Source organism: Mchenga conophoros, linkage group LG23 (genome assembly GCF_057382185.1).
Source record: "Mchenga conophoros isolate Kocher_MC1m ecotype Shallow Benthic linkage group LG23, M_conophoros_male_GT1.1, whole genome shotgun sequence".
Classification (NCBI taxonomy): Eukaryota; Metazoa; Chordata; class Actinopteri; order Cichliformes; family Cichlidae; genus Mchenga; species Mchenga conophoros.
In genome coordinates this window covers 12,647,156-12,876,799 of record NC_140547.1, presented here as the reverse complement: position 1 = coordinate 12,876,799, position 229,644 = coordinate 12,647,156, and the positions used below count along the sequence as shown (strand labels likewise).

Genomic DNA, 229,644 nt, shown 5'->3' with positions numbered 1-229,644 from the left:
TAACTAATGCCTAGGTTCAATATAATGGGTGTCACTGGTACATAATTGTAGGCACAAATACAATAATCCTGCTTATTACAATCACCAATCTCTGTTTGCATGCAATAAACAGTTACAATTACGCTGAAGAGGCTATGTTAGAAATAGAGTTATAGTTTTAATATGGACTGTTTGTATCATAATTTGATTTCCGTGTTTCCACCTGGCATTAGCGACCGTTGAATTGCCTTAGTGTAGCCCACCCTGAGCTGAGACGAACACCAGAAAGACGTATTTACCTCTGATAAATAACCTCAGCGTGGTGAAGACCTCACTTCAGCAACGGTTACTCCTTTGCTTTTGGCAGTAAACCAAGTCGGAACTTTTTATATCCCTTTTTCAGCTTTTTTCTTTTAATTATATTTGCTATGTTTGTGCCAAATATTTCACACAGGTGCCCTCTCATTTGTTTATTCAGACACGCCTGAGCAACCCTAAAATGGTTATTTTAATGTTTTAATACTGAGGAAACAGCACGGTGTGGTATGCTGGAAAAACACTCTACCGGGGTTGACACTGAGTTATGGTACAGGAACGCATACGTGAATAATGAATTCAGAGCTTTTCTTATTTCTTTATTTGCATCAGTTTAATTAAATGACATCTTAAATGGGAAATGTCAACTTGCAAAAGAATATTGAAAGAACATTTTCAGGATTTCCACACAGAAAAAGGGTAAACTATGTCAAGAATGGTGTAAAGTGCCGCCCACTATGCCAGCAGCTAAAATGAATGAAAATGAAAATGTTGGTTTGCGTGCTCAATGTGTTTCTTCAACAAACACAAAATGCTGAAAGCAGTTCTTTTGATCTCTTTATTTCTCAACTTGAACAGCCACGTATCATTTTCTCTGTCCTAATTTGGGGGCAAAAATGTACTTTTATGATCCATGTTTGTGTTAGCGGAGCTGCCCAGATGTGACAGTGCCCCGACTCCCTTCTGCTGACACATGAAGGGCGATGCAATAAGATTTTCTGAGTGGTGCTCTACCTTACACTCTTACACTACATTATCATGTAAAGATGAAAAACAAACAAACACATGCTTCAGTTCTTGCTTCTTGGAGGCCTCGCTTTGCTTTTGTCAAACAGGTGATTGAAAAAAAGGCGGACATGTAAAGGGGATCTCACGCTAGTTTTGTTTCACCGGCAGAATCACCAGGATTCACCAGTCGGTCAGTTTAACCTGCCAGATGAGATCTGCCTGTTCATGGACTCTCCACGCTTTGTATTATCAGGCAACAGAAACTAAAACAACAGAAACAGACATGGAAGTGGTATCATTTAACTCACTAACAGGTCAAACGTTACTGTGAGCTTGGCTCTGTATGATGTTCGGACGTTTCTGTAGGGGTTGTGTATTGCTACTTATGTCAGAGCTCATCTCTGGACTTTACATAAAAATGGAAGATGTTCTTTAAACTGTAAATGTGAAGCCAAAATACTGGCAGAGCCATCTTGTACTGATCATTTGTAACTGTGCAGTAATGACCTGGGTCTGGAAAACATGACAGTTTGCAATTAACACAGAATATTTCATATTTTTATCATTTCTAGTGAAAAATATTTTTAGGACGTAAGTAAGTTTCTGGCTGCATTGAGTCACTGAGCTCTTAGGTCACTAGGTATAATATTAACAGTAACTTAGTTAACCTTCAATGTATGAACGTATGAGCTCGTATGTCTGCCATCACCCATTGGATAGTGAAGCCTCGATCGAAGCTTCTTCTTTTTTTTAAATAGCAGATGTCAAAAGTCAGACATTTACAGTTACAGGCAAATGATAAATTGTCACATTAAAATATAAATAGTTTTTTGGCCCTTTTGACTCTAATGTGTACCTTAATTTACAAAATTTTTGTTGTATTTGTGAAAATGTTAAACTTGCAGAGTTATCAGTTAACACTATAAAATACTACAATTTTACTTACCAAATCGGGAGCGCAGACATTTTGGGCAATCTCTTTGATATTTGCCTTAAAAACGCACAAACATGCTATAGAGGTCTAACTCAGTGGCCAAAATTGGCTGAGGTGAAATCTAGCAGATATCTAGTGGCAAAATCAGCAATCACCAGCCACTCAAAGCAGCCACACACCTAATAATGTACAACTTCAAGCCTTAATTAAAAAAACAAGAACAACTCCACTGCAATTATTATGGAACAATAGCAGCTGCTTAAGCCAGGCTGGCTGTAAACACGTTTATTTCTGCAGCAAAGCTGCCCAAAACAAACCTCATGTAAAAAAATGGAGAATATGACAGAAAACATGTTGTTTGGCTCATGTATGAATTAAACTCCAGCTGGCCGTGTCACCACTAAGATAATTGAGATATTTTGGCTTCACTTCTGAAGAATTGTCTACCATCAAGAAATTCTTTTTTTTTTTCATGATATACATGATAAAACACTTATGAGTCTCCATGAGGCACAAAGCTATGATTTTATTGAGCATAATGAAAACTAATATCCGGTCGTTAAGTCTGACGTCACTAGCCGTGTCTGGGCCTAAACTCCGCTGCAGGTCCATATATCAAACGATCACTATGGCATTACTGAGAGTTGAAAAACTGTCTAAAGTCTTTCATCTTTAATAAAATGATCAGCGTTCTGCTCTACCAGGTGTAACAATTGAGTTTAACATCCAGGCATCCATGAAAACGGAATTTATGACATTTAACGGAGTTAGAAGTTAGCAGGAAGTTAGCTCGCTAGCTTCTATCTAAATACAATATAGCATGTCCTGACTGCGGGGTTTTGGAAACAAATTAAAACATACAGCTCTGTTATCACTTCCAACATAAATGAAGACAGAAAACTAAGCAGTGACGTTTGTAGGGTTACTGAAGTTTGGCTAGCTGGTATATAATGATGTGCTACGTGACCGCTAGCGACACAGCTATGTTAGCATAATATAAACACGCTAACTTTTTTTCCACTCGATAAAAGTTAACGTGAGTGTTCTCGGGGGTCAGGAACAAATGTAATCGCATGGCAGGATGCTGTAAAAGGACCAAACGTCAGCCAGGAGAACAACTGAGATAATCCATCCACAATACGAAGTTAGTCATTCATATACTACTGCATGGGCTGGGCTGTAGCTACATCCTAAGGTTTTAAAAACTGAGCTTAAATAAATGATTAGCGGTAATAAAAACATTAAACATGTTAACAACACAAAAGCCATATTAAACGCAGACTACTTTAGGCCCGGAAGTAGGATTCGTCACGTCATCACTTAACGACCGGATAGTGTGCCCTTTTAAATTGAGACGTCATTTTCCACTGACTCTACCGTGTGCTCTCTCCAGTGGCATTTGAAAAATTCTAATTTCTACCATCAATGTCATATTTTCTAGTTTTCCATGGACAGCCCAAATTATTTGGTATTAACTTTTGAGCCTGCTGGAAAGGAAAGGGGTAAACACAGGGAGAGCTACAGGCTGTGATTTGATGCTGGGCCAGTACTGGCATGTGTGTGACTCCACACTGAACCGGTGAACCAGCTCTGGGCTCTGTGTCATCTGAGGATGAGCAGGTCTCAGGCAGATGGGGAGGCTGAGCTGGTGACAGACAGGAAACGTATCCGTCACCAATGTGCTGGGAAAGCTCTTGCAAAGAAAGCTGTGTCAAAATCTTTGCAGTATCGGCGCAGCTTTGATGAGCTGAAGTATATCAAACCACCGAACTTACTCAAAGCCACATTCGGAGTATTGTTGCGACAAACAAGCCAAAGACATTTCTGTTTCATATTCTTCTCCGACGGCTGAAATAATGCTCAAGGAAGCTGGACTTTTTTTTTTTCTTTTTTGATAAATGCTTTCCATGTGCTCAGTGCAGTACAGTGAAGTGTCATTGGAATGAAATCTATGAGTGTAACAGTAATAATTAGCCTATAAATGCTCTGAGGTGGTCTGTGTCTTTTTTCCAGTTTGTCCACAGCTGTATGATTTGCAGCAGAAACCCCACTAACAGCTTCTGTAATTGCTGAAGAGGCTTCAGTCTCTGCTGATGTACACAGTGTTTTTTCTACCACAAGCTTTCATTTACAGCCACGTTTTTGCTCTCGCCAGTGATTTTTTTTCAGCAGTGGTTTCATATTTTGGTCGTCTCTCCTATTTAACACAAATTGAACTGTACACTTTTCTCCTGCTTTAGGTTTTCAGATTTGTGGCTCAAGTGTGACATACAATAGATGTTTCATTACTCAGTGGTATAGTCAAGTGCAAGTGTTGAGACTGTACTCCTCTGCAGCGTGGTGTCCTGTGAGTTGGGTTCTTTTGTTGGGTTGTTGTTTTTGCTCCTTTGGCTCCACTGCATCTACAGTCCATTTCCGATGCTCATGCTATTTTCATACCCACGGTTCTTTTTATATCTAAAATGTGCATTACTACTGAGGACCACAAAATATGGAATAAAGTTTCTTTTTCATAAATGAACATCATTGTGCTTGATTCTGATGTTTTAATGTTAACGTTTTAAGGCGTTTACAACCTGGAACAGAGGAATAGAGCGGAGGGCATTTGCTCAAACTGGAACAGACATTTTTTTTAACTGAAATTCAAATATAATCATTGGATTAATTTACATCTTAAATATATTACACTGAACAAAAATATAAACGCAACACTTTTGTTTTTGCTCCCATTCCCCATGGGATGGACGTAGAGACCTAAAATTCATTCCAGATACACAATATAACCATCCCTCCCAAACAGTGGTCACAAATCAGTCCAAATGTGTGGTAGTGGGCACATCTGCCATATTGAGATAATCCATCCCACCTCACAGGTGTGCCACATCAGGATGCTGATCTGACATCATGAGTAGTGCACAGGTGTACCTCAGACTGCCCACAACAAAAGGCCACCCTGGAATGTGCAGTTTTGTCTCACAGCAAAATGCCACAGATGCCACAAGCAATGAGGGAGCGTGCAATTGGCATGCTGACAGCAGGAATGTCAACCAGATCTGTCGCCCGTGCATTGAATGTTCATTTCTCAACCATAAGCCGTCTCCACAGGCGTTTCAGAGAATATGGCAGCACATCCAACCGGCCTCACAACCGCAGACCTCGTGTAACCACACCAGCCCAGGACCTCCACATCCAGCAGGTTCACCTCCAAGATCGTCTGAGACCAGCCACCCAGACAGCTGCTGGAACAATTGGTTTGCACAACCAAACAATTTCTGCACAAACTGTCAGAAACCGTCTCAGGGACGCTCAACTGCATGCCCGTCGTCCTCATCGGGGTCTTTACCTGACTCCAGCTCGTCGCCGTAACAGACTTGTGTGGGCAAATGCTCACATTCGATGGCGTCTGGCACGTTGGAGAGGTGTGCGCTTTACGGATGAATCATGGTTCACATTGTTCAGGGCAGATGGCAGCTGAGAATGTCCCAGTTCTTGCATGGCCAGCATACTCACTGGACATGTCACCCATTGAGCATGTTCGGGATGTGCTTGACCGGCGTATACGACAGCGTGTACCAGTTCCCACGAATATCCAACAACCTCGCACAGCCATTGAAGTGGAGTGGACCAACATTCCACAGGCCACAATTAACAATCTGATAGACTTCATGCGACGATGTGTTGCACTGCATGAGGCAAATGGTGGTCACACCAGATACTGACCGGTTCTGGGTCCCCAGACCCCCAATAGCGCAAAAAACTGCACATTCCAGGGTGGCCTTTTGTTGTGGGCAGTCTGAGGTACACCTGTGCACTACTCATGATGTCAGATCAGCATCCTGATGTGGCACACCTGTGAGGTGGGATGGATTATCTCAATATGGCAGATGTGCCCACTACCACACATTTGGACTGATTTGTGACCACTGTTTGGGAGGGATGGTTATATTGTGTATCTGGAATGAATTTTAGGTCTCTACGTCCATCCCATGGGGAATGGGAGCAGTAACAAAGGTGTTGCGTTTATATTTTTGTTCAGTGTAAGATAATTTCCAGAAAAAAAGAAAATTTCAAAGTTATAAAGTCAAAGTTTTGAGATGGCTCTGCCAATCAGGAAGCTTTGTCATGGTATGTCTTTTCCTTGTTACACAGGAGCAGAAGGTGCAAGTCATCAGCTATCAGTGCTACAGCTGCTGGTCATGAATGAGCAAACTGGTTTTAAAAAATAATGTAATCCTTGTGTTACTAGCTAAATCGCATGGCGTTATTAGCACAACAGCAACTTCTTCATGTTTATATTGCTAGTTTACTGATGCCATCACTATTTGATTTTGAGCGCCTGTATCTGAACCATCTGTTTCCAGGTACTAAAGAAATGATGTTATTCACAGAGCTTCCTGATTAGTACACCTAACTGCAACTTAGTAACTCCAAATTTGAAGAAAACAACAAAGATAATTTTGATTTATTCATTTGAGTTCTTCCTTTCAGTGGTGGAAACAAGCTTCCACGTTAAAGCGAGCTAAAAGAGTAAAATAAATTTGAAAAGTTAAAAAGATATTTGTCAGTGAATGACGTCACTCATGATGTCTCTCAAGGCTCATTGTTGTAATCCCAGAAATTATCTGAAAATCCATAAATGAAAAGAAATGTAATAAAGTATAAAACTTACAAAAAAGAAAAGTAATAGCACAAAAATGCAGAACATTTAGATACTGCAAAGTATGTGCAAGTAGTAAAGTGCCAAAAAAATGAAGGGCACCAATAATCTTAAACACCATTTACAATGACAAGGGTTTGGAGTAAGTGTACAATGATCTGCCACACCACACAATAAACATAGCAGAACTGACAGTGTCTATGAATTTGTAGAGCTGGGAGAAATTATTTGTAATAAAATGTAAACATTTTAGGTGCAAACGCTGAAAATGAGCAAATCAGCCAAGAGAGTCTGAGAAAATATGGAAACACAAGATCATTCAACAATGTCTTGCTGCATGGTTTTAAATCTTTTCTATTTAAGTCTTAATCTGCAACAGAAATCTGAGTTTTTGTCTAGATTTGGCCTCCAGGAGCTGCATGAACTCAGCTTAGAGGTTTCCTGCACATGAACAATGATGAAAAAAGCTGTACAGGACTGAATGACAGGTGAATAGGTTTAAAACACTCAAACAATAAACACTGGACTGTAATGAGCATGATGACTAGATCCACTTTCATGCAAACACACCCACATCTAAAAACCGCTCTTGGGGAGCTCAGTGACGTCTGTGATTTTTTTTTATTTTGTGGATTAATTGGAGACCTATTTTTTTGGCAGTGACACAGTGTTCTCGACATGCTTTATGGGTTGTGTTTTTGTTTTGTTTTTTTAACAGTTTTCACAAAATCAGCTGCTGTTTAGGATGTGATGGATTTCATCATTCACTTCCATTAGCGATTACGCTACATGTGTAGCATGCCCAGATCCAACTGAACCCTGCACACACTCTTAATGCAGGCCAGCACATAGCCAAACAAACTTCAACCTTTAGTCTTCAGGCTTCTAGATGAGAACAAAAAGCTTCAGGGATTCCAAGTTAAAATAATTAAGGAATCCTTAAAAAATAAATTCAAAATGCAAAAGAGGATGAAACCAAATGGGGAAAAAAAAGTCACACAAGCCAGGGAGCATAAGCAGCAGCTGTGTGAAAAAGTGTTTGCCCCCTACCTGGTTTCCTAGTGTGTTGCATATTTGTCACACATGTCTCAGATGAACAAACAAATTTTAATATTAGAAAAAGATAACAAAATGCAGTTTTAAATGATGATTTCATTGATTTATCCAAACCTACCCTGTGTGTGTCCCTGTGTGAAAAAGTTATTCTTGTCAAATCATGAATTGTTAACACTTTTAGAAAGCTGAGTTCAGTTTTACTAAACACACTCAGGCCTGATTACTGGAAGAACTGTTCAATCCAGAAGCCACTTAAATAGAACCTGTCGGTTTCTCGGGTGTTTCTTTTGATCGTGGCATGATGTGTTGCTTTTTGCGATCTTTTAGCTTGCTTCACTTTGTCAAAGTCACTGATGGAAAGAATTACAAAGCCATTTCTAAGGTTTTGGGACTCCAGTGAACCACAGTGAGAGCCATTATACAGACATGGAAAGAATACTATGTGGACTGATGAGACAAATAAACTTTTTAGGTTTGAATCCTGTTACATTTGGCATAAAACTAACACAGCATTTCCGAAAAGGAACATCATTTCAACATTAAATTATGGTAGTGTTAGTGTGATGGTCTGGGGCTGTTTTGCTTCAGGACCTGAAAGACTTGTAAATGGAACCATCAATTCTGCCGTCTACCAAAAAGTCCTGAAGGAGAATGTCCGGCCATCTGTTTGTGTCCTCAAACTGAAGCACACTTGGGTTAACCAGCAGGACAATGATCCAAAACACACCAGCAAGTCCACCTCTGAGTGGCTTACGAGAAAACAAATGAAGACTTTGGAGTAGCCTGGTCAAAGTCCTGACCTGAATCCGATTGAGATGCTGTGGCATGATCTTAAAAAGGCAGTTCATGCTCAAAAACCCTCCAATGTGGCTGACTTACAACAATTCTGCAAAAATGAGTGGGCCAAATTTCCTCCACAGAGCTGTGAAAGGCTTCTTGCAAATGCTTCATTGAAGTTGTTGCTGCTAGGGGTGGCTCAACCACTTATTAGGTTTAGGGGGCAATCCCTTTTTCACACAGGGCCATGAAGGTTTGGATTTATTCCCCCTTTAATAATAAACACCTTCATTTAGAAACTGCATTTTGTGTTTACTTGTGTAAATCTTTGTCTAATATTTAAAATGTTTGATGATCTGAAACATTTAAGTGTGACAAACAAAATAATAGGAAATCATGACAGGGCAAACACTTTTTCACACCACAGTGTCTCTTTGATTCCTTTCCTTGCTTCCTTTACTTGCTTCTCTTAGCTTTGTTCCTCCACTGCATTTATCAGCAGAGGAGGTTATGAGCAGAGGAGGTGAGGAAGGAATATAATGAGAGAAGAGTCCAAGCAGCAGGCAAAATGAGCAAAATGAGGTGGTGATACTGTAATATTTATCTGACCTTTGCATTGCCTTTAGTGGTCATTATGAGTGTGTTAACAAGTCGTTAACTCAACTGAGCTGGTTTATAACCAAGCCACAGAGGAGGAGCAGTGCGTCACCCAACATTTGATTTGGAAAATAAACTTCTACAGCTCCTAAATCAGATCCTTCCACTCACTAACTCTAGTCCATGAGCCAAAAAGGGTAAATTTGCTGCTGTTCCTGACAAAACAAATGACAGAGCCATTGATTAATTGCCTTAATGCTGAAAATTAAGCACCACACAGGGAACAAAACAGAAAAAGCTATTATATTTTACCCTAAATATCATAACAGATAATAGTCTTTATTCTTAATGTGCAATTAAAATTAAACTATAGCAGTGCTGATGTAGGTTTACAACAGCAAACAGGGCAAAAAAAGGAGCAGAGTTGCTAGGTCAAGACTATCCCCTCTAAGGCATAATCATAATTTTCATATCTAAATTAATGACGGAGTAAAAGCAAAGGTCTTGGAAAATCTCAGAAATGGTCCAGTAGGTATTAGCAAAGCGGAAGACATCAATCAGAGTAACAGTAGTGCAGCACTGATGTGCAGTAACGTCTGCTGTGAATTGTCTGTTGGGCTCCTGGTGCACACGTTGATTCATTCAGGAAACAGCGTGGCTGCACACTCATTAACGGTCTCCCTCTCTCTTTGTGACAGTGGTGGAGTGCTCCAGCTGTAGCTGTGTTTTGCTGCTACAGGATAAAGAAAAACAAGAGTAGTCCATTTCATTCACAGATCAGCACTGTGGCTCCGTTCCCCTTTAACTGCCAACAAATTGCAGGTTGCTATGGTAACAGAGATCTCGCAGACAGAGGTGGACAAAGAATAAGTCCAGGATGGGAATTTGACTCTATCCCATGCCAGCTTGCTCACACAGACAACACAAGCACTCCTTTTTCTTTCTTTCTTTTTTAGGCAAACAGTGTGTGTTGAAGTATTGGGTATCAGAGCAGATAGAAACAAAAACTAATTAGGAATACATCATCCACAGAACATTAATCTACAAGATATAGCTGATCAGGTCAGACAGCATGTTGGGAGTACTGGGATATTCCCAGTTGGTTAAAAAAAAGAACATCACCATGCATCAGAAGTAACTCTCACCTATAGACATGTACACACTGCAATTTTAGCAATCTCCTAAATTAATTGCAAGCCACCTTGTGCAGCATGTATCCAGTAAACTCAAGTAAAACTAAATACATTATTCTCAACTCTCTCATATCTTCCCAAACTGCAGTCTCTGTATTAGTTGTTTAAGTTTAGCGAGCATTCTAGCAATGATTAAATTTTATATTGGATTCTGATGACTTCTCGTCATCCTCCTTTGGGGAGGTTTTATCAGAGTCTGAAGCTTCCTCAGTCCTCTTAAGGTAACTTATCGATAGGTCTTCTTGTGTCTTGGGTGGTTGTAGCTCTGTATGCTGTATGAAGAGCTTTAATTGCTTGAGTAGAAAAGTGTTATATAAGAGCCAGTTCATTTATCATTCACCAAGGCTGAACAGGTGCACATGTCCAACTGTTAGATGTGTGATGTGTGTGTAAACCAATGCAGATAGCTTTCAGTCTCACTGGCTGCCATATTCATAAAGCTGGTTAGTTAGCTTGGTGATTAGGTACATGACCAATTGTGACTGTGACATAATGGGTGGATAAAACTGCTTTTCACTGGTAAATGTTAAGAAAAAAAATGTACCCACATGAAAAACACACTTTACTCATCCCAGTATTTTTATATACTACTGTTACGTTCCCCTAAAAAGGTCCAGGTGATGAAAGAAGGTAACAAAAAGTGTCCAGGTTGAAAAAAGGAGACAGGTAGGCAAATGGTTAAATTAAAGGGTTTTATTAATGTTTCTATTAATAAATAAACTAAAAAAGACAAACAAGCCTCTGTCACCTTTTAAAGAAATAGAACAACAAAACTCAGGTGTTGGTCAAGGAACTGAAAAGTAAGTCTCTCCACTGGTGCAACACACCAAGACTCTCTCGCACTAGGGCTACGTCCACACGTACATGGATATTTTTGAAAACGGAGATTTTCAGTTTTCGTTTTAAAAAATTATACCGTCCACACGTAAACGCAAAAATGAAGGAAAACGCTGCTAGGAACATCCCAAAGCAACAGGTGGCGATATATTCCTAACCGTGTAGAAATGTTGGCCAATCAGAAGTCTAGAAGCCTCGGTGGGAAATAGTAAACAAAGATGGCGCGTAGAAGCAAAACAGAGTCCTATGTGTGGAGGGACAGTAACTGTGTGTGTATATGTAAGCATTTAAACACTGCAGAGAGTACAATTAACAGTATTTTGTCTAAGTCGCCCATTGTAGAAATTCATTTCACCGAAACAATAATGTGGCGCACAGTGTGACGTCAAAAAAGGCGCACACCTTTGACGCTGTGTTTAATGCAAAAATGGAGTTTTCGAAAATATCCACCCTGGCAGACGTTTTTGAAAATCTCCGAAAACGCCGTTTACGTGCGGACAAAGGTGCAAACGCATAGAAAAATCTCAGTTTTCAAAAATACCCGGGTACGTGTGGACGTAGCCTAGAGCTCACCTTTCTCTGGCTCTAAGTCAGACCTTCCCAAAGTGTGGGGCCCGCCCCCTAGGGGGGGCGCAGAGCCATTGCAGGAGGGGGGCGCGGCATGAAAAGGGAAAAAAAAAAAAACAATGCTTGGACACTGCTAGTAAGGGCGCCCACACAAATGCAAAGCAGGAGATGAAGCATCGCTGAATATGTTTCCAAACCAACTTCATTCTAAGCCAAAGACTAGAAAATATGGTGAAGCATATCTTCCCTTTGGTTTCACCTGCACAAGTGCCGAGGTAGGTCTCCCCTGCAGAATTGGTCTTTCCTTTGTCGGGAGCAGCGCTGGGCTGTTTAAATCACAGACAAACAGTATCCCACATTCTTGATTTTTAGTTCACAAACACTTCTTGTAATGACTAACTACTCCTGACATTTTGGAGATGTTAGCTCTTTATACAGTAAAGTTACAGCGGGATACAAATAACATCAGGCTGATCCTGCCACGATTTGTTCCCCCTGTCTAAATCACGGACAAACAGTATCCCACAGTTTTTTATGTTTTTAAACCCATTTTGCACAGAGAGGCATTTTTTTTGAAAAATTTATTGATAACAATGTTGAATATTATTACACAGGAAAAAAACCAACTACATGTAAAATAATTAAACCCTGACGCCTCGGCCTTTCTAAATAGAGGGACAGTAACTGCATGTTTATATGTAAGAGTGTAAAACCTGAAGATAGAGACAAAATACTGTTTATTTGCCATTCTGCAATTCCTCTCATGTAACCAATAACGTGGCGCACAGCTGATGTGAAAAAAGGCACATTCCTTTGACATTGCATGACGAACTCTGTATTCCTCGTCCACACGTAAACGCAAAAAATGAGTTTTAAAAAATCTCAGTTTTTGGTGATTCGAAACGCCGTTTACTTGGACGAAACAGCTGCGTTTTCAAAAATACCCGTGTATTTTTGAAAACGCAGCGTAAAAGAGTTAGTAGTTTATTTTCTTACTACCTGCAGATTACTTGTATTTGCTTAATTGTTTACTAAATGTTTGAGGTGTGAAATAAACCGCAATTGAGCAAAATATGTGTGTGTGTGGTTGTAGGATGTTGTAGGATGTTCGTGTGTGCGCACACACACGAACATTTTTCTGTAAAACATTTTTCTGTAAAACAAAGGGGGGCCCAGCGAAAAAAGTTTGGGAACCACTGCTATAAGTATTCCTAATTGCTGATGGAGGTCAGCTATACAAAAAAAGATGGCACCTAAGGCAGGAGAGATGTCAGGACACACCCACACAAGGTCAGTTTCAAAGGAGGCCCTGCTAGGGCCACTGAATGCTGAACAAGTTGAAATGGCCTCCAGTGGTCACAAAAAGCATCTCCATCTTTAATTAATCCAGATTAATCATTAATTAGTGAAATCAGAGTCTGTTTTTTTAACTTAAATGAATGGACATTGTATCCGGGTGCAGCCGACTAGGAGCAGATGTAGCAGAGAAGGAAAAACCTGGAGCATGTAGATAGTTAGCTGCTGGAATAACTTCTTTCTCGCCTTGCTCTGTTTCTCACAGGAAGTTCACAGCTGAACTCTGACAAATTCCCAGGCAACATTTTCAGAACTACGTCTACAAAATCACATGATTTCATGTATCAAACCATTTAAATTTTACCTTTTTCATGTCATGTATGCATAAAGGGAACTCTGCAACAAAGTACTGAGCTCAGATCAATGTGAAGATGTTAGCTCAGAATACCCAGACTTCATCAGGAAACATATCTGCCTGCTCATCTCTGTTTTTTCATGCTTCGAGAGTCAACTGAAGACACGAGTTTCACCGGCTGGTGTTTCTGGGAGATATCTGCTGTGTCTTTTTTGTTTTTCTTTTTAATAAATTCTAGCAGACAATTATTCTGTAGAAAACAGACTGACTTCATTAATACAAAAACACAGAGTGTTACAACATGAAGAGCTACATAATGTAAAATCAAGACTGACACAAGTGTTAAAAAGGAGCTTTATCTCAATTATTAGCAGAGCTTCTGTATTTCCATTTTCACGGCACATGAGCATTCTTGATTTTCTCTTGTTGCATCAAACTTATTTTTCACAATAACAGCTTTAAAACCTTTTGAATAAAGAAGGCAAAGATATAATTATGGCCATACAAGAAATTCAGGAGGGGCTTTTTTAAAATATTTCCCTCCTGCACTGCTACAACATACCTTAGAGTTCCTCCACTTCACAAATCTTCTTTTCAGTCCTGGGTAGATCTGCAAATGCCACTGAATTTTGAAAAACAAACAAACAAAAAGTAGCCAAAAGAGTTTCTGAAAGTTGAACCTTGCATAGCGCGTGACTTTGACACCCACACAACTCAGCTTTTTCATCATGCACACAATGCCTAGATAAGAAATCCAATTAAGTCGATGCTGCTCAGTCTTTTTTCCCCCATTTCTGCAATTATCTCATACATGTCTATAAACAATAAGCCATTGAGAGAGTAATACATTTTTGTCATAGATATGCAAATGCGCTGTTATTAGGGAATGGAACAGTAACAAGGCGCGTGAGTTTTGATCAGCATCGATCACAGTTCAAGTTCAAGCAGGAAGAAACCCTAGTCATGCAAACGTCTCGTCTTGCTGGTTTGGTGGGGAAACAAAAGGCCTGTGCTGACTCCTGCTTGAACGTCGCGTGCTGTGGCAGATAATTATCAGAAGTATCTTCCGCACACTGGAGAGGGGATCCAAACTGTTTAGCTTGAATGGTGTCTGTTGTGAGGCCTCCTGAGTGAAAGTGTGTAGGTTTGGGCTCCGACCGAGCGATTCACCAGGTGAATGTGTCTGATTATTTCTTCCTGTGTGGGTAAATGTGCAAATCAGTGAAAGCGGCTGCTTTAACATTCAATGGAAAGAATGCACACAGTGTCTTGACCCTCTGTGGCAGTTGACTGCAAGCCGTGTTCAATCACTGCACGTAGCGGTCGCCTAAGAATCCTTAACATGCAATGGCTTCTGCAAGCAAAGATTTGACATTTTTTGTCTAACCTTATCAAATATACAGTGTGTATACAGTGTGACACACTTTAAAGGCCATGGCGGTGGTTTTATTAAGTGCTGCTACTGTCAGCTGTTCCTGTGTGACAAACCACATGGGTCACCATATTCCACATTTTGATGGGGATTTCTGTGGTTCCAGCTGGAAACTACTAGTCAAATGTGTAAACCACTAAGTTATGAGGCCACCAAATTACCAATCCTATATATATGTACATTATTCCTCACCATTCCTCATTCAGATCAACATCCATCGCCGTGTTGCGGGGGGAGCAGCCTGAATAGGGGAGTCCAGACCTCCTTCTCCCTAGCCTACTCCTTCAGCTTATCCGAGTGAACACATAGATGTTCTCTCCAGTGTGTCCTCTTGAGCCTCCTCCCAGAAGGACATCCCCAGAAAACCTAACCAGGAAGGAATCCAGGAAGCATCCTAGTCAGATGCCCAAGCCACCTCAACTGCCTCCTTTCAAATTCGACAGGTAATGGCTGAACTCATCACGCTATCTCTAACTGAGATCCCAGCCAACCTTTGAAGGAAGGTCACTTCCGCTGCTAGTATTCGCAGTCTCTTTCTCTTAGTCTCTAGCCAGAGCTCATCAATATAGGAGAAGATAGGGAAGTAGGTTGATTGTTGAATTGTTGTAATGTTGCATGTTAGATCTAGTTTTTCTCCAAAGGGAATTTGTGCCTTCCGCTAGAATTTTTCCACAACCTCTGATTTGTCAAACAAATGTGTCATATCAAAATGTCATCCTACTTCTCTGCTAATGTTTTTGGTTTACTGGGATCTGGTCATCCTACAGCAGGAGGCTCCATACGTCCTTCATACCCGGTCTCTGGTGTTATTCAGTAGTCTTTCATTGTTAAAAATGAGGATGAATGGCAGTCACAAGCAGCCAAACAAAGCTGCACTGTTTTCCGTCATTTCACTAATTAGCTAATTATTTTAGCAAACAGTGAGGTGCGGACGACTTTTCATGGAAATAATCAATAACACTAAAAGTGTTATTCAGCCTCATTAAAACATGCTTTGTAATGAGCCTCCTGTACAACAGCAATTTGCTGTTTTCAGACCATTTCAGAATGAAATTCACAAACTGCATCTGCTTTGTCAATAATATTGAAAGCCTTTTTCACAGCAAAACTGCAAGATGTTACCCACCCACCACAACACAAAGCTGCACACAGCATGGGATTATTGTCATAGTAATCAACTTGTTTACTTGTAAAAAAAAAAAAAAGAAGAAGAAACAAGTAAAAAAGAAAAAAAACCACCCATAGCTATAAAACATAAATGGATAAATGTTCTGGATGAGAACTAAAAACAGAGCTCAAATACCAGTTAATGCACACTTTAAACCATTCTGTTTTGTTTCCTCCAGCAGTTTCTCTTGCCATTGAAAATCATACTAAGGTTTAAGCAGCATGTTTCACTTTCTACAGAAATAACAGTTTGAATAGTTACTTAAATATTACTTAACTGTATAGTTTCACCAAGTTTTCATGTCAGCTTTAATGTCCACAGTTGTCATGCTGCTCCAGTCTGCCTTGCTAAATGTTGGTCCCAGGCAAAGCAGGTTTATGATGTAACTCACACCTGTGACGATCAATGAACCTAGATCCCTACTGCTGTCTCTGAAAGATGACTTATAATCTGATTTAGCACCATGTTGTTTGGTTAGTCACCCTTGACCAGACTGAACAACACCAGTAAAGCTGAAGTTAATTTACAAATACATCAGACATTCATGAAGCACAGCTGACAACAGGTCATTTTTGAAACTGTTGTTCACCCATGAAGCAAAGTACTGAATAGATGTTAAAAAATGTAAATGTTGTGTATCAGTTACTAACGATACAACCAAATCGAATGCCAAAAGTATGAAATCAGTTTCATACTTCATACTTTCATAATAAAATAAATGCATCTTTTTAACTCATATATTTTAGCCAACACATTTACTGAGTTTTCATAGTAAAGAAATATTACTTTAGGTATTGTGTGGCTTTCAGTGGCTAACTTAAATATAGACAGCAGCAGAATAAAAGTCATACAATAGCTGTGTCCAAATTCAGAGGCCGCATCCTCCTGAGGCTGCATTTGTAGGCAGATTATGTCACAGCGATGCGACAAAGGCTGTCCAAATTCGTAGACTCCGACAAATGCAGCCGACAAATGCGCCCTCCTTCTCCCCAGATTTCAACGATGGGCCGGGTGTATCTTTTGTGGCCCCACCTATCCCAGAATTCATAGCACGGACAAGCTAAGTTTTAATAGTTTTAATATTACTCTTTCTGGGTCACAAAAGAAACTTTTAAGATATTTTCAGGCGAGGATGTAGCCGTGTAAACTTCAAATATCTGCTCGATTTATCAAGATATCACATATTTGCAAAAGTGCTCCGACGTTTTCGGAGACGTCTGTTACCCACCAGCTTCATAGGTGACCGGGAGGTCGAGGCTCACTAGAGGCGGCGAGAACAGTGAACTCGTCATTTTCAAACCCCCCGCGGTCTTTCGCTACTCAGGTTAAACGTGACATATAAGTCACTTAGATAACTTAAAAATGTTATTGGTTGGCTTTTTTCAGTGTTTTATTTTGAGTAAATCAGTTTGGGTGAGATTACAGCTGAATAAACGTCAAACAGAAAACTGGTTAAACAGAAGTGTGAGATGGTCGAGAATTTACGCCATTGTCCTGTTATATTTTAGTTAGCAAGGAGCAGACAGCTGAGCTTATTAAACTCCACCGAGACAGCTGGTGATGCAAATCTGAAGACTAGACTGTCCAGTTTCACAGCAGATCACTTCCGGTTTTCTCAGTCTTTCTCAGCCCACGTAGACCACGAAGGCCGGGTTCTCCGAAGGATGCGGCCTCTGAATTTGGACACAGCTAATATGCTGACACAATAGCAAAAGCTAGCTTTCACAGCAACGGCGTTTGACTGAAAAAAAAAAAAAAGATGAGTAAGAGTCACACGTGTCACTAAATTTGTAGACTTTTGTCGATTGTGATTACCAAACAAAAATTAAAGCCGAAATAAAGTTATGTTATGAGATATAAGAAAAAGAAGTGCACAACTCATAAAGGAATCAATTTCTCATCCACCACATGTGAAGGGAGCCATAAAGATCCATATGTGCACGCTGAAAAACATTCTGCACATAGAATGAACTGAAGCGCTACAAAGAGTATTGAAAGCACATGCTAGAGCCCTTACAGCAGCATCATGAATCATTGTGCAGCTTGTTCATAACACAATGCATTATTGAAAGCTAATAATAGCTTAAAGTACACCTTTATCCACGCACTGCATTTATTATTTGTCATTCTTTCAAATGGGACAGGTTTTTCACACAAATGACAGCTAAAAACTCCTCATCGTCAGTAAATGTTAATCTAACAAAATCACACATGAAAGTACATACATAGCACACCGTGCAGGTTTACTACCCATATTAATTAAAAGGAAAGCCCTTCTATGAGGTCAGTCATGGGCGATCAAAGAGGGAAGTGTTTAATTTGGTCTATATCGTATTACTTTGTCTTGTAAGAGGGGATCAGGGTTTTTTAAAATAGCCTTTAACGTGAATCCTCTTAAGCTCCCTCACTCCACTCTTAATTACAGAGGGCAGAGCATGTTTAATCCCTTCTTGATGAGGAGGAGCATTAGCTGTGGATAGAGGAGACTTTTTTAGAAATCAAATGAATTTCCCCATTGAATCCGTTTAATTAATTAGTTCATACCGGCAGAGAAACGATAGTATCACAAGTAACCCAAATACAGCAAGATCAGCAAACAGGCAGCAAACAAGATATGAGCAAATGTTATATTCATAAATAGAGATCTTCCCACCAAAATAATAAAATAAAAGTAAACTTGTGTGTTTATTGTGCATTTTTCTTATGAAACATTTGTGAATATCTTTGTCACAAAGTAGTACATTTAAACTTAAACTGATGAGCATAGTCATTTCAAGAATGCAGTCTGGTGATGAGAAGTTACAGTAGTCCAACTGTGAATGAGAAATAATTTTGTAGTGGTTTTGAGTATTTTAAAATGGCTGTGATTAGGTTGGGTTAACTGAAGGCAGCTGTATAATCACACTCATTACTTCTGTGCAGATATGTTATATACCCCAGACTCGAGATGATTAGGAATAAAAATGTTCAGTGAACAGTTTGCTTCTATTGTGTGATCGTATTTATAAGATGCAGAATATCTGTTTCTCTATTTTCTGTCTCTCTGGGCAAGCTAGGGTCTACATGTACCATATGCTACAGCCTAAGGGCAGAGTTGTAGTTCAGGGCATTGGGTTTGAGAGGACAACTGCTGTTGCCTGCTAAAGTTGTCAGCATGTGGAGTGTAGCTCATTTGTGGCATAGCTGCCATTTCCCTTGGACTGTATGTGTTTTTATCCCTTTTATGTGATGAATATTGTAGCTGGACTTGTTTCCCATTTCTCTCCATGATTTGATTCATTATAATTTAGCATTTTTACTGGTTGTCATCTTTTGCCCATGCCTGAGAGAGTTGGTCAGACCTAGATCTGTGTGGGAGATGAAGACTCCTCGTTGTTTACGTGAACACACTGGAATTAATCAGATAACTACACGCATATTTCCTTTAATAATGGTGTTCTGGCATCATGAGTGGAGTGCTCATTATGCTCACAATAATGAGCATAATGAGCACTGAGTTCTAGCAGGACAAGAACAGAGATGAATTCACAAGATACTTTGTAACCTTCACTGGTGCTTGTTTCTCTAGTATGATGAGCTCTAACTCCTGACTGAAACTCTTCAAATAAACAAAAGAAAGGTATTCAGAGGAATCATTCACCCTGGACTGGGGATGAACTAATAAGACACTAGTTTAGAGTACAGAAAAAAAGATATGGAAATTCAGCTTGGAAAATTGTGGTGAAATAACTCAAAAAGAAAAACGTATCCTGTGTTAAGGAAAGATTTTTTATTTATTTATTTTTAAACATGTTTACGAGCTTAATTGGAGTGACAAATTGTTTTGTGTATTAGTTGAAGTTCTGATAAAACTGGTATGACACTCAGGCTTGAGACACAAATGATCTGATAGACGACCAAATAAAGAATATAATTATATACACACAGGATGGGCAACAACAGACAGCTAAATCAAATCTCTTAAGAGGACATGGGAAGTAAAACTAAAAGTAAGACACAAATGACTATCAAAACACGTCAGAGAGTAAAACAAAAAATGCATAATGGAGAGTAAGACTTGCCAACAAGATACAAGATGATAATTAAGAACTTTGAAGACAAGAGAAACAAAGACTAACCAGACGCTACTATTAAAAATAAATAGTGCTGTCAGCATTAATCTCGTTAAAATGACATTAAGGCCATAACCGCATTAACGCGGCAAAACTCTGTTAGCGAGTTAACGCGGATCGCCCCGTGCAATGGGCTGCACGATGCTAACGCTTTAAAGAGCTAACCACGCTAACACGTTGACACTGTGCACGGGGCAATCTGCATTAACTCGCTAACAGAGATTTGCCGCGTTAATGCGATTATGGTGTTAACGTCATTCTGACAGCACTAAAATACATAATTTTTTTTTAAAAACTACAAAATAATAAGTTCAACATCAACACTCAGATTGTAATTGTAACTGAAAATGCTAAATACTAAAGAATTTAAAGTTCACGAAACGCAAAACTTTGAGTTTCAAAACCAGGGCCATTGCATGCTGGTACCCTTTGGTACGCTGGTGCCTAAATAACTACATTTCTGTTAGATGACAGCAAAGCTAGCTAATATTAGCTTTCCAATATTTAGGCTGTAATGACTTCTTTTATCATTTTGCTGCATCCTGCTGTGTGAGCAAACATTACTGATGTGAAAACTAATAGAATTAGTTGTTATCTAATCCCATCATTTCTAGATCCACGAATTGAAAATGTCACGCTTGGTTAATGTGAATCCTTTCATTTTTATAACATAAGCTGTATTTGACTTTAACAGCCTACTTCTCTTTTTGTATGCGTGCGTTTTCTTTTTGTTTTTTACATTTACAAATCTCACTTGTACATAATCAAATAAGTGTGTGATTTCTACATTTAATATCTGGTGCGGTAATTGTGCTTTTAAATTGTTTTTGTTGTTGTTGTTGGGGTTTTTTCCACAGTGGAAAAATTGATTTGTCATAAAAAGAAAAATCCTTTCCGCAGAGACTGGGAAAACTGTTCCACCAGGGCTCCACTCATAATATTCATATTACTGTACTGCAGTGGGTGGAAAAAAATGAATTTATTTGCATTTCTTTTTGCCAGCTACATGAAAACATGTCTAAAATCTGTGCTATACTTGACTGGTCTCCCAGCGAGACATCCCAGTGAGCGCAGTGAGACTGTGGAAGTGACAAATCAACTGTGCACACAATGCAGCAATTTTGATTCTATGCCTGTGCTTCAAGAGTTAAAATGTCGAGTGCAAAAAATATTGTCGGGGCTTCAGTGAGCCTCTCTCTTTGGTCTTTAGACTTTGAGTAAAGTGTGACAGGAAGTAAATCCATCTCTGCTTGTGATGTGATCAACAGTAAATAATGTGCAGGAAGCCGAGGGAGACGCACAAAGTATATTTAACATGCTGATCACTGGGATCCATCAATCATCCAGCACAAAAACGAGAATAATCTCTGGATGGCTGGAAATGTTTGCAGAGTCAGGCCAGTATAGCGTGTGCACTAGTATCCATTGTTTACTGCAGCTGGTACAACCTGCTTTGTCGTCTCCATGAGCAAACTGTGTATTCTACCAGTGTGGCACAAGCAGCACACGTCATAGTGAAGAACCTGTCCAACCAGCGAGCTGGCACTGTTGTGCTGTAGATCTCTGGTGCATCTATTAATATATATTGCTTGCTTGATTGAAATTCAAGTCCCCGCTCACCCACATAGGGCTTTTGAGATACTCGGCTTATCTGTCTTCTCCTCAGGTTGATGTTGGGTGGAGCAATTACGGGGATTAAGCAAGGTCATAAAGTTTGTGCAAGACTGATAAAGGCTTAATAAGTGCATCAAAACTGAGAGTATTGAAAGAAATGTGAACAGACACACCCTCCAGTCAGAAAGGCAAAAGAAATGGGGCAAAATAAGTGAAAACACCTGTTTGGGTGGAGTTTGGAGCAACATGAGTAAAGAATCACCTGTGTGACATTAAGGGAATTAAAAATAGGTTTGTACTGCAAGTCAGTACAAAGCACATTAGGACCACTTTAGCTAAAAAACAAAACAAAAACAACAAAATTGTTATCCTCTCTGCAAGGACAGTAGGAGGATCTGAAGTTTGAGTCAGCGTTAGAAGACTCATTTTATTGTTCTATAAGCATTAATATGTAATCATAATAGAGCATCTACTTTAGACATTAAATATTTAAACATTTTAAACATAATTTAATGAATTACTGGAATTAAAAAGAGTGAATGTTGTCTCCAGGAAGTTTAACTGGTTTAGAGTGGCAAGGTAGAGTGGGTTGTGTTCAAGTTAAAGAACACGGGTGCAGATTTCCAGTTAAGGTTGATTTATTCAGCTGTGGTTATCAGCAGCTTTATCACAGCCACACATGGTATATGGGTGGCACGTTTAAGGAGTGTCAGTGTTGACATGGTGATTTCAAAAATGTAGGACATATCAAACTTCTACAAAGAAAAGTCTATAAATGGATGAAACATACCACTATACACAAGTGATTGTGTGTTTTAATGATAGAGTTGTACCATTGATAAGACTGTTAACCCACACAGTTTACCTTTCAGGCAGCTTTTTTCCCACCTTCAGATATGTCAGACTTTTTTCATGTACCAGCTCTTTTCCAGTTTTATTGGCCAAAATATTTAAAGTGCACACTTTTAAAACCGCTGCTCTTTTTACTGTACTACTTTGCTTCTTTGTCTGCAGCTGCTGCACTGCTCTCAGTGTGTATTAATGTATAATCTGTTTAGATTGGTTCCCCCATGGTAGCTGTAGTTTATAGCTGTGTCCCAAAACGTAGGCTGCATCCTTCGGAGGCCGCATTTGAAGGCAATCACAGCCAGGCCACGAAGGCTGTCCCAATTCGTCGACTCTTTCAAATGTGGCCGACAAATGCGTCCTTCATTTCCCCGAATTTGAAGGATGGGTCGGGTGTGTCCTTCATGGCCCACCATATCCCAGAATTCATAGCATGGCCCAGCCAATTCCAGTTTCCAACAATGGTGGCCGCTACTAAGTTTTAATATTACTCTTATTAATCTTTCTGGGTCACAAAATAAACTTTTAACATATATTTTAACGTAAAAATGTAATTGTTTGGCTTTTTTCAGTGTTTTATTTACTCCGGAGTAAATTGGTTTGGCTGAGATCAAAGTTATTAGATTATTAGATTAGATTAAATAAAACTTCATTAATCCATCGGGTGGGTTCCTCCGGGATTTTCACACAGCTGAATAAACGTCAAACAGAAAACTGATTAAACAGAAGTGTGAGACAGTCGAGTATTTACGCCAGTGTCCTGTTATATTTTAGATAACAAGGAGCAGACGGCCGAGTTTATTTAACTCCACCGAGACAGCAGTGACGCAAATCTGAAAGCTAGATTGTCACATTTCACAGTCTCGCACTTCCAGTTTTCTTGGTCTTCGAAGGACCCGGGCCACGTAGACCGTGAAGGCCGGGTCCTCCGAAGGATGCGGACTACGTCCTTTTCTTGCATTCATCAATGCTGGGTTAGTGAAAGATGGCAGCAGCTTCCACTCTTCTCTTAACTCCTCCATTAGCTTGTTAGCTTAGCATAGTTCATCTCATGTTTCGCATTTGTCAGCAAAGCATTTCTCAGTGTCACTCTGACAGAGTATGTCTGCTTTAAACCTGAGTAATGCATAGCTAAAAAAAAAAAAAAAGTATTTCACAATGGGTTGGAAAGACACAGACAATCCCAAGAAAAAGAAGGTATGAAAAGGTGAACAGGGCTGATATTTTCATGAGCATCACAAACTGCTACAGTTTTGTTATCAGAATGTTATCTGTTCAGTCCATTAACATATGGGAAGCCCAGGAGAACCAGATGAATATTTTATTTTATCTGGTACACGCAGGCAGGCTGCCTGACTCAGCCTGCTCAGCTGGAGAAAGGCCCAAAAGTGCAGAACTCTGTGGAAACCTCCTGAAACATGGCAGACATTTCTCAGCGTATGCATCAGTGAGCAGCTCTGATAGGAAGTCATCCTGATCTTTGAATGTCATCTCCAGGTCTCCTTAACGCAGCCATGCTCTGTCTAATCAAAGGAGCTTTTACATCTGAATGTTGTTCAGGCAAAACAGGAAGGATCATGGTTGTGCGTCACTTCTGAGCGTTTAAAGGTGAGCACATCACATCCAGGGAGGAAAACTAAGAGAGCAAAGGCCATGAATTCTCACAGTAGTTGTCTGATAACAATAGTTTAAAAATTGTCCGTTTATTGTAATACTCTCTTTGGATTTCTGGAAAATATTATTGGGGTCAGTGACCACAATAAATATGCTTCAACTGTCATTGAGAATGACCAAACTGAACACCAGATAAGTGGCTCACAGAAGAGCTGGATTAGCTCCAGCTCTAACAAAATGTCAGCAGTTATGCAAAACAGCAAAGCAAACAACAGAAAAAGTGTCTCCGTGTCAGCCAGGATGCAAGCCTCTGCAGCTGTGTCAGCCTAATTGGACAAATGTTGTCAGAGACCTCAGTCATTAAAAGAAAAATTAAATGTTTGTCGGTGCTGAAGAAAAATCTTTGTTTTGTGTATGACCTATGAAGCTTAATTCTGTAATAAAACAGTCAAAAAGTCCAAACTGGACTAAGAAACAGAGATTATAAACACCCAGAGGGCTTATTGCAAAATGAGAAATGGATAAGTAAAAAGCACATGTGAAATTAAACTAGTAACACTGATGAGATCAGAAGGGAAAAAAGCAGGAAGTAAAACAAAAACAAGATGCGTGAGGAAACTAACTTTCAGAGTAAAACAGGACGTAACCTTGTAACAGCGTTTGCCAGAAGTGTGAGATGAAGACCTAATGCCAACATGAAGACAGAGATGGGGGAACACAGAAGACGTGAGAGGAAAGCACTAAAAACTCAGTAGACATGACAGGGTGCAAAATTCAACCAAAAACAAGAGCTTGCTGGCTCAGAGATCCCCCTTTGGGATTTTGGATGTTTTGCAGTATCGATCACCTGAGGGAAGGTGTGAGTGCAGGTTGAAGCGCCTGGGAAGGGATACCAAGAGTCACCTCCACAAGGGACAAATTAGATGAATGAGGGATCACTTTTACAAATTTTTTTTCATCATCTGGCAACCACAACTCTCTGTTTAAAGGAAAAAAATCAGGGTGATCCACTGAGTAAATAGAGAAGTATTTCAGATCCTGGTAGATCTGCTGGCAGACGGGCTGTCATTGTCATCCCATGCTAAAAACACTCTTGACAGCGTGTGACTGTGTGTGTCAGAGAAAGAGAGGTTTTAAAGTTTAGTGGAGATGAAAAAAGCAGGTTGAGCCTCCAGCTATAGATGACTCTAAATCCTGAAACACATTAAATACATTAATGTATAATGATAGAGCTCTCTGAGGTCTTTAATTAACTACCCGTGATCCTGAGCACAGTTCGACAGGGGCAACAAAGTGGATGCTACATATTTCCAGTGACTCTAACCAGCTGAGGTGTCCCCCACTTCACGTTCCCCTGGGAGTAAAAAGTGTTAATATGGAACAGCAGTCCTACAGGAACTGCATGCTGTACATCGATCTGTGCTGCTGGAGTTTTGCTGGCCTGGAGCCTGACTCATTAAAGGAAAAACAAGAGTCAGTTTTACTCTCTCACTGCTGGTAAACGGTGAAAGTAGAGCTGTGAATGTAGCTCGAGAGAGTCAGTCTAACTGAAGAGCCAGAAAGCATTTCCCACACAGAAACAAGAAACGCAGTTTGTTTTCTACTGTACCAAAACCCTTCCTCTTCTTCATTCAGCTGCTTCTTTTCAGGTGTCGCCACATCTGCACATCTGAGCATCTGCTTCTATCTCACCCTATCCCTAGCATCCTCCTCTGTCACACCAATCATCTGCATGTTCTCTTAACTACATCCACGAATCTTCACCCTCTCCTCTTTGTGTTCAGCAAACAGTAGCAGTTTGCGGTGGCACCCTGATCAACTAACGATTGATTAGGGAATCACATTCTTCATGAGCTGCACGTTTGACTTGGCAAAGATTCTGTCCCGGATCCCATTTATCTGGGCTTGGGACCGACACTAGGAGTACACTGGCTTGTGCAGGTTTTGGGCTTATCCAAGGAACTTCAGGGTTTACTCTGCTAAGTAGGTGGTTCACTTACCAGACTATATCGCCATAGTACCTTTTGGAGCTGGTTAGGTTCCAGATTAGGGATCAACAGTCAATCCTCTGGAAAATAGCATCACCATTCCTGGAAGGTCTTTTGACCTCTGGCTGCAGAATAGACGAGTCTAAAGTTTTTCAATAGTGTCTAAAGTCTGTGTTTCCCTGATGAGCATCTGTAATAAATATAAATTCTTACACGCAAATTTATTCCTCGATTTATTTTTTCGTTCTCCTTTTGGCTGTTCAGGATGTTGGGCTGTACAACGCATACAGAAAAACAGATAAAGTAAGAAGATGCTGTTCAGTGCATTGAGAGCATTTACATGATGAATATGATTGCTGAAATAAATCAGTGAGTTTACATGTACACAATCCACTAGGTGGTATACAATGCTTCGACCACAGTCTACAACTGCTTTCTTGTCTCATCGGTTCTTTGCAGTTAAATTGATGCTGCCTTTGACACAAACCATTAGAAAATCCCTTTCACTGGATCTTGTTGTAAATATAAACAGAAGTTTGGTAAACCACTGGTGTAATGTTCGTGATTGGTTTTCTAAACAGGCCACTTTTTTCTTTTTTTGTTTCTTTTTTGTCTGTTTCCAAAAGAACGGACAGTCTGACATCAGCGAGCACACCTTCAAATGCTTACACTAGTTATTTTACCCTGTGAAGCCATAGCACCATGTACACCATAATGGACTGGTGACATTTTTGTTTCAGAAATTTCTTGCATTTTGGTCAAAGCTCAGATAAATCTGGTCCCTGATGGTCTACACTTTACTCAAAGACACCACTTTTCCGTGCTTTGAAAAATATGGCTGCAATGCTTCATATAATGCCGGTAAACTGAGCAGTCAGGTTACACATCACGTTACAGTGAACTCAGACTCTTGGAGGAGTGGTCACACAGTTTCTTTGGATTTCTGTGCAGCAGGTACAGTTCACATGTTCCATCCCAGTCCGATGTGCGTGGCCAGCAGGTAGCACATGCCGATCATGCATGTCATTATCATCATGGGGAATCCCAGCCTGTACAAAACAAGAGAAGAGCAAGTTAGTTGCAATGATCAGCACTTCAGTCAGGATTATTGGAATAAAAAGATTTACGGGCTGCAGTAACCTGCATGTGGGGGCCTGTCTCTGATCAGGGCATATACAGAAAGTCAGAAACAGCAATAAAGGAGGAGCAGGGGGACAGGTGGGTTGTCAAGTGGCTTGCAGATGTGCCCTAGATTAGCCATTTGAATTAACAGGATAGTATGAATTGTCCTGGACTAGATCTATGCTTCACTTGTTTTCTTTTGTTGAGATAAATATAGTTAGCCACTCAGAAAAGTCACAGAGCTCAACCTCCACCAATATGACCATTTTAAGGAAAATTATTTGGAGTCTCACCAAATGCTCCCTCTGTCCACCAACTCTTGTGTAATTTGTCTCTTGCCTTGGAGAAGGAGCTGGTTGGCAGTGTTTTTGTAGTTGTTGTCATCATCTTAAAATGTATTCATTGTTCCCATCAGTGTGTGTCTTCTATTATTTTGCTATTGTTGCATGATTCAATGGAAGCTGTTAGTTTAGCAGGAACGTAAGCTCCAGTACACACAGAAAAAGAAGTCAAGAAATGTTGTTTACTACTTTTATTATTTTCTACTATATACCTTTCACTCTTACTGAAGCAAACAGCAATTTGCTTCAATAAGTGTAAAGCATCGTGTAATGTCACATGAAGTCATAGCTTCCATTTATATTTATCCTGGTTTATTCTCTCAAATTTCTCCTTTAAAAAAATATATTACCAAAAATGGCATTAAAAAAATCCTGGCACTAAAGCTAGGTTTGAAAAAGTAATAAAAGACCTTTATCTTACAGGGATTTTTCTTCTCTTTATTATCACCTCTCTTTGTGAGAGACATATTTTGACCTTTGGCAGCCAGACAGTCCAACTCCTCATATAAAGAAAACCAAATTATTGCAAAATCCAGTCTTATTGATGTGTGACACTTTGCTGAGCTCCACAACTTACTCTGTCTTCACTCAGCCTGCAGCACAGGGAGGTCAGAGCTGCACAGCCGCTCAGAGCCGTTAAAAATTCAGCGTCTTGATCAAGGACACATCAGCCTGCAGGTGAAGGCTTGTCTTCCTGCACGCTAAAGCTAGCAGATGCTCCGAGACATGCACATTGCGTACAACGGAACAATCTAAAAAGTCCTCGGCTGCATGCACACATCTAATTAGTCCAAAGTTGTTTATTGAAACAGAAATGGCTTCACATGGTGACATTTTTAAAGGCCAGCTTTCTTCTGAATGTAATGACTGAAATGTAGTCCCCTGGATGAAGCATTGGTGGTGACTGCTGCCATGTATGTTTCTGCTTCTCACCCCTGAATTAGTCTCCTTAATTAAAATGTGTCCTTAGATGACTCCTGAACTGCAGATGGCTCGTGTTTGGATGTCTACCATGTCCTATATGGACACATGGCAGCTCCGAGGGCCAGAGATCTGTTCATCCTCACTCTGTGCCACGGATCACTTTGGAGGACAAAAACTGCATGTATATTCAGCGTGCCAGCCATCAGTCTTCATCAAAGCAGAAAAGGACTAATTAAGACTAAAAAATAAGAGAACATATCATTAAAATATCATTGAGAGCAGATGTTGCTCTCACTCTGACAGCCTGAAGAGAAAAAGTTTGGGCCAAATCAGCCTGGAAAAAAAACATAAACATACAGCTGCTATATTATCTGTGTTAATCTTTATATTAGGATTAAAGACAAAATGATGACAGTTCATTCAAATGCAATTATTATGACGATAAACATTATATTTGGCTTACGTGTGGTTTTATGTGTATAAAGCACACAGATGCTTATATGAAATGGCAAGGTTAACCGTGCAAGTCTGATTGTCAGTGAGACAAAAGGTTACCTGTCTCTTTGCTGTGTGTATTTTCAGTTAACCTGGACATGACCTCTTCTTAGAGGATCTCAAGGAACTGAGATGACCATTTGGGTTCAGAATGAGTATCTGATGATCACTGCAGCTGCCCACAACTTTGTTTTCTTTTTCATTTTCTTATGTTTAGCTGCCTTTACGGGTCACTACGGTAGTCATATATGGTTGTCTGCTGAAGGCCAAGGCTTTTAAAGTTCTCATCAGAGAATTATCTTCCTCTGATGATGCAACTCAGAGAGGTGACACTGACCTTCAGCAGCTCATCAACCAGTTTGCCCATGCCTGCAGTGAGTCTGGGCTGGCTATCAGCATCAAGAAAACCAACAAAATGACTGATTATTTTAGCTGTTTGGGTTCTGTCGTCGCCAGCAGCAGCCTATAGTATCATTTACTAGGCAAAAAGACAAACAAGAGAGTGTGGGAGATCAAAAGAATCACCTAGAACCATTTCACCTTCACTGCCTACAGCAAATAGTCGCTAACATAACTGTGCTTAAACAAGCCAGCTCTCAGAGCATGCTTCTCCACCTCCTGTCAGTGTCGATCGGAGCCTATCTCGATCGACACGAACATCAGGTGTGTGTGCGCGTGTGCGCGTGTGAGTCAATGCAATATAAATATTTGCCAGTTCATCTACTGATTGAAATGAGACAGCTACCATCTATTTCCTGTTCTGTTCAAAAGCGTCTGGATGCATTTCTCTCTACCGAGATGGGTTTTGTTTTTATCCTAAAAGGGTACATTTTGTCAATTTAAGCTTTTTTTTTTGTTTCTTTGTTTTATATGTCCTCTTATAAATACAATATGGGGTTATGAGATTTGTAAATCATTGTGTTCTGTTTTTACCTGTTTTATACAGTGTCTCTACTTCGTAGGATCTGGGTTTATATGTGTAAGTGCCTGTGTGAAAACTGCAGTCAGTGTACCATGTCTGCTGCTCAAACTAAATTATGAGGTTTCCAGTGAATATGCTTGCAGAAATGGCAAATAAGTACTTGGACTGAAGAATATTAAGACTTTATAGGCACTTCAGCACTTTCATGATTTTAAGACATTCTGCATTTTAAGTGTAACAAAAAAACAGTTTCAAAGTTTCTCAACTGAGTCATAATGGTCATTGTCATTTTTGAGTGATTATCATTATTTACGCATCAGTAGCAAAAGTGGGGGAACTGTGAAGAAAAGATGAAAATAATATAAGATTTACTAAAAAGATTTTAGATAATATATATTAAGTTTAGAATTTATAATTTTCTTTTTTCTGATAATAAGTAAATAAGTAAAAGATCTACAGAAGAAAGCATCTTCTGTAGTACTGGTATCACATCTCTAAACTTTCAGTATGGTGAATATCTTTTCTCTAGAAGGTGTAAGCATTTTGCAGTAGTAACATTCTTAGTTTTCTTACCAAACGTTCTTCATTTTCATGCACCTGAAAGGAACTGTCTTTTTCTTTTCTTGTCTACCATCGCCAGACACTGCTAGTTACTGTGGTGACCTAATCAGATGAAAAGCACCACCTTCAAGACACTGAAAACTCTGACTTCAGGCTCAACATATTTCAATAACCTATTAGTCTGTTTTCCTGTTGGCTCCCCAGCTCACCAGTGGTCCCTTCCAAGATTTAGATCACCATGTGGCGCTCTCAATCTTGGGGTTGAACTGCAGCTGCAGCTGCCAGAGTAGAGCCAGAGCCAAAGAAAATAGTTCCTTTTCAGTGCTCCATAGAATGCCTTTCACCTTATTTTCCATATATTAATAAAGAGTTTCCTAAGTCCAGTCCTTTCTCATCAATTTAGGTTTTTGCACATGACAGTTTGCAATCAAGCCGTGGTAGATCTGCTGCATGAAATTCTGTCCTGATTAAACAAAGACAAAAGCAGCCGATGATCTGTGTTGAATTTGTTGATTAAAATGGAAGCTCTCACAGGTTTTATTAGCAAGCCAAACACACAAAACGTTTAGTGTAGCTGTCAATATGCACCCCGACAGCTACTGGAAATAATATTGTGCAAAAAGATGCAAAGTGGTTAATGCTACCTATTTTGTGCAGAGGTCAGCATCCTCATATGTTGATGAACCACAGAGAAGGCATGGAATAGAACAGGTCTGTCAGTGCTCTGAAGCACCTCCAGACTGGACAGTAACGCAGCATTCAGCTGCACAGATGTAGGGCCATTTCAGATTTGGTGTTTATATTGATTTGTAATGTGAGAATTCAGTTCTTTGACTACACTGCTCGGTTTCTGTTAATACCACATGCTTTTCATTTAAACTACACTATAATCACATATTGCTTGTGGGAAAAATGAGCCTGTCTGGCTGTTATCGCTGTCAGACAGCCTGAGGTCACCTCTGCATGAGTGAATCCCTTTCTACGGAGCAATACCTATTTCCCGATCACAGGCACATCATGAGGGGACACGGGGCAAGTCCTGATGCAATCTCAAAGACTCTTTAGATAAACCAATGGGCCGCGCTTCTCTGACTGTGGAGGCTGTAGGACAGAGAGAGCAGCGCTGCTCCCCTGTGATAATGGTTGACCTGTTCTATTCAATGAGCACAAAAAGCACACTGGTGCAGTGTTTAAGCTGTGAAGCAGTACACAAAAAAACCTCCAAAAATATGTATGAGCGTGATTGCAGTGTTTATTAGAAATAAAGCTAAAACACCTGCCTCTGTAGTGCAGAGGCAGCTTTTCTGTATAGATTTCCTGCAGGTGACTGTACATGAGCAACATGTGGTCCAAAAGAACAAGACACTCTGAAGCACCTTACATTGTCTAATGTCATTTGTTTTTGTGTCTCAAAACTGTAGCAATTTGCTACATTGATAGGCATTTACAAGTACATTTTGCAGTGGGTCTATTCTAGAGTGCTTGTAATGCCACGGGTGCATTACAAGCACCCGTGGCAGTTTCTATTCAACCGACCAACATACAGAGCTGTTACTTTAGTGATGCACTTTAGGTTAATGGTTTGTGGCGAGGTGGATGATAAGGGCCTTGAGGCACGAAGGAAGCAACAGGGACCATGCTAACTGCTGAGCTATTCGAGGCTACTCATTTTCCTTTGTGATGGCTTATCAAAAAGGCATTTGTGCCCCCGTGGGCTCATCTGGCCCCTGAATTCATCCTCCTGATACAGCACTAGTCAATCCCAGCTGCCCAGACTTCGCTCCCCCTTGCCTGTCTCTCTGAACAGCAGTGACCCTTGCCACAGACATCCAATTACAGACAGTGCTTCAGCCAAGAGCAATGCTCCTGTCCAATAACTGTAAACACAGCTAGAGCGGGAGAGAAGTAGAGCTGACAGGTTGCAACTGTTCCCCTCCATTTCAATGAAATCCTTTGCAGACAGACGTCCCAGAGTCTTTTTAGTGCACTAAGAAATTTGTCAACGAGCTTTAACCAACTCTGACACATTTTCCACCAATTACTTCACTGGCTTTAGCGGCGTGTCAGAGCCAACTGAGCAGGTAACGAAGGCTGAAAAAGTAATGGTGGAATTTTCTTAATGCCAAAGGTCACCTGAAGTTGTTCTTTTTCTTCTCAGCCACAGTCTCATTAGCTGTAAATAGGAATATCAATGAAGCAACCTGCTACAGATCAGATTACAATATTAAAACGTAGTAGTAACATAGTAACATATCCTGTAGCTTAGGTATGTGGGAAGTACAATACTTCTGCAAGTCTTTAGAATAAATTACAACTCACTGAAAACAACAAATTGAGCATAGCGTTAGTTGAGTTAGGCCACAAAGTCACAATCCTGGCTGATCAGCTGAGCTGATTAGGGTGTGCCTTTCAGAGTGATGCTGTGCACAGTGTAGACTTAAGGACCCAAAATGCTGAACGCAGGAGGATTCCAACAGAAAGCTGATAGTAAAATCCACAAGGTAACAAAAAGTCCAAATACAAGAGAAAATAGACAGTGTAGACAGCAAGGCAAATACGAGGAGCCAGAGAATTTAAACAAAAGGTGAACAGGACAGCACAGAAGAAAACACACACACACACACACACACACACACACACAGGAACATAACAGTACAAAGAGGAAGTCTATTTATGGCCCTTGGTCTATTGATTGGAATGAGGGAAAATGGGCGAAGAATTACAACGAGGTGAAGACACACAGGATAATCACTCAAGGGGAAGCAAAACCACACAGGGAATTGAAGAAAACTTTCACAGTAAAACAAGAGACCGGTACATGGAAACTAACTTCTAACAAAATATCAGACCAGGGAACACACTAAAACAGAGGAAGACAATGGGAAATGTAGGAGCCATTCTTGGGTTAATACCTTATGTGGTCACTAGAGGTCACCTTTTTCTGTTTTGATTATGTAATGTAAAGGTATTTAAGGTAGACGCACGTAATCGGCGTCAGGTGTGTCATTGAGAAGGCAAACAGTTTGTGACGTTGCGCTGTTATGCTAAGTCGATACAGAATAAAGACCAAAAAGGACAAGATACATACTGCTGGAGTTATTGGACTGTGAACTTAATTCATGCATACCAGTGACATCACGTCACCCCCGTTAACGACCACCTCAGTGGCTTCAAGCGTAGGCTTAGCCTCTACAGGAAACATCTGAGAACTAAAAGCTAGAACATTTGGTTGGTCCCTGTGGACCTATCCCTGACTCCTCCGGTCCACATCCTTTGGGCATTTAATGGTGTGAGAATGTGTGTGTGTGAATACTAGAAAGTACTGAGTAGAAGGCATTAATAAGTTCCAATCAATTTAGCATTTTCCTTAAAATCAAGCCAGGATTACACAACTTAAACAACTGCAGCATCTGCAAACCTCTTAGCAACCCATCTCTTCCTCAGCTCCTCCTTTTTATATCACAGAATTTTATCGCTGTTATATGATGAAGCCCAGTCTGTTCTGTCTGGGGGTGCTCGGTCCTGCTCTCCTCGTCTCCAGATTTTCACATGGAAGGACTGGGAATGGGAACATCAATGTTCTTTAGACTACAAACTGAAATGTCACCTTCACGGCGGCGCTTCAGAAAATGTTAGGTGGTAAGTATAGATAGAATATCAGTATAAATGTTGTCTGTGATTGATATGATGAAAGCACTGTCACTCCATCCAGTGAAAACACTTTCAGATCTTTGATGACAATAATCTACAGTAAGCCACAGACACCGCGTTCAGTCATAAGTGTCACAAGTTTAATGTTAAATCAAGTCTCTGTTCAAATCTGTTACACAAATCCCAAAAGAAATCCTCTGACTTTGTCTCTTTTCAACCCTCACGGGCATTACATTTCCACTGTTCCTAAATAAAATAGCGATGCAGTTCCAACCCAATGGCATATCAAGTCTAATCAGACTCATATTCATGCTTTTTTTCAACATAACTGACCCCTTCAGCTTCTCCAACATGCAAACCATAAAGCGTGTCTGACTGCTGTGTCGCCAGGGTGCAAATTATCAGTGAGCAGGTGGCAACCTGATAGGAAGCCTGCTGACCATCCAGCCTGCGATATAACCACATTTTCTGCCATTCATTCGACTTTTTTTCTTGTAACCACCCTAGAGTTCTGAAATCAGGCTCCACGGTTGGACGGTTTCACTCAGTATCAGTTCAATCAGTCACACATATGTTACACTGTTTATGCCTCTTTCATGGTTCAGCGTGACTGGGGGACTTCTATTTCTGTCGACATGAGAGAATATTGCTGCAGGTTGACTTCCTCCACACTCACTGTAGTAAACATTTCTCTACAGGGTCACTGAAGAGGACACAGACTCAAATCACTGCTTGCACTACATAACAAACCCGTGCGTGTCGTGTTGTTTCCTGGAGTCTGCTCACAGAACGCTGCACCTGCTGCACAAAGACAAACTAAACGTGTTCTGTCACATGATACTCAGTGCGACACGTTTTCTCTAAATGTTCTCAGGCTATTCATACACACTGTTGGCAATTTCTAATGAAACATATGATGGACATAAATGTGTAAGTAGCCCCTCAGGCTGAATAGCCTATCGTATTTCAGCACCACAAACCAAGAACAGAGGAACTTTTCAAACTTGCTGTTTATGACCTCTTTGTGCATGGGACTGCTTCGTGCTGTTAATGGCGCCTTTGCTTACTTGAAGAACTCCATGAAGGAAAAGCCATATCCATGTTGCTCAGCGATGCCTGCACACACAACGTTGGCTGATGCTCCTATCAATGTGCCATTTCCTAAACAGAAAAGAGAAAAAAGTCAGAGAAAACTTTTCTTTAATGTCAGGTGTGTTTCCAGAACCACTAAAAACTGTAATTAAACCTATACTGAAAAAGGACAATCTTGACAAGACACAAATGAGCAACTACAGGCCGATCTCCCATTTTTAAGTAAGATCATTGAAAAAGCAGTTTCTCAACAGCTCAATTACTTCTTAAAACAGAATAACTGCTATGATGCCTTCCAGTCAGGTTTTAGACAGAACCACAGCACTGAAACCGCTCTGACCAAAGTGTTTAATGACATATGTCTGAATACAGACAGTGGAAAAATGTCAGTCTTAGTTTTGCTGGATCTCAGTGCAGCATTTGATACAGTTGACCACAACATATTACTCAAACGACTGGAGAACTGGCCAGGTCTTTCAGGAACTGTACTAAACTGGTTCAAAACATACGTAGAAAACAGGAAATACTTTGTATCAATAGGTAACTTCACATCTGAGCAGACAAGTATCACATGTGGAGTCCCCCAAGGTTCCATCTTGGGACCCCATCTGTTTAACATTTACATGTCCCCACTGGCACAGATTATAAAGAACAACAAAATAAACTATCATAGCTATGCAGATGACACACAAATATATATCAGGCCCTGTACAGGCTCTTGGTAAATGCACTGAGGAAATTAATGACTGGTTGTGCCACAATTTTCTCCAGCTAAACAAAACTGAAGTAATAGTCTTTGGAGCCAAAGAAAAACGATTACAGGTCACCTTCAATCTATACACCTAAAAACCACAAACCAGGCGAGAAATTTGGGTGTAGTGATGGATGCAGACCTAAACTTAGAAAAACACATTAAGACAATAACAAAGTCAGCTTACTATCACCTCAAGAATATATCAAGGATAAAAGATCTGATGTCTCAACAGGACCTGGAAAAACTAGTCCATGCATTCATCTTTAGTAGGCTTGATTACTGTAACAGCATCTTTACAGGTCTACCTAAAAAATCAGTCAGACATCTACAGCTCATTGAGAACTCTGCTGCTCGAGTCCTCACTAAGACCAAAAAAGTGGACCACATCAGTCCAGCTCTGAGGTCCTTACACTGGCTGCCTGTCCGTCAGAGGATAGACTTTAAAGTTCTGATGCTGGTCTATAAAGCTCTGAATGGTTTAGGACCAAAATACATCAGTGACCTCCTGACCCAGTATGAACCTTCCAGATCCCTCAGGTCATCTGGATCCGTTTTTTTATCAGTTCCCAGAGTCAGAACCAGACACAGAGAAGCTGCATTCAGCTTTTATGCTCCATATATCTGGAACAAACTCCCAGAAAGCCTCAGATCAGCTGAAACACTCAGTTTATTTAATTCTCAGCTGCATTTGAATAAAACACCAAATCCACACTTTTAAGCTTAAAATTCAAAACTTATATTTTAACTACTGATTTTATCTACTGTTTTTTTGTTTTGTGTTTTTTCTCTGTAATCAATTTTAAATCGTGCTTTTTATTGTTTTTGTTTTTTAATGTCTCTGTAAAGCACTTTGAATCACCTTGTTGTTGAATTGTGCTATATAAATAAACTTGCCTTGCCTTGCCTAAACTGCTTTTTATTACTTCCCAGCAAACAGATAATGCTACAAAGCTGGACGCTCATATTAAACATGGCTAAAGTTGCAAATAAACAGGTCAGTGTCTCTGAAACGCTGCACTGTTTCACATCCTGTTTCAAAAACATTTTGTTTTCTATTCTTGGATCTGATTGGCATTAAATGGAGGGTCTCTCTTTGTACGGTTACAGAAGAAGCTCTGCTCTGATCACAGCACGCCCACCCACCTGCTCAGTCTGACTCAGAAATACTTCCATCAGTTTGCTTAAAAACATTTTTGGAGGTTGACCAGAAAAGAAAACTTGAAATACTATGCATTTCCTGAAGAAGTAGAGCCGTGGGTATTAGTTTTCTTTTTCTCAGAAAAAAAACAAAACAGCTAAAGACCAGAAAGTCAGCTTCTGCAATCAGAGCCCACTATGAAGGTGGATCTTTAGCTGATTAATGTTAGAAGATGATGATTTTTTTTTATCTGTAAAGGGAAATGAAGACGAGTTAGAAAAGCACATTTCAGTGATGTGTAAATAACCAATCTCTGAAATGTTTGTCTTGTATTGACACTTGAAACAAATCTCTACTGTAACTACTGTTTCAGAATGGGAAATTATGTTTCTCAGTTGGTTTCCTCTACTGCTGCAAGAGGAAGACACACTGCACAGAACCATCACAGCCTGTTTGCAGAAGCTCAATAGAAGTAACAGGAACGTGTGCTTTTAAGGAAGAGAGACCATAAAGAGACAGGATGCTTGTTTTAGGAAGAGAGTGGAGCGAGTGGCTGCATCAGCGTTTAGTAGAAGATGAGTAAGGACTCGTGTTCAACTCGTGCAATGCTGCTCTAGAAGAACCCAATAATAAAAATATAGAGCTGAGCAAAACACAAGTTAACGTAAAGTATTTCATCATTATGAGCATGAGTACTTTACAGTCTTATAATACTGTTGATCACTTTTCTGACTTAATCTCATAAAGCATTGCTTTAACAGTCAGCACGCGTACCCATCCTGCAGTTCAATACTGCCCACATCTCAAAAGGTGTCAGTGTGAGGATGGAGCTTGGCAGGGGCAACATCACACTGCCAGTCGATAAAGACCTGTCACAGTGCAGTTGATTAAACTGAAACACTATGACAGCTCTCTCTCTCCATTTGTGTCCTTCCCATCGGAGCAGAGTCACAGTCGGATGAAGGGCTGGCCACTGGGGCGCAGAATGAGCCTGACTGAGGCGATCTCTGAGAGCCCTGAGGCTGCTCCCACAAAGAGCGCAGCCTGACCTCCCCGGGGAGCGACACAGCTGTACAAAGTGTGGCTGTCACCTGGAGCATATGTTGTCTTCTTCTGGCAGCCGTCATCAATAAAGATCCACACCTTTCAAACAGGGATAAACTATAAAGTCCCTGATGTCTGTGAGGGAGTCTGGAAGGCTGTTGTGTATTTTTCCCAAAACTGACATGCAATGCACTATTTTTATAATACAGCATATGAGGCCCAAGAAGCAATACTTACCACCCAGACAGGCTCCCATAGCCAAAGCAAAGATGAGCGGTTTAACTGGCAGGTTCACATCTGCATCCTGACTCAGGTTGATGAGAACAGGAATCTGCAGAGACAGATTTAAAATCATGAAAACAGCTCTTTCTTGAAATTTTACATACTCTGTTTTTAATATGGCGAAATGTTTTTTTTGCTTTTTTTAACTACAAGAAGGATGTGTGTGTGTGTGTGTGTGTGTGTGTGTGTGTGTGTGTGTGTGTGTGTGTACATGTTTAGACACCTTTGTGAGGACAGAAAATTGGGATGTCACTATACTTGTGGGGACCAAGAGTCACCACGAGGCATTTTTGAGGTTCAAAATGTGGTTTTAGTGTCAGGGTTACAATTAGGTTATGTTTAGGCTAAAGGTTAGGCATTCATTTTTGATGTTTAGGGTAAGCGGCTAGGGAAAGCATTATGTCAATTAGATGTCCTCACTAAGATATGAAAGTGTGTGTGTGTGTGTGTGTGTGTGTGTGTGTGTGTGTGTGTGTGTGGTTATGACGCAAGTGCTATACAATAACATGTTTATGGACTCCATGATGAATAAAGCCTGACTGTTCTCCTTTTGGAAAAGTATTATTATTTCTCTGAATTCTTTCTAATACCCAGCAGGGGGCGACTTCTCCAATGTGAAAGTACATGTATATGAGAGTGTACAAAAGTATGAGAAAACAAACCTACGCCTGAGTTGAGTTAAGGCCTCCATATACCTCTAGTATTTCCTGATAGGATCTTATTTGCTGGTCTTATTCATTATTGTTCATATTTTGAAATATGTACCAGTTTTGACAGCTGCTTTATATCAATCTACATGTCTGCCCCTTGTTAGGGAAGCAAACTTTAAATGTATTTTTGCAGGAATGGGTAAAATAGTTTAAAAAAATGCATTTGAAATGATTATGAACAAACAGTTGGATGTTTTTAAGGAGAATATTTGTTTGTCCTCTTCCGATGTACCTCTTGTTTCGATGCTCTCACTGCAAGATCGGTAATTTTTTTATATACAGACATGAGTGAAGTATCAATAGTTTCCTGTAACTCTGGCACAGAAAGCAAATAAGTGTAAATGCAGAACTGTTGCTTTGAAAATGCTTCTAAATTGATTCATTCATACATAAATTTCCTAATCTCAATCACTGCGGACTGAAGGGGGAAAACAAATCTTTCCTCAGCCTCACTCTATTGTGCCAATCAGGACATCTTTCTTCTTATCAGCGGTGCACTGAATTGAAAAGTGACGCGCTTTGAAGTGCTCTTCTTTTCAGGTAGAGCAATTCTTGCATGGACCTGAAACTATGGGCGAAAAAAAAAAACAATCAGAGAAAAGGACATTTTCAAAAAACCCCATGGACACACTGACTAGTCAAAAAATGTGATGGTTTAATTCTCACAGGCAGCATCTCATTCTGTCAGTGGGATAACGTCTTTCTCCTTTCTCAGTGTCATTTTAATTGAGCACAGAGGCACTCCTCTGAAACATTGATCTCTGCTGAATCTATTAATTTGGGGGGAAAAGACAGCTGACAATAGACGTGGTGAGGCAGTAGCTGTTCAGACAGTTTTTACAGAAATAAACCTCCAATTATGAAATGATTAACACATGTTGAGCCTGTTTTTTTCCTCCCACATCTGATTAATACATAATACAGCCCTAATCCCTGGTTGCATCTCTGCCTGTTATGTATTTTTTAATAAGAACCCCCCTCCCCGAATGATACACACCTTTTAACTTCTGTATCAGCATTTAATTGCTGTAGCTACACATTATAAATCGTCTCTCTTCCATGTCACAGAATCTGCATGTGACTTGTTTGTGTAAGAGTGTGATATGCTGCAGCTGTGATATCAGGCTCAGGGCTCTTACCATGGTGGCAGTGAAGGGAATGTTGTCAATGAGAGAAGAAGCCAGAGCCGAGACCCACATCACCAAGATAATGGCTATAGCCAAGCGCTGGTCTTCTGGCACCGCCTGACAGGGGAGATAAGAGTGACAGATAACTGCTACTTTTATTGCCGCTCACACGCACACACCCTCTCTCCGCCTTCGCTGATTTAAATCAAACACAACAATTATGTTCAATCTCTGACACCGAACCCCTCCTCGGGGAGCAGAAGCTGAGAGGATGAAGCTGTTTGAATGTGTGACACAACCACAGGTGGTGGCTTTGAGTGTTATCTGTGCTGTAGGCGCACAGCGAGGCTGGTTCACCGCATGCGGTGTGATTTGAACCCTCTTCATGGCGACAGTAAGGAAAACAGAGTCTCCTCCTTTATTTCAGCTGTCCTGCAGCCCTACGAAGAGAGAAAGGCCATGCAGCTCTCACAGCATGTTGTCCATGGTTCTGGGACACCGAGTGGGTCACAAACCACAAATAGCACACTACCTGTCATGTGTCATTATTAGGCTCGCAGGGGCCCGCAGTCTAAACACAAGCTGACGTAGCTATTACTGGTGCAATTCTCTGCTAAGAGACACCTCGCTTGCATGACGCACAGAGGCAAGAATATGGGTGAAAATTACTTCAGACCCCTTCAGCTGCCTGCAGGAGTCAGATGCAAAGAAAATAATTGAATTCCGAGCCAGGCAGAACAAAAGGATCGATATGCATGGAATGCAATATCGCATCACCTGTGCCCAATTATCAGCGATGCCAGTCGCACAGAGACCTGAGAGATGACTGTAAAGGTTCAGAATCAAAGGGGAAACTTACTTTTATAAGCAGTGCTGTCTGTTCTCCGATATAGTCAATAAGCTGCAGCTGGGCTAAAGCCTGAAAAGGGAAGAGGAGAAGATTAATAAGGGAAAAAAAAATCAGAAGAGAATCACTTAAAGGTGAGATTAAACCGAAAGAAGAAAAGCAATTTGGTTTCAATTTAGTGGCTATTAAATAGACAGAGACAGATGTATCCTTGTTATCATTCCTGAGATTGAATATTATTCATGTGCTGGTGAGCACTGCTTCACTGACTCTACACTGTGTTGTAGTTTTGCCCACAAAGAGAGAAACAACAAAGCCCTCACTGTGCTGACAGGACACTTTTCTTTGCATCCTTTCATTGAAGCTCATGGGTGAAAATACAGATAATTACTTTGCACATTGCGAGCTGACTGCCAGCTGCACTGTCAAGTGAATCTATGCATTGATTCTGTTTTTCCTTAGTGTCCTGTGAAGCTGCTCGTCAGAGCAGACCCCAGCTAAACCTACATTTATCTTTGATCTGGATGCTTCAAGTGGCTCTAATTAAAAGTTGTTGTTTGGCATCAGTTCTTAGTTTTCAATGTTCAATTTGTGGTCCAAAATTTCCTTGGAAAAAAATAGAAACAAGCTTTCCGTTAAATGCCAGAAGCTTGGCCTGTATGTTAAATACCTCCATCAAAACGAAGAGGCCGGCAAAAAACAGCAGCGTGGCCCACTCCACTCGGTGCAAGATGATCTCAAAATCCTGAATGTCTGCCAGAACCAAAAGCCAGAGCGCACCCAAGATAGCGATCCAACCTGAGAGAGAACAAGAAACACCATCTGACATCTCCCTTTACAGCAGGAAAACATGTTCATATACATAAAAACTCTGAGCACTGACTAGCAGATTTTCACAGATTTATATTAGCAGATTGCTCACACAGTAAAAAACAAAACCTTTATCACATGTTACACATGCAACCACTGTTTTTAAATATCTATCCATCTATCCATCTAGATAGATAGATAGATAGATAGATAGATAGATAGATAGATAGATAGATAGATAGATAGATGCCATTAATGATTAAAAAAAAGAAACTAGCTGGTCTTCGACTTTCTCTCAAATGGATGAATTTTTATGAAGTTTGATGGATTTGTTTTTAAGGTCCCACCACAGGATTTCAGTCAGGCTGAGGTCTGGACTTTAACTAGACCAGCACCTTGATTCGTTTCTTTTTCAGTCATTCTGTAGAATTTTTGCTGCAGTGCTTGGGATCATTTTCCTGTTTCATGAATCGGTTTAGGCAAGTTTTAGCTGTCAGAAAAATGGCCTCATATTTGATATGAGTTTAGTACACTTTGGTATACAGAGTACTTCTTGGTCAGCGTTTGTAGTGTTTGTGTTTGTCCTGATATCATGTGTTTGGTTTACTTCAAACATGTTGCTGTGCACTATGGACAAAGATCTACACTTGGGCTTCATCTGAAATTGTTCCAGAAGTCGTGTTGTTTGTTTAGATGTAGCTTTGAGAGCCTAAGCCTTGCTGCCATGTTTGTCTTAGAGAGAAGAGGCCTTCTCCTGTCAACTCTTCCAACCAAGCCATACGTGTTCAGTCTTCTTCTAATTGCTCTGTCGTGGACTTTACCATTTTAAATGGCAACCAGGGCCTGTAGACTCTGGAATTAAACTCTTGGGTTTTTTCCAGTTACTCTGAGCACTGGACAATCTGAGCTTTTTGGTGAATTTATTGGGATGTCCAATTTTTTGGAAAACTGGCAGCTGTCCTGGATAGAATGAGCCTTATAACTGTTCACTGATTGGTGGACAGCAACAGTTGCTTGGCATGGTGTTAACACACACCTGAATGACCCAGACCAGCAAACCACCACAACGTCTGCTTTTATGGAGGTGCTCACGCTTACTGATGATCAATCAGCTGCATTTGATTAACAGCACAAGGCTGCTACTTGCCCTCTTAATTCCTATGGAAAAAGTAAGGATGCACTTGGTTTTTCAGCACGTTGCAGAGTCCTGTGAAAACTACATCCACAGTAAGGAGACACTAGATCAGGGGTCCTCAATCCCAGTCCACGAGGGCCGGTGTCCCTGCAGGTTTTAGATCACACCTAAATCACATGATTAGTTCATTACCAGGCCTCTGGAGAACTTCAAGACATGTTGAGAAGTTAATTTATCCATTTAAATCAGCTGTGATGGATCAAGGACACATCTAAAACCTGCTGGGACACCGGCCCTCGTGGACTGGGATTGGGGACCCCTGCACTAGATGAACAAAACTGCCTGAGAATATTGAGAATATTTGGGTTTTGGCACATGTACTCAGTAGGATCTAATAAACAGATCATCGCAATGAAGTGCTACCCGCTGGAAACAAAGACCAAAGTATTTGGTTCGTCTGTGTGGGACTGATGAAGTGTTCATTATCACAAAAATGTCATTTCATCACATTGCATTCAGGTGGATGGGAGTTGGCACCAGCCTGCTGATATTTACAATCAGTGTTTCTGAATGAGGGAAGGGGGTGCATACACTTGGAGAAAATTTGATTAAACAGGTGAGCACCAGTAATTGCCTTGGGTGAGGCCTTAGGGGAAATAATTTCACAACTAAAGGGAATTAGTGAAGAAGGAAGTGCCATGGAAGGACACAAAAGAGAAAGCAACAGAGGGTGGTTTATGTTCAGAGAGGCTGATAAGAAGATGGAAAAACAAACAATATTGCAGTTTAACAGCATGTTTACATGTTAACAACCTGCTAAATTTCTGTTTTTATCACCAATTTTAGTTCTCCAAAATGCCTTTACTCTGAAGGCAATAATAAAAATGAAAAAATCATCATAAAGTTAAAAATAGAAAGTGATTCTGAACAGCTGGGCAATGCGAAATGAGGTGCAGAGAGAAACATAAAAAGTTACATATCAATATTCAGTTTTGGGATTCGTAGCTTCTGTTTTGCTCAGACTGCACCCACCTTACATGTATAATCCATACACTGCCTAATTTATTTATTACATTCATATAGCCTTAACCAGAGCCTTTAATTCATACTTCAGTGGGGAAACAAAGAGACCCTGCAGAGGCAGGATGACCAAAGTTCATTAGGCAAATAGCATGAGTCCAAACGGGGTAAACACAACAGGAGGAACAATGAGTAAAGTGTACACAGGGCACTTTGGGAGATAACGATTTAACAGACTGAAAAAACACTAAGGAGAGGAGCATAACAACACACAGGAGACACTAATGAGAGCAGGAAAATGAACACAGGAGGGAAGTACAAACACAGTGAGAAAGACTGAAGGAACAAAGACAAAAAATAGGAATTTAAAATTAGCCAGAAGGGCAGAAAAACAAGTCCCGTATGTGAGTGACTGCTGTCTGGGGTTGTTTTACGCTACGCCTTTAAGCACTTCTTTTACCAAAATACTCAGGTACTGATGAATGCATTGGGGGGGCTATTTGGGGTTCAATATTTTGCCCAAGGCCTTTTTGTCATGCAAACTGGAAATCAAAGCACTGATGATTGAATTGGTAGATAACCTGCTCTATGTCCCAGGCCACAGGCTCCCCCTGAGGTTCTGGCCTCTTCAGGAGTATCCTGAACTACCATCAGGCAGAGTTATGCGAGTCTGTAACAACATTACCCTGGCCGTGCATGTCAAAATCACATGAATGCCACGATCCACAGGGATGCTGGGCACTCATCAAGTGTTTCAGTGTTGCAGCTCATCAGTGTAGTTTCATTTGACACATTTTAACGCTCAGTTAATGAAAGTCAACTTCCGCCATAAACTTTAAACTAGCTCTGGTTCAGCTAACGGAAAATAATTACAACTCCACTTCATGAATTTCTATTTCTCATCACTGTAAAGACACCTTTGATTTCCTCTGTGCTGATTTTTACCTGATCTGTCTTCTGTACGGGAATAAGCCGCAGACACGCCTAAAGAGCTCTCCAATTAAGAAGAGCTTTAAGGTGAGTCTGAGCAGCTGACAGCTGCTGGGAGCACAGCGTCTGAGACAAGAAATATGCTGTAAAAACGTTTCATCACTGCTGTCTTTAAGGCATAGACCAAAGAAAGTGAACACAAGGCATCCTTTAAATGTTAGAATTTAACCAACATAAACAGTTTCAGTCAAATAAAAAAAACTAGAAATTCTCATGAAATTATTCACAAATTACAGATGTAACCCACAACACTGCAGACACATTAGAGGGATCAAACGAGCAGCCAATAATCAGACTGAAATGAAATCTTAGCGTGTAAAGTTAATGAAGCTTTAGTGAGGCTCAATTTTTAAAAGCCATGTAAATGAACAGCCTGGGACTGCTGCAGTAGTCGAATCTGACTCTCACCTGCGTGTAATGAGAGCTGTGTTTGGACCTGCTCCTGTCCCTCCACGGGGACAGAGAACATGCAGCTGTGGGGTCATTCCCATTTAACAAATGTCGCGGCGCAGCGACCTGAGCAGCACCTGTAATTAACCGAGCGTGTTTGGTGGCTGAGTGGCCTCAGCGGCGAGGCGGGGGGATGACAGCAAGTGTATGATGACGGCCATCTTCATTTAGGGACAGTGTTAGCATTATTAAGATGCTGTTAAGATCAAGGAAGTGGGACAGAGGATGAGGGAACGTGGTGGGAAAATAGAAGAGAGAAAGAGAGGATGGGGACAAAACACATAACAGCAGTTAAAAATAAAAAGATACACACAGATATACAAAACACTGGGAGTAAAAAGATGTGATGGCAGATGATATGCTCAGTGCATCATGGGAAGCGCTCCAGCATGGGAAGCGCTCCAGCAGCCTAAGCCTATAGCAGCATGAGTAAAAGATGGCGCCGGTGAGGTCGGCTGCCGTCACGACTGCTCCGACCACTTTTTCTTTGTCTTAAGTTAGTTTTCAGCGTTTCTAAATCGGCAAAATCATCACCATTGGGTACATTAGGTATGACAGTGACACTCTTGTTTCTATTGGTATACAATGTACTCACAATTCGAAGTTTTTAACTCCGGATCCGAGCTGGCCGAGTGAGCTCTCGAGGGAGAACAAAGGGAAGCCGCGGCGGCCTAGAGGGAAGCAAGCCGGCGTCAGGAACAGGCTGAGAGCTCGTGCACACCGCACACCTCTGCCTAGCATCCTGCTCGCCAACGTCCAGTCACTGGAGAACAAGCTTGACGACCTCAGGGCCAGGATAAAGTTCCAGAGAGACATTCGGGACTGCAATCTCCTCTGCTTCACCGAGACATGGCTGAACCCAGCGGTGCCGGACCACGCCATCCAGCCGGCCGAGTTCTTCTCGGTTCACCGCATGGACAGGACACGGGACTCGGGGAAGTCAAGGGGAGGCGGCGTGTGTTTAATGGTGAACAACAACTGGTGCAACAGTGCGAACGTTGTTCCTCTCACACGCTCCTGCACACCAAATCTGGAACTACTGTCCATCATGTGTCGTCCTTTTTATCTACCTCGGGAATTTACATCGGCCATTGTAAGTGCCGTTTATATTCCACCACAAGCGGACACGGTCACCGCCTTATGCGAGCTGCATGAGGCACTCACACAGCACCAGACACAACACCGGGACGCTGCGCTTATTGTGACGGGGGACTTTAATAGCGCCAACCTCAAACGCGCAGCGCCGAACTTTTATCAACACATCACCTGCCCCACCAGGGGTGAAAGGACACTGGACCACTGCTACACTACGGTCAAGGACGGCTACAAGGCACAATCTCGCCCTCCTTTTGGCAAATCTGATCACGCCGCCATCTTCCTCATGCCAAAATACAAACAAAGGCTGAAACAGGAAGTTCCGGTTCAGAGGAAGGTCGCGCGCTGGACGGATCAATCGGTGGCCGCGTTACAGGACGCACTCGATGACGCAGACTGGGGCATGTTCAGAAACAGCTCCGACGATGACGTCAACGTGTTTACGGAAGCGGTTGTGGGATTCATCGGGAAACTAGCGGATGATACCGTGGAGACAAAGACTATCACAACGTTTCCCAACCAGAAGCCGTGGGTGGATAAAACCATCCGCAACGCTCTGAGATCCCGCACCGCTGCCTACAACACGGGACTCACAACGGGGGACATGGACCCGTACAAAGCCGCGTCATATAACGTGCGGAGGGCGGTAAAAGAGGCGAAGCAGCGCTACGGGAGGAAACTAGAGTCACAACTCCAACAGAGTGACTCTAGGAGCCTGTGGCGGGGACTAAGGACAATAACGGACTATAAAGCACCAACAACCGGTATGACGAACGCGGCCGTGACTCTGGCAGACGAGCTGAACACTTTCTATGCTCGCTTCGAGGCTGCAGCTAAGGTCTCCAACAATGCTAGTGTTAGCGGCGGTAGCGGCTGCAGACAGGAAGATACTGCCAGCACCGGAAACGTGCTCGTCATCTCCGAGCATGAAGTAAGGAGAGCCTTCAAAAGAGTGAACACCAGGAAAGCAGCAGGACCAGACGGCATCCCAGGTCGTATCCTAAGAGACTGCGCATACCAGCTAGCTCCTGTGTTCACTGAGATATTCAACATCTCTTTATCTCAGTCGGTGATCCCCACATGCTTCAAAGAGTCCATCATTGTTCCTGTCCCGAAGAAACCCCACCCTGCTTCTCTCAATGACTATCGCCCTGTAGCCCTCACCTCAGTAGTGATGAAGTGCTTTGAACGCCTGGTCAGAGACTTCATCATTTCTTCACTACCAGACACACTGGACCCACTACAGTTCGCTCTCTCATCTCCTCCACACATCACTCACTCACTTGGACACTAGAAGGGGGAATTATGTTAAAATGCTCTTCATAGACTACAGCTCTGCATTTAACACCATAATTCCCTCCACACTCACCACCAAGCTGGAGCATCTGTCATGGTCGGACGGTCCTTCCCGGAGCGACCTGTCTGTGTGTGTATGTGTGTGCTTCTCTCTCTCTCCTCCTCCACCCAGTGGCTGACACACCTGCACCTAATTTGCCGTCCAGCTGTCACTGATCATCCTCGTTGTGGACTGAGGTACTTAACTATGTGTCCGGATGGCAGTCGACGCTGGATTGTACTGGAGGCTCGGTAGTAAAGAGTGTTTTCTTACTTTTAACATAGCCTTAGCCGGCTACCCTTCTCACCTGTAGCTGTCGTCACTTGTTTATAGGAGGAAGTGATACGGAGCAGAAGGTTGGAGAGAAGGAGTCCGCTGGATTAAGCCCTCGGAGGAGAAACACACTCAGATAATCACTTGGGAGACTCACCTGCACACCACTGGGAATTTGGAGATGATCACCGTTGGATTTTTGTACTTCGCTTTGTGACTGTTTTTGAGCACTGTAAATAAACGCACTGTTTGCTTCGCATCCAGAGCTCCGCGACTGAGTCTGTATTTCCCCCATTACCCGTGACAGAACAATCCAGCCAGCTATGGACTCAGCGGACTCAACCCCCGTCCAGCGCGAGCTCGCGCTTCAAGCTGAACGGTTGGAGCGGCATGAAGAGATGCTGCAGCATGTGGCCAGGGAGCAGTCCGCGCTACTACAGGTGGTATCTGAACTGAAAGGTATGTTGCTTGCTACACCTAGGGCACCCATTCAACCACCAGAGCCCAGTACACCACCACAACCACCAGTGGAGCTTCTAAATATAGCGGCGGCCTGTCCCCTTCCCCCATCTCCGCCTCCGCCTCAGCGAGAACACACGTTCCCTATACCTGAAAAATTCAGTGGAGAGTTGGACAAGAGCCGGGGGTTTTTGGCTCAATGCTCTCTGATTTTTAGGCAGCAGACTCGAGCTTATGCCTCTGATATCGCCAAGATCACCCTCATGGTGGAGCTCATGACCGGACGAGCGCTACTCTGGGCTCAAGCAGTCCTGAGCGCCCAATCCTCCATCTCATATAGTGATTTTTTTGAGCAAATTTCGGTGTGTGTTTGACAAAGGCTCTAACCCTGACAGTGCTGCTCATCGCATGTTTACTTTAAAGCAGGGCCGGCGAAGCGTGGCAGACTTCTCCGTGGACTTTTGGATCCTGGCCGAGGAGACGGGTTGGGAGGAAAAGGCGCTCCGAGGAGCATTCCTAAACAGCTTAAACGAGAATGTCAAACGTGAGTTGGCCACTAAAGAGCTTCCTAAATCGTTAAGTGCCCTGGTTAACATGTGTATCAGTCTAGACGACCATATGCGGGAGTTTGGCAGGCGGACTGGAGATGGGCGACGGTCAGTAGGGGTCGTAGGAGTTTCGACTGGACTCCCCTCTCTCAAGTGGAGAGAGGAGGGAACGGACTCACCTGCTGACGAGGAGCAACCCATGCAGCTCGGACGGACTAAATTCACCCGGAGCAGAAGACAACTGGTGGGTGAGTGTTTTGTGTGCGGGAAGAAGGGGCATTTCGCGGACTCCTGTCCCTCACGGCTAAAAGACTCAGCCCGTCAGTAAAGGTGGGGATACTGACGGGTGCGCCGGTGAATACATTCCTCCACCTCAGCTGCCCTGCTAAATTATGGTTTCTTTCCCGCACCCATTCTTGTGATGCACTAATAGACTCAGGAGCTGAACAAAGTTTTTTGGATGAGGCTTTGGCCCACAAGATGGGTTTGCCTGTTGTTCCTCTCCCGGAAACACTCCAGGTGTCAGCGCTTAATGGCAGGCCTTTAGCCGCTGTCACTCACCGCACTCAAGAAATCACACTCACTCTCTCCGGCAACCACACTGAACAGATGTTCCTGTTTCTCTTCAAGGCACCTGACACACCCTTAGTTTTGGGATTCCCCTGGCTCCAGCGACACAATCCACAGATTGATTGGGCCAAGGGATGTATCGTAGGGTGGAGCACCCGTTGCCATGAGCAGTGTTTACGCTCTGCTGTGCCGGGTTGCATGTCAGACGATCTTGCGGGGCCGCCCTCTCGCCTCGACTTGTCAACCGTGCCAGCCGAATATCATGATCTAGGTCGAGTCTTTAGCAAAGACGGGGCCCAATCGCTGCCCCCCCATCGTCCGTACGACTGCGGGATTGATTTGCTCTCAGGCGCCCCCTTGCCCACTAGCCGACTCTACAGTATCTCGAAACCTGAGCGCGAGTCTATGGAGCGCTACATCACAGACTCCCTGGCAGCAGGCATCATCCGTCCCTCCACCTCTCCCTTGGGTGCAGGCTTCTTTTTTGTTAAAAAGAAAGATGCGTCCCTACGCCCCTGCATTGACTATCGGGGACTGAACAAGATCACTATCAAAAACAAATATCCTCTACTTCTGCTCACCTCAGCTTTTGAACTCCTTCAAGGAGCCACCCATTTCACCAAACTTGATCTCCGCAATGCTTATCACCTGGTCCGCATCCGCGAGGGGGACGAGTGGAAGACGGCCTTCAACACCCATCTGGGCCACTTCGAGTACCTGGTAATGCCGTTCGGACTCACTAACGCCCCAGCCATTTTCCAAGCCCTGGTAAATGACGTCCTACGAGATTTTTTAAACCACTTCGTGTTCGTTTACCTTGATGACATTCTGATTTTCTCCAGGTCCAGAGCTGAGCATGTTAAGCATGTGAGACTGGTGTTGCACCGCCTGCTGGAGAATCGGCTGTTTTGTAAAGCGGAGAAATGTGAGTTTCATGCCTCAACTGTCTCTTTTCTGGGTTTCATCATTGAACAGGGCCGGTTGCGAGCAGACCCGGCTAAGGTCAAAGCTGTGTTGGAGTGGCCTGTGCCCGGCACTCGGAAGAAGTTGCAAAGTTTTCTGGGATTCAGCAACTTCTACAGACGCTTCATCCGGGACTTCGGTAAGGTGGCATTGCCTCTTACCCAACTCACGTCGCCCAAACAGCCGTACCAGTGGTCTCCAGCGGCTCAGCAAGCATTCGACCGTCTCAAGAGCTTGTTTGCCTCGGCCCCCATCCTGGCCCAGGCTGACCTCGCCCTGCCGTTCGTGGTGGAGGTGGACGCTTCTGATTCTGGAGTTGGGGCGGTTCTCTCTCAGCGCAAGGCAGGTAAATTACACCCCTGTGCCTTTTTCTCCCGTCGGCTCACTCAGGCTGAAAGGAATTATGACGTGGGCGACCGGGAGCTTCTTGCCATCAAGTTGGCGCTGGAGGAGTGGCGGCACTGGTTGGAGGGGAGCGAACATCCTGTTATCGTGTGGACGGACCACAAGAACCTCGCCTACCTCCAAGCGGCTAAGCGCCTGAATGCCCGACAGGCCAGGTGGGCACTGTTTTTTGCACGGTTTAACCTAACCATCACCTACAGGCCCGGGTCCCGGAATACGAAGCCAGACGCCTTGTCGCGCCAGTTCGCGCCAGACACGGACCCTGAGGAGAAGGAGAAACCCATTCTGCCAGCCTCATGCATCGTGGGAACCCTCACCTGGGAGATAGAAAGGGTGGTCCAAGATGCTCAGCGACAAGAACCCGACCCCGGCACCGGTCCAGCAGGTAGATTGTACGTTCCCTCAGCGGTCAGGGGTAAGGTCATCCACTGGGCACACACCGCACGGTTTACCTGCCATCCGGGCAGGAACCGAACTGTCACCTTCTTACAAAGGCTGTTTTGGTGGCCCTCTCTCTCTCAGGACGTCCGGGAGTATGTGGCCGCATGTCCTGTGTGCGCCCGAAATAAGACGTCCAACTCCCTTCCACCGGGACTCCTCAGACCACTGCCTGTCCCCAGCCGGCCGTGGTCGCACGTCGCTCTGGACTTCATCACTGGCCTCCCTCCGTCCTCTGGTAAAACTGTTATACTCACCATCGTTGACCGTTTTTCTAAGGCTGCCCATTTTGTTGCCCTTACCAAACTTCCCACCGCTCTAGAGACTGCCCAGCTCTTGACCCAACATGTTTTCCGCCTTCACGGCATTCCTCTGGACATTGTTTCTGACCGTGGGCCCCAGTTCACCTCGCGGGTATGGAAGATGTTTTGTACCGAGCTGGGGGTCCAGGTCAGCCTGTCCTCTGGGTTCCACCCGCAGACTAATGGGCAGACTGAGCGAGCGAACCAGGAGCTGGAGGCCATGCTGCGCTGCGTCGTTTCCTCCAACCAGTCGTCATGGAGTGAGCAGTTGGCGTGGGCCGAATACGCCCATAACTCTAGCACGTCGGCCGCTACGGGTGTCTCTCCCTTCGAGGCGTCCCTGGGGTATCAACCCCCGCTCCTCTGCATCACGGAGGGAGAGGTGGCCGTGCCTTCCGTGCAACATCACATGAGGCGCTGTCGACGGATCTGGCGGGCAACTCGAGCGGCACTGCTGCGTACGAGCACTCAAAACAAGAGACTGGCTGACCACCGCCGCGTCCCTACACCGGCCTATCGGGTGGGCCAGCAGGTGTGGCTTTCCTCTAAGAACATCACTCTGCGGACTGAGTCCAAGAAGCTGGCTCCCCGGTTCCTTGGACCCTTTTCTGTGCAAGCCATCCTGAATCCAGTGACTGTCTGACTGGCCCTCCCGCGCAACATGAAGGTACACGACGTGTTTCATGTTTCTCAAATTAGGCCGGTCCGGACCAGCCCGTTGTGCCCGCCTCCCGGGCCCCCGCCACCCGCCCTGGATATCGCTGGCGCTCCGGCGTATTCCATTACTCGCATAATGGATGCCAGGCGCCGTGGTAGGGGCTTCCAGTTTTTGGTGGATTGGGCGGGGTACGGTCCGGAAGAGCATTCCTGGGTGCCGCGGTCTGCGGTTCTCGACCACGCTATGGTGAGAGAGTTCCGCCGTCGGCACCCTGACAAGTTTCGTGGGTCGCCCGGGGGCTCCCGTTAGAGGGGGGGTACTGTCATGGTCGGACGGTCCTTCCCGGAGCGACCTGTCTGTGTGTGTATGTGTGTGCTTCTCTCTCTCTCCTCCTCCACCCAGTGGCTGACACACCTGCACCTAATTTGCCATCCAGCTGTCACTGATCATCCTCGTTGTGGACTGAGGTACTTAACTATGTGTCCGGATGGCAGTCGACGCTGGATTGTACTGGAGGCTCGGTAGTAAAGAGTGTTTTCTTACTTTTAACATAGCCTTAGCCGGCTACCCTTCTCACCTGTAGCTGTCGTCACTTGTTTATAGGAGGAAGTGATACGGAGCAGAAGGTTGGAGAGAAGGAGTCCGCTGGATTAAGCCCTCGGAGGAGAAACACACTCAGATAATCACTTGGGAGACTCACCTGCACACCACTGGGAATTTGGAGATGATCACCGTTGGATTTTTGTACTTCGCTTTGTGACTGTTTTTGAGCACTGTAAATAAACGCACTGTTTGCTTCGCATCCAGAGCTCCGCGACTGAGTCTGTATTTCCCCCATTACCCGTGACAGCATCTGGGACTCAGCTCATCTATGTGTCAGTGGATCTCCAACTTCCTAACTGGCAGACCACAGGCAGTAAGGATGGGCGGACATGTCTCAGCCTCCACCACTCTCAGCACTGGAGCCCCCCAGGGGTGTGTTCTGAGCCCCCTGCTGTACTCTTTGTACACATATGACTGTGTGGCCACTACCAGCTCCACCACCATCATCAAGTTTGCTGACGACACCGTCGTGGTGGGCCTGATCTCTGATAACAACGAGACGGCCTACCTGAAGGAGATTAGGAATCTGGAGAACTGGTGCCAGAGGAACAACCTCCTTCTAAACGTCAGTAAGACAAAGGAGCTGATAGTGGACTTCAGCACTAAGCAGGAGAGGAACTACCAGACCCCCGTCATCAACGAGTGCCCAGTGGAGAGAGTGGACAGCTTCAAATACCTCGGAGTTCACATCACGCAGGACCTGTCATGGTCCTGTCACATCAACACGGTGGTGAAAAAGGCCCGTCAGCGTCTCTACCACCTCAGACGCTTGAGAGATTTCCAACTGCCCTCCAAGGTGCTCAGGAACTTTTACTCGTGCACCATAGAGAGCATCCTGGCGGGAAACATCTTAACCTGGTTCGGGAACAGCACCATGCAGGCCAGACGAGCTCTACAGAGGGTTGTGCGGTCAGCTGAGCGCACCATCCGCTCCGAGCTCCCTGACCTGCACTCAATCTACAGCAGGCGGTGCTGGACCAAGGCCAGGAAGATCGTGAAGGACCTCAGCCATCCCAACAACAGACTGTTCTCTCTGCTGAGGTCAGGAAAGCGATTCCGCTCCCTGAAGACCAACACAGAGAGACTGAGGAGGAGCTTCTTCCCGCAGGCGATACGGTCTCTCAATCACACCACCACACAGTACTGACCCACACATATGGTTCTTACACACACACTGGACTTTCTGGACATTGTTTTTGCACAACACTGGTCACTATATTCTTCATTTCCGGTTAATACTTGTACAGCTGCTGTTATTGTGTATATATTTATTTATATTTAGATTTCTTCATACATTCTTATATAGTTCTATATTGTGTATTGTGTATTTTGTTGTACAGTTATTTTATTTTCAACTTTAATTTATATATTTTATCTTATTCTTTCCCAGTTAAATTTACCCTTCATTCTAATTTGTGTTGTACAGTTATTTCATTTTTAACCTTAATTTATATTTTATTCCTTCCTAGTTAAATTGACCCTTTTTAATTTTTCATATTTATTTCCTATCTTATTCATAGCCTTTTCCTTTTTTGTTTTCTTTAGGTCACGAGCAGTTGTCCAAGCATTTCACTACATATCGTACTGTGTATGACTGTGTACGTGACAAATAAAATTTGAATTTGATTTGATTTGATTTGAGTAAGGGATGTTTCCACAGCAGTGGTACCTGATAGCTGAAGGCTCTGCCTCCCATTCGCAAACTCTAGAAGCACAAATAAACCTGCAGTCTAAGAGAAATGCTCTGTTAGGATAATATGGGATCTTTAAAATATGACAGAAACTGATTATCCAGGAGAAAGGTTTTAAATTCAATTCTGGACTTAACAGGATGCCAGTGAAGAGAAGCCAGTATGGGGGAAATGCGGTCGCTCTTTCTACTCTCTGTTCAGGAGCTTTTAGTTACTCTGAGATGGGGTGTTTCTGATTTTGGCAATATTGCACGATTTTAAATGTATTTTTGATAGGAAGCATTTTTCATGTCTGTGGCTCTTCGGGGAGAACCCGGACATCCAAGTAAATTGGATCTTTCAAAGAAGTGGTAGTAAAGGTGGTAATCCATGCCAAGCAGCACGAATCAGAATATTAGAGATGACTATTTCGCAAACTGCTGTGAGATTGTGTTGAACTTGATAACCTGTTGGTGATAATCTCATGTTAACTCTACATGCTGCAGCAGATATTGGATACTGAGGAGCAAAGTCATGGTGTGCTGTACTCTCCTCTTTCTGTCTTTATCTGTCTTTGGGTTACTTTATGTTTTACGTCATCGGTTTGTTTTCTCGTGTGACTTCAAAATCAATGCCCAGCTCACATTAACTTTAATCTGTGATTGTATGCTTTCAGATTTGCATCACTGAAGTGTGGTTTTAAGCTATATTTTACACAGCATCCTAACTTTTTATTATTTTGTCTTTTCCTTTGATCTCGTCGGATTATTTGCTTGCCTTTCATGTGCTTTCTTTACTTGTTTCCTGGTTTCTGTTTTTACCTTTTGTAGCTGTTTTCTTGGACTTTGGTTCATCATTTTATTTTATTCTAAATTCTGGACCACGTCTGTACCTTTGTGCAATCTCCTAACACAAACAGCTGTAAGTGGTTAAAATTTCTTCTGGAAACCTAAAATAATAATACTTAATTTTTAAAGCAGCTTTTTATGTTTTTGGCTTTAAGGAAAAAACATGCAAAGCTGTCTCTATTAAGAGAAGCAGAGACATATGTGCAATTATGCATCTATGGAACAGCAGAGACAATCTTTCCAGCACTCGCTGTTGTTTAATCAACATTTTATAATATACTGAAACAGAATGGAATAGATGCAAGTCGTAGTTACTGCTTAACCCTGATCCAAATATATAACAGGCGCATTGGTTAGTCAAGCACAAACCCTGACCTGCAGACCTATTATCAGCATTGAAGGAAATGATCTTTGGAGAAGCTTTGGAAAAGTGAAAAATCCCACCGGGCAACAGAACCTTTCTCTTGTGACTGTGATTACACACCTGAGAGAGTTTTTAAAAAACAGAGAATTCAAAGGGATCGAGAAAGCCCGAAAAGAAAAAGGGATTTGATTTCCAGCAGTATGCCTGAACATGTGGATCCACTGGGACCCCGGGTTATCCGGCACTGCTCAAGAGGTGCAGTGAGAGCTACAGAGACAGAGATTTCCACTTGAATGAGGGAGAGAGCACCTCATCTAGCTGTAGGGGAGGCAGTGGGTAGCAGCTCACTGTGAGAGCAGGGATAAAAGTCCAAGCCAGAGGGGGGGGTGCTGGGGGTGGAGTGAGACCGCACCGCAACAAATCAGGATTCAGATTTGGGGGGAAAAAACTGAGGATTGTAGTGGGTTAAGGTCGTAAACTAGGCTTCATGACTTAATTAGATAGAATAGCAAAATAATAATGTAATAGTAATATAATGGTTCGCTATCACACACACACTCCAAAGGATGTATGAGCAATTACAGGGTTCAGTTTCTTGCGCCAGACTGTGAGGAGCCAGGAATCAAACCACCAACCTTTGGATTAATAGGTAATCTGCTCTCCCCTGTGGCTCAGCAGCCATTGACTCATGAGTCATCTGAAACAGTGGAGGGGAGTTTCCACAGCAAGCTCCTCCTGTGTGTGTCTGGGTTTTGAATGCTAGTTACTCAGAATCTGATGGATTCATAAAACTTAAAGTTTAAAGCCCAGATTCAGGGTTCCTGCGTGGTCTGCAGGTTCTGCCCAGACTATTAAAAAAAAAGGTGCTGCTGTTGGTTCCTTCAGCTTCTCCTCTGCTGCAGAGTCCATGAGAGTCATATATCTGCTTAAAAAGGCAATATTTGCTAAGCAGATGATGAATTGCTTTTGAACGAAATGCCACAGGGAGTTTGCCACACTGAGGAGCCAGTGTGACCAGCTAACTTACTTCCACCTATAAACACTTCTGCAGTAGACCCTCAAGAATAAAGTGCACAGTAAAAGTTTTACAGGTGGCATAGCTCCAGAATGCAAAATGTAACACAACAGCAGCAATTAGACTTTCAAAGCGATAAGTATTTTACTCTTTAGTAAATATGTATATGAGGATGAATCAGTCAGGGGTGAACGGTTCTGAATGTAAGCAAAGAGTGTTTCGAAATCGTATGATGCTTTACAAAATGTATCAGAAGAGAGAGATTTTCTGTAAAAATGACATGGGAGCTTGAACAAAATAGAGATTCTGACATATCTTTTTCAATATGTTACATCTAGTGGAGGTTTGTCAAACTTTGCACTGCCTATTTTTGCCCCAAATTTTGGTTGAGTGTCTTAAGACAGCCTTTTGCAGCTTTACTGAAATTTTGTTCATCAGTACAGGCTTAGAAGCTCGTGGAGGGATGGAACACGGTGGCCTTAATTGCAGCTTTGTAGCCATGTAATTTGTTGGTTTCATTTGCTAGTCAACCCATTATTTACTCTCTTTTAAATTGCAAGGGCAGAGGAAGCTGTGTTTCATAATTACATGACGGAACCCATAACCACCCAGTGATGCCCGTAACAACAGTGCAATAATGAGAGAGTGCGGGGCTTACCAAGATCGAGATGAATGCTGGGAACGAAGGAGTTGAGAAAGAACATGAAGATCACAACGCCAAGGACGGACACACACTTCACCAGCAGAACTTTGTCAGTAATTCTGTGCTGCGTAGGAGGAAAATGTATTTTTTGTGAATGGTGGAAAAGCTGATGTTATCAGAAGAATGACAGGATTTGTCTTAAGCGAACTTTCAAAGACTAGACCTACTTCATTACTGAGATTACATCAATGCACCAGTCACAGTGATTGAGGAAAATGTGTGAGGTGAAGAATCAAAGCCTACCTTCTTCTGCAGTTCTTGGATGTTTTGCTCCCAGTTCTTATCCTCCTGAGAAATTTGTCTGTCAGACACAACAACATTTAAATCTCACATTAGGCGAATGCACAGTGTCAAAAAACAAACAAACAAAAAATGGAAAAAGTATCATCTCATAGAAACAGGGTGCTTATTTTTAGCAGTTTATAACCGTATGCTGAGCGTTGTGTAGTGTGAAGGATTTATTTCTGCATTTCCTGCCCTTCAAAATTTGTATTTATTTTCTGTAATTGCTATGATGGTCCGGAAAGCAGGCACAGAAAAATAGGAACAGGAAAAAAAAAAAAAACTATTTCTGGACTGAATTGAACATGTCATGCTTGGTGCCATGCTTGTGTTTTAAATAATTAGAGGGGACCTATTATGCTCTTCTCCAGCTCCATATTTCTAATGTTGGGCTGCTAGAGTTTACAGCTTTGTGTGATTCAGAATTAGGAATAATCCTCATTTGTTTGAGCTTGGATTTGGAGCAGCACCTAGTTCATCCAGTGTCTGAAAAAGATATTTAAGCTCCTCCTTCCTTTAGCTAACTTTCTTCCGATATATTGATATTGCACAGATCCAGGAGCAGTCTGAAGTCTGAGCTTCAGGGTCATGGGTCTAACATACATGCACTGACGTTAGGGAGACACACTTCTAGATTTATACTTAATTTCAGAAGTAAAAACAAATGCCGTATTTTTCGGACCATAAGATGCACCGGATTATAAGGCACATTAAGCGAAACAAAACAGTCAGATAAGTCAAACTTTACTCAATTCATTATACTAATATAGCTGTGTTGCTAGCGATCACGTAGCACATCATTATATACCAGCTAGCCCAGCTTCAGTAACGCTACAAACGTCACTGCTGTTTAGTTTTCTATCTTCATTCATGTTGGAAGTGATAGCAGAGCTGTACGTTTTAATTTTTTCAGGAATCTCTCAGTCAGAACATGCAATATCATGTTTAGGTGGAAACTAGCGTGCTAACTTCCTGCTAACTTCTAACTCAGTTAAATTTAATAAATTCTGTTTTCATGGATGCCTGGATGTTAAACTTAATTGTTACACCTGGCAAAGTAGCAACGCTGATTAAAGATGAAAGAATTTAGACAGTTTTTAACTCTCAGTGATGCCGTAGTGTTCGTTTGACTTGGGGCCTGAAGCGGATGGAGTTTGGACTCAGATTACTCCACGAGGCTCCTGAGTACAGTAGCCATAACGCTCCGACAATCCATCAAGCGGTGTGGCTTCGTAGCTTACCAAAGTCAGACTAAAACATTTTTGACAGATTTCTGAGCGGCGTGTACTACATAAAATCCATTCGAGGTCTGTAAGCACAACCAGAATTCATACATAAGGTGCACCGGAATATAAGGCCCATTGTCAATTTTTGAGAAAATTTAAGGATTTTAAGTGCGCCTTATAGTGCAGAAAATACTGTAACAGTGGAAGTGGAACGTGCAGTTACAGTGTTACTATTGCATGCAAGAGTTTTATATGATTGCTACTTTGTAACCGACCACACATCGCGGTGCTATCGTGGCTATGTCACATTTCTAGGCTTTAATGAGCCTTTTCCTTTTTCCTTTGTTACTACAGCGGCCCCTTGTGGTCAAAGTCAGTCTTATTCATCTGTTTTCTTGGTGGTCTCGATGTGTACACCAGCCAGGTTGCGTCAGTGACGTGTGTCATCATCCCAGGTCTTTTGTTTAGTTTTTATTGAGTTCTATCGAGTTCTTCTTGTGTTCTGTCACCTGTTATTATACAGTGGAACCCCGACTTACGAAATTAATTTGTTCACAAAGTATTTGCAGTGTGTGCTTTCAGTAATCACACCAGCCATGAATTCTCTTGTTAAATCATGTATTATTGATTAGTACTGATAACTGCATCTAGTGAAAAGATCTGTACGAAGCAATATACAGCAGGTTGGCTTTTGAAAAACGACATTAACAGTACAGACAATGTGATTCTTAATGTTCTGTGTTCTTGTGCTTTCTTTAACCTTTGGAAGGTCTTCATCATGTTTCGCAGCAGACTCTCCAGGTTGAGGACTTTTTGCATTAAAAGACATTTCACAGCTGTCTCCTCTCGGCTGGCGGGGTTTATGCGCTGAGCCGTTTGCCTCCAAACCAGGATCTCATGCTTGAGTTCTGCAGGGCAAAGAGAGAACGGCACCTGTTCAGTGCATGTACGACACACAGACTTCAAAGTTACAGTGATGAAGCTCAGCAGCAGAATGCAGTACGCTTATAACGGATATTTGTCTGGTAATATCTTCTACAGCTGAGAGAACATGGTGATGTTTTCAGTCAATATGCCCAATATGTGAGCCCCCACAGAGGGCCTAATGCAGCCTGGCGATGGGTGCATTGACCAACCCAGGAACCGCCAGTGCTCAAACACAGATACAGCCTGAGGATATGGGACCCTTATGTAGATATCAGTAGGTGCCATCCTTTTTCAGGAAGGTTGCTAGGTGACCATAATAGGATCTAAGCAGTGCAGGGGGAAAGAGGAAATAAAAACATTTCCTGTTAGCAAATCTGCACAATTACCAGCCGTGGCGGGGGGTTTGAGCTGATCCAGCCACATGCACTCTTAGCAAGACCAGGCTGGCAGGAGAAGAAGAAGAAACTCCACGGGGTCAGATTTAGGCCAGCATCGAACGGTCACCGTGGTGATGGGTAAAAGCTTGCTTTAGTTTGCCCGCTGCTCAGTGTGACAGAACAGCTCCGAACAGTCGGTGTTGCTCACAGCTTAAATGTGAGGATTGTGGTGACCACTGAGCAGCCTCATGGTCTCTGCTTCAATCATCCCATGCTGGGGTCATCTCAGAGGGGGGAAGTCTGATAGTGTGGGTAAACAATGATAGGAGGTGACTGTGTTTCCGGAAGAATTCTTAACAGTTTCAAACAAATATCTTTTTTCTTTTATTGTTGTTGTTGTGTTTTGTTTTGTATGCTTATTATCTATCTCCCCAGAGTCTTACAAGCCAGATCTACAGTAAGACAGAATGATGGCGGACAGTCATGCTCCAAACCACCACAGTCTGTCATCCTTTCTCTCTCTCTGAACATTGTTCCAAGTCTTCAGGGATGGCCAAATCATTTTCTTTCCTGTTGCTGGATAATTAAGAAGATACATAAAAGGGCTGTGGTACACCAGATTAGATGAATAGTTTTTTAATAGAAAAGAAAGGAGTCCCGTGTCGCTATCAGGCTGCTCTCTGGATGAGTGAGTCTGTTCACTGCCAACTAGTCAGAGCAACTAAACATCAGAGTAAAGGGGTTTTCTCACATGAGCCATGTGGTGTCGGACACACTGTGAGTCACCAGACCCTCGAGGGATGTTAGCTGGTGAAAAAGGAGATAAAGGCATTCTACCCCAGTAAATGATGTCTGAGTTAGGTTTTCATCACAAATACTTTTGAATTTTAAAGGTCAAAAAGTTCGTTTTATCAAATTGATTGTAAACTTTGTTCACCAAGAGGCCCAAACTTTGGCATCGAGGCTCTGAGCTCATGTTTCCACCGCTGAATCCCGTGCAGGTGTGTTTTCAGAGTTTCTTTAACCTGCCTACATTTGAAGAGCATCTGCAAGCCACTTTGCAACGCATCTTCACCCCACTTCATGTCAAACCTTTATACTGCTGCACTCCCCACTTTCATGCTCACGCGTACACATGGAAGGGTCCCACAGCCCTATCACCAAATATACCGTTATGTGAAAAGGTTTTTCACAGGTTTCACAGTAGCTTGTAGATTCAGCTTTAGTTTTCTTTTTGTTAACTTTAATACTTAGCATGCTAACGCTTGGGGTTTTTCCAGTTTCTCTGAGCATTGCACGGTCTGATCTTGGGACCGTCCACTCCTCGGAAGATTTTGGGTTCAACAATCCTGAATACTCAAGAGCAAAAAACTGCACAATTTTTGTTTTTACAGAGGTGTTCACATTGTTGATGATCAGTGCACCTGACTTACCCTCTTATTCCCTATTCAAAGAGTAAGGCTTTACCTGCAGAGAGTCGGGAAAACTTTCTTTTTCACATATAAATGACTGCAGAGGGAAATGAGCATCTTTCAACTGTAGTGGTCCCGACTGAGGTAAAAACGTTGAAGACAGAGGTGGTGGATGGATCGAAGCAGCAGGCAGAGATGGAGGGCAGCAGCACTGCCACTGAGGCTTTTATATATGATGTGAAGAGATTGAAGAATGTTACACGTGCATGATGGGCAGCTTGGTTTGACTGTCGAACTGGATCACAGGCTTTGTTCCAATTATAAATTTTTTTTTTTTTAAACCTTGACTGATGTGGAAATCTGTATCACCCGGCTCTGAAGACTACTCTTCAGCAAAAAGTATGAATATTTTACAATTCCACTCCCTTCTCAATAAGGCGAACACAGTACTTTTTTTGGTTATTTTGTATGTTTTTGTTTTTTGTTTTTAGTATAAAAAGGAACAGGGAGTTCTGTCCTGTGTTCCTAAATAACAAACCTCCAGGAGAGGCTCCATTGAGCATGACCTTTTCAGACCTCTCCAAATTAAGTAACCTACTTTAAATAATAAAATTTAAAAAAATCACGCACACACACAACCATGAACTATTACATCACACACACAGAATCTTTTTGCAGCAATATATGATCCAGAAATGTAATATCGGAGATGGCAGAGATATCTAACAGTGTGAGTGGAACAGTGTGGAAATTGAAAAAGTGAAAACTGAAGGCAGCACGCATCTCAAGTGGAAATTAGAGGGATGAGGCTGTAATGCCGAGTTAATTATGTTTGTGTGAGGCCAGTGCCTGAGAAGGTTTATTGGGAAGCTATTATGTGCAAAGATGTTATTGGGAGTTAATACTCTTCTTAATAATACTCAAAAACCATCACAAATGATTTCAGGTTGTGCTGTATCCAGCAGGTAACTATATTTTTTATAACTCGAGTCCACTCAGCTTAATAACCATCTAAAAAAATATTTTTCATGTAGAAAAACATAAATTAACCCAAAAAACTACTTTTTAAACTGAAAAAATGTTAAACTAGGACATGTGACATCACCATTTTGATTGTTTGAAACCATGTTTGACCATAATCAGTGGATCTGACTGAGAAACAGAGGGATGCTGGTAGAGTAGCATCTTGTCAGTCAAAGCTCCGCCCTAAGACACCACAAGTATTATCATCTTTTTTTACTCTACTGCAAACATTAGAACATTAGAGCCAGAATTCATGAAAGTTAACTTTCTTACAGTGTTTAAAAAATTACAAAATTACATGTAATTACATGTAATTATATTACTTAGAATTTTTTGAGTATAGGTGTCACCCTCAGCAGTCTACAGGATTAGAGTATCAGTCTATGAAAAAAGCAGTGCTACTTACCAACTATTTCAATGGACTCTTTGTTGTAAAGTTTTTTGTTCCAGTAGAGCATCCGCAGGAAAGGAAATGAGGTAAAAAGGACGAGGCATATTCCGAGGAACATGTAGCCTGTGAAACTGGCAAAATCAATCCCCTGTAGGAAACATAATGAAAATGTGTTAGACATTTGCCGTCTGGTCGAATTTCACCCAAACGTGACAAACTGAGCCTGGGCTTAGGCAAAAAATGTGTGCATGCAGCGATGGACTTTTATGGAGAGACACAGTGTGAAAAAAGTCGTGTGGTGTTCTGAGGAAAGAAAACTCAGAGTTCAGGAAAGCAGCTACCTAAAGTGTCCTCCCACACAAGTGCATTATAATGATGTCAGACTATGTTCCTTACTATATAAAGGGCCTTGAGAGCACTGAACTCTTGAGGATAGCAGGAGGTGCATTCACACTCCAAACTGTAAGTATGAGCCGCACAGCGTACCTGGAATTTTTGATTTAAGAGCGAAATGACACAGAATTTGATTATTGCACACAAATCGGTGGGATCTTTCATGTTCTGTCTACACTCTCCTTTGTAATTCCTGCTGCTCTATTTTCCTCGTCGCTTCAGTTTCCCACGCTGTCAGATTCACTTCACTCATCAGCCTCTGTTCCCCGATCAACCCTCCTCCTTCCCGTCTCCACCTCACTCACTGCATTTCACTCTTTATCTCCATCAGCCATCTGCTCCACCACCTCTAGCCACTATCTCCTGCCTTCATTTGGGATTCTGCTCACTGATGGTCCTCTCATGTGACTCCCAAAAAATACATTTTTGGGATAAAATTTTCCTCTTTTTTTCCAAATGGTCTCTCCCTGTTGTAAGGAAACTTAAAGTGACAGAAAAACAACAAAATATAAATAAACACTTGGGTGTTTCTCATTGAGCAACATTTAAAGACACTGCAAGTAGCTCACGCTGCCTTTATTTCACATGCTTTCACAGTATAAAGAACACGTTTCTGATATTCAGTGATAAAACTGGTTAATAGTAAAAGGGTGATGCAACTAAACATGAGTGGAAGTGTCTGAATTATTAAACAGCAGATTTATTCCACATATTCCCTTTGGATCACAGAGTTAATTTTGTCACTTGTAGCACATCCCGGCTACATCCTGGTTTATGCGCACCCCCATGGAGACCTGCTCTCCATCTGCAGTGACCTGCAGGGCAGCCTGGTGGACTGAGAACAGCTGCTTGCATGAACCTGCTGTTTATGAAAAAAATTCACAATTCCTGTTAAAATCTCGGTTTCAGCGATGAAACTAAAAGCTGAAGAATAATAAAATGTTGTGTGCCCGCAGCCTAATGAATACAATATGTGCTTGCGACGGTCACAAGACCAAAAAGAGAGAAACTTAAACTTGTTGATGTGATTGTATTTCTGTTTGCAGCCATAAACTGCGACCCCGGTATGTCCATATTTCAGAGCCAATGTCAACGATTCTGGTTGGAGGGGATCCAATTGGCAAGGAAAGTCCCTCTGTGAAATGATACCAGAGTTTTCATATGCACAATGGTACCTTGGATTGCAACAAGCTAAAGAGACGGACACTGTGATGAGGAGCAGAACCTAAACGCATACACACTTTACGGATGTGCCTTTCTTTCCATCTCCAGATCCCTAAAATCCCCTCGCCACATACAAGCCAACAGGCAAACTAACTAACGGGTAAGCAGACCGCGCACGCACAAACAAGCTGTGCTTATCGCGGGCCAGACATGACTGAACGAGTGTGCCGTGGCTGTAACCCTGCAGTTCTGTCACCTGGGAAATGGAGCCAAGACAAACTGGACAGTGGGCTGTGGAAACCTGGCGCTACAGGAGCTACAGTAACCCGGAGACCACATATTGCTCGCGTCGGCAAAGGCCAAAATGTCACATGCACTGAACAGATGTCACATCAAGCAGTTGTGAAAATGTCATGTCTTGTAGAGATTTAGCATCATGCTCCTCTGAGTATACAAAGAGTGAAGGTTATGAGAGGAACATGCAAGTCAATGCCCTTTTCAGACAGCGACACTCTGCTCTGATTAGCTTAGTAAAATGTTGTCACTGCTGTTTCAGCTTTGTCCAAACTTGTGCAACAGATGACAACTTGTGTCTAAGTGGGTTTCCAAAAGGCTCAGGTAATGAATAATGGCTGGATTTTAGTTAAGCCAGAACATGGATCATCATAGAATACAGATCAACTTGACAAGGCAGTACTGGTGTAGTACTGGGACTGCAGACTGTGGCAGCTTTTCACTGGGAGTGACCAGGATGGAAAAGATCATACATCAGAGGGACAGCTGAACCTGAAAGTTATTGGATGTTTCTAAAAGTTAGAGGCAAGGATGAGATAGTGTAACATGTGCAAAGGAGGGACACGGTAAAAGGAAGACTACAGAGAAGATTTATGAATGAAGGCTAGGATGAGATGGAGGCTAATGATCCTAAAGGGAGCATCCAGAGGAAGCAGAAGGAGAAAGTAGTTATAATGTGCTGTAGTAGAGAACTCCCAATTTCTAAAAATGGGAAAAGTTCCACTTTCTGACTTCTTGGGCTTTCCAGAATAAATGGAGCCCACAAAAGTAAAAACAAGGGTTAAGACAATTAACTTTGGATTTTGTACCTGGTTTTGATTGCAGGAAATACTGTTTCTGTAAGTATGAGGGACATAATCCAACCACAAGCCACGTTACAACATTCACAAAACAGGAAGGAGCAGAGAGTTTTCTATCAACAGCTACATGGCGCAGGTGTCCATCACTACAGGCTGCTACTTCCACACACGTGGAGGTTTCTGCTTTGCTTTAACCACACTCCTAACATCCTGTCATAAAACCTCACTACACCGATCAGGATACGTAAGCAGGATGCTGGCATTTCATTAGCAAAATCAGCTTCATTGTAACAGCAATCATCAATACCGATTCAATATGCTATATTCCTGAAAACTAAAATAAAATGTGGGCTACTTAATAGAAGCACTCTGATTCATTGAGGCCTGACTCATTGCAAATACTGCTGGTTCATTTTGATTAACAGGAAGGGAGCCGGCTCTCCGTGGATCTCTCAGAGGCTAAGCAGAGTGTAACAGCCACTTTTGAGGGGTTTCTGGTGCAGCCAGCAGATATCCTGCTGTTCATTCTGAACTTTATCCACTAAAATGATTTAGTTGAACTCAAACTGAAAGAGGGCTGCAAACCAGAAAGCTTCCGATACTAAAAATGTTTTCCGTTGACTGCAGATCCTGCATATCCTGACACATTAGCAGAGATGGGATGATTGAAAACACTTTTATAACACATCATCCACCACTGGAAAAAAACCTGGGTGTTACATGGTTTCACACATTATTGCATCAGGAGTGGCAGTCTTCCTCACAGGTTTAATCAGAGACTAACCCCAAAGCTGGGGTCACATCACATGTAGATGGCTTTACCAACACACTGTAAGCTTATACTGCTACAAACGTCACAGGAAGGTGAACGAATAGAAGGTGTTATGCTACACAGCTGTCACAGCTGCTGCAAATGATTACATGTAAGAAAATAAGGGAAAATGGCTGTATGGATTTTCACACAAACACTGTACATGTGTAAATGCAAACCTTTGACCAGGAACAGAAATAAAATCAACCTGTAACGCTGGTCAGCTGCACTGAAATAAGAGGAGGTAGCAGCTTCTTTTCCCACCGACATCTTGACATCTTTAATTCTTGTGATTTATGATAGCTGCTGCAAAAATATAAATTGGATTCATTGCCACCACATCTCCATTCATCACCTAAACATCAACGTAAACAAGGGTCACCACTCACGACTGTATAAATACATGGACAGATTGTGCTAAACAAAGATTGCAGATGTACAACCCTGCAAACACAGATGATTACATTTGCTCACAGGACAAGAAAAAGTCTATATGTACAGTGTACATGCGTGTGCGTGCTGGAAATGCAGCATCAGGCTGTTAATTCCTCAGTTTGTATGAGAAAATATGAAGGCTTAAAAAACATGCAACCTTTAAGGAAACACTAACTGTACACAACTGAAAAATATTATTTTCATTATCATCTCCTGTAGATCGAAGTTACATTCAATTAAAAAAAATAATTCTGTCCCTTCAGACTGAATTATTGTACAGTCTAATACCAAGTTAAATATCATGACTGACTTTAGCAAACATTCTCAAAGCCTGTTTATAAAACCTCAGTATTCAGTCTGTTCATGCTGTAACACAGACGCTTTTCCTCCTCCGTGCAGAGATTTTACCTGCTGACTGAAATCCTCACAAGGTCCGGTTTGAAAAACAGATTTAAATAAAGGAAAAAGAACAGCTGTTCAATAAAATTTTAAAAAACTGATAATGATAAAAGAAAAGGTTTGTCATTATTTTTTAACCATTATTAATCATCATTTTTAATCATGAGCTTATAACTTAACTTTCTACCCCATAGCCCTCCAGTTGTGGTCCCCCCCAAATTCAGTTCAGTGGGTCATTCAGTAGGTCATTCAATGGGTCTTTCATTTGGTCACTGAGTGGGCCATTCACGGGGTCGTTAAGTTTATGGAGGAGGTTGAGTAGACATTTCCTGTGGTGATCATCAATGTTCAAGTGCATAGTGTGGAGGATGTCATGATGCCTTGAGGCAATCAGATGTAAAACACAATATTTCTGAGTGTTTTAAGTCAGATTTGACCCGAACACGACAGGGAGGCTAAGCTAAGTATGGTTACTTCAGGCTCTAAGAAGCCAAAAACGCAAAATGTGAGATTTGAAATTAGGAGTTCACAAGCCAGTGTGATATGCATCGTGTAAACTTTTACCAAACACCTGCAAGATGTTTAGCCTCAATCCTTTTTTCAGCCAGTACTAACAAGTAAATCTACCTGTCAGTGTTGTACACATCAGTAATGTCTTTGCTTTGCTAGATGATTACTGTATATTCGAGCTGTGAAGGTGCCTACTTCTCTGCGCAGGTCCTGATTTGATACTATAATCACATTGGGCGGATCTCCGACAGCTGTGGCGGCCCCTCCAATGTTGGTGAAGATTACTTCTGCAATCAGGACATGTCTGGGGTCTAGATTAAGCACCTCACACAACCTACAAAATCAGACAGACAGAAAAGCCCTTTAGTCATGATTAGATTACAAAGGGTGGGGTAAATAGAGAAATATGAAAAGGATGTTGGTATTGATCCTTTAACCTTTTGTGCAGGACAGCCACACACAAACCAAGTAGACAGCAGTATGTGTGTGTGTGTGTGTGTGTGTGTGTGTGTGTGTGTGTGTGTGTGTGTGTGTGTGTGTGTGTGTGTGTGTGTGTGTGTGTGGAATGTATTAAAAAAAAGGCACCTTATAGTGACGGGAGTAAAAAGCATCATAGTGGTCACGTTGTCCAGAAAAGCAGATAAAATGGCAGCAATGAGACAGAGGATGATGATCATGGGCCACACTCTTCCTCTGGCTAACTGGTAAGCCTGCCGAGTGGAGACAGATAATGGAGAGATGAGGTTAGGTTGTTTATTATCGGCACCGCCAAAACAGCTGACTCAGAAAACACATCCGGCACAGCTTCGGACCAGTTCTGACTGTTCTTTGGTGTGTTTAAAAAAATCTAAAAATATGTAAATCTTTCCATAGTAGCACAAGATATAATATCATTAAGATTCATAAAGAACTGCACATGGATTCCCACTTTAAAACAGCACTCTTACATCACCAGGTCAGGATGGCCACCTTTCAAAGGTAACGGTGTGATGTGTGAGAGCTGCTGAGCTCTTCTCTGAGAATACATTTTAATTTGGCGTGGCTGCTTCTTCTCCAGGTCGCACTTAAAATTTACATGCTTGCATGATCTCACTGTTTTCCAGGACTCGCTGTACCTGACGCACAAAAGTGCGTCAGGCACAAAAGTGCTCGTCCTCGTTCACCATGTACAGCGCACATTCGGTATAAAAGATTGCTGTTTTTCTTTGAAAAGAGAAGACGGATGTGTTATCTTCAATAGTAGAGCAAGAGAATAATTTGAGAATGTGTATTCCTCTGTCATATGGAGGACAGATAGGACTGTGAAACTGTAGCGCTTTTTTTTTTACAGTTGCAGTTAAAGAGCACTTCTTCCCGGAAAAAAACCCATAAAATCTGATTATTTTGAAGATTTTGTTTTCTGAACTTCACCTCGAAACACAACGAATGTCATCCTTGTCAGCCTTTACTGCTGTTACTGTATTTTTAGGTCAGGATGTAAAGATAGATTTGCAAACTTGATAGGTTGTCTGACGTTGGAAAGGTCCTCCTTTGTGAACCTTTGTGACATTGGATAAGTCAAAATCAAAACTACAGTCGTGTCGTGTGTTGCTGCTAATTTCAGAAATAGCTCAAAGCCTGTCGAGACATCTCACAAGCGGGCAGCTTATTTCATACACTTCCGCTCAGCATCCTACAGCCCCTTAAATATCTTGAGGTTATTTTTTTAATCTAGCGAGCGCACACAAGACATTCATCAGAAGTGATCATCTTGTGCTAAAATTATCTTGTGCAAAAAAAACAAGAAATATTTTGTATCGACAAAAACTTGTCACCTTCCAAATTTAAGTAGGTTGAACAGGATCCCACGTGATTGAAAGTAAACAGAAATTTAAAATCGATTCGATGCTGTATGTGGGCCTTTGTGTTCTTACTTACAGTCATGTGACAAAGAGAGTTGTCATCAGCTTGTGGAACCAGCAGCAATAACCTGAGGTAAATGTGACTTCATCAATCTCTTTTGGCCCGTTTTTCTTTGCAGCATCGCTTCAGATCATTGAGGATTGTGGATATTCATGCAAAGCTCATTTCTTTCAGATCGGGGTCCATTCTGTTGTACGTTTGCTCCTGTGCTTGAGATCAATGTCCTGTTTCATGACTTGGTTTGGGCCAAGCTTTAGCTGTAGTACAGAGATGGCCTCTTATTTGACTTTAGAATACTTTGGTTTACAAAGAAGTCCACGATTAATTCAATGACTGCAGGGTGCCCAAATCATTACCCCTCCACCACCGTGCTGACAGTTGGTATGCGCTGTTTGGTTTTCTCCAAACATGCTGCTGCACATTGTGGACAAACTTCTCCACTTTGGTCTCCTCTGTTCAAAGAACATTGTTCCAGAAGTCGTGAGGTTTGTTCAGATTCAGCTTTGCAAACCTTAACCCTGCTGCCATCTTCTCTTTTAGAGAGAAGCTTTCTCATTCAGACTTTTTCTAATTTTCTCATCAACATCAATTATTAATATTATCATTATTATTATCATAAATCAACTTACCTTCACTGCACAGTAATCGAAGAAGCCAGTCTCTGAGAAAATGGCCACCAGCACCATCTGTGTTGTTGAAAAGAAGAATTTTCCTTTAAGTAAGATTATATCTCCCTGTGAGATTTCAGAAACGGCCCCCTAAGATAATAAGATGCTGTTTATCTTGGATGAGATGGTCAGAATGAAATATGTGCCTGAGTTCCAGGGTTCATTAATACTCGTGTCTCTTTATTACCTTCCTTATTATCATCGCGATGAGTTCAAAAATGTTTTTACAGGTAAGTTCGAGGATTTGAAACTGCTTTTAAATGGATTCCAGAAATGTCTCAAACTCCCTCTTCATAATTTTATACCATAACTGACATATTTAGGACATGTTTGTTTCCATGGAGACTGGATTTTTTTTGTTGTTCGTTTCACTCGCCTCCATAGAAATGTATTTCGCTGTCAGACATTCAGAAGACTGATATAAGGGCGCAGAGTGCAGTTGAGAGAGTCAGAGAGCTCTTTTTTTAATGCTCTGAGATTTGTTGAGTCAGTGAACATGTGAGGAGTTAATCACCATGCCAAACAGAAGAGCCAGCGTCTCATAGTCGATCCACTCCACCACTGTAACAAGGCTGGGTCTCTGTGGGAGAGACAAAGAATGTAATTACACAGATTTATCAAGAATTTCTGGATCTGAAGGGGAAAAAACAAAAGGACAAGCTTAATAAATGATGATCAGACTCGTTAACAGCGTTAAACTTTTGGGTACGGCTGTGTCTGGATGCTGCTATAACTCCTCGCTGGCCCAGTTCCTGCTTCATTTGCCGAAGCAGACAAAAGCACAGGTGGAACTAGGACCACGAATGACTGCTCTGTTCCCAAAGCGTCCCGCTGAGGTGAAAATGTCCACTACTCTCAAACTTGGGCCAGTGACTAAATTTGGAAACACATAGATGTTAATGAATGACAAACTTTGAAATTAATCATGACATTTCAGAAATTAATCCTGCAGTTTCCACTGGTTTTGTCTGTATTGTGTGGCACAAAACGTACTTACGCCTGAATAACTGTTCAACCATAACTCAAATACATGAATCATATGTTAAAGCGTTCATAATATGTTCTGAATGTACCACTGCATCCCTAAAAAATCAGTAAAATCAAATAACGAGAGAGACTTACATTCCCGATGATAGACAGAGCAGCTAAGGCTGCCAAAGATCCCAGCATGGCAGCCAGGGTGCGGTGCACAATCTGAAAGGACAAAACATTTACCACACTCACTTCTAAACAAACGAGCACTCACCTTCACATTAACTCTGTAAATATTTTTAAGCAGTGTAACATTCCTGTTCGTTCTGATGCCGTCTCAGTCATCTCTCGACTGATCTGTGAGGCATCTCTGGAGGAAGGAATGGTTTGAAAAAAAAATTCTGCAGCCATTTCTTGAAAACGTTTATTGTTATACAGTAGGAGTCACATGCCTGGCTCTTTTGTCCATCTGCATCACCATCCTCCTGTGGCTTTGACTAATGAAAATAATAATCCTAATGTGAAAAAAAACACTGTTTTTTAGGACATTTTAAATACAAATTAGTCTGTTTTGTTGGTAAATAAAATACTTCTTCATTTTAATTGTTTAATTTGAGGGGAAAGGGCAGAAAACAGTATTAGCGCTCCAAACAATCACAAATAGGCAGGCAAACACTGATAATTATTTACATCTGTTATTCTTGTGTGTTCTGTTTGATTTATTGTTACAGAGGAGGTCTTCTGTGAGGTTTTCTGCTGCTAGCATTACTGATATTATTCTGAGGACTATTATATATAAGAGAAAGCACCTGCGTGAATGACAGCTGCAGCGACTGGGACGAGGAGTCAAGAAAGTCTCGTGATCCATAAGATCTATGATGTTCTGTCATTTTCATCTATCAAAGTCCACAGTGCTATTCAGAGGCGCTCATTACCACACATGCAAAAATATAATGCATCTTAAAATGAGTGCGTGATGAGCACAGATGATCCTTTAACATTTCATGTTGTGTTCAAAGGAGAGACGCTTGTTATTTTGGGATTTAACAGTAACATTTGTGTGAATTATTTATTATGTAGAACAACTACTGTGTATATAATGAATATAGAAAGCAAACTGTTTAACGATGAAAACGCTGCTTTTTTTTAGAGTAAATCAGAAATATTTTACTGACACAGTAAAAGTGCATTCGTGTTGCAAAACCATCAACATTTGACTCTAGGCACAAAAAGAAATGAATGAATGTTTTTAAAAGTCAAAAAAGACATTTTGACATCTGAATTACTCTTGATTTTTAAGCTTTAATTGCATAAATTAATGTGAATTTAAATGTGCTTAACATTTTTACAACATTTTATGCCACTCTGTGTGTTTCTTGCACAGCGTAAGAGGCTTTCTTTAGTCTATTTTATTTCCTTTAGTTACCATGTTTTTATTGACAGATCTGAATCTAATTTTATTGGTAAAAATAAGATTCTGCTGTCAGTTAAAAACAACAGCATCACAGTCGCAGTGTCTTTAATGCATTACCGACCTTTGTGAACTGCTCAGCACTAAACTGGGTCTTTTCACTCACAATGAATAATAGCTCAGACGCTCTGTAGACATTTATAATCTATTTGTCTTAATACTTCTGCTTAAATAATGAGTAAAGTGGAACAAAAGCAGCGAAACTTTCTTCAGCCTCAGCCTGTCTCAAAACTGACAAAATAAAAATTACATCACAGTTCTTTACTTCAGATCTTTTGGAACATTTCACTGAAATGCCCATTAAAAAAAAAAATCACAAACTGGTGCCCAATTACCAACACTGACAAATCCCTTTGTTTGAGCTCAGCATTCAGAATACCCTAAATGTGAGAGACTGCATATGCACTCACTCATTAGGAGGCTGCGTCAAGTTATCAGACTAGAGACTAAAAGCATAATTCTGTGGAGGAGTGAGACATTAGCAAATGGAGACCTGACAGCGCCGAAGTCAGACAGCATCCTGATGTCTGAGCGCTCGTGCACTGCATGCTCATCTCTTTCTGAGACGATCCCTCTGTCTTTGAATTACAGCTTCTGTGAGAGGATCTGTCAGTTACACAAGCGACGCATGAGCGAGCGTGCAGAGTAAAACTGCGCTGTCATCTCTCAAGGCCTGCGCTTGACTTTCATGTCCCAGCGACCCCGTCGGTACAGTTTAGTGAGTTCACATGCACTCAGACAGAGGAGTCTGTCTGATTTAAACAAGCAAACGCTGAGTGGAAGTAAAACTCATATCTAAAGCCACAAACCAAGAACCTCCTCAAAGTGATAGCGGTTTCAGAGATTGATACTCATCTGATTATATAAGTCATATATTAATCATCCATTAATGATGCAGATCAGAAAAGTATCTGACTGCTGCCTGAAACATGCATTCTTCTTAGTGTCCAGCAGGGGGCAAGTGCTCTGGTTGCAAAAAGACTTGGTTGCGTGGATGTTAAAAAGCTCAACCAAAACAAGACATGATGCACTGCTGGTCATATCATATCAAGGTCTTGAGTCAATTTACAGTGTTTTGGGAGTTTTGTTTATCTAAATACTCTTGGTTTTCTAAGTGTTTGTATTGTTTTATGTATTTTTCCACTTAGTGCATTTAATCCGCTCTTGTTTTAGAGTTTAATGCATCTGTGTCAAGTCTAATGTTCACTCTCCCGCTGAAGGAGGGAAGCATGCAATCTGTTCTGTTTGTTTGTTTGTTAGCAGTCTATGGTCTACAGTTTCCAAGATATCCTGCTCAAATTTTGTGTGATGGTAGATATCAATAACAGCTTGAGCTGATTTAATTTTGGCAAAAATCAGGTCAAGGTCACACCAAATTTGAAATTCAGTCCGAGCATTTGACCTTCATTATTAGCACCCAAGGTCAAAGTTATCCTTGGAAAAAAATTCAAGAAACCACCACTTAGTTTTTTCAATCCAATGCCCTTTGATGTCACAATGACTACAAAATATTGCAAAATCACACACTGGATATCTGAAAATGTCACGTTTTAACAGCTGAAGATTTCAGCCAATTCTGTTCCAATCATATGGGTAAAGATAATAAAATATATATGACTTTATTATGTAATGCTTAAAGCTCATAGGTCAAAGGTTGCATGTTAGCATGCTGCGATATAAACATTGTAAAACATCGAAGTTTTAGTATAGCCCTTGACCTTTAGGGGGAGCTCTATGAGCTTATTTCACTTCCTGCTTTATTTTGAGCTTCAGCGTTCCTTGTGCTTTGCTTTTGTCTCCTCTTCTGTGATTTAGTTCAGCTGTCTCTCATTCTCCCCACCTGTTTCCACTTCCTCTACTGCCATACTGTGTGTAAATTTACAGTTGCTGCCTCCCCCTTTGTCAGAGCATCTGTTCTCCTTGGTCTAGTGATTCTCCTCAGTATGTTATCAGGTTTTCCTCATTGGGCTCTGTTTTGCAATCAATCAATAAATGACTTTCTTTAAGTTCAGCACAGTCTGTAGTGTCCACAGACCCATGTCAACAGAGCTCATCTTTTAGTTAAGTGAATTCTTATTGGAAAATACAACATATAATATGAGGAACACAGTCATTTTATAGTAATTTCCATTTTAATCAGGGTTTAACGGACACAGAAGTAGCTTTTTTTAAACTAATAACATAGCTCCCCATTTCTGTTTGGCTGCTGTCATCTGTCTGATTTAATTGTGTTGGGAGCGGTCATCATTCAGTGTTGCCAAATCCCAGTCCAGTACTATGTGCAACCTAAGACAAATTTCAGCACCATCAACTGAGGAGGGCAAAGTTTAGTCAATTGTCCCGCTCTGACAGGTGCATCGAATCTAATAAAGTTAACACAAGTGGGGCGGCGCTGCCACTGAGGCACAGACTGCACATGCTCACTGGCAGAAGAAGTCTAATCAGGCGAAATAAAAACACCTGTGTGGCAATGAGATACCGGTGAGGCTCTTTTTTTTTCCATGACTTGGCAGAGTAGGAAAAGCACAGGTGCTGCTTATACCGTTAACGATTGCTCTGCTCTATTTCAAGTGTCCCTGCAGGCCATAGGAGTGTGACAGTGAGCCAGCATGAACAATACCAGGAGCCTGAAAGTGGAGCTGAATGGAATTCAGCCATAATCAATTTTATAAATCCCACCTGTTTTCTTTTTCTCTGACAGTGAAATGTTTTTAATTCTCGGATTAAAAAATGATGTCTGAACTAAACGCAGCTCTGGAGATTCAGTTTCCCGGTCCTCATTCTGACTCAATGAGCATACTTCTGTTTACTTTGTGCTCGTAGCATAATATCACACATGCGGTCCAGTGTTCTTGTGTGAGTGTGTCGTTGTTGTTCGCGGGCCGCGCTGAACTGTGCGTTTCACATTTCAAACTCTTCCACAGACACCGAAAACAAGCTCGTTCATCATCCGTAGAAGAGCGTGAGCACCACAGGCTATTTACCTCAAAGATGATGAGAACATAGACCCCAGCTAGGATGATTCCAGCGATGGCCACCTGTGTCTCCACGCTGACGTAAAGCGGCTGGTGGGTCATGGATAGCGGCACCACCTCGTTATCCTGCAGGAACGCCTGAATTGTGATGGCGATGGGATCACTGTGCAAGAAATGAAATGGCAACAAGAATGGTGGGAATGATCATCTTTCATTGCTTTTGCTGGAATTACGACCGTCTGTCAGAAATCTATCAGCAAAGACAAAACACCAGAAACACCTTAAGTCAAGTTATATTGTTTAATTTGCTCCTTTTCGGTGGGTATCATAGCGCTTTCAAAATCAATGCCACCTATCAAACACATTTTATTCAATTAATTGTTTTTCATTTACATTTATTTCTGTGGGACTAATTCACAACACCAATCATTATAGTACATCACATTCAGTAAAGTCTTTATAAAGAGACAAAAGGACAACACGCTATGCAGAATTCCCTTTCAACAGGAAGAGACCTCCAGCAGAACCAGGCCCAGAGAGGTGCAGCCATCTGCCATAACTGGGGGGAGTGAGGGGGAATAGAAGAGGAAAAGAGGGACCACAAACAGCACAAAACTCGAGCTGCAGAAGAGAGAAGTTAATGACAACAAGGCGCAGCAGTGAAAAAGGTCTCAGTGCATCATGGGAAGTCTCCCACCAGCCTGAGCCTATTGCAGCAAAACTAAGGGATGGTTCAGCCATAAATATATGACCTTTATCAAAAAGGAAAGTTTTAAGCCTAATCTTAAAGAAGAGAGGATGTCTGTCTCCTGAATCCAAGCTGGGTTCCAAAGAAGGGCCTGAAACCTCTAGGCTCTGCCTCCATTTCTATTTTTAGAAACTGTAGGAACCACAAGGAGCTTCTTAAAGCTGATAATAAAGAATTACATCAGTCCAGCATAGAGATAACAAATGCGCGAAATACTTTTTCAGCATCCCTCTGAGACAGGATGTTTGTAATTTCAGTGATATTGATAAGATGAAAGAAGGCCATCCTACAGAGATTTGTTCAGTGTTTGAGCCCCAGAAGCCTCAGAGCTCAGACACCCAGGAGGGATCTAATCAGATGCTCAAGCTGGCTCCTTTTAAAGTGAAGGAGCAGCAGTTCTACTTCAAACTCTCCCAGAAACTCATCTCAGCCATTTGTATCTGCAGAGCTCCTGACCAAAGGAACGTAGATCAAGTCGAAAACATGTCCAGGCTTATCAAGCAAAAAAAAAAGTCAAAGAAAGTGACTTTAAAAAAAACCAGAACAGAGAGTAAAGAGTTGCTCTCTTGAACCAGCAGACTTGCTCGCTGGATATATTGTGCATGTCTCTGACACCAGTGGCTTCTAACTGGGATAAATGTTACACACTCTAAATGATAAATGCACACACAAAGAGTCAGAAATATGACAGTAAAGGTGGTAGAAAGCGTGCAAACTACACTGCTTTGAAAGTCAGAAAGGTTAGCTTTAAAATTATTATTGGTTTTGTTGTTTTTGTATATCACATAAACAACCCCAGTGATAACCAGAACTACTTTTAGGCCCATGTGACCATTAAAACCGAGGCGGTCATATCAATACACTGTCACAGTATTCTGAGTACCTGTTGAGCATCTCAAAGGTTTTTGTTTCCACTATCTGGTCGCTTCTTTCTGCATGTAGAGGGATGGTCCAATTATGAGTCACCTGTTTACAAACAGCACAATATAAACGAGGCAGAATCTCATTAGTGTAATAATACTGCGAGGAAGTTGGAGCTCGAGGCTGCTCTCACCTGCTGAGTCCTCCTCCGCCGCTGTCCTGGCTGCTCGGTCTGCTCTACCTGAATGAGGATGTACTCCTGAGTGGTCAAATCTATCATCCCCCCTGCAAAAGGCCCGGCCACCTGTAGCTTCAGTAAAGCATTGTCCCGAAAATCAGTCACATTCATTGCTGTGAGACGTGGGCGGTCAAGAGAAAAATCCAGACACATTGAATGTTTTGTGCATTTGAAATGAACGGGGGCATTAAATCCACACCTAGAGTGTGTTAGCATGGCTCATACTCGATGTAAAACAACCCTGCTTCATTTTCCAGCCCTCTCCTCTTTGCTGTGATCTCAGAACTAGTAGGGCATGTCTACGGTAAGTCACTGGAAAGGATACAGAAACTCTCTGTGGGAGAGACTGCCAGCATCCTCCAGGGGTTGTCTCGATCAGGATACATGCTGAAGAACAGCTGGAACCAGAATAAAGTCATCGATATATTTTATAAAGAACATATTTTAAACAGGATCATAGCAGGTAATTTTAGTGACGACACACTGTGCTTTATTTACAGTGTTTACAACTGAAAACCGCTCTGATGCTCTGCATGGCTGGAGCTGCACTGTCTCTGCAGACAGCTCCGCTTCCCCCCTGCATCCACTACCAGCCAGTCATCCTGCCACACCTCTCCCTCCTATAGCTGAGCCACAAACCACACCCTACCACCACAAAGATGCACTACACAGATTCAGTGAATGCAGTTTTTATGAAAATGGTCTAAAATGTGGTGTTTTATTTGATTTAATCCAGTGAAGAGTAAACAGACCAAGAGGTGATTAGCTAAGGTTAGTATTAAAAAACAGAGGAAAGCAGCTGACCTAGCTATCATTAACTTTCAGTGATTTCAGTAATACCAGCTTTTTTTGTAGTAATTAGGTTTTTACCATGTTATACTTTCCATTTTATTATGCGGTGGTGTCTGTTCTACGGGGACATATATACTTACACTGCAGAGAACAACAAATGCAAAGATGGTGGCAGTTTTGGAGACTTTGAAGCAGCATCTGGAAAGACCAAAAAGTGGATAGTGAGTTAAATTGAATGAGCTTGGTGTGATACTATTGGTTTTAAACCAAGAGGCTCAGGCCCCATAAAACGGTTTCAAGATTAATCTGTAACATGATAATAATTATCTTTTTCCACTGGCCCTACTTTTCCTTAAGCACTTTTATCTGTTTCTCTGAGGAATAATGGCATCACACTGAGGGATCAAATGGAGAAAAGAAGTTGGGACTCACTTCACATTGCTTGTGAACCTGAAGCTGAGGTTGAGGTTGTCCAGAGGGTCGTACTTCTCCGAGGAGCTGGAGTGCGATAGCGACAGGCTGGTGACCTCGCTGCCCAGCCGGTACCGCCTCTCCACGTCCAGGGAGCCGTTGTTCCAGGGCTCCTCCCCTCCAACAAAGCTGGGGTCATGTAGGGTCATGTAGGTTATGCTGGAAAATGAATAATCACAGTCTCAGCCCCTCATCAATCACTACACCTCAATATAAAAAAATAAACACAACACTCAGCAGCTGCAGATCGCAGAGGTCTAAAATTAAAAAATGTTTCTCCCATCATCCCATAAGTCTGTTGTACAACCCTGTAAGAAGGGCAGTACAACACACTTGTTGTCACGGTCCTGGGTCTCCTGACCCAGCGTTTTTAGTTCTTTGTGATTTTTGTATTATTGTACTTGTGTGTGATTTATTCTATGGCTTCTAGTTTTGATCCCTTGCCCTTCATGTCTCTCTGTGTCCCCTCTGTTCTGTGTAATTGTGTGTCTTTGCATGTTTGAGTTTCTTGTTTTCTGTCACTCTGCATTGTGCATTATGTTCTCATGGTTGGTTTTTTGTTAATCTCTCTAGTCTAGTCTCTTGTGTTCCCAGCTGAGTATTTCCCTGTGTATTTTGGTTCTTAGACCTCTGCCTTATGGTTTATGTCTCTGTATTTCTTAGTTGCTGTCTCCACTGTGTCAAGTTCGCGTCTCTGTGTGATACTTCCTGTTTTACTTTGATGGTCCGTGTCTCATGTGAATGCGTCCTGCTTTGCTTGTCTCGTCAGTCCTGATTTCTCCCAGCTGTGCCCTCCTTCTGTGTCTCATTCCCCTCGTTACTTCCCAGTGTATTTAAACCCTGTGTTTCTCTGAGTCAGTGTCGTCCCTCATGCTGTGTGTGGATCTCCCTGTGTGTTCTTAGTTTATGGTTTCCCAGTTTAGTCTAGTTTTGTATGTTTCTTCTACCAGCAAATAAAGCTGTGTTTTGAGTTCACCTCCCCGAGTCTGTGAGTCCTGCATTTTGGGTCCAACTCCTGCCTGCCGCACAGCGATTCATGACAGTACGACGCGACCAGACATGGACCCAGCAGGCTCCTCCCGGGAAAGCGATTTGGCCCGCATCTTCAGCCTGTGGGAGCGAGTTTCCCATGCCTCGGACATTAAAGCAATGTCCATTGGGATAAACGCCATCGAGGCAATTCTCAAGGGGAATCCCCATCTTCGCGAGCTCTCAGGATTTTCGGGCCTACTGTCCAATCTGCAGAAAGCCAAGGAGACAGTACAAGCTCGCGAGCTCGTCATACCGCAACAGCGACCGCCACAATCGGGAAACGTTTCCACGCCGCTGCCACTGGACTCCTCTCCATCCACTCTCCACTCTGACTGTCACTCACCCGCTGCTTTTCTCGCAGCAATGTGGTCGGAGGATGAGGAGCCGGCCGTGATCTCTCCGTCGTTGCCAGTTTCCTCCATCACCGCACCTCCGGCTTCCCGAAGAAAACGGCATTCACGCCGCCGACACCCACCGCCACAGCCAGACCCCGAGACGTCTGAGTTGCCAGCTGTGGTGAGTGGAAGGGACAATCAAGAGTTTCCTGACTTTGGGACTGTTTATTCCGGGGCTGTGTTTTTTCACTTAGCTGCCCAGCCAGAAGCGCTAGCTCCATCTCCTGTGTCCCCGCTAGCACAGCCATTAACTCCACCACACGCTCCATTTTCACCTCTACCATCGCTTCAGTCATCAGTTCGGTCTGCCACTCAGTCGCCCTTAGTTCCGTCATCCACACTACCACCTGTTTCCCTTCCACCACCACCATCACTACACCCAGCCATTCAGGCTGCTACTCAGTCAGACATTCAACCCATAGCCCTGCCGTTAATATGCTCTATAGCTGAGCCACTAGCCGCCCGACCCGCAGCCACTTCAGCCACTCCTCCACCCGTCACACCTCCACTACAACCATCACTGCAATCCCCAGTGCAGTCTCCAGTGTCCCCAGTGCAGCCTCCTGCAGCCCTGCTTTCCCCAGTGCAGTCTCCAGTGTCCCCAGTGCAGTCTCCAGTGTCCCCAGTGCAGTCTCCAGTGTCCCCAGTGCAGCATCCCTTAGCACAGTCATCCACTCAATCACCAGCTCCACTTTCCCCTCAACTATCACTACCACCTCTAGCTCAGTCTCCTGTGCACTCACCTCTGGTTCATTCTCCTGTGAAGTCATCAACTCCCCTGCCTACTCCGCTCTCACCACCTCCGTTACAACAGACATCAGTTCAGTCCCCTGTGCCAGTGCAGACGCCCTCAGTTCAGTCTCCCGTGCAGTTATCTACTTCACCACCATCAGTAGCTCAGCTCCCACTCTCACCCGTGTCGCCAGTAGCTCAGCTCCCACTCTCACCCGTGTCTCCAGTAGCTCAGTTAGCTGCCCAGCAGCCTCTCTCTGCTCAGTCTCCTGTGTCGCCAGTTTTGCTCATTCACTCCATGCAGAGAGGTAACTTGATTTCTACTCAGGGTACTTTTCATGGTTTAGCCGCCGTTGGCACAGTTGGCCACTCCAGGGCTTCCCCAGAGGCTAGGTCTCAGTCCCCAGCTGATTCTGGACCCCTGAAGTTTAAGCAGCCCCCTAAGAACTGCACCATGTTCGCATTGCCTGGGCAGAGTCAGTGCTCAGTGCAGCGCCAGTTGTCCTCATGTCCGCCAGAGGACTTCATGCCTGTTGGCTTTGTTTTAGCCTCCGCTGGAGGGTCCGAGGGGCCCGTTCAGCCTCCCGTCTCCGCTGGAGGGTCCGAGGGGCCCGTTCAGCCTCCCGTCTCGTCAGCTGGAGGGTCCGAGGGGCCCGTTCAGCCTCCCGTCTCGTCAGCTGGAGGGTCCGAGGGGCCCGTTCAGCCTCCTGTCTCCGCTGGAGGGTCCGAGGGGCCCGTCCAGCCTCACGCCTCGTCAGCTGGAGGGTCCGAGGGGCCCGTCCAGCCTCCTGTCTCCGCTGGAGGGTCCGAGGGGCCCGTTCAGCCTCCTGTCTCCGCTGGAGGGTCCGAGGGGCCCGTCCAGCCTCACGCCTCGTCAGCTGGAGGGTCCGAGGGGCCCGTCCAGCCTCCTGTCTCCGCTGGAGGGTCCGAGGGGCCCGTCCAGCCTCCTGTCTCCGCTGGAGGGTCCGAGGGGCCCGTTCAGCCTCCTGTCTCCGCTGGAGGGTCCGAGGGGCCCGTTCAGCCTCACGCCGCATCAGCTGGAGGGCCCGAGGAGCCTGTCCAGCCGCCACCTGCGACCGCCTCGTCGTCGCCTGGTCCGGCTGAATCTGCCTGTGCTTCTGCTACGCCTGGGCCAGCCTCTGCCTGTGCTTCTGCTACGCCTGGTCCGGTCTCAGCCTCTGCAGCTCCGCCTGGTCCAGCCTCAGCCTCTTCGTCCTCGTCTGGCCCGGCCTCAGCCTCTTCGTCCTCGTCTGGCCCGGCCTCAGCCTCTTCGTCCTCGTCTGGCCCGGCCTCAGCCTCTTCGTCCTCGTCTGGCCCGGCCTCAGTCTTTGGCTTCTGTTTCGCTTGCTGCAGCCCCGTCGTCGCCTGGTCCGGCCCCGTCGTCGCCTGGTCCTGTGCCCACCGGGCCATGGCCAGCACGCCTAACACTGGAGAGCCGCCGCTGCCTTGCGCACGGCCGGCCTCCTGAACTGTTTCCACGTCGCCGCCGTTGCCTTGCGCACGGCCGGCCTCCTGAACTGTTTCCACGTCGCCGCCGTTGCCTTGCGCACGGCCGGCCCCCTGAACTGCTCTGTGTTTGGGTTGTTTTCTTGGGCTCCGGTGTTTGCTGTGCTCTTCTTTTGTTTTCTGTTCCGTACCACACCGTGATGTTATTACACAGGATGCTCTCAATGACCCCGGTGTAGAATCTCCTCTGGATGTTCTTGGAGATCTTAAACCTCTTTAAACGCCTCAGATGATAGAGGCGCTGTCTGCCTTTGTTGATGAGGAAGTCCGTATGTGTGTTCCAATTAAGGTCCTCGTTGACATAAACACCGGGGAATTTAAAATTAGAGACTTTCTCCACAGGGTTTCCATTGATCTGAATTGGGGTGTGAGTTTTCTCGCCTCTGTCTCCTAAAATCAATCACCATCTCCTTTGTTTTGCTGATATTCATGGAGAGGTGGTTTGCCACACACCACTTTGCTAATCCGTCCACCTCGCTTCGATAGGCCCTCTCGTCATTCCCGGAGATGAGTCCTACCACCACAAGTATAGTAAACTTCCAATTTTTGGTCCCCACAATGATATGAATACACACACACACACACACACACACACACACACACACACACACACACACACAGAGTCCCCTTTTAAGGAAAAATATTCCCGATTATAAAACTGCTTCTGTAAAAACCTTGGAGTTTAACAATGACAATTTCCAGATAACATATAAGACATTACAAAAAACATGTTTATAATTTTTTTTTTAACTTATTAGTCATTTAAGTGTGTTTTTTTGATTACTAAAGCTTATTTTTCTTGAAGCTACAGCAGATCATCTGCCTCCACCTCACCGTATTCCAGCATCCTCCACTGCATGTCCTCCATCACTACATCCATTAATCTTCCCTGTGGTCTTCCTCTCTTCCTCCCTCCTGTTACACCTGTCTCCCTCGCATTCACACACATATATTCTGTCTTGCTTCTACTGACTTTAATCCTCTTCTCACCAAAGTATCCACCTCTCTTCCAGCTGCTTCCTTTTCTCACAACAGATCACAATATCATCTGCAAAAGTTAATCGTGACTCCTGGCTGACATCATCTGTCACAAAATGGGCTGCATGTCCACATCTGTGTAACTGTTTGTAGAAAGCAGTGTCACAAATGATAGATTCTGATATGACCGTTGTACAGGTCAGTAGTAGATGGAACAAAATTATTATAAGTGAGGTTCTAATATCTCAATTAGCTGCTCAGTATTAAAAATATATATTAACTTTTGCAGTATTAAAAATACTGAGCATGTCAATGTAGCATAAAACTTGAAATTTCTAATACATTAAGTTGCTGGCTGGTTGTATGTTGTCTGAGAAGCCTCCTTAGAAATACTGCATAAGTAACTCTGATCATATTGTCTTCACTCTGATGCTGACTGATAACCCAAGCTCAAAACTAGCAGAGTAAATTTGCACTTTTGTTAAGCTCAAATGAAAATGCTGGCTTCACACTGCATGTTTGTATGCGTCTGCGTGTGTGTGTGTGTGTGTGTGTACATAAACTATGAAGCATCAACCTAAAAAGTCAATGAAGCCCAACAACCTGCAGTTCCAGTTCTGTCCACTAGAGGCTGGCTCCAAAGCTGAGCCAGTGCCCGCACACTCCCATCTTAAAATTCCTTTAAAAATAGTTTCATTCTACATGACAGCTGAACTGAACTGTGCCTGTTTGTCCAAATATCATCACTTCTGGCTTAAAATAAAAGCCTGACAGCAGCTAAGACTCACACAGCGAGACTCCACAATCAGGATGACCTTGTTTTGTTATAAACTTATATCCAGTTTATGACTCATGCACTGTAACAGCTAAGAACTGCTTGCTAACAATTGCTAAGTAGCTAAATACGGTGGAGGTTTTATAAGAATCAACTAAATAAACTGATTATTTATCTTTTTTACCTAATCCCACGTGTAATTATTATTTTTGTTTCATTTTGAGCATCTTAGGGTTTAGAGCAATATGCCCATGAAAAGCCTGAGGAAAGACTCACCTGTCATCTTGAGAGAATCGCAGCAGAGGCGACCTCTCTGTGAGGTTGGCTGAGTTAGTTTTTCCTCTGAGGATGTTGACAGCACTGAAATTTTTCCTGAAACTACAAATGCAACAGAATACAATTAGTTTTTAAAAAAGGGGTTAGAAAGTAACCAAACAAAGCGTTTCTGAAATATGATCCATTGAAAGGCTTTATCACCCTGCTGCTGCATCCAGTAACCTCTTATAATCAACAGCCACGCATACACACTATATTTGTTTTCATCTATCATATTATCACATGCTGAAAGTGCAGCATCAGTGGTCAAGTTTAAAAAAAAAAACCTGTAATCCACTGTTTCAGGGAACCTATGAGGTGACGGCTGTTATAATGTGTCCAAACTGACGTAAACCTTTGAAAATGTAAAGTCCCCCACAGCTAATCCTATAATCTTCAGGTATTTTAACCTTTGCTTGCCAAAAGTTTTAGGTGATTAAACCAGTCTGTGACAGAATCAAGTTCTTTTCTTTTATATAACAATATTTTTTTACAATGTAATGGGCATTGATTACTGTATTATTATAAGGCTCAAGAAGTCGGGCGTCTTTTTTGTGACATTTCTATTAAATTTCTATTGTACTGAGAGAGAATTCTCCAGTTATAAAATATACCTCCTGTATTTGTTGTTATTGAGTTAGTGGGCATCATTGAACTCCTCACAGACAGTTTTGTGAAGGTGTTTTGAAGTAATGAATGTGGCAAGTTTAGTGGATAAAGGACAAGATTACATCTGGCAAGTCCGCCCCATTAATCCCTCTGATACTTTTATACACCCATAAAGAGATTTACTGCATGTCTACAAATGTTTTCACCTCCCTTTTTTCCATATTTCCACTCTGATCCTGTCTAGTAGATGTGACTTAGCAGAAACATTTCCCTTCACTGCGGAGTATTTAAAGGATATTAAGCAAAAAATAGTTGGTCTGTTTGGAACACCTACAACCAACAGCCATCGTGACCAACTCACTGATGATACTAGACTTAATTTTCACTTGAGAAACTTCTACCATTTGAATTTCCTGCAAAAACAGTGTCTGTTTTTTCAACTTTGTCTAAACTATTGTTTTACCTTCTCTTTGGAAGTGGCTTAAACCTGTATTCTATCAGAAGGTCACTAGGGGGTGAGAGCAGATTTTGATCCTGTAGAAGTTTATGGGAAAATAAATTTTTGACCTCTGACCTCTGTAAACACTTTCCTCTTGAGTTAAATATTTTCTGTAAATTTTGGTCATACGATGTTTCAAAATAGGGGATTATCTATGATGTGAAACATCAGTAAGCTTGCAGGTTAACAGTTCCTCTTCACATTTTCTTTTTTTTCACTGCGCACATTTTTCAGGTCAAGAATTCAGAACACTTGTCCTCTAAATGAGCATCCCTTTATGTTCCCACGGTCTGTCATATTTCCTTGTTTTAGTCTCCCTTTTGTTTTTTCCTGTTTTATTTTGTCAGTTGATTTTCCTGCCTCCAGGAAATCTTTGTATTTCCTCTAATTCCTTCATTGTTTCTACTTGGGTGTTGTCCTACAACCTTGTGTATGTGTAGTGGGAAAAAAAGTCTGTCTAGTTTTTTTTTATTATTAGTCCTTTATGTCTGTATAACTGTTAATACTAAAACTATAGCTAACTATAGTTAGCTTCGTAACCATTAAGTCATGTGGCCCGATCTGTCACATGACAGATGTTCAAACCTCAAAAAGCTCAGAGAGAAAGCTGCCCTCTGCTGGAGAGCACCACTTATTTTATTGAGCACCTACTGTCATGGTCCTGAGTCTTTGACCCATTGTTGTTGTGGTTTTGGACTTTTTGACTCTTTGGATTCTGGTTTATTTAATATTCTAAAGTGTAGTTTATATTTCTGGCTTTGGTTCTTTTGCTTTGTGTAGTATTTGTATGTTCTGGTCTTTAGGTTTCTGTTACCATGCCTGCCCCGTGTTCCACTTTTTATCATTTACAACTTTAATTTGGTTAATGAAGCAGAAAAATACCTCACTTTAATCCCAATACCACCACAGCCACAGGTTTGAGATTAACCCCACCCCACCCCGGCTATTTTAGCTACCCACCGACACACACACGAAAATCAGGCCTTATACATGTATATTCATGCATCCATGAGAGGATTTGGCCAGCAGAGCATGTGTAATATGTTTCTGCATGTGTGGTTTAAATTCTTGTTATGTTTTTATTTCAGATAATCCAGTAAGAGAGAATGAGGGCTTCTGCTTAAAAACACAACAAACAGTCTTAACCTGAGAAACAGCTGATGAAAGTAATGAGAATGAACCAAAGTTAAAGTAAAGATGTGTCACAACCAAAACTGAAAGCTGAAAGATGCCAAAACACTCACTTGAGCTGAGGGAGAAAGCAGGGTCATATCTCACTGGTTTCAAAAGCTTCCTGTCTCATGTACAGGCTTTCCTTTTGGCCTTGTCACCTTCTGTTTGTGCTCAGTGTGTTCAATGTTCCCTGGCTTTGGATTCTTGGTTTGTTTCCTTCGCCTGGTCTTTTTCTTGTTTTTTGTTCTAAAATATCTTTTTGGTTTTTCTAACTGAAAACCTGTTTCAGCTTTTCAAGGTTCAAGGTTCAAGGTTCTTTATTTGTCACATGCATAGTTATACAAGTATAACACACAGTGAAATGTAGCCTGACACGCTCCTCGACATGTGCAAAAAAATTGGGGGGGGGTGTAGAGGAAGAACATTATATATATATATATATATATATATATATATATACATACATATATATATATATATATATATGTAGTTTGATTTGATTGTTTGCTTGTTGTAAACAGAAGACTATTGGAGAGAACACAAATTTAAATGGATTAAATTCATTCTGCAAAGAACCGTAACTGCGGCCAAGTAGAATTATACCTTATTATTCTGTGCTGTAAAGCTCCATGTTACAAAACTTATCTTAACCTTTAATCAAAAAGCCTTGAGCAGCTTTCTTTCACTCCCTCTTTCTCACCTAGAACTTCAGTCTAGGGAAGGACCCCCAGCTAGACCCCCTACAGCAGAGGTAGGGAACTCCAGGTCACAAGAGCCAGTGTCCTGCAGGTTTTAGATGTGTCCCTGATCCAACACAGCTGATTTAAATGGCTAAATTACCTCCTCAACATGTCTTGAAGTTCTCCAGCTGCCTGATAATGAACTGATCATTTGATTCAGGTGTGTTGACCCAGGGTGAGCTCTAAAAACCTGCAAGACACCGGCCCTTGATGCCTGGGGTTGCCCATCCCTGCCCTACAGTATCTTTCCCCTCCAATGGTGGATGTAATTCATGAATGATCATGAGAACACAGTAGTTACCCGTCCTCTTGTCGAATGGGGACGAAGCCCTCAGTGTGGATGACGCATTGTCCTGCAGACTGCTGCAGCTTCTGGGTGTCTAGCCTCTCCGAGATGCCCTCCAGCAGACATAGTTCCCCGAAGTTCCCTGCCACCGCCTTCGGTGACCTGAGGCTGCTCCTGCCCTGGTGGCCTTGGGATGCCGTCTGAGACATTTCAATCTCCAGGCTGGTTTTGTTCTCCAGATACATGGTGAGACTGCTGCAGGGGGAAAACAGTGGCTTTATCCTTCTTTAAGATGCTGTGACTTACACAAAAAAGTCACCGATTGCTGTTCACTCACAGACTGTGTATATAAAAGAGCAACTCCTCATGGTGTCTCACAGCACTTCTTTTTTTTATTGACATATAATGATACAGCATTGATGTTTTTGGAGCAGAGAGTTTTCACTGTTGCCTTCTTAGCTTTTTAAAACCAGGTGTCAAAACCATGGAGTCTGTCCAACAGTGAAACTGTAAAAAATGCAGTGTCAGTCTTAAGTTAGGCCAATCCTAAGGTATCCCCTGCTTTATGTGCATTTTTAGCTCTAATGGGGCCATAATTTCACAAAATCAACACCATGTTTTATTCAGTAAGGTTTGGAACCGGTGACTGAGACCATAAACGCAGCAAGAAGGAGTTTACTGTGCTCTGGGGATATGAGGGGTGCATACTGACGACAAATTCTTCTTGCAACCAGAGGAGTCGCCCCCTCCTGGACATTAGAAATAGTGCAGTGAAACAATAAGTGGTGATCCAGGCCCTTCAAGGACTTTGACAAATGTTTTTAGGGCCTAAAATTGGGATGTGTCCAAACATAATGAAGGCCATGAACACCAACATTGCTCCTCAATTTTAAAGCAATATTAAAGCAGCACAATAACTCGTGCTGAGCAGCCACCGATCCCACGTGTTGATATGCTCCTTTGAATTTTTACCCAGAATGCACTTTCTGAAGGAAACGATGAGCTAAAAGTGCTTAAAGGTTTTAAAGAGTGAAGAGAGAATACACTGGTGTCATCACTGATTTAATGAAGAAGTGGTGATGTGATCCATGCTTTTGTTGTTGAACAGCAGCTATAAGATCCCAGCAGTGATTGTGGTTAAATCTCTAAATTATACTTTGCATTCATGTGACGAAGTATTACATCGCAGCTTTGCATACCCAGACGGTTACATTTCCATTGCTGAGTTTCCTCTGTGAGTGAAAGGGACCAGCAGAGATCCTCAGAACTGCTTCATGCCAGAGTCTGATATTCTCTATGATGGACATTCAGTGGTTTTCATGATAGAACAACACAGCAGACACGGTCTTCATCCGTACAAAGGCTTCATGAGTTTAAGGAGATTATTTCTCACATCAAAGTCTACAGGAAGTCACATGTGACTTTTCCTGCTATAACACCACTTTCAAGGAAAGACTACACCACAGTCCTGCCACCCAAACACTATTTCATACTGATCTGCATTGACCAGTTGCATCATAGAATCAACAAATATTTCTATAACAGAACTAAATATTCATTTAAGTTGTTTGTTTGTTTTTTAGGGGGAAAAGCCAAAGGAGTCTGTGCATCTCTGCGACATTTTTATTATTTTTGATTGTGATCATTCCTGTAACAATTTTCCTCATTCTAAATTTGGACTAGAGAAGTATAGTCGGACGGTAACAAAGAGAGGGAAGGTAGTCAGAACAGAGGGGATTGGACTACCAGAAGGCAAAAGTTGAGGACAGGTACAAGTACCTAGGAACCCCACAGGCAAACGGGAGCCATGAAGAGGCCATTAGGAAAGCCACAACCACTAAATACAGTGGGGCAAAAAAGTATTTAGTCAGCCACCGATTGTGCAAGTTCTCCCACTTAAAATGATGACAGAGGTCAGTAATTTGCACCAGAGGTACACTTCAACTGTGAGAGACAGAATGTGAAAAAAAAATCCATGAATCCACATGGTAGGATTTGTAAAGAATTTATTCGTAAATCAGGGTGGAAAATAAGTATTTGGTCAATAACAAAAATACAACTCAATACTTTGTAACATAACCTTTGTTGGCAATAACAGAGGTCAAACGTTTACTATAGGTCTTTACCAGGTTTGCACACACAGTAGCTGGTATTTTGGCCCATTCCTCCATGCAGATCTTCTGGAGAGCAGTGATGTTTTGGGGCTGTCGCCGAGCAACACGGACTTTCAACTCCCGCCACAGATTTTCTATGGGGTTGAGGTCTGGAGACTGGCTAGGCCACTCCAGGACTTTCAAATGCTTCTTACGGAGCCACTCCTTTGTTGCCCGGGCGGTGTGTTTTGGATCATTGTCATGTTGGAAGACCCAGCCTCGTTTCATCTTCAAAGTTCTCACTGATGGAAGGAGGTTTTGGCTCAAAATCTCACGATACATGGCCCCATTCATTCTGTCCTTAACACGGATCAGTCGTCCTGTCCCCTTGGCAGAAAAACAGCCCCATAGCATGATGTTTCCACCCCCATGCTTCACAGTAGGTATGGTGTTCTTGGGATGCAACTCAGTATTCTTCTTCCTCCAAACACGACGAGTTGAGTTTATACCAAAAAGTTCTACTTTGGTTTCATCTGACCACATGACATTCTCCCAATCCTCTGCTGTATCATCCATGTGCTCTCTGGCAAACTTCAGACGGGCCTGGACATGCACTGGCTTCAGCAGCGGAACACGTCTGGCACTGCGGGATTTGATTCCCTGCCGTTGTAGTGTGTTACTGATGGTGACCTTTGTTACTTTGGTCCCAGCTCTCTGCAGGTCATTCACCAGGTCCCCCCGTGTGGTTCTGGGATCTTTGCTCACCGTTCTCATGATCATTTTGACCCCACGGGATGAGATCTTGCGTGGAGCCCCAGATCGAGGGAGATTATCAGTGGGCTTGTATGTCTTCCATTTTCTGATGATTGCTCCCACAGTTGATTTGTTCACACCAAGCTGCTTGCCTATTGTAGATTCACTCTTCCCAGTCTGGTGCAGGTCTACAATACTTTTCCTGGTGTCCTTCGAAAGCTCTTTGGTCTTGGCCATGGCGGAGTTTGGAGTCTGACTGTTTGAGGCTGTGGACAGGTGTCTTTTATACAGATGATGAGTTCAAACAGGTGCCATTCATACAGGTAACGAGTGGGGGACAGAAAAGCTTCTTACAGAAGACGTTACAGGTCTGTGAGAGCCAGAGATTTTCCTTGTTTGAGGTGACCAAATACTTATTTTCCACCCTGATTTACGAATAAATTCTTTACAAATCCTACCATGTGGATTCATGGATTTTTTTTTCACATTCTGTCTCTCACAGTTGAAGTGTACCTCTGGTGCAAATTACTGACCTCTGTCATCATTTTAAGTGGGGGAACTTGCACAATCGGTGGCTGACTAAATACTTTTTTGCCCCACTGTACCTACAGAGGGTCAGGCAAGACCTGAAGTGAATGGGAAAGATACAGACAATTGGCACCTATGCCCTGGCAGTGACCAGGTACACTGCTGGGATAATAAGCTGGCCAAAGGAGAAGACAGAAGCCACTGATATCAAGACGAGGAAGCTCCTGACCATGCATGGTCAGGTCCAGCACCCTGAGACTGTATGCTAAGCCAAATAAAGGAGACCAAGGACTGGTGAGTGTCAGAACCATGGTCCAGGTTGAGAAAACAAACATTCACAAATACATTAGGAAGATGGCCCCAACCGACCGCCTGCTCAGTGAATACCTCAGGCAGCAGAAACCCAAGAAAGAGGAGGAAGAGGAAAGACAGGCCCTTGCATGTTATGTACCACCAGCAGATAAGGGAAGTGGCTGACATCCAGAAATCCTACCAGTGGCTGGACAAAGCTGGACTGAAAGAAAGCAGAGAGGCACTAATCATGGCAGCACAGGAACAAGCTCTGAGCGCAAGATCCATAGAGAGTGGGGTCTGCCACAACAGGCAGGACCCCAAGTGCAAGGCTGTGTAAAGATGCCCCTGAGACAATCCAGCATATAACAGTAGGGTGCAAGATGCTAGCAGGCAGGGCATACATGAAACGCCATAACCAAGTGGCCGATATAGTATACAGATACATTTGTGCTGAAAATGGCCTGGAAATCCTGAGGTCAAATGGGAGACACCCCCTATGGTGGTCGAGAATGACGGAGCTAAGATCCTGTGGACAAGCAGAGGAAGATGGCCGTAGCGATAGTGAATAACAGCAACATCATGAAGAAGGAACACAAGAAACTTGAGATGTACCAAGGGCTCAGAGAAGAGCTCGAGAAGAAGTGGAGGGTGAAGGTAACAGTGGTCCCAGTGTTAATCGGAGCAGTTGGTACAGTGACTCCCAAGCTAGCAGAGTGGCTCCAGCAGATCCCGGGACTGCACTCCTGTTCCTAGGAGTGCAGTCCTAGGAACAGCTAAGATACTGTGCAGGACCCTCATGGCCTCTGGTAGAGGACCCGAGCTTGAAGGGTAATGACTGCCCACAGGGGCGAGAGTGGAATTTTTAATCAGTCATTTGGCCATTCAAGATATTTGGGTTGACTGTTTAAATCAGTTGATAGATTACTAAAATATGAATCAAAACTACAGTGAGTATCAAACCCTGGTATGACTTGAAACTATGTTACCAGCTCTAACCAATAAGATTGCTGGAAAATTCCAAAACATGTGATGGTGGTCAGCTGACCTCCATCACATGTTTACATTGTCTCCAGCAGTGTCCGGATTCAGACCTAACATTTATAGGAATTTTCTTTGTGGAATAATAATGTTTTGTTTTGTTTTTTAAAAAGAAGAAAGAAATCCAGCCAGGAAAATTCTTTCTTCCGGGTAGAACCAGAATTACTGCCATTTATTGTACATTTCTTTAACCCGTCTTCATCTGTCGCTGTTATATATACTTCCCTCACCCACTTAATACAGACATAAAAGGGAAAAGCTGTCAATGAACACGTTCTAGATGCCAGTTTCTCATGGATGCTCCCATCTACACATGAATAAATAATATTCATGATGCTCACATCAGATTTCCTCTTAGTTTTAATGTTTCCATCAAAGAGGTGGCTCAGCCTTTTCGTGTTCAGTCATTTGTTTCAGCGTTAAAGTTCAAACTTGGACCACTTATTGTTCGCATGCATTTCCTATGCCTCATATTACATTTGTTCTGCTTGTCCCATGCTTGTGATGTGCCTCAGAGAGGAGAAAGAGACTTCTGTGTGACATCTTGCCTGCAGGCTGCATGTAAAAGCAAACACAAACTGCTTTCTTAAATTCTCCACCCTCGTTCACAGCAATTAGAAATTCAGCAGGACAGGAAGCCGTAACGGCACGGTTCTCTGACTCGGATGTTTGTTACTAGTGGTTTCTTTCAGTTGTAGTATTAGGTAATGTCTAAGCTGTGAAATATAAAAGAGCACGTTTCATCCATTGAGCAGACATCATTTAGAAATCAGTGGAATGACTGAGGGGATTTTTACAAAGCTACAGCACTACTTATAGAGCAGGATTAGGGCATGAGGCTTAAAGCCCTGAAACAAAGGCCAACACTGTAGTGTAACAGAGGCACATCCAGGCTTTAAATTCAAGCTTTTATTTTGTCAGGAAACAGGTGAAAAATGTCAACCTCACCTTGATGAATGAAGACAGAGAACGAGGACGAGGACTAAGACAAACAGGATGATGATGAGGAGGAGGATGGCAGTGCTCAGTTGATGCTGATGTTGAGCCAAAGAAAGCGGAACTCATTCAAACTGATAATCCGACAAAAGGTAAAGAGTGATGGTCTCACATCTGCTGGGGCTCGTTCTTTTCGATGTTATTTGAGCACAAAGACGTGATGGAAGGCTAGAGAGGCTGAGGTGTTTCGTGTCCTCTCGGGTGCTCTCCCAGAAAGGAGGGAGATGTTCCTGAGGCGCAGGCTCTAGAGGCGCTGAGGAGGGTGGAGGTTCTTAACAGAAAGCTTTCCCATTCAGTCGCTCTTACTCCAGTTTTTTTTTTTCTTTTTTTCTTACGACCAAACCGCTCCCACCCCCCTGCTTCACATCCGCCCCGAAAGCACATCCGCCCCTGCTCTAAACAGAACTTGAAATGTGCATATAGATGTTTTAATGTTAATGCTGTTTTTGTGTGATAAATTATCAGAATATTTGCAGTTTTTCTTTTTTCTTCTGGGATGGGGGGGGCTGTCATGTGGAAAGCACTGGGTCTAACTCATCACAGCAGGGAGCCTCAAAGCCATAGATTTAAGGTGAGGAGGGGTCAGCGAGGTCAGAGACGGACAGGATTCGGACAAACCCAAAATTCTAGTTTCAAAAACGTCATGTTCTTTGTTAACGTCATTTACATCTCATCACCCAAGAGAAAAAAAAATCTCAAAAATTGTGGTGCTGCGGCTTCTATGGTGGATGTTTATGACTAAAAAATGAGAGAAAATGGCTTTTTTTAAATTATTCTTTTAACAAAAGAGAGAAAATGATTTGAACTGTTTGTGAAAGTGGAGAAAGAAAAACTGATTAATTAAATATCATTGAAAATGGTTGCTGACGCGAAAGGTTACTAACATTCCTTTTGTTAGAAGTCAGGGGTTTTTATATTTTAAAAATGGGAACTTTAATCAATTTAAATGAAAACGCAGAATTTAAAAAGACAAAAGAGAGAAAAAAGATTCACAATAAAACTTGATGCATCTGAAGCTTTTTTTTTTCTTTTTCATTGTGCTAAACAGCATCTAAGGTCAGGACTGGGCAGAAGGATCTGATTTAAAAACTATTTTTTTTAAATTTCATCTCTTTGTTTTGTGACCTTGTTTTTCTACATTTTTTCTCTTTATTTAAATAAAGAAAATTGAATTTTAAAAACAACTGAGGCTTTTTAAAATTCAAGGATTTGCAGAACGCTTCAACAAAACCAGGGACTGTATCTTTAATTTAATCTCTTAATATATTTGCATTTGACCCAACACAGCTGAGCAGATTAGGATTTTAACATCCTGCCATCCATGAGTAAAAGCTAGTGAACCAGACTAACAGGACGTAAGTAATTAGAAACTCCCACCACTAAAACCTCCAGCCTATAAAAATGATCTGTTCAGTGAACTGAACACAAACAGCGATACAAATATATTTCTCATAAGTCCCCAAAAATGACCTTAAAGAGTTAATTCTCAGAAGTCTGAAGACAGCGTCTCCCATTGAGCGGTCTGAGTCACCTGGTCTGGACTCGGGGCTGCCTGTGAGGATAAAGCTTGACAAAGAAGATGTCCCGGGGGGGGGGTGAGGGCGGCTACGCTCTGGTCTTGTGGGCTGATGTGAGATGTCGTAGTGAGAACAGAGAAATCACATGAACGACAGAGAGGAGAGTAAACTGGGAGTCTGACGGAGGTTTAACCGGCGTCACCGCGGCGTCAGAGTGAAGGAGCTTTTCGCTGCTTTGTGTTCATCTCATCAGGACTGAGTGCTGGATGCTGACTGGTCATGACAACGGAGTCATGTGATGCAGGCTCACACAAAGCAGAAGTTAATGTGAACTCGCTTTAGTTACACACTCATGTCCATGAGCCCGGCTGAGCAGCAGGCGTTCAGAGATGTTCAGCTGGGATAAATCTGCCTGTTCACTCAGTGCCTTGATCTGAATGCTTGTTAGCTGTCTGCTGAGCCAGAGAAGGTTTCTGAGTTGGTGGCACATGATCCTCTTGATCTACAGAATACAAGAAGAGTAAAAACAGTGCAGGCCTCTGAACCGAATGTGAAGACACTATCTGATTGTCAGCACTCTGCTGAGGAGCCTGATGATGTTCAAGTGAAATATCTAAGGGTCAAAGTTCACTTGTACACTGTTGAGGCCATTTAGACGTTGCTCTAATCTGCAGCAGTTTGAATGTATTCTTCTCCTCACTTCCTGTCACGTATCTCCTGTTTCACCGGTGGAGCTTCATATTAGACAAAGTTTCTCATGATGAGGTCAGTGTGTGCACAATATTCCCTGTGAGCTGCAGACTGCTCGAAACACTCAGTTTATCCCAGTTTTTTTTTTTTTACTCTTTGCCGTGCATGAATTCAATCTCAGAAACCTCTAAAAGGGTGACCAGCCTCATAATCAGAAGACAGTTTCTCAAAGAGAAGCAGAGAAGTCAGAACAGCTTATTTAAATTTCTGGGTGAACTAAGGGGCTGCAACGAGGCCCAGACAAACACCCGAGGATCCAAACATTACTCTTGTATAAATGTTTTAAGATTTAAAATTTTAGTTTGTCTTTTTGGGATGAGGTGTAAAGTTTGGACTGTAATGAGAGAATCAGAAACATTTAAAGCTTTCTGAAACCAAGGAATGAAAGGAAGATATTTGGGAACTGAGGAAACCAGGTAGTCTCTTTAACAGTCAAACCTTGTTAAAAGAATGCAGCACGGCATCCAATTCAAAATGAGCTTTTCTTCTTCGAAAACCAGCCTCATTTCTCAGTTTAACATTTGGTACTTTGTCTTTGGCAATAAATTTTTTGCAGATCATTTCATTCTGTTCTTTCATGTGACACAAAAACGTAGTTGTATGACCAGTATGGAGTTTTTAATGTCACTCCCCACCCCAACACTCTTTCATGTGTTGCCTTTCCAGGAATTTTTTCTGGTTCACTGATCCACATGACTTCAGCCACTTTGAACACGTACGTTAGACTGCACCGATCCGCTCCGTTCAGCTGAAGAGACTAATTCACGTGTTTGTATTCGGCATGTCTGACTGCTTTGATGTTTTTTCACCAGCTTGTCATGTGTCATTCACACACAAAGCATTTCAAACTGCTCCACCCTGTATGAAAAGTGACATGCCAGGAGTACAATTTGGCGGTTTTGTGGGTTGAAAAACAGGAAAGTGCTCCTGACAGGAAGACTACGGCACAGAAACGGCCCTCTTATTTTACAATGCTTATTTACAGTGATGAGTAAAAAAAAAGAGGGTTGGAGATGATAAAAACCTTTGCCACCCACATGCAGTCACATGGGCTGCCTGCTCACCCCGAGCAGCATCCCTCAGTCCACATGATCTAAATACAGCAGCCAAAACCTTCAGCCCTCTCCTGAGGAACCTGCTCCCAGTTCAGGAGACAGACATCCTCTTCACTCTTAAGATCAGGCTTCAAACTTTCCTTTTTGATGAATTTTGTAGTTCCTTTGCTTCCATCTTTTCACTCCCTGTGCATTTATATGACACCACTGCATTCAATGATTGTTTCATCTCGGTGCAGGTACCTGGGGCTTCTTCTTCACTACAGTGTTGCCTCTACACACGACTCGCTAGGTTTCCCATATTATGTCTTGACCTTACTGTGTAAAGTCCTGTGACATAACTTGCGTTATGTTTTGGTATTATAGAATTAACATTAAACTGCTTAGCATGATGATTTGCGGAACGCAGCGCACGCTCTCACATGACCACGGGAACCTTTTTTCTTCTTGCTGAAACCTAAATGGCTATACTTAGCTGTAATTCCCCAGTAACAGGTTAAAGACTGTATCCAAAGATGGACATAAACATTACCTTTTTGCAGCCTTGAGTGTTTCGGTTGAAACAGTGCATCAGAAGTGATGTCATTCACAGGCCACACCCTAAACAATCATTGGTTCATCTTGTCTTTTACACTGCATGTTCTGGAATTTACGGACCATTCTAACCAGTTAGTGAGTTGAAGTCCCACTAACTCATCTTGTATTACCTTCCTGTGGATACGATTTTATCGTGCATCATCACAATGGACGGGTACTTATGCGTTTCTGCTAGAAGCCTCATTCACAGAGTCATACAAGCAGTACTTTCAGTACCGAAGCACTTTATCCAACATCCACTCGTACTCCGACAGATGCACTTTCAGTTCAGTACTTTGCCCAATTCAGCTGTGGATCGAACCACCAACCTTCCAACTGGTAGGCGACAAACTTTCTCCTGAGCCGCAGGGTGCAACACTGCAGCCTTGAATGAGGCGCAGTAGTTTTTTTTTTTTTTGTTCCGTGTTTTTTTTTTTTTTTAAATACTTCATCCCATTATTTTGACATCGTTGCACTGAAATGATAACAGAGGGCTGGTGTCACCCCAGGTCACCCTTCTGCTACTCCCCTAGATCACACTTCTAATTCCAGTCCTAATAATCCCTTGCAAAGATTTGAAATTGCATTTATTCTTATATAATATTAAACAAGTTTGCCACTTTTGCCTGACAGGACACTTTTTCCACAATTGAGGCAGGAATCTAATCTGAAATAACCAAAACTAAAAAACAAAAACACATTATGACTAAAGTGCTTTAGTAGAAATATGGCGTTTCCAGAAAGTAATCCGCTTGAATAAAGGTCATTTAGGGGGAAATATTAACCTCCACTTATGTTACAGACTATATAGGAAACAGCTGGAGATGAAGGGCTCAGCCATCCTCCCTCTCTGCCTGAAGCCTGGACTGTAGTGAAAAGCACCTGACTCCCAGCAGAGTACTGTACGTGGTGAAAAAAAGGACTAAGTCCACAAAGAATGCTAATGCCTTCAAGGCTTCATAAAACAGAGGCCTTTTTTATTATTTTTTTTACCTCTCGTGACTCCACTTAACTGTGCATGATTATGCAAGGTGGAAGTCAAAGCCGAAGACATTTCAGAGCGGTTACTGGAGCTAAAGACACCATAAGGAGTCTGTACGATCGTGTCTGATTGCCTTTTTCCCAGGACATGAGAGAGAGGCGCTGCTCTCCCGGTGCTCAAGCAACAATCCCCCACAAGTAATCACGGGAGACTTCTTTAACACTCCGCCGCCATCAAGCTGGGATGTTTGTGCCGCATATGAAAACGGATTCTTCCAGAAATCAAAGAGAAAATCTGATCGGCTTCTAGCTAGAGCACCTCCTCTTGTAAGACGAGGACAACAGAAAACAAAAGGATAGAGCGGTTTCATTAGGGCGGCCTTCAACTCTTTCCAAACATGACATTTATGCAATAACCTTAATCTGCAAAACGATGTCTGACAGGAATAAAACTGAGAACTGAATGTCATTTTGATGTGAGCTTGTAGTGATTTGTGTTTCACACAGAAAACATGGGATTAATCAGATTACATTTAATAAGCAGGAATGAGACCTGTGAATACATGGCACAGTCGCATTATGTACATTTGTTAAGGAGATGGTGCACAGATATGGTTGTGGGGAGGGGCGGGGTATAGGAATCTTAAAATGACCCTTCAGTGGGCTCGGACTGAGCCTGGTGAGAAACACTGACTTTAAGTTAAAAACTTTTTTTAAATTTATTATAAAGAAACACCAAGAAACAAAAACACTACTGTTTTTCGCACATGAACTTCTATATACACCCTACGGAGAGGAAACTCACACAAACCAGATGGGATCTACCACAGTGCTAGGCTAGAGCCTGTTTTTTTTTAGTTCAGCTGGAATAATACACAATTCTGTAACACAACAATCAGAAACTAACCCAGAGTGAGGCCGTGTTCGTTCCTCTCTTTAGCTTATAACGCTTTTAAAGCTCATTGCACACCCCCGCCACCCCCACACACAGACATTTGTGTCTTTGCAGTGTTTCTATGTATGTGTGCATCGACACACGAGACCAGCAGTCTCTCTGCGGCCCTTCAGTGTCCCGTTAAGTAATCCTGGGTGGAGTCGGACGCAAACGAGTCTGCGTCCTCGTTGTCGGAGTCCTCGCTGCTGTCGTCGGCTGCGGGCTCGCCGGACAGGGCGATGCGGGCGTAATCGTCTGTGTCAATGGACTTGCAGAAGTGAATGGCGTACTTCAGCTTCTCTTCCAGGACCTGTTTACACGAGTACCTGGGCAGCTTGAGGAGGAAGAAACACGTGTAGGACTCTGGCAGGAAGTGGTCGGGGGGGTTGTACTTATCCAGCACCTGAAGACAAACGCGGAACATTAGTTTTATATTTAGAGCTTTATTTTATGTATTTGAATCAGGGCGAGAGATGTTTCTGCTGATTCTTTAGTCGAGAAAAAGTAGTAGTAGAAAAAAAAAGAAAGTGAAACAATTTCAAGAACAACGTTAAACATAAATGTTCATCTTTGCATGTGCACATGCGTCAGATTAGTTGCAGCCTGGCTACATGTCACGGTTACACGTCAGTTTACTATGACAGTATACAGTACGACATTTATGCAGGTAGTTGGTGACGCAGAGTCAATCATTTCACTCACGAAAAGCGTGAAAAAGAATCAGGGGACAGCTTTTAGGTTTCTCACCTGGACCACAAAGTCTCTTCCTCGGAAATCAGCGATGGTGCGCGGCAGACGTGTGCGGCCCCAGACGAACCTCAGGAATAGAGACCTCTCTGTGTTTGAGAAGGACTCCATCACGTCCCAGAACCACTGAATGAGAGGTGCTGTCGGCTCCACCCCTTTATAAGTGGCCACTGACTTCAGCAGGTGCAGCGGGATGTCCGGGCTTCCGCACACCTGCGAAGAAACAAACGCACTATAAAATCTGCACACAACCTGGGGACAGATGTGGCTTCACAGCCTAGAGCTGCTCTCCCTCACCATTGTTTCCAGCTCGTAGCCAGTGAAAAGTGACAGCAGGGGGACGGGGACCACTCGAGCCATTCCCTCACGCACTGCAGACACTTGCTCATCGAACTCGTGGAGTCTGCAGGAAGACAGAGGGAAACTCAAACAAATGCACAGCTGTTTTCACACATGCACTGCAGACCTCAACGTTTATAGGCCTTAGAATGATGAGACATCAAGCGACCTTTAACCTGCCAGCTACCCAGGGCATCAGTTCAGATTTTGGTGCATTAAAACTCAGTGAGTGGGCGTCATGATTCACTTTATCCAGAAACCTCCATCACCTAAACCACACAGAGTATTTCCTGCAGTATGAACAAGTCTGAAGCAGACTACTTCCTGCTGTGGACTTAATGTGAGAGAGGAGAGCTGTGGGAGATTTGTTAACCTGATGCTCTAGAAACTGTCCAGAGCTTATTTGTGAAAGTAGATTATTTGTATGCAGTGAGCATGTTCTCTTACCTGTAGTTGATGGCCAGGCGGACGTATTCTGCGCGGTTCTCCAGGGTGATGTGGGAGTACTTGGAGCTGAGCTGGATGTCTTGGCCGCTAGCATTGGGCACGGTAAAGGGCAGGGTCAAGGCCTCGAACTCCTCAGGTGTGGCCTCGTTGTCCCGAATGTACATCAAGCCAGGAATAAAATCCTTATCAACCTGGGGGAAAAAAACAGAGCAAATCACTGCTGGGAATTTGAACTAAACTGAGTAATAAACGTACAATTTAGCTGAACTTTACGCAACATCTATCCGTGTGTGTGTGTGTGTGTGTGTGTGTGTGTGTGTGTGTGTGTGTGTGTGTGTGTGTGTGTGTGTGTGTGTGTCCACATCTCATTAACACAACACAGTTCCCGTGAGCGCTGGAGTGATCCATTTTTTGGAGTCTTGTGCTAAATTCATTTCCCAGCTAACCTTTCCAATATCTCAGGGGCAAAACCACAAAACAAGGGCAGCTTTGTGAGGTAGAAGCCCTTTTTTCCACTCCACTGTTCCCCCAAAGACGGCTCAGGAGCTCATGATCAGAGTTTAAGGGCAGGAGTCGACTCACACCATCTCTGAGACAAAAGCTGAGGTTATGCCTCGCGACATTCTTCACTTCAGCAAGTATAGATTCTAACCTTTCTGAGGAGCAGCACAGTGTGAGTTTCGAGAAACATCTAGAGAGGTCCGTACCACTGCAGAACAGCGGAGGGGCTTAGGTTTTAATCTCAGGAGGAATATATACGAGTGGGTTTCTCCTCCATGTTATAATGCACGTCATGTGGTTTGTTATGTCAGATATTATACAACATTTTCAGTCTTTCACCTTTCCAGCTGCAGGGAGGAGGAAAAGCTGAATTCTGAGCTTCTGTCTGAGTGTTTTGTGGGTACCGGCCCCAAGAAAGAATGGACAATATGAAGCTATAATACGCTTTAAATGGCCCTTGTGTGAGAACAGATGTGGCTTTGACTCAGCAATGATTTTGCTGCCTCGTGTCAGAGTTTAAGAGTCGTTTATTCCTTTTACAATCATTTGTAAATCAGGAACAAAGACACAAAAGCAAAGAGATGCCTGTAGCACGCAGCTGATGCTTAAGTGCATCGGAGCTGGCATGCTGCAACTACAGAAAACCTGACTGCTTTCCATTTTGAGCATTCACCAACATTAAAAAAACAAAAACGGAAACGTATCATTTTAAATGCTCCTGAGTGTCCACGCTCTCTGCTCTGAGTGCATGATCACTTCAAATTCACTGTGGTTTTGCTTTTGATCTCTTTACTTTCTCCTTTTCCCCTTTGTCGCTTCCTTCGATGCAGACTCTTTCCACTTCTTGCTCTAATGCTGGGTCAAATTTACTTGCTCTATTGATAATTACATCTGGAAAAGAATTAGTAACTACAACACCGTCATCATTTTAAGCCTTTTTGTTGAGAAGCATTACATTTTATAGCCTGCATGAGTGAAATGGTTATTGTCCATGTCTGCACTTCCTTTACTTCACTAACCTTTACTTCACGAAACTATGTTTTTTTGTTTGGTTTTTTTGGGTTTTTTTGTGTCCCGTTTGGATCTTTAGCCTTCAGAATTGTTGTCTTAAGGCCAAGAAAGAAGCCAAGCGGATTTATTTTACCAAGTGGATCATCATGGCCTTGCCATATTGGTCCATTTGATTGACCTTTATTATAATTATGAATTTATTTTATTTTCAGTTGCTACAAACGGGACAGACATGACTGGGGGATAGGACAGGGAGAAAGAATGAAAGAAAGAGGGAGAGAAAGAAAACCAAAGGGGAGAAACTATGTTTGTTAAGGGAGGGCAGCCAGTTTGCTTCACAGGTGAAGTCAGAACTAAAAACGGCCAATGAGCTTCTCCTGCATTTTTGTTATTTTTAAACTAACCACTGGTTATGTGGAAACCTGCTACATCCCCTTTGCCTTTTTTGCCTCCTCAGACAGCAAAACTCTTTGCCCAGCTGTTCTACTTATTGCAGCATCCATCCTTCCAGCTTCAGACAGATAAAGAGCAAAACAGAAGCACGGTCCTCTTTTGGTTGTGGTCCATGTAAAAGGAAAGACAGTGACAGCAGAGGGAATCAATCCAACTCTTAACCTCTTAGGACCTGGCGTCCACATATGCGGACATCACATTTTGGGTTGTCTAGACCAAAATACTAATGGAATAGTTCGGGTCTTAGGAGGTTAATAGTGTCTTTAAAAAAAAAAAAACAAAACCCAAAAAAACTACAAAGTGTACTTGTTTATTTTATAATAAGTTAAAGCAAAAATGAAAACAAACACGCCTGTGAGGGGGCTGTGCACGTACCTCACTGAGGTCAGCGATGGTCAGATTCATGCCTGCCAGCTGTTTCCAAACAGGCTCTGCCAAATTCAGGCTAAGAGGGCTTCCAGTCCGGATTGCAATCCCTAGGAGCACTCCTGCAGACGCAGCAAGGCAGAGGACATTACCCACAGATCAAACATGAACACTGAGCTGTGCGAGGACGCGTGAACCAATAATAAAAATTATGTGTACTAAATAAAACAAGCCAGGTGCTTTATCAGTGAAAATGCAGATGAAATATTTACACTTTTTATACTAAAAGCATATTTTCAGAGTTGGTTTATCTGGGATTAACACCCCAGTCCTGACTGGGAGATTAACTGGATTATACCTAGGAAGCGGAACATGCTCATGTGAAGAGCGGACTTGGCTGCGGGGTTTAGCAGGAAGCAGTCCCTGTTGGCGCCCGACTCGTCGCGGCCATTTGGGGTGACAATGAGCAGAGGAGTCAGTGCGTTCTGCAGCTCCTCGCACATTTCAGCGATGGACTCGCTGTAGCCTCCACCGCAGTCATCCACAGACTCCCCTGAGAAAATAGGTGCAGCGTATTTAAAACAAGGGTAAGAAAAAGTTTCTGACAGTTCGGAGTTTAAAGGGAGGCGTGGGCATCACAGCGTGGACACGTACCTACAAATTTGACCTTCCACACGCGATGAGGAAGCAGCAGGCTGTCGGGGCTAAAAGAGCTCATTTTGGCACACATCTGACCAAACACAGACTTTGTTCCATCAGGACCTGCCAGACCTCCTTTGCTACGGGAACGCTTCACCTGTGGGGTGAAGAAGAAGGGGAGGAAAGAAAAAAAATAGAGATTAGTTTGATCTGGTTCTGTTGTGGGCTTAACAACTTCCTGCTAGATAGAGAGGAAGTCCTGATGTGCATGACCAGCTCGTTATGACAGCTCCCACTACAGATACAACTCAAGTTAGATGAAGGGGAAAGGGGTGGAGGAGGAGGAAAGACTCCCTACAGACAAGCTGGAGAGCAGATCACACACCATGAAACAATCCCCTTATGAAAGACATCACATGTAACAGTCAGGAGCCAGTCTGGAACGCAGCCTCACAGGGAGAGGGAACTACAGTAAGGGGGGCCGGAGACTTGAAAGTAGACCAAAGTGAGTGATTATGTGAGCTATATGCATGTGTTTCTAAAAGTACCTGTATCCTGTTCAGCTCCACCACAGGTCCGTGCTGTCTGTCCCTCACCATCGTGGCTTGAACTACCTTCCTGAAAGCCGCTTCCTGTTCAAATAATTTAAAGAAATGTTTTAGTGCCTGTCACATCATGGAATTGGTTTCTCAGTACCGTGCTGTCCCACCTTGCCCTGGGAGATGAGAATGCCCCTGAGTGTGTCGAATCCCACCGAGGGGCCATGGCCCGTCTGACCGAGCCGGCCCTCCAGGTCAAACATCGGTATGCACGGGCAGAAAAGCTCTGAGATGTGATGCAGCAGCACCAGCCTGTTCCTCAGGGCCATGATCGGGATCTCCTGCAGGTGGTTGTACTCCATGGGAACCTGAAACACAGCACACGCTCATCTGGTTGGATCTGGCTTTCTTTTCTTTTTTTTAAATATATTTTTATCTGCACAACTTTAATGCCATCTACTGGAAGCTGAAACCTAATTTTTTTACCTCAGTTTCTACCTTAAGTGAGTGTAGTACCTGGGCAGGCAGCTTTCCTGCATTAGTGGGCTTGCTTGTGGACCAGGCCAGAGTGTGAGCAGATCCACAGGCCACCCTGTTGATTTTCTTGCCCTGCAGTGCAGCCACCAGCCGCGGCCTCTGGATGGCGTTCGTAGTCCCATCTCCAAGTTGGCCTTCATCGTTGTCACCCCATGTGTACACTTCTCCTGAGCCAAACAAGCAACAAAACCTTTTGTGAAGCTAAATCTAACTCAACATAACCGATCTGCTAGGTTTAATGATAAAGAGAATTTGTACCAAAAAAAGCACGATCGCACAGAAAACATTCTTCCTACCATCCTCTGTGCAGCACACACAGTGAAGGGACCCCGTAGCGATGGCGATGACTTTCTTCCCTTGTAGCCCTTGGACCTGCCTGGGCCTTCGAACGTGGTCATCAGAGCCATGGCCCAGCCGATGGTAGTCACCTTTTCCCCTTTAAAAGGACACATTAACACACCACAATGAGCCACCTCATCACAACCAAATACAACACCTGAACTTGACAGCTCGTCTCTGTACTTACCACGTATACACAGCTCCAGACTTCGTGAGAGCCACAGAAAACTGCGAACCACACTCGACTTTGACCACTCCAAGGCCGGTGAGAGAGTCAATCTGAAAAGCAGAGGGACAGGTTAACTTTCAATTTTTCAGCATTGAAACGTAACTCACGTTTGTGGCTTTTAAAACACCTTGATAAGGTCTTCCTCTGTAGAGCCGACATTACAGGAATAAAACGCAGAACTACGTCATCATTTCATTTGCACTCTGCCACAGTTTCTATCCTGTTCTGTCATTATGAGTGAAACAGTGAAGCTGATCATGTTAGGGTGAGGAGCCGAGAAATCCTGTTACATTTACTGAAAAACAAAAAGGCGACAAGGCCTCAGAACCAACCTGTGTCTGTACACACAGAGCTTTAAAAATAAGAACAACGCTACATATGTCTAAACAAGCAAAATACTCATTATACATTAATATAACGCAGCACATTACACTTTGGTTCCCTGTCCTTTTGTGTTTACAGTGTACAAATATTACCAAACAGAACAACAAACCCTTCCGTAAATTCAAAACAATTTCGGTAATGAAAAACTGCAAAGCTAATTCTGGATTCAAAAATTTTTTGTGTACCAATTTTCTCATGATAAGTATGGTCAAAGGTTTTGGGGTTTTTATTATTTGAAATTAATCCATCCATCCATTCGCTTCCGCTTATCCTTTTCAGGGTCGCGGGGGGCGCTGGAGCCTATCCCAGCTGTCATAGGGCGAGAGGCAGGGTACACCCTGGACAGGTCGCCAGTCTGTCGCAGGGCCAACACACAGGGACAGACAACCATTCGCACTCACATTCATTCGCACATTCACACCTAGTGACAATTTGGATTTTCCAATTAACCTATCCCCACAAGCTGCATGTCTTTGGACGGTGGGAGGAAGCCGGAGTACCCGGAGGGAACCCACGCAAACACGGGGAGAACATGCAAACTCCATACAGAAAAGACCCCGGCCTGGTGTTGGAATTGAACTCAGGACCTTCTTGCTGTGCGGCAACAGTGCTATCCACCGTGCCACCGTGCTGCCCATTTTGAAATTAATATTATTTGAAATTTAAATTATTTTTATTGAAATTCACAATCTTTAAACTGTCACGTTCAGCAATTTAATAATTATGTGGAAAAACAAAAATAAAGATTATTAAAGCAAGTTCATATCTCTGACCCTTTGATATGATCTCAACTTTCCAGGGTGGAGAGTCAGAAACAGAAAGTTGTGCTTCCATTACAGCCTTTTCATGGTCTTCACCCTCAGGACCTTTTCTAACAGTCTTCATCTTTGCATATCCAGGTGGTGCCAGCATAACTGTTGTACACCATGACAGGTGACACCATTCTCTTGCCGTGGCCTTTAAGTCATCTTCAAAAGCCAATCTTACCACACCAAAGAGAAGATATTTGGCAGCATGACACACCCTTCTATGTATTTAGCAAAGCTGCTACTTAACAAAATTGGTAGTACCTAAAAAAGTGCAGTCTGGCCCCATTTTACATGAACCTATTTATCTATTTTTTGGGGGCACAAGAATTTACAATAAATACCTTTAACTAAAAGTTGTGTATACTGACTTTACAAAGAACAGAAAACTGATTAGGTGATTCAGACTCTGGTCTCCCACATGAAATAACTAGAAAACTGAGGTATAACTGATGCCTCTGTTCACCTCCAGTACACACTGCTCTGTAATCCTTCTTACCTTCATGGGGATTTTGCAGCCATCACTGCCTCCCCGGCCCAGTTTGCCATAGTCCCCATCTCCCCAGGACCAGACCATGTCATCATCAGTTAGACATAGTGTCTGGGCATCCCCGCTGCCGCAGGCGACATCAATGACTCTGTGACCCTGCAGTGCATCCACCTGGATAAAGCACACACAGTTACTCTTTACAAGTTAAGCACATTTTATTTTTATTTTTTTTTTGAGTCTTGTGAGAAACTGAGTCGAGTGACCACAGACCAGCTTGGGTTTAAGCTGGTCCTCGCTGTCTCCGTGTCCCAGGCGTCCATAGCGACCCTTGCCCCACGTGAAGAGCTCTCCGCTGGCAGTGATGCAGGCACTGTGAGCTCCTCCGGCTGCAATATCCACCACTTCCACTCCCCTCAGAGACTCGATCACACGGGGACGGTCACAGGGGCTAAAGACAAAAGGACGCACAGTTAGCACATAAATTTCCTTTACTGTCCAAATTTTTGAGTGAGGTTTAGTTTTATATATATGTATGAACTATAAACTTAATATGAAAGAGGTTTTCTTATTTTTAGTGCATGTAGTCTTAACCTTCTGTTCCCATGGCCGAGTTTCCCGTCCTCAGCTTCACCCCATGAGTAGACTTCTCCCTCAGAGGACAGTGCCAAGCAGTGCTTTCCTCCAGAGTTCACAGCCACCTTTCTGATGAACACGTGCTGAATCGACTCCAGCAAGGTTGGGGTCGACACAGACTCAGTGCCACCGATACCCAGCCTGCCCCCTGCACCATATCCTGTGGCATAGAGCTGAGCATCGACAGAAAATAAACTGGTGTTAGAACCCAAAGCAAAAATAAAGGTTGAGCTGACTTTACGTACACAGTCTGTCGTATATTTAATCAAGCCATGCATTTTTACATGACAAGTACATGACTTTAAATTGCGATACTTGGAGTATGAAATATCACACGATTAAAAAGGCTGGTTCTGTCCTGGGTGTCAGACTGGAGAACCTGGAGGTGGTGTCTGAGAAGAGAATGCTAAAAAAAGCTTCTTTGTATCATGGACAACCCCTCCCACCCCATGCACGCCTCCATGATGGACCATCGGAGCATATGCAGCAAAAGACTAATCGCCCCGAAATGCAGAACTGACCGCCACAGGAAATCCTTTGTGCCGGTGGCAATAGGACTGTACAACTCATCCTCGCTAACAAAGTTATTCTGTTTCCATTCAGACCGTGCAATATCACCCAACAGTTTTTCATCGAACATTTGTTTCATCTCCCCATCATAATGCTACTCTCTTTTATTCATTTGCACAATACTATGCCACTTTTAGAATCACCTTCACTGATAGCTGAGATATTTTTCAGGATATCATTATATTGTTACTTGTTAGAGTTATTTGATATTATATTTTGCACTATCCTACTGTATATTACTGTATACTAGTATTTTATTGTATATCCTATTCCTCTGTCCCTCTTGCTGCATTGAGCATGTGTATGACAAAAGAATTTCCCTCGGGATAAATAAAGTTCTTCTTATCTTAAAATTTTCTGCACAGATTAAGTTATGAGAGCTCAGAAATGCTGGGGGAAAAAAAAAATATTTTTGTACTCTGAGGAAAATATTCATAGTATTAATTTACTTCCTTGAACGGCTTCATTGAATATACTAAAGCTGGGGGAAAAAATGTGCTAAAGTGGGAGGTAGTGATGCATTTTTATGAATGACCCTACAGTAGTCGTGCAGCAATGGTTCAGCTGATATTGTCGATGTATGCTCTGTGAAGGGTTACTGGCACAGAGGTTTTCATGACAGGTAAAAGCAAACACACCTTTCCATCAGCAGTGACAGCAAACAGAGTCTGCTCCCCACCAATAAGCTGGATTGGCCGCAATGTGGCGAGGGCTTCTGTAGATGTAGGTACTTTGACTTTTGCCCCCTCAATGCCCCCTAGCTGCCCTCTGTGGTTGTGCCCCCAGCCGTAAATGGTGCCACTCCCCCCGGCAGAAAGCGTCCAGTCATCTGGGCGCCGGTTCATCCACTGCACAAGCTGCTCGTCGTGCTCGCGCTTGAATAAGTCGTGACTCTCATGCAGGGTGTTCATGCTCTCGTGATCTGCCATGAGCTCGCGAATTTTCTTTGTAACCTTTAAAAGGTGAAGGAAAATGGATTAGAGAGATTTTCAGGGCAAAATGAAAGCTTGCACAGACAACACAGCTGTGCAGACGTACCTCATCCAGGAAAGGTCTGGGTAAAGATGTTCTCTTATCTAGAGCCACAGCCACTCTGGAGGCAGTGCAATATCGGCGGAACCAGGCCCACTTATGTGTCTCCGCACAGCAAGGTAAGGTATCGAGCTCGAGGTCACAGGCAAGAGCAACCAGTACCTGGGCAAAGTGTTAAAGTTATGCTCTGCAAAGGAAAACTATGGTGTTACCGTGTATTTAAGAGAACAACTGCGTGTATACCTTGAAAAATGGACTGTGAAGCAGCTGTTTCCCTCCGCGGACAATCGGGTCTTCGTACTCATACTGCCTCTGCAGAGCCTCAGGCAGCCCCTTGACCAAAGCAGCCAGAGCACTACCTGTGAAGCTCTGAAAAAAGAAAGGCCATCGGTCAGTCGCATGTGCTGAGCAACCACATGTATAACTAACACTCGTCTTTTCTTCAGGAAGAAATGTTTTTTCTGGACTTTTTCTTTTCTTTTTTTTTTTTAGCTACAACATCTTCACGAGAGTCAAATATTTTTTAGCTCTCTTTTACAGGCCAATAATTTACCATAATAAATGGATAACAAATATTCCAATTAAGCCATCGGGCAGATATCTTAATTATGACAGTGTACTCACCATAGAGCGAGCCTCTCCTTCACTGTCGCCCAGCAGCCTGTTTATGTTGATTGACTGACCGAACTCTGTGGTCAGAAGCTTCCGTAGCCTCTGCAGAGCCCACATCCTGTGACCAGCAGCTACACAAAACAAATTTAGTTCTGTGAAAATTTATTTCGTACTTTATTAAGAAATAACCTGGTGAAGCAAGAGCACAATTCTGTACCTAGAGCACTGAGCTGAGCACAAGCAGCAAGAGAAGCGGCTAGACGGGGCACGATGCTCCTATTGGATGCAAAGTTGAGCCTAAAGTCCAGGAGACATATGACCAGATCCATGGATGGGCAGGACAAGATACAGCGATCAGACAGCAAGTCTTTGGGACCTGAAGAAGAAGAATGAAGTCTGACTGTCACAGACATACACTTTAAAAAATACCATCATATTATCACCAACTGGTTTCTGGACTCTACATTTTAAAGTCTCAACATTAGCTTTTGGGTACCACAGTGCTGTTGTTTTTGGGCCATATTTGGATGAGGATGGAGGTCCACATCAGCTGACACCAGAAAGCCTGGTTAACAGACTGCGTTCAGATCAGAGACTCTGATTGGCAGAGCTGAGGCCTGACTAGAGCTGGGCGATAGAACGATAACGATATGTATCGCGATATAACTTTTACTCGAAAGAGAAATTAAGCTATCGCGATAGACCTCGTCGCTCTTGTCCTCTTTAAAAAAAAAAAAAAAAAAAAGATCAGCCAATCCAAATTAAGTAGCGCAGAGCCGAACCAATCACAGCCGCAGCGTCACGTCGCGTGACTTGTTACGTACAGCACAAGTGCCAAGCCGCACGTGTGTTTGTTTGGGAAGCAGCCAGCGGGTAATGGAGGAAATGAGTGTGCCGACTAGAAAAATCAACCGAGCGTGACCGAAGAGAAAACAGATAATGGTTCCAACGCCGGAGAGATTGTCGAACGGAAGAGCCATAGAAGTTCCGTAGTGTGAAGGTATTTCGGCTATTTCAAGTCTGACAAAAAACAGAGTAGCGTGCACTGTAAATTGTGCCGAAAGCAAGTCTGGAAATACAATGAACTGGTGCATGCGTCACACTGTGCGCCACGTTATTGTTTCGGTGAAATGAATTTCTACAATACTGTTAATTCTACTCTCTGCAGTGTTTAAATGCTTACATATACACACAGTTACTGTCCCTCCACACATACGACTCGGTTCTGCTTCTATGCCCCAGCTTTGTTTACTTTTTCCCGGTTAGGAATCTAGCGCCACCTGCTGCTTTGGCATGTTCATAGCAGCGTTTTCCTTCATTTCTGCCTTTATGTGTGGACGGGATTATTTTTTAAAACGAAAACGGAAAATCTCCGTTTTCAAAAATACCCGTGTACGTGTGGACGTAGCCTCAGTCTCTGACTGGAAGCGCTAATTCGTCATTCGGCTTTTGTCAGACTAAAGTAACTGTTAAAACTGTTTGAAAAGCTCAGCTATACAACAAGGAGAGATTGAGAATTTCCTTTTAGTTCTCAGTTTATTTGATATTGACAAAAGTTAGTCAGTTTTGTCTGTTCTTCTGTAACACAAACTAAGATTTATTTTTAGAATTAATATTTTGTTTCTAAGTGGAATTGACAATTTAGTCTGTTTCGTTTGTTCTATTTTGAAACTTAAACGCTTTAGCGGCTGCCTTTTGTGTAGTTTGCAATATTTGCCTTTATTTATCTGAAAAAGTCTCATGTTCCTTAAGTACATCTACCCTGTTGAACTTATTATGGGAAATAAATATTTAAATAAAAACAAGCTGCTGATTATTTCACATTTTACTTGTGAGCAACGGCACATTTAAATCTTACAAATATAGTTATTTGGCTTATATCGTGATAGATATCGTTATCGCCTGAAATGAAAAAAACATATCGTGATATGAAAAAATCTCATATCGCCCAGCTCTAGGCCTGACACACAATTAGTAGCTACCATCCACTTGTTGCTGAAAAATAAAATCAACGCTGAAGTGCCAAAAGCTAAAGTTGTTCAAACGTCCACTTGAAACTGGCACCAGCAATGAGTGAGTCCCTACTGACACCAAATAAAAAACAACATGGGTTTCCATCCTACAAAAAACATGTTTAGCCTATAAAGCTATTATAAGAGCTGTACAAGGTGGAGGCTGCTGCTTGGGCACACACCATGACAGTGTTTGTTCAGCATCAGTGCAATAGTAAACGTTTACAACCCTAATAATAAAGAACTATTATCAGAAAAGTTTGTTATCCATCATGTCTTACCCGCTGCAGGCATGATGGGGTAGACTGTGAAGCGCCAGCCCCACCCATTAACCGACCCATCACTGGTAAACTTCCATTTGAGTTCATCTCCGGGGATCCTTAATTCACTTGACCAGTCAGACCACTCCCGACCTGAAACGCAAAGCTACATTAATTTTTCATTTCTTGTATTTTGCGAGAGTAAAGTTTAATCTCTTCCCCTCATCACCTGATCTGACAGAGACAATCCTGTTGGCTCCATCCATGATTGTTAGCGGGTCGTGGCGTCTCTCGGTCGAACACTGTCGGTCAAACTCTATCCTCAGACCCTCGGCACCTGAAGAGAAAAACAGAAGTTGCTGTTTATGTCCGAGAGAGTGATTTTACTGAGATTCAATAAGACCCTGATAATGATCTCTGCCTTTCAAAGGTCTTTTTTTTTTTTCCTAACCTGGGATCTTTACGGTGCCGCTGGTCGATGTGTCGTCTGTGTAGGGATGGCTGCTTTCTACGACGACTGGCTGGGAGGACAGACGGCCGCTCTGAGAATCTGTAGCAACATCCTCCAATTCAGTGACGCATAACTCCAGCAGCATGTCAGCAACCTGCAAGGACCCACATACAGAATGTTAACAATTTGCAGAGCGATGCACGCACAGCTTCCAGGGAATATATGACAGTACCTGTGGATACGCTGTGCCCATGCCAGACAGCACTGCAGACAGGACCTCCTTGCCTTTCTCCCCAGAACGACAGGATACTGCAAGCTTCAACACGTCCACCATTACTCGTGTGTCATCCGGCACAAGCAGACTGGTGAACTCATCCAGGTACTGAGGCTCCGGACCAACCACTTTGCTCTGACTCTCAGAGTCCTGAGGAGAAGCAAACAACAGAAAAACCTTTAAGCTAACAACACTTGGCTCAGGGCAAAGTCTCTGCTTGCCACCAGACTGACTTACTTCTTTGGTCTTCGCCATGGTCTCAGCTATGATGCTGGCTGCTCCGGGGTCATCAGTGACAGGGATGAAAGGACGTGAGGAGGCTCCACAGGCTGATGGAGTTACTGCTGATGACGGGGTGATAGCGTCTTCAGATGAGGGAACCTGTTCATACACACCAAATTCACCCAAGTTCACCAAACGCCAACAAACAACAATATTTACTGCACACGGTTAACAAGCTCCCACTAAGAATCTTCATATCTGAGAGTAAATATACATCTAATATACTGTTTAAGGTCACAGACATTCCAACTTTTCCAAGTCCTATACTGCCTCGTTCTTGAGTTACTGTGTTCACAAAGTTGGATGTCCACGCTGCCCCTGTGAGGTGACGGCAGTATCCCATCAGCTTTTAACAGCTCAGGGGTAAAAAGCACACAAATCTGTTCTCCATAGAGAAGGGCCCATCTGGGGTTCAAACTCAGGACCCTCTTGCTGTGTGGTTAGGCTGTGAAAAAAGTCAGCTTCACCAAAGTCTCAGTGCTGTGAGGATCAAAAGAAAACTATCCACCCCAAAAAGTCACAGGCCTGTTTGTTATAGGCCTGTTTGTTGCGGGTGACTACTACATATTTCAGACACACCACTCTCTGAGAGGAGGGCTCTTTGCACAACAAGGAAGTTTAAAAACATGGATAAGTAATGGTTTCAGGTTGTTTAAATGAAGCTGGATCATGCTCAGAGATAACCATAACAGTTATCTTTAGAAAGAACACCAAGAATGGAAATGTTTGCAGAAACTTAAAGTCATAACTCTCATCAAGGTCCTGTGAGAGCTCCAAGATTGGACCCAAATGCAGTTTGCTGATGACTGCATCCCCACACCTGGTTGTCATGGACAAAAAATGCACACTGAGTGTTTTTACAATTTAACAGGAAATCAGCAGAAAGTCCAGCTGAGGCAGCGCTTCAAAAACCCAAACAGCACGAGAACAGCCTCACTGACATTTACTAAACCGTGAGGTTTTTAAGAGGCAAGGTGTATTGTGTTCCTGACCTCTCCCTTCTTGTCTTGCCAGGGATTTGGGCTGACTCGCTCTTCAGCTTCTGGTGGAACGGGAGGATCTTCTTCATCGCTCACGCTGGATGAGGATGAAGAGTCTGATGGGGGAATAGGTGAAGAGGAAGGACACTCTGTTGGCAGGATCATGCTGGCCGGCATGAGTGCACCCACCACTGCATCTCTGAGGGAACACACAACACAGTCTGTCAACGTTTAACGCCAATTAATGATGACGACTCCTGCCAGTCAGATACTTAATTTATTCAGAAACATCATCATCTTCTCCTGTTTAGAACGGAGTCAGCCAGTTTGGTCATACATAATTAAACGAACAAGATAGAAGTTACAGCATTCAAGCCCTGAATAGCTGCAGGATATAAGTTTCATATCATGTATTGTTAGTTGAATTTCTTTACCTGTTTTCTTTTACTTCTCACATTTCTATCATTTAAGGAAAGTACATTTTCCATGCAAGTCTTCCTGCACATTAGAAATAGATTTTTCAAACCGTGCACACAGCCTACCTTGCATACATGATTTGAAGGGCTGACAGCACATGAGACAGAGCCTGCTGTTTGGCCAGGTTTCCATCCAGACTGAGGAGAATTTTGGCCAGTGAGGGTCGATTAGACTTCACGCTGCTCTGCCCACTCAGCTTGTTACTCACTGATGATGAGTCACTGTCTGACTGGACACCTACAGAGTACAACACCAAAACAATGAGACGCACTGTCATTGATGGGAGGCAGCGTAAAATAGCTCCAGCTTTACTTCCAGGCCTGTGTTTTCTACCACCTGCAGCTAAGAAAAGTAACTGCTGCTGAAGCCTGATGCAGATGTTGATATGGTCGTGTTTGGGTCCTGCACACAATGAGGGAGACAATATTGACTCTGTGAAAGATGGATGTTGAGAGCTTCCAGATTGAAAAGCAAAGGCCGTACAGAAGAGAAATATATTGTTAATTTATTGCTGTGATGACCCATACTGCCCGGACGTCCTGAAGGTTGTGCTTGTTTTATCTCTGTTGTGTCGTTCTTTGTCGTGCAGCTCTTGATCTGATGGTAACTAGCTAAATGAGCTACACCTGGGCCCACTGAGAGAGACCATAATAGGAAATGAGTTTGCTTTTTAGTTTCAAATTTGAGTCAGCTCTCAGATGGGTAACCCCCATTATTTCAAGTGTTAGACAGTCCTAAATCTCCTACAGCACAAAAAGGTCCAGAGATGCAGTTCAGGGACTCCATTAGCCGAGGGGCAGCCTAGCAAAAAGCTAGCAGCTAAAACCACAAATGTAACCATTCGCCTGTCAGTCAAAGTGTGATAAAGCAAACTTTAGGCCTTAAGCCAATTTAAACAGGTGAGTTAAATAAAAAAGTCACGATGCTATATAATTGTTAAAAAGCATAAAATTAGATGGACCTTTTAGCATCTTCCCCTGTCTATGGGGGACTGACTGACATTAAGAGCCTACTGTACACAGAGGAACTGCAGGCTTTTTAATACTTCAAAACTGAAGGTGAAAAATTAAGCCGAAAGGTTGACGTCTGACACAGTGTCGTCTTATGGAGGTGGTTTTAGCACTTTTTGTTCAAGAAATGGTCGATGTATGCCCCATCGTCTCAATATCCAACCCCTGCAGTTGCCCTACTATCACCACAACTGGCAATATAGGATGTGCAGAGCTGGGCGCATATTTAGAAAATAAGTGAACTCAAGAGCATCCATCAGATGTTTTTTAATAGCATATATTTACCTTAAATGCTGATTAAAAAAAAAGACTCTTTAAAGCATCATTGCTGAAAAATTGCTTGGCTGCACTGAATGACTGCACAGCTCCACCTTGTGGAGAAGCTGCATGTAAACAGCAAGGCTTACCCAGGTATGACGCTCCGAGGGAGTCCCTGGCTGTCTGGAAAAGAACTGGCTCATGAACAGAGGGGGTGGTCACATCCACTGTGGTCCAGGCCACACTGTGGGATGAGCCACATGCCACCCGAGTGATTTTCTGTCCCTCCAGACCCTGAACCAGGGTGGGCTTCCTGTTAACTGTGGTAGTACCATTTCCCTGCTGCCCGTGGTCATTATCACCCCACGCATACACCTGACAGAGAAGCATAAAGCCTTTAATTAGATGGAGTTTTTATTACACCTGTTATTCGTGTATGTCACAAACAAAAGGTTACGAGATACCATCAAACATTTCACACCACCTTAGATTTCTGTACATTTGACACATTTCTGAATCGCTTTGTTTCCTGTAAAGTGAAGGCTCAGCGCCAAGCTTTTACTTTCAACAGTCTCTTAAAAAACATTGACCAGCTGCCTCTTATCATTGGAGGTGATATGTTAGTATAATCAAATTTGTACTGAGGAAAACTATTAAACAAGGTGAAGAGAGAAAAAAAAAATCAGTGTGAAAGCAAAAGGTCAGAGCTAACTGCTCAATAAATCAGGTCTTGCTGCAGGAACACAAACTCACATCTGGAGCAGAGCCACGGCACTAAATGATCAGACTTTGAAGGGTGTGCTCTGGTTTCTAACACCATTTGTTGAGGTCAGTACAAACCTGTCCTGTGTCTGTGACAGCCAGACAGTGCAGCGCTCCGACAGCAACGTGGACAATCTTTTTGCCCCTCAGTCCCTCCACCATCTGGGGCTTCCGCACATGGACGTCGGTGCCGTGGCCCAACCGGAAATAATCGCCTTTGCCCCTGTTTGGAAACAGTTAACGGTCAAAGAAAGCCTGAGGACAGATAATGAATGATAACCTAAACGTGGAACACATTCATCTCACCAGGTCCACACCACTCCAGATTTAGTGAGAGCCAGGGAGAACTGTGCTCCACACTCAATCTGGCAGACGCCCTGCCCGTTGAGCCTTTCGATGTTCTGTGGTACGTTGCAGCCTTCGCTTCCTCCACGACCCAGCTTCCCAAAGTCCCCATCCCCCCAGGAGAACACAAATCCTGAAGAAAAAAACCCCAAAACATTACGGACTAGAAACTGGAACCCAATTGTGTCAAAAAAAATTTTTTTTTTTTTTTTTTTTTACTGGAACCATTTAAAAGTTCAAATTTTGCCTCTCCTGTCAGCTTTAGCACTAGTGATAAAATAACCAAATAAAGACAAGAAAAAGACTTAACAAGACGAGCCTATAAAGTTTGTAAAGCTTCTCTTGGCAAAGCAAATGGGTTTGGCACAACAGAGCACTCTGGGGATGGTTTGCTTGCTAAAGCTGTCGGACAAGACCGTTTTAAAAAAAAGGTTAAAAGTTAAAAACACTTGCATGAGTGTATTTTTTTTTTTTAAGAGGAGGCTTGATCAAAGTCTAAATGCTGCTCTTCACTGTTAGTTGGTCGTACTTTGCTGATAGAAGAGAACAGACTTCACTGATCCATTACAAAGCCAGAAAGAGCTGCTGGGATTTCTGCCTGTTGGACAGTTTTTAAATGACAGAGGTGATTGAAGATAATATAGTTACTAGTTATTTTGTAATCCTTTACAGCACTTTGGTTGATGTTGCTTTATACAGCACATTAAATGTGCTGTATAAATAAAAACAACAACGATATTTTAGTTTCAATCCAATTGCATTAGTCGGCGACAATCACAATGTCAACAGTACAACGTGACTATGTTGCCAAATCCAACAGCTGTTAATCTGTAGGGCTACTTTTAAGGGCAATAAGAGAAATACCTTCATCAGTGAGGGCTAGAGTTTGAGCATCCCTGCTCCCACAAGCCACTTGGATAACACGGTGTCCCAGAAGTACTTTCACCTGAACGACAGACAGAAGAGTAAGACAATCAAATCACACGTCATGCAGTTAAGTCTGTATGTAGCAAGCAATCTGTCTGCTGCTTCAAAGCTGTGAATTCTACTGTGTAAAGTGTGTGAATTCATCATAGACTATACTGGATGCAAATTTCATCTTTCTTTGATCAGCTGATGACACAATGGGCAGCCATGTGTGTAAAGTAAACAAAGGCTGAGCTTACCAGTTTGGGCCTCAGCTGAGTGGTGTTGTCCCCGTGTCCGAGTCGGCCATATTCACCCAACCCCCAGCTGTACAGCTCCCCGCTGGATGTGATGGCAGCGCTGTGAGAGCTGCCACAGGCGATGTCACGGATGCGCTTCGTCTTCAGCGCCTCAATAAGCCGGGGCTTGTCACAGTTCCTAAAGGAAAAAATAAAGCAAACAAATAAAAATCAGACTCTTCTTAATAGTCCTTACTTATTTCTATTTCATTAGAAACTGCTGTCCATGAAGCACATATGACGATATAAAAAATTAACTACACATCTCGCTGACACAGCCTGCATCAACTAAACTGCTTGGAACATTACGTGGTAGAGGAGTTAAAAGGAGTTTACGGTTAGGTCATAAGTTGCGACATAGACTTAACACAGCTTTAGCCCCTGTTGGCCTGCCTTCACTACAGCATATATCTGCACCCAACAGCTTTAGCTAACGTTATAAAGAAATGCCCAAACTGACTGACTCCGTTCTAAACAAGAGAAGATGATGATGTTTCATGACAAAAAGGTGCATTGTAAGTGTAATCATCATATTGTGCTGACTGTCTTTTTTTTCATAATCAGTGCATGCAACAACTATAATTAAGATTTAAAGCTGATAAATCATGAAAAGGTTTATTTAAGAATAAATCACAATGACGATTAAGGACGAGTACAGCTACAAGACTATATGAAGGCAGTAAACTGTCAAATCAAACTCCTGAAGTTGGAACACAGCTTGTGAAATCATGAGCTCAATTTATACTTCAACCTTACACTGAAGAAGATCTACAGGACCTTCAAAGCTGAAAAGATAAAAGCTATTACCCTTTTAGGAGTGTTTTATTATAATTAAACTGAGCCAATCGGCGTGTAGCTCCACAGTGTATGAGCTGTTGACTGACTGTTGACTGTCTGAGAAACTACACACATTTTTGTTATTTCTTTTATTAATTCATCACTTCATGTGGATATTATACAAGTCATAGTTTGCTAAAAATACACAGTGAGTTTAATAAAAGGTGCGTTAAGTATCTGGGGTGTGCACAGTGGCCACATTCAATGACTTACATTCTACTAAAGTGCCCAAGCTTGCCGTCGTCTCCTTCGCCCCAGGAAAACACCTTCCCGTCCACAGTCAGGGCCATAGCGTGGCGTCCTCCTGAATGCACAGCGACCTTCTTTATCACGTAGTTACTGAGGGCGGTGATCTGACGGGGGATTGGGATGGTCCCACTGGAGAGGCCCAAACCCAATCTGCCATTAGTTGCCTCACCACATGCGTAAATCTTCCCCTCGACAGTCACTGCAACGACGACATATCAGTTACACACTACTGTAGCACAACACGTGTGAATGGACAGATCTTCAAAAGCATTTCTATTCATTCCTCACCTGCAAAGAGGCTTTTGGAGCCACCAGCCACTTGCACCACATTGAGCGCAGACAGGGTTTCGGAGAAGGATGGCACTTTGATCTGTGAACAAACCGAAAGAGATTAGAGAGTGCAGCTCACTCACACCCAAAGGATGTTTTCCTGTCCATGCTGTGTACACACACACGCACACGCGCACACACACGCACGCACGCACACACACACAATATATATCTGGAAAAAACAAACATCAGATGTTAACGTGGAGGGGGGAAAAAGTTAAAATTTGAAGCGTGTAAATCACTGGTTAGTGTTCATACTACATAGTTTTTAATTTGGGACAAAGGCACACAAGCCCTAAACTTTCAATTACTGATTCATTAGGAGAAACGGCACCTTGGAGCCTTTGAGTCCTCCCAGTTGGTCCTTGTCATTCAGACCCCACACAAAAACTTTGGTCCTGATGGTGGCTGCGGACTCCAGTCCTGACGGCTTCTTCCGAGCAAGACTGAAAAGTAAAGCGAGAGAGGCTAAATATGGATTCACATTTTTCCTTGTTTTAAAATAATAATAAAAAATTTTAATAAAACATTGTTGCACAGTTACGTTTGTCACAAGTTTAAAACCACTATCAGGGAGTGCTGGCAGACTGAAATAGCTGCTAAATAGAATTTGATAGTAACAAAGGTCTTACTCTTTTTAACCAGAGCCTGAGGAAATAACAGAATCACTGCCACAGAGCACAGTAATGGGATGCCCTGTGATTCTAAGTAGCACTTATGCCATTTGTGCTCATGTAGCTTGTGAATGGCGCTCTAACACACTGAACAGTGTCAATAACACTATAAAGGAGCCCCAAGCATGCTCAGGTTGATCTACTCAGGCCAGGGCCGAAGAGCTAGCCTCTCTGGGTGGACGTGGAATATTTCCCCCTGTGCCTAAAAGTCTCTGCACAGTAGCAAAGGCCATGGTGAGCTGAAGAGCAGCAGCTGAAAAATTTCTGCCAGCCAGTGTTTACCTGGCCTAGTGTGGGCGCCTGTCCCTATCTGGCCAAAGCTGGGGGAATGAGGGCCACTGGGGGAAATGTAAAAAGGAGGGTCCTTGGCCATTCGTAAGCCCCCAGTGTGGGCACTGAACACGCGCCACTTACTCAAAAACGTCCACAGGCAACTGAGTGAACTGCAGCCAGATCTGCTTTACTGCTACAGTCTCGAGGGCAGTGGTTTTTTTCCTTTTTTTCCCCAAAATCCATGGACAAGTTCAAAATTCTCCAAACACAAGTCGCTGTCAATGACTATAGATGACTGCTGACTAACAGTCAGTGGGCCAGTGTGTGTAATCTACGTGACCTCAGATCCCCATTTCTATTGATATAAGCCATAACAGTGGAAGCATCTGACCTCACTAAAACACGATGCCCTTTCAGCCAAGAGAGCAAATGTTTTAGCGACTGATAAACTGCCAGCAGTTCCAGACAGTTTATGTGCATGAACTGTCTGTGGGGGGCCTAACGATCATTCACTGTTCTCCCCTCATAAGTTCACCCTGGTCCACAAGGGAGGCGTCTATGGAGACCACCTTCCTGGCTAAAACCATGCCCAGAGTCTGACCTGAGCAGTCCATGGAGGGAGTCACGATGACGGTCTAATCCCAGTGAGGCCACTCAGAGCTGAAAACCTCTCATGTACCCAGCGGTATCTCTGCTAAAGAGGAATCCATCAGGCTCAGCAGCCTCTGGCACTGTCTGAGGGTAACAGAGCTGCCCTGCAACAAAGAGCTATGGTTGACTGCATCGTCACCAGTCTGTCTGGAGAAAGTCTTCACTGGAGGGCATCAAGTCTGAGCACTGTGAAGTTAATATGTTCAGTGGGTCTCAATACGCTCTGTTCCACATTTATCTGGAAGTCTAAATTCTCTTCCTGTTGACAGGTAGGAGCTGGCAGCAGCCAGTTTTTGATGTGTGCTGCTACTCAAATGTCCTTTTGCTGAGTAGTACCCACTGCTGCCTCAGTGCATCTCACAAACATCATTGGGTTCGGTGACAGGCCACATGGTAGAACCACAAACTCACAGGCTATCCCCTGGAAAGCGAATCGCACATATGTATGATTGGAACCTGGAAATAATTCTGCCTCATCTCACCTCCCAGCTGCAGTTTTTTCATCATCCTCTTCTTCATTGTCAGAGGCCAGGAAAGGGACTGTAGCCAGGTCTTCATCCTCAGCTCTAATGCGTCCCACAATGCCGAGTCCGTGAATCTTGCAGTCGATACCAGAGCTGCGGCATTGCTTGATTGCAATCTCAATGTACCTGTGATACTGTTGGGGGTGTTTATATAAAGTTATTACGACACTTGAGCTTAGGGGGAAAACAAAAACAATTAGAAGCTGTCAGTTATTGAAGCAGACAAACCTCAGTGCAGTCACAAAGGAGGAGGACAGTGGTGTCAGTGGGATTGATGTTAATTGTCTTGAGTTCAATTAAGTTGTTCAAAGAGTTTCCACCTGCGTGATAAAAATGTCAGAATGATCAAAATGCTAAAAAACAAACAATTGGTCTCAAAGTTTAAAATTAAACTGTCATCTGCTCAAACAAAAGGGAAAAATACTAAAATCAGTACAATTTTACATAAAACAAAAAACATCTGAACTCACCTGACACCACCACTAACGAGGGCATGTAGCTGCTGTCCGCCGGGTCTACGATCATCTTCAGCCTGTGAACAAGAACGTCTGGGAAAAGCTCAAGACGAATCCAGTGCTGCAAAGAAAAAGAAAATATTAAACGTTAATAAAGCAAACTAATCAGGCTGTCATCCGGCCTATTAGACTATGCAATTCGCTCTTACCTTCCCCTGTGAGCCAGAGGACTGCCAACACTGATCACTGCAGTCGATGAGGCGCGAAGCCTGGTTAACCGACGACGACACGTTGAGGCTCTTGACGGCTCGAGACCAATCGTCAATCAGCATCCCACGCTGGCTGCTGTGGTGCTTCTTTAGCTGTTTTCCTGAACGCCCACAGAAAGCCGGAGACTGGCCTGTTTGTGGAGAAGGTGGAGGACAGGTTTATGCACACGTACGTAGAACCACCACAGAATTTTATGTTGGCGAATGTAGGACTAACCAGGCTCATTGATCCTGCCAAAGGAATGTCTGGTGTTGTGTTTGCGTGTCTTGAAGCAGTTTTCACAGAAGTCAAAGTCGTCACAATTTTTACATTTAAATCTGGGGCCATTAATAGGAAACATCTGGCAGCCGTCACATCTGGAGAAAGCAATAGGGTTTCATGTAAAATGTTCAGTTCAAGCAAAATCTAATTCACCTATTTTCCTTATGGGTCTTGGTCCATTTATTTCACTGCAAGTTTCTTAGCTTTGAAAGCAAACTATAGACCTCCCTCTTCTTGAATATACTCACTCTGTGCTGCTCAAAGCATCAAAAAATTAGATCTGAATACCTCAGCTTCAAATGTACCTTTCCAGAAATAATGACTCGGTTACTCAAAACCATGTGCAAAGACTACAGATATATTTAAAATAAATAAAAATAAATTCCCACGTGAAACTGCTCAGAACAAGGTAAGTGGATCTTCTAGAAATATTGGCCTCGTTGCTCAGAAGGAGACTTTCCTCGCAGGTTAATGCTGAAACACCTGTGTGGGATGTGGTTACTGCTCAAGTACAGTGGTCATTTTATTCTGATGATGTTGATTTTCAACATCTGCAGGAACTTCATGTAGCTGTGATCTGCTTGACTGACCCCTTCGTCTAAAGCTTGTTAACAAATTGACACCAAGCTAGTGGTGGATGATGTCTTAGCAACTGTTAAAATATAAACAATTAGTTTAACCAATAAGTATTTCTGCTACTAAGCAATATATAAAAATCTGGACAACTAATCCCTCACATTGCTACTCACAACATACTAAGATACCAATTTAGTACATCTTTACCTCACTCCAGGATGAACACTGGGGACCAGTTCCATCTCAGACAACAAACCAGTCCAGTGGGACTGCTGTGGAAAGTCGACAATCACATCTTTTCCATTGGCACTGAAAGCTAAAAAACAAACAATGAGGCTCTATTAGCACAATAAACTGTGGATTCAAGTTACAATAACAGAAGAAAAATCAGTTGTTGTTGTTGACTGAAATAAAATTTTCAATTCAATTCAAAGAAAAACAGATGATACTCTGTCTTAAGACTGGAGTGACTCTGCTTACCTTTAACCACCCCCACACTCCTGTGTGTGACAGAGCCCCACTTGTACTTTGGTGTTGTGACTGTGGGCTTCACCCTCACTTTGTCACCAATCTTTATGTGAGAAGGAGAACTCTGTGGTGGGAATCCTGAAACGGCAAAATCAGAGACACGGGTTTCTTATGTCTATTTACTTCCTGTTATTAGCATGCCTGCAAAGCATCACATTAACTGTTATCTTACCAAGCAGCTCGATGTGGATGTAGCGAACCCAGTATGTTCCTCCTTTATTTTGCCAGTCACACTGCACATTCAAGTCATGAAGCCCATCTCTGTCCAGCTTAATCACTTTGCCCACATCGCCATCATACACTTCCTCGTACGTTCTGCAGCACTTCACCATCATCCCCACCTGTAGGGAAGCCGCTGAGTCGTAACACCAATTCATCATGTCTTTAAGGCAGATTCAGAAAACATACAAAAGCAAACACTCTCACCTGAATGTTCTCTCTCACATAAACAGCGTAATCATCGTTGCTTTGGAAATCAGATCTCTTCTTAAATATCTGGCTTTCAGTCACAACTGCACCTGAAGGCTAATGTGACAGACACGTATTTTAATCATATATGAAGGTATTAATAATTGAATCTGACAAGCTGAGGGACAGGTAACTGTGAGGGTCACACCAGAAATAAAAGAGTAAGGAACACACCACAGAGAATGCCGGCTCTGCCTCCTCCAGCTCCTCCAGCACCTCCTCATCTGAGTATTCATCAGACACAGTGTCGGCATCTGACAGCTCAGTGACATGAACGTCTGGATGGTCGAGCAGCCAGCTCACCAGAGTCTCAACACCTGATGGATATGCTCAGTTACTCTCCTGAGGTAAATGTCTAAACATCATGAGGCAAGCAGGCCTTGTTTTATGAAAAACAAATCGGTATCTCATACTGTATCTTTTCAAAATCAGCTGTTTGTTTTTTTGTTTTGTTTTTAAAATGCACAAGAACTTTAATATATATTTAATGGATCCACTGAAAAATGTTACCTTCATATTATTAACATTTCCTGACCTACAGGCCTTTAATGTACGTGGGTACCTTTTCCAGATATGTGTAATTTCACATTAAATTATCTATAGCGCTACCAAGCACTCATGTGATAAGATACCTGGGATACCGGAGGCATTGCCTGTAGTCCCAGACAGAGATTTCAAGGCAAACTCAATGTTTTTCCGAGGGAATCCCATCTCCATGAGCTGGCCAACTATTGGTAAGGGCGGGATAGGGGAGGACTTCTGTTTCTTCTGTTTGGGTGGTCTGATGTGCTGCGTGGTGATGGGTGTGGTGGCTTCACTAGAGCTGCTTTCCTCAAACAGCGGCGAGGATGGGTGGGCAGATTCCACAGCCAGGTACTGACACACTGCCAGAGCTGCCGCCTGCACATACATATAACGTCAAAGTCACACCGAATACATCAGCAACATTACCGCTGACACCAGCTGTCTGCAATCAGCTAGACTGACATACCTCCATCTCTTGCCTGTCAAAAATGGCTTTGATGGGAGAAGGCTGTGTGGCGGCAGAAAGCAGCTGCTGCAGGAGAATCAGTGGAGGCAGAGGTCCCTCAGGAGACAAGTCGCCCACATCAGGAGATGAAACCACTGGATCCTCTGCACATAGAGAGACAGACAAGTTCTGGACAAGATCTAGATTGAAAAAAAAAAAATTCTGGTGGCTACCAGTGGTACCCCTCAGCCTCATAGTAGATGCACCTATGGTAGAAATTTTAAAATCCTATGTTGCCTATTTCTCAAGTTATTGCATTCACAAGATTTTCCTAAACTTGATCCGTGCCCTCGACCTTAAGGTTAAATCGAACTCTACATTTTCACTTCAAAGGTAAGCAAATAAAGATTTAAACTCTGATCAGCAACTTGCTGTACATTTTAAGAAAACACCCACAGTGTGCAAGGCCTTCAAACCTTAAATGGCTAGATTTTGCTCCAAGTATGGAAACACATCTGATATCTCAGTAATGTCCTGTGAACTGAACCTTGAAATCACTAAACTGCATCAAACAGCAGTAATAGTCCCTAATGATCAAACTTCCTCAGTCCATTTTTAAGATGTACTAACCTAGCCTTTCACTGGGTGAGGTCTTACCACTGGGATTGGGTCCTATGTCCACCACTGCAGGTTGGGAGAGGATCTGCCTGAGTTTGTCCTGATGAGACAGCAGGGCCCGAGCTGCCTTTAAAACATAAAGCCTCAGCTGCTGGCACCGCAGCAAAGAGAGGTCCACCTGGTCGGCTGGAAACAACAGCATTGATTACACCCACTAAACTTTCAGTCTGTGACCAAACAAACGCTTTCAGTGTCTCAAATATTGCCAGAATACTATAAAACATACTGCTGTAAACAGAGTCGATGATTTTTCTTAAAAATTGTTCGTTTGTTTATTTCAGTTACATGCAAGGCAATCAAGTCTGCACCTGTAAGCCCTCGGCTAAGTGACTTTTTCATGCGTTGTTTTTCCAGTTTGCTTCCAGCCAGGCTGACCAGCTGGGCCCAAACAGCCAACATGGGTTCAGTGAATGGCAGGTTCTGCACACTGAAGGATATGGCAGGAAGCTAAAGAGTAGAAACATTAAATAAAGTCAGACTGCTAAGTGGAGCCAGTTTCAATGCATCTGTGAGTATCTGAGCATTCCCGCACCGTTTTAAGATGGCTGAGCAAGCAAACTCTGCAGGTTCTCATCTCATGAAACTGGACAGTGATGCGCCCTTTTGGGGTGATGCGTGTGACCGTTCCCTCTCCATACTCCTCGTGAACGACTTGGCCACCAAGCCTGAGGCGCCCGTCGATCCCACCAATCACCGCCAGCACTGCCATCAGACTGCCCACTCTGGGACCCTCCAAATCAGGGAAACACTCCTCCAGGAAACACTGACAGTTCTGGACATTTATAATTATCGCTTTGTTAGAGCTGACTGGCAGAATAAAAGCACTGTTGTAAGTTAACATTTAAGCAACACGGTAATTGGACTCATAATGCCACAATAAATCTTACCACTTCAGATTGGCAGCTTGCCATAACATCTGCGATGGAGCTCAGCTGGTTGTTGATGTAATCATTTATCAGGCTGTTCCACTGACTGAGAGAGTGCAGAGTACGCAGGACAGCCACAATCTCCTCTGCCAGCGTGCTGCTGTGAGTGGCTGTTAGAGACGCCTGTGGGCGGGACTTCCTCCTTCTCAGGGAACCTTCTGAGAAGGAACAACCAATTAAAAATACAATGACAACAACAGCATTGCATTTGTTACTTTAAGCCTGAACCATTGCAGCACCTCGGAGGAGTGGCAGGTCTGATGAGCAGGTGCTCAGCAAGCTTCCCAAAAAGCCAAACAACTTCTCCACCAGGAACTTCATGTCCTGAGAGCGCTCCGTTTTGTCCCATGAAGGCAGGACCGCCTGAAGGAGACGTAGTGCCAAGATCTGGAAACACAGGGTGAATGAGAGAAAAGATGACATCTCCATTCAGATTGTGTGGCTAATTTACTGGTTGATCAACAAAAATAAATTATGTGCTTCTGTAGAAACTACAAAAGCTGTTTCTTTAACTTGTTTTTGGACTGTAGGAGTGAGAAGAAGCAAAACCTTTCATCTAAACTACAGTTAATGGAAAGATTAACTGTAAATGTTGAGAATCTAATTCTTCGTGATTTTTCTCTTAGTTTGACAAACTGCAGTTAACAAATCTCTGTTTAGAACCCAAAATAATTTAATAATATGCTTCCTATAACTATATTTAACAATGAACAACACATTTCTCTACGTAACAGGATAGAGTTTTCTAGTACTAAAGAATGGCATCATTAATAGCAGAGGAAGCAAATCCTGGTACTCAACCTGTCTCTGCAAGGTAATAGCATTGAAGGACTGGTGTCCCTCAACAATTCGGATGAGCAGTCCGATCCACGCAGAGGTACTGAGGGTGCTGCACATCTGCGGCATGAGAGCAATGCTGCGTATGAAGCCGAGGGTACACCAGCTCCTGTGCTGCTCCCGAGACACCAATCTGTGCGCGTGACAGCCTGACAGCACAGAGGAGGTCAGGTTAGAATAACATGCTGTTCAATATAAGACCTTAGGAAAAAGAAAACGGCAATCCAATTACCAGACTTGTCATTAGCGCCACTTTCCACAAGCATCCTGAGAAGGCCACACAGGGTCCGTGTAGCATCTGACTGAAGCACCTCAGCATGGATTCCAGCTGAGAGTGACAGTGTCTTCAGCAGGTTGACTGTGCTGGTTAGCATCATTGCCGTAGGATGGCTGCTCTTCTCAATCAGCTCTCCCTCTGTATAAAGGACATAACAGGTGATTACTGGAACATCACACTTTACCTGTAGCTGTGAGGATCTCTACTGAGCCTGTCCTTTAAACTGACCTGTGTCGTCCTCTGTGTCCGAGTCCTCAACAGGGGGCTGTGCTGCTGGTGGTGGCTCTGCAAGTTTAAGGTCATACTTTCCCTCTTTGCCCATCCTGTAGGAGTTGGTGCTGCCTGTATCCCACTGAACCCTGATCCAACCGTCCTCACCCAGCTCCCCAATGACCCTGCCAAGACCTGGTGCTGGGCCGTCCTGGACAGACCACGCACATAATGTTAAATATGTCCATAAAATAAGCAGCTAGAGTAAAAACTGATTTAGGTACCTGATCGCCCCATTTCCAGTCGACTCCCCTCATGACTCTGGTACCTATCTTCATCATGGCAGCCAGCTCTGGGCCAGAGGCAGGTAGAGGGGCGGGAGCTGCCTCTTTTCTGGACTCCTCCAGGACTGTCGCTGAGCCTCCATGTGCACATAAACTCAGGTCCTCATCACTGCTGTCTGTACTCGGTCCTGAAGCGTCAGAAAAGAGGCATCAAACACCGAACAAACAATATGTACACACTTCATTTCATTCTGGGTTGCCTTTGACTGGACACTACTCACCTATCAGTCTGAGAATACTCTGAGTGAGGGCCAATATGCCTGAATTCAGCAACAGACTGAGACTGTTAGAGCCGTGTTTCAGGGACAGCATGTGTATCATGGCCAGAAGGAAGCGGGCCTGCGGAATGGTTCCAAGGCTTGGTCCCGCCGGGTTCTCGTTTGTGATGGTTTGTAAAGGAACTGGCTGCACACCTGGTCACAAGAACAGGTGGTCATTCAGCTGGTTTGTCTACAACAGGTCAAGAATAGTGTGAAATGAATTAACCACTTATTTTTCAGCACTCACCTAGCTCTTTGAAGCGAGCGCTTGCTTCAAGCAAGATGTTACGAACGTTCTGGATGGCCCAGGAATACAACTTTCCAAACGTCACCTCCAAAAGCATGCGGTTGAAGGGAGGGATCAGATCTACATCCTTCAGGCAATCAGACAAGGGCTCTCTGAGAAAAAAAAAACACAAACACAAAAATTGCACCAGGATTACATCATTAGAATAACTGTCATGTGATTATTACAAATAACTTCAAAAGAAACAAACAAGAAGTGTAATTTTAACATGGATTTGAACCAGGTGATCTACCCAATGTTGGTCCCTTCTGGTATGATTCTTTGCCAGCCGCAGAGCATTGCATACTGCACAGACGGCAGCAAGAAGCTTTTAGAGGCCAGCTTCAGCATGGTGTCAATGCCTTCCAGTCTCACTTCAGCCCTCTCCAGCTATAAGGAAACAGAATTAATCAAATTTCCGCCTGTTTTATATACTCTGCTTTAAAACATTGTCACACACCGACTCCCACCTGCTTGAGAAGACACTTCCTCATTTTCTCCACATCCAGTGGCTCCTCTTTCAGTGCAAAGTCCACGATGGTGGCCATGAGGCTGGACTGAGAGAAAGCACCTTGAACGCTGTGCTTCAGCCAGCGATACTTCTGGACGCTGGCCACAGTGTTAAGAAGCGGCTGCCACTTGTCTTGCTGCCAAGACATGCAATAATAGGTTGACAACAAACTCTGTAGACACACACACTCCACTGTCCTGCTCTGATATTTTAGCTACAACTGCAAGGGATGAAAGTGCAACATAAATGTACATAAATAAATCTACAAATTCAGACTGAGCCAAACTTTCGTTGTGTATGAAGGTGAATAGATTTTAAACTGAAGCCATCTTCTTTATGTTTTTTTGGCCATTTTTTTTATCTCATGAACTAATCCTGTTAAACTACCTTGGCTGTTTTGTCAGTGGGTGATTTCCTGTCAGCAGGAGCGGGGCTGATGTGAACATTAAGTTCCTCTTCATTGGTCCCTTCATTCTCCAGCTTTGGCTCTTCAATATCAGCCGACTCTGATTTCTTAGGCACTACAAAAAAAAAAGAAAAAAAGATAACATTCACATTCAAAAGGAGTAGATGGATTATAAATTAAAAAACCTGTTACCCTGCAATAGATTCTTGATGCCCCACCTCTTTTTTTCCTACGATCCCTGATGAGCTTCTGGGTGATGCTCCTCCAGCGTGGCTGGGAGCTCAGCAGCTTCAGTTTGGACACTATAGACAGGTCGTTGCTTACAGCTGGACGCAGCTCATTAAATAAAAAGCGCAGACGCTCAATAACAGGGGCGCACACCTCCTTATAAGAGCGGCCTTGGTCCTGATGGGTCTATGATAAGACAAAGCAATCATTGCATTAGCATTTCCGTTCATCTTCCTGCTTCCTTTTGCATCACAGCTTAACTGCGCATAACGTGTAAATATTTCACAAGCAGAAAGCATACCTTAATTAGAGAACACTTTGCCTGGTAGACCATGCGGCATACATCAATCACAGATTTAGGGAGGGATCTCTGCTTTCCTTGGTCCACACCCAAGGCACATTGACTGACAAGTGAGAGCGCAACGTGACCTGTGACAGGAAAGATTTTTATTTAAAACTTCACATGCAACTCACCATCGATCAGTTTCATTAGGAAATATCTTTGTGTGGTATTAGCAGTGTTACATGAAGGAAACTCATGTGAATCTCAGTATAATTAAATACAAGAAGAAAAAACACATTTTAGTGAGCCATAATTAGCCTCTAATTTCTCCTCAGGTGACCACTCTGGGTTCAGTTGCTAAGTTACCGAGGTCTTGATGCTTGAGGAGGCAGCAGAGCAGCAGGCGACCAACTTCTTCCACAGGGTGCTCTGGGAGGAAGGTGATGGGCGCAATAAGATGGTACTGCTTACAGCAGCGCTCTATTTGGCATAGGAAGTCCTAAAATATTCCAAACAAAAAGCAAAACATGACATTATTACCCATCAGCCTCCTTCTCACTGTGAAACAACCTCTTCAGGCATTTCTGCCTTGCTTGTACCTTCACAGTATGGTCCTGAGTGTTGTTGTCAGCAATGGCCTGCAAGAAAGGCTGTGCGTGATCGCTGAGAGTTATTCTGCGGGAATAAAGTTTGGTCTTATCAGGAGTGGTTGTGCCCAGTGAGCTGCAGTGGTCTTCGTCCTTCTCCTCATTGTAGTTGTAGTGGATCTGACTGGTCTGCAAACCCCCTGAAAATATGGAGGACTGGAGCCATTCTGTGCAGAGAGCAAACACTTGTGTTAAATTAATTCCAACCTGAAGTGTGAATTTTTAAACCAGGCTGATGTAAAACCATTAAACCTACTGGCACATTCAATCTCCATGGGGGACAGGGCGGTGCTCTTGGCCAAGTAGGAGGCGTGCAGACCCAGGAGCAGTCCCATGTTCCTCTCAGTGTCAATAAGTGGAGAAGAAAGGCTGCTGAGGTCTGGAGTAGTGACCGTCTCCTGGTTAGGCTGAAAATGATAAAAAGTCCCAATATCAAAGGCTAAAGCCACCAACAAAGAAAAGAAGTTGTGTTTAAAATAAAAGTACAACTGGTACCTCCATATATTGGCCAACGCAGAAGGCCTGCATGGACTCTCTAGTGTCTTCAAACTGCAGAGCAGCTTCCAAAGCAACCACAGGGTCCTCTCCTGCAAACTGGGCTGTTAAACCGCAAAGAACAAATGGCATGAGTTCTGACATCAGTTCTCTTATAACCCTTTGACAAAGTCCAGCCTCTGAGCTTCCATGTTTACAACACTGAGCACTTAGGGTGTCCCTGTGTTATTTTAAATAATCCTGGATGTCACATTACATTCCAAAACTACTGTTTAGTCTTACCCAGGACACTGTTTCCTGTCAGTGACTGGGACTGGGCCTGAAAGTCTTTGATGTCATACACTTTTCCATCTATTACAGTCCAAAAGCCACCATCTTTGTTGTGATTCTCCAGGTCAGCCTTGCGGATGAGTGAAACCTCCTCATTGTTCTTGGAGCTCTGCCCTGTAAAGAAAGACCCTGCCAACACAGCAGAAAGTCTAGTTACAGTCTAAAAAGAAACGCACAGAGTAGCATCTCATCTTTGCCCTAAAATTTAGGATGTCACTCAAGTAAAACATAGATGTTGTTTTACCCATAATTCCTGGCCAGGCCAGATCCTCATTATCGTCCCTCTCGTGTCCTGGAGCCAGGTGGTTGAAACGGTCCAAGTGTTCCAGGAGTCCAGCCAGGAGAGGGATCGAGCCGGTCTCCTGCATCAGACCAGCGTCAATGGTGAGGAGAAGGATGATGGACACCACCAGCTCAGGGAGAAGCACTCCTACCAAAGAACAAACAGTACAGTATTCAATACTGTGTTGCAAACATCTCTAAAGCATAAATATGCTGGAAATACAAATCTGAGGGAAATTTTTTTTTTACCAGTTAGATCTCCTTCGATGACACGAGAGACCTCGGCAAAGTGGCGGCAACCAGTAGAAGCGATACTTATTGCCACTGGGAGGATGTCTCCAATGTGAGTGCACAACAAAGCGATGTACTTTTTTAACAAGGAACCAACACCCAGGAGCTCAGGATCTAGAAAAGCACCAGAGAAATCACACACTGCATTTCTGCAACTCATTCTTAATTAGCGGTGGGGACTAAAACCATTAAAACAATTACTGTGAAATAACATTTCCTCAATAGATATGAGATAGTTAACAAAGTCAAAAGCACTCATCCCATGCATGTTTGGACACCGGGCACAGTGCCGAACCAATCAGCTGGTTGGAACAGAAGGCACATCAGGTTAGGTTGATGTCAGATTTATGGCCAAACCACACATTGGATGCATATGAGCCTCACTGTCCACCTCACTGAGACAGCACTGCTTTGCTTGTAACCTCTGTCTACACAAACGAAAGAGCTAGAAGAGACTTACTGTATCCATTAACATTTTCTGTGCCATTGACTCCCAGGTAAAGCTTGCTGACCAGCAGCCTCTGGAAGCGCAGCAGTAGGTCCAGAGATGCAGAGCGCTCCTTACTGACATGCTCTGCCTCCAAATAGTTTGAGATGCGACGAGCAACATCTTTTAGCCTTGCAATGGTCTGGGAGGCGATGTTTCTGCAGAAGTTAAATCCATGAATATGCTAGCAGGGAGTGAAGTATTATACCACATTATAGGAGTATATGCAGCACAATTTGTGAAGGTACCTCAGGAGTTGCTGTACAAGCTGCACAAGGGGCAAGCTTTGCTTCCCTGCCGACTCATAGATGCCCGTGTTGATGAGGTCTTTGTCCAGCATGGTGCGACACCGGTGTATGGTGGAGGCATTAGCTTCCTGTTCATCAATCTCCTTCTCTTTCTGAGCCTCCTTCTTTGCTTCAATGTCCTATCATGAAAAAAAATATAATACACAAAATTATTACCATCATTTAGGATGTCAGGGAGCACATGGAGATGTTCGATGGGCCGGTTCTGGTCCTTGGTCACAAATTTTGTCCATGTGTGCTCTAAAGTGGGATTTAGACATTGTTAAATGTATGCCACAGGCAAATTGTAATTACAAGTGCTTTTGAAACACTACGCTGTAACCTGATGTGCACCTCCCCAGAAACGCAATTACGCATTGTGGCAACACAGCCTTCAACAACTGTCAGAGGCCCATAAGGTACCATTATTTCCTTCTATGCACTTCCAGCTACAACTTCTGCTGCCACTTTTCACACTGAAAAAAAAAACAAAAAAACAAAACTAAAATCGCATTGCACTGGCATTCTGTGCCGGGGGTGCCAACAAATGAGTGAGCCTTGTGTCACATATACAAATATCAGTCAAGAGAGAATTTACTCAGCATTTCAAACAGACAACCAAGTGCTGACTCGTGCATTTACTACACTGACCTGTATCTCAGCAGTGATGGCTGCATTGAGTGCAGACTCCAACCCTCCATCAGCCATTAAGCTGCTGACCAACAGGTCGATCATGAAGCGCCGGCCGGGACTCACACTCATCTCATTTCCAGATGCTAGAAAATAAAAATTAAAAACTCAGCCTTTGCAGGCACTTCCATCAAACCGATCACAGGTAATGGACTATTAAATGTTTATTTTCATACTGAATCAGTGTTACCAGATGTTTTGATTTGTACTCACCAGCATTAGGCAGGAGTGAGGACAGAGCCCTTGCCCTTTCCTCAGCTGTGGGTAGCAGCACGGACCAGCCGCTCTGGAGGACAGCCTGGGCAGCTGCTTGAACTGTGTTGAGCACCCCAGCATTGCTAGCTAGGACCACCACTGTTTGTTTCAGGTTGTTGAGCAGCACACTTCCAAGGCCCAGCCCCAGCTCCTCTGGATCCACCTGATTACTGATGGCTGCATGCAACTGAGGAAAAACAGTGAAGGTTTAGGGCTGCAATAAATAATTATTTCCTTTCATTTCTTTGATTGTTCAGTTCGTTGATCATTTAATCTTTGAAATGGGAACCACAGGACAGAAGTATGACCAAAAAAAAGAAAAATAAATAAATAAATAAATAAATAAAGATAATTTGGGGAAGTCTAAGACAAATTTGGACTTTTCACTGAATCATCCCTTTAAGCATGTCAAGAAAATTTGAACCAAGTCCAGCACAACATGACTCAGGCCCGACTATCAAAAAAAAAAAAAACCCCAAAAAAAAATAAAAAAAATAAAACTCACACAGTGAAATTCTTACTAAAGAGATGGAGTCTTCTTCCACTGCAAAGTTATTAATGTTAACTAAAAAGTAAATGCAGATGTGAAAAAAACAGAACTGCTGTTCAAAAACAGCACATACCCACCAAAACAATTCTGTTCCTCTCCAGTAATATTGTATGATATAGACTTAATATCAAATAATTTGCTCCATCACAAAACAAACATGCAGAGGAAAAATTCTACTTCTACAAGCATTTCCAATCAAACCACACCCGTTCAAAGGCCGTTTCCTACCTGGAGCCTGAGCAGGTTGAGTGTGGCGACTACCATGCACTCCTTCTCCTGCGGAGGGGGCCAGTCTGAGCTGCCATCCATGCCCTCGCTGACCTGCCGCAGGAGCAAGTCCAACTGCTCGAAACTCATGGGGCAAACATCCACTACGAAGGGCACACGTTTCCCCACAGACCACTCGGAGCTCGAGGACCAGGCAAAGCTCTGAAAACAAGCAAATGGTAACTGATCTGTGTCTCGTTCTTTACTAACATTATGAGACCAACAGTGATGGTATCTTACCTGTCCGGGTCCACAGGAGATTCCAACTATGTGTTTGGAGTTGAGCCCCGGGAGAGCTTTAGGCTGCTTCTTATTGGAAAAGAGCGTATCAAAGTGCTGTAGCTTGTCATTGCTGCCCCAGCTGAGCACCTCTCCATCATCAGTGAGGGCCAAGCAGTGTGTCGACCCCACAGCTACGTCCACAACTTTCTTTCCTGATTGCAAACAACACGTTTGTTGTTGTTTTTTTGTTTTTTTTGTTTTTTTAAATAAGCTTCTGAAAATCAATGTTAAGGTCAAGCTCACTCACCCTGTAAACTATCAAGCAGCTTTGGGTATCGGACATGCTCATCGGTGCCGTGACCAAGGCGCTGGTTGTCTCCCTTCCCCCAGGTGTACACCTGGCCATCTTTGGTGAGGGCTACTGAAAACTGGCTTCCGCAGCACACCTTTACTATGTCCAGATCCTGCAGCTTCTCCACCAGCTTGGGTGTCTTACAGCCGTCACTGCCTCCTCGGCCCAGTTTACCATAATCTCCATCACCCCAGGACCACACCTGACCTGTGGTAACAGATTGAGGAGCTAAACGCTGTAGCCTGGGTGATTTCTAGTGGCTTCTATTATTAAAAATCAAGCTAAAAATGGCCGATATGCTGGCTACCAAGAAGCAAGAAACACACCAGCTGCTACTGTTGCTAATGGTTTTGTAATAGGTGACACAGGTCGGACACAACAACACTAAGCAATTCACATGAAACTTTAAAGGGGGTTCAATTATTTAACTAACAGACATTTTAAAAACATTAATTCCTGGATTTTAATTCCAGCATTTTTAATCACCCACAGGAAGCATGCTTACCATTCTCTGTCACAGCAAGAGTTTGGGCATCACCACTCCCACATGCCACATCCACCACCTTCAGCCCTTTGAATGCCGTCACTACCATGGGAGTAGTCTGGTCCTCACTGGAGCCTAGAAACCCCAACAGATTACAACTAATTTTAGTAAAGACAAAGAGACCAAAAAAAAAGTCAAGAATATCTATCAGGGGCAGTTGATTTGGAGCTCACCGTGGCCAAGCCGACCATAGTTCCCTCTTCCCCATGTATAGAGCTCGCCATCAGCAGTGATCGCAGCACTGTATGTGCTCCCACAAGCAATATGCACCACATGCTTTCCGGCCTGTTTTCCATTGAAGGTTCCAATCATTTTAGGTTCTTCTAGGTATCTGAAATAAAGTAAAAATAGAAGGCTAAATTTTTCAGGAAGCTCATTACCATTAATAATTATCATTTATATTTTTATTTTCATTATGATTTTACTAATAACACAGATTCTTTTAAAATGAACTGGCAGGGTTGGGGGATTTCACTCTATCATCAGAAGCCTTTGATTCTGTCTCTGGCCTACGAGCACAAAACATTAATAGAAATGTCCCAGATTTTGGGAAATAATGCACCACCTGTTTCATCAATAATTTAACTTAAACAGATCTTCAAAATCTAATTTAATGCTCCAAAAACCTACAACTCCACTGTTATATCTGTAATAGACAAACACATTCAGTGTAATAAAGTGGTAATATAACAGCGACTGTCATGAGGCTGAAAATGCAGCAGCTCGAGTTCAAGTCCAACCTGATGCCCTTTGTTGTATGTCTGTACCTACATACTCTCCACTAATACACCCCCCCAAAAAGGTGGAAGCACAAAATGTGTGTAAGCCTTTTTAAAGGATGGACATGTTTTTTCTCTGGTTGCTTACGTGGTATCTCCATGTCCAAGCCGGCCACCATCACCGCACCCCCAGGAGAACACCTCCCCGTTGGACGATAGGGCCAAGTAATGCTGCCCATCAGGATGAGCTGCAAGTTTCACAATCTTTCTGGAGCTTAGAACGTGGATTAGCATGGGAGCCTGCAACAAAACAATTCAGAGTCTCAACCTGCTGCAGATGCAGAGATGAAACGATCGACCTCAGAGAAACTGACAGAACTGACCAGGGTTGTGCTCTTGTAGTTCTGGCTGTAAACAGCACCGCTGCTGGAAAGGATAAGAAACCCCTTTTCTGAACAGACAATCTGTGTGACCCCGAGGCTCGACAGGGCTTTGCACTGAATGGGTGCATTAACATTGGCATAAAGTTTCCAACCCAAGAGGCCCCAGGCAATCACTTCCTGCAAGGTTCCCTGGAACAAAACAAGACAGTATTGGTTTATGCTTGAGCATTAACTACTTAGGCAACACATATTCAAGTCACATATTCAAATCTGAAGGTGGGGGTCTGAATAATGCTCGTAAAAAAGACAGATTTAAGTAATACTTAAAAATGTAAAAAACAACTGAACCAAACACTTCAGCAGTGACAGCTAATAAAAAGAGGGGTCACCTTGTGTGACGTAGGCGAGTTGCAGTGTGGAGGGCTGCAAGGAGAAGCTAGGCGGTCCAGGTGAGCCATGATTACTACAGCAGTCTGACGAAGATCGATAGCCAGGTCGTTATCCTGAGGCAACGTCAAGTATCGCAGGAAACTCTCATTTGGACTCAGAGGGGCTGTGAGGATCTGGAAACCACAGCAAAGATCCATGAAATATTAATTAGCTTCATTCTCAACCATGAATGGAAAAAAAAACAAAAAAAGAAAAACAGGGCATTTTAAGACGTGTTCCCAAGAGAGACGTGAATCAACACAATTTATATCGATAGCACTTTATCTGTTCTTATGGTCTCGATTTTCCTGCATGTTGTTTATTATAACAGGGTTATAATTTTTCTCCCCCCGTTTAAAATAAATATAAAAGATCTACCTCTCTAAATCAATGAATTTCATTTAGTTTTTCATCTGCCCTCACACTGCTTTTTAATGCAGATTAAATAGCTGCTGTTTGGAGATGGAGGCTGGCACTAAATCAAAGTAAAAACATGAATTATTATTCATTCAGAGCCAATGAAAAGGCAAAACTACAGGTTGTGCAAGATATTTTGTTAAAAGTCCAATTTGAGAACATATATTCAAATTAAGCAAAATATAGTTCTGAGCTCTATGATACTGCAAACTGGACAAGAAGCACAGTTTGAAGAGGAAGGCAGGAGATTTAAAAGCATCCCAGAGGACAGCAGGACGTGTGAACTATGTGAATTAGTAGCAGTTGAGAATGGATTACATTTTTTTTGTGTAATTTTCTGATTATGGCATATTTTATGAAATATCTGAGACAGTTTGACAAACAAATTGGTGCTTTTAAGTTGGCCGTTTCCATTTCAGTGCTAGGGAAAGACTTCAAGTTGGGTTATTTGTTTCTGATCTCTCCTTTTACTGGTGTCATGTTTTATGCATGATATGGTAATAAAATAAAAATTGAAATCAATCTCCAGTCAGCCCATGTCTTATTTTCTTTTAGAAACCAGCTGGGAAAAGAAAATTTCCACCTCAGCTTCCTCTTCAGGAACGGGCTCCTCCTTGCTGCTATGTATGTTCTGAAAGCGCTGCAGGAGCGGCAGTAATGGAGCACTGGTTCCCTGCGTGGAGCGCTCATTGTCCATCTCTCTGGTGCCACTTTCCCACAGACGCAAAAGCAGCAGAACAGCAGACAGCAGCTGACTGGTAGGACATAACAACAGATGAGCAGAAAAGTTAGATTTGGCATTAACAAATAAACAGGTAATAAGGAGATCTGGTTACCTGAGTGTTCCCCTCTGAACAGCCAGCTCCAGCAGGATGGCCAAGGCTAGATGTTGATCCTGAAGGGGAATGTTACATTTGATGCTGGCACTTCCATGTACATCACTGTTCACAAAGGAGACAAGAGATGAGAATCACACAAAGTTATGCAATTTATAAGACGAGATGTTATTTATCTTGCAAAATTTGGGGATTAAACATTATGTACAACTGATAAAACAACAGACCTCAAGAACTTTGTGGCCCTCTCGACAACCTCCAGCCACACTGATGACACAGTTCCCTCATCAAACAGTGTCGCCTCGGGCAGCGCTCGCAGGGCATCCAGAGACTCCTGAAGCAACTCACTGCAAAGATCTGCATCATCTCCTGCAAAGACAAACATTTTCATGTTTAAAACACTGCAGAGTAGCTACATTATACAGTACAGATTAAATATAAAGCAATAAGAAGGACAGAGCATTTGTAGCATTTTTTTAAGCTGCAGAGACGTGCAATTTCCAGTGCTTTCAAATGTTTAACTATTGAGGAACCAGGCCACCAGAGTTGTAACAGGGTCTAAAATGTCAGTTTAAACACTGAGGTGACCCAAACTGTGCACTCCCAGTGCAAGAGGAACTGAGGCTCACTGGATTACTGGCATTTCTGACAGCAGCATACCAGAACTATAAGAAAACCAGTATATGTGCAATCAGCTAATGTGCCCAACGTTGACATCCGTTAGCTTCCCAGCGTTTACAGACTCTAGTCTGATACAGCAGAACTCACAGTAAAGCTGTTCTCATGTACCGTATTTTCACAACCATAAGGCGCACTTAAAAGTCTTAGATTTTCTTCAAAAAGTACGGCGCGCCCTATAGCGTGTTGTAAGGAGGACGTAGTAGAGAACACCATGAGAACACTAAAGGGTGACAGGTATGTGCATTATGTGGAACATCGTTGTTTTAACAACCCTGAAAATGGCAAAGAGACACGCTTATGAAGCACAGTTTAAACTGAAGGCCATCAGCTATGCGGAGGAACATGGAAATCGAGCAGCCGCGAGAGAATTTAAGATTAACGAATCGATGGTTCGCAAACGGAGGAAGCTAGAAAACAAGCTCCGGCAGGTCAAGAAAACGCAGCTGAGTTTCCGCGGACATAAGGCGAGGTGGCCCGAGACTCGAGCGGTGGATCATCGAGCAAAGAACGAGCGGGAGAAGCGTTTCGACGGTCACCATTCGGCTAAAAGCAGTTTCACTAGCTGAAGAGATGAAAATTGAACATTTCCAAGGAGGTCCGTCTTGGTGCTTTCGTTTTATGAAACGGTGCCATTTTTCCATCAGGACCGGGACTACGGTAGCGCAGCAACTTCCAGCGGATTATAAAGGAAAAGCTGGCCATCTTCCGCTCTTACTGCAGCAAACACATCGGCGACAAAAACATCCAGCCCAGCCACATCACAAACATGGACGAGGTCCCGCTCACTTTTGACATCCCGGTGAGTCACACTGTGGAGAAGAAGGGGACCAGCACGGTAGCGATACGCACAACAGGGCACGAAAAGTCTTCTTTCACTGTTGTGCTTGGCTGCCATGCTAATGGACAGAAACTGCCGCCTATGGTGATTTTTAAGCGAAAGACTTTGCCTAAAGAGAAGTTTCCAGCAGGAATCATCATTAAAGCAAATGAAAAGGGCTGGATGGATGAGGAAATGATGAAAGAGTGGCTGAGGGAGGTGTATGTAAGGAGAGCAGGTGGTTTTTTCCACGCATCACCATCGCTCTTAATCTGTGACTCTATGCGTGCCCATCTCACAGCCAATGTGAAAAAACTAGTGAAACAAATGAACCGTGAGCTTGCTGTCATTCCGGGAGGCCTGACAAAGGAACTCCAACCGCTGGGCATCGGTGTGAACCGCCCGTTCAAAGTAAGGCTGCGAGCGGCCTGGGAGCGATGGATTCACCTAGAGTGGAAGGCAGCGCCGGGCGAGTTACGCCACAATTTGCCAATGGATTGTAGATGCTTGGGCTAACATGTCTGCTGGCACTGTTGTTCGAGCTTTCGCAAAAGCCGGCATCATTTCCGAGGAGCCGCACGGCACGGAAAGTGACTCTGACAGTGAAGAAAGTGAACTTGGCATGTTTGATGGAGATTTAGCGCAGCTGTTCAATTCAGACACAGAGGATGAGGACTTCGATGGGTTTGATTGATGATAAAAATGTGAGTACCAAACTTTGTTTTGCTCCTGCTTTATTTTTAAATACAGTGGGGCAAAAAAGTATTTAGTCAGTCACCGATTGTGCAAGTTCCCCCACCTAAAATGATGACAGAGGTCAGTAATTTGCACCAGAGGTACACTTCAACTGTGAGAGACAGAATGTGAAAAAAAAAAAAAATCCATGAATCCACATGGTAGGATTTGTAAAGAATTTATTCGTAAATCAGGGTGGAAAATAAGTATTTGATCAATAACAAAAATGCAACTCAATACTTTGTAACATAACCTTTGTTGGCAATAACAGAGGTCAAACGTTTACTATAGGTCTTTACCAGGTTTGCACACACAGTAGCTGGTATTTTGGCCCATTCCTCCATGCAGATCTTCTCGAGAGCAGTGATGTTTTGGGGCTGTCGCTGAGCAATACAGACTTTCAACTCCCGCCACAGATTTTCTATGGGGTTGAGGTCTGGAGACTGGCTAGGCCACTCCAGGACTTTCAAATGCTTCTTACGGAGCCACTCCTTTGTTGCCCGGGCGGTGTGTTTTGGATCATTGTCATGTTGGAAGACCCAGCCTCGTTTCATCTTCAAAGTTCTCACTGATGGAAGGAGGTTTTGGCTCAAAATCTCACGATACATGGCCCCATTCATTCTGTCCTTAACACGGATCAGTCGTCCTGTCCCCTTGGCAGAAAAACAGCCCCATAGCATGATGTTTCCACCCCCATGCTTCACAGTAGGTATGGTGTTCTTGGGTTCAACTCAGTATTCTTCTTCCTCCAAACACGACGAGTTGAGTTTATACCAAAAAGTTCTACTTTGGTTTCATCTGACCACATGACATTCTCCCAATCCTCTGCTGTATCATCCATGTGCTCTCTGGCAAACTTCAGACGGGCCTGGACATGCACTGGCTTCAGCAGCGGAACACGTCTGGCACTGCGGGATTTGATTCCCTGCCGTTGTAGTGTGTTACTGATGGTGACCTTTGTTACTTTGGTCCCAGCTCTCTGCAGGTCATTCACCAGGTCCCCCCGTGTGGTTCTGGGATCTTTGCTCACTGTTCTCATGATCATTTTGACCCCACGGGATGAGATCTTGCGTGGAGCCCCAGATCGAGGGAGATTATCAGTGGTCTTGTATGTCTTCCATTTTCTGATGATTGCTCCCACAGTTGATTTTTTCACACCAAGCTGCTTGCCTATTGTAGATTCACTCTTCCCAGTCTGGTGCAGGTCTACAATACTTTTCCTGGTGTCCTTCGAAAGCTCTTTGGTCTTGGCCATGGCGGAGTTTGGAGTCTGACTGTTTGAGGCTGTGGACAGGTGTCTTTTATACAGATGATGAGTTCAAACAGGTGCCATTCATACAGGTAACGAGTGGGGGACAGAAAAGCTTCTTACAGAAGACGTTACAGGTCTGTGAGAGCCAGAGATTTTCCTTGTTTCAGGTGACCAAATACTTATTTTCCACCCTAATTTACGAATAAATTCTTTACAAATCCTACCATGTGAATTCATGGATTTTTTTTTTCACATTCTGTCTCTCACAGTTGAAGTGTACCTCTGGTGCAAATTACTGACCTCTGTCATCATTTTAAGTGGGGGAACTTGCACAATCGGTGGCTGACTAAATACTTTTTTGCCCCACTATATGCACACTTGTATGCTTGTGTGTTGTTGATGATGACGATTACCGGTAATAGAAATGTGAGTAACGTACCGAACTCAGGTTTGCTCCCACTTTATTTTTAAATACGCATATGGTACTTGTATGCGCCCTATGATCCAGTGCGCCTTATGTGTGTGTTAAATACAGTAATGGCACACATAACTGAGACTGCGCCTTTTAGTACAGTGCGTCTTATGGTCGTGAAAATACGGTAGACATTTCCAGTTTTCTTTGTTATGGGCAAGAAACGGTGAAACAAAAACCTCTGATTAAGAATGTAACTCAGACATTCCTTTAAAACTATTTCCTTTCCCCTCGCTGCTAAAATCTGATTTTAAATACGCAGCTACCGACATTAAATAGAGTTTATCCATATCTTAATTTGGCTTATTTCACGTGTTTAATGACCACTCAGAGAGAAAGCTGTGATGTCACCTACCAAAGTCCTGTTTCTGTAACCCTTGACCAACATGAGCCCCAGTTTGAAGCTTAAAGTAGTTACATATCACCTCCTTCCACTCAAAATGTTACTGCTCAATTTAATTGAAAAAGAGCAGTTTTGGGCCCAGAATAGTGGCTAATTTTGAACATAAAACCTGTGTTTGAAGACCAACCACCAGTTTCTGCCATCTTGCCTTCACCACAGGATAACTGTGATGCAATTAGTCTTTCAATGTGCTCTTTGAAAGACTAATTGTTATCCCCCAAGAAAGACCTGGTCAGAGACGCTGAGGGATCTGAGAGTATAAGGAGACCATTATTGATCATTCCACAGGTTCACCTGTGAAATCCTTGTAAGATTTACTTCCTCTAGTGCAGCTATTCTGTAATGTCATACCAAAACGAGTTTGAGCACTGGGCTAGGGAGGTGATCAACTCACTGCTGCAAAGTAAAAAGGGTGTGCTTGATTCGCAGTGGAGGAGGAGGAAGGAGGAGGAGGAAGGAAGAAGAATCATAACAGAGATTAAAATTCACCCCCCCCCCCCCCCCCCAAAAAAAACAAACAAACAAAAAAAAAAAAAAAGAAATATCCAAACAATCAAAAAAAAGCCCAAACAAATTTTTTTATTTTTTTAAAAAGTGTGTTACACTTCATTGTTCCTAAAGAGTATTTCCAGGAACACGGCTAAAATGGGGATAGGAGGTGTCCGTGTGTGCGTGTTGCTCATGTTACAGGAGGGCTATGGAGGACAGGGAGGCAATTTGTTCCCACCCAGTCCCCGTGGACACAAAGCCCTCACAATGTTAACAAAAACAACACCTCCACTAGCAAAGCTGAAAATGAAGGGAGTGAATGAATAACATGGTCAAAGATTTACGCTTGAATAAACGTAATCAGAATCTGTGACTAATTTACATCAAAATAAAAGTTAATAACTGAATATTATTAGTCATTTTGAATTTATAGCCTGAGGATGATGATTATAATTATCATTATTATAATACATGACACTAAAGCAAGACACTGGATCCTGATTTATCTGCCTGTAATGAAGACCACGCATGATGACAGAGTTACATTTAACGACATCCAAAACAGCTATTTTGGATTCATTCTTGTGCCAAAGCAGCAGGATTGCCTCCTTGGCCCTCTTCTGTCAGTCTGTCGTCTAGCAGCACGACTAAAAACACAGCCTTGCGAAAGATGTTTGGTTGTTTACGACGAGCAGCTTCTAATGTGGCGCAACGCATTCTTCAGCAGCTGTTAAGCAAACTTGCACCACCATGACAACACCTATCATCACCGGCGCCGAAGGACAAAATGTCTTCACTATCAGCACTTCTTACCTGATCTCCATGCCCGGCGAAGGAAAGCAAAGGCAAAAGAAAGAGCTGCCCTGGAGCCGACTCTGGCCAAACCTTCCACACCTTTACTGGCTGGACGAGGGCTGAAAAGAATACGAGCACATACGGATCAATTAAATATTATCATATTATTATCATCATTGTAAAAACCATACTATCAAACAGCCAACTGAAGCCCACATACAGAAGATGCATTGGATTTCTTCTGTCTGTGTGTGACTTTTACTTCCTTTAGAGCCTTGTGACAAAAAGTTTCACCATCTTAGCTCAAGCTCAACTGAAGAGCTAGGGAGGCTTCGGAAAGGATGAAAAATCCACTACTGTACAGGTTTAAGTCCATTTGATTTATAACACAAGGAAAATTAAGATTTTGTCACAAAAAGGAATGCCTAAGAGAGATCATTTTAAATTACAATTGTGTTCCTTTCATAAATGCTGAAAGCCAAAAATCTATTTAAAATTTGATGAACGGTTCACCCCTAGTATCATCGCTGTGATGCAATCACAGGGCAGCAACAGCAGATCCTAAAATGAGGTTTTCAATTAGAAATAAAAAAAATCAAGTCTGCTCCAAATAAATGCCTGGAACTAAAAGCCCTGCACAGTAAATATGGAGCACATTTAGAGTACGGCCTACATTTACTATGCATATGAGAGACCTATTGGAGCATGCCTAAGAGGCTTACTTAAAGAAAACACAGTGTGCACTTACACTGAGCTGCAGGGTTTAACTTTCAGTGACTGGATAGACACACCATAATAGTTAAGAGTATACAATACTGTTTACTCTTACTCCACTTCCCCATCAAAACAGAAGCGAGACTTCAGAGATGGGTACTGGCTATGCAGTCTCAGGAGGATGAAACTGCTCCAGCTGAAGGTTACAAAGCTACTGGCACAGGCGGTGAGCACTGATGCTCGCTTAGTGACTACTACTGAGTGCCGGGTTCCTTACGTCACCCAGGTCACATGTGTTACTTTCTTGGTACTCTGTCTCAATCTCTAATCATACGATGGATATCCAGCTATTTCACACCTCCTCTGGCAGTCAGGAAGAATGAAACAGTAAGTTTGACACAGTTTCTATTGGCCCTACAATAATCTACTTTATCCCTTTATGGCCCATTTTACAAGCACTTTAAAGCTTTAAATGACCACAACTCCCTCCCTCTGGTAAGGAAGCTAAGATAAATTCAGTTATGGTAAGAAGAGAAGGAGGACATTATGGGGATAATCATGATAGGATAAGGTATTCATGGTACACTGCTCTCTGAACATGGACACACACACACAAAGAAAAAATTAAGCTCCATCTAGATCATGAGTGGGGGAACTCCAGGCCTCAAGGCCCAGTGTTCTGCAAGTTTTAGATGTATCCCTGATCAAACACAGCTGATTTAAATGGCTAAATGACCTCCTCAACATGTCTTGAAGTTCTTCAGAGGCCTGATAATGAACTAATCATTTGATTCGGGTGTGTTGACCCAGAGTGAGACCTAACACCTGCAGGACGCCAGCCCTTGAGGCCTGGAGTTGGACACCCCTGCGCTAAACGTTGCCATACTCCTCAACCACTGTGGGCTAGAGAGAACATTAAAAATGGTTGCTGAAAGTTGAGGATTATTATTTTTATTCCATTTTTAGTCCATCAGTCATGTATAAATGTTGGCACAGACTCAGAATGCCTCATTCATCGACTTCAATCGTTGCTTTAACCTGCAGCATGTGCTGTAGAAGACATGAGTGTATAACCTTCCAGATTACTACACTTGACTAATTGCACAAACCCGACGGACCAGTTCACTAGTCCAATGTGGCTTTACAGCTAAGGATAAAAAATAAAAATAAACAAAAAACAAGACAAATCTTAAATAACCACCACCCCCACCTCACTCCAACTCTCTAACTCTAAAAATATTCATAGTATGAAGGTCAAGTTTTGCAAGGCGTCATTGTACAAAAAAGATCAGCTGATTCTGAAGAGGTCAGAGAGGAGCTCATTGACTCTCCATGGAATTACCCAGTTTCTAAATCTGCCTCTGTTCTCTCATAAGACCAATGTTTTGTGCACAATTCCTGAGAAAGGAAACATTTTTATTTACCTCTTGTTGTCAGCAGCTGGCAGTGGTGGGCTGGGCGGAGTCTTCCAGCGGACCTTGTACTTCTCCTCCATCATGCTGTGGCTGAGAGAGATGAGATAGCGCTCCAGGATGACGAGACGCTGGCGCAGACGCTGGGCAGACAGGGTGCTTTTGGCCATCTGAGCAGAGAGCTTCTGCTGGTCCTCAACCAGAACCATCAGGCAGTCCTTCAGTTCCTTGTCATCTACACACACACACACACACAGGGTTCAAAGAAAAGAATAACATAGTAAAAATAAGTGAGTGCACTGGCATGTCATTTGTTTATGACCAGAAACACTCAATTTGCAAATAAGCTACAGGAGTGAAGTCACTAGTTTTGAGTGATAAATCTGCATATCAGCTAAAAAGAGGTCATAACATACTTCCTGGGATTTCCCCATCTTTGGTCCATTTTAATGGGTCTTTTTGTTTTTGTAAGAGCTGCAGAGCTACACACCATGTAATCTCTCTACAAAGTACCTGCTCAGCAGCTTACCTGAACGATTGAATGAGTTGCTGTCTTGTAGCTAAAGTCATATCTACTACATACATTTAGTATGCCATTTTATTATGTTTTTGCTTGATTCATTTATTTAGTTACTTTACCCTAAAAAGATCTGCTTTACTGTATGAGATTCAGCTTTTTTGTTGTTTTGGGTTGGTTTTTTTTTTGTTTTTTTTTTCATTTTTTGGGAAATTAGTTGCCATCTCAAGTGTGAAGGAGTTTAAGTAGGCTCTCGTTCACAGTAGGGGAAGATGGAGTAGGAGACTGGTGGATTGGTGTGACATCTGCAGTGATGTTGACACTGTACTGATCTGTTATGAGGCTCAGTGTGGAAGTAAAGCTGTCAATTTATTCATCGATCTATGTTCCTACTCATACCTATGGTGACAAGCTGATACAAGTGGCGAATATCAGCTTAGTGTCTGGGCTCAGCCTTAGAGAGGAGTTGAAGAGCCTAGGTGAGGAGGCTTGGGAATGCTTAGGCAACCCTTTGCAAGAGCTGGAGAAGACGGCCAGGGAGAGAGGTCTCCGTCTAGGCTGCTGACGCCAAAACACAGACCCAGATAATTGCTAGAAAATGGATGGCTGGCTCAATGAATGGACTAAAAAACAAATAACACTGAAACTAATAAAAAATTTAAGTGAAACGAGCAAATGGACTCATTGTCTAATAAGTTAGTTGACAAATCATCAGGCAATAAACATCCTGGATAATCATCCTTTTAGGCCCATCGAATGACCATAATTTACAAAAAACAAACATGTCGTACTCATCAATTACCTGAAATGAGCAAAAAACTAAACTCATCAGGAAGTCCCACACTGCTGGACATTTAAATGAATGCAGATTTAAGATCCCACTTCCAACCCCGGGTATAGCAACCTAAGCTTTTTGGTTAGATGCTTCAGGGTTGCTCAATTAAAAAATAAAATAAATTTTGTCCCACTGAGTTTCATCACAGCAAGTCCTGAGTTCTGATCTGACTCAAAAGAAAACCTTTTTGTGTCTAAACCACAGCGCTGCAGGGAAGGCGAAGTGGGCCAAAATAGCAGTTCTGAAATCCACTTAAGCTTTATGTAAGCCAGACTGTCCTGAGGTTGTATGAGCCACACAGCAGTCAGCTGTGCTCAGCTGTCAGAACAGATATGGATCCTAGTCAGACTCTCTGCTCAGTCTGCATTCCTCACAGCTGAAGAAATATTAGACTCACAGGAAATTATCACATCTTTAATAAAAATCTAACAAGGGACAGAGAGGAAACCTGCAAAGATCTCACATGTCAACATCCTGGCTTCAACGCAGCAGCTCGGGAAATTACAAACATCCAATGGGAAAGCAGGAAGTGTGCCGTTTGAACTTTAAGCATCAATGACAGAGCACTTGTCCATGCGGCGATCCAGTTACACTCACTGTACACACCAGCCCAACTTCCTGTCTCAGTCAATAATAAAAAAAAGGAGGAAGCAACCAGGCAGACAGTATCAAAATCTGTATTAACTGGCCCGCCTGCTCGGTGCTTATCTCCTGCCACCATGAACCGTCCCACCCAGCCCCACCAGCAAACAAACTGGGTGAGAGTCTGTATCCCGCTGTGAACCAATGTAATGCCAACTAAGATTAAACTCTGCAGGGTAAAAATAACCACTCAGACCAGCAGCCTTTAGGTTGTCATTTCAGTTTCCACACCTCACGTGCCAGCAAAACACACACACATCAACATGGCCAGACACACCGCCAAACAGTGAGAGATGAGCCGTTAGCTAAAACGAGATTTATGTAGTTCACATGTAGGTGTTACGAAACCCTCTGCTCTCAGCGTAGTATTAATTACCCTACTTGGAAACGGAAAGGCATAAAATGACAGGAGTCACAGGGGGAGCACGAGACTGCAGCAGGAATTACTGCAGCTAACCCGACTTTTAAACTCACTCAGGTAGTTTTCTCACCTGGCTGCCGTCCCCAGTCCCATGTCTCAATGATGGAGTGATGCACCGACGTCGACGTCTCCTCCTCTTCCTTCTTCTCTTTATCATTGGGCTCATCCTTCTTCTGAGCTCCAAAACAGTCAGTGCAGTCTTCTATAAAGAGTCAGAAGAGATTAGGACATTAACCTTCATCCTCAGCAGCAAGGTTAAAGCACTGCTGTCTGTCCCAATCTCAGGTATCAATCCTCAGACGGCGTGGAAATAGGTGTCACATGTCACACATAAATACCTGGGTGAGCTGATTCTTCTCCGTTGAATGTTATCTCCTCATCTTTTACCATCTCATTCCACATCTCACTCAGACCCTCTGGAGAAAAAGCCCGCTGCCAGAAGGAAGAGAAACAATCAGTGCAGTGCAGAACAGAAACCTCTGCTTTTATTAATGCTGCATGGAGACATATTTGACACCACCTCAAAGGTTTTATCCACAGCTAAAGGAAAATTTCCAGCAGTGAAGTAATTTATTCGAAAACAACAATTTCTACTTACATACTGTGAACCCCCCCACAAAAAAGTCCTGACCTGAGCCACACAGTGGTGCGTATTAATAGCGTTCGGTTTGTTCTCTAGTCACTTCTGCAGACACATTTCCATCACGTTATCAGAACACAACAGCTAATATGGAGCCACTCTGATCATTCATTGATCCAAAGTTTTTCCTCAGAGGGTCAGACACTGACTTGGATACAGGCTGAGTTACATGCTGAACGAACTGTGATAACAACACAAATAATATCCTACTGGATAATCCTCTTATTTTGAAAATTCAATTGCTGCTAACCATTTTCTTTAAGGGTGCTCAAGGTCAGCTCAAGATGGCCAAGAGCATTATTTTCTCCATAATCAGGTCATTCCACATCATTTCCCTGAATTTTATTCCTCGCTAAAGAGTGTACACAGAGGTCCTTTCATCTATCTGTGCAGCCTTCACAACTCAAGAGTACCAGAATAGCTGTTTTATCTCAGAGTATCAACCGACTGAAGAAAAAAACCATTTGTGTGTCATCCCCTTAGTGCTACAACACATATGCATGACATTGGTTTGCTCTGAAATATTCACAAGCTGAAAGCCAAATGTTTCCTCATTCTTAGACAGATTTGAACCCATGTTAGCTCAGAGACTGAGCAGACAGATAACACTAAAGCTGCACTTCCTTCAGTGCTGAAAGAAGCTTTTATGGTGGGAAAATGGTGGGTCCTAAAATCAAGTCCTGATAGGATGATCCAAATTAATTTTCAAGTTCCGGGTAGAGAGACTGCAGCCTGTTAAGTCTGTGGTGTATTCACTGAAAGAGTTCATAATTACTAACAACAAGGGTTTGTTTCCACAACACAGACATTCAACAAAAGAAAAAAGAAAGATTTTCTGGTGATGTACTTTATTACAGGCTGAACCAGAAAAACAATAATCATCTGCATGAGGTCTGACGCAGATATGTAATCAAGGCTTCTTGTAGACTTCGACCTTCATAGAAATTTTCATAGTGGCCTCTATAGAGCCATTTTGTATCCTACATGCCTCTGACCTAAAATCAAAAATGTAATTTTCATCCATTCTTATGCATGTGTGAGGCACAAATTAATATACAGAGCAATTCCACTCAAGCCCTGAAAATACAAATACAGAGGAAATGTCTCTGGTTTTAGTCAGAACTAATCTCGAGAGGCTCTGCTGCAGATGTTTACTGCCCTGTGAGCCAACTGTCTGTATTATTGTAATGCACCGTTTTTCCTGTTTTGAACCTCTCAAAATTGGGCTCCAGAAAAACACCAACTATTACATATAAAAGAAAAAAGTGACACAAACACCGAAACCAGTTAAAAACTCAACTAAGTCTGAACATTTCTTAAGAATAAAAAACTAAAGTGAAATGACAAAACCCTCTCTGCAAAGTAAGTGAAATTAAACTTAACTGAAAACTAAAGGTTTCAAAATATAAAACTCTACTAATTCTGGTTCTGACATGACAGCAGTCAGTCATGTAAAATACAATCAATAAGGCACCACGATTCTGAAATATTTAGAAAACAAAGAAACAGCTAGGGGACAACAGTGAGTATGACACACTGACATGGGGTAACGTTTTCCCAGTTAATCTGGAAAATTGATCTCACAGCTGAGGTAAAGATAAGAAACATTACAGATCATCTCTTCTCCTCAGTCACTTGACAGATCAAGTGACTGGGGGGGAAAAAAAAAAAAACAACCAAAAAACAAAACCCACCACGATAAATATTATTTTGTGCCACTGCCTCCTTCTCGTGTACATACCTGCAGGTCTATCTTCAGCCATTTGTCATGAAATCTCAGCTGAGCATCGAGGGTAAATGATGGAGAAGGCATCTTTCCCTCTCCTCTCTGGGCTGCAAACGCAGCCAACCTGCAAGAAAACCATGCAACAAGGAGTGCTATAAAAAGACAATTTAATAAAGTCACTGCAAGGTGGGAATCCACAAATAATGACAATGTAAGTACATGAAAATGGACTGAGCTTTATGACCATCAATTACAAACTTTACTTTCCAGGTTTGGTTCAAGTTTTCCCTTAATATGCTACTTTTTAGTGACTTCATCCTAGGTAAAGTCAGTAAAATCATTAAAAGCATGTCTGTTTTTATCCTGACGATTATCGCTCAAGTGAAGACAATTAGATGGATGAGCTCAGCGAGGTAACGAAGAACCAGAGGGAACACAGTGAAAGCAGTTTGATGTGCTTCAAGAAGACCTTTCTAGTAGGGGTGGGCGATATATTGAATATAATGGATGTATCGCAAGTTTTTCTGCGTATGATGGCTATACTCAATGGTTTTATCGTAACCATCGAGTATAGGTTGCCATGGAAATATTAAGCTGTCTGCATGAAATTTAATATGTTTTTTTTCCCTTCCACATGCCACGAATGCATTGATTCCCATTCCCAAGTGGAAGATTTTGGTCGGAGCGTGACAAAACTTGCAGTTTCGAAATCTGCAAGATCTCTGCTTTTAGACAATGCACAATTTGCTTCGTTACAAAAAGTCAAGTGAGTTTGTGGCTTTGTTTTCTGTGTTTAGGGACATTTTGCAAAATTGCGTAACTGCTCTTTTAATTGTTTGTAGTTTTCACAGTGTTTAGTGGTTGTAGAAATGGTTCTCATGAGCTTTTAACCGAGATTCTGAAGTTTCTGTGGATACCACACATGCCGATCTTTACATGAAAAACTTGATTTCATGAAGGCTTAAAACTGCAGCTCACCCCCTTAGCCCACGTTACCACAGGTGCTGGGGCTCAAGACATATCGTGATATATATAGTGTATCGCAACAAAGCCAAAAAATTTTGTGATATTAGATTTTTCTCATATTGCCCAGCCCTACTTCCTAGGCCACAGTAATTACTTCTATTCTAGTTTCCAGGTGGAAAGGAATGTGAATCTGAGTGGAATTGTGCTGCTTGCGATGTGGTATAATCTCAGACATTTTCATGCAACGCAGTGTCTCTGTTAGCTGTTTGAATGTGTCTGTGTTTCTTCTCCTCCATCATGGCTATTCAAATTCAGTTGGAATCCTCACACTATTTTGATTCCTTCACTGTTTGATGCAGAAGTCATCCAAATAACTGTGGCTGTGGATAATACATTGACCACTCTCTGCAAAACATCTGTTCCTCTTGTGCTGCCTGATCCTGTAATACCTACACTTATCCGTTAGATAATCCATCAATATAATGGTGATTTACACTGTTGCTCATATGGCTGATACACAGGTATATGCTCCATTTAGCCTATTTAGTAACAAAATGCATTTCTTTCTTTAGATCAAAGAGTCCAGATCTGAAGCTCTTATTATTCCTTCCATATCTGACCTGGAACCTGAATAAAAACCTTGAAAATCTGCCCTCAGCATCAATCTGAATGTGATCTTTGACTTTGAGCTGTGCTTTCACACACAAATTAATAAGGCCGTACTGGCTAGCCTTCCCCAGCGAAGAAATACATTTAATAAATTTTTTTTTACATCTCTAACGCATCTTGATAAAGTCATCAACTCCTTCCTAGCATCAGGTTTAGACTTCTACAATTTCCTCTACTCGAATCTGTGCCAAAGGTCCCACATCCACCTAAACTGCCAGAGATGAAACCACATCACCATCCTCGATGCCCACACTGGCCAACTCTTAGGTATCAGATAGATTTTAACTTAAATTACTTTTAAAGCCTGCTTATGGATTTAGTCAAACCTTATGAACCTCACACCCTCCTAACTGCTTCTAAAGCTTGTCTCATTAGAAATGGTATCACCGTTTGCTGTTAGAAAAGGAACTGAGACAAACTTGGGATCTACTATAGATTACTGCCATCACACAGTGGATATTTAGAAGAAGACTATTTTTCTTCTTCTTTTAGCAGTTACCACATCATATCACCTGCATCAACCTCGCTCTATCCCTAGTATCCTCTGTCACACCAACCCTCTGCATGTCCTCCTTCACTACATTCATGATGACGTCACTTGGGGTCCTTATGCCAGACAATTTCATCTTCAATATCCTTTGTTCAATATGTCCACTAACCACTACAGCAGTGGTTTACATATTTGTCTGACAAGATCATTGGATGGTCCCAGGAGGAAAATTTGGGCTGCATCAGGAAGTGCATCTATCATAGAAATCTGCGAAATCAAACGTGCTTAACATGCTTAATTATATTAATTTTTTGTTATTTTACCCTACTGGCCATGTTTGTCATGCTGCATTTATTCTACTTCATGTAAGCCCTGTTTTTACGACTGTAATTCAGTTTTGTTGGCTGTTTGACACAGAAAGTAGTATACAGCAACGACTATACTAGTTTAGCGTGTTAATATCATGTTAATGTTACTTCGTTTTATATAAATATTCGTCTGTGTGTGTAGAGTGACAGTAAGGAAAGCTCTCCATAGTCAGGTAATATGAAAAGGCGTGTAAACAAATGGGAAACTTGGACTCGAATATTCACTGACAGATGATGCATAAAAATGTGATTAAGCAGTAAGTGGGTTGAGCTTTAGCAGCTGGGTTTGAAAAACAACTTTACATAAGACAAGAAAGACTCTCATCCATAACAGGGGTAGTAATAATTATAACCTAATCAGAGCCTAAATAAGGCGTTGAACGACGTTAAATAACATGAAGGCGATTATGATTTGGGGCCAGAAATGTTTCAGCTACATAAATCGCTGGGAGGAAAACAGCAGATCGCAGCATTGCATGCTAGCAAAAGCAGTGATAACCTTGATGTTTTGACGCTATTTCCCCACACATGATAACAAACAGCAGTCAGAGAACACCGCACACTGACACAGCATCACTGAGCTCATAAAGCTGTACCTAACGCTGGGCAGCGTTAGCTTGGCGCTAAAGCTAATCACTTAGCCTGCTAGCCAGCTAGCACTAGCCCGTGCTAAAGCAGCTCTCATGCAGGCGCTGATAAACGAGCTGCTGTGAGCTGACACCGAACCGAGCGACACGCAGCGGGTCACGGAGCTCAGTAACACAGACAGGAACATGTCAGTTTTCAGCAACAACGCTGTGAATTACCTGCGGTTTCTTCTCAATCTGCTCTCGTCCCCTCAGCTGCTCTGCTGCATTAACGAGACCTTCATTATGGGCTTGATTGACGGATCGCGAACTAGTGCACGAGACATGGAAACAAATTACGTAGTTTTAACTGCCTGCTTCAGTGCGATGCATGTGTATCACCACAGCGTACCCACGGGCGGGGTTTATTGCGCAAGAGGCAGCAATGTTGATTCCACTGATTCCAGTGCGGCCGCCCTGCGCGCAGAGCGGTGTTATAAAATTAACGCTACTTTCAGACTTGAGGCGGGACATAGGAGAGGCTGGGCTGACCTGGGGTGAAGCTGAGATGTCCGCTGGGTGTCGCTGTGGCTCAAAGAAACGGGAAGTAAACAGAGCAGCAGTAATGGCCTCTGACTCAGGACTACCGGCAGTTTCTTCTCAAAATCTGGGAATAACAATAGCTATAATATCAAGTTTCATTAATGGGTCGACATTTGTGCTGCAGAAAAAAGGGATACTACGTTCCCGCCACAGAGGTAAAGCACAGAAACAGTAAACGTGGCTGTTTGTGGATTAATAGAGACTGACTGAAGTTTTGAATGTTCTCCAACAGGAAGGTCGTACCTCACAGATGTGGTGTGGTGGAGTGGGACACTGTGTAGTGAGTATCATTTACAGACTTGGTGTGTTATTTAGAAAATTATATGTCTCACACACCTGTCTGTGAATCTCTGCAGTGATTACGGGTCAGGTTGGTAATTTCCTGGCATACAATGTGGCCCCTGCGGTGGTAGTTACTCCTCTGGGAGCCCTAGGAGTGCTGTTTGGGTGAGTTCAGTTGCTCGTCATTTGGTTGTTTGTTTCTTAAGTATTCAGCTCCACGTGGAATCTTTTTGGGCTAAACTACAAACATCATACAGAAGTTTTAATCAACTCCTCATGGGCATGAATATCATGGTCATTTTGAGCTATATATGTACAACATACGTCTTTAATGTCTTTATAGGTCCAACCATAAATCTATATAACCCCACTAATATTTTGTTTAATTCTATATAGTACCAAATCAACCACTCTTCTTGCTATATTTGGTAGAATTAATTTAAGCTGCTTTATTTCCTGGCACTGACCCCGCTTTTAAGTGTTATCCACTAATTTTCATTTAGGATTGTGGTTCCAAAAGCATTTCCAAAGCATTATGTTATCCTGCTTTAGTAATTCCAAGAGCAGTTTTAAGTATTGTAACGTTCACAAGAACCAGACGGTTGGGGTCTCAGTTTGTCCGTTTATTTGGCACATAAGCCAGCGGGTTGTTAACTCAGGGGGAAGCGCTCTCGAACTCCACCTCTCTTCAGCCTGGCACACACACAGAACAACCAGGTCCCACCCACCCCTTCCTGTACACCACAACCAAACATGAATCTTAAAGGAACAACAACAGTGTGCAGAGATCACCAACATGTCACTGTACAATAACACTTAACCATCGTTACACTGCCCCCCCAGCAATAAGTTCCTCGTCCCCGAGGGAACGACACAGTCTCTGAGGCGGGGTGGTAGCCTACGTTCCCTCCTTGACCTCCTGAGCCCCTGAGGTGGACGCGGAGCTTCGGGGCTTTGGGGTGGAGAGTCCGAGGGAGGGGAACGCAGCCCCGGTCGGGGGTCCCTCTGAGCAGGGTCACGGACGCTCTGTACACGTCCCTCTGGAAAGGAGGGGAGGGACTGCCCTCTGTAGGGGGCCATCCGGTCTCTGTGCAGCGCTACTATCCTCCCCCTAGGAGGCAACTGCACCCTGTAAACAACCTCCCCTACTCGCTCTAGGACGCTGCAAGGCCCCACCCAGCTGCTATCCAGTTTAGGACACCGTCCCTTCTTCCTCTTTGGGCTGTAGACCCACACCAGCTCCCCACCATGGAAGTGCCTCCCCTTAGTGGTGATGTCGTAATTCCTCTTTTGGCGCAGGCCTGCCTTCGCCAGCTGCTCTCGGGCGTAGGAATGTGCAGAATCCAGCCGGTCCTGCAGCTTCCTTGCGTAGTCCCGGCCCGGTGGTGCCTCTGGCGCGTCCGGGGGCTTCCCAAAAGCCAACTCTGCAGGAGTTCTCAGCTCTCTCCCTAACATGAGCAGGGCAGGCGTACATTGGGTGGAGTCCTGTACTGCCGACCTGTAGGCCATGAGGGTAAGGGGAAGATGGTAATCCCAGTCCCGTTGGTGTTCTGAGGTAAGGATGGCTAGCTGCTGGGCCAGCGTCCTGTTAAACCTTTCCACCAGCCCATCGCTTTGGGGGTGAAGTGGGGTGGTGCGGGTTTTCTTAGTCCCAAGGCGTTCACACATGGCAGCAAATACCTTGGACTCAAAGTTACGCCCCTGGTCACTGTGGAGGGTCTCTGCTGTTCCAAAGCGGCTGAACATCCCCTCCACTAATACATCAGCGACCGTCTCAGCCTCCTGATCTGGGATGGCGTATGCTTCCGGCCACTTGGTAAAATAGTCCATGGCCACAAGAACATAGCGGTTTCCTCTGTCTGTGCGAGGAAATGGGCCCATGACGTCCACAGCTACTCGCTCCATTGGGGCTCCTGCTGGTTGCTGCTGAAGCTGAGCCCGGGACTGGTCCTGTGGCCCTTTGTGTGAGGAACATGCATCACAGCTGCGGCAAAAGTCCTCCACGTCCCTCCGCTGTTGACCCCAGTAATAGCCCTGGCGGAGGCGGCGGAGAGTCTTGGAGACCCCAAAGTGGCCGGAGCCAGTGCTCCCATGGCAGGCTTCCAGCACAGCTGACCTCAGCGACCTTGGCACCACAACCTGCCACCTCTCCTCCCCCGTGGCAGGATCCTTCCAGGCACGCTCCAACACCCCCTCCTTCAGCCTGAGAGCTGCAAACTTGGCCCATAGCCCCCTGGTACAGATGGAAAACCCAGTGACCTCATCCCAAAGGGGTTGCTCCCCCTTCTCCAGCCACTGCAGGACCGGCAGCAGGTCCGTGTCTTGTTCCTGCCGTGCCCTCCACTCCGCTGCATCCACCATCAGAAGAGCCCTGCAGGCGAGCTGTGCTGCTCCGTCTATTGTCGTGAGTTCCCGCTCTATTTCCTCTCGCTTCTCACAGTAACGGCAGCCAGCTGCAGCACATGGGCGACGAGAGAGGGCGTCTGCGTTAGAATGGTGCGTCCCTGCTCTGTGCTCCACAGTGAAATTGAAGGCTTGGAGCTCTTCCAGCCAGCGAGCCACCTGTCCCTCTGGCTCCCTGAAAGACATCAGCCACTGAAGGGCAGCATGATCAGTTCTGATAACAAATGCTGTGCCGCACAGGTAGTACTTAAAGTGTCTCACCCCCGCCACCACAGCCAACAGCTCTCGTCGTGTGACACAGTAGCGCCGCTCACTCCTGTTCAGGACCCGGCTGAAGTACGCCACCACCTTCTCCCCTTCCGGCCCAACCTGCGACAACACCGCTCCCAGCCCCACATTACTTGCGTCAGTGTCCAGGACAAAAGGCAGGGCGGGGTCAGGGGGGGCAAGGACTGGAGACTCTGTCAGCGATCTGCGGAGGGTGTCGAACGCCTGCTGACAGTCCCGGGTCCAGATGAAGTCACGGTCCTTCTGCAGCAGGTGGAAGAGTGGTGCGGCTATGGAGGAAAAGCCCTTCACAAACCTCCTGTAATAAGACGCCAGTCCTAGGAAGCTTTTGAGCTGTTTCTGGTCTGCTGGTGTGGGCCACTCGGTAATGGTGTGAATTTTTTCCTCCAACGTGCTGATGCCCTCACGACCCAGCTTGTGGCCCAGAAACTCCACCTCCCTCCTCATGAAGTGGCACTTGTCGGGGTGCAGCTTCAGGCCTGCAGCTGCCACCCTCTCCAACACTTGTCTCAGGGCATCCAGGGCAGCATCAAAGGAGCTCCCGTGCACTAGAAGGTCATCCAGGTAAACCAGACACCGTTGCCGTGGGACGCCAGCCAGCACACTGTCCATAAGCCTCTCGAAGGTCGCAGGAGCATTGCAAAGACCAAAGCTCAGGACTTTGAACTGCCATAGTCCCCTGTTAGTGCAGAAGGCTGTCTTCGGTCTGGATTCCGGGGACAGTGGCACCTGCCAGTAGCCACTCCGCAGGTCCAGGGTGGAGAACCAGGAGGACCCGGCTACTAAGTCGAGAGACTCATCAATCCTGGGAAGGGGGTAAGAGTCCTTCTTCGTCACTTTGTTGAGTGGTCTGTAGTCCACACAGAAACGCATCCTAGGACTTTTTTTCTTAGGCACCATCACCACCGCGGAGGCCCACGGGCTATCAGATGGCTCTATGATGCCCGCCTTCATCATTTCACACAACTCTCTGTCCGCAGCCTCCTGATGAGCCAGGGGCAGGCGGCGTGGGCGCACTTTAATAGGCTGGGCATCCCCGGTCTCAATGACGTGCTCTACCAAGTGTGTCAAGCCAACATCACTTTCTTTCAGGGCAAAAATGTCACTAAACTCTTTTAGTACCTGCCATAGACTCTCTTGCTGCTGTGGAGTCAGCCCCTCACAGTTCTTTGACCAGATACTCCTCACTGCTAAGAGCCTCTCCTCCTCCTCCTCCGCTCGCTGTTCTGCTGGCGGGTCTGCAGCGGTCTCTGCGGTGGAGGTGGACGCCGCGGCAGATGCTGTGCAGACCGGGGGAGGAATAAGCGGCACCTTCTTCCCATCAGGGGTTACGAGGAAGCCTTTGCCTAAGTCCAGTACACCGCCAATGGCTCGTAAAAAATCCAGCCCAAGGATGCAGGCGTCCTGCACGTCAGCCACCCAGGCAGCATAAGACACACCGAGGTCCCCCACCTTGAACTGGAACACTCCCCTCCCTCTCATTGGGGCCAGATCACCGGTCACAGTCTTAAGTTGCACATTAGTCGGTTGCACAGCAGCTCCGGTTGGGACAATATCGGGTCGGACCAGCGTTGCATTGGACCCCGTGTCCAGCAGGGCCGTACAGGACACCCCCGCGATCGTCACTGGAACATGGCAAAAGCCGCCAACCTGGGTCCAGCCCACAGCGATGGCCGCACCGGGTGGAGGTGGCGGTGGTGTGGGGATGTCGTTCTCCCAGGCCCGTGTACTCCCGCCTACACGGGCCCGTGGGCGTTTCCCTGAACCGCTGCAAGCTTGGGGCACTGCCTGATGAGGTGTCCGGGTTGTCCACATCCCCAGCAGCTCTGTGGTCGGCGGTGTGGGCCAGCCCGAGGGGAAGGCGACTGCAGCGAAGCCGCCTGCACCAAACTGCACAAGCCCGCTGGCGTCTCCATCTGTTCCACAGGTGCTGACACAGCCCTCACCACGTGTGCGTCATCAGCGCCCCCAGAGGATCCTGCAAGCATCGCCCTCTCCAACGCTAGCTCCAGGGCTGCACTGAGTGTGGCTGGCCGAGCAAGCTGAGTTTGCATACGGAGCTCTTTAGGGCTCAGGGCCTGCAGGAACTGGTCCCGAGCTAACTCCGCTTGCACTGATGGTGGCATGCTGTCATACGCCCTCCGGCAAAGGCACTCGATTTCATGGGCCAAAATGCGGAGGGGCTCGCCTGGCAATCTGCGTCTGTTGTGGAACTCCGACCTCAGCAGCACTGGTTGGTTATACTGCCCGAAGCGCCTCTGAAGTGCTCCGACCAGAGCATTATAATCTCCCCTCTGCTCCTCGGTCAGCAGCAGCAGGCATGCAGCTGCATCCTCACACAGACACAAAGCCAGTTGGAGAGCTTTATGTTCCTCAGACCAGCCAGCTGCGACAGCTAACAGCTCGAACTGTGCGATAAACACTTCCCATGGCGTCTTGCCGCTGAACTTAGGCGTTTTTATATTCGCTGCAGCTTGCTGGGCGCCGCCATGTTTGTTTACATCACGTGACGGCGCGCCAAGCGAGGTCGACTCCTTCCCGCCGGAATCGCGGCCGCTGTGCGAACAGTTCCTGAGCCTAGTCAAACCTGGAGAAAATCCAGCCTCGGCAGACAGCCGCAGCGCCGTTTCCCTCACTCCATGGGCGGGCGAGCGCGGACGAACCTCCCTCTCCTCCGTCTCCTTCTTAATCTTGCCCGGCAACATCCTCGTCTCGTAACGGCAAGCGTCGCCAGCAACAGGGTGTCGGGCGTTCTGGGGTTCTTTTTTCTTTCTTCACTTCTGACACCAATGTAACGTTCACAAGAACCAGACGGTTGGGGTCTCAGTTTGTCCGTTTATTTGGCACATAAGCCAGCGGGTTGTTAACTCAGGGGGAAGCGCTCTCGAACTCCACCTCTCTTCAGCCTGGCACACACACAGAACAACCAGGTCCCACCCACCCCTTCCTGTACACCACAACCAAACATGAATCTTAAAGGAACAACAACAGTGTGCAGAGATCACCAACATGTCACTGTACAATAACACTTAACCATCGTTACAGTATTAATGTGTGTTTGGAGCATTAACTTTTAACAATCGAATTGGGGTTAAGATGAAGAATTTGGAGGTAGTCGGTCTTCATCATTAGTCAATCCACTTTTTGCAATCTACCAGTACCGTCGAAGCAAAGCAGCCTGAGAGCATGATACTACCACCACCATGCTTAACAGATCGTGTAGTGTTTTTAGGTTTGAAGGACTCACCTTTACTCCAAACATACCTTTTGTCATTTGTTAAAATAGATAAAAATGTTCTTGTCTGACCTTTTCTCCAGGAAACATTTGACTTGTCCACCTGGGCATTTGCAATTTTAAATCAAGCTGTTGGAGGTTTTGATTTTGGAGCAGGGGTTTCTTTCTTGGTGGTTCCCTCTCAGTTCATGGCGATGTAAAATTTGCTTCACTGTGTACAGCGATGCTGGTGTTACAACAGGTTCCAGCTTATGGCATGCTTGAGCCTTGATGGTTCCTTGGTTGTTCCCCAAAAATACTTACCAATTTCCTCTCATCCAAGGGAGACAGTTTTGGTCTTCGTTCAGACTTTAGCAAAGTGGTGATATATCTGAGTAACTTGTACTTATCTACGGTTGTTTGAATTGATAATTCTGCAGTTGCTTAGAAATGGATTCAAGAGACCTTTTCAACTTGCGTAAAACTACAATTTTTATTCTTAGATCTTCACTGAGTTCCTTGGATTTGTTCTGAGTATTGGTCAGTCTATTGAGTGTTGTCAAACAAATCCTTTTTAATGCTGGCAAACAGCAACAACCAAAGTCAATCATGACCACTAACAAGAAGTTAACAGTCCTTGGCCTTGTCAACTTCGTAAAACCTGCAGCATCACTTATTAAAAAATTAAAGTGAGTGTGTATGTTTATTTGTGTTTGTATCTATATTTTTGACTCTGTCTGGATTACAGAAAATCCAAAATAAATTCAAACTTGTGCACCCAACTCTTCTTTTTTTGAAGTCGTTACAGATTTATGTTCAAAGAAATAATTAAAAGTCAACGATCGGAGCTGAATCTGCCCCTGCTGATGAGAAGCTAGATACACCATTTCATTTACCCATTAACGCTTAAATTTAAGTTAGATTTGGCTTTTAGAATTGAAAAAGTGAAGAGGATGGGGCCTAGTAGTGAGCTATGCGGAACACTTCCTGTGACTCACCACAAAACCAGACCAGATGTTCACACTTACAGCATCGTATATTGGCACACATTTATTTCAGTAAAAACAAATCAAAAACTGTCACGGGTCACTGAGCAGATAAACAAAAAAACTGACACCACACAGTGTCAGATCTCCACCCAGGCAGTGGGACATAAAGACAGCACTATCAGTTCCCTGCAGCCAAATAATGTTTGTTTGTTTTTTGAGCATCACATGATCTTGCTGTGTGGCGTTTATATCGTGTCTTATGTTCCTTTTCTTTTGCTGTTTTGTTTGTATACACTGAGTAACACGTTTAAATCCCCTGCTTTCCAATGGACAACAAAGTTTTCTGATTCTGAAATGGTTTTTAAGGTATAACAGTGATCATCCTTATTTCTTTTTGTCCACTGATTGATTATTTATTTGAGACTTGGGAAAACGGTTATTAAAAGACAGAAATCACAATTTCTGACAGCAGAATGTTTGTGTTACTTTAACCTGAGAGGATTAAACTTCTCGCCCTGTTGAATCAGTTGTTTCTGTTGCACTTGAAGACATAAATCCTTATATCCTTATCACTGCCACACCTCTCATCTGACAGGTATGTTACCTGAAGTTGTAAATCTTCTACTTTAGGTAACATGCCTGAAGTTGAAGATCAACTGTAAAAAGCTGATAATTTTTTTGTTATTTTAAAAATAAAATCATGTCTGTCAGTCAACGCCAGCATCTGTAAATCATATAACTTAATGAAACTGGATCACCGGTTGTAGGTGTGTAAAACTGTCGGGACACAGCCAATAAATCTCAGCCACTCCTTTCAGTAAAGGTCCTCTTTATTTGCTGATGGGAGTCAACAGTATGATTAATATTTACAGCCTTTAAACTGTTGGTAGTATTAGTGAATGGTTTAAATGATACTGCTGCATCATTTAAACCAGGGGTGGGTGAACTCCAGGCCTCAAGGGCCAGTGTCCTGCAGGTTTTAGATGTGTCCTTCATCCAACACAGTTGATCTAAATGGCTTAATTACCTCCTCAACATGTCTTGAAGTTCTCCAGAGGCCTGGTAATGAACTAATCATTTGATTCAGTTGTACTGACCCAGGGTGAGATCTAAAACCTGCAGGACACCAGCCCTTGAGGCCTGGAGTTCCCCACCCCTGATTTAAGCTCTACAAGAGAAGAAACTGTTTAAACACTTTAATTTCTTGAACTTTTGACGGTGTGTGTTTGGGTGCTGCAGGGCTGTGTTGGCCTCCTGGATCTTGAAAGAGCATTTAAGCATCCTGGGGAAGCTCGGCTGTGTTTTATGCTGCTGCGGCTCTGTGGTGCTCATCATTCACGCCCCAACAGCAGAGACAACTTCAAGGCTCGAGTTGGAGGAGAGGCTCCTCGACCCAGGTAACGCAGAGGGGCTCTTTATTTGCTGTTTCCTTCACACTGATTATGCACTTAATCAGTCATTCTGTTTTACACCAACATTATGTATATGTGTATATACACTTCCTCATCTGACTGATCTGTTGTGTCCAGAAGCTTTTCAGTAGGCCATTAAATACCAATATACACTCCTTTACTTTGCAGACAGTAAAAAGGACTATAGTTAGTGTGTAATACAACTTCTCTACACCTGCTCCTAAAATAACTCTTGGTTTCTCTTGTTGTCCTGCAGTGTTTGTCACGTACGCCCTTGTGGTGGTCCTGCTGCTGATCATTCTCATCGTGTGGGTCGCTCCGGCTCATGGCACATCTAACATCATGGTGTACGTTGCCATATGTTCCTTGCTGGGAAGCTTCACAGTGCCGAGCAGCAAAGGCCTCGGCTTGGCGGTTCCGGACGCATTCGGCGAGGGCCCGTCAAGCAGCAGGGCTCGGGCGCTCTTCCTGGGCTTGCTGGGCACGCTGGCTGTCAGTATCCTCACACAGTTCTTCTTCATCAACAAGGCGCTGGAGTGTTTCAGCTCCAACATATTTGAAGCGATTTACTATGTGACGTTCACGTCCACCGTGATTTTAGCTTCCGGTCTTCTCTTTAAGGAGTGGACCGCGCTGACTATAACAGACAGCCTCGCCATACTGTGTGCTTTAACCACGGTGTGCGTCGGTGTTGTTTTACTGCACATTTCCCAGGAGGCGCTGATTACGTGGAAGAAAAAAGAGGAAAAGTCAGACTGATTCAGATGCCTTTTAATCCTTTACATCGCATCTGCGCCAAAGTTGAGTTCCTGAGACTTTTTCCTACCTCCAGTTTGAATGACCAAAACAACATAAGATATATAATTAGTTTATTTTATCTTAAATATGTTTGAAGTAACACTAGATATGATGTTAACGCTTTCATCTAGTTAACCCTCAATCAGCTGAATTATCTTATGACACCTTTTATTTTAAAGAAGATTATATTTTTAATGTTTCTCTCTGTGTTTCTAATGCCTTTATCTACGACTGAGTGAACTTTAACAAACTCTAAATCATCTGGTTTGGGGATATGGAGTTCAAAGATTTTGTGCAGAAACATTAAAAATCAGGGGTCCTCTTTCTCCTCTCCATGTGTTGTCCAATGTAAAATATCACAGTTTAATGAAAAAGAAGCAGAAAATTTCAATCATATCAAAGCCTGCAATGTTAAAAACCACTTTCCATTCTCCTCATCGCACCAGTGGTCCAAATCCTGTTTTTGTTTCTTTTGTTTTTTTAAAATGAAAAAAAAAAAAAAGAAAAGTTGGAGGACGTGTAGACTGATAGAACATTTTCCTGCTTGAAAAACTCTAAAGAGCACTGGAATCATAAATGAGGCATTTCATTACAAGCTTAAATGTGGTCTGAGGACAGACAGTTAATTTGTCACTGTTGTGTAAATAACTGTGCTTCCTTTCCTCCAGAGTCTTGCCCATCAGGCTTTTACAGGCTGTCTCAGTTCTTAGAATCACCTCCGTGAGTTCAGGCCGCCTGTAAATTATTGAAGGTAACTCCATAAGCTGCCTCTTCAGCTGTGTGGAGGACGACTGAGTATTCTGTGCAAAGGAGAATTTTGTAACACATTCCTTCTCTTCTGTGGCCACTCGCTGTTTACACGAATACATTAAAACTTGAATAAATTAATTAATGTTCTACTTTCATGCCTGGTTATTTATGAGTCATTCCTCCTGAGATTACTAATGCACAGACTCAGAGCAAACATACCAGCATGTGAACATCATCAGAAGCTCTTCACGGAAGAACAAACACACAAGTGGACGTAAGATGTGCCTCCATCAGTGTCAAACCCTTAATTTATATCCATTTTAAATGCAACTGACTATAACTCATAATCCTTTAAAAGGGAGATTGATTAATACTTTTAAATCACACAAGATAAGCTAAATTCTACTGAAATAGCTTACAGATTAGCTTTTCATTGTCTTCTGTTATTTGGAGGGAAGGAGGCTCCAGTCCAAATAGCTCACATGATGTACAGCACCAGTCAAAAGTTTGGACACACCTGAGGAGCTTGGATGTTCCTCTGGGACAATTTGAAAACTGTGAGGCACATAATGAATCTCTCTGACTATCACACCAGTGAACACAAAGTCTGGGTGTTAAATTCAGCTTATTGGAGGTCACTGAAGACGTCAGCAGATGTTTCCTGGCTGTGACTTTATTGTTATCATAAACTATTAAGAGTAGATCATGAAAAATGATAAACATGACGAGCACATCCACACTTATGACTGTCTTCTAATCTTCCCTTTTAACTTAAACGGGCCAATAAACTTGTTTACTTTGATTATAATGTCTGAATACAATTGAATGAATATTACATTCATGCTTGAGTTTGTAAGCTGTGCTATAATGCAGCTCAAACATGAAATTTTGTCTCATAATCTGAAGATTTCAGGAGACGGTCTGAATAGTTTGCATAGACGATCAACTGAGTTGGATATTATTTTAGTTAGTCAAACATAACAAATATAAACTACATATTTGAATAAATGAATAAGTTCCTTCCGTCTTTTTAAACTGTAGTGACACTTTCTCATTTACTGTTAACTAGAGACTGACCCAGCATGGTCAATTATGACTCCGCGCATATTTATGGTTCCCTGTTCTGCAGTGAACCATGGTGATCAGATTTCCTGCTGTAGAGACCTCAGATCTGAGTCTTTTTGCACAAACTCTTTGAAATTTTCCACATTTCCAAACCAGATTTTTGAAACTGAAGCAGCCAAATAACAAAGGATGAAAAGCACCCTGAGTGTGAGGACTTTAGTGCAATCACATTATTCAGTTTATCTCAAGTTTGGTGCTCAAATCAGACCAGCATACTGTCTATCTATAATTCACTCAAACATCGAGTTAAAAAAAACTGTTTAAAAATGTTTAAAATGAAAAATTATACGATTCTGTTCACATTTTTATACCCAAATTCAAGCCAGCACAATAGACTCCTCGGAGAAGTCAGAAATTATCTGAGCATAGGATTTAACCACTAAAACTAATTTTTCTGATCAGGAATGCAAGAAAATAACTGGAATTTGGCATCCTTACAAATGTTTTATTAGGTGTTGTAAAAGAACACATTTTAAAACTAATGAAGAAAAAAATATTTTTAGTGTTACAATATTATTATTAAACAGCCTGCGTATACTGGTGGATTACTTATTAGAAAAACATAAAAATGATTTTGGTAAATACCAATACTGTTCATTTATGCCAGCTGTGGCATAAACCTTACCCAGGCTGGTGGTTTAATGAACATTGTTAAGCACCGAACTGCAAGTTTTTATGTCTTTATTTCAAAGACAAACATTTGCATGCTTTTTAAAACCGCTTAATTAATTAATAATATTAAAACATCTATAATGTCTGCCACAGATAAGCATATATAGGTATGAGAAACAAAAACAGGCCATTCAGGTTTCAAAGGATGACATTTAAAATACATTGTTTTGGAAAATTACACCAAAATGTTTTGAAGTGAGACCTGTCTGATTAGAAACCACATTTGCAATAAAATGTATTATTTAGGAAGTATAATTTGTTATTTTTTATTTGGGATTTTTATTTCATTTTGACTTTTTATTTTATTTTATTTTTTTTAAATATTTTTATTACTTTTCCAACAACATACAAAGGTAGTTTCCAATAATATGCTGTTGTAATAGAAACCCTTTTCCCCCACCCTCACCTCCCACTCTGCTCTCTTCCGAACAAAGAAAAAAAAGAACAAGCTCACATGAAATATATATACAATTGTACCATATGTGGCATTTATACATAATTCAAGAAAAAAAACAAAAAAAAAAAGAAATAAGAAAATATAATCAATAGGAATAAACAATAAAAAATAGCATGCACATGCTAAACAATTTCCTCCTACTCCACTCTCCTACATAAGTTGTTCTATATTTACTACTTTTAAAAAAATTTTAAATGGCTTCCAAATTTCATCAAAATATATTAACTTATTTTTCAGAAAGTACGTAATCCTTTCCATTTCCATACACTGTGTCAAGGAGTTTATCCAAGCGCCAATAGCAGGAGGAACTGATGTTTTCCAATTTATTGCAATCATACGTTTTGCCTGTAATGTACAATAATCCATAAACTTAATTTGATAGGTTGTTAATTTAATATTTTTAGGATACACTTGTAGTAGCATCATTTCTACATCCAAAGTGATCTTTTTATTTAAAATTTGGTTTATTTTGTTCATCACCTCCTGCCAAAAGGCACAAACAATTCTACATTCCCATATACAATGAAAAAATGTTCCACGGGCTTCTCCACATTTAAAACATGTATCTGGTATTCTATTATTATATTTATTCAGTTTCACCGGTGTTACATATGTTTGCATGATCCAATTGTATTGTAGTAATTTTAAGTTACTGTTAATCGATTGTTTTTGTGCTTTTAAGCAAATTAACTTCCATGTCTCCTCAGAAATATTAATATTTAGGTCCTTTCTCCAAGCTTTCAACTTAGAAACTGATGTTTCTGAAGAGGCAGAAACAATCCAATTATAAAATGTTGAAATTAAGCCTTTATTACCACCTTTTTTCACCATAAACTCCTCTAGCTTACTTAACTGGGGAAAATTAAGGGATTTATTTTGCATAGATGAAATAAAGCTTCTAATTTGTAAATACTTAAAAAAGTGTTTTTGGGGGATTTGAAATTTTGAGACTAAATCCTCAAATGAGACCATTACTCCATCACAAAACAGATCACCCACTTTCTTAACACCTTTTACTGCCCAATCCTGAAACCCTGCATCCAACTTTCCTGGTACAAATAAGGCATTTCCCCAGATGGGGCTAAACTGAGAGAGATTGTTCTTAATATTCATCATTTCTTTTATTGTAAACCAGACTTCAATCATGTTTTGAACTATAGGATTATTTGTTTCTTTCTTTAACTGTTTGGATTTCGCAGAATATAAGTACAAATTTAATGGCATTTTAAGAGCATTTGCTTCCATCCCCACCCATGACGGGGTATTTTGGGATGAAAAATAAAATCTTATTGTCCTTAATTGAATAGCCAAATAGTACCAGTAAAAGTTGGGGCATTTCAACCCCCCTGTATCAAAGGGAAGGTACAACAAAGACAAACGAATACGAGGCTGCTTCTTGTTCCAGATAAACTCTCTGATTAGTGATGTTAATTTAGTAAATAATCCAGCAGGAGGAGCCAGTGGGACATTTTGAAACATATACAACAGTCTAGGTAATACATTCATTTTAAGAACACTTATCCTTCCAATAATAGATAGTGGTAGACTTATCCAACGCTCCAAATCTTTGGAAATTTTCTGTAGTATTATATTATAGTTAAGTACCACCACATCTTTTAATGAAGGAACTATTTTAATACCTAGATAGATGAATTCAGAGTTAACAGTAAAGCCAGATACATTCTGATTTACGTTTTGATTGTACCCTTGATTAAGTAACATTAATGATGATTTTGCTACATTAACTTTATACCCTGAGAAAACCCCAAACTGATCTAATAAATCCTTTACAGCGGGCACAGAATTTTTTAATTGCTTTAAAAATATTATGATATCATCAGCAAATAAAGCAATTCTATGTTCCTTTCTACCAATCCTAACACCTTGTATCTGTCCGCTGTTTCTAACAGCTATTGCCAGAGGTTCAATAGCTAAAAGGAATAAAAGTGGAGATAAGGGTGAACCCTGCGGGCACCCTCTTTTAATATCAAATTGTTCAGAGATTATCTCATTTGTCTTAACCTGAGCCACAGAGTGACAATGTAATAGCTTGATCCAATGCAGAAATACCTTTCCAAACCCAAATCTAACAATGACATCAAAAAGATATGACCGCTCAATTCTATCAAAAGCCTTCTCCGCGTCAAGCGAAAGAATGGCTGTATCGTCCTGCTCACTCTGATTATGAAGAATGTTTAAAACTCGTCTTACATTATGAAAACCCTGTCTATGTTTAACAAATCCATTTTGATCATCCCCTATAATAACTGGAAGAATACTTTCTAATCTTTTAGCAAAAATTTTACAAATAATTTTAGTGTCTGTATTGATTAAGCTTATAGGACGCATATTTTCACACTTATTATTTAGTTTTCCAGGTTTAGGAAGCAGTATTATCAGGGACTTCCTTAATGAGTCAGTAAGATTGCCATTATTAAAACATTCTATATACATATCTAAGAGGGGCTGTGCTAATTTATCTTTAAAATATTTGTAAAGGTCAATTGGCAATCCATCTGGACCAGCTGTTTTGCCAGCATTTAAGGAGTTTATTGCATCTATAATTTCATGTATACTAATTTGCCTATCAACATTTACTTTGTCTTTTTCTGAAATTTTTGGTATTTCAAGTTTATCTAGAAATAAAGATTGCATTCTAGTTACATTATTGAGTTCAGAGTTATATAGCGTTTCATAAAATCTTTTAAATGCATTATTTATCTCTAATGGGTCTACTATAGTATTACCATTTGAATTTTCTAATTTTGTAATTGCCTTTTCAGATTCCATCTTTTTTATACGCCATGCCAGGAGTTTGCTGGGTTTTTCACCTTGGTCATAGAATTGTTGCTTTAATCTCAATAAATTAACAGCTGCTTTTTCACTTGTCATTTCATTATATTGCGTTCTCAATAGTAATAATTCTTTTACAATATACTCATTGTTTTGACCTGATTGAAAGCTAATCTCTTCTAACTTTTTTATTCTTACTTCCAGATATTTTATCCTTTGATTTCTTTCTCTTGTTTTATTACTAGTATAGCTTATAATTTGCCCTCTTAAGTATGCTTTAAAGGCTTCCCATCTTACACTTGCCGATGTTTGATCTGAGTTATGTTCAAAGTATTCATTAATTTGCTTGCCTAAAAACTCAAGAAACTGTTTATCCTGCATCCACTTCAGTTGAAACCTCCATTCAAATCGAGTCTTGATCAGTTTTGGTTCTATGAGAGTCAAAGTAACGACTGCATGGTCCGAAATTACTATTTCCTTATACTGGCAATCTTTTATAAAATGAACCAACTCATTTGATACCAAGAAGTAATCTATTCTAGAGTACGCTTTATGTGTACCTGACCAGCAAGAATATTGTAACTTGGTTGGATTTTGATCTCGCCATATATCACTTAAATTTAACTCCTTCATGAATTGTTTGATCACCTTTCGTGTTCTATTGTGAGTATTATGCATGCCTGAGGATTTATCCTTCTGTGGATTCAGAGCACAATTTAAGTCCCCAGCAATTATACATTTACCTTGCAAGTCTGAGATTTTAAGAAATAAATTGCTATAAAAGTTTGGATTATCTTCATTTGGGCCATAAATATTAATTAAATTTAGTCTAGTGGAGAGTAGATTTCCTTGTATTATTAGAAAACGTCCATTACTATCCTTAAGCACGTGCTCAACTTGAAAAGGTATAGATTTATGAATCATTATCATGACGCCCCTGGAATTGGAGGAGTAGGGCGCTGAAAATATTTGACCTGGCCATCTACGTTTCATTCTATTTGTCTCACTATCTAGCATATGAGTTTCTTGTAGAAACACTATTGACTTTTTATTTTTAAATTCAGTTTGGTTTCAGTTATTTTCCAGAGTGCTTATTTATTTATTTATTTTGCTTCAATTTAGTTTTTAATTGCTTGAAAATCTTTTGTTTTAGTCTTTCTAATTATGATTGTATGAAGAAATGACTGTTTTCTACAGTCATTGGTATGAAGGGCATAGAGAGGCATGCCCTTTTGAAAGCAGCTGACTGACAGTCTCAAAAACATTACCCTCAATACCAAGTGTAATAAAACTGTGATAAAACGAATAAATGCTAAATCATAAGGATATCTATATTATTATTTTATTTTTAGTGCGTTTGAAATCTATCTATCTATACATATATATAGATATTACATTTAGTTTTAGCAGTTTAGTTTTACTTAACTATCATAACCTTAGTAACCACTGATTTTCTTTTTAATGATAAAGCGCTGCTAGGTTTCCCCGGTAGACCTGATGATGGAGATGGAGTTTCCAGTACGCCTGCGGTTCCGGGTCCAGGTGGTTCCGATGTTGCGTCCCGCCTGCGGTGCTGGGTCCCGCCGGCGGAGGGCACACCGCTCCGGCCGCGTGTCCTGTGCGAGGCGGAAGGAGCGGCGCGCAGTGCGGCAGCAGCGTCTGGAGGCTCGGCGTGTGCGCGCTGGTTGAACGCGGAGGGAGCAGTAGGTGATGCGCAGCCACGGAGCCGGAAAGCAGACTGTTCATCAGCGAGAACCTTCTTGTGTGTGTGGAGCTGAGCAGCCCGCGGTGAGCAGGTAATAATCCGAGCTCTGTGCTCGTTAAAGGCGGCGCAAAGAGACTCTCAGTGGCTTCATTCACTCTGCGTTAGCCAACCAGTCAGCCAGCTAGCCTCCGCGCTAATGAAGCTAATGCGGCTAGCGGCGTATAGCAGCATTTACACGCTTTCTTTATTTCTGCCGGTGAGTTAAAGCACAGATTAGTGTCCACACAGGGAAGACTCAGTTAAACACCAAAGCAGCCCGTAAAAAAAGAGACCGCCTGAGGCTAACTCGACATTAAGCCTCACCTATCGCGGCCAGGTGAGCCTCCCTTTCGTATCACTTCCTGAATTCTTGAGTACTGGAGATGGGTGATTTACATAGCAGGTGACTTAGTTGCACAATGCTTTTGAATGTATCTCAGTACAACACCCAGAAACCCTTCAGGTTTTACCGAGAGTCACTCGGATGTGCGTGAATGGGAGCAGACTGTAGGTAGGAAGGACAGCAGGTAGATGGATTCCTCCAACTCCTCAGGTGATGCTTTTCCAGGGTGTAGAGTGGACTGTGGTCACGGTAGGTTCCTGCTGGGGTGCTGACGTTAAACACTGGTCTTTATGAGTCTCTCACTCCAGCCTGTGGTCTGTTCTTCTGCTGTCAGGTGTTTGGGTCGGACAGAACTGCACCTTACCGGGTCAGCACCTGCGCTGTCAGCTGGTAAATGTGACAGACCGCATCAACACATCCAGCCTCACTATGGCTCAAGACAGGGGCAAATATGACTTCTACATTGGCTTGGCGCTGGCCGTCAGCTCCAGCATCTTCATCGGAGGCAGTTTTATCCTGAAGAAGAAAGGACTTCTGAGGTTGGCGAGGAAGGGGTCCACACGGGCAGGTAGGGGTGCTTTTTTCTGAGCATCGATGCTGGTTACCCCAATCCTTGAGGGGACCCACACTTCAGTCTTCTTTTTCTGTTTGTTTGCTTGTCTGTTCCCCCCTCACAGGCACTCCCTGTGAGGGGTGTTTCCACACATGCTTATCCATTGTGACATTTCAGGCTTGTCAGGTTCTCCTCACCTGTGCAGGGTGTGTTTAAGTGTGTGTCTGCATGTTGTTTGTGTGCATGAGTCATGAACACTCTTAAATCCTAGCAATCATTAACTCCAGCGCTCTGCTCGACCTTCAGTTCACGTCCATCGCCTGACCTGCAGTCAAAGCGAGGAGTTGCATAATTCAGGTTTTTCTTACATGCAAGTGACATTGAAATGAGGAATCACGTGGAAATGAAAACATTTCTTTTGCTTTTCAGGGCAGGGAGGTCATGCGTATCTGAAAGAGTGGCTGTGGTGGGCAGGTTTACTATCAAGTAAGTGATAACGCTGTGGCTCAAAATGAAATGAGATCATTCAGATGCAGGTGTAGCAGACATTCTCCAGAGTTGGTGCATAACATATTTGCATATGTTGAGGTCACATGTGGTTTCAGGAGCTGGTATTTGTCTTTGTGGATGCACCACCTGGGCTCATGCTGATTGCTGATGCTGTTTGAAGGAGACCTGCTGCTGTTGTTATTTTGACACATTCAGGACTTCTTTTGCGTCTCCTTCACTTTTGTTATCGTTACAGAAAAGCTCAGAATTGGTCTTTGGCAGATTGAGCTGAAGAAAACCTGCCCAGATTTATTCTTTCTTACTTATTTAATTCCATTCTCTTGAATTACAATTCAAATTCAAGGAAGAACACAGTTTTCTTTTAATATTAGATATTTAAGTTCTCCAAGGACTGATTAACCATGTTAAGTAATCACGATCTCAGTCTTACACTTGATTTTAAAGCAAACCTTGTTTTTTTCGCTCTCTTGTCATCCTTTACCAGTGGCGGATGTTCATATTAAACATGTCCAAAGTTTCTAATGATGAGCTCAGTGTATTTACAATAATCCTTCAAAGCTCAGACTGCTCCAAACACTCAGTTTATCACAGATTTGTTTCCTACTCTGGGATCAGAAAGTATCCTTAAAGGGGCTGAAACGGCTTATTTCAGGCAGTCGGTGAAGTCTGACTACACAAGTGAGATAAATTAGGATTATTTTGAACTGTGAATCATGCAGGGCTACTCTAGGAAAGTCCAAAAATAAAAACAAGGACCTGGGAATGAACGAAAGTGTTTGGTAATAACAAATGAGCTAAATGTAATCTCATTGTTGAATCAGATGGTATATTGGTGCATGTATTTCATTATTACAGATGTAATAATCCAGCTTCATCTCGCTAGCTTTAAGATATTTTGTCACTGTCCCATTGTCAAACCCTTTCTTTCTCTACTACCTCTGTTGCAAAATGCCCTAAACCTCAGATAGTATTACAGTGTTTGCATGTCTCTGTCACAGGACAGTTCTACTTTCCTTCATGTGTGGAAATAACTGTCTGTTAACCTTTTGCAGTGGGGGCTGGGGAAGCGGCCAACTTCGCCGCGTACGCCTTTGCTCCTGCAACGCTAGTCACACCGCTGGGAGCCCTGAGCGTGCTCGTCAGGTACTGATGAGTGCATGTGTCTCATCCACCTCAATGTTTTGATTGTGTAAGAGTGTGTGTGACCTGAAATGAATTTATTTATTTATTTATTTATTTATTTTTGGTCGCAGCGCCGTGCTGTCGTCATACTTCCTGACGGAACGGTTAAACCTGCACGGGAAGCTTGGCTGTCTGCTCAGTATCCTGGGCTCCACCACCATGGTCATTCACGCGCCGAAGGAAGAGGAGATCAGCAGCCTCGAGGAGATGGCGGCCAAGCTGGTTGACCCAGGTACAGAAAAAAATTCTTCTCTGTAGATCGTGTCTACAGATATTTCCTCCAAATATTCATCTTTGCTTCACAAAACATGATCATGCCTTACATGCAAAAGGTCTCAGGTTCGATTCCTGAAGGCAGCACAAACCCAGCTTCAGGGGATCACAAGCCACTATACTCCCAACACCGGTCCCGGGCGCTAACAGAGATCTGCCGATTTTCACTGATCAATACAATGTACAAAAAAAAAAAAACGCAAGTTGATCTTTCAGGAAACTTGTTATCCTATTTTGCATCGTTCTTCTGTTTCACTGAGGAAACTGGCTCCAGGCAATCAGGTGGAAGAAATGTTCAGTTTCTTTGTTTACCAGCAGCAGGTTTCAGTGAACCACACCCTCTGAACAACTAAAGCGTGTATTTTCACTTTTGTGAAAGCGCATTCAGCAGATGCTACAGTGGGGCAAAAAAGTATTTAGTCAGCCACCGATTGTGCAAATTCCCCCACCTAAAATGATGACAGAGGTCAGTAATTTGCACCAGAGGTACACTTCAACTGTGAGAGACAGAATGTGAAGAAAAAAAAAAATCCATGAATCCACATGGTAGGATTTGTAAAGAATTTATTCGTAAATCAGGGTGGAAAATAAGTATTTGGTCAATAACAAAAATACAACTCAATACTTTGTAACATAACCTTTGTTGGCAATAACAGAGGTCAAACGTTTACTATACGCCGAGCAACACGGACTTTCAACTCCCGCCACAGATTTTCTATGGGGTTGAGGTCTGGAGACTGGCTAGGCCACTCCAGGACTTTCAAATGCTTCTTACGGAGCCACTCCTTTGTTGCCCGGGCGGTGTGTTTTGGATCATTGTCATGTTGGAAGACCCAGCCTCGTTTCATCTTCAAAGTTCTCACTGATGGAAGGAGGTTTTGGCTCAAAATCTCACGATACATGGCCCCATTCATTCTGTCCTTAACACGGATCAGTCGTCCTGTCCCCTTGGCAGAAAAACAGCCCCATAGCATGATGTTTCCACCCCCATGCTTCACAGTAGGTATGGTGTTCTTGGGATGCAACTCGGTATTCTTCTTCCTCCAAACACGACGAGTTGAGTTTATACCAAAAAGTTCTACTTTGGTTTCATCTGACCACATGACATTCTCCCAATCCTCTGCTGTATCATCCATGTGCTCTCTGGCAAACTTCAGACGGGCCTGGACATGCACTGGCTTCAGCAGCGGAACACGTCTGGCACTGCGGGATTTGATTCCCTGCCGTTGTAGTGTGTTACTGATGGTGACCTTTGTTACTTTGGTCCCAGCTCTCTGCAGGTCATTCACCAGGTCCCCCCGTGTGGTTCTGGGATCTTTGCTCACCGTTCTCATGATCATTTTGACCCCACGGGATGAGATCTTGCGTGGAGCCCCAGATCGAGGGAGATTATCAGTGGTCTTGTATGTCTTCCATTTTCTGATGATTGCTCCCACAGCTGATTTTTTTCACACCAAGCTGCTTGCCTATTGTAGATTCACTCTTCCCAGTCTGGTGCAGGTCTACAATACTTTTCCTGGTGTCCTTCGAAAGCTCTTTGGTCTTGGCCATGGCGGAGTTTGGAGTCTGACTGTTTGAGGCTGTGGACAGGTGTCTTTTATACAGATGATGAGTTCAAACAGGTGCCATTCATACAGGTAACGAGTGGGGGACAGAAAAGCTTCTTACAGAAGACGTTACAGGTCTGTGAGAGCCAGAGATTTTCCTTGTTTGAGGTGACCAAATACTTATTTTCCACCCTAATTTACGAATAAATTCTTTACAAATCCTACCATGTGAATTCATGGATTTTTTTTTTTCACATTCTGTCTCTCACAGTTGAAGTGTACCTCTGGTGCAAATTACTGACCTCTGTCATCATTTTAAGTGGGGGAACTTGCACAATCGGTGGCTGACTAAATACTTTTTTGCCCCACTGTATATTTGGAATATTTTCATTTCCATCAGACAGGAAATGGAAGCTGGAATTTACCTGCGATAACTCAGGAATTGTTTGAGTCACTTTCTGTTGTTGTAACACAAAGTTCACATCTGAAGCAAAAAAGTATTTAGTATCCACTGTTAGTTTCATTGTTAGCATTACTCTTTCTGATTATTTGAATGTGGGGAATATTTGGTCAGGAGCAAGATCCAATCTTTATAATACAAATCTAACACTTCCTGACTTAAGAGTCATGTGAGAATAACAGGTCATGGAAAAACTTTAAAATAACTGAAACAATAATGTAATCTCTTTATTTCAGCTGGTTAAGATGTTTCTTTCTGCGAGTACTTTTAGTTATCTAACTACTCTCATATGAACAAATGTGTTAATATGCAAAATATGAGGGAAATAAATCTGTTTCTATGGTTTTGAAAAGCTAAACTTGTGTCATTCTGCTTCAGTTGATTTGTTTTAGCTCAAAGACGATGTGAAAAAAACCTCACAAAACAGACTCCTGCTCTCTGGAAGTAAAAAAAAAAAGATTTGTGTGTCACACGTTAAAGTTGGAAGGGCTACATTAATTTTAACTGTTAAACGTTTGTATGTTCTCCCTGTGTGTGCGTGGGTCTCTCTGGGTACTCGGTGGGGTTGGGTTAATGATTCTAAATTGCCCATATGTGTGAATGTGAGTGTAAATTGTTGTCTCTCCATTAGTCCAGTGACAGAGTGGCAACCTGGCCTAGGTGTACACATTATGGCAGCTGGGACCAGCCCCCTGCAACCCGGAATTAGAAAAGATTGGATTTATTGAAGTGAAGGATGCTGAGAATAGTGATGGTTTGCAGATGCTTATTTTCTTGAAATGCTCCCCGTCCCACCTCTTCTCCTTTTCTTTCTCAGGGTTCCTTGTCTTTGCCACCCTCGTCATCATCGTTGCACTCATCTTCATATTTGTTGTGGGTCCCCGCCACGGCCAGACCAACATCCTAGTCTACATCACCATCTGCTCGGTAATCGGAGCACTCTCTGTGTCCTGTGTGAAAGGACTGGGCATCGCCATCAAGGAAGCGATCGCCGGGACGAGCGTGGTGAAAAACCCGCTGGCGTGGATCCTGCTCCTGGGTCTAGTGGGCTGTGTGAGCACGCAAATCAACTACCTGAACAAAGCTCTGGACATTTTCAACACCTCCCTGGTAACGCCAATCTACTACGTGTTCTTCACCACGTCCGTGCTCACCTGCTCTGCCATCCTCTTCAAAGAGTGGGAGCACATGGGAGCGGACGATGTCATCGGTACACTCAGTGGCTTCCTCACAATCATCGTGGGCATCTTCCTGCTCCACGCCTTTAAAGACGTTAGCGTGAGCCTGGCCACGCTCGCGGTGTCCATGCGGAAGGAAGAACGAGCGTTTCCCACAGCCAACGGCATAGCATCTCACACCGCCTACGAACTGCTGGACGAGAAGTCGGCCGGAGACTTGGAGGAGCGAGACACGGCTTCGCATTTCGACAGCGTCTCCAGAAGGAATGGCACGATGACGTCCTTGCTGGATCACTAAGGACCTCCCTATTCCAGAAGACTCGGCCGCGGCTCTGATGTAGACGTGGAGCGCGAGAATGAGACAATCAGCGATCCGGGGCGTAAACAGACCAGTGGATTGTAGTTAATGTTTTAATTTGCCTTACTTTTCTTGGAATATGGCTCATATTCATCTCTAGTTAAACTTAATTTCATTCCTGTGTAGCGCTGTAAATAAGTTTTATAAAAAGGTTTTATGGACATGCACCTTCATGCACTGACTTCCTTTCTATGAATCAGATGAAGTTTTAATATATATATATATATATAAATATATATATACTTTATGAAGTCCTGCTGACAATGACTACATTTGATAGGACGTTCTATGATTTGAGTTGTCGTCATACTTGAAGGTAACGGCAGTTAATGTTGGGAGTTCTGAACTTTTTCTTTGCAGTTTTTACATTAAAAGCTTGACACAAACCAACATTTGTTACATATTTATTGAATTAAATGATTAAAACATAAGGCACAGTGAATAAATGCTGAACATGAGCTTGAGCTCTGTTACTTCAGTTCCACTTAAAATGTTTAGCATGCAAGTTGAACAGTGTAGAAAATATAAATTTACCATCACCCACACTTAAAATAGATTAATGCTCACCCTCAAACACCTGCCACCGCAAACCCTTAAATACGTCAGATAAAAACTACTTCCTCTCTCTGATCTACTTCTGTCTGCAAGTATAAAACAAAGAATATCCAAAAAGGGGAAATATTCTTTTCTGATAAGGCACAAATGAATACAAAAAAGAAAAAGTGGCCCAACTTCTGACACATGATGGTCCTCAGACCTAAAGGGCGATATTTGTGGTGATGCGGACAGTGTTTGAAACTTCACGCTGGTCCACAGTGTCGACGGCCGCCTCAGCTGCTGGCGAGCGACTGGTGTATCGGAGGCTGGAAGCATCGCACGTGCTCGACCGGCATGTTCTCGCCGTCGCCAGACTTCATGTACTTGTTCAGGATGGCGAAGATCTCGTTGTTGAGGACTTGGAATCTACGGATTCTGTCCACCATCTTCTTTAGAGGCTGAAAGGGAGACAAACACGGGAATGAGCTCAGAACAGGTCCCACTTAATCACATTGCTGCTTTTATGTCAGATCCTATTTCACTGGTGAACGTTTATTTTAAACGTGGCCACAGTTTCTAATAGCACATAAAGCCAACAGCTCAGACTGTGCTAAACGCTCAGTGTTACACAGATTTTCCAACTCTCCATTCTGAGGTCACAGAGAGAGCAGGGTGTATTTATAGTAGGTCAGCCCTGAAGTTGACAACACAATAATTCCCAACATTATTTTTCTTAACCCCCCCTACGGGCTTTTGGATCATCACAGGAAATAACAGTTTGTGATACGTTTTAGCCAGATAACTTTTCTCTGCAGTTTCTCAAGAGCATTTGCATCAGTTGCATAAAAAAAACAAAAAACAAAACTGAACTTCAGACATAAACATTGCAGTCGTGGTGGCCATCAATGCCTCTGAGCTTGTGCATTTGGTGGGTTGGAGTTTGCCTGACATCTTCTGCAGTCTCATTTAGTGGCTTGTTGTAGAACATGAGGATGTTCTGAATGAGCAACTTCAGGAAAAAATGCCAACTCTTTCTTGGGCTTTAGGATTTATTTCTGTGGAACTACAGAAAAGCCCCGCTGACCTGCTGTTTAAACCTTCTGTTTATCTGGGACAGCCAATTATAAAAAGCTCCCATAAAGGGGGAGGAGCTATAAGAGCCTGTTTGATATTTGGTGTTTCCAAATGGCAGTGGAAGAACAGGAAATTGTATGCAATTGTGTATAAAACAGCTTATTATGAACTTTAACAGCGTTTCAGTTCAATCTGAGGATCCAGCTGGGAGATGTGAGCTGAGCACCAAGAAAACGGGACAGTTAGCCAGGCTCATTTCAAGGTTAAATCCAGCTCCCGGCAGTTCTAAAACAAACTCATCTGCTTAATCCACACAAACGCTGAAGAGTGTAACATCGCGGAGGGTTACCTGCAGCGACTATCTGACGACTTCAGAACCTCATTCTGTGTTTTCATGTGCAGCCACGCTGATTAGCTTCCCCCCCCCCCCCCCATGTACTCAGTGAAACCTGTGGGTTTGGTTCTCAGTGACCTACTTATCTGCCCATGAATGCATCACAATGTTGCTGGGTCAGTGTTGCCAACGCACAATACTCAACAAAGAGTTCATCAACAATCACGGAAAACAAAACGCAACAAAAATTCCTGAGAGGCAGGTAAGCTCCTAGCAAACAGAACCATCACGCCCATTTCTCTTTCATCGTCCTACACTTCACTCCCAACTGATTCAAAACTCTTTCATAGTCCGTGAGGGAAACCCCCCCCCCAAAAAAAAACAAAAAACAGTCCATTTATGATTCAGTGGGTCACGCTGAAGCCTTTTGTGCTCTTTGCTACATTCTGAGGGGATACACTCAGTAACAGATTTCAACATAAATTATTCAAGTATTTTTTTTTGACAGAAATCCGAGTTCTGATTTCAACTTCCCTGCGCTGCCTCCGCAAGGACCAGAGTGCTGCAAAACTGAAGAAAATGAACACCTGAAGCCGCTCTTGTGATCGCCGACACGCTTGTGCTCATGAAGCAGAAGGACGGACGTCTGCAGCTTCACGCTGAGCTGTATTTAGCTTTCTGTTAGCAGTGAAATTCATAATTCATAATTTTGGACTCAAAGCAGAAACACAGCATTAGAAAACAAAAACAACAGTTCAGTGTGGTTTGCTCTCAGTAATGTACGAAGTTACTTTAACTGTTGCAGTCTCACACCTGAGACGGATCTTGTTTAGTGACTTTAAACGCTGCGACGTTATTGGCTGCTCCACGACAAAAATTAGAGGTGGAGGATCTGAAACTCATCAAGCTCATCTTTCATGCTTCATTACCAGTTCTTACTGTGGTTTTTTACAAAGTATTTATAGAAAAGTATCACTTATTTACAGAGGTTAAAAAAGGAATATAGCTTTTTAAATCTGAGTCTCATATGATCTGGTGTGACTGAAGCCAGATTACATCATTATCAACACCCTAAAGGCTACAAAACGACAACAAACAGAAGTCATGTGAACCTAAACTCACCTTGATAAATTCCATACGGGTCATAATCTTTATTAACTTTGCACGTCACGTCACGCAGGGCGCCATCAGCAGATTTTATTATCTAATGTTCAGAGTTCAGCCGTGCGTTTAACAGCCTGTTGTTGAGGTTTCAAATCATATCAGCAGGTTATGGCATGAAGCAGAAAAGTCAATCACATTTTCTTGATGTGTGTCAAAAATAATAATTAAAAATGAATAAAAAAATCTAACTGAATTGAAGACATACGCAGGTCTTTACTTATATTCTTGGTACATTTGCTATTTGAGATGGTGTGCTCATTATTTTGGATGCAGTAACTGGTGGAGATGCTCGGGGACGTCAGGTGAGGGAAGATGCGTTAAATCTGCACCTTATGTATGCTGTATTTAACAGCCGTGCTCATGTCTTTCAAACTCACCACGCTCTTGATGATCTCATCCTTCCCGTCGTGCTTCTGCACCTTGAGGAGGTGGTAGCTGAAGTCAAGGATGTCAAAGCGTCTCTGCTGTCCCAGCAGGGCGATGATCATGCAGCCTGCCCAGTGGAGGCCGTCTCCAAAGCACTGCCTGGAGGACAGGAAGAGGGTGTGTCAGTAAATATTAGGTGAGAGGAAGCGTGTGCGTGTTTGTGTTCGGCCACACTCACTCCACTGTGAACTCGTGGGCTCCCACAGGAATGCAGTACACAAACTGCATGGCGCTCCAGAGGCGGTGGAACTCCACACACTCGTCCACGTGCATCACGCCGTTGCTGGGCAACGGCCCACGCCACACAGGGTCCTCCAGGAAGCCTCGCACACGTGTGAGGATAACCTCAAACATGGACAGACCGCAACACAGGCGCTCTTTGGTCAATAGGTCGCCCTCACGAGCGATGGCTATTTGCTGAAAGAGAAGTAAAAGCATTCAAAAGATCGTCTACCGGTCAGCATCCTCCATAAGTGTCACATGACACAGGAGCAACTGTAGCTTATCTCTGTCTTAATGGTGTGTTCAGAGGGAAACAAAATAAGTTGGTTTATTGCCTGATGTCATCCTCAGGATAAAGTCCACACGATGAAACACATTTATATGGCAGCAAATTTGTTCATGAAGTCCTCCTGGAGAATTTATTTAAGTTCTGAAGATGTTTTAACTCCAGCTCTCAGCTGTACTGAGAAGAAAGTAGTTTCCTCATTGGTTGTTAGAGACAAACATCAGCTGGTTTTGAATTGGCCCTGAAACACTCCAGCATTTGTATTTACATAACTAACCCGAGGGAAAGTGAACACACCATCCGACGGCTCTTACCTGTGGTGTGCCGAGGCGTTCTATCAGGGGAACCATATGCAGCGCCGTGTATTTGGCCTCCAAGCGCTTCATCTTGGCGTCGAGGCGCTCCCCCTCTACACAGACAGACAAAGAAATGTATGAAGTTTAAGTTGAGGATTGTCAACCAGTGGAAATTTGTTCTTAAGAAAGAGGTTTAAAAAAATAAAAGCTTACAAGAAATAGAAAATTCAGACTAAGAAAGGAAAAAAGTGAAAATGTGCCAAAACGCAGTCCGACAGAGTTGTTACTTGTATAACAAAAAAAAATTAAATAAAACAAAAACTTCTCACAATCAGCTGTTTTGTTTCTACATTAACTTTAGTAAATTTAATGAAGCCTGCCAGAATTTGACCTTCATATTAAGATTTTTCCAGATTACCAGGTCCTGGAAATACACAGGTTGTGTAACGGAGCTTTATGACACCAGCAAGAAAGGCAAAAAAAAAAAAAGAAAAAGAAAAAGAAAAAGTGTGATCAACATCAAGTGGAAAGTAAATGCACAAACCGCACCTTCGTGCATGGGCTTACTCATACTGAACATTTAAAATAAAACATTAATGGAAAAATATTATCACACAGATGGAATCACAGTTAGAAGATGAGCTTTTTATGAGCAACCACCGATGATTCATCAGAAACGGATCAAACATCCAGGGTACCCTGTGGCCGTTTATGCTCCTCTACGTCACAGACGTTAAACTGCTACAGCTTATTCAAACTACGATTTACAGAGAAAAACAAAATCGCGCCGAGCAAAAATCGGATTTTGTCATCGATTTTGACACGAGTTGGGTATAAAATTTATTTGGTTGCAGTTCATGTAAACAGACAGTAAATGTGTTTTTCAGCTCTTAAAATTTCTTCTGGATATTTCTGAATTATGAGGGTTTAAAAAGATGTTGGAAAAAGAAAATTAAGAATGTGCCAAATTTCTATTAAGCCCCAATGCAAGTCTGGAAATATTCAGAGAATGAAGGTAAAATTTTGCTTGCCTGGAATAAGCTAAAGTTATTGTAAACATCAAAAGAAAAAAAAAAAAATTGAGATGAGAGGCACAGATCGAGTTTGTTATTAATAGAAAATCAAACGCACACATGATGGCTACAGCATCCAGTTTGGGTTTATAAAATTTTAAATTTATGGGATTTTAATATTTAAAAACAATCATAAAAATTAGCAATATTTTCAGCCAGAACAAGATGCAACCTCTACAATGTTCTGCAACCCATGAAAACATATCAGTAAACCACAGTATGGCACGCTGGTGTCTCTGACACACACACACACACACATGCATGCACACCTGCTGCAGATAATGCTGCGCTGGAATAACTGACTCTCTGTAATCCCGGCTGAAAACCGTACCCAACAAAAGCACTCTTGACTCCCGCTGAACTAATGTTTGCTAGAACACAGCACCCAGCTGTTTTCAAAATTGTTAAGCTTTTCCTAAAACAATACTTTAATGATGGAAAACAACTGAGTGCTGCATCTCAGCATCTCACCCTTGAGCGACGGGAAAAACCAAGGAGGAAATTTACATGGAAAGGTTTCGTTTTTTCAGCTGGTTAATGAGTCTCATTGTTAGTCAACTTTGGAACCAAAAGATGAGATCATGAATACACGCAGATGAAATGAGCCTCTATTTAAACAAACTTGTCTTTGGTTAGAGAAAAAAAAAAAAAAGGTGGGGGTTCATACAAATAAAATAAGCCTTATCCAGAACAAGCTCAGTGCAGCTGCTCCTTCATGTCAAAGCAGACAGACATCGAGAGGATTCTGGTATCTGATCAGGATCCTTCCATCCAAAGGTAGAAAACCCAAAAGGAAGCACAAGAGATCATAAATCTCATGTGGCCAGGAAACACTTCAAGTTCCTCCAGGACGATTTGAAAAATGAGGCAAATCTGGATAAATCCTGCTGCCAGAATGATCTGAGCGGAGCGATAACAGCAGAGCATGGACGGACAGACGGATAAAAGGGTCAATGTGATGAAGTCCTTGTGACCCTTTTTAGATTACTTAAGCAGGATGCAATGAGCTTAAGGTCGCATGAAGGGAAATTAAAGAGTTTTGTGATTTCGGGTTATGGTTAAATCGCTGGGAGTCACCCTGGCACCACCAGAATCCGCCTTTTATTCAACAGCGAGCAGAGATTTCAGACGCTTGAATCATTGTTTTGGACCCAGAGCAGATAAAGCACGGAGACAGTTTATTGATTACACTGTATGAACTGCGCAGAGCAAAGAGCACAAAGTTATCAATAGGAACCCATCTGCCTGTTGACTTTGCCTAGAAATTTGTCCATAAAGTTATAAACAAGTCCAACCCTGCCCAGGAACAACTGTGACTTGTGCAGGGACTACAAAATATTACACATTCTTACTTTGTTTATTAAATTTAGGCCGCTTATTCAAGTGGACGTTTTAGAGATCTGGGATGTTAATACATGTGTCTGAACTGGAAAAGTTTTTGGGTCCCTCCTGCTGTTTTGACTGTGCAAATAAAATTGACTTTTCCTCTCAGTATTTACCTTTGACATGGACTCTGGGAAGAATGTTCTGGAAAGGTGCAGCATGCAGCAAATCACAAACTTCTTCCTGTGACTGGAGGGAAAACAGCAAAACTTTAGAATAGGAGGCGACTGCATGAGGAAAAAAAATAATGAAAACATCTGCGGAGCATCTTAAAGTCGCCAGAGGCTCCCGATGACCCCGCGACCCGTACCAGGCTCTGCTCACTCAGCATACAGAACAGGATGGCGTTGCCCACCTCCCTCAGGTTCTGGAAACACACAGTCTTGAGCTCAGCGTACTCAACGATGTCCTTCAGCTGGTGGTGGAAGAACTCCAGGATACCTGAATGGAATTACACTGCAGTTATCACATATCTGCTACAGATAACAGCACTCAAAAGTAGATTACAGCAGGTATGCAGCGCTCCCTGATAAGCACATGAAGGGCAGGTTTTGTGGGCTCATGTTTGTTCTGTTGCTGCTCCCTCAGTGGAGTAAAGAAAGTCAAGATAAAGGTCTCTGTACTGAAACGTGTCCACCGCAACTCTTTGATTACTTTTTTGTGCCTCCTCTTCCTGGTGAACGTCCACTGATACTTCCTTTCCCATTAAGGAAAACCTTTACGCCAATCAGTGTTTTGCCTACATGTCAGACTAGGTGCTTCTGGATCATTGCTGGATACACGTAGATGTGACGCAAATCTTTTGACTGAACAAGGTCATCTAACAAAAGGAAATGTGACCAGTTTTTCTCCTCACATTTGAAAGCTTTGATTAAAATGTTAAATACGACTCATTTCCAGCAGTTTGCTTCATTTGAATGAAGCGTTCGCTCCTGACTCACAGCTTCAGATTTTACTCCGACTTGTTCTGCAGATTCAGTCTGTGCGGCTAAGACCCTGACACGACTGACAGAGCAAATCCACTGTGCTCAGAGGTTTTGCCTTTTCTACCAGTTAAAATGAAAGTCAATAAAATGCAGTTTGAACGCTAACACACAAAACAAGCAAAATCCAGCACTGAGACCAAAAAGCACCAGATGTCTCCACGCAGTGGCTTATATTCACATGTATGGGTGTTCTTTGACTCGTATCAAATATCACTGTTATCTTTTTCTACATGTGCAGTATCTGCTGAGTTTTTTTTACTGCTTGTATCAGACCCAGACATTGTGTATCAGCTGGCTACACTTTGACATACCCGGGGAACCGTACTCGTAGCGTGGAAGTCTGCAAATCTTGGGCATCACCTCCATCAGGGTCTTCACATACTGCATTATGGTGCCCTGAAGCTGTAGAAACAGAGAGCTTAACTCCACTTAAAGGGAAGTGAACTCACAAAGAATGAAGCACAGTAGCATCATGAAATCATAGCTCCTGCACATCATTACACACTCACCAGGCTTTTGACAACCTTCAGCAGCTCCTCCATCACCACAGCAATGCCCTGGTAGCCCAGCAGTCTGCACATCACCTTAATGTGTGGGGGGCCCAGAAAGTTTCTATAGGAGCCAAAAGTGCTGCTATAGGCCAGGTTCAGGGTCTACATGCAGAGAAAGACATCAAAAAGGTTAGTATGAATATTGCACACCACCATGCAGGGACTTTGTTTTGAGATATTTAAAGGGGGGGATGGTGAAGCTCTGAGAAAGCAGTCCACCAACTACTCTTTCAGAGTCTGCTTCTCTTTAAGGGAGTTCTTTGTCCCCACAGTCCCCAAGTGCTACGTTATAAAGCAGCTTAATTAAAAAGAAAAAGCCAAAATAAACCCAAAGAACAGCTGAGGCCGGAAAAGAAGGTCATAGTAGAGGAGAGGGTAAGTTTTCCTCTTGTGTCATCACAGTGTTAAACATTTGAGAGGATCACAATAATCAGACACACTAACCTGCTGTTGTGAGCTGATGCGTTGTAAATAAAAGTGAAAGGAATCAACGAATGCTTACATTAAATTCCATGGCACTTTTAAAGCGAGTAAAATGGGAACATTTTCCACATTAGGATTATCCTCTGGGGACCACGAACAGCAATACGACAATCTGGCCGCCAGTTGTTCAGAGCTTTTGCTGTGGAACAAACAGTTAGGCAGATGGTCTCGCCAACTGAAGCACATTTAAGCTCCAGTGTCAGATATACAAGATACTCTGACATAAACCAAAGTGCTGCCCGAAGGGGAAATAACGATCAATAACACTATGATGTCTCTGCATTAACTCGCTGGCATGGAAAACAAAATCAAAGCAACCAAATTTGCTAACATATAAAGATTGATTTGTCTGCACTGTGCACTTTTCCCTTACATACACCACAGATTTTTAGTCCTCCCTCTCTCCTGTCAGCAGTGAGGTGAAGCTCTAATCCAGCAGCAGCGGCGATGAGGACACACCGATCTCTGCGTCAGTACTGAGGTTAGAAATCTCCACAGCAGCACGCAGCATCAGAGCGGCGACACAAGAAAAGATTTTTTAAGTGAGTGACGAGCAGCAGCAGCATTACGGGATAATCTGAGCAAACACCAACATGTGCTGGCACAGGTCTCCCGGTAAGTTTCCGTTTTATGCTTTGAATTGATGACGGTGGTCGTACTGGTTACTTGTTACAGCCAATAGTTATAGAAACGTCAATAACAAGATGCTTTTTTATGACACCTCTGAAAAACCACAAGATTTCTTTACAGTTGTAAAAATGTGGCAAAAAGAAAACAAAATGAAACCTGTGAGATTAACTTTGTCTGAAAAGCACCAGTATTTAGGAGGGTTTAAAGCATCATTTGTCATCAGCATTTCTTTTAACTGAGCCTGCAGTGAGCACCAAACCCACCCTGCACTGGTTAAGGGCAAAGTGAAAACTTTTAATCATTTTTACATTTGGGTGTCATTTTATTCAATGCACGTAAAATATTATTCAATACTGAAGATTAAGTTTAGATTTTTAAAGCAAAATAAACTCTTGCAATAGTTAAATATGTCAGCAGGTGCTTTGGGTCAAAGTGTGATTTTATAAAATAAATTTCAGGATTTATTAAAATATTGAAATAAAAAGCTCGTAAACTGGACAGCTCAGAAAAATAAATTTCCATTATGCAATTTGCATCATCTGTGCATAATCTCAGCTCCCTCCCACCCATCTGTTCCAGATAACTCTTTGTACAATGCTTATTATCCTCCGAAATTGCTTTGTTTCCCCCTCGTTATGCTTTATATAACATGGTGAGGATCGGCTGTGTGGTCATGACATTTTTCATTATGCTAAGCTCTGTGCATACTGCAAATGGGAGCAGGATTTAAAGTCAGGAAGTAATTAGAGCTTTTATTGAAACCATAAATTGGTGAGTTTTTGGATGCGTTTTTGCCCACTTACGTCAGAACAGTCCTAAGACTTAATGCTGCTTTTCCACCAACTATTTAGAACCACCTCCATTCACTTCTATCTGAAACGCAACAAAACACTGACATTAAAGACCTGAGACAAAATCTGGAACCGCCGACGACGGCGACCAATATCAGCATCAAAAGTATAATTGCATAGATGCTATAAGCATTAAATAAAGAACAGCCACTGATATCAGTGTTTACATTTTTAGTTGTTATAGATCAAAGTAAAGCAGATGTGTTATTCCCTTCTATAATCCTTAAAGGGACAACAGTGGCCGTGCAGTTTGAGCATGTGTTTAACTGCTAATTGTACATAAATAAAATGTGCATGGGTAGGTGTATGAGAGTCAGGCCTAATTCATAAATTCTTAACTTGGATCACGTATGTGGTAATTCTCTGGTATTTGTCCGGCATATTATTATTGTTTTCATTTTTCTTTTTTAAATTTAGTGCACACGTTTTTTTGTTTTTAGCCTCAAACCTAGTTGCGACATAAATGGGGGCTCATCCGGGATCTTTGGGACTCTTCTGAGGGGACTGAACATCAGGTTTCTTTCTCCTATAAGGTGCGTCAAGCTGACTAGGTCTTCCCTGTGAGCGAATTCAAGCATTTCAGCTCTTTAGATGTGCTGCCTCCACTAAAACATTTACTTACTTTGTTTACTTATTACTTAACGCTGTCTCGAGCCTCGGATGCCTGTTTTTGTGGAATAAATAATGGTTGCTACTTATGTTCTAAGGAGTAACTGGATTAAGAGCTTGAGAATCACTTCTCAAATCTGGTTAAAAGTGCTTTGCTTCTTAAAGGGAACAAAAGTGCTGATCGGTGGAAAAAAAAGGAAATGGGTTAAAAAAATATGGGTGGGAAGGAGCCAAAATTAAGAGTAAAATGTGAAAGCTTCTGTTGTGCAACATAACTAGGATGGTGACTTATTTAAATGTTATGAATCATGACCAAATGGCTCACTGAGCCAAGAGAAAGCTTATTATTGATGAAGTCTTCTTATATTAGCTCTTAGATGGGGAAAGAGCACAGAAATACCTCACCCTGTCATCTCAAATTAGTCCTTTCAGTGTCTCACTGTGTTCCCATCTTCCTTTTTTCCAGCTCAGTTTTACATCGCAAGCGTCAGACAGCTGCAGTAACTGAGGATGCACTTCATTCCTGCAGACTCCATCTTCTCACAATGGTGATTGCAATCTACAACATCTCCTCCACCTCAGCCAGGGTGAGCTGGCCATCCTCCCCCACCTGCATTGACACCTTCTACAGCGTCATGTACGACCCCAACTGGAACAGCCTGTTCATGGGCTACAAGCGCAAAAGCTTCATGTATGAGGATCGTATCCCTGTCAGTCAGACCAGCACACACCTGGCCAATCTCCTCCCTCAGACTGCCTACTTCTTGTGTGTGACGTGTCAGGCTGCCAATCCGGTGCGGGAACAATGCCAAGTGTTCAGCACTCTGAGCGACAGCAGCGAAGGTCACGACAGAGCCGGCTGGGAGCTGGCAATGGCCGTATGGCTCATCTGCTGCATCTTGCTCCTCGTCATCGCCAGCATCCTGTTGTGGAGCTGTCTTAACAACATCTGTATCCTCCCCGGCCAGGCCGCAGCCGGACACCCGGTGGTGACCAACTCAACCTGTCAAGGCATGTCCACATCTGGAGCCCTCTACACTACGAGAAGCAGCAGCCAAGACAGCATCAAACTCTCCAACATCATGCAATCACCCCACCTCTCGGCGCAGCCTACGGGTCACATAATTACCCAAGACCATGAGTTGAGGACGCTGGCTAAGCTGTCCGGCAGCGAGCCAACATGAATCAACTGGATTAAGGTCATCACAGCATTGTTCAGATTCAATTGTCACCGAGTATTTTCATCCACTCACAAAATCCTATTTGTGTGTTTTTCCTCAGAGGAAACATTTCCAACCTATTACAGCAAGGTTTCAACACACACGCACACATGCACACCATTTTAAATAAAAAGATTTATGCTTTTAAGACCTAAAAAAAATTACAAACCAAAAATTTAATATCATTAATATGGCACTCATCTTTCTTTTGGCACTGACAAAAATTTATCCATGTAGAAAAATAAAAAAAATCTGTCATTTAACGCGTCGCCTGCGTGTTTATAGAACGGGCTCAGACAGAAACAAATGTTGTCTGTTTAATCAAAGCTTCACTATCCACAAAAACATTAAAAATAAATAAAATTGTTTTACTCATAACTCTGTAGATCATTCTTTTATATTCATGTCATTTATTTATGTCCATAAATAAACCAAAAATATATTTTTTAAATGTATTTTTTAACCTCTCCTACAGTGAAATTACAAAACCCTCTCAAGCCATATTTGTTCTCCCAAAGTAAAAACAACAACTACTTTTGGACATGTCTGGGAGTGATTTTGATTTATCCAAGTATTATTTACATTATTTTGATTGGATATCAAAGTATTCTGCAGTCCAATGAAAAAAGACAAAATCCTTGATGTGTGATTTATAAAGATGATATGAAAAGTGGATTTGAATTGCCTTGGGAACCCCCCCCCCCCCAAAAAAAAAAACATTAGTAGCCAAAGAGTGTTCAGTCAGCGTCTGTCATAGTCAGATCCGCCCCTCTCTCTTCACGTCTGGCTTCAAGAAGCGATGGTGAGAACGGTCACCTCGATGCTTCATAACAGGACTTCACCGACCAGTGAGTGACATCACAGCGGCCACGTCCATCTTTTATACACAGTTTCTGGTCTTATTTTTAGACACAGGAACACACAGACATCAACATCATGAGTGTGAGGACTGAAACAGTCTGACAGCATCATAGCTACACTATCAGGTTAGCGCCCCCAGCGTGTTGGTCCACATAACTACACGTTAAACAGAAGAACATGTGATTGACTCATGTGCTGCATGGAGTTTTCACATTTCATGACATTTAAGGCATTCATTTCCTCCGAGGGGACGTCTGAGCACGTGCACACACTTCCCAGAGTAATGCTTTCACCCTTGTATTCTGTGGATACAGTTTGACAGCGTATACTGAATATCTGAGAGTCCACCCCTGTAATATGAGGAGATAAAGTGTGGGAGCTCTAAAAGAAAAATGTCCTGACCTTTGACCCGTACAGGTACTGAGGCTGAGCGTTGGGTGGTTTATCCCTCTGGAACTCCTGAGAGAAGGGCAGGATGGTGCGCACAAACCTGAAGGCAGAGTTGGAAACATATCTCCATTAAAATAACATCGGGATTGAAAATACAAGACCCACACAATTACTCCCTTTTCCCCCCTAAACCTTTGAGAAGCACAATCGGATATTTTATCTAATAAAACTATAAAAAATAAAATAAATAAACAGCTGTGAACGTTTATAAGAAACTGCCTCTTAGTTTTAGCTCCAGCTACTGGCATTAATATGTGAACATTTTGGTCTTTCTGTGACCTTCACCGTGATTTTATTCTGAAATGTCACCTGTTGGTAGACCCGTTGTAGCAATAGTTGGGTAAGAAGTCGTAGTTGAGCTCCCAGAAGACGTGCAGTGTTATCCTGCCATAAGGGGCCGACACGTTGTGGTTGGCTTCACGAAACATGGCGTCAAAGCTGTCCAGAGTCAAGAACTTGCTCAGGAGCTTGTGCGTCATGCGGTTGACCTCCAGAAGGCCTTCCAGCTCCTTTAAACAAGTCACACACCACCAATATATATTTTTAACTAAGTCAAATGAAAAACCCCAGGAATCATCAGCTAAATTAAATTACAACTACATACCATGATGGAGGTTAGATCCTCACTCTCGAAGCGACCGATAGCCAACTCCATAGATTTGTAAAGAGCAGCAGAAACCCTCTGAGTGATGAGTCTGTTGAGATCGATGGAGCGGCCTAGAAGCTGAGGTTCACAGCCAGTTAGTTAGAGACAACATGAAGGTGGGAGTACAGCGAGGTGGAAAGCACGACAGCGTGCAGCTTATACCTGGACGTGGCGTTGCTTCAGCAGAGTCTCGTAGCGGTTAGAGGACGGCCAGGGAATGTTGGCTCCTTGGTTCTTGCAGTCAGATCTCAGCCGTTTGTCAAGCAGAAGACTGAAAGAGGATTCACATAAACACAGAGAAGTCAAGGTTTGTAAAAATCACACCTTTAGGCCTGCTCCTTATTTCCTGGCATGTATATCTGGTTCACTTTAATCATGACCAGAGTTTCTAATGACGAGGTCAGTGTATGTACACAAACCTCTGTGAGCCATAAGCTCAGACTGCTCTAAACGCTCAGTGAGGGGCAGCCAATCAGAACAGAGATGGCTTCAATGGGGAGAAACTAAAATAGTTTGCTTCAGAGACATAACACAGGGGCTCCCCCGAGGTCCAGTGTAGGATAAAGGAGGATTATTCTGAACTGTGAATTATGCAAAGCTATTGTGATAGAACTGGAAGAGAGCCGAGTTTTGAACCGTTCCCTCGGATCCCCACAATCCTGGAGGGTAGAGGTGCATTTGAAATTGTCCGACTATGTCCTGTTTGTGTCTGTCATATTTGACATTTGCAATATTACAAATATTAAATAAATAATTTGTACCTAAGCACATGTGCTATAGCACCTTTATCCCCTTCATCCTCCCACAGAGTTTTTTAATACCCTCTGCTACGTTCACACTATCACTCTAGCTGGACGACAAATAAGCTAGCTGTCGTTGAGGCCTTGACAACGTAAAAACATTGGAAAAGTGATCCGACTGCTTCTCAAACTAATCATGCTACTTGATTACTACTGGAATCAACACATTAGAAAACAGACGAAGCAATCAAATCCTTTCTTATGAGACTGTGTGTCTGCACATAAGGGGGAGAGGGGTCGACGTACCTTCCAGCTAGAATCTTGTAGTACCCAAATATCTGATCAGCAAGCTTGTAGACAAACTGATCAAAGCACAGGTTAACCTGAAGAAAAAAAAAATGTTTAAAAGTTTCAACATAGATGACCAATGAAATAGTACTTTCTTCTGGTTTAAGGAGAAAAATTATTTTCACAGATTTTTGTAAAGAACCGAGCCAAATCCATTCTACATGCACATTAACAAAGCTCTGCAAGCGGCTACATAATGAATAGAAATGCAGCTACTCAACAGCTCATGAAATGGACAGGAAACTGAGATTAATGAGGTGACTATAGGAGAGCTTGTAAGCAACAAACAGGATATTTAGGAAAGCCGTGCAGTCAGAGGCATTATGAGCGCGGTGATGCAGCCGCCACATATCTGAGATCATGATCCTTTACCTCTGCCTCTATTTCATCGTAGAGGAACTGCTTCTTGAATTTGGTCAGGGCGTAGTGTGCGCTGTCGTTGTACAAATCCAGAGGATATAGCACATACCTGCAGGGGATTAAGATGTTATTCTAGAATTAAACACACCCTGCAACCGTGAGAGAATTAATCTGTTCAGCAACAAGGATAAAAGCTGAGACGTGTAAAATAAGAAGCTTCATTTAGCTGCAGCAGCAGTTGGTTAAAAAAGGAAGCGTTACATCAAACTCATCAGTTCGATCGTGTTCACTCGAGGTTAACCATCGTCGTTCAGCGCCGCTCTTTGGAAACTAGCAGAACTGATACGCGCCACACAGACATCTGCTTAAATATGCACGACCTGCACAAAACACTTACTCTCCATAGTAAATAAGAGTAAAACGGAGAGTTTTTCTTTTCTTTTTTTCCCAAAAATTTTGGGTGAATATTTGAAGAATTACAGCACGTATGCTTCCTGCCAGCTGATGTGCTTAATGGCTTATGTAAAACCTGCCTCGTATCAACGTAATCCTGCAGCAAAGATTTAAAGCAGACACGAAAACATTCACGGATAATCCCAATTTTTAGGATTTCATCCAGGGTCCTATTTGAAAATGGAAGATGAAAAGAAACGAGCGCTGAAGTTGTCAGAACGCAACCGCCAATCGCAAAGAGCCAGACTGTGACTAAACATGAAGTTTAGTTAGAGAAGGACAAACGCAGTCCTCCGTTTTTGCACCAAGTTGCAAATTATACCATGGAGAATATCTATTTCCACTGCTGTGAGAAGAACACCAAACAATCAGCCCATCTTTCACATAGGATGAAGAACTTAATAATAAGAATGGGAGGGAAACTGTCCAGTAGTTATCAGAGTTGGTGGTAACCAGTGGAAATAAATGTTCTTGGTTACAAAAGAAGCATATTTACTCCATCATTGAAGCCTCCTTAGTCTCCAGGATGTGATCGGTGAGGATCCAGGGCATGGACATCTCGATGGGGAACTGGATCCTGCGACCCATGGTGAGCTCCAGAAAGAACTCTCTGAACCACAGCTGGGAGAGGTCACAGCACTGCTGCAAGGTCTCTGAAGGGAAGAGAGGGGAGATGGAAGAAGGTTACATCAGAGTCCCCTTCCAAAAGCTGTCAGGGGCCTCGGGCTGGTGATGATATTTATCGTTTGCTGAACAAAATGATTTGAGTTTTAGACTATGACTTTCTGAGTGTGTGAGTGATGAGATGTGTGTGAGTTGGTTGCACTTTTTAAACAGAGCTTCAAAGTCCTGTACTTGAAGTTATGAGTGCTCAAAAATTATGACTTTTCAAGCCAACCCTCTAATCCCAGAAATGTTCATTAAATATCGTTAAATATCCAAAAGTCGTAATAGGAAAATAAAATAAGAATCATCTTATTCTAAGGGAGGCAGAGATGAAACGTTCTCAGGTGTGACTGATTGCATCTGCCTCTTACCGCTAAAGTTCAGCAGGTGAGTGTAAAAGAAGGACTCTCGGTGAAATCTCTCGATGTCCAGGATGGTGGGGCCCTCCAGGCCGCTGCGCAGAGTCTTCTTTGAGCCACTTTTTTCAGCAATGAGTGACTCCAGCATGGTCCTCACCATGTAGAGCTGCATCAACAAAGAGAATTGAGTAAAGGAAGACCTCATTAGTGCCGGCGCCCTGCTGACTGTACTCACAACCCTGCAAACACTAATCTCATTACAGGTGGGCAGCCGGTATGAAAGCTCCGTGTTGCTTTCAACATTTTCATCATCTCAGTCATTCCATAGTGGTGTGGAAAAGTGTTTGCCTCTTTCCTGGTTTCCTAGTGTGTTGCATATTTGCACCCCAGGGTGTGGTCCTGTCAGAGCGCAATGGATCGGCGCTTCATCATGTTTATTTTTTTCCTCTTAAGCTAAGGAATAAAATACTGTAGCAGTTCAAATATTCCAGGTAACTGCTGTATCCATCTCAAATTAAAAGTGCTTTAGCATGGATAGAAACTCTGTTTCTTAGCAAGGCTTTTAATTTGAAAGAAACATGTTCGTTTTATTTAAAATACGGTACATGAGATTATCTATGGTGTCATCCTCTGACATTTCTTATTAATTCCCATGTTAATTAATAAAGAATAACTGAGGACAGGATGTGAGCGGTCAGTTATTATGCAAAACTGCCTCCACAGGAAGCAGAATTATATAATCCTGGAAACAAATCAAAAGCTAACTGTGCTGATGCGCTCTGGTGCGTAAACAAATAGTGCCACACACCTGCACACACCTGGAAAACAGATTAGTTCTTGGAAATGACCCCTGAGCTGATAAATCTGTCTGCAGTACAGAACATAACAGATGGTACTACTGAGTCTGACATAAAACACAACTTTAAACCCAGCACCACACAGGATGAATGGGTATAAAAAGAACCCAAGGTGAGGTGTGCGGTGTAACTGCCGATGGTGAAAGCAGAGGTCTCAGAGCCACAAACTGAGTACCGTAAACCCAAAAAACGTCTTAGTCCAATCCCGTAACACCTTTTACACAGAAGATTCACAATTCATTAAAAAAAAAGTAGAAAACAAAAAGTAACCATCTTCTGAAGCTTTCATACTACAAAATATCAAAAGCAGGTAAGAGGATCTTTGAAAAGCTAGTAAATCCAACATCCCCTTCCAATTCTCAGTGAGAGGTGGTGATAGCTGGGCTGATGGATGATGGGTTTCCAGGTTAGGAAAAGTGCTGGAGGATCACCTACAGTGATTTACTATGCTACAGTGCATTTATGTACTTTTGTAACTTTTTTGCTTTTCACTCATTCATTCAAATATGCAGTGTGAAACATTAGAAACATAATATAGAATTATACAGAATATATACAGAATTATTGTGGATTTTGATTAATTCGTCACCATTTTATCCACATTAAAAAGGCTCCTTACAGTAAATACCCTCTGCAAATTTTAATGTCAAACCTTCACCACCAGGGGGCAGTGCTCTACCCGTGGGTTTGTTGCCGTTTTCAGACGTAACCTTTGATATCTCGTTTTAGTCCTACTTGCATTTTCTCGAGAGGCTTTACTTTAGCGCCGCACACCTTTTCCTGTGTTCTTAATAACTTACACCACTGTGTGGTATACACTGGTACTACATGAAAATGCAGTTCAGCCAAAATGTAACTATACGCAAAACGTCTATGTAGCATCCTGCATCCTCATACATTAAAATGAGTTATGATAAAGAATGTCAGTGAGGTGAGACCTGCGTGCTGGACGGCCCCACGGCGCGGCGAGGAACTTTAATGTCAAAGCCACCCTTTGGATCTTTTTCTCCACGGAGGGCGGGGTCATTGTGAGGCTCCCGGCCGGTCTCCCAATCGCACACGGTCTTTCGGATGGCCTGGAGGACGCTGCAGAAAGAAGGAAAAACAAAATACTTTTGAATGAGACAGTTTTACTTTGTGTCTTCAGCCAAAAGGAAGACGCACTTAGGCCTTTACTGGAGCACCAACGAACCGAAAATGAGAATGTGTATAAATGGTGGTTAATGCAAAAACCACAATATTTCTATTCACTATGTTAACAAATGTAGTCTCAAACACAACTTAATAACAGATGAGCTAAACATGGTAAATAAATTGACATTAAGCAGGAAATTATTTAGGCAAACAGGTTTTACTTGAGCAGGATGGCCAGATATTTGAAGCAATAGTTTGCCAATTAATTTGAGCATTTTTAATTATTATTTTTTTGTCCATCTCAGACAACGAAGCAGCTCGCAATCAAATTACTAGTGAAGAGTCCCTGCACTCTTATTTTGAAAGCTAAGTTCAGCCCAATGTGTCCCTGTGGGCTCACTCACTGGCTGGATCGTTACTGAAGCGGTCCTCATTATCAGTTAACCGCCTCTCCAGAGAGAGCTTTGTGTCCTGTGGATGGATGATCTGCAACACAAGCTTTGTTCTGCTCTGGAGATCTCTAAGGACTGTGGGGTGGAAGTCCAGCACAGGATGGTGCAATCAGCTGAGTCCCCCATGTTGTTTTATTTGCATCACAAAGGCAATTTAAACATTCCATCACATCTCCCACAAACTGGATCTAAATCTGAGTGCGATCTAAATCTGACTGTAATGCGATTCGAACCTCTGGATGACATTTTTCTTCTTCTTGATAGCGAGGCGCAGCGGATCACGCAGAGTGACCTGAGCAAAGTCCTGCAGAGCTGAGTAGATGGTGTGACGGATGGCGTGGTTGAACACGCTCTCCATGCGTCCCATCAGCACCTGCAGTCCCTTTATCATTGCAATCACCTGTAAAAGCACAACAATGGATCAGGGACAAGAATTCAAGTGGATCAAAAGACCAATCTTGTCATTCCATGAAAAAAAAAATCAATCAGCATCCAAGTCCTGATTCCTTCTGGCTCAAAATCTGCTTCCAATATATTCATATTTTAACACTCTGAATGCAGCTTATGTGAAAATGAGGAACAAAACTGTTGTTCATGTATTCTCTATAACAGCTTGGACAGATCACATCCACCAAGAAACTTAGAAGGACGCTATGTACAGTGGGTACATAAAGAATACGCTGATTCTGGTAGGTTGCAGTGGGAATGTTTTTCCGGTCTGAATGATTTCACATGGAGTGACCATTTAAATGTGTGCACTGATGTGACAGACCTCTACGAGGGCAAACTTCTCCTCGCTGGTGTAGTTGTATCTGGTGGCCCTCTCGTACTCCTCGGCGTTGTCGGGGCACTCTTTATTGGAGTACTTGTCTGTGGGATGTACCAGTTTCCAGGAATACTGCAGGAAGAGTTGGCAAGGGGGGAGGATTACTCTTACTTTTATAAATACAAACATCTCAGCTGGAATCACTCATCATGCGTTTTCTCCTCACCACTTCCATAACATGAGCGCTCCACTGTGAGAGCAGCTGCATGCCCTGCAGGGCCAAGTCAAACAGCTTCCTGTACTCAGTGTCAGTCTTCTGGGCTTCCTGACGCCCTGACCCAGTCACCACCTACATCAGCACACAAACAAACGTCATTTAAGGCTCAATCCACACAATCCTGACTTTCTCACAGTATAGATTAGTGCTGAAAAAAAGAAAATCAGCATAAACCTAAATACCAATAAAAACAGCCCTCTTCGAATTTATCTTTCCTGCCCTTATCATTCCTGTGTTCAGTGTATTTCTGACCCACAAGTCAGTTAAATTCCCATCTCAGTCACACTAAACAATGACCCCTGAAAATCCGCCGGGTTAAGACATCTGCTGAAAAGCCTCTTACATCACAGCTGGGAATTTAAACATACCAATGAACATAAGAAAGCTTTAAAAGCTGGAGTGTGTTTCTCTCTGGTGAAATAAAGGTCAGCGGGATACTGATCCTCTACAGCAGCTTATTATGACAATAAACCTGCACCGCATTCAATCCAATACCTCGCCGATGATCTTTAACATCCGAGGGAAAGCCACACTAACCTCACTGTTGCTGTAGCGAGCGAGCTCGGAGATGAAGCGCATGTGATCGTCTCGGATCTGAAGCATCTGCTCACAGATGTTGTACTGAGGGCTGCTGGATATGGACGTGCAAGTCCACCTAAAACATAAGAAAGAGGAGAGAATCAGAGCAAGGAATTATGGGATAAATGAGTGATGATAAAGAAAAGCATCCATAGGAGAAAAACAGCTTTAGGTGCCAGCTGCTAAGATTACGCATAAAAACAAATGAAACCCGATAGAGAGGTGGTGCATGGATCGAGTAAAAATGTCATTTTGCTGCAGCATGTTTGTTTTAAAGGAGAGCGTGAGACCACACGCCTGCCAAAGTTTGCCAAAGTTCAACTCGATCACAAAGATGAAATGCTACAACGCACCGACACCACGTCAACCCTTCACACTGACTTATGAAAAAGTCACATAGTAAAAACTGTGTCCGTGCTGTCTGCAGCTGCCTGCTCCTACAACAAAGCACATTCCCCGCCTGGGGGGGACGACAACATTCAGCTGAAGCAAAATCATCAGTCCAACAACTGCTGAGAGATTTCACTGAGACTACAAGACAAGAAATCAAACTGTGGCTCACATATTTTAGACAAACTGACATCATCGTCCCTACAAATATAGCGGACCAGGTGCCCAGACCGCATTTTTATCCCTTGTCCCATTTATCGGGACAATGTCCGACATTTTGAATAACTCTAGTAGAAAAAGTGGACACGAGCTTCAATAAAAGTCTGCAGCTCACAGTTTAAAGGGAGAAATCTGTTCTGAGCAGCATTAAACTGCTACACTTTATTCAAATTAGATCCCATCATGCCGACGGTCACAGCTGGTTGGAGAAAGAACTGCGATGAACGAAAAGCAAATTTCGTTTTTGACTGTTCACGTTTGGAGCGGGAGAAAAGAAAAAGAAAAATCATAGTTTTAACAGTCTGTCAGCTCCTAAAATTTCAGCCACGCAGCTGTCTTCTGCTCTCACCTGGACTTGTTCTCTTCAAAGTGAGCGCTGGTCTTGATGTACCGGGACAACTCAATCTGCATGTCTCCAAACAGCGGCACCACCTGGAGTTGCTGCGAACACCAAGAACACACGAACCATTTAAAACCGTGGACAGCAACCATGATGACAACCACAAGGTGGAAACTAGCATTTTAAACACCGATTTGACGATCGATAAAGCTAGCATTACCATTAGCTTTTTACATGTGGGATTTTATTCCATGGTTTGAAGTTTTGGTATTTATTTCCTAAATACATCAAACAGCCGTAAAAAGAAATCTTATATAACGTATCACTCATCATCGGTTTTTTGTTTTTCCAGTCAAGAACAGATGTGTTTGTGTTTTTTGTTCATGTCACACGTCCCGCCGTACCTTGAAAAACTTGTCGATCTTGCTCAGGTTTATTCTCTTCTTGGCATCCAGTTTGTAGATGTTGCTGCTGTTTCCATCCATGAGGTACAAGCCGAAGCCCATCACCTGGAGAAGAGGAGAGCTGTGGTTATCCTGTGCACAGCGCTCTGGTTTAAAACGAGCCTCCGCAGCGTCACTTACTTTGAGCAGCATGTGTTTCTCGCTGGGAGTGAGGTACAGCTTGTTGTCGTAGTAATCGGCACACAGGTTCACGATATCCGCCAGCAGCTCTTCATATCCGTGGATCACCTCCAGCTGCTGCTGCAACGACTGGCAGAGGGTACACAAGAGTTTAATATTAAAGAAATATTTACTTGTCAAATCCTGTGTGCCAAAGAATATGGAGAAATGAGATTTGACGTTATGAATGCTGCAAAGAGTGTTTTACACTCTTTAGACCAACCTGGGTGATTTTGTTGTGATTAGCCAGAAACATGGACAAATTCTGAGACTCCTGAATGGACGAAGGCTCCGACATCTTTCGGAGAAACTGAGCGGCTCTGAGCAGAGGAGAGAAACAGTGCATTCGTTTTAAAGACCAAACACAGCCTCTCTATACCAGAGAGAGACGTGAACACATACGTGAGCTGCGCTTGAAATTCCCAGAGATCAACTTATGTATTTTACATCGAGAAGAAACACTGACGGGAGTGCTACCCCTGAAGTCAAGCTCGCTGAGATTCAAACGTGACGGAGACTTTTACTAGATGCACCTATGGTATCAAATCGAGACATTATATGACGCGTCACTTTGTTCTGGCATTATTGCATTCACAAATGTGACCGCCCGCCCAGTATGGAGACAATAATACCCATCAGCCTTTTAACGCTGAGTGTTAAAAAGGTCATCCTGAGAACTCCCTGATGTTAGGCAGGCAAAACTGGACTGATTCATTTTCCTCAAACGTCCTAAAATGTGGCTAAAAAGCTGAGCAAGTTAAAAGGGAGAAAAAAAAAAAAATGAACATGAACTTTTATCGTGTTTACTATGAACACTTTGACATCATACTGAAGCTCTGAATGTCTGACCGCATGTGGGAAGCTCTTTTACCGATTTCTGTTCAGACACTTTGCATTTGTAAACCTGCAGACACGCAGACAAATAAGTCAAAGCAGAAGCAAGGAGGGTCGAATGAGCCTCTGCTCTTTATCATACTCCATATGATTAATTCCATATATTCCAACACCGAGATCAGGAAGGGGATAGTAAATGGTTTCCAGGTTGCTGACTGATGCTGCCATCTAGTGTCTGTGGGGCTAACCGGCCTCGTGAGTGCAGGAGAGCGTGTGTTTTATGGAGTACCGTTTGTACGCCGAGTGGTCGTTTTTGACGCTGCACTTCATGTTCTTCAGCTCATCCAGCACGGCAAACATGTTGATAAACTTCCCGAGGGTCAGCAGGTACGCCTCGGAGACAAAGTCCTTCCTGCGCTCGGTGTGACACAGACGGCGGACCTCGCCGCAGAAACGATCGATGGCTGTGCGCTGCGGGAAAATAAAGCAGCTTTAGAGGATTTAGAGACGGCCGGTCATCATCAGTATCTGCTGATCAAAGAATTGATGATACCTGGAAGTACATGAAGTTCATCAGTTTGGTGACTTCAGGCTCCAGCACCTCGACAGTCTTCTCATAGATCTCCACTCTGTTGGGCTGCTCGTTGCATTTCACCTGAGAAGAAAGAAACAAACGCAAAGAGCAGCGTTCATCTTATGAACCAAAGAAAAACATGACCTTTTTCTGACTGGGTCCTAGTTACAGCAGATTCAGTAAGTCGAATGCTCTCTGGAAGCTGAGACTTCTCTTAAAGAATCAGCAGAGACAGACCAGTCTGACCCTCCTCCACCTCATCTACTCTACTAAAGTTAACTCTTTTTGCCTCAGTCAGCCCTCTGTTGCATCGTCAGCGTTAGCACCGCAGTGTCACAAACCAACATCCCAGCTTTAGGTGACCATCAGATGTGCACAATGCAGTTTAATCAAAAGGCTCGACTATGAAATTGGTTGTTTTTAAAAAAAAAAAAATGTTTTACTGTTCACGTTTTCATCATCCAATCAGTTTAATGTTCATCAAATAAAAAGAAATTTCAGCAGAAATCAACACAAAAATAAAAACAATATCATTACATCACATCTATGATCAACCTGAGATCCACTACAAGACACCAAAGACAGGAATTAAACAAATAATGATTCCGTTTTTGTTTTTAGTTCAAATGATCTGGAAAAAACCTAAAGTCCCAGTTAGCATCAAAATTAATAATAAGCATGAATTAGGCTGCTGGGGGATTCCCATGATGCATTGAGTTTTTCTTTTTCAGTCACTATGTATTAACAGACCTCTCTGCACTGAATCATACATGTTATCAATCTCTGGCTCTCTTCTACAGCATGTCTTTTATCCTGTCTTCCTTCTGGCCGCCCCTCCCTGAGCCTGGTTCAGCTGGAGGTTTCTTCCTGTTAAAAGGGAGTTTTTCCTTCCCACTGTCGCCAAAGTGCTAAAAGGGGGTCATATGATTGTTGGGTTTTTCTCTGTATGTATTATTGTAGGGTCTACCTTACAATATAAAGCGCCTTGAGGCGAGCGTTGTTGTGATTTGGCGCTGTATAAATAAAATTGAATTGAATTAGTTCATTGGCAAATGTGACAAACTGATATCTCAGCTTTAAGCTGCATCATCACTTATTCCTCTGCTTATTGTTAAATATTTTCTCTTTTTTGTTTGTTTTTTGAAATTGTGAAAAATAATAAAAGTGTGACGATGAAACAAACAGAACAGATAAAGGAAGCAATTCAACAAACAACACCCAATAAAGTTCCTGTTATACTGATAATAAGGTATATAGTACATTAACTATTAAAATACATACATTTAAACTGGAACATACAAAGGTAAGAGGAAAAAATGAAAAAAATATGGCATTAATAAAAAGGACAAATTAACCCAAAAGCAAATTAGAACTAAAATATCAAACTTTTTACTCTTTTGTTTTTGATATCTACAATTATTTTGTACCTCTGTTGATGAATTTACCAGTGTGCATATATTAATTAGATCATTCACTTATTCATTCACTTTTTTCAGCACTCCTCCTTGTAGAGAAAAACAAAAATAAATACACTTAAGATGTCTGATGTCATTTTCTCTCTACACACTGACTCACTGCCCTGAGAACAACCAAAGCAGTAACGCGCTCTGTGGTATTACCTGTGGTATTGCACGTGAGCAGCTCCTCCAGGTGTAGAGCATGACAGCGTATTCCTGCCCCTCCTCCAGCATGTCGTTCTACATGAAAAAAACCAGTCACATCAGCGATTAAAGAAACGATCTACAATGATTCACAACAAAGCATGCATGCATTGAAACCCGCCCTGCCTGCACGCAGAGACCCCGAACCATCATCCCTCGCTAATGGGACACAAAGCATCGTCTGTCCCCGGGTCATTTCCTTCTGGGTTTGGATCCTGTTTGTGTTTGCCTGCCAGACAAACACCAAATGGTGGGAACCTTCCCAGGCCCCGTTTCCAGCAGGCCTTTGACCCAATTCTGACAGATTTATTTTTCCCAGTAAGTCAGAAGACAAAAGCGAGCAATCTGAAATCAGAGCGAGTGTACTGTACCATGCTGGAGTGGATGGTGGCCTGCTCGATGTACGTGGCGATCCCGGTGACGAACGCGTTCCTGTCCTCAAAGTTGGTGTTGAAGTTGGGCTGTGATGGAAAGACGGAAAATGAAAGGTAAGCATCGTATCACAGCGCTCACACGGATAAAGAACATCTGTATACTGAAACCAAATCACTTTCGATTTCTTCTCCTCTGAACTTCATGTTGAACACTTCACAGCTGGCCACAATAAGCCATCATTAGCTTAGATAATTATATCTAACGGGGCGATTTCATCGTATTTCTGGAATCTGTGGCGCTTGCTGATACACCTTGCTGGTTCTCACAGCGGTTAAATGTACTTCACTGAGGAATCAGTGGGTTAAATGTGTCCATAAGGTATGCTCATACACTGCACATGTTTGCACTTACATGTGGGTGTATGTTTATGTTTGTAGTGACCCAGCATCATTCCTATTATTTATGTTAAGAAGTGTGCTTCAAGGTTTCCTGAGTACTGACCTGGTACATGACGGAGGAGGGGAGGGGCTCGATGCATGGCTGCTGGTCGGGGAGCGGCAGCTCCTCCAGCAGGTCCACGTTGGAGAGAGCATCCTCTAAGGTCACTGCAGTCGTCATGCTGCTGAAAAGCACAAGAAAAGAAACAAATTTACACTTTGGACATAATTAGTAAACTTAAACTGCTGCTCATTATAACATCTGTGATGATTTCAGCTGAATCAGGTCAGAATATTTTCTACCTTCGAAGAACTCCATGTGGTTCAGCCCAGTGATGTCGTATTTTAATATTTTTCTCACTTTAAAAGAAGTTCAGTTTGATTTATTCCAGGCTTAGTTTTCCCGTTATTATAATGTGGGGCAAAAGATACGATCAGAGCTGTTATTAACATTAAATGTCCCATAGGCTTCAACGCTCAACCAAGTGCAACATTAGAACAACCAAAGTAAACCCTCAGAGTAAAGAACATCTTAATCTTATACCGTTTTATGTTTTTTAACAGCCAACACTTTAGCTACACAGGAAATAAGTCAAACGTGCCATTGCCTGTTACAGTAAATACTTCTACTGTTTTATGCTGGTTGCACATATTGACACCCTCTGTAGCTCATCACACTGTTACCAACCTGCATGCAGCTGCAATGACAATAGCACTAAAACAAAAAGTAACACTGAGGCTGACGTGACTCATCAGTTTCTCAAGTCACACAAACTGTTAATAAAGTGCAACGTGACATGAGTTATTGTTTCGTAATTTAATTTACCCTGAGAGAAACATGAACAGGCACCGAGCGTAATGTCAGATGTTTGGCTGCAGATTACAAACGTTAGTCTTGCACTGGTGCAGGTAGAAACATCATCCACCAGGTCACTGGTGGCCCATGTAGGGTTCGAGGTGGAGTTTGGATTCAGTCCGTTAAGAGCTAAAAGCTGTGAGACTTTAAGTCTGGATTTTGTTTTACCCTCATAGTGCTCCTCCCCTTTGTGAGTGTGGACGCTTCATCTCTTTGCTCTTGAATGCTTTGCTTCTTATATTGATTTTTATGCTGATTTTTTCCCTTTTTTCCGTGTGAGCTTACCTGCGATAACTTCTGGACACTTGTAGATCATTAGGACTAGAGTGTTCTTAACAGAAACAGCAACATTTTATGGTTACCTTATCCTCAGCGCTCCGTGTGTCTGTGGCCTAGACACAGCTGAAGCCTGATTACAGCGTCTGGGCACCGAGCAGCCTCAATAGCCTGGAAAGGTGCTAACCGCTAGGCTAACTAGCAACAAGATGCCTTCCCTCTCCACAGATGACTACCACAGCCTCCTGCAGAAGATTGCAGTACTGGAGACAAAAATTCATCGCTTAGAAGTAAACGTGGAGGTAAATGGACTGTGTGGAAATGAAACAACCTTGCCTTTGATTCAAAACAATGGCGATGAGCAAGCTAGTACACAGCTAAGGAGCACAGATAACATGACCAAGAAAGTAGACTCTGTGCATTATTATAAATCCTCAAGTGATAATCCCCCCTTAGACTGTCTTGGTGCAAAACAAAGACATAAATCATGTCTCCTGGAAGGGGGAGGACGTATCACAGGCAGGGCACAGCGAGCTGAAATCTCTGAAACCGGCTGGCCTTCACTTCCTACGAGACAGAGAAGCTCTTCTACCCCTGTATACGGGAGGAAACAGGACTGGACAACCGTGAATAGGAAGGTTAACAACAAACCTCCAAAACAACTGAATGTGAAACTGCAGAACAGATTTGCTCCACTATCAAAGGACCCTGGATCTATATCGGACAACCATCCATCTAAAAGCAGCGAAATAAGGTCTGAAAATCTGTTGAAAAGTGAAAGGCCACAGGGAAAGCTAAAGGCTAGGCCTGAAACTCTGATTGTGGGTGACTCTGCCGTAAAGGATGTACAAAGGATGTGCGGTAAGAACACTAAAGTCCTCTGCTTTCCTAAAGATATGGTCAACAACCTGAAGGAGAGAATTCTTCAAATTGCAGATGAATATCCAACTGTGACAAACATTGTTCTGCATACAGGGTCAAACGATGTGTCCAAACAACAGTTGGAGGTTCTGAAACGGGACTTTACTGGATTATTAAATACTGTAAACTCTCTGAATGCAGCTGTATTCATCAGTGGACCTGTACCGCCGGTCAGAGGAGGAGACGAGAGATTCAGCAGGTTGTTTACACTGAATAAATGGCTTATATCAGCATGTGCTGACCACTCAGTGCACTTTATCGACAACTTTAATATTTTTTGGGAACGCAGGCATCTGTTCAAAGCAAATGGATTTAATTTTAACAAGTCAGGGGTGAAACTGTTCACCTCCAACTTGTTTTATTCCATACGTCATCCATCCGTGCTTGGTGCCAAGGCTGAGATAAACGAGGAGTTATCTCATAAAGAGGAACAAACAGTACTCCAAGAACAGACAAAGCCCAGCAGAAACCTTGAGGAGGAGCTCCATTTGCCCCCACCCGGGAAGAGCCTCAGAAAGGAGAGACATCCATGGCATCTGAGGAAGAGCCTCAGAAAGGAGAGACATCTAAGGCAAGAAGAGGGGTCCCTATTTGCCTCCAACTCTCTCAACAACACCAACGACCAGGACAAGGGACCACGACCTTCCCCAGTCCCCCAAACCCCTGACAGGCCATCACCCTCCTCCCCCTCCCTTTCTCCCTCCTCCCCACACCTGAAATTCACTGAGGAGATGATGGAGCGGGTCAATGCTGGGCTCAGATCTACCCCCCGTCCCAATCCCTTTTTGTCCCCCATAAACCCCCCACCAGAGCGGCCAAAGGTTCGCCATCGAGCCCCACCCTCAACAGAGCAATCGAAGTCACATTGCCCAGCCTCGCCCCCCTTAGTTCCTCTTCATGCCCTGTCTCCGCAGTCTGATGTGTGATGTGTGAAGGGTCCGGGCTGTGAGGATTATGGCAGTGATGACTTTTCCCAGGAGAAGCTGGGACCCTGTTTACTAGAAGGTTTTAAAATTTCTGTACTTTTAGGTGACAGGAGACATGTGGCCTGGTCAAAACACAGAGAGCTGCACTCTAAAAGATCTTTAAACATAGTAAACATACCTTGTGTGCCACAGACTGCTCCCAAACACGAGGGGACAAGTAATACCTCTAAAACACTTAAGTTGGCTTTATTAAACATTAGATCTCTAGCTGGGAAAACATTTTTAATTAATGATTTAATCACTGAGCACAGCCTTGATTTTATGTTTTTAACTGAAACTTGGTTGGACCAAAGTAACAGTGGAGCTGTTCTCATCGAGACGACCCCTCCTAACTACAGTTTTATCAGTGAGGTCAGGGCGAGCAGGAGAGGAGGAGGGGTTGCTGTCTTATTTAATGAATCATTTCAATGTAAGCAGCTATCTCCTGGAAGTTTTCAGTCTTTTGAATATGTGGCTTTACAGCTGAAGGCCCCATCCAAAGTTGTGTTTCTTAATGTTTACAGGCCTCCCAAATACTGCACAGACTTTTTTAATGACCTCAGTGAACTGCTGTCTGTGATCTGTGTTGATTTTGACTGTGTAATTATTGCTGGGGATTTTAACATTCATGTGGACAACCCTCAGGACAAAGGGACTAAAGACCTGAGTAACACTCTGGGCAACTTTGGGCTGACTCAGCATGTAACAGAGGCCACACATAATAGAGGACACACTCTTGACCTACTGATCTCCAAAGGCCTGAGCATTTCAAAGGTTACTGTGTCTGATGTGGGCCTGTCTGATCATTACTGTGTTTTCTTTGAAAGTAAAATCTCAGCCCACACAAATATATCAACAACAGTGATCACAAAACGGTGTATAACTGAACTCAGTAGTGCAATTTTTAACCAGGTCTTCCCATTAACACCTGACCTGCCCAGAGGGTCAGTCAATGAGCTCGTCAATAGCTTCAATGCTAACATGTTAAATGTAATGGACACTATTGCTCCCATTAAGGTGAAGGTTATCTCTGGAAGGAAAAAGTCTCCATGGAGAAACTCCACACTGGTGAAAAATGAAAAAAGAGAGTGTAGGAAAGCTGAGCGCAGATGGAGAAAAACAAACCTCCAGGTTCATTATGACATTTATAAAGAGAAACTTCACAATTATAATTTACAACTGAGGAATGCAAGGAGGTCCTACTTCTCTGACATCATCACTAAAAACAGCCATAATGCTCGGGTCTTATTTTCTACAGTTGACAGGCTAACAAACCCTCCTGTGTCAGTGGCAGCTGAACTTCATTCGACCATGGCCTGCAATGACTTTGCCAAATTCTTCACTGAAAAAATCCAAAAAATTAGACAAGCAATTGGTACATCAACAGCAGATCCAGGATATGTACTGTGTCCACCAAAAAACTGTTTAAACACCATGAAACAGTTTCAACCTATTAACAGCAAAGACCTGGAGGACATCTTAGGTCAACTGAACTCCTCCTCCTGCTGTTTAGATGTCCTGCCAACAAGTTTTTTCAAAAAGGTCTCAAAGACTTTAGAGTCAGACCTGTTACAGATCGTCAACTTTTCTTTATTATCAGGTGTGTTTCCAGAATCACTAAAAACTGCTGTAATCAAACCTATACTGAAAAAGGACAATCTTGACAAGACACAAATGAACAACTACAGGCCGATCTCAAATCTCCCGTTTTTAAGTAAGATCATTGAAAAAGCAGTTTCTCAACAGCTCAGTTACTTCTTAAAACAGAATAATTGCTACGATGCCTTCCAGTCAGGTTTTAGACAGAACCACAGCACTGAAACCGCTCTGACCAAAGTGTTTAATGACATATGTCTGAATACAGACAGTGGAAAAATGTCAGTCCTAGTTTTACTGGATCTCAGTGCAGCATTTGATACAGTTGACCACAACATATTACTCAAACGACTGGAGAACTGGACAGGTCTTTCAGGAACTGTACTAAACTGGTTCAAAACATACGTAGAAAACAGGAAATACTTTGTATCAATAGGTAACTTCACATCTGAGCAGACAAGTATCACATGTGGAGTTCCCCAAGGTTCCATCTTGGGACCCCTTCTGTTTAACATCTACATGCTCCCACTGGCACAGATTATAAACAACAACAAAATAAACTATCACAGCTATGCAGATGACACACAAATATATATCACAATGTCACCAGGAGACCGAGGCCCTGTACAGGCTCTTGGTAAATGCATTGAGGAAATCAATGACTGGTTGTGCCACAATTTTCTCCAGCTAAACAAAAACAAAACTGAGGTAATAGTCTTTGGCGCCAAAGAAAAACGATTACAGGTCACCAGAGAACTTCAATCTATACATCTAAAAACCACAAACCAGGCGAGAAATTTGGGTGTAGTGATGGATGCAGACCTAAACTTAGAAAAACACATTAAGACAATAACAAAGTCAGCTTACTATCACCTCAAGAATATATCAAGGATAAAAGATCTGATGTCTCAACAGGACCTGGAAAAACTAGTCCATGCATTCATCTTTAGTAGGCTTGATTACTGTAACAGCATCTTTACAGGTCTACCTAAAAAATCAGTCAGACAACTACAGCTCATTCAGAACTCTGCTGCTCGAGTCCTCACTAAGACCAAAAAAGTGGACCACATCAGTCCAGCTCTGAGGTCCTTACACTGGCTGCCTGTCCGTCAGAGGATAGACTTTAAAGTTCTGATGCTGGCCTATAAAGCTCTGAATGGTTTAGGACCAAAATACATCAATGACCTCCTGACCCAGTATGAACCATCCAGATCCCTCAGGTCATCTGGATCCGGTCTTTTATCAGTTCCCAGAGTCAGAACCAGACACGGAGAAGCTGCATTCAGCTTTTATGCTCCTTATATCTGGAACAAACTCCCAGAAAGCCTCAGATCAGCTGAAACACTCAGTTTATTTAAATCCAGGTTGAAGACTCACCTGTTCTCAGCTGCATTTGAATAAAGCACCAAATCCACACTTTAAGCTTAAATTTCAAAACTTACATTTAACTACTGATTTTATCTACTGTTCTGATTTTATCTGTTTTGATTTTATATACTGTTGTTTGTTTGTTTGTTTGTTTGTTTGTTAACTAGTTAGTTAGTTTATTTGCTTGTTTTATTCAATTTTAAATCATGCTTTTTATTTGTTCTTGTTTCTAATGTCTCTGTAAAGCACTTTGAATCACCTTGTTGTTGAATTGTGCTATACAAATAAACTTGCCTTGCCTTGCCTTGCCTTGCCTCATGCTAAAATAGGCAAATGTTCAAACTCTAAACCAAGACAGATGTTGAGAGGCCAGAGGTAAACTAACCTACTAACCCACAGTGCATTCTCTAAAGTAGCTCCGCTAACACGGCTTAAACTAAGACAGCAGAGATTTTATTTGCAGGAGGCAGCTCAGGTGCCAGGTATTAACCTGTCGGCCGGTCTGTCAGCCTGCAGGCAGCAGAATAAGGGAGGGGTGGGGGGGTTGCTAAAGTCATACTGAGGACCTCAAACACAGTGAAACGATGCAGCGGCAGACAGAGAAGCTTCACACCATGTTTAGATTCCCCTTTATGCAACAGCCTCAGACTGTCCGGACACTTCCTGTCCAAAGCCTCAGCCAATGAGGTCACTGCTGAATCATAACCTCAGCACCGCTGAAAACAACAATCTCACTGGGCTACTGGGCTATTACGTTCAACTTCAGTCACTGTCTCGGCTACAATGACAAACGTGTCTAATGTGAAAACGAAATAATGGAGATGAAAGTCAGACTGTTTTACCACATTCAGTTTTACAATGATTCTCTCGTTCGGCCTTTCAGCGCAACATTTCCTTTTTCCTCTCCACAAAAGTCCATCGTCATTCTGTCCAGTTTATGCAGTTGAATCATAGTTCAAAGTTTAAGTAAATAAGATTAAATAGCGACGAGTTTCTCCTTTTTTAAAGTTTAATGAATCTACTATTAGTACTGACCAAAATTCATTTCTTTGGCGATGAGCAGCCCCCCCAATCTGACAGCAGCTTTTTTATTTACCTGCTAATCTTGGCACAATTTTCCTGCCTCAGTTCCATTCAATTTTATTTATACAGTGCCAAATAATAACAACAGTTGCCTTAAGGCGCTTTATGTTGTAAGCTAGAACCTACAATAACACAATCATATGACCCCCTATGAGCAAGCACTTTGGCGAAAGTGGGAAAGAAAAACTCCCTTTTAACAGGAAGAAACCTCCTCACCCATCTGACCACAGGACTGTGTTTCATGAGCGCAATAGTGTGCCACATGTCCCAGTTATTTTTTTAAATACATCATCAATGACTGCACTGGCTGCTCATTTCTTTAAAGATATTTTTTTATTGTTTGACCGTTTGCTTTCTGACAAACTCTGGTTCGTCAGAGCCCGTTTCCTTTTTAAAACTTTTACAGACGTATTTAGTGTCTAATTTAGTGCTTTCTGAGAAATGTTTTTGATTTTTTATACTTTGAGCTTATTTCTGTGTTGTTCCCAAAACCTTCAAGTGTATAATTATATTTCATTTATTCTGCTGATGCCTCTCGAGTTTTGCGTGTCACTTTAATCGATTCTATAATTTGAATTCATTCTATAATTTATTTTTGAAAGATTTTAGGCTTATTTTAATTCTATTATTGTGTATTTAGTGTTTTTGTGATGCATCCTGATGCTGCATGTGGTCAACAGATTTAGTTTAAAAGTGGACAGATGAGCTGTATTAGGAGTAGAGCTGGGCGATAGAACGATAACGATATGTATCGCGATATAACTTTTACTCGATAGAGAAATTAAGCTATCGCGATAGACCTCGTCGCTCTTGTCCTCTTAAAAAAAAAAAAAAAAAAAAAAAAAAAAAAAAAAAGATCAGCCAATCCAAATTAAGTAGCGCAGAGCCGAACCAATCACAGCCGCAGCGTCACGTCGCGTGACTTGTTACGCACAGCACAAGTGCCAAGCCGCACGTGTGTTTGTTTGGGAAGCAGCCAGCGGGTAATGGAGGAAATGAGTGTGCCGACTAGAAAAATCAACCGAGCGTGACCGAAGAGAAAACAGATAATGGTTCCAACGCCGGAGAGATTGTCGAACGGAAGAGCCATAGAAGTTCCGTAGTGTGAAGGTATTTCGGCTATTTCAAGTCTGACAAAAAACAGAGTAGCGTGCACTATAAATTGTGCCGAAAGCAAGTCTGGAAATACAATAAACTGGTGCATGCGTCACACTGTGCGCCACGTTATTGTTTCGGTGAAATGAATTTCTACAATACTGTTACTGTTAATTCTACTCTCTGCAGTGTTTAAATGCTTACATATACACACAGTTACTGTCCGTCCACACATACGACTCGGTTCTGCTTCTATGCCCCAGCTTTGTTTACTTTTTCCCACCGAGGCTTCTAGACTTCTGATTGGCCAACATTTCTGCACGGTTAGGAATCTAGCGCCACCTGCTGCTTTGGCATGTTCATAGCAGCGTTTTCCTTCATTTCTGCCTTTATGTGTGGACGGGATTATTTTTTAAAACGAAAACGGAAAATCTCCGTTTTCAAAAATACCCGTGTACGTGTGGACGTAGCCTCAGTCTCTGACTGGAAGCGCTAATTCGTCATTCGGCTTTTGTCAGACTAAAGTAACTGTTACAACTGTTTGAAAAGCTCAGCTATACAACAAGGAGAGATTGAGAATTTCCTTTTAGTTCTCAGTTTATTTGATATTGACAAAAGTTAGTCAGTTTTGTCTGTTCTTCTGTAAAACAAACTAAGATTTATTTTTAGAATTAATATTTTGTTTCTAAGTGGAATTGACAATTTAGTCTGTTTCGTTTGTTCTATTTTGAAACTTAAACGCTTTAGCGGCTGCCTTTTGTGTAGTTTGCAATATTTGCCTTTATTTATCTGAAAAAGTCTCATGTTCCTTAAGTACATCTACCCTGTTGAACTTATTATGGGAAATAAATATTTAAAAACAAGCTGCTGATTATTTCACATTTTACTTGTGAGCAACGGCACATTTAAATCTTACAAATATAGTTATTTGGCTTATATCGTGATAGATATCGTTATCGCCTGAAATGAAAAAAACATATCGTGATATGAAAAAATCTCATATTGCCCAGCTCTAATTAGGAGGTGTTTGGTATGCTCTGCTTTGCTTTGCATTCTCACTGCTGCTGACTGTCTAACGTCACTGATACCCAACAATCAAAAGACCTTTTGCAATCAGAACTGACAGCGAGTCCAACAATTCACACCAACTGACCACCAAAACAAAAGCTCAGCGGTCACAGCGTGTGCGGGATCACCGAAGGGGTCACCGAGCTGCTGATCAGCAGATGGAAACATACAGTGGGGGAAAAAAATACGCAACTAAATAGATTTTTAAAAGTCTGCATCAGCATAAAAATCAGCCGATTCTTTGTGTACGGCAACTTGACTGCGTTTCTTTATGCCATCCAAAAGTTTACTTTCATTCGATGAATACTTTCCAGGTTACACGCCTCAGAGCATCTGCACATGAAACTTTCAGGGCTGAAAAACTAATTTAAGCTCCATTAGAAACTGCAGCCAAATTAATTTTAAACCCACTCCAAGAGTCACAATCTAAACACTAAATCTGGTTTTAGTTCCGCATGTTTTTCCCCTCTAACCACCTCAGAGTATGATGGGATGTGTTATCACCATCATCATCATCATCATTTCAAAAGGTAAACCTTCAAGCCCAACATCACAAATGTTCCATATTTTATTGATTTTAGATGTAATGACACCCCCACCCAAAACAAATAATTTAAAATTAAAGGCTGAAAGTATCATCAGGATTTATGAAATGACTGTTTGGGTGGTGATTTGGGAAATAACTGTCAGCTGGGGTGGTTCGTCTAAATCTGTAAACTGTTCTGGTGAGCTGGAGCCACGGCCCCACCCGTATGACTCATGGGATATTTGGTGGTTGATGCTAAGAAAAGAACATTTAATCATGGCTTCAGTGTTGTCATCCAACACCGAAGAACAATAGAAGCTCATTAATCTTAATACAGTCAGATACACAAAATTATAAAACAACTGTGTCAGAGTTATCATCTCCTTTGGTGTCATTTATTGAATTTGATGTTTGAAGTCTAAAGAAACAAGACATATTCACAATTTATTCAATTAAAAGGCCTCAGCAGCATATGGAAGAACCATAACAACCGTGCACCTCTTCCTCATGCTGATCACTAACTTGGTCACCATACCAATAAACGACACCAAACACGTGTCGGTAGCAGAATGAGCTGTTTAGCATTGGCACAGCCCACTTAACTCTGCTGCTCAACCCACAAATGAATTTTCAAACAACATATATTCTTAGTTTTTGTGATAAGCTTATATTCATCATCAAATGCATACCAAAGACCTGGATGGTGGAACACAAGCTAAGGCATGCACTCCATAGTGATATCTATAGAACATGTGCAGCTGCTCTTCTGATGCACATACACAAATAGTTGCTTGGCACTGTTTAGACTTCCTCACATTAATGAGACTGCATAAAAAGTTTCACAACAAAACAAAACAAAACAAAAAAAAGTGTCTCTTTGAAAACATTTCACCTCCACTTTTTAAAAAATGTTTAACTATACAATAGCTTTGCATAATTCACAGATCTCTCTCTCCCCCCCAAAAAAAATCCTCTTTTATCTCAGTGGAGCCTCAGTGAGTGAAACAAACCGTTTGAGCTCCCCTTCCTTCCCAGAACTGGACTGCCGCTAGTCTGGTTTTGGTGAGTTTGGAATCCCCGTCTTTAAACTAGCTTTATTGTGACTGGATGCCTCTGACAAATAATTTGAGTAGCAGGAAAGTGGAACTTCTGATCCTTAGATTACCACATTAAACATATCAGCTCTCTCTGACATCACAGAGATCCAAAAAGTAGAGCAAAATGTGATAAATTGGGTGCTCAGAGCAGTCAGGGATTACCGTCCAAACACTGAGCTCATCATTAGAAACTTCTGCCATGGGAAGAGGAAGAGGCAGACAGTTACAGTCTAGATGGTGACATGTTGTCTTTTCTTAAGAAATCTGAGACGACAAAATGACTGAGGTTTGTGACATTATTGCAGTTTTTATTTAAAAATAACTGCTTTCAACATAGAACAAAATATCTGTAAGGCTGACTTTTGCAATAGCCAGCAGTCAGAGTTTGAATTCATATTGACTGACAGCATTGATTTTAATTGATTGCACTGCAATCTCACAGTCATTTTTTAATATCAGAGCCAACCAACGCAAAAATGCAGTCCTGTTACTTTAGCTACACTGAGGTGGAGCACAAGAAATACATTTCTATGCAACTTGTGCTCTTATTAAATGTTTTCTTGACCTGGGAGTAAAAATAGATTTGGCTCGTTGCAAAACAGTTTTACAAAAAAACAGAAGGAAGTCAGCTGGGAATAAATGCAAAGAGCTGATGATTTATAAATTAGCCAAACAAAGATGAACTGCCAACAGTTAAGTAAGCACCATTACAGACTACAGATCAGTCATCAAAAACTGGCAAAACAGGGAAGTATAAACCACAGAGAGAGCATGTGATGCGTGGTCGACTTCAGTACGGGGGAAGAACTCCTAATTTACCCTCATGTCCACTAAAATCGAAAGTAACCAATAAAAAAGGAGATGCAAATTTCAACAAAGATCTTTTTTTTTTTTTTTTAACTGAAAAACTGCTGCAGAGGGAAAAAAGATGTAAGCACAAAGAACAACTGCTGCTGAGTCTGCTGATCAGCTTTAACTCAGGAGGGAAACCATGTCCTGTATGTAAGAAAAAAGGAACCTTGACTTCAGTGCACAGTTCCTGTTAACATGTCTAGAGTTATGTCCTCATACAAGCGTTATTTTAGCCTGTTAGTTTGTGAGCTGTTGCACACACTCCTGAAGCTGCACACCATGTGTCTGCAGGCGTAACAGCGCAATGAGAAGATTAAAACCACCATCAAGCTTGTGGCCGAGGTGCGCTAGACAGACGCAAACGCAAGCTAAACATCAGCCGAGCAATTATCATAAACGAGAAAAGAATCAAGAAAGAAACAAGAGGTACAATCTGGCAAAGTGCTGATCCCAAAGAAAACTGCCTGTATGTTTGAAGGGCAAAGAGCAACTGTAGGTGGGCTGTGCATGAAATTATAAAAATTCACCGGACTTCCTACAGCGTCACCGCAGTTTTTTCAACTCTCTAACCTCCGAGGTCACAAAGAGGGGATATCCCTAATACGATCATCTCCCTCCCACTCACCAGCTCTTTAAACCTTCTGCTTGTGAGAGGCAGCCAATCAGAATAAAGTTATCTTGGGGGAGGGGGGGCTAACGGCTCATTTTACACAGAGACTGAGATTAATGCTAAATTATCAGATAAAGGAGGATTATTTTGAGCTGTGAATCAACCAAAGCCACTCTAGGAGATGCCAACATAAAAATTTAGAGGTGGAATTAGAAGAAAAGAAAAGTGGAAGTATGTGTTTTTCCTGTAAAATGACCTTTTAATGTTATTTTCTGCAAACAGCAGCTGTGCAGCCTTCTTTTTTAAAAGAAGGAAGCATCAGTTTCTCTGACTGTATGCTTGGCACTGCTGGAGTGTAATTGTCACACGTCACATAAAAAGATAAAAACACTTTAAACAAAGAGCAGCGGATCACACTCTCAGAGGATTTTCACATCAGCACGCAGGGAGGAAGCCACATACGCTTCATATTCCTCTCAAGTGAAAAAACAAACAGATGTAAATCTAAACCCTGCACAACATCAGGCTCACATGTGTTTCCAAACATGGCAACCAGGCAACACAACACAGCTGCGTCGACTAACGCCATTCGCTGGGTGCATGAAACAGTACCAGCCTGAAGGAAGTCAGAGATGTTTTTCATGACAGAGGTGTGAAAACAGTTTTGCACTTTCTTATTTGCAGGTGACAACACAAAGCTTTTGGTTATCAGTGCAGAATCAATCTGGCAGTCGAATTAGCTGATCCATCCGTCCAAGCAGCAGGGGCGGATCTACTGTGGGGCCAGCAGATAATCGCTTGCCACCCAAAGTGCCACCCTCATTTTGCACATGACAATGTTGTTTATTACAATAAGCTAACATTAACCCTTTGAGCCTAGCTACAATTAACAATGAATATAAATGATAAAACTAAATATATTGCATACTGCCCCCCTTAAAAATGGGAAACAGCTTTGTTTCTTGTTGTCAGTAGCAACCGATCGTGCAGATTTCTGATATTTTGTGTAAACGTAAGCATGTAACAATGTAATTATTTCTAATAAAAGATGGTGAAACTTAAGTTAGACTTGTGTTTCTAACTGGTCCACCTCATGTTGTGTAGCTTTCTGGATTTTATACTTACTGGGCTACATAGTAACCTAAAAATTTGCATTTTTTAATGTAACTGACGTGTTTAATTATTGGGGCTAAAGCCAATATAAAAGTTACAGGCTAGGTTTATATGAAACACATGTATATGTGTATTTTAACCACATATTAAAGAATCTAACATTTTCATATGTGTAACCAAAAAAAAGGGCTTTGATTTTGCCACCCCATCTGATTTCCATACCACCCTCAGAAAATTTCTCCAGATCCGCCCCTGAAAATCATCTTTGAAATATCCTCGCTGCACGACACCTACAACATCATCCCGACCCAAACACGGCGATCCTCGTGTCTGTGCAGGCTGGATCGTGTTTGTCTTCTGTATTTTATTTTCTGATTTCCTGATAACCTGCTTTTTGTTTGACTTACAGAACTTTGCAAAAATCGCGAGTTAATCTTGATTCTTGAGTAGTGTCGTTATGATAAGTTATTATGACTAAGGAAAATACTTGTTACCATTTCTATACCACAGGGTAAAAACATTAAAAGATAAATAAATTAGAAGGCCTTTCTAACCCTAACCCCCTGGCCAAATGGTACAATAATCGTCATTTTTGGGTACAAAGGTAATCGACTACAGCAATCTGTAAAACACAGTGGTGATAGCGATGTTACAGAAAAGTCCCATCACATTATGATCCACGACGGAGCATCTGGAAAGTATCTAATTTGCAACGGCTTCATCAATTATCCCAAACACACTACCCTATGCAGCGAAAGCATACCTGGATAGAAAAAACACAGGGGAACACTATCAGTCATGAATGGGCCTTCCCAGAGCTCAGACCTCAACATCACTGAAGCAGTGTGGGATCATCCTGACAGATAACAGAACAAAAGGCAGAAACATCCAAAGAAGAGCTTTGAATGTCCTTCAAGAAGCCTGGAGAACTATTCCTGAAGATCCTCACAGAGAGCTGCTCAGAGACTTAAGACTCTGCTGAAGGATAAAGACGCTCAAACCAAAACTTGACTTCCAAGCTCATTAGAATTACACAAACTACGTTTTTACCTTATATATTGTATTTACATCTATGGTTTTCACACATTTCACTGCCCCCATTTCCAGTTTTACCAGAATGAAGGTCAAGCCTCAAACTGCAAACCCTACTTACTTGTTTACTTTTACAAGCAAAAGATGGAGAGATTTTTTTCATAAAGGTGATTCTGTCTTAAGAGGGCCAACAGATTCACATCTGCAGAAGTTAACAGATATAAAACACAGAAGCCTCTCAGCCGCTTCCTGCTATGTTACAGTGTGAACAGTTTGCTATAATCTATTACCTGAGGTTTATTATTTAAAGGCTTACAGGATCACAAAAATAAAATAAAATGGCAGCTTCTACCAAAACAACATTAGATGTAGTCTAACTCACACTATCTTGCCTCATCACCAGCCCTCCCTCCCGCTTGCCTTCCTTCCTTCCTTCCTTCCGCCACATCTTCCAGCACACACTGATAAGTAAAGCACTTCATAAAAAGAGTAAGAACAAAGCTGTGACAAACAGGGCAGTTCTTTCTCCTTACAAATCCTAACAGCACCCCCCAATGTTTTAATATTCCCAGTAAAGCCCTTTCAATGGCTTTAGAAAGGTGCTCTGTTATATGAAGTTCATCCCACAATACACACATATCCAGTCATCCACCCATTCACACACACATTCACACACTGGTGATAGCAAGCTACATTGTAGCCACAGCCACCCTGGGGCGCACTGACAGAGGCGAGGCTGCCAGACTCTGGCAGAGACACAGACCTCTGACCACCACCAGTAGGCAACGGGTGAAGTGTCTTGCCCAAGGACACAACGACCGAGACTGTCCAAGCCGGGGCTCGAACCGGCAACCTTCCGATTACAAGGCGAACTCCCAATTCTTGAGCCACGATCGCCCCCACGATCTGGCTCTCTTGCACAGCATGTCTTTTATCCTGTCTTCCTTCTCTCACCTCAACCGGTCGCAGCAGATGGCCGCCCCTCCCCGAGTCTGGTTCTACCGAAGGTTTCTTCCTTTTAAAAGGGAGTTTTTCCTTCCCACTGTCGCCAAAGTGCTTGCTCATATGGCGTCATTTGATCGTTGGGTTTTTTTCTGTGTTTTATTATAGGGTCTACCTTACAATATAATAAGTGCCTTGAGGCAACTGTTGTTGTGATTTGGCGCTGTATAAGTGAAATTGAATTGAAATAGATCTGAAAATTACTGTACGATTATATGAACTTTCTATAGAAAGTATTTAAATATAGATATAATTTCTATATAATAACCGATGTCCTGTAACCGATGCCCTGTTAGAATGCCAGGGTTTTGTGATGTAAAACAATGACAACAAGATACATCACTTCAGGACCTTTTCCACCATTAATGTGACCTTTAACCTGTACAATTCAACTAAAAAAAAAAAAAAAAAAAAAAAAAAAAAAAAAAAAAACCACACAAAACAAAACACACACATAAGGAAAAAAAAAAAAAAAAAAAAAAAAAAAAGAGTGAGAAACTTCAATAATAACCTAACGGCATAAATACGAGGATCCTTAAACAGGAACTGTGTTGGGCAACTGATTTTATTGCAGAATTCAGCGCATTTTCTTCAGGTCCCTCCACAGAAGAGCATGACACTGCCTCCCCCGTGCTTCACCATAGGTATGCTGTTCTGTGGTCATGTGCAGTGTTGCTTTTGAACCAAACAAACCATCTGGAATCATATTTTCATCAGTTTTTAGTTGTTGGTGAAGTCACTGTTGTGTCATGTTTTTTTCAGGTATTGATGACCATCTGAGAGCAGCAAAAAATTGATTTTAAATCAGAGTCAATGTCCTCTGACTATTTGGCATTAATCTGAATGTGCTTGGTTAATTATCCCCACCCATATCCACATTTATAGGTGGGTGCACACACTTATGCAAACATATTATTTTAGTTTTTCTACTTTTATCTCCACCCCCAAAAAAGGTTTCAGTTTGTTTTTCTGTTGAATTGTGTAGGTTAATGATCACATGTAGGGTTCTGAAGTGATTCATCTGGTGTCATCCTCTATGATGCGGTTTTTATATCTACTTTATCTCAGGCATGGTGCAAACGAGCGCTTTGTTTTTGCTTATTGGTTGCTTCTTTTGAATAAAATAGAAGCTCAAACAGGAAGGAGGGCCTGACACTGCAGAGTATTAAAATATGTAATATAGTTTATAGCTTAGAATGATTTTTTAGCAAGTATTTATATTTTATGCTGTCTTATAGAAATAAATATCAAGTTAAAAAAATAATTTTGTTTATTTTGTTGTCTGATAAAAAATTCAACAAAATTAGAAATTTGAGTAAAGTTAAACTCACTGTCTCTGCAGAATGTAAACTGTACATCAACTGTAGATCAAACTCCAGCATCAGTTTGAGCAACCGAGACATCATTTCTCTTTCAACACATGAACACAGCAGTGAGTGTCAGCACAGTTGGGGGGTATATTCTGGAACTTTCAACTTTAGTCTCCAAACGCCGAATAAACCAAAATACCTAACTAAAACGCGTTCAAAGGATGACTGAGTTGATTTACTGGATCGTGAATGCAGCATCAGGACACAGGGGAATACAGATAGTTCTTGAACACACCTCTCCTGACTGTAATTCCCAAAGGAAAAAACAGAAGAAGAAAAAGTCGAGAAAAACCCCAAATGTTAAGCCTCACGTTTTAAACTCGGCGGTTTTTAGTTTGAAAGTGAAAAACTTTGACCGTTTTAAATCTCTGACCCCGGCTCTCACTCCCGGTGCCTCTCTCTGAAGTCCAGGTGTTACTTTTATCAAGTAAAATTAACTCGTCGGTAATGAAACGCGATGACAGTGTGTGATTAAAGCGGTTCTTTGGTGTGAGGCTGTCCTGCCTCCAACAGGACTCTGCGGTAAAAATGGCTCTTCGTGCCGTGGCCTGAGATTAGTCACAGCTCGGGCCTCGAGCAGGAAAACGGCTCTGCGACAAGCTGTTCACCTCCTTAGAGCTGATTATCTTTAGATCCGAGCCTGTTTTTACCGCATGGAGCCCCAACAAGGAGGAAACTGCCGAACCGAAGCGGCACAACTTTTTCTTTTTCCAGCCGTGGGCGAGTTAGCTGGAAACCAACTCTGCGATCAATCGTTTCTACTCACCCGGAGTTGTTGGTTTGCAGGGAAAACTTGTGCCTTTATAACCCGACTACAGCGCCATAAAGCTGGGAAGTTATCCCTCTCGCGACCCTGGAAGTCCCGACTTTGGACGGCTTTAATCCAAGAATCGCGTCCTGCCCTCGGTCCGTGTTATTATCATGGGCGGGGGACAGAAGCAGAGCTGGGAGTTCCTGTCCCTGAAACAGGGAAACTCAACAGGAAACTGAAAGAGCTGCCGTGCTGGACTCCTCCGCTAGGGCCGAAACTCCGAGGATAAAAGGTGCAGTCGGAGGAATGTGCCGTAGAAGTCTGTCAAAGTATGGAGGGCGGTTAGTGCCACAAGACACAGCCAACAAGAATCTGCTCGAAGTATGGTGGGTGGTTAGTACCCCAAGGCGGAGTCGATATCAATCTGTCAAAAGTAGATGGAAAAAGTGTTTGTGTAAATGGGCGAATAATACACGTTGAATAAAATGCTTTGAGTGCTCAGGCAGAGTAGAAAAGCGCAGCATAAGGACTTTTTCCGTTTATGGAGAGTAGTTATTACCACAAGATACAAACAAGAAGAACCTGCCCAAAGTACGGAGAACAGTTAGTTCCAACAGAACGAAGCCCGTGGAATGCTGTAAGAGCCTGCTCCATGTATGGGGGTTAGTTGGTGCCACAAAATAAAGCCAACAAGAACCTTCCCCAGTAGGAAGTTTTTGTGACTTTTTACGGAATCAAACTCAAAGTAATGTAAGTACTTCCAAGCTTTAGCTCTTCTGGACTCCATTTTATTATTATTCTGCAAATGGACACAATTGAAGTAGAATAAAATAAAATAAGCATAGGAGTTTGGCTGTGTATAGAGAGCGACTAGTGCCAAAAAATTATCACATTGTGGTAATATACCAAAAGAGCCTTGTGAAGAATGGAAACCAATTAAAAAGGTGGAGCTTCAGAAATAAACTAGAATGCTCTGAACTCTTTAATGAACTTACCAAGAAGGTGAAGACTGACAGAGTGAGCCAATCCTGAGCATGACTTTCTTCAAAGCAGAAGGAGATCATGCTCCCGCTTTCTCACCCAAAGGAGGGAGCATGTTGATAAATTTGGCAGTGGTCATGTGAAACTAAAGTTTGACTGGCTCACGAACAGAATCACTAAATGTAACACAAGATCTGAATGCCTTCCAATAAAATATAATGTTCTCTCTCTCTCTCTAGGATTATATATCTGTAAAGGATTTCTGGATATCAGCCACTTCCTCTGCCTGCCGGTGGTACATACCGTGCATGGGCCTGTCCTTCCATGATGGTCCCTTAGGCTGTGCAAGGATGCCCCTGAGACAATCTAGCACATAACAGAAGGGTGCAAGATGCTAGCAAGCAGAGCATAGATTGAATGCCATAATTAAGTTGCCCTGGAAGTCCTTAGGTCAAATGGGACACCCCCCTAGCGTGGTGGAGAGTGACCGAGCTAAGATCCTGTGGGACTTCAAGTTAAAGACAGACAACCTGGTGATGGCTAACTAACATGACTAGCAGAGGAAGAGGACCATAGTGATAGATGTAGCTATACTGAGTGACAGCAATATCATGAAGAAGGAACACAAAAACCTGGAGAAGTACCAAGGGCTGAGAGAAGAACTCGAGAAGATGTAGAGGGTGAAGGTAACAGTGGTCCCTGTGGTAATCGGAGTATTCGATGCAGTGATCCCCAAGCTAGGCAAGTGGCTCCAGCAGATCCCAGGAACAACATCAAATATCTCTGTCCAGAAGAGCGCAGTCCTAGGAACGGCTAAGCAACTGGGCAAGCTACCCTCAAGCTCCCAGGAGGACCTGAACTTGAAGGATAAAGTGTGTGTGTGTGTCTCTGCTGGATATTGCCTCTAGCCAGTATCAATAAAGACTGTTGGCAAATAATTTCATCAAACATTCATCTTACATAATTACTTTTTCTAAGGTTCAATTCCTAGTTAACTGTGTGGCCCTAATATTTACAGTTACTCACACAGTACAGTTGTGTGTTTTGAGCTAAGAGTGGACTTTTTGCCAAGTGTGAGGGACCAAGCAGCCAAGACATAGAGGACAGGAAAAAATGTCTTCAAAATGGGTTTTCTTCATTTTAAACCTCAAAAAAAGTTCAAAAGACAAAATTCAAAAATATAATTAGCGGGCCCATAAAAGAGGTCAACTAAATATAACTCTACAAAAAGTAATGTTCAGAAACTTAAAACAAAGTGGACACAACTTAACTCATAAACTGACCTAATTACAAAGACACAAGAGGGTAGCTTTTATAGTGGTTTGGCCAAACAATTTACACACAATAGGGGGGAAACAAAAACAAACACTAATACTAACTATGCACAGAATAACGTGAGTAAACCTAAAACACCCCTGTTCCTGATAAGCACGTGGTTGGTCCTGCTGAGCAGGCATTTTGTTCTGGGATTCCTCAGCCACGCCTTTTGCCCAAACAGGAAACAGCCACTGCCCAAAACCAGGTAACTCAAAGAAAGAGAAACATAATTAATATAACAGAAAACATTTTTAGAAAAACCACACAATGCTATTATGCTCATAATATCAGTGTTAGGTTTAAATAAAATGATTAATGAACTATATTAATGAAGAAAACTGTAAACCAAACTAATAAGTGAACAAATGGACTTGTTTTACCCATGTGTGGCTGATGCCATCACACCAGGTGAAGTGGTCTAATTTGCCAGATCTGTTTATTCACTTTTAAAATAATAATAATAATAATAATAATAGGGCAGCACGGTGGTTAGCACTGTTGCTGCACAGCAAGAAGGTCCTGAGTTCAATTCCAAAAATCAGGCCGGGGTCTTTCTGTGTGGAGTTTGCATGTTCTCCCCGTGTTTGCGTGGGTTCCCTCCGGGTACTCCGGTTTCCTCCCACCGTCCAAAGACATGCAGCTTGTGGAGATAGGTTAATTGGAAAAATCCAAATTGCCGTTAGGTGTGAATGTGCGAGTGAACGTGAGCGCCATTGTTTGTCTGTCCCTGTGTGTTGGCCCTGCGACAGACTGGCGACCTGTCCAGGGTGTGCCCCGCCTCTCGCCCTATGACAGTTGGGATAGGCTCCAGCGCCCCCCGCGACCCTGAAAAGGAGAAGCGGAAGCGAATGGATGGATGGATAATAATAATAATAATAATTTGTCCAGTGAAATGACGTTGTTAGTGTGAATGAGATGAAAAATAGGCAAATCTATTAATCATTTGCACCGATTTTATACATCCAGCGTCTAAAGGTCTTTATTTAATAAACTAAATGCCCTCTCTTGTTGGAAATAATAGATTATTGAATTTGATATTGCCATGTCTCAACAGTGACATCTGCTGGCTACAGGAGCTAGTACTTCCATTGTTATTTTCTTCCTTATGTTTTCTTTAAATTTAATACCTCAGCTAATTAATTACCAGGATACATGTCGACATAAGAATTCCAATGTTCTTTTAAAAATGACAGAAGATTTATTTTAAAATGATAGTAAGGTTTGGTTAAAAATCTTTCCAGTTTTTTTTTTCACTTGTGTGTCAGAAAACTCTTCTCGGGCATCACATTATACACTAAAAATATATGAATTACAGTACACAATTATAAGTTATTGCAATTAAAATGACAGAAATTCATACCCACATACACCATGGACTTTTCTTGTCAGTTTTCTCATTATGCCCCTCAGTAATATGATGCAACACAAGACACAGTTTGGAGTTTAATGTAGATGTGACCAGAGATGGGCAGTAACGTGTTACTTGTAACGCGTTACTGTAATCTGATTACTTTTTTCAAGTAACGAGTAAAGTAAGGGATTACTATTGCAAAAACGGTAATTAGATTACCGTTACTTTCCCATAGGAACGCTGCGTTACTGCGTTACTAAAACCGTGATTTTTTGCGAGAATGTCTCACGACAGTGACATAAGCGAGTGCGCCATTAGTGACAACAGCTGTGTGCAGATCAACAATGGATCACATATCGATTGTGGGAGAGAGTATGAGCGTGCAGTGTTTAAAGCGTGGAAGTACTGACCTTACTTTGAGTTTGATTCCATAAAAAGTGACAAAAACATTAGCGTCCGTTGTGCGTGGGAAGAAAACTTCTTTTTACAGCGAAAAAAACCCCTAAACTTCTGAGCAAGCACCGAGTGCGCCATGACGTAATGGGAAATTCACAGAGAAACTCACGGATTCTTCAACTGACCGCGGCACACCTGCACCAGGGTAAACCTCCGCCTACCGCAGTCCTACAGGTAAAAATAGAGCAACAGGACCGCTGAGTCTTTGACTTTATTTATTTTCTGCTGTGTTTTACTTACATCTATTTGAAAGAGTGAGTGTAAACACAAAAAATATTTTATTTTATGTGCTGGAATGTGCAGAAAATAGGTTTAAATGTTAAACTAATTTCTTCAAGTCAGAGAATGTTGCATATAATTACATTTTTGCTTGATGCATAAAGTTAAAAGATTAAAACTGATAAAACAAGTTTTAAAAAGGGACCTTTCCATTTGATTACATTTTGTATGATGGATTATGCAGAAAAAGTAGAATTGGGCTGAAAGATCTATCGCTTTATCACCTCTTCAGGTTGTAAATCGTGTTTTTAAAAAGTAACTAAGTAACTAAGTAATTAATTAGTTTTGAAAATAAGTAATCAGTAAAGTAACAGGATTACTTTTTTGGGGAAGTAATCAGTAACTAATTACTGATTACTTTTTTCAAGTGACTTGACCAACACTGGATGTGACAGGTCTGTCATTTCTTCACATGTTAAAAATACTTGCTCATCTGTTTTTTTCTTAGACTTTCAAATGAAGGTTGTAATGAAGCTTGATAAGATAACTGAAAACCAAGAAGAAATCTTCCAGAAACATTCCCAGCAGAAAATATTGATGAACCGTGTTCATCACTTAAACAGCTCTAAGCTGGAGGATGTATCAAAGAGAAGAATGGTGGATTACATTATTGGGCTCAAATAATCAAATATGTATTGTTTTCCTTGCATTTTCCTTGTGTATCATTTATATGACGGACACACTAAATTATCCTTTAAATGTTTTTTTAGTTTCTGTTTTTGAGTTGCATTATTTTTTTTCTTTTCATTATTAAAACCACTATAAATTTGTCTTTATATGAAAAAATATAATATCATAATAAAAAATTATAATATATAAAATTTTTTAGTAAGATTTACTTTTTCTCATTTTCCTTTTCCCAGTGAGAACACCACAGTATTATATTATTATATGTTATACAAAATATTCCAATAGCACCATCTACTGTTCAACAAAGTTTTTGTTTCTTTCAATTTTCTTCACGCTTGATGGACAAAGTATGATCATCACAGCATTTTGAGATAATGCTCATGGTAATATATGAGGTACAGAGTCTTACTAAGCTGAAGTTTAAGTTATTCCATATTAATCTACGATAGATTAAGAGACAGGATAAGAACTGCTTGAAGCAAAGAAAGGAATATGTCAGGTAACATTTTAATGTTTTAATTTAAAATGTGATCTAACTTCATAAAAATGGCATAAATTAAATTATATTTCCTCCTCACAGCGTGCTTCTGGTGGTCCTCTGATGTGTGACAAATCAGCAGTTTGGTGTTTTTTCCTTTAACAACTATGACATGAATGACTATCCAAATGTCCCAAACATCTACACAGATATATATATATCGATCTTCCTTTTTTAGATCAAAAACATTCTCGGGAAAAAGAAATTAGTTTTAACCTCCTAGGACCTGGCGTCCACATATGTGGCCATCACATTTTTGGTTGTCTAGACCAAAAATACTAAATTTTGCTCTACAAGGGCCTGATATCCACTTACGAGGACATTATACTGCCTCTGTTTTATCAAAATTTAAAACGAATGTCCTCATATGTGGCTCTCACTTTTCTTAGAAACAAAAATCAGGTAAAAAAAAATATCTGGTGATTCTTTGTTTTTACATTCATCAGGTCCTAATCAGCTCAAATGTCAGAGAAAGAGGAATTAAAAATCCATGCCATGAAAGAGTTCGGGTCTTAGGAGGTTAGCCAAACTTAATAAATGGTCACCATTAGGGGGCAGTGTTTGACAAGCTGTTTTAGCATAGTTGCCTCTGTAGTGCTTGGGCTGAGATCAGGGTGGTGCAGTGGTTAGAACAGTTTCCTCACTGAATGAAGGTTCGGGATTCAAACTTCCTGGTTGGCTGGGGATTCTGTGCAGTTTGTGTTTTCTCCAACAATTCAAAGATATGCTTGTGATCGTAATGAAATGATGTTGATTGACACAATTAGTGTGATATTAATAAGTGATTATAAATGGGGTTTTAAAAGTGAAAGGTTTTCAGTCTCTCTG

At 42.6% G+C, this 229,644-nt stretch overlaps 6 protein-coding genes across 15 annotated transcripts; 3 read left to right on the top strand and 3 right to left on the bottom strand.

Moving 5' to 3' along the window:
• Positions 1-26,297: 26,297 nt before the first annotated feature.
• oca2 (oculocutaneous albinism II) lies at positions 26,298-94,274 on the bottom strand. Of its 2 annotated transcripts, none has more exons than XM_085265334.1 (24): positions 93,968-94,274; positions 88,329-88,568; positions 84,968-85,069; positions 79,235-79,432; positions 78,943-79,000; positions 78,336-78,408; positions 77,966-78,123; positions 77,795-77,877; positions 76,173-76,326; positions 71,868-71,939; positions 71,260-71,325; positions 70,707-70,763; positions 68,761-68,885; positions 68,371-68,509; positions 63,385-63,517; positions 60,000-60,147; positions 57,975-58,032; positions 57,687-57,795; positions 41,747-41,874; positions 41,089-41,148; positions 40,242-40,346; positions 38,348-38,441; positions 35,150-35,243; positions 26,298-27,115 (listed from the first exon to the last, which is right to left on the bottom strand). In XM_085265334.1, exons 2-24 carry the CDS (start codon positions 88,556-88,558, stop codon positions 27,028-27,030), a joined length of 2,532 nt encoding a protein of 843 aa, XP_085121460.1. In that variant the 5' UTR covers positions 88,559-88,568; positions 93,968-94,274; the 3' UTR covers positions 26,298-27,027. The 2 variants fall into 2 exon arrangements, with proteins under 2 accessions (XP_085121460.1, XP_085121461.1); XM_085265335.1 differs by having other exon boundaries at positions 88,329-88,565.
• Positions 94,275-99,407: 5,133 nt separating this feature from the next.
• Positions 99,408-155,607, bottom strand: herc2 (HECT and RLD domain containing E3 ubiquitin protein ligase 2). Of its 3 annotated transcripts, none has more exons than XM_085266447.1 (91): positions 155,464-155,607; positions 152,180-152,288; positions 150,137-150,230; positions 149,869-150,000; positions 147,396-147,618; positions 145,276-145,376; positions 139,841-139,982; positions 139,614-139,718; positions 139,361-139,532; positions 138,321-138,494; positions 137,932-138,120; positions 137,697-137,848; positions 137,003-137,160; positions 136,791-136,904; positions 136,241-136,492; positions 135,952-136,145; positions 135,673-135,873; positions 134,853-135,081; positions 134,601-134,725; positions 133,911-134,089; positions 133,636-133,820; positions 133,134-133,289; positions 132,847-133,032; positions 132,555-132,731; positions 132,273-132,376; positions 132,034-132,184; positions 131,730-131,944; positions 131,497-131,629; positions 131,149-131,276; positions 130,838-131,033; positions 130,601-130,734; positions 130,173-130,349; positions 129,956-130,092; positions 129,664-129,815; positions 129,378-129,569; positions 129,097-129,284; positions 128,831-129,023; positions 128,558-128,740; positions 128,290-128,474; positions 127,728-127,875; positions 127,450-127,646; positions 127,095-127,334; positions 126,871-127,009; positions 126,542-126,688; positions 125,906-126,048; positions 125,547-125,814; positions 125,089-125,231; positions 124,873-124,971; positions 124,619-124,787; positions 124,399-124,524; positions 124,126-124,234; positions 123,298-123,437; positions 123,021-123,211; positions 122,827-122,932; positions 122,585-122,676; positions 122,315-122,490; positions 120,569-120,680; positions 120,193-120,274; positions 119,869-120,103; positions 118,780-118,957; positions 118,478-118,559; positions 117,575-117,746; positions 117,347-117,491; positions 116,656-116,881; positions 115,304-115,475; positions 114,774-114,960; positions 113,737-113,880; positions 113,458-113,649; positions 113,226-113,379; positions 113,004-113,111; positions 112,796-112,927; positions 110,720-110,878; positions 110,515-110,633; positions 110,134-110,259; positions 109,897-110,052; positions 109,497-109,811; positions 108,247-108,461; positions 107,926-108,103; positions 107,665-107,826; positions 105,934-106,025; positions 105,704-105,843; positions 105,387-105,574; positions 105,041-105,238; positions 104,880-104,963; positions 104,347-104,488; positions 104,051-104,245; positions 103,702-103,814; positions 101,362-101,552; positions 100,873-100,978; positions 100,576-100,788; positions 99,408-100,231 (listed from the first exon to the last, which is right to left on the bottom strand). In XM_085266447.1, the coding sequence occupies exons 2-91, from the start codon at positions 152,249-152,251 to the stop codon at positions 99,959-99,961; spliced, it is 14,499 nt and encodes a 4,832-aa protein (XP_085122573.1). In that variant the 5' UTR covers positions 152,252-152,288; positions 155,464-155,607; the 3' UTR covers positions 99,408-99,958. The 3 variants fall into 3 exon arrangements, with proteins under 3 accessions (XP_085122573.1, XP_085122574.1, XP_085122575.1); XM_085266448.1 differs by having other exon boundaries at positions 127,450-127,643; XM_085266449.1 differs by having other exon boundaries at positions 132,555-132,716.
• A 184-nt stretch (positions 155,608-155,791) lies between these two features.
• On the top strand, positions 155,792-166,100 carry nipa1 (NIPA magnesium transporter 1). The gene is made up of 5 exons (XM_085265218.1): positions 155,792-155,981; positions 156,059-156,106; positions 156,183-156,273; positions 164,242-164,399; positions 164,671-166,100. The coding sequence occupies exons 1-5, from the start codon at positions 155,792-155,794 to the stop codon at positions 165,171-165,173; spliced, it is 990 nt and encodes a 329-aa protein (XP_085121344.1). The 3' UTR covers positions 165,174-166,100.
• Positions 166,101-172,465: 6,365 nt separating this feature from the next.
• nipa2 (NIPA magnesium transporter 2) lies at positions 172,466-179,547 on the top strand. 2 transcript variants are annotated; one of them, XM_085265996.1, is made up of 6 exons: positions 172,466-172,805; positions 173,431-173,664; positions 174,079-174,135; positions 175,212-175,302; positions 175,413-175,573; positions 178,439-179,547. In XM_085265996.1, exons 2-6 carry the CDS (start codon positions 173,526-173,528, stop codon positions 179,095-179,097), a joined length of 1,107 nt encoding a protein of 368 aa, XP_085122122.1. In that variant the 5' UTR covers positions 172,466-172,805; positions 173,431-173,525; the 3' UTR covers positions 179,098-179,547. The 2 variants fall into 2 exon arrangements, with proteins under 2 accessions (XP_085122122.1, XP_085122121.1); XM_085265995.1 differs by lacking the exon at positions 172,466-172,805 and adding an exon at positions 172,859-173,345.
• Positions 179,546-223,565, bottom strand: cyfip1 (cytoplasmic FMR1 interacting protein 1). Of its 2 annotated transcripts, none has more exons than XM_085265993.1 (31): positions 223,280-223,565; positions 205,748-205,868; positions 205,243-205,332; positions 204,830-204,907; positions 203,190-203,291; positions 202,926-203,107; positions 202,026-202,122; positions 201,764-201,892; positions 201,584-201,688; positions 201,189-201,280; positions 200,189-200,306; positions 199,601-199,723; positions 199,381-199,506; positions 198,842-199,008; positions 197,961-198,108; positions 196,178-196,331; positions 195,637-195,793; positions 194,700-194,796; positions 194,286-194,362; positions 193,402-193,510; positions 193,198-193,317; positions 192,903-193,102; positions 192,546-192,633; positions 187,448-187,591; positions 187,250-187,340; positions 186,263-186,393; positions 186,069-186,141; positions 183,515-183,609; positions 182,871-183,109; positions 182,644-182,791; positions 179,546-180,152 (listed from the first exon to the last, which is right to left on the bottom strand). In XM_085265993.1, exons 2-31 carry the CDS (start codon positions 205,862-205,864, stop codon positions 179,988-179,990), a joined length of 3,762 nt encoding a protein of 1,253 aa, XP_085122119.1. In that variant the 5' UTR covers positions 205,865-205,868; positions 223,280-223,565; the 3' UTR covers positions 179,546-179,987. The 2 variants fall into 2 exon arrangements, with proteins under 2 accessions (XP_085122119.1, XP_085122120.1); XM_085265994.1 differs by having other exon boundaries at positions 205,748-205,865.
• Positions 186,087-191,349, top strand: fndc9 (fibronectin type III domain containing 9). 5 transcript variants are annotated; one of them, XM_085266001.1, is made up of 3 exons: positions 186,087-186,464; positions 188,388-188,587; positions 190,529-191,349. In XM_085266001.1, the coding sequence occupies exon 3, from the start codon at positions 190,608-190,610 to the stop codon at positions 191,244-191,246; it is 639 nt and encodes a 212-aa protein (XP_085122127.1). In that variant the 5' UTR covers positions 186,087-186,464; positions 188,388-188,587; positions 190,529-190,607; the 3' UTR covers positions 191,247-191,349. The 5 variants fall into 5 exon arrangements, with proteins under 5 accessions (XP_085122127.1, XP_085122126.1, XP_085122125.1 ...); XM_085266000.1 differs by having other exon boundaries at positions 188,385-188,587; XM_085265999.1 differs by having other exon boundaries at positions 187,210-188,587.
• Positions 223,566-229,644: the final 6,079 nt, after the last annotated feature.

Excerpts from the sequence above, each read along its gene's own strand:
- cyfip1 (XM_085265993.1), bottom strand. The coding sequence starts at position 205,864 with ATGACGACTGCAGTGACCTTAGAGGATGCTCTCTCCAACGTGGACCTG. Across the intron at positions 194,797-195,636 it reads AAGGAGGCTTCAATGATGGA|GTATGTGCTATATCCTCTGG; the intron begins GTAAATATGCTT and ends AATCCCCTGCAG. Across the intron at positions 186,142-186,262 it reads TGCTGAGTGAGCAGAGCCTG|TCACAGGAAGAAGTTTGTGA; the intron begins GTACGGGTCGCG and ends TTTTCCCTCCAG.
- nipa2 (XM_085265995.1), top strand. The coding sequence starts at position 173,285 with ATGGATTCCTCCAACTCCTCAGGTGATGCTTTTCCAGGGTGTAGAGTG. Across the intron at positions 173,665-174,078 it reads GAAGGGGTCCACACGGGCAG|GGCAGGGAGGTCATGCGTAT; the intron begins GTAGGGGTGCTT and ends TTTGCTTTTCAG. Across the intron at positions 175,303-175,412 it reads GCCCTGAGCGTGCTCGTCAG|CGCCGTGCTGTCGTCATACT; the intron begins GTACTGATGAGT and ends TTTTGGTCGCAG.
- nipa1 (XM_085265218.1), top strand. The coding sequence starts at position 155,792 with ATGTCCGCTGGGTGTCGCTGTGGCTCAAAGAAACGGGAAGTAAACAGA. Across the intron at positions 155,982-156,058 it reads ACTACGTTCCCGCCACAGAG|GAAGGTCGTACCTCACAGAT; the intron begins GTAAAGCACAGA and ends GTTCTCCAACAG. Across the intron at positions 156,107-156,182 it reads GTGGAGTGGGACACTGTGTA|TGATTACGGGTCAGGTTGGT; the intron begins GTGAGTATCATT and ends GAATCTCTGCAG.
- fndc9 (XM_085266001.1), top strand. The coding sequence starts at position 190,608 with ATGGTGATTGCAATCTACAACATCTCCTCCACCTCAGCCAGGGTGAGC.
- herc2 (XM_085266447.1), bottom strand. The coding sequence starts at position 152,251 with ATGCCTTCTCCATCATTTACCCTCGATGCTCAGCTGAGATTTCATGAC. Across the intron at positions 132,732-132,846 it reads GGCCTGGCCAGGAATTATGG|GGTCTTTCTTTACAGGGCAG; the intron begins GTAAAACAACAT and ends CTGTGTTGGCAG. Across the intron at positions 117,492-117,574 it reads TCTGGAGTGGTGTGGACCTG|GGGCAAAGGCGATTATTTCC; the intron begins GTGAGATGAATG and ends GTTTCCAAACAG.
- oca2 (XM_085265334.1), bottom strand. The coding sequence starts at position 88,558 with ATGTATCTGGAGAACAAAACCAGCCTGGAGATTGAAATGTCTCAGACG. Across the intron at positions 63,518-68,370 it reads ATCAGGACCTGCGCAGAGAA|GGGATTGATTTTGCCAGTTT; the intron begins GTAGGCACCTTC and ends TGTTTCCTACAG. Across the intron at positions 41,875-57,686 it reads CAGCATTCATCTCGATCTTG|GTTGGATCGCTATCTTGGGT; the intron begins GTAAGCCCCGCA and ends GTTCTCTCTCAG.